Source organism: Durotheca rogersii, assembly GCF_024521655.1.
Source record: "Durotheca rogersii strain YMJ 92031201 chromosome Unknown GGS23scaffold_4, whole genome shotgun sequence".
In the NCBI taxonomy this organism is placed as follows: domain Eukaryota; kingdom Fungi; phylum Ascomycota; class Sordariomycetes; order Xylariales; family Xylariaceae; genus Durotheca; species Durotheca rogersii.
This window is the reverse complement of record NW_026251235.1, coordinates 27,328-271,120: the sequence shown is the minus strand read 5'-3', so window position 1 is coordinate 271,120 and position 243,793 is coordinate 27,328. Positions and strand designations below refer to the sequence as shown.

Below are 243,793 nucleotides of genomic sequence, written 5' to 3'. Positions count from 1 at the left end.
TACAGTCGTATCGCAGAGCCCATAGACATCTCACTACATAGACCGACGATGCAGTGTCACGCTTGCACACATCCATACGCGGCGCGTACACCCACGCACTTACATACGTGCATAGGCACAGAGATAGATCGAGAGAGAGGCGTACGCACCCGCCCCGTCGAATCAGGTCTCGGCATGTGAAGAGGAAGAAAAGAGAGGACAATCGTAGAAAATACCCTTCTTCTGAATTATTCCTCTTCGGCCTCGCATTGGTCTCGAGTGATGCCCCTCTAACACATCTATGAGGATCCGAAGACATCCATGCAGACTACATTCACAATCTATTCCGGTTTTTGCCCTCCCCATCGCACCTAAGCGTCCGTGAAGTCTTCCCTCTCCAACCCGTACCAGCAATTTTTGGGTTTAGGTTGTAAAACCGAGCGGGAAAGGTGATGCATGCCGAAATATGCGATGCGAGGAGAGGAATGAAAAAGGGGGAGGGGGGCTGGTTAGAAGGTAACCATGCCGTCGCATCCATCCAGTAGGAAGCCGCCCTCTGTTATTGCTATCGCATCGTATCGTTGCGAATATGACGAGTTTTCTCTTCCAACTCGTCTGCGGTTCGTGTTGTGTTGAACCCTTGGGGTGCGAAGTAGAAACTCCCACCTGTTTAAATAAATAGGTAATACGGGTTTTGTTTGGTCGAGGGAGAAGAAGTTCTCCGCCGCCTCGACAAATTACAAGACCGAGGGAGGCTCTCCTTTTTTTTCCTCCAAGATTTCTTCCTATCTCTCCTTTTTGTGTTTTTTTTGGGGGGCGGGGCAGGGGTTTCTTCCCTTTCTTTTTTGTCTGGGTTGTAGATTATATCTAACCGCCCCAAGACCTAAAAAGAAGACTTCCCCGTCTTATAGGCTGAAAGCCATCATGGGTCCGACCTCCATCCACGTTTTTTTTTTCTTTCGTGTGGCGGCGGCGTTGTATACCGTAGGATGGAGAGTACCGTTTTGACCTCTTCCGATAAACCATCCGGCGTAAAAAAAAACGAACCGTAGACACCTCGCGTTCATCAAATCGTAAAATGCGTAACCATTTTCGTGCTGCTGTGAGCCCCAAGTCATCCGTCCCAGGTAGCCGAATAATAAAACTGCAGCGGAGCATGAGACACCCCCATCTGCTCTTCCTCTTTCTCCACACCCCCTTCCCCCCCCTTCTCTCTCTTCGTACACGCGCGCACGCGCGCTCCTAGCTCTTTACTATGGCGATGTGTGGAAAGTCCCTGTCGTGTCGTACGTCTTTCTCGGGGAGGACCGTTTGGGCGTTTCGCGAACGGTGGCTTATCACGTTCATTACACGCTCGAGATCGTCCGGCCGAGGCCGAGGTGTGGCGACACTATCGCTCCTCTTAGGGCGGCGGGCCATCCGCAAAGCGTCGTTAGCATCACCGTCAGGTCGACTTCCCCACGAGGTCTGCATGTTGCCCGGGACGGCACACGTTAGCGACACAGGCCGGAGAAGAGAAGGAGAGGAGGGAATGTCGCGAGCGCTAGTGTTGCGGAGTAGAGAGGGGGGCGCCCTACCATGTTCAAGGTCACAAGCGCGTAGAGCTTGATCAACCCGTGGAAGTAGCCGAAGATGATGGAGACGGGCAGGAAGATGACATCGCTTGGGTGTCGTCGGAACAGGCCGATGAGCTTGACAACCTTAGTGTAGGCGAACATGAAGATGATCTGAGCCCAGAACCAGCGGCGGCGGAGATCCATGTCCCAGCCCTCGCTTCCCCACCAGAGCGAGAGGACGAGGAGGGGATCCACGAGGAAGGCCAGGGAAGTGAAGGTCGCAATATGAAGCGCGTAGGTGCTCCACGGCTGTTGACTGCAAGCATGAGTGGGCAAATACCCCGTTAATGAAATGGCCGTGCTAGGATTTTCGGTCTGGGCGTTGGTGGTGGTGGTGTGGTGGTGGTGGTTGTAGTATATATGTAGGTACACATATAGAGGCGGGGGGGGGGGGGGGAGAGGGGGGGGTCTTGTCGGTTGCTACTCCAAGCTTGGGCTGGAAAGGGGGGGCTTCCTGCCAGGGGGGGTTCGTGTAAGTGAGACTTACGTAAACACATATTTCTCGCGGCACAGGCTTGTCCAGTTGCTTCTCCAGTTACTTCGGGCCCATCGGGAGCACTGGTAGAGGAATTTGAGGCCGTTCTCGAGCGTAGTCTCGATCTCGCACTCGCGCTCGTACTGGACCCACGTCTTCCACTGGTGGCTCACGAGCCAGCGGGTCACGAAGTTGTCGTCGTCGGCGTTTAGGATGAAATCGCGCCACCGCTCCGTCTTGAAGCCTTCGAGAAAGTCGTGGCTCGAGAGAATTTCCGATCGGTAAGCGCCGGTCCGTCCAGACATGCAGGATGTCCCACCGTCAATGTTGTGTGTGGCTGAGATCTCGAAATTTCGCCGCTCAATGTACGCCGCTCCGAGCCAGTTGAAGATGCACGTCGACCAGGATCCGTTCCTCTCCCGCCGCACACGCTGGCAGGTCCCAACGCCCCCGATCTTCGGGTCCTCAAAGGGGGCCAGGATCCACGGGATGAGCGTGGACGGCCAGGTAACGTCGTCGTCCGCCATGATCGTGATTTTCGTCATCACATTGGGTAGGGCCTCGCACACCTGGAGCCGCTTGTTCGCGATGGCCGTGAACAGCACGCGGACGACGTCCGGTGTCGAGAGCGTGCTCGCGAGCTTCTCCAGCGCAGTCAGCTTGTCCACCGTCGTCACCAGGATTAATTCACGGGGATGGCATGCCAAGATGCTCTCTAGCGAAGGGCGGAGCTCGTCGAAGGCATTATGAATTGTGGGAATTATGACCGTCACGTCCTGTGCGGTAAAAGCTGGCTTGGCAGGGATGGGCTTTGACTTATAAAACCAGTGACTGAAAGTGTGGACAATTAAACGTAGATAACGATGGACCCTGGCGGCGAGTTAGGAAATCTGAACGTGCCGGGCGTGCGGTGACAGCAAAATTGAGGAAGAGAGCCAGGTCCATTTTTATCGTATCCCCCTTCTTGATTAAATTCCTTCTCTCAAATAGGGAATTCTTTACCTTCTTAATTTTTCTCCTTTTTCTGGTTTTCAAGGAGAGAAAAAGAAAAAGGGGATGCGGCGCCGCGGGACGGTCTGCCGAGGTGGGAAGACTTACCACAAGATCCAGAACGTGCACCACCAGAACCTGGGTGATGATAAGAATTCGAGGTTCGGGTGTGGAAACCCCGTCATTTGCGTGAACAAGTCCATCGTCGAATTTGCAGTTTCTCTCTCCGGGGGAGAAGCGTAAGCTTCCGGGATGGGGCGTATTAACGTAAATTGGCAAAGGCCTTTGAGATCAATTCTAAACTTTGGCCGCCTCAGCTCAGTTGAAGACCAGGGGAGGCGTATACGATCCGGTCGTCAGATTTGATGCTCCAAGGTATTTGCGTGAAGCTGTTTCTTTTTGCTACAGCCCCTACAGTCTATCTATATAGCTAAGGTCATACGGGTTAGCCTGCTGGGGCCACCGGGGAAGTCAGAATGGAGACGGGGGCGAGGGAAGGGGGAGGGGGCCGCAATGGGGTCGGTAGGAGCGGTGGTGGGTATGAAGTGAAGCTGTAGAGCTCCGAGGGATAAGGGGGGAAGGGGACGGGGGGGAGAAGACTAGGATGCGGTTGAATACTGCGTGTAAGAGCCGTAGTGTCTTCCAACGCAACCTCTGGAGGGCGAATCTCTAGGACAGCCGCAGGCAAGCGGCTTGGAGGATGGCGATTCGCGTGGTTGCTCCACGAGGCGACGTGGCGAGGGCATAATAACAGGATATAGCGAAGGGAGGGGGGCGGGTTAGTACATAGTAGCGGTGCTTGCCTTAAATAGTCGTATGGCTATTCCTCGTCTTCCCCAGTGAGGTTTCCCTAGGCTCTGGACACGACGGTCACGCGCTGGGAAGGGACATGGACCGGGCGAGTAGCCGTGATTAATGGGTGGTGGGATTAGGAGCAGTAGACGAACCCGAGACTACGCGACGGTGGCAACTATTGGCAAGTCCCAGGGAGGCGTAGAATCTCGGACGAGCGTACCGCAGACAACAGCAGAAAGAAGGAAGCCCCCAAATCGAAACCTCAAAACGAGAGTTTGTCCTAGCCACCAGGCGGGGAGCGAAGGGCCTCGAGCTTGTCGAAGCGAGGCAGGGTCTACGCCGGGGGCGGCGGCGACGGCGAGGGAGAGCCGGGGAAGAGACAATATAATACAACAGACTGAAGGAAACCCCGTTTAAAGAAAAGAAGCCATTAACAATAAACAATGGGCTTCGGGAGAGGACATAGAAGAGGTCGTCGAGATGGAGGCCGACGGGCCAGACCCGGGAGAGGAGGCAAGGATATATAGGCAGATGAGCTCCATACAACGGCTGACGGGGTCGACGATACGTAGAGACGGCATGTATACTGGACTTTGGTACCTTGCCAATTTAAGGATCGCTAGGTTAGGACGAGGGACTAAATACGTCCATCCATACACCCATACAACATCCACACATACCTGCCTACATAATACATACATCCCTAGTGTAGAGTTAGGTAGGTTGAAGGGGGGAATGTAGATGAATGTAGACATCACTATGGAAGTGTGCATGTACGTGTATCTTGTATATGGGCTCATGTAGGTACTGTACCCTAAACAAGTTAAGGGTCTTCAGAGGTAGGGGTTGCGAAGAGCTACTCGAGATCGAGCCGTATGCAACTCAACGATGGGAGCTGCTTGGTACCCTGCCAGCCAGGGAGGGGGGGGGGGACCGGGGGGGAGGGATGAAAGGTGGGGAGGGAGAAAAAGTCGAGGGAGAAGGATATTGTCTGCTTGCACATACTGACATGTTACCGAACTGGGTACGCGGGCAGGCAGTATTATTATTGGAATGGATAGATAGATAGAGAGAGAGACGAGACCTACAGGTGAATATACCAGACATACACAGAAACGCAAGACATACAGACACAGGCACAAAGACAGGCGCAAAGACACACAGACGCATATACATGTCCATATGCTGCATCCGTTCGCACTATTATTTACCACCCAGATGCAGCGTACATACGTAGTAGAGAGACTCGGACGTGGGTGTATATACGAACGCAGGAGTGCGGTTGAGGAAGTACACAGGGGTAAATGTACGCTGGGGTGCGTATACCCGACGAAGATAATAAGAAATAATAATAGCAGTAGTAGTAATCGTAGCAGCGACGACGATAATCGGCAGACTGAGGCAGAAATCAAAGAGAGATAAAACGTAGGGCGAACCAGAAAACGAGAATGCCGGAATTCGTACGACGAGGAGGTCGAATCAACCTAGGAATACTACCCAGGCTAGGTAGATAGAAAAAAGACCGTCCAATGTCACATAGTAGGGTAGACGAGGGGGGAGGAGGCTAAGATATCAAATCAGATGGAAACAAATACAACCGAGGATAGGGGAGGGAGGGGGGGGATAGACCGAGAGAGAGATAGGAAATGTAAGCGAGTAGCAGCAGTAGCACTATGTAAGGTAGGTAGGTAGGTAGGTAGGTAGGTAAGTAAGTAGATAGGTTTAGAAAGGTAAGTAGGTATATTCTTCGTCTTTCTCTCTCTGTCTCTCTCTGCCTCAGAGTTCCCTTCATTTTATTTATTTTTATCCTGCCAGGATCTCGTACCTCCCCTCTCCTTCGTCTTCGTTGAAGAAACGGGGGTTGCCGAAGGGGAGGACGGGGGGGGAGCAGGGGGGAGAGGCGGCGAGGAAACCAGGGCAAGATCTGTAGGTTCTCATAAGCAGGTAGAAGACGCGGGACGAAGAGAGGACGGGATTTACGATGGGAATTGCGACTCCGCGGAGATGATCAGGGCGACAATTAAGAGAGAGAGAGAGAGAGAGAGAGAGAGAGAGAGAGAGAGAGAGAGAGAGAGACGGAGAGAGAGACGGAAAAGAGCAGAGAGGAGAGAAAACGAGGTATGAGGAGTAAAAACGTGCCAAAAAAAAATATGTACCGGGATCTTCGTGATTCGGTGGCAGATAATTCTAGGATGGAGGAGTTTGGAGAAGGCGGCTGCGGTTGAGGAGCAACAGGCTAGTTAACCCCGTCTGGCCTAGCTGGTTCCAAGGTTGAGCGCAGTTGGGGCGAGCTTCCCCTCCAAGGCCCGTCCCCCACTAGGCGAGTACCCGTGTCGGTGCCCTAGATAGGTAGCTACCTGGCGTGGCCCAGTTGCGCAGGTAGGCGGGCCAGGTACCCAGCTAAGTACCTGCTGCAGTGAGGTACATGTGAGCAGCTACGAGCCAAAAGCCCCTAGCGCGCGTGTCGATGGCAGGTACCTCGGGCATGCTCGAGGCAGGCAGTGTAGGCAAGTGTACGTGTAGCGCAGGTGGTAATGGCGTCTAGAAGGTAGCGTCTAGGAGGTAGGCGGTAGCGTTGTAAGTACAGACGTAGTGGGTGTAGCGGGCGGCGCGCGCTGTGGTGTGCTGCTGGAGAGGGTGGGGTTCGCTACCTCAGGAGGTGCTAAGCCTATAAGCAGGTACCTCGCCAGGTACCTACACAGTACCCCTCTTCGGGCGTTCGGGAGGGGGGGTGAGCGTAGGCGCGATGTACATACCTACACACATGCCAATAGACCTGCCTCTGCATTACGCCTCTTGGTCTCCAACGGCGCGAAATCGGCGTGGCCGTGGCATGTGTGTACATACATATCCATACACACGACACGCGTGCCTCAGGTACCTCCCGCTGTACGTACATGCCCTAAGCCCTAGCAAACAGGCTGAACCCGGGGGATTGCACTGCCTACAGGTATTTGGCCATTTACGGGCTCCGATCAGAGGGCGTTTCGGCGCATCGCTCCAGAGCACCGCGCCGCACCCGTCCAAGCCGCCGAACCCGAGTCCTAGCCCTCGCTAACACCCAAGTGCGCAGCGGCTAGGATGGGCAGCCTCGGAAATGCAGAGACGCAGAGAGAACGGGAGAGGGAACGAGAGGACGAGAGGACGAGACAGAGGGAGAGAGAGCGCCCCCAACCGCCTGATGTTATCTACATTGTACCTACCTCCGCACATCGTACCTCCGCCGTACATCAGTACCTACTTCGGTACTGCAAGGTACCGGACAGAGCCACTCGAGCAGCCAAGATACTTCAGGTACCTGATGCGCCTGCGTAAGGTACCTAAGAACACCCACCCCGGGGGAGAGGGATTGCCAGAGACGGCCCGGGAAGGAGACGGGCTGCAAGCTCTCTTGGGAAACCCCATGCGGCCTGCAACCCCTAACGTACCTACCTAGGTATGTATGTAGGTACCTAGGTAATGTATGTATGTGTGTAGGTACTTAATGTACCTACGCACGTACACACGTAGCGACCTATCTGTCGTGACTTGTATGTCGTGACCTGTAGGTTAGTGACCTGTAGGTAGTGACCTGTCTGTGTGAAGATATCCCTGGACTCGTAGGCAACCCCTGGACGCGCGCCGATACAACAATTGCCAATTACTATTTCGGTATAGGTCTAGGAGGACTTGAGGTCGTATGGCTCGTCCGCACCAAAAGCAGGCATAGGTAGCAGGCGTCGTAGAACGTAGCAGTACCCCAGTACCCAATGGGGCGATGGCATAGGATGGTAATGGTGCGGTATGGGATGGGTGTTGATGTGCGTGTAGCTGCATGTGGGTGCTGTGTCTCGTCTGCATCTTCGCACGTATGCATTATAAGAGAGAAGAGAGAGAGAGCCTAGCAGATATCTAGGCAGACGGGGTGGAGAGGAGGAGGGGGGGGGGGGGTCTCAATAGGACTATAGACGGGACCTCCTACTCATAGATGGTATCAGATGCTGGATGGAAAGGGAGGCAGGTTGCCTCATAAGACATCGTAAGTGTTCGTGCTTGAGGTCTCATGAGGATATTCAAAAAGGAAATAAAACAAAAGATCCAAATAAAAACAATAAAACAATAAAAATAATAAATAATAAAAATGGTGAAATACGGCAACGACATTCGCGTATGAACGAGTCCGTGGAATCGCTAGGTGTACGCATCAATGGCACGCTCGGGAGATGTTACCGGAAGGAACCAAACCCTGGCCGGGGAGACCGCCCCAGCGCTGTCTGGACCCCGAGCCACGTACGGGAATATAAACCCACATGGATATTCGTAATGTGTGCCTGAGTTGGGGGTTCCCCGAGGCTCGCCCGCCTATACGGGTTATCTCCTGACAAATGGCCGCGCAGATTGTCGTTCAATCGACTTGCTGGTGGCCGATATACTTGGCGCGTGTCGGCGCGGGCTTTTCGACGCTTGGGGTCTGTCGCTGGCTCCCGTTCCTGGTAGGACGACTACTCATATAGCGTGTAAGTCGCCGGGGGGGCGGCATGGAACTGAGGGCAGACCCCTCGACTTGTCCCTGGCAAATCAACGCCGCCGCCGCCGGCTGTGGAGCGCGAATCGATCTTCTAACGGCCCCGTCCCCAGCCGTGAACGATCTGTGGCTCTTGGCTGCCGGCTTGACCTGCCCACTAGCAAACTAGCATTGATGGGTAGCCTCCACGATCGTTCCCGTCAGTGGCCTGAGCATTTACGAAGTAACCAACTTAGGATCCAGCTTAGGCGCCTCTACTGTCGAGGCAAGCGTGTTGCCCTGCTCTCCAATGGAGGATGCATGGCCATAGAACTGCCTCCTTCAGCCTGCATACATATATAGAGTAGCCGCAGCCAATCGAAGCCGGACTATAGACTGGAACTGGGCGCGGTTACGCCGCGTGAATGGAGGACTTGACTGGTGGTGGTGGGAGGGGACCAAAACAACATAAGCCCCCCGCTCTCTCTCTCTCACTGCCTCTCTCTCTCCGTCTCTCCGCATCTCTCCGTCTCTCCGTCCCTCTCTCTGTGCGTGTCCGTCTCCTCCCATCCGTTCACCCCCCCCCCCCCCCCCTCTCTCCCCATCGACCAACGAGGCCCATCCGCCGGCGGGTAGCGCCTCGCACGATTTCTCGAGGGCGTCCACAGTACTACTACCTGGCAGAACCGTGGTTTGGGCGGAACGGTGTGTGTGGTGTCGTTCCCCATCGCAACACGTCCGTCCCGAGGCCAGGAGGAGATTCCCGCTGGTGCCCATCAGGGATGGGGACTTATTTGGTGCATAGCACCAGGCGAAGTCGAATGGGAAGTCTTGCCTTGCCGACCCGGGATTGACGGCCATGTAGCGTATCGCGGCGGCCGCGTCTACGTGGACGTGTAAGGCCCGCCTACGAAAGAACAAAGGCTCGCTGCATCCGCGAATCCCTGCGGATGTGGAAAATGCCATTCACGGCCGGTACCAACAGGCGCAGCGTGGTAGGGCCCATGCAGAAGCAGCCGAGCTTCCGCGTGGTGCCTCTGGCGACGATCTACTAGGAAGAAGTACCGGGTTCGTCCGGCTGCCGTGTGGTGAAGTTGCACTCCGACTTTCTGATGTTGGTTCGGATAGTGACACCTGCATACGCACTCGCCGCCGCCACGCTTGGGCTGTCTGTCTGGTCCGTGTCTGACCGCCGTCCGCCCGCCCTGCGAACCCCCACAGGCTCATTATGTAAGGTCGCGCGGGAGGAGATGCTGGGCGGCGGCGGGGGGTGGTGGGTTTGCGACGAAGCCATACATACCGCGGGAGTCTTGATAACGCGCCGCCTATTACCTCCTGAAACTCGCAGACTCGTGTGCATGCATAGGCTTTAACGTAGGTACACGACATGCCTACACAATACTACATAGCTAACGTAAACATACCTACCACGTATGAGTATAAGGGATGGCAATCCGTGGGTGCGTGCTATATCGAGGATAGGTCCCTAACGTATGGCGTGGCGTGGCATGTTATACCTCCTACGCGCACCAACACGAGGTACCTGCATACACGTCTTACGTACATATATTGATACTGATATAGTTGCATATCTATACCTTGCCTAGGCACATCTACACCTACATACATACGTACCTAAGTACCTAGGCACATACAGGCGCCAAGAGTGGAAGGTAGGCACATATAAGCATACATGTGTACATGCGTACATACCTACCATACGGGGGTATAGATATATGCACGTATATATGAACAGGATGGAAACCAACATAACGCATACATGCATAGATACAATAAACACAGACATGTAGTAGTAAACGCCGACACATCTCATCTCATAAACACAGCCAGACGCAGACACGTACACGTATGGATGTGCACACACACACGTCGACAAAGCAGCTAGCTAAGAGCTGGCTTGGCTAACCCGAGACGAGGCAGCCAGATACCGAAGGCGGAACAGCGAAGACCAGGGGGCCCTCTCTCCTCTTCCCTTCCTCATGCTGCCGACCACTCACGTAACACCTGAGTGTTATTGTGTGCGCATGCATATCATAGGCACTATGCTCCCGTCTCGTCAAGGGGCTTTTGAATTTCCCCCTTTTCTCTCTCTCGCTCTCGCTCTCTCCTCTCTCTTCACTTCGGCCCCTCCCCCCTCCCCCCCCCCTGGCGGCGATATTGGCGATATTAATCGTGATATAGTCGGTGCAGCGTCCCGTACCATAGCAGGGCGTCTCGCAACTAACTCCTCTTTCGTCGAGTGTCGGGGGAACGAAGCCGGCGGTAAGGAGAGAGAGAGACAGAGAGAGAGACGACGGTGGTCTCATCCCTCCCCCCATTCTTGTTATGTGTCTTCTTCAGGAACGAGTGGTGATAGATACATGTATGCATGATTTCTCATCGCAAGGACGGGCCGAGAAAGCATTGGAAGCCACAGAAGCCTGAGGCTTGGTTGTCATCCTATGAGGGGTGGACTGGACGACGCCGTCCCGCTGCAACTTATGGTTATTTGGACCAGATTTGCAAGATGGGATGCAGGCCCTGCCTGCGCGAACGAACGACCTGCCGGTTGAAGACTCTCTCCCCGACAGGGTCTGACGACGACAAGATAACGGCCAGGGCGCCGCAGTTCCAATCCTGGATTTCGCATTTCGAACGTCGCGGCGATAAGATGGCCTCTCTTCTGCCCTCAATCTATCGGCAGTGGTGCTAAGACAATGTGCGCAACGGGCTCGCTAAGGCCGCACTCCCGAAATATCATCCACCCCATACCTGCATTTCGTAGTAGCATCGCAGGAGTGCGACGCGATGGCACCTCCGATGATGCGCTCACCCGCTGCAAGACACGGCACGACGCGACACAACATGGCCGGATAGCACAGTAATACACGCCACACGGGCGGAGTTATAAAATAATAAAACCCAAAAAGAACACCAGGAGACAGAGAGAGATATCCGGGGGACGGAATCTCGCAGTCTACGCATCCAAGAAGACGATTTTCGAGGTGTTCGTTGGTACAATACGCGGCCGTCGCATGACACAGCGTCGCACGGCAGCCAGCCCGTGACGGATGCACGGTGTCGCCGCCGCTCCCCTGGCTCAGGAGAAGGGAGGTTCTGGACGAGGGATCATCGACGAAATTCCTCTTGGTGACCTGCTTGCCGTGCCCAGAGCCACCTCGAGTTTGCAAAGAAAGGTGAGGTTGGGGTAGTCTGGCACCATCTCGGGCCATTGGCCAATGATTTGATTTACCGTACCGGCATGCAATATCGGTCCTGTTCCTGGTCGTAGCCAGGGCCTCCCGGCGGTGTTGCTCTGGGTGGAATCCGAATTCGGTCAGCGTATACGGCTGGCCCCTCTCTGTCTATGCGCGCGTATATGTGTGTGTGTGCGTATGTGTGTGCGTGTGTGCGTGCGTGTGCCTCTGTTTACTATCGTGGACAGATCTACCTCTGTCGTCTCTCACTTACCTAACACATGCACACATCGCACATCGCACACATGCACGCACACTGTCCCTCCCTCCTCTCTCTTGTACATACACACACACACTTTCCCTCTCTCTCTCTCTCTCTCTCTCTCTATATATATATATATATCTACCTCTCTGCCTTCAACCGTCGCACGGGGCGTATACACTGTACAGGTGTGCGGTGTGTGTGCCATACGCCACTGGTAATGGTAGATCTCCCAGCTTCCTCATCCCAACGTAGGTATCTACCGTGGAAAGGCAGTGCAACGGCTTCCTGTATGACCTACATAACATGATGCCATTACTCGGGGCCAGGCCAATGGCCGTCGTTGCAGATTGCAACCGTGGTTACATCCCAGCCGTATAGTGCGCATAGGCAACCAGAGAGAGACACAATCGAGAATCGTCAACGATGGTCGTAGTGGGATGGGGGACCCCGAGACCCCGAGCCCCACGTAGCGCAGCGTGTCAGGAGGAATTCGTCGCCATCAGATGCTACACCTGCTGCCACGACGGCGGCGACAATGGGATAATGGGACAATTGGATAGGGAAACGATGGGACAATGGCACGATGGCACGATGGGACAATAGCAACGATGTCGACTGCGACTATAACCGATGCGACTGCGACTACATGCCTGCGTAACAACGAGCTGCGCGTATGGATCGACCTCGTGTGTGTATCCAAGTCTAAGTGTATGCGTTGTACCTTACGGGGGCCCCCGTTCGTGCGTCGTGGGAGAATAGGAGGCGGACGAACAAATTGCTGCGGCGGTTCCCCAACGTCGTTGTCCCTGCTACGAGAGCCTTTCCGTGTCGGCGCAGCATCGTCACAACGTGGGGATGGCGCCTTTGCGCGCAGAGCACGGATGCACCTCGACGCATTTGGGGTCCGACCCTGGAGCACTAAAGCTGTGACTATGCCAGTCATATCACGTTCACATAGGTTTCATCTCACCCTGCGCCAGCTAGTCCCCCGGGTCCCCAGGTCCCCAAGGCACCCCAGGCCCGCAGGCAATACCTCCGTGCCCCCTTGCTAGGCTTTTCCATCTCCTTATTCCTGTTATCTTTCCCATCTCGACTTCTCCGAAGCTGTCCCGCGCTCCCCCCCCCCCCCCTTACCACCCCCCCTTCCCCCCCCTCTACCCTTCCTGCCCTCTACCGTCCCCTGGACGATCATCGATGAGGCTACCTGAGCTGTGGTTATTGTAGGTGTGTAGGTTCTGATTGCAGATATGTCGTCCCCCCCTCCCTCCTGTCCACCCGTTGCCCGTTTCAATTCTTAGCGTACCATCGACCACGCTGCTGACAGCACCCAACCGCAGAATCTAGAAGGAAATCTAATCATCTTTAGGCATAGAGTGTCTTGCATGCCCGCCGGAATGATACCCTGATTACCGGGTACCCAACAATCTTGAGTCGGAATTCGCCTGGGCTTTGGTTACCTTACCCGTCTTGGACCTACCTATATACCAATTCGCTCAACACCGGCTCTACACAGAAACCTGGCGCCCGCCCGGTTGAACCGTCTCTCTGCTGAAGACGAAGCAGACGAGGAGGAGAGACAGAGAGAGACAGAGACAGAGAGAAGATTGCCTATCTGGCAGCGTAGCTTGCCATGTACCATCGTAACCAAACCGACCGTAGGCAGTCCTTCGGTAATCCTAACTGCATACACGGCCTCCCCCGCAGCCGCTTGCTGGCCATGCCAATATTTACTATCGCCTCATCGCCGTCATTATTGTCGTTACTATTGCTATTATTACTGCTATTATTATCTTATTATTACTACTTATTACCCGATCCTAGACGCGCTACGTGTGGTCTCGGCAGCCAGCCCGGTTTGAACAAGTCTTCTTTAAACTGCGCGCTGGGATTCGAGAGACACCGCCCACGTTACCTGCCACATTGAACAACACACGTCTCTTCACGGCTCTCACTCGTTGCCGAATTCGCCATAGCGCTTGCTATAGGACGGCAGGGCGCACACATACATGGTTCGGACCTGGATGATCTCCTACCTCGTCATCTCCCTTCCGTGCTTTGATGATCAGGATCTTCCCGCCGCCATTTTTAGTGACGGGGATGGTTGTGGAGACGAAGCTAGGCTCACCCACGGAACCTCCCTCTATTTTCCCCCCCTGGTGTGAAAGGAGGAGACAGGAGGAAGACCCCCCTCCGCAAAAACAAGCCGAAGAAAAAAAAGGGAGACGCGAAAAAGGAGAAGAGCACTGTTGACCGAGCGGCCCCTATTCCGTTACCCACAGACCGAGCACACAGACCGAGCGGGCGCACCCATGACGGGGCTCTATTTCGTAGTTCGGTTCGGCAACGTCAAAGGAACGTGACCGTGGTTATTATTGCCTGACATAGTACATACTGTACATACCTAAATAGGCACATCTACCCGCCGCATGAGGGATTTCCCAATATTTCATCCAAAAGAAGAGCCATCTGCCTGCCGCTTGCGGAGCTATGCTGGGTTCATTTCGTCGTCCGACGGCAAAAGACTGGGAAACGGGTTTTTTTTTTAGGTTGCTCTTCTTGTGTGGCATCACTTCGCGCTCTCTCGACAGGTCGGTGAGCTCGTTTGGGTAAAGGTGTGCAATTCTATTTGCTCCTCATACCATCGTCCACCTTGTCGAAGATGAAGATCTCGAGAGACGATAATACGTCTACGACTGTTACCTACCACCACTACCACTCTCTCGTATGACCACGCATTAGCGGCCCCCATCCCAGATGGCGTCGGATCTCTCGATTGGGGAGCTGGGTCGATTTTACGTGCTTGTTAGGTACGACCCTTTGAGAAGAAGGAGACTATCAGGCCTGACTTTTCGGGTGAATCCATTTTTACTGACCGAGAATTACAGGATGAGATAGAAGAGAATAGGGAAGGGAAAAAACAATCCAACAGCACCGAGAAGGGAGAAAGAAAAAAACACCCGCCAAGCTCAAGAGTAAATATTGTATTACGATGCAGCACGGCGCCTCCCAGAGCATGGATTCGGTATCTTCGGCACTAGGATCCAAATCCTTAGGCATGACAGGTCAAAGGTCAAAACGCCGTTCCTCGTCGGGGTGCTTCCGACCTACCTACATGAGCACGCCTGCTTATTATTGAAATTTTGCCTCCATAACTCATAGGGGTCCCGTCCCGTCGTACCAAGGCCGGGCCCACTGAGCAAACAGAGGCAGCGAGGCCTTTCAGGATCCGGGCCGCTCGCGAGAATCGTGTCGTTCCACGACCAAGGGCCCAACGAGCCTCTGTGCGGAATCCGCCTACCAGCATATACAACAAGGTCCTGCTACACACTGCAGGAGAACGGCCAGATGAGACGGTTAACCGACATGAAGAGCGATGTGACTTGCGCCCAACTTGTTATTTTTTTTTTCTCTTTCCCCCTTTTCTCCCTGCTTTCTTCCTGTTCTGCCCCCTTCTTCTCTGCCTCCTTCTCCTCCTCCCCTCTTCGCTGATGCCCGGAGCCTGTCACGTCAGTAGGTTGCTCGTTCGCGGATTTACCCTACCTATTACTGGAAAGGAAATGGCACAGTCGATGTTCCACCTCTCACCCTCGTCTGGAGTTGGGTCCCAAGTGGCTCTCCCTTTGCAACGGCAGGCCTCGCTTACACGACAGGGCCTGGATTAATACCTCACCCTCACACCCTCCTCTGCTAGGGCGTGACCTTAGCCACAACGAGACTTGAATTCTCCCGAGGAACACATCCGTCCAGCGCTATTCCGCTCTAATGGCTCTCTCGCGGGGGGGAAGATAAGGGAAGTAGTTGCAGGGTAACCTTTTTCCTACCACGTTCCATTGCCATCTGGTACCTGGTGGTTTGTCAAAGGACGAAGGGAACCGCTTGCGGTTTGGAGCCCATATTCCTGCCAACATCACATCACGCCAGCCCAAGTGGTATAAGCATAGGCCATTCAGGCGCGCAACGGCCTGCCCGACAAACCACAGGCAGGCAGGCCTTGACGGCAGGCAGTGAAGGAGTATCATACACCCGACGCACAACGCACACACCCACCCGCCGCATGCATACGCGCACGCACGCTCACACGCACACATACATACATGTGTATATATATATGTATATATATATATATACATACACGTACGTGCATACATACACATACACCTACATATCTACCTATCTATCTGCCTCCCCGTCTACATACACACACATACATGGCGGAGAAAAGAAGATATATCTGCGGGGATCCACTACGGATGGTAGAGCGAGAGCGAGAGCGCGAAAGGATGAGCAAGAGAGGGAGGAGAGACGGGAGGGAGACGGAGAGCGCGGCTGCTTTCGCTGTCACTCCTTCTCGTGGCGCCTCGCCGGCTTCTAAATCGCAGCGTCAGCACATCTGTATTCGGCAGCTCCAGAGTCTCATTAGTCGATGAAACATCGACCCAGATCTAGAAATACCTCTAATACGGCCCACAGCGGGAGACAAGGCTCGCGGAAGCACTAGGGCACATCCGGGTAAGAGGCGATCCAGATGATGTGCATCCAGGGCGGCTTTGTGGCCAGAATTGCTGTCGTCGCGGGTAAATTCAGCGTATACTCTCTTTTCTGGCGTCTCCGGTCGACATCTCACGGCATGGGGAGGCGGACTGTCAGCGTTCAGAAAAACATCTATCTCGTGTGTCTGCGCTAGCAGACGCCTGTAGGGTACCTGACGTTGACGCCGGCGGGTTGATTCCCTCCCTCCACCCCTCGCCATCCCCCCCGTCCCCTCCCTCCACACCCCTCGATTTACGTCAGGTCCATATGATGGCTTCACCTTTGCAGGCTTCCCAGGCATAGCATGCATGTTGCAGGAGCGCTATGAGTTGTTCTCTCACGCGAGAGGCTATTCTGCCGACCCCGTGGTATACAACCCCACGTTTCGTCCTACGGTATGATACCAAACCCACGAGGGTAACTATTGAAAGAGAGGGATGATGGGGGGGGGGGGGGGGAGGAGGGAAAAGGGAAAAGGGAAAAAGAAAAATTTTTTCCTCCTTCCCATTCCCCCGTAACCGGAAAATGACACCCCTAGATACCCCAGAAGCTTGGGACCCAACCAGACAATTACTGTACGTATGGCACTTGGCTACCTCTTGCCCTGGTCAATACAGCAGCACACTGACCTCATCCGGTGCAAAAATATGGCGGTCAGCGAGAATGGCATCGCCCGCGAGTCGCCCAACGTATACTCCCCCCTCCCCCCGACTTTATCACGGACGTCCAGTCAGAGCAGCGATTCCGGCTACCGTAACATGCAGGTGCACGCTGTCTGCTATGAAGCCGCGGATCATTGGACAGGCATCGAGGAGACGGTACGGTCGCCGTGTATAACGCCCTGTTATACCGTCGCCCTAGTACGTAACAAGGAAAGTGTCTAGCTGCTGTGGCGAGTTGTTATGCAACGGATCGTGCCCTTAGCGTTACTACGTGTAGGTTCTCTCGCCAGCGAGGATCCCAGGCGGCGAATAGACGCCGCCGCCGTCCGTTCCTCTTCCGTCCTCCCTCCCCTCCCCCCCCCATGCTCCAGAGACCTCAGCCGAGAGGCCAGCGCTACGGCCACGGCTACGAATCGTACTATGTGTGGTGGCAGCGGGCGAATACGTTAGGCAGTCGGCCACCTCCCTCCGAGAATGGCTCGACAGCCTGCCTCCCGTTTCCCGTTGCCATGCGATCGATGCGGGTATTACTCCGTTAGGTCGGGGTTATGCAGGTCCGGAGGATCTGTCTACGAAGAGAGGAGGAGGAAGAGGAGGACCAACAGCAGCGTCGTGCTCTTCTTCGTTTTCCGGATTCGAGCCCGTCGGGGACCATTTGGCAGTACAGTACTGGGTTGTCACTCGCCGGAGGTCTCCGGTCGTGGCATGCGATGAGGCGGACTCTACCATGTTTCTCGTCGCCCGTTCTGTCCATTTCCGGCTCCCACTTGCCAAGCGCTGACATGTGAAGGGGAGGGGATCGATCGCCGTCGTTGTCGTCGTCATCGTCGACGTCGTTGTCGCCGCCGCCGCCACCACCACCACCACGGCCTTCAGACGGAGAGCGTCGAGTGTGGCGTGGCAAGCAGTCACGAGGCACTGAGGCTCACATCCGCGTAGGAGGCGACTTCGTATCTACAAAGGTGAATTGAATACCTAACTCGACGATGCAATAACGGCACGTTAAGGTGAGTTCTCGCGTATCGACGCGCTAGCCCCTACTGCCCGGCAATGGCGACTAGGCGCATACATTACACAGTACCGCGCGCACGAGGCGGAGAGGTTCGGTGTAAGGAAACCGGTGTGCGAGGCTCGCCCCGTCTCGCCCCGCCTCCCCCTAACTGAATGTAACACTTAGACGGGCCGAGATCTTCCACATCATAATCACCAGAGCCATGATGATAAGAACACACTCCCCGTTCCTCGGAATGGGGGAGTCGGTGCCCATGAGGGGCCCTGCCCTCGCTATATTGAGAATGCCACCCGCCTGGGACGACAGGAGCCGTAAACCCGCATGTCACAGTCGACCAAATGACGCGTACGTTAGGTAGGTAGCCCTGATTTGTGCTCAAGTCGACATCGCCGAGCCCCCGCGCGGGGCTCCTCCTCTCGGGATGACGAAGACGAAGAAGCGGCAACGGCGTCTACCGATTTATAGAGGAAGAAGAGCCGAGGTATTTTCCCTCTAGCTCCGCGCCGTTGCTTTTCTCTTTTCGGTCTCCCTATGTCGTCAAGTAAGACGCTATCGTATATGCGATCTAGACGTGCGTTCAAATTACATTAGCGTATACCAGAAAACGAGAGAGACAGAGAGAAATCCGGAATAAAACCCCCCCGAAGAAGAGCACGACACGCGTACGTTCCAGCAGCTAACCTAAGTAGAAAGAAAGCGATTCGATGGACTTGGTGAGATACCTGGAAGGCTTGGCTGGGCATGGGCCTACCGCGACGGGTCGAATCACCCCAGATCTGACAGATCCCTTTCTGTGCCGCTTGCCCTACAGACACCAGCCGATCGAGGCGCTGATTTGACCGAGGAGTGCGTGAGCCCGTATCTGATCAGGCCATACCGGCGGCTGGTCATTATAAATCGACCGACAAAAAAGAGGAGGTCGTTAGACGCAACCGTGCAGGGGGGGTTGAGTGGGAAGGACTCTCCGCCGTCTTCGGACCAGGCTCCCAGGCCGCCTGAGGGCAAGCTGACGCTTTCTGGTCTTCCCCTTCGGCGTCTATCTACGGCTTGCCTAGTAAGTCCAAGTCGTAGAAACGTGGCAAAACGCGAGAACGCTCGATGCGCGCCGTCGCCGATTACTACACGGGGAGGGAGGGGGAGGACGCCGCGCGCCCGCGCGCCGGGCACCTCGCAATCACCTACGCCGCATCTCTAACCGCAACAGAGAACCACGGTCGCTATACTCCTGCAGGACGCAGTCAGGTTACACTCCCACGCCTGAATGTACTCCACCGTCCCGCGCACCGCGCTTCGCGATGCCGGCCGGGAACTTTTCGATGCTGTTGCCCCAGCCGATTTTCCGCGTGTCGACGTCGACGACGACAACGACGACGGCGAATATGACAACGCCAACGAAAACAACGACGGCGACGGCGACGACGCTGTCGGCCGGTCCAAGGAAGGACAGAAACTGCATGAGGCATCATCTTTCAAGAGACCACACACACCGTCTGGCACGCGCATAGGAAATGTGCTCTCAGTCTGAGTGGCGCCCGGGATAGCGATGTCGCCATGTTATTACTACACTAGGCACGGAATGTTTCTGGCGTCGCCCAGGAGAAGACCTGGCGGGTATCCATCCGAGCTCAGGGGAAGTCGGGGATTCCGCGTCTCTCTCTAGCCCTATGCCTCCAGCACCGCTGCTCACCGCCACGGCAGGTCCCCATCGCTGCGTCCTGGGCGGCATGTAGCTAGAAGCGCCCCTACCTGCAAGCCACCCGACGCAGATTCTAACCCTTTCTTGCCCTTTCCGGCCCGAGCGAGCAGCGGGAGGATGCGGTGATTTATGTGCGTACGTACGTCGGGCGCTGCTGCAAGACACGTCGGTTTCGCGGCTCGTATGTCGAGACTGAGATGGGGGCGACAGGGAGGTCTTCGAGACCTACGACCTTGGCGAGGGGGCGGCACCCAGTGGACGCGCGGCTGGCCAGCGACGCATCGCGGCCTGGTTGACCGTAAGACCTCTGCAGGTAGGTCGGGTACGCCTCGTAGTCTCTGTCTATTACCTATCTTCACAAGCCCCTCCCCCACCCCTTCCCCCCTCCTCCGCAGAGAGAAGCCGGAATCCTCTCCGGCCCGCCTCAGCCACCCGCGTCGGATCGCGCTCGGCGATAAGACTCTTCCCTCTCGGTCTCTCACCTGTCTGAATCGGCACATCTCGAAATTTCACCGGTGCGCTTTCCGCACAGACGCGGACGCGATTCCCGCACGGCACAGGTTATCGCTACCGTCGAACTGGCTCACGTCGGCTCGGCTCGGCTCCGCCTCGTCCGCTAGGCGAGACAGCATCGGCGGGGCACTCGGGGTGTCTACGCCGCCGAGGCTGTACAGCGAGGACGAAGAAGTACGCAGCCGGCTGGCTGGTTGAGTCACTTGACAACTCTGGGGGGGGCTATGGCTGAACGCTGAGAACGCCCTGGGACGGAATGCGGCGGCCTCGTCCGAGACCACATCACACGGTGCAGGTTCATGTGGCACATGCGGCCCTCGAGGTCTCGGAAAGCTCACCCTAACGTGGCCCGAAAGATAGCCAGCCGGGAAGGGGAAGGAAACGGGTTCGGCATTATTACTATTGACTTGGCCGGAGAAAGGCGCCGCGGAAGAGGTGAGCGCGAATGGACGTCGATCAAGATCTCCGGGGGGGTCGCGCCAAACGGTCACGATGGCTGGGCAGATGGTAGGTCTCGATGGGATAGATATTGACAGAAAGCGGGTAATGAGACGGAACAAGGAAAGAAAAGACAGATAGGTCGATATGCGTATGATCGCGACGGGGAATTCTTTGTTTCGCGCCCCCCCCTCCCCAACTGCTGCTATTTTGTGTTGTTCTATTAGGGTCAGCTTGTATATGTGGACTATAGAGGCTAGCAAGATAACCGGTTCGCCGTTCACGCAGATGCATATGCATAGATCTATTTCATCATCTCGGTCTATATTCATTTTCATCTACATCAGTCTACGGGTATAGCTGTACCCATAATTGTGCGCGCGTACAAGTTCATGATGGAATAGAGATAGAAGACGAGAAGAAGCACCCTCCCTTATTCCATTGCTGCTTCTCTCGCCCTCGCTCGGCCCTGCTCTCCGGCATCAATTTGCCCACGGCCTAGACAACCAAGGCTAGAGCACCTTGGCCGCAGTCGATAGAGCGAGGGCAGTCGACGAACTTGGGCGGGATGGACGCTACAACATATGGATCGACACGGACCGGCCGTGTCTCCCGGATGGCACTAATTTCCTAGTCGAGAGCGTCGGACCCTCGCGCACCGCCAGAATACGGACCAGCATCGCGTGCATGTCGTCGCATGCATACCATATACCTACACACACAAACAATGCAACACGCACGCATGCATACCATCCAGCAACACAGACTTCGCCTGGAGCAAGTTCCGACTTCTCCCCTTCTCCGTCTCGTCTCCTCCTCCTCCTCCGCCCCAGCGCTGCATGTGTTAACAAACCTATCCAAGAACCCCTTCACCGATAGTTGGGAGCGGGCCCCTGGGGGAGCCCGGCTAGGCTAGCGAAGCCGTACCCGTGTGATATGCGTTCTTGGTTTCAGGCGAGCCCGGCCGGGTTCGCAGATTGGGGGGGTTGTTTAGCTGCGCAGGGCCTAGCGGGGGATCGTGCGGCCAGGGAGCGCGTTCGGGACTACGCTTCCCTGCCGCCAGCTTATCGACCGCGAGCAAGGCGGTATGCAAGTTCGCATGCACATACATACGCGCAGAGACGTCCGTCTGTCCGTAGATGCATACCTCCATGCGTGTACGCGTGCGCAGAGATGAGCCGCGCGTGCGGAGAAGACGGGCGCCAGCGCGGGCGGACGAGTTGCTGGGCTCCGCGTTCCCTCCCCCCCCCCAGTGTAGCGGTGGGAGAACACGCGGAGGCGGAACGTACGTTCGCTGGACGACTTCCTGCTGCCACGCTTCGTTTTATAGCTCGCTCGTCGGCGCCGCCCTGCCCAGGTGCCTATCGCCGACGTGCCTACGTAGATAATGCGCGTGCATGTACGTGCATATATGCGCATACCGCCTACCGCTGACTTGTCCACTGGGTCCCGTGGGCTGGCCCGGAACCCGTGGTCGGCAAGACAGACCCGTGCGCGTACTGCCTCCAACGTCCACGCATACATACCGACCTACCATGCCTACATACATAATACCTCCGAGCGCTCCCACGTAGGACCGCGTGCGGATGCGTGGAGAGAGACAGAGATAGAGAGTCACAGAGAGACACACACATAGAGAGAGAGAGAGAGAGAGAGAGAGAGAGAGAGAGAGAAAGAGGTGGGATCGCTGCTGGGGATGGGGAGCGACAGAAGGGCTCTAGATCTGCCCAGGCCTGGCCCTCGGCGCCGATCAGGACCAAGTTCCGCCACGCGGGCCCCGGCAGAACCTGGCGCTGTGATTGGCCCGTTTGCAATCGATAAGCTGAGGAACTCGCCGACGACCCGAACCTCCACTCCCTTCTCCTGGGGGTCGTCGCTTCCAGCCTTCTCTCGACCGTTACGTTTCCCCTCCTTTTTCTTCCTCCCCCCCCCCCTCTTAATCCTTCTATCGCCTGTTCCGTTTCCTTGTATGCCCTCTCTTGGCCGAGACTGGGGGTGTTGTCGGGAAGGGCCAAGGGCCAAGGGGATGGGGATGGGGATGGGGATGGGGATGGCAATAGGACCTACCTGTCTTATCAAGATGTACTGTACCTGTGTGCATATGTGTGCGTACACGTACACACAACACACACACACGTAGGTGTGTGCACATACATTAGGTGTACCTTACGTTCGGCACAACCAAACCTCTTAGTCTTTTCAGGTTTCGTCTCATTTCATATTGCTATCATAACTATCGCATCGCTACGTAGCAGGTACGTAGCACATGCGTAAGGACGTGGCCAGGTCGTCCGCCCAGGATGTTACACAGGCGCTGTGCTACCTCGGGACGCACGTCGCATTCGTCCGTGTGCCTATGAGGTCAGCCACCTGCTCCCAGCCCCCTCTGCTAAGCCCCTATAGACGAGCGCGGCCGACGCCAGTCGGGGGGAGAGAGGGAAACCCAAATACCTACTGCGAGTCGCGTCGGCGCAGATCGAGTTCCGCCACAACGCGCGCGCTCTGCGGTCAGTCGACGAGGCTGAAGCGTCGCGGGCTCGCTCGCATCTCGCGCATTAATTACATGACCCTCCCGCGCAATGGTTTATCTTTGGGCAGGTAGGAGGTATATATTGATACCTATGCAACGCCTCCCTCTCTTACCTGTATATCTATATCTACCTAGGTACCTATATATCCACCTATATATCTACGTACGTGGATATGTTACCCAAGGAGCTACCTACCTATGTGGGTGCGCGAGATGCCGGAGGACGAGGAGGCAGACCTTGATCACCGAGTCTCATGTATACCCGAGGTACCTCCTCATACCTCTATGCACACCTACCTACCTACCCCGAAGGACTTGGGTACATTTATGTACATATATACTGACCCTCTCCTCCCCACCTCCCCTATCTTCTCCCCCCTCCCTCTCTCTCCCTCAACTCGGCCGTCTCCACTCTTTTCACCTCCTCACCTCCTCACCAGGGCCCCCTTCACCTCCTTCACCTCCTCATCTGCTGTCTCGCCAACGGCGAACAACCCTTTCACTCCCTCTCTCCCTCTCCTCGCTGTCTCCTCTCCCCTCCGCTTCTTCCGTTCTTCCACGCTGCTTCTCTAGCCCTTCCACGTCTCCGCCTGCTGCTGCGTAATTGTCCCGTCATATTCGTAGCCTCCACTCTCATCGCCATCATCTCACCATCGTCAATCATCCTTACATAGATACCCGGCTAGCCCATCTCTTTCTCTCCACCGCGCCCCCCTTCCTCTTCGTCCGCCAGCGATTCGGATCGTCCCCTGGTAGGTCCGCTCCACCTCACCGCCTACCCGGGTAGGTATAAAACATAACATCGAGCAATAATACCTACATTGTTCCTGTCGATCGTCGCCCTCGTTTGTTACCGTCGTCCTTATAATTGCTACCCTTCTCAGTCCCATACTACGAATGACGGAATCTGGTCGTGTCGCGCGTCTTCTCCCCGACATTACTATCATTATGTGTTACTAGCCATCCCGTCGCCCCTCCTCTTCCTCCTCCTCCTACTCCTCCCCCAAGCCCACGGCCCACCAATCCGACCGCCTCATATCCATCACATGGTAAATCAACACCGCCCATCGCCGGCCTGCGCGGAACGAGAGGGGTCCGTTGTTGATGCTGCACTGATCCGATCGCGATTCCTGTTGGTCTTAGTCATCCTAGTTCCTGAGTGATTTTATCGGTTCCCACTCGGCCTGGGCAGTGGCAGCAGTAGTTGGTCGTTGCGCGCACCTCAAATAATACCCGCCGATCACACTCGATGCTTTTATTCCGGTGATCCCGCAGTTCATATCCTCTCGCCGCCCGCGAAATCCCCCCCCCCCCCCCCCCCCAAGCGACCGGGATAGCAAAGTCAAATCGCATCCCCACGCCGACATCCGAACGGTCCCCCCTCCCCCTATCGATACCTTTCGATGGTTTCTCGATTGCTGCAATACACATATCTGTGTCTACTCGCGTGTGGATTTTTCTTGAGTGCATACTTGTCTCCTTTTTATTACCAAGAAATAAGTATATAGGCGTATATCCAAGTATATCGCCGTACCCGCCTGTCTCCTACTTACCGGCACGCGCATACGCACACATCGTTGCGCTACACACGATGACTTCGGTCCAGAGTTTGCCGCGGTTTCGACCGCATCTCCCGGCCAACAAGATAAGCAAGTCGAAAGCGCGCAAGGCGGTGAAGCCAATTCTAAAGAGGCTATCCACGCAATCTGAGAAGAACTCGCTCGACTTGGATAGGGGTTGCGCGGACACGGATGGTTACTATGGGAGCCGGGACAGTTGGGGGGGTTACGAGCAGACAGCTAAGGAAACGAGCATCACTTTCAACGAGGCAGTTGACACTCGCCGGTACAACAACAGTCATTCCAGGTCGATTAGCGGCGCCAGTCACGTCTCCGTCGCAACCTCCGGCAGCTCAAGTCGTCGCCAGGTCGGCGCTCCGTTCGTACACCCCTTCCAGCAAACGCCTCGCACGTCCACCCCGCCATTGTCGTATGCCAATTCGCTCGCCTCCTTTGTCGACATCACAGAGGACGACGACGACGACGAGAACAACGCCGACGCCAACAATAGCAACAGCGAGGATAGCACCTATACTCATCACAAGAACCCCCTCCACATACACCCCGTAAACCCTCTTTCCCACTCGCAGCCCAGCTTAGGTCCGCAACGCCCGTCTCTAACGGCGAGCCAACGTACTGCGTCTTTCGACGCCAAAAATGCACACACCTCCGCGCCTCGCGCTCACCATCAGCCGAGTCTGAAGATAAACACCTCGCGGGCCGCAGCCACGCCTACGCAATCCTCGCGTCTGGTCAACGTCTCAAGCCGGTCCGAGCTCGACCTCGATCGCATGCTGGACACGCCCATTTCGCCGTCCAATGCCGCTTCAAATCATATCTCATCGCCGGCTAGCTCTACGGCTCCGATGTCTCCGTTGCGATCTTCTTTTGACGCGAGCGGGTTCCCGCGCCTGCGCGCCAAATCTGACCTCGATACCGCAACCCGCGCTGAGCACGTGAGAGAGGCCCGCCGCAAGTTCGTGCTGAAAGAGCAGATAAAGGAGGAGAAGTATGCGCGGGAGGAGATCAAGCGACGCGAGCGTGCCGACAACAAGCGCGCCCTCGAGATGGAGAAGCAAGCGGCGGCGATATACAAGGAACAGATGGCGGTCAAGGCACGTCAAGAGGCGGCCGAGCTGCAGGAGGCCATCTCCCGCGGGAAGCACAGCCGGAAGTACAGCATGGCGAGTAGCAACCGCCCTAGCTTGGCCATATCGCGGACGAGCATGTCTCGCCCAGGTACTTCGCGGAGGAATACGGCGAGTCCTCCGGCGGATGCCGAGAAGTTCGCTAGCAGCAACTACGACACCGTGGACGAGAGCAGCCCGCTCTCGTTTGACGCCGAGACTGGGGGCGCGCAGAGCGTCGTCTTCCAATCTCCCAAGCGAAAGAACACGGCCAAGAGGAAGACTCAAAGCACCTGGACAATGTTTATCTTGTGGTTGAGGACCAAGCTGCTCCGGGCGAGCAAAGGCCGTTAGGACATGGCCTCCTTCCCGCTACGATCTCCCGCCATCTGGTGGCGTACCGGGTGGACGATATCGGGGAGAATCCCGCCGACATCTCCGCATTAGCACATCGCATCAGAGATGAGATGACTGCCACCCTTCCGAGAAGGGCGGACACACGAGTGGCGGAGACGAGCTGAAGAACACCTCGAAGCCACACACATACACCACACACCATACACATACACCATACACACACACGCACACGCACATACACATCCGGAGTAAATACAGGCATATACGACATTCATCGCGTTCACGACATTCGCTTTCGGTAAAGTTGGACCAGGCGTCAAGGAGGCTTTTCCTTTCCTTTTCACTAGCAGTCGGGTTGCATGATCACACACCCTTTCCTGCAGTTTTATATCTCACTTCGCGGCGAAATACACGAGGGTTAGAGGGAACAGTAAGAAAACGACACTGTTCATTTGGATTCGTCGTCAGGCTGCGGCCAACCGCATAGCCACCGTCACGGGTCAAGGGTCCAAGGTCCGGCAGGAACGAGTCATGGTTTATTGCATTTTCCTCATCAGCATTGTTTTTTTTTAATAGAGATACCAGACGTTCAAGCACCCTGAGCAGCAACACACGAATCATCCCGTGCAGAAGCCTTTTCCTCGCATGGTCGGCCGCCGGCGCCGCGCGCATTCTTTTTGGTCGATACGATGGAAATGGAAACGAGGTGGGAACAGGAGGGCTCTCGCCGTCGAGAGCCAGCTCATGTCATGCCGCAACGTCCCGAGGGGGCCACTCCGCTTTCGGCGCGCAAGAACGTCACGTCGCGTTGCCCAACACAAAAACATACACAAACAACAACAACAACATATCGTACGCCGCCACAGCATCGTGCTGGCGGCGACTTCGCATCCGCGAATCGAGCTCGCCCCTCACCACGCGAGAGGGGGCGAGCCGGCAGGAAGGGCTGGCTAGGCTGGTTACTGTACAACAGCAGAGCAAGTAGATAGACAGGACCGACGAGCCAAAAATACAACGGAGCCTACGTGCGATCTTCCGCTACCTGGAGATGACGAGTCTTGGATGCAAGAGTGACTGGCGTGACTGAGTCGGTAGAATATGTTTGGCGCGTGTCAGCTCCGTGATGCCGCTGTGTGCGTATACCTATGTGTATGCGGTATGTGTGAAGTATATAGCACAGCGTGATAAGCATATTATCCAGCCCAGCTGCCCAACCCCCTCCCATAGGGCACACCAACCTGTGCTACCACCACCACTCCCGGTGGGGCCACCTATCACATCCTCGCCCTCTCTGCCTCTCCTCTCCTCTCCTCCCCTCCCCCCCCAGCGATCCCGTCAGCGAACCGCCGCTCGCCCATACCTACCTAGATTACGCGCACACGACGCGTGCCACGCGCGCCCGCGCGCAGTTTCCACGGGGCTGTCCCGCGAAGAGGAGAGGCGGAGCCCGAGCGCCTTATCTAGGTACCGAGGTATGCCTAACTAACGAATGTGGAGGGGCCCCGAGCAGGACAGAGTCCTCCCCCTACGCATAGGCGCCCCCGCGGACGCTATCCTGCCCAAACCCGCCTGCTCGGATCGCAGCCGTAGCCCGGCGTCGCCGCTCCGGCCGCGCACGGGAGCCGGGGCCCGAGGCCGCGCGGGCGAGGCGCAGCGGCGGGCGGCGAGGCGATGCTGTGCGCGCATCAGGTTGGGCTGGGCTGGGCGCGGAGATGAAGAGCGGGGGGTATACGAGTACGATACGAGCGCGGGACGACGGATACGAAGGTGCGTGGGCGCCGCAGGGCAGGGCTGGGCAGGGCTGGGCAGGGCTGGGCGGGAGGGTGGCAGGGAGAGGACCGGGTGCGGCGGCACGAGGGAGAGGGGCGCTGCGCCGGATCCCCAGGTCTTACCTAGGTGTAGGTGCGCGAACAGGCGCTGCTAACTTGCTCGCTGGCTGGCTGAAGATAGAGGGTCGGGTCTGGCTAGGAGGTGGGTAGGTAGGTAGGTAGGTAGATGTCGAGAGAGGAGGTACCTAGGTATGTGTGTTATGCAGCGCCTACGTTCGGGGCGTGATCCTCCCCGCTGCTGAGATGAGATCTGATTTCGCTTTTTTTTTTTCTTTTTTTACCCGCCTACCCTTCGAGGTCTCACGAGCGGCGCTTGTAGGTACCTACTCATATGTGCAGGCTCTGGCAGGCAACCTACGGCCAACAACACCCTATTCAAGAGGTACCTATAGTCTGCACTTCGCTCTCTCCCTCTCTCTCTCTGCCCCCCTCACCACCGCCAAAACGCATGACGCACGTTGCGCGCGCGCGATTCACGCTCGCCAGCCCACGCGTAATATCCCACGCTGCGCCGTGGGTGGGATCGGCGCCGTCTTGGCGTCGCTTGCGAGGCGCCAAGATCGTCAGGGGTGCGTCTCGCGCCCGGCTGATTGGGCTGCCCGTGATTGATTGGCAGATGAAGCTGGTCTCCTACATGTATAGGTATATATATAGGTATATTCGATGTAGGTATTAAGACAGGCTGGCTGGCAAGGCAGTACTACGCCGCCTGCCCTACTAAGGAAGAGAGGCTAAGAACGTACCTAGGTAGGTACCTGTTGTTGGTAGACTCGTTGAATTCAGATCGCATCGCGTCTCACGCGCCGAGATCTGGGTGAAAACCCCCACCGTGCTTCTGATCCCTATTAAAATATTTCGTTAACTGTGTAAGTACCTAATATACCTCCAGAAGTCCCTGAGCTACCTTAGGTACCTAGGTACTGGATCATCAATTTTTTACTGTGGGTGTATGGATATGGTCACGTGTAACAGCAGGGGTAAGCCCCCACCACAAGATTACTTAGCTTAGATAAATAGATAGGGCCATACACACGGAAGCCTCCGGATAGCTTCAATTAAACCACTTAAACCTCCCTTGATTTCCACATCGTAGCATCTCAAACCAACGCAACAGCCGAACAACCACGATCTACCCCTATTTCCACGCCCTACAGAGACAGGCAATTACGCAACGAGACTCTAACAGAGATGGTTCACGAGACGGTTCCAGAGAAGGCCGGCGAGGCTTCACAGAAAGCCGATACTAAAATCAAACGTTTAATTACAACCAACCGACAGCTGCAATAGGAGCTCGACGAAAAGCTCCCTCCTACGGTATGCTCACGAGAGAGCCGTGGAAGAGCTTTGAAGAAAGCACCGTAGCTCAGGCAGCCCTTTGGACAGCTCCTCCGGCAACGACTCGTCCGACCCAGACAGTAACCCTGGGGCGAGAAGGGTCAAGAGGGATGAGAGGAAGAGCACAGAGAAGCTCAAGTGGAAGCGCTTTAGCTTCAACCCCGACAAAGACAACTCACTCTCGTAGCTAGCCGTATCCGACCATCGCTTTGAGTCGGACCGTCCCCGCCTTTGCGGGGAATTCTCTACGATCCTACGTCTCGGCGACGGGCACCCCATGCCGCCTAACATCGCCCTCAATTTATAGGGTATGACTTTCGAGTCATAACCCCTCTCCTTTGAGACGTAGGGATCAGAGGAACGCCGACGACTGATTGAATAGGCGGCCGGAAGCGGAGACGAGGATGTCCTCCGTCGCTTTAAGGAGTAGTTATTGTAGTGGTACGGTGAGTCGCGTGCGTTCCCTGACCAACCCTAATCAACCTGATCCTGGACAACCCTGATCAACTGAAAGCGTGCCAGTTCAATCAAAGGCTAACAGGAAAAGACAGGAACGTCTCGGGCGAAACCTGAAACGGCCGATCGAACTAGCCATGAAGATCCGGGACGATGGGAGTCTGGATCCAATGGAAACCATGCGAGACTACATCGCTATCATGAGACGTTCTGCGGCGTCCGAGTTTTGCGAGACAAGAAGAACCCTATCCATATCCTGCGGGGGATAATTATAGATAAGAAACGCCACGCGTTAGCGTTCAGCAGTGCGGCTACGCCGGTCGGCGAGGCACTATCTAGCCGCACTCTTCTGTTCAGTCCGGAGTCCCATGGGCCGAGGTACATAGACCCTCCGTTTCCCACCGCACCACTACATTATAAAGATCGAGAACCTACCTCGACGGCGTATAGTGTAGTGGTGCGGTAAGACATGTCCTCCTGGAGGAACACGGTACAGAGAATTTGTGGGAAAGCGTCGAATAGTATTAACATGATACTATGGAAGATTACGACGTAGAGAGTGGAATGGTTGAGGTATGGTTGAGGTTGGTACCGACATCGCCAGGGACCTCCGACAATCGCCCGAACGACTGAGAACGATGGACGAAGACGACTAGAGCCGAGCGAGACGTTTAACGATTAACACGACGATATGCTTAACTACTCGAGAATCGAATGAAGAGATCCGGGCCCTTCATATAAAAACGAACCACGACTTAGCGGCTAGAAAGGCCGCATTAGAAATAAACCCACCATGGACGCTCGGACACAGATCGGCGGGCAGTTTTGACGAAATGACCCGGAACCACCTCACCTCGCCCGCAGCCCGTCGTCCTTAATTATTTTCACAACTCATTCAGATCTTGCAGATCTGGAGCGTTCTATCAACAACCCCCTCGAGTACTCGCAACCACACTTCGTTGCCGTCTTTTGCATATTTAAGATGCGACGGATATACAGCTTGGACACGATCAGGGATGGGACCCTTGAACGGGCGGGATTCGCCCTAGGACAGCTGAAGATAGGGTGGGGAGAAGCCGGGTTCGCGCCCGAATTGAGTCCAATGGATGCGTGCCATATACCCATCCTAGACCAACAGGATGGGTCAACGTACGGCATCTGATGAATATTTATATGGGTCTCGCACTCAGATTTTGACCACACACTCTTCAACCATATTCATCGTTCATTGTTCACACCTTCAGACAGCATTGCAATACATATAGTTGCGGCATTCCCTTCACCGCCATCCTATCCGTTCTCCCGGGCGATCTACGGAAGGCCGTAACTATATAACTGCCTGAGGCTGAGGGGAATAACGAGGCTAACAAGAACAACGGAGACCGCCATGAACAAGCAAAAGTGGCACATCGGAAAGGATTACCATTACGTTCGTCAAGAGGTTGAAGACGGCCATGTCGTGATGGAGCACGTGCTGTTGGCGGAGAACGCTGCTGATGGGCTGACGACGCAACTCGAGGCGTGCGAACACTATAAGTTTATAAAGCTCTTTGTCTGGAGGACTTGTGATGGTCTCACTCCTTAGGCGAAGTAGGAGAGAAATGCTACGAGATTGCGAAATTACCGTACTCGGAGAGTTGTGATAGCCTCACTCCCTGGCCGAGAGGGCGTGTGGGCGTGTGGGTATAGTTACGTGCGGCAGTAGGGGTGAGCCCCCGCTACAGGATCGCTTAGCTTAGATAATGTCACGTAGCAATTGAACCAGACCTTATATGCCTACATACCGCAAAGCGTAAATGTAGGCGTCTACGTTTTACGCGACAGATAAATAGATTCTAGATAGCTTCAATTAAGCCACTTGAGCCTCCCCTAATTTCTACATTTACCTTTAAAGCCTCCGTATCCCCCGAAGCCTCATAATCTATCAAGCACAAGTCCATATAGACAGTAAGTCGTTCAAATAATTTGAACTCCATCCGGGGCCGTCCCTAACGTCCCCCGCAATATCCGAGCCAGGGAAATCGCTCAAGTATAGGTTCCCCTGCACCTCTTACCTATGTTGGCGAGGACAACCTGTCGAAAATGCCACCTGAGGAGGCTCGGTGCCAGCCCTTGTGCATGATTGATGGTACGGCCGTCTAGGAATGTGCCGGCGATCTGACATTCGTCCGGTAGAAAGCCAAAAATTTTGTAGCCATCCTAACGATTTAATGAGAGGAGAGATAAGGATGAGGATGGATAGAGATAGGGACTCACGTCAGGGTTGATTGAGATATTAAAATGGTCGAAATCGACGTGCAGGTCACTTCGGAGCAATAGGCCATTCTGAACCGAGTTGATTGTCCCAGTACCAGTCCTTGACGGATGGGCGATCCAGCGCGCGAAGGAATGGTCGTGCTAATATTGTTTGTTGTGCCTCGAAACCGTCCCACATCCCGGCTGGGGCCAACCGCCATCTGGTTTGGCATAAACCTAAGCAACATATATTAGTAAGTAAAGGACCCGCGGTCTCACCATACCTCACTCACCTCAACGTCTCCATCTGCAAGTGGCGTGTCCCGGTCACCTAAAGGATAGTAGCCGCTCGCGCACTGCAACCCTGAATGTCTGTACCCGCGTCCCCGTGCTGAGGGATCGGATTCGCATGACAGCTGCCTCATTGTTGACCTGGACGGCGCCTGCGGAGGGTTCAGCTGGGTCCATTGCCTAGGGGGATGGATACCGGACATACCATACCTTGGGTGACGACGAAATAGTTTCTAGGCACAAGCGACTGCGAGGCCCGCGCGAGTCTCTCGGCATCATTGTTCTGGGTGGAGTAGGCGTGCGCAAAGACGAGCACAATGCCAACTATGGAGTGGAAGTTGGTGTTGGTAATGCCAGGAGTGAGGAACAGGCCGCTTAATAACGTAGACGAATCTCAGATGGTAAAAAAGACATCGCGAGGGCAAGGAACGCGATCTGATCGACATCTTGGCGGAGGGGCATGTATTATGTGGCTGGCTTGTGATGCGATGGATGGCCGGTGGGGGACTTGTCTTCCTGGGTTGTCCGCGGGCTCCCTACCGAGATTTAATACTCATATACCTACCGGCTGCTGGGAGAAGGGAATTACTTCGAGCCCCCAACGTTCTTAACATTTCGACTGTATGATGGGTAACCTGAGGAGGAAGTGCCTTCCTTGGTCACCTTCGAGCCGCCGACTCCTAGGTACGTATTATACGCACGCCAATAGCAGTTTACCCCCAAGTACTTTTACGTTAGGTACCTCATGCCTACGAGTAGAGAAGGTAGGTACCTAGGTAGGTACCTCCTATAAATACTTATGCGTGTACCGGTACCGAATGTACGCATCCCAAGACCAAGGGGGAGATGGGAAGTGATACGTGGGCGCACGTAAATAACCAAGACGAGATAGGGAAAGGATACGACATACATAACATACAATGTATGTGCATACATGGAGGATAGGGAGGCCTGTTCCGCGACAATGAGATACCTATATGCTAGCTACATCCCGATCCGGCCTCTATGAGTAGAGTGAGCGAAAGAAGTCAACCTCGAAGGTACCCGGTACCTTATCAAACCCGCGTGCCTATCCGGGTTGTTGGTGCCGTGAGGTGAGGAGGGGTTTCTGCGATTTCCAGGCAATGGGACTGGACGGAAGCGGCTGCTGCCACCTGTCAGAGGAACTTGGGCTTAACTTTCCCGTTGCCGCTTCGGTACGTACCTCGACGTCCTCGCCTTCCACTTTCGACGAGGGTAAGACAGGTTGGTTTCCTTCTTTTTTTAATAAAAAAAAAGGGATTACGTGTACATTTGCTGATATCTCGACTTCGATCCTATAATAATCCTCATCCAACACGCCCAACCACAGCTTACCGGACCGCACCAACACCTAAACCAACAACACAGGCGGATATTTCGTGTAGGTATGCGCCGTTCCGATACGAAGAAAAAAAAAAACAATGGGCTATATACGCCTGCCCGCAACCAACCAATCCGGGCCCGGGTCTCTTTCATCTCTGTCCAGCGAGGGCTTAGTCTCTGGGCAATCCGGCTATGCAACGCTACGACAAGCCTTGGTATCCTGGCCACGGGTGGGCTCCAGCTGACCCAATACAGACACACGCAACGGCTTTGGCTGGCCCCCGGCACGCAATCTCCATCATGACCCCGGCTGCAAAAAGTCTGGGCTTCGCTTGGCTTAGCACCCAAGTCGACCCTGTCTGGGTTAATCTACCCTACCCTTCCCTCTGCCGCCTCCTGAATCTGTACCCGCCGGCCGATGAGTTGGTCGTGTCCTCCTGTCTCTCTTCCCATCGCCCACGTCGAGTTCCACTATCGTTCAGGTCGAACCCTCGCGTCTCCGGCATCCGCTCACGACAATCCCTAACCGGGCGAACGAATCGATACATATTTTTCGTCTTCTCTTTATTCTCGAATTCCCCCGTTCCCCCGACTCTCCTTTACTGTTGTTATTCGCTCGCTCGCTCGCTCGCTCGCTTTCCCCCCTGCATCGCCCTCTCCGACCGACACATCGTTTGCGGAACATGGTGAGGGTACCGAATAAACCGCTGCTGGCGGCGCTGGCTCTCGCCGTCGACGGAGTATATGGAGCCCTCGTAGCAGATCTTGATGATCCAGGTGTGTACTTGGTGCCCCTGTGTAGAACCCGTCGTCGGACACAGCATGTGTGTGCGTGGAAACAATGATTAACCCATCGACACCTACGCCCCTCTAGCATCCATCAAGCAAGCCGCCGCCCAGGTCGCCGAAGACCTTCTCTCCTTCTACCGAGGCGACGAGCCGGGCTGGGTCCCCGGTATCCTACCCGGTCCCCCCCCCGATGGCGATTATTACTGGTGGCAGGGAGGTGCGCTTTGGGGTACGATGCTGGACTACCGACACCATACCGGTGACAACACCTACGATCCTATCGTGTTGCAGGCCATGATTCACCAAGTCGGCCCCAACGAAGACTTCATGCCTCCCAACTGGACCGCCTCGATGGGTAACGACGACCAGGGCTTCTGGGGCATGTCTGCCATGCTGGCCACCGAGGTGGGATTCACAGATCCAGGCGACGACGAACCGCAATGGTTGGCCCTGGCACAGGCCGTGTTCAACGAGCAGACGCACGAGGATCGACGAGTAGCCAGCGGACGATGCGAGTGGGGTCTCAGATGGCAGGTCTACCCATCGAACACCGGATACAACTACATCAACAGTACGTTCGCCCGGATGGTATAGAAAATCGCGGGAGATACTAACCGTAGGACAGCCATCGCGAACGCTTGCTACTTTAACATCGCCGCACGGCTAGCACGCTACACGGACAACCAGACCTACGCCGACTACGCGGTCAGAACCTGGGACCTGGTGAAGGATCTGGGCTACATATCGGACGACTGGGACGTTTACGACGGAGCCCATCTACCCTACTGCAACGACACCAACCGAGCCCAGTTCTCATACAATGCCGCCATGTTGCTGCAGGGTGCTGCGTACCTGTACAACTACGTACGTTCCCCTCCTTCCCCCCCCCTGGGGCCCTCCCAGCTCCGAAGGCCTTGTGTGAGATCATTCAATGATAAAAGGATGCTTCCTACTCGGCTGCTCACCCTATTGCCGTCGCTCTTTCTCCGATGTCGTGTAAACAGGCGTATTGACTGCTAACATAATCGCTCTACGGGACAGACCAATGGCGCCGAGGAATGGAAGGTGCGCATCGACGGCCTCATCGACCGCATGATCGAGGTGTTCTTCCCAGGCGGTGTTGCATACGAGCCGTCGTGCGAGGGCGCCAAATGCAATACTGATATGAAGTCTTTCAAGGGCTATATGCACCGATGGATGGGTAACACGATGCAGCTCGTGCCCCACACGCGGGAAAAGATCTATCCCGTGCTCAAGACGTCGGTTGCGAATGCTGTCAAGCAGTGCTCGGGCGGCCCCAACGGCCGCTTCTGCGGTTTCCACTGGACGACGGGTGTTTTCGACGGCGAGATCGGCGCCGGCCAACAAATGAACGTCTTAGGCGCTCTACTCAGCCTCCTCGCCCCCGATTCCGCGCCCCCTCTAACAAACGCTACTGGTGGTACCTCCAGGGGTGATGTCAACGCCGGTTCCGACGAACCCGTCTTGCCTACCTTCGCCACCGTTACCGTCGCCGATAGGGCAGGCGCCGGCATCCTCACCGCTCTCCTGATCGCCGGCTCGCTCTCGGCTTTCGCTTGGATGAGCATCGACTAAGCGACCGAATCGGGCTCACAAGTAGTACGGGACGTATTCTTAGAGCGAGGACGCGATACGTGTTTGCGACATAGAAGATTTCACTATTTTCCCCCAACCAGGCAAGGAATGCCTAGGCGTACTCCAACAGCTATAAATGGACAACCGGGTCTGCGTGTGTATATATATATCACTTCTGCGAGGGTTTTTGTCTTTTTTTCGATCTTGGGTAAAACGGTAGGAAGGCGGGAGAGGGGTAAGAGAATACTGATATATATATGTACACATGTCTATATATCTATACATCTATACACACATATATACACGTGTTAACCTTATCGTGGTGGAGGTGTACTACCTACCTCCGGAAGCGAAACGAAGGGAGGGGAGTAGAGGAATAGAACAAGGACAGGGAGGATAAGGAAGACTTGGGTGGGTATATTCCAGGACTCTCTAAACCGACAACTTGGTGCCCTTCCTCAAATTCATCCCCTCCCCTCTCCCTTTAGTGGTTACCTGTCGTCGCTACTGTTCGCCATATTTCGAATTTACCTACTTGCCGGGTGAGGAAGGATTCTTTGTAGGTGCGGCGATCGTCTCGTTCGCCTCCTCTGCCCATCGTTTCCGTGGAAGACGGGTGTTGCTCGCGCCGGGGTTGACGATGCTATATAGCTATCTGTATCTGTGTGGCGGCTGTTTCCCTAAGGAGAAAGAAGACGGGAGGGAAGGAAGGGGAAAGGTGGTCTCTGCAGCACATGCGTGTATATGTCGGGAAGCCGAGTAGGTGCCTATAGATATGATGTTCACAGCTTCTCGTTGGCAATGGCTGTTGTCTTTTCTATCACGCGGGCATAGCAGCGTCACCGTCCTCGGATCGACTTTGGGTTTTATACCCCGCGCCTCTGATAGAAGAAGGACGCGACGAGGGCACCTCTACTGTGTGGGCGTGTGTGCGGGTGTCCGCCCTAGAGCAGGACGGCTAACGGGGAGAAATGAGCATTGTATTCAACTATTAAACCAGCACTCGAGGGTATATATATATAGCCCTCTTGGGTCCCGAAACGGTGCCAGAGCCCGATTACTGGCTCCTGTCGCGCCCGCAACCTCTCGCCTGGCAGAGAGGCTCCGCCCACAGCATTCTCCCAACACACACATCGTCTCGGCATGGGTCCCCTTCGCAGGGCTATCCTGACCCCGGACCCGCCAGCTTGCGCGACGCGGCGTGTGTTTCGGGAATCCGGTTGGCAAGTCGAGAAGCCTCCAGGTCATAGTCACGGGCGGTGCGACTACATCGGTGACAACGCGCGGGCTGCGTCCAGGCAAGTTTCCCAGGGGTCCTGGTACATGCGTCTTCGCTGCGATGGCAGAGGAGGGAGACGCTGTGTAATAACCCCCCCCCCTCCCCTAGGAACTCGGGAGGAGGAGGGGAAGATAACTTCACAGGCTATATGGGCCTACTAGCCTGCGACGCGAAGATTCTATAAACCTGTCGACATCGTGGACATCGTGAGTTTCACGTTATACATGTTCCGGCGGTCGGCTACCTGAGGGAACACGTCTTGGCTGGCGTCTTCTCTTGGGTCCCGGAGCCTGGAAACAAACTTTATCATAGATATCACCGCTCTCTACAGGTCTTCCCCGCTGCCGAGTTGACGCGTTGTCAGCTCTGTGGTCGTCGGTCGTGTGTCCGGGTAAGACTCGGAGACTGTTCTGGATCCCATCGGCTCCAGGGGGGGGGGGTTACAGCGGCGTAGTACCGCGCGGCTTCGGCTTGCAGCTTTCTAATAGTCGTGCAATTGGTGGCCAGGGATTCGCTGACGCCTGATGATGGCTGACGCCGCCGGGCAGAGCGCATGCACCTGGGTGTTACCCCTTCCCGCCCACCGCCCGAGGAGGGTCGCGAGGATAAGCCCAGGCCTACCTCCGAGCCGATAGCGCCGTCGCCGGAGCGGCTTACGCCCCGAGGGCTTCCTTCCCGTCCCAGGAGGTCCACGCGAGAGCCCCTCCCCGTACGAAGCCGGCGAGGCGTCATCGACTGTTTCGGGCGCGATGACGGCGGCACGCCTCTCCTCGGTGGTGGCTGCCCCCCCCCCCTCCCCCCTCTTTTCTTCTGACCGGTAAGACCAAATTGTTGGGTGGAGTAGTCGCGGCTCGGGGAAGTGGAGCATGTCGCGGTTTCTCGATCCTGTAGCATCGGACCTCGTGGGCAGATACAGATAGGAGGGAAGGGAGGAAGCCCAGGCGGAAGATCAAGTCATCACGGCTTCGGATTGTATCATAGTGAAGGGTGACGAGCTGCCGCCGCCCGATGCTGGCCAGGCTAAGTATCTAGGTACCTAAGATAGGAGGTACCTACGTAACCTAAGGCAGGCAGCCACCTGCCTGTACGCGTAGTGAAGCCGTCGCGTAACTGGCTGGCTAGCTAAGCCACTACTACGTCATGGGCTGCTTGCTGTTACTGATTGAAATGTTTGGCAGGCGGGTTGTAGGGTCCTTGGGCTAGATTGTAGGCTGACGCGTGCACTGTGCGCCCCTAGATCAGGCATCAGTTGTCGTTGTCATCATATACCCGCATTAGGAGGTAGGTGCAAGTACGCGCCAGGCACGGTGATAGGCAGGTTAGGTATCTAAGATAGGTAAGGTACCTAAGGTACTTAACTTACCTGAGGAACTTGTATAATGGGTGAATGTAGAGAGATATCTGTAGGTACCTACGTAGGTATCTAAGGCGGGGATGTCTTGATGATGTATTCGCCAGCAGCTGCCTCATCGTGGTAATGGAGTTGTGCCTGCTGGTACGCACACAGGCAGTAAGACGTGTGTAACCTGGACTATGCATGCCTAAGGAAACCGTGAACTCCGGGAAGGAGGGAATGGCCTCATGTACATAGGTACGTGAGCCTAGTTGATGTTAGCTTGATGAGGGGGTTGCCGGGCGTGAGATCGAAGTTTGCTCACGGCAATGGGGAAATACCTTCAAGAGAGGGTAAGTACCTAAGATACCTACGACGAGTGTCTGCCTGTAGCCTATAACCTGAAGGTGCTGATCCTTTCCTCTTGCACAACAGCTAGGTACTCTCAACGAGCATTGCTCTGCTCATCTCGCACAGCATCGCCGTCACTGTCCGCGCAACGTCTCCTCCGCACGAGTTGACCACGTACCTAATTAGCTGTAGAGGTTCAATCTCGGTCTACGGCCGCCCCTTGAGCAAGTCTGGCCCGGAATCTCGCGCCAGAACTTCTATTCCACAACACATACACGCCCACCCAAGGAGAGAGAGCGAGAAGAGATACGTGTGTTAACGCGAGCACAACCGGCGACAGCCCTACCAACCTACCAACCCGCGTAGTATACTACCTACCACCACGCCACTGGTGCACCCCGGATTCCCGCCGAATCGCACGCGGTATAGTGTGAGGCTTTAGCAGGGGTCCCACCCTTGCAGACTCCTCCAGTCCCTGTTTAATAAGTGAGGCGGTGACCCGTTCCGCGACAGCCCTGCCAGCGCCGACAATTTAGTGAGCCCGCCAGGCGGGAGCAGAGATCCCACACCGTGCAGCCTTCTCCAACATCGCCCGGCAGATCGGGGTTCTATTAAGATCGCGTACACGCTACGCGACCGATTGACGGCGAGGGAGGCCCGAGCGGAGGAGTAAGCTAAGGGAGCGTGAACAAAGGGGCTAGAAACAGGGAGGGGGGAGGCCGACGCCGTCAGGGACACTTGAGACACATCAAAACCGTCGCCCGTCTAGCTGTGCGAGGGAGTACCCGTCTTGCTAGATAGACGGCAAGCCGGCAGCTCCCCCCGGGTCGATTGCAGCGGAATGGGTAAGCCTAACCTCTCGTTTTCCTGTCCCTGTTTTGTTTCTTCCTCCGTGGGCCTCATCCGTGCCTCTACACCGCATGTCCATTCCTGTATGCGTATGTGGCTTTGCTTCCTGTCGAGTCCCGTCCTATCAAGCTTGGGGACCCCTTCCCGTCCTGGTATCTGCGTCGCGCATGGACCTGCACGCCCACACGATCCCAGCCAACCGTCAACACGACCTAGGTATACACCGGGCATGGGTTAACCCGACTCTTAACAAGTCAATGGTAAGCTGTCGCCGAAGCAGGTGTTGCTAGCCAAGAGTCCAAGTCCGACAGCATACTACAGCTAGATACTGCTCCGTTTTTCTCTCTCTTTCCCCTTTTGTTCAAGGGTGGGTTGTCAAGGTATTGCGGATTTGAGACAAGATCCTCCCCTCTCGCGCGTCAAAGAGACCCGGAAGAGAAAGAGGACGGTCTGTATGTATACATCATCGATACGGAACCCAGATGCTGCCGATTACCAGCCGTTCGGTGTGTCGCATCGGGAAAAGCAAGGCGATCGATCATCCACACAGTCCGAGATTGGGTGGCTTATCGCCTCCCTCTCACAGGCTACTTTGTATTATCCGGCAGCATGTAGGGAAAAAGGTAGCTACTTGCGTATATCGCACGTATTACCTCTGGAACACCAATCTCAACATGTTCTCCTTACATCGGGTGGCTGTTGCAGGTACCTACCTGCCTACATACCCACCTATCTTCTTCTACCTTGGTGGTAGTTTAGGTACCTAGGAGGTGGGCAGGCTAGGTGTGTAGGGACCTCAGTCAATGCGTGGCATCCGCATGTACACCCATTCATACAGGTAGGTAGGCATGTATATGTAGGTATGTTGCCGACATTGATGGCTGGCCTCACGCTGCTCCTTTTTGTTCAGGATCCCTGGCATCCCTGATTATGTCTTCCCAGCGCATCGCCAATCAGGGCATTTCCCGCGTCACCATTACCACCCCTAACTCGCCCGGCCACCCTAAGGCCTATTTAGTCTAACTCTCGCTCGCTCGCCTTGGCCGCCCACTCATCTGTCCAACCCTTCCTCTACCCGTTCTCCTTATAGAACACCCACGACCTTGGCGTCGAACTTGCCAAAGCTTATACATCGATGAAGGAAAGCTCAACTGACGAGGCCCTTTCTGTAGATCGCATACGCTCCTGGGCACAAGATCACGCGTATGGAGGCTCCAACGAACCCACGCCGTCCAGCCACAACGAACCCGTCCCTGTGGTAGATAGCAACAACGACTCACAGTCGAGGCTCAAGGGGAATAGCGATGCCGCCACTAACGGTCCTGGCCGCCATCAACCTCCTCTCGCCGGCGGTCCGGGGCCTCGAAACGCGTCAGGGCCGGCGTCGGATGGCGAGAAGGCCGGTAATCCAGTTGCACCGATACCTGAAATTGAGGGGACGGGGCCTGTCGTAGACGGCTCCGGAGGAAACAAGAAACCCAACATCATCATCGAAACCTACCTGGAATTCAAGAAGGTCCTCCTCCACAGCTGGATCAACGTGTTCCTAATCTTCGTCCCCGTCGGGATCATCATCGCGAATATCCCGCAGAGGAATTCCGGAGCCACTTTCGGTGTCAATGCCGTCGCTATCATTCCCCTCGCCGCACTCCTCAGTCACGCTACGGAGTCCGTAGCTCGAAAGATGGGAGATACCATCGGCGCGTTGCTCAACGTGACCTTTGGCAATGCTGTCGAATTAATCATCTTGTAAGTGTTCAACGTCCGTCGCGTCGCTTAATTGGCTTTCTACTAACGAAACGATGATACAGCATGTAAGCTATAAGTCTCCGCCCCATCATTCGGAGCCTTAGCTTGTGTCACTCGCGTGCCGGGACATTACTAACGTTGCGATTCAACTCGGTAGCATCGCCCTAGTCAAGGTGAATATCCAGCGTTCGAAACCCGCGGCATTCCTGTAGCTAACATTTTGCAGGGAGAGATTCGCATCGTCCAGGCCTCCCTGCTCGGGTCGATTCTCGCGAACTTGCTGCTTATTCTAGGCATGGCCTTCTTCCTAGGCGGTCTCCGATTCCGAGAGCAGGTCAGTGTGACATGCGCCCAGTCCTCAGGCCTTTGCTGACCCATCCGATAGATTTACAACAGCACCGTGACACAGATGAGTGCGTGTCTGCTCAGCTTAAGCGTGATTAGCCTCATGCTACCCGTTAGTTCCCAAATAGAATCCCCTTACTTTGCGAAGCCCGCTAATGAAATTCACGCGTAAGACCGCGTTTCATGCGTCGTTCAGAGACAAGGCGGAAGCGGATAGCGAATCTCTCAAGATAAGTCGCGGTGTTAGCATTGTGCGTAACCCCGACCGCGATATTTTCGCTGATGCTAACATTGGTGATAAGATCCTTCTGTTGGTATATGTTGTCTACCTTCTGTTTCAGCTTAAGTCGCACGCATATATGTACGAGTCGACTCCTCAACATATCATCGACGAGGAAGCATCACCGGGACCCGCCGCCGCATGGCTCGAGTCCTCTGATTCGGACTCGAGCTCCTCGTCGGACTCCGACTCTGACAATTCCGGACACTCTCGAGAGACCATGTCGAAGCGTATCAAGCGAACCATCCGCGGGCATCGTCGCAGAAAGTCGAGCGTGGCATCTTTAGACACGGATGATGGCACCCGAACCCGCACTTCGTCGCTCGGAACGAACAGCGCTAGTCCCGCTCATGAAAGTTCCAAGTCTGGCGATTCCAATGGCCACGGCTTCTTTCCGCGGGTGAATTCTCAGGGTAGCGAAGAGGTCATCAAGGAAGAAGAGGATGCCGAGGCTCCTCGCAAACGGCACAAGCGATCCAAGCGGAAGCATCGCCGACGTGCGAAGAAAGCCGCCGGCCAAGCGGATCCCGAAGCTCACTCGGATAACATCGCGGGTCTCGCGTCGGACGCGGTGCGAAGTCCAGTGGCAACCGACGGGGAGCCACGCCGAGTTGATTTCGCAGATGCGGTTACTAATATCGATGGCCAGTCAGAAGCGGCCCCGCCCGGGGCCAGGCGGCCTTTCAACCAACTACGCAGCATCTCGATAGCCAAGAGCTTCACGCCGACCGTTTTCACGCAGCAGCCCGAGTCTAGTGTGCTACCTACGGGAGCCATGGGCCCCGTGCCGCGGGTCCGATACGGAATCCGCAGGACGAATTCCCTCCCGGAGCGACTCAACCGGTACCAGTACCGACCCCCCGGCGCTATGATGCCCTCGCAGGTCCCGGTGTCAGTCTTGACTGGTAGCCCTAGTGAACCGGGCAAAGAGCACGAGGACGACTTGTCGCGCGGTGCCGCCATCATCATGCTGCTAGTCTCGACGGCGCTGGTAGCGACGTGTGCCGAATTCATGGTAGATGCGATCGACGACGTAGTAGAGCATAGTGCGCTCAAGGAAACTTTTATCGGCTTGATCATCCTCCCCATTGTTGGGAATGCGGCAGAGCATGTGACGGCGGTCGCGGTGGCCATGAAAAACAAGATGGACCTGGCAATCGGCGTGGCAATCGGCAGCTCGATTCAGATCGCCCTCTTCCTGACACCGCTGGTGGTGATGATCGGCTGGATGATCGGCCAGCCGATGACGCTGTACTTCACTCTCTTCGAGACGGTCTGCCTCTTCGTGTCGGCCTTCATCATTAATTTCTTGATCCTGGACGGACGAAGTAACTATCTCGAGGGCGCGTTGCTCTGCGCAACATACGTCATCATCGCGGTGGTTGCCTTTTTCTATCCGGAGGGGGACGCGGCCGGCGCTCTGGGCGCTTAGCATGGCGCTTAGCTCTCGTCTAAGACGGCCGCTACCCCGGCCTCGGGAAGTGTGCGGTGTAGAAAGCAGAAAAGGAAGGGGTTGAAGGGGCTGAGGGCAGAATCCGTAGGGGCAGCTTCGGGTCGGTAGCTAGGGCAAGGATTCGGGCAACTATGAGTAGACGAGGGGAGTTTACGGGGATGATTAGGACGTTTGGTCAACCAACTTGACCTCTCGGGCCGGGATCAGAACCCGCCCCCCCATAGCTATGGGCTGCTGATGAGTTTGGGAATAGATGGGGATGCTCTCGTTCTATACACTCGTTCTATACACTCGTTCGACACACTCGTTATGTAGTAGGATTTAGGCCAAGGTATAGAGGTGGTGCCTATGAGACTAATCTCTGCCGAGCCGATGGCGCATCACACTATTACACAGGGGTATCTTGGCTGCGGAGGCCGAATGCGCTAGCTTGACTTGACCTGAGCTTGGCTGACCTGCCTCGGGTACCTGTATAGGTGGCCTGTCCTGGTCGCAGTAGTAATGGCGCCGCGGGGGCTGAGGGGGGGGGTTAGGTACCCAAGCCACAGGCCCCTACGTACCTACACATAGGTGGCGATGACCTGAGAGGTAGTAATAGGTGTCTCCTACCTGTAAGTATAGGTACATGCTACAGGTGCCTAAGGACCTCGGGTAGTACCTGGCCGTAGTTATTAATGGACCGAATGTAGTAATGCGGCCTTCGAAGTCAGTACTTTACACTCCTTCTCCCACTCTCATCCCTCCTGTTCTCGCTCTTCCTCCTACGACGACAGCTCATCACGGATTCACCAATTCCAGGACGCTGGCTCGGCCTGTTATCGTCGCATCATCGCCCCGCTCAACCCTACTACTATACCCTCCGAGCTAGGGACCGGAGTTGACGTATCCGGCACAGCTTCCACGGAGACAAGATACTACATAAGCACGTATTCGTATTGTCCGTCCTCATCTTACACCGTCGACCAGCTTCGTGCTCCTCCTCTGGGAAGCACGGGCAAACGAAGACCGGCAGTATCACGCTCGCCTTCCGCGTCACATTGAACTTGGCCCGAGCGGCTCGACTCGCCTCCCTATCCGTCTACACCGTCTGACGAGAGGCGGCACGGGAAAGTCAAGCGCGTGCTACGTACGCCTACCTTACCTACCGGCATATATACAAACCCATCCGTCAATATGTGCTTCGGCAGCAGCAAGGACGCTTCGGCCGACCTGGCCCCCAAGCCGGCCCAGGTGCCGCTCCCGCCGCTGCGGCCCCAGTCGAGCCGTGTGCCGTCTCCGAAACCTCGAGTGAGCACCCCGCCGCAGCCGGGGCCGCAGCTACAGGACTACGCGCCTCCGCCCGGCCCGCCGCCTGCTCACCACCCCCAGCAGGAGGACTACGCGCCACCGCCAGGTCCGCCGCCATCGCAGGCGCTGCCGCAGGAGTATGCACCTCCACCTGGCCCGCCACCGTCCCACTCTCATCGCCAGCCTTTCGGTGCGGACGACTCCCAGGACTACGCCCCACCTCCGGGGCCGCCCCCCGTGCGGTCCCAGGGCGACTACGCGCCCCCGCCGGGACCACCGCCGGCGTCTTCGGTGAGTAATAACCCTTTCTTCACCAACCCGGCGCCGTCCGCAGCCGTCGACGGCTACACCCCTCCACCGGGCCCACCGCCAGCGGCGGCGAACAGCAACACCTACCCCAATAACCCGTTCTTGGGTAGCAGCAATCCCGGGCCGCTGGCGGGGACCAACGACTACGCACCTCCACCAGGGCCTCCGCCGTCGGCGAAGCCGCAGCACGACTGGCAGGCGGCGGTTCCAGATACGGCGCTGCTGCCGCCACCGCCGGACTTCTTCGCCGGGTTCGACCGGTCGCCGGCGCAGAACGCGACGGAGGAGGAGTGTGAAGAGGGAGAGCGGTGGTGCGCGACACGCCCGCCATACGGGCCACTGCCGTTAGAGCACCTGCTGGGACACGAAGGCGGGGCGGTGACGGTGCTTGAGGCCGCGCGCACCGGAAACGTGGCGCTGCACGCGCCGCCCTTCTTCGGCGGCTCGCTCGCACGGACGGACGTCGGCGTCTGGCGCGTCGATGTGAGTAAGCGGGCCGCGAACGACGCCGGGGACACGTGTCTGGCGACGTATCCGCCGCTCTACCTCGCCGCGGCGCATAGCCCGCTCGCGCCTCCCGGCATCGACGAAAAGGCGCGGACGAAGAAGACGATATACTACGAGGTGCGGGTGCTCGACGGCGAAGACGAGGTCGCGCTCGCGCTCGGCTTCGTGGCGCCGCCGTACCCGTCCTTCCGGCTGCCCGGGTGGCACCGCGCGAGCCTGGGCGTGCACGGCGACGACGGGCACCGGTTCGTGAACGACCGGTGGGGCGGCAAGGCGTTCACGGGGCCGTTCCGGCGCGGGGAGACGCTCGGGCTCGGGATGGAGTTCTCGCGGGCGGGCGGGGCGGGGGGCGCGGACATACGCGTGCAGGTGTTCCTGACGCGCGACGGCGCCGAGCGCGGCCGCTGGGACCTGCGCGAGGAGACGGACCGCGAGCGCGACCTGCCGACCACGGGGCTCGAGGGCTACCACGACGTGTGCGCCGCCGTCGGGGTCTACGGCCCCGGGCGGTACGAGGTCGTGTTCGCACCGGAGAGGTGGACGTGGAGGGGGCTAAGCGAGTGAGAAAGACTAGGGGAGGGGAGGAGGTGGTGAAGGGGGAAAGAAAGGGGGAATGGGTAAGGGTGAGTGGGAGTAAGGGATAATAATATCTGTAATGAAGAATAGGAAGAAGAAGGGGTACGCACGACGCACGACTGCGCGCGGTGGGGTGGGAGTAGGAGTAGGTAGAAGCATAGACGACGAGACGCGGTGCGAGCCGGCTGGACGTAGATAGATAGATAGAGAGAGAGAGAGAGCTAGCATGTCGGCCCGCTCGCTCATGCGCTAATTCACCACTTAGTCCACCTCGTCTCCCACGGCGCCGCGGGACTCTTACCCCTGTTTTGCACCTAGACCTACACGTACCTAGAATCACGCGGGAGGGAGGTGTAGGCGGGCTCGGTCCATCCGACGCGGTAGGGAAAAAAAGAGGGGGAGGGGGGGGGGTCTGAAGCTAGGAGACTGTGTGTGTGTCTCTCTCTCTCTCCGCGCCTCCACGGCAGCGCGCCCGCCGCGCAGGACGCAGCGTATCCTATCCGTCTGTGCGTCCCGGCCCCGTCTATCTCCGTCCTCGTATCTCTAGCTGTCTCTGGATACCTAGGTAGATATCTATCTCCCCGGGGCGGACCGAGACAAGGCGAGGAAGAAGGGGAGACGCAGGAGCGGGGGGGAGAGGGGGGGGGGGGTAAAAGGCGCGAGAGAGGTGAGAGAGGTGAGGAACGTGCCACGTACCTATATATATATATAGATATATATATACGGACGTTCCCTACGTCACGCCCCTACGCATAGGTATATAGGCATATAGGTAGGTTTATATACGTGGGTGTGCCCACGTCTCAACACGCACGGTTTTAACAACAGTAAAATAACGCAAGAGACGGCAAGACGCGCCCCCTCCGTGAAGGCGAGGGGGTCCGCGCAGCGGGATGCGGGCGGCGGCCGGGAACCGTGCCGCCTTGTCTGTTCTTGTTCATGCGTGTGTGCGATGGCTACCTACGGACCTATGGCAAGCCCATCCCACCCGCCGTCTTCTCCTATTCGTCTCGCCTCTCGTCCCGTGATCGGTCAGGTCGAATGTCCCTGGCCCCCTGCCGGTACGCAGCGCGGGGACTAGGTAGGTAGCTACCCACCGCCACCTAAGTCGTTAAAAGCATCGCCTATCATCGTCGTCGTCGTCGGCATCCACTGCCTATCGTCATTGCGGTGGCTTTTTTTTCTCACTTTCTCTTGTTTTTTTTTAAGAAGCACTTTATCATGACTACCCGCCCGTCCGTCTCATAGTTTCCCCACCACTGCCATATCTACCCTCCTCTTCTCTCCCCGGGCCGCGCCGTCGCCAGAATCACCCCTTTCGCAACCAGTGCCGCGGCGGAGGAGAAGTCAATCCGAGATCGTCTGGGCGCCCTCGAAGGCGTCTTTCGAGTCGAGAGTGACCCAGCCGTTGACGGAGCCGGCCTCGATGCAGATCATGTTCTTGTAGCCGTCCTTGGGCTCGAAGTCGCCGATACCGGCCGCCTTGTCCGTCCACGGGTTCCACACGACAACATCCTTAAGGTTGTCGCGCACGACGCGGAACACGGCCTCACCATCCTCCTCGACCACGACGGGAACCGACGGTCCACCGGCCGGGGTGTAAACCCGGTCCGTCTCGCCCGTGATGGACACCGCGCCTGCCTGCGTCTTGGTCTGCGCGCCGTCTACCTTGTCGACATATTCTGAGTTATCCAGTCCAGTGACCTGGATCTTGGCGATGTCCTGTTGTCGGAGCGCGCGGCGCGGGACAGTCAGCTGTTGACTACTCATAGTGGGGACCACCGGCAGGCGGGAAGGGTGCCAAGGATAAGTGTAGAGTTAAATGGTGCGCAACCGCGTGTAGTTAGGTGTAGGTAGCAGGGGGGAGGGAGGGAGAAGGAGGTTCTGCGTACCTTGATACGAAGGTAGGTGTGAAGGAGGACCTGAAACTCGAAGGGCTCGTTACCGTCGTTGGTGACGACGATGTTGGTGCTCAGGTTTTCCGGGGTCAGGGTGACGCTGTAGATGAGCGAGAAGGTGTACGGCCAGAGGCTCTTAACCTGGTCGTCGAGGTTGGCGGACGAGAGGCCGAAGTCGAGCTTGACCGAGGCGTCAGACGGGCCTGCCGACTCCGAGGACGACTTGCCGAGGAACTCCCATCGCGAATTGCGCGCGAAGCCGTGCTGCGGCAGTTTCGAGGTTGCGGCGTGGTCGGGTGCGGTGCCGAAGACCTAGCGAGGGAGATGCGCGTTAGCTGGTTATCTCACATGTCCGGAAGCACACTCACGGGGAAGACGAGGGGGATGCCGCCTCGTACGGCCTTGGTGCCGTCGAGCTTAGCGGCATCGGACAACCAGAGCTTCTGGGTGCCGAAGCGGTCCTTCCAGCTAGTAATGGTGGCGCCGTGGAGGAGGACCTCGACGCTCTCGCCGGAGGGCAGGACGGCGGATACGCGCGAGTTGCCGTGGGAGATGTTGACCTGGGGCTGGGGCGGGAGGCCCGGGGTAGTGGCCAGGGCCACGGGCCTGTTGGGTCGGTCAACCATGGCTGCTTAGCTGCCTGGAGGATTGGGTTAGCCGAGTCTGTCGATCGATTCAAGGCGATCTCGTCTGGTTTGCGGCTGCTGGCTGACTGGTTAATTTACGTGCGGGACGGTATCAAGTTTGGGAGAGGAAAAAGCAGCCTGCGTAGGCTATACGGACAAGACGGGAGGGACATGTCGTGGGCAGAATTGGCACAGGAGACCGGGGTAGGCAAGTCAGAAATTGAGAGTACCAGAGCGAGCTTACAAGACGCGACAAGATGCGGCGAGACGGCGATGAGAAGAGGAAGAAGAAGGATGACGGAGAGAAAGGGGGGAAGGTTGGGTAGGCTGTGAAGGAGGCGGGATAGCGGACAAGGCAGGGAAGAAATTGGGTATTATGTATAACAACGTATGTATGTATATATATATATATACCTATATATTTATGTGTATATGTAATATAAGAGAGAGAGAAAAAAAAAGTCCAGCTCAGGTGGAAGAGGAGAGGAAGGAACGGTATGGCGGGGTAGGTGCGGGAGGTTTGAGCCTGCCCGCCCTGCCCTTGTGGTATTAGCAAGTAAATACTCCCGTCCTGCTGGGTCTTGGTTGGTGGGGCAAAGGTACATGGCCGTACCTACGAGGCCGTGCCTACGAGCAGGTAGGTACCTCTTTGTAACCTCGACAGCGCCTAGTTACAGATCAGTGGGTTACTTGACGAAGGATAGGTTCGATTCCTAACAGCGCTACTTGGTAGTCTTTGCTATTTAGCTCATCTGCTACATGGAGGCATAGAGGATGTATACCTATTTTGTATTCCCTCTAGTACCTGCCTATATTTTTGGGTAGGTAGGTACCTTAGGTAGGCAGGCGGGAGGCAGGTGGATGTCTCACTTCTCTCTCTCTCTCTCTCTCGACAGGTAGGTACCTACGTAAGGTCTCGCTACCTCTCGTGTAGAGCAAGGAGAACGGGAATACCAGGCGGCTGTAGTATGGGGCGTTCCGAGATACCCAGAGCAGACCTAACCGCATCCTAGGCGGGTAGTTCATGCGATGTCACAGATATCACACGTATTAAACCTCCATTTCTAGTGCCTAAGCGAGGATATAGAGACAGAGAGCATGTGTAACCCGCCCGTGTCCCCAGTTGCGTTGGCAATATGGCTCGTATTATAGCCGTTGACGTTGCCCTCATTAGGAGGTACCTACCTAGGTTACCCAGGTGCTTACCTACAGGTACGCAGGTATGGATGTACCTACCTACCTACCTACCTGCCTTAGGTGACTTGCCCATCTCCAAGGTAGGTAGTAGAAGGCACCTTGGGTATAATCAGCACCTCAAGCCTCCTCCAAGTGCCTGATGCTGCTCGGTGAGGAATATGCATTTGGGGAGACGGGGAGGACGTCAAACATCTAATAATAACTTCTCCCTTATGTAGCTATATTATCCGATATCCCAGCCTCCCGCCGGTATACCTCTCCATTGGCTGGCGGGTGTCGTCTGTCATGAGGAGGGGCGTAAGAGAGACCCCCAAGGTACCTACCTACCTGTATCTTAGGTACCTACCTCGTCCTAACCTCAGGTACCTAGGTACCTATGCGAATACAGTAGGTACCTAACCTCTATGGGTGCATACCTGCCCTCTCTAATGGATTACATCACTTCTAACATACCTACAATCAGAGCAACACGTAGGATAGGTAGGTGCATTCCTGGCTTGAAAGGTGCTCTCGAGGTCAAGCTATCCAAAGTACCCGAGGGTTGTGCCTAGGTATCGTTGGCCATCCGCATCGACCTCTACGCATAGTCGTCGTCGTCGTCGCCGCCGCCGCCGTAGTGCTCGATGTCGTGCGCTCGCTTCGCGATGTGGTGCTCCAGATGGCCGCCCCCCCCTTCTCCGGTATACCTGCCTGGGTGGGGGGCAGGGCCGCGGCGGGGACCTCTCACAGCTCTGCCTCGCGTTGCGCTGCATCACCTGAAACTGCTGTCGACCTGCCCTGCAGCTTACCTGTCCCTCTAGATTGCCATCCGCACCTTTGCCGCCTCGCCTATACGACTTGTCCGCCGCCGCCGCCGCCGACGGCATGAAGGACGGCGTGGCGGAGCACATATAGGATACAGATAGAAAAAGAGAGAAAGAGAGGCAACAGCATCGAATACACCCGTTCATCATGCCTACGCATCCGCACCCAAACTAGGTATCTCTATCCGCCTACGCATCTTACCAACCACACACGCGTGTATGTGGGCACAAACCCGCACCCTCCCGTAGCAGCCGGCTGCCTCGTGCTAGAACCATCACACGTCCGCGAACATGGATTCCATTCAACCGGCGGTACATACGTATTATATATCTGCATGCCGAACCGTGGGAGGGGGACCTATCGTCGTCCCACCTACGGTGTCCTTGAGTTCCCCAACCTCAACGCCTGTATCGATGCCGAGTTCCCCATTCTCTCGTATCATATATGAGTAATATTGCTATACCGTACCTTGGGCAGCTCCTCCCCCCTTCCCCCCTTCCCGCCACCATCGATTCGATGTAGATGGCAATTCCCCCCATGCATGTGTAAGCTCATCGACGGCTCCGACTCTCCGCTAGGTATAATTCCCTCTTGATGTCGAAGAACATGTCCTCGATCCTATTCGCCTCTTCTCGTGTCAGCGTCGCTGTCCGGAGGCCTTCCAGGCCCTCCTGGAGGGCCCCCATGATCCTCTCCGCTGCTGATTTCTCCCTCACCGCTTCTCCGCTAGCCTGGGGCCCGTCGTCTGTAGCCTCATCAGCTTCATCTGCCGCCTTGCCTTCTTCACCCTGCTCCGCCACCTCAGGCATGTCCGTGTCTGCGCCAGCCGGTGAGTAGCCCCCATCTGCCAGCCCTGAGACAGCGGTAACGTCGGCTGCCGTTGCCTCGACTTCCGAATGTTGAGATGCCTCCATCAATATCTGCAGGTTCACAGCCTCGGACTCGCCTCCCGAGAGGCTGCCTTCGTCATCTGCGGCCGGCAAGGCCTGTGGGGCCTCTGCCGGCGTTGGCTCTCGTCTTGGGGAGTCTCGTGCGGGGTCGTAGGGAGCGTCCGCGCCTAAATCCACATCTTCCATCTCCGCATCAATGCCGGCTACATCGCCCGTGTCAGCTTGGGGAATTTGACTGTCCGAGATCGCCTCGGCATCGTCAGCTTCCGAGGTCTCGTCCTGCTTGCATTTCTTGCTGCTGCCTGGCTCCGCGTTGCTCTCCGCTTCCCTCTTCCTCTTCTTTGATTGGCATGACGATGGGGAGCTTTCAACCTCTGCACACGACGAAGGGGCTGACGATAGCGGACTGCTCTCCAACTTCTCCGGTGGACCGCCCAGCTCTTCCGACCCCATGCTCACAGCAAGAGCTGGCGTATCCGTATTGGGTGCTTTCTCAGGTGATGCCGATTCCTTTCTAGAATGCTGCTCATATTCTCCAGAATCTAGCTCGAGCACAAGTCGCGCCATACTCCGCTCCTCGCCGTCGCTGAGCTCGAAAGAGCCGTACTTTGGCGGTGGTAGAACTGCGGTGGTTTGTATAACTTCTCGGCCGGTCGGCGGATAGTTGCTACGAAGAGGCCGAGGCGTTTGAAGACTTGGGCTAGTGGGAGCTTCTACAAATACCTTTGGCGGTGACTCGGGCGCTTTCGTCGGGTTTGGCGGAGTTGTTGGTCTGACAGCGGTTTCGCTCGGATCCGACCAGCGTTCAACGCCAACGGGCTCGTGCGTTGGTGTGCTCTCCGTCGCATCGTCTGCGTTTGTGGCGTCCATGTCTTGCGAAGCGTCCATGTCTTGCGAGGCGTCATGCTGAGAGCCTTCTGAAATATCCTGCTCCGCATACGGTTGGTTGGTGGATGGAGCCTGTGGAGTCGGTGCTGGCGATCCTGAAACTGGGGAAGACGACATCGGGAATTCCTGGAACACGCTGTTACTTCTCGATCGTGGTTGCATCGCTGCTAATAAATTCCGACGAGGCTCTGGCGGTGACGAGGGCGCGTCGTCTGTCATTTCATGATCGTCGTCGATGACTAGGGCACGACCGCGTCGGGGTGTGGGTGTGGAGGGGACAAGGTCGTCCTCGAAGTCGAGTTTAGGCTGAGGAGTGGAAGCACGCGCCTCCTGAAAATACGTTTTGGTCTGGTCCGCATGAGCGAGCCGGGGTGACCTTCTCCTCTCTACGCTTAGTCGAATGTCAGGGTACAGGGAAACGTTCTCTTGTTGCCGCTCGCGGACCTCCTTTTGGCGATCCGTCAACAGCTGGGACTCGATATAGCTCGGGGACGACTCGATAGGCGCGAACTCAACCTGAGAGTCATCATGTCGCGGTTTAGGGGTCACGCTATGTCCTGCGGACCTGGGACGAGAAGCGTTGGGCGTAGTGTCAGACCTCTGCTTTATTGACAAAGAAAGCTGGACAGACCCAGGGGTGGCGGGTCGCCCGGACGATGAAGGCCGGTCTGTCAGAGGCGTTTTCCTACGGATCGCCCTCTCGGCGGATGGGACCGGGTCCTCCGAGTCGTCTTGTGATTCGATAAAGGACGGCTCTTGCACGCTGTATTCGTAGCCCGCAGTATCCAAGCCGGGTAGCACAACGTCGACATAGGGATGAATGGAGAGAAGCACTGTCTTGAGCTTCTCGGGGTACTGAATATCCTCCGCCTGCTCAAAGGCAGAGTTCCACATGGAAGAGACAGCATTGACAATATGCCTATGTTTGCTCTGGAAGCCCGAGCAGAGGAGTTCTTCGACGGCGCCGAGTTTCAGTTTCCCCAGCGATTTTACGTCTAGAAATACGCTGCAGATTCGGTCCCACAGAATTTTCACCTGCGAGTCGTCAGTCAATCGTATAGGGCGAGACGGATAGGAAATTTGTAAATATGCTTACAGCCCCAGACACTTTCGAGGATTGTTTGCTGTTGTACCGAGCGTCCGTGTCTTTAATCCAGAGACCGATACCACGCCGTAATTGAGTCAACGACCTGAACACGAGTGAGCGGTTGCATCGTATTAGAAAGCCAGTCACCTCCGTTAGCAAGGGCACCACAATATCGTCTTGATCGTAGTGGTCTGGCTGCATGTACGATGTCTCGAGTAGGCGGCTCGTCATACGGTAAAAGTTGCTGAACGGGTCGAACGAAGCCGATCGCGGTCCGGCGACGGACGTGCCCCATAGACGCCGTCGAGCGGCGTCTAACGCCTGTCGATCTCGAGGCTGCTTTGCAGTAGCAATTAACTCAATAATGCTCTCGGGGAGATTGTGCGGTACTGGGTAATCACGAGCCGCAGGAAAACATTCCATGCATATTTTAGCTAGGGGCTCTACGACGGCGATAGCACAGCCTGCCTCTCCCGCTTCGTAGTTCACACGGGTAGCTAGCAACTGAAAGAGAGAACGCCATTGTTCCCACGGCAGGTTCGGCGTAGATTTGAGGCCTCTCTCTAAGTGCTTCACTATCTCACGATACTCGTGGCCGATCGTTGTCGCTTCGCTCGCAGAGGTGGTAGTCGAATGACTGGACTGGCTATTTTCTAGTGACGGAGAAAGAGACTCGGATATGAAGACCCACGGTCCGTAGGGGCAAGGGACGTCTGCAGGCAAGACCTGGACCAACTCGCGACTCAGGTCCACCTTGGCATGAGGCGATCGGGCTACCATAAAGGGCCCCAAAGCGGCTTTGATCAAATCGGACAGGCCAGCGCCATCTGGAATGCCCGGAGGCAGGGTGGAAAGAATCGAGAACAGGTGATGGAGAGGCGTTCGTTCGAGACCCTGGGACGTTCCCGACCGACGAGAGGGCGTTGCGACTGGAACGAATGTGTTGTGCTGATTCAATGAAAGGAGTTTTTCGGTGAACGGCAACAGACCTAGCGAGTCGATCATCACCACAAGATACACCTGCGTCGCATCCAAGAATCTCTGCTCTGGGTCAGGTTGATCGTTCGGTTCGACTAGCCCTCGAGTCCATATTCTGGCGAGCACACTAAAAGCGTGTGCCATGAAGGTTGCTGTGTCGGTGGACACCTTGACCTCCTTGGATGCAGCAATCGATACGGCACCAACGAGTGTGCGCCAGAGATGGTAAGAGAGGGACTCCGAGTTCGCTAGGTCCGAGAAAGTCTTCTCTAGGATGGGCTCCACGACCGAAAACACCCTCGCCGCGTTTCGTCTGATCCATTTTGGATCCAGCGCAGGCAGCTCGTCCGGTCTTACCAAGAGTTTCTCGGCAATGCGATCTTCTTTCCATATACGGGGAGTTGACGAGTTGAAAAGCCCGGTTAATATAAGGGTTGCTTGGGCCAAATTCTCTAATGCGGCGGCCGTGGGCATCTCTGTGTTCTTGCTGTCGACCTCAGGAGAGACCAATCGCTGCAACAGAGTCCGAACACACGCGTCCCAATAGTTGTCGACCTGCGCCGGACTCGAATTTGGCTTGAAGACATAATAGTATAGGTTGCACACGCTCCCTATAGCAACCCTCCGGAGTTCGTCGAACGGCTTGCCACTCCCCTTCCGCCTCAGCTGGCTAATAAAAGGCTGGCATACAGTTCCGATAGTCTTCGAGAGGGACGTCCCGTTGAGCTGTAGGGCGTAGACGAATCGATTCCACGCGTAGTTCGCTTCGAGTTTGGTGTGATAGTCGCCACTGTTAAAACATCGCTGGATAATTTCTAACCACAGCGAGAAGAACTCCCACCTATTGACCGGACACCTCAGCAAGAGGATGACTACGCTCCAGACCTGGGGGACGGAGGCCGACCCGTTCTTGTCTTCCGCCATAGCCATCAGCCTCTCTGCGTAATACTCAATGTACTTGGTCTCTTCAACCGTAAATTGTAGTATTTCCATGACTCTCCTGGCGAGCTGCTTTTCCTTGCCGATAGTAAAACTAACTTCTAGGCCCAGCGCAATAGCGGCAGCACGGATCTCCTTCATGCTACTAAGCATGTCGGTGAACAAGTCCAAGAGCCAATCCGAATGGGTAACCATGTGAACTCGCACCTGCCTGATCAGCCTCTGGTATATCAAGATCCGCGACATTATGATACTCTTTCCCTGGAGGTGTTCTTCGATCCTGTGGAGAGATGCGACCAGCCGACCGACGCGATCCGCCGTCATGACTTTGAGCGAGAAGTCTTGGGAGGCGACGACTTGCATCAGATGTCTGGCTACGTCCTTGGGGACGGACGGGTCCTCGAAAGACCGAATGCAATGGTCGATAATGAAGACCCCGAAATCGGACGACATGGTGGAGGCGATGGCGGGAAAATAACAGAAGGTGCATAGCAAGGTAAGGGCGTGGTTCACCATGGACGCGTCCGTGTTTCCGTTGGGACCTTTCGTCGTGACATCCCGCTGGATGAACTGGGTGAAGAGGCTCATCTTGTCCTGCAGCGCGATGCGGTCTGGCAGGTTGTTGGATGTCCTGAGGGCCCGTGAAAGCATCATGTACGCATCGATCTTGGACTGCCTATCCGCTCCGGCGAGCTGCTTGATGGTCGAGTCCAACATGGCGGCGATGTTGATCTGGCCGGTCGCTTCGTCGTCGACGGCGAATAGGTCTAGCGGGTTCCGGGGCTCAGGGCTCGACGTATGTTTCAATATGGACTTGATAGGTCTGGCCACAGCTGCCGACGACGGAGCCGAGATGGGGGTGTGCTGGCTCGGGGGATTACCCTTAGGAGCGTAGGTCGGAGCATCACAATACTCGGCCTGTGCTGAGAAGCCAACCCGCTTCCTCGTTCTCCGGGAGCTGGTATCGAGGGGATCGGTGGAGTCCGGGGGGTAGTTGGGTGGCGTGTGGAGGCTCAGGCGGGTATCGACAGGGTGATTGGCAACGATAGGAGCTGCGGGAAAATCGGCGTCTAGTTTCTTCTCCCGAGGCGGCGTCGGGGGTCTCGCGGGTAACAACTCCAGACTTCTTGGAACAGCGTCCAGTTGCAATACCATGGCTGCTCACAGCCGACGGCTCCCACTATACAGAGGCTATTGTGGACACTCGGCGACCATGGATTCTATATCGAGAGAGCTGGGCGGGAAGGTATTCGACGGTTACCTAGACAAGAGAGACCTTGAGGAGTTGGTAAGGCAAGCGATTACAGAAGAGAGCGACGCTAATTCCAAAGAAAAGAGAGGGAAGAAGAAGAAGAGAAGGAAAACCAACATATGCAGCCGCAGATCGATGGCTCCAATACACACTCTGTAGGTTGGCAGGTTGATAAGACGGGCAGTCTAGGTGGTAACTGAGATGGCCCGTCTCGCTCGGCCACCCGGTACGATATAAAGACTGATCGAAGGGGGAAAAAAAGTAATGATGCCAGACGCGACGCGGCAAGCTTTCTTGCGTAGCTGCTGCCAGTGTGACGCGAGAACGCCTGGGCCTCTACTTTACCTAGGTAGGTATTTATAGCCGCTGAAAGCAGGTGCAGGTGCAGGTGCAGGTGCAGTGCAAGTGCAAGTGCAAGTGCAAGTGCAAGTGCAAATATAAGTGCAAGTGCAAGTACAGGTACAGGTGCAGGTGCAAGTGCAGGTACAGGTACAAGTATAAGTGCAAGTATAAGTACAAGCGTAAGTATAAGCGCAAGTATAGGTACAGGTGCGAGTGCAAGTGCAAGTGCAAGTGCAGGTGCAGGTGCAAGTGCAAGTGCAGGTGCAGGTGCAAGTGCAAGTGCAAGTGCAAGTATAAGTACAAGCGTAAGTATAAGTGCAAGTATAGGTGCAGGTGCAGGTACAAGTACAAGTGCAAGATTGCAAGTGCAAATGCAAGATTGCAAGTGCAAATGCAAGATTGCAAGTGCAAATGCAAGTGCAAGTGCAAGTGCAAGTGCAAGTGTAGGAACCCCAGCCCCTCCCTAGTCGCGCCTTCCTCTCTGCTTTGATTACGGCTGGGCTACTTTAATTATTTAGCTTACACACATACTATACTAGGGGATGGGGGTCTGTTAATACTATGTTACGTACTATTACCCTCCTTTAAAAGTATCACTATAACTAAAAGTATTTCTATCGCGATACTAAAACGAATTAAACTTAAGATACGACATAGGTATAATACGAACACTATATTAATTTAGTAGCTTTTTTAAGGATATAATAGCTATCCTATATAATAATAAGTTAAAATATATATTTAAATTATTATAATATTAGAAAGGTAATAAATACCTACCTTATTAAAATAACTATATTATAATACTTATATTAGATTATAATAAAATCCGTATTATAACTTTTGCTATAAGTACTTCATACCTTATAAAAGTATTTATTATTATTGCCTTATTTAAAGATTATATCCATACTGTATTAATATTGCAGACATACTATCGATAGACCCCCCCCCTCCCCTGCCATGGTAGTTACCTATAGGCATGTGCAGCTGGTGGCGCTCCGTTAGGGCAGGCAGCGCGTAGGTACCTAACCTCTTAGAGGTAGGTGCCTACTTAGTAATCAAGGTACCTAGGTAAATACACGCCTATATCCCCGTACTTAGGTAAGCTGACTACGCCCATCTCAGTAACGAAGTTCAAAATGGCACCCGTGCTCCGCAGAGGCGACTGTAGCCTTGCTATTTTACATGCCGGCTGCCTCCGTGCTGGATCGATGAGGCTCTCCTCTATTCCCAAGCCCACCTATGAGCTGTAACCACTATTCATCGAGTGTGACATCACACCGGATATTGTCTGCATTTAGGCATTCACCTACCTGGCTGGTTCGAAGCGCTCACGAATCCTGCCGGAATGGCCCAACCCGGCCAACGGCAGGCCGCTGCCATCGCGGCACTCACAGGGTCCGGTTAGTAGCTGGTGCGTCCTATGGGGTAGCACGATGCTCATCGCAGATACGCAGCTAAGCTGAATGCTGTCACGGATCTAATGGAGAATTTGACCCAGGATCTCATCACTACCAGTCTAACCCCTCATCGTGAGTCGCTTACTTGTTATCGCATATTGAAGTAGGCCATCCTAACTCGCCATTTCCTAAGAACGAGACTCGGCGTTAGAGGAACTTAAGGTGTATAGTAGAGACCCTCGTGATGCAGACCCTATCTTCACCAAAGAGGCAGGTTGACCAGCGCGGATCGCCCACGCAGCGTTAACGCATAAACACTTACAATTTCTAGGGTATCGAGACGCTGTCCCGGCACGCTTTTGACAACCCGGCTGGCACGACGTCTAGAAATGCGTTGCGCGTTTTGTGCAACGCCCTGCTATTGAAGCAAGAGACGCGGCAGATATTCATCGACCTTGGGTGTGGAGCCAGCGCTTGCGAGATACTCCGAAACGATAGCCGCGATGACGAGTTCTTAGTCTCGAGGATACTCTTCCTCACGACGTACGCGACAAGCGCCAACTTGATCGAGCTCATCGACAAGCACCACTTGGCGGACTCTATCAACGTAAACCTCGAGCGGCACGCGAAACGCCGCGGCGGGACAAGCTCTCCGTCGGATCCGATGGAAGAGATGGCCCTCATCGAAACGCTGAAGCTTCTGTTTAACATTAGTTATTATTGCAAGGAGCGGACATCTTCTTTTACTACAGCTATACCCCACATAGTTACCGTGTTGTGCAAGGGCACATTCGCGACGCAGAAACCGCTGGATCCCCCGACTGGCTCCCTAGTCAACGCTCTCCTTAACCTGGATCTCGGTGCTGAAGATGTCCAGAGCTCCGTATACCCCCCGGAAGAGCCCAACGTGTTAGCAGGCCGTTTGGTAGACTTGCTCTCCCGCTCGAGAACTGTCCACGATGGCGAAGAGCTGGAGACGTCAGTCACACCCTTAGTTAGCGTGATTCGAACCCTCCACGAGCATGCGCCGGGAGATGTACAGAAGTTCATACGCACGCAGCTCCTGCCAACAGAAGCCGATAGGACTGAAGTACTAGGCCGGACCGATTCGTTGCCATCCTGGCTCTTGAAGAATTCAACAAACGCCCTCACGCCTCGGCTTCGCGACACAATATCCAATCTATTTTTCGAACTGTCAGATAAAGACGCCTCTATGTTTGTCGATAACGTCGGTTACGGGTTTGCATCAGGCTTCCTGTTCAACAGGAATATACCCGTTCCCGAGAACATCTCAGAAGGCTCCAGAAACGCTCACGGCGGGGTTAGCCGGCCAACTAATCCGATAACGGGTCAATTCCTAGATGCAGAAAGACTGCCCGAAGGTCCAGAGATGACTGAAGCTGAGAGAGAAAGAGAGGCAGAAAGGCTTTTCGTTCTCTTTGAAAGGTAAGAGAAACCTCACAATAGATAATTCCTGCTAACAAATGACGTGGTAGATTGAGAGCAAACGGTGTCATATCCGCCGAAAATCCGGTGCGAACGGCCGTCCAAGAGGGAAGATTCCAAGAACTACCCGACGATTATGAAGACGACGTCGATTAGTCTAAGCAGCAAGGAGCCTCCAGAGCTCGGCGTTGCGCAACGGAACAATCCACAACCGGTGTGAATACAAAAGCAGCCCGGTCGCGTTTGCGTTTGCCTCAATAAGTGAAGGACATTTATGATGGGTCATTTATAAGCTAGTCGTCTCCTCGTATTACGCCCTGATATATACACAGTATCTAGATGGTAGCTAGCCAACCCAATATAATTCCCCAAGTCATCTCATCTCACTAGACAGCACCGATTCAAATCGAATGTTAAGGAGCGCGATAGCCCTGGTTCGAGAGGTGACTCGTCTGCCCAGGCTAGGCTTTGTGATGCCACCAGGTAGAAGCAATATTCACCCTTGACATCCGGATTCACCCAGGAAATAATCGATAAACACACTCCAGCGGCACTTTAAAGCGAAAGGCAGCCGAGGAAGCTGACATCTATACCCATGTTGTGGCTGTGATTGCATATTTTGGTATAGAACCTCATGAGCCTTACACCTTGAGGTTTCTACTACAGATGGGCGTCAGTGCCTGAGGTTTCACATTTTACCACTAATATAAGTTGCCATGGACAGTTCCTCCTTCGGCTTACATCTGCAATACAAGCCATGGATGCTGGAGGGCCCGCACCTGGGTTTTGATAGATATAATAAGCCTGAGCGCTAATAGTGTTACTCCCTCTCTTCTTATAAGCCTGTATAACACTCCAAAGCAGCTAGCTTCTTCAGCAAACATAAAGGGCGATGTGCTGTTTCTACCTCACCAACTGGCCCATGTCGAGAGGTGTTTATCTCGAACTTCTTCGCCACCATAACTGTTGCTCGAAATGGTCAATTATTTCTTTCCCTGCCTTTAGGCACTAAGTTGTTGTGACCCGCAATACATACTTTATCTCCTCCCAACCCCCAATGCCCTTCTTACTCCTCCTCTTCCTCTCCTTCCTTTCCCCATCGGCTCGTAAAGATCTTGTCTTTATCCTTGAGCTCTTCACCCTTCGTTTCATCCTCCTCCACCACCCCTCCATTTCTCCATCTGTGCGAACAAAAACAAGACTCAGAGACAACATAGGCACTTCAAGATGGCTCGTCTCAATCTATCGGGGGGCGGTCACGAGTCCCCTACTCCCATGGTTGAGGCCGGCGCCGGAGCCGACCCCAGGTAAGTCATCCACATAGGGTGGCAAATGCTCAAAATCCTATCTTCGCGTCTATATGTTTCTTAACCCTGGCATCCACCTATCTAATGTCACTGATAACTCGCGTTACAGCATTCCCGCCGCTGTAATGCCTGGCGGAAGTGACAAGCAGGATGCCACCTCTCACAAACGCACGAACCACAAGGCTCCCCAGAACGCCCTCTCCTCCCAGGGCAAAGTCGCGGCCACTAGCGACCTCCAGGGAAGCGTGGTCGATTTAAAGGCGTCTGAAAACGACAGCGACGACGACGACGACGACGACGACGACGACGTGAAGAATTCATATCTCGGAGCCCATTTCGGAGCCATGAACGGTAAGCACACCGCGAACCGTCTTTGCGCCCCGCGCGTGAAGGACACGGTTGCCACCCGCGCCCCAGAGGCCGAGGATGGAAGCGACCATCAGAGTGCTGCCGAACACCCTACTCAGGAGGCACCGCAGCGTCTGGGACGCCCCCGGAAGCGCAAGGACGCGCCGCCCGCGTCAGACGGCAACAAGGACAGCCGCCCCGCAAAGAAAACTAAGGTCCCTCGACGCGGCCCGGAGGCCGGTGCTACTCCATCGCGTCACAGCACTCGCGCCGCCGCCCTTCTGGCTGCGAGCAGCATCGCCCAACAAAACGTACGTATCCCGTTTCACTTGCACCTCTAGTCTAAGGTTCATTGTTTTCTTTTTTTTTCCCATTCTCTTCCCTTCCCACTAGAATCCCCCCCGCAACCCACGCACCACGCTAACGCACCGCTCCTACGTCGCAGAATAAACGTGCCCGAGCTGCGGCCCCTGCTCGAGCAGCCACTCCTGTCAGCGGTCGCGGCGGCCAGCGCGCCGCCAAGTCTACCCCGAAGAACCCCGGCCCGGCCCCGGCCCCGGCCCGTCTCGGCGGCCGGAAGACCTGGTCGGTGGAGGGCATCGCCGACGCGCGACTCAACATGCAGACGGGCGAGGTGGAGTACCTCATCAAGTGGGCCGGCTTCCCCCAGAGCAGCAACACTTGGGAGCCCAAGCAGAACCTGAACTGCCCCCGCCTGGTGACGGCATTCCACGCCGCGCAGGCTAAGAAGGGAAGACACTGAGGCTGTAGTGCATGGTGAGTGCGAGGTGAGGCGGGCGTGTCTAGGCTACCCTAGGAGTAAGGGGAAGGCCGTCGTGTTACCTATTTTATCCGGCCATCTGCCTAGAGGTGCCTTGCAGGTTCTTCCGCGTCTGAGGGAGACCTGTGCCCTTGTAGGCACGCATATACGTACGCACCCCTAGACGCCTTAGGTTGGGTTGGGTATGGCTGTGTAATGAGACAGGATTTGCTAAACGGGGTTGATTCTCTGTCTTTACTGACAGAGTCCCCTCTTACAGAGTCCATAGGAAAAGGGAGTAAGTTGCGAAGGTTATGAATGCCTGTAGGCTTATGAAGTGATGTAGGAGGCATATGGTCCAAGCGCAGCCTCAGTATTTCTAATTAGAGCCACCCGAGTAAGTTAAGTTCTAGGAGATAGGTACTTACCGTAGGTACCTCTGTTGCATGCATGTACATTGTACCTACAGGTATGCATCAGTAAAGTACATGCATGTACCTATGAATGTATATTAGAGGCACCTCTTGGGTGATCATACAGGTACCTACCTAATACCTGAGGTACCTAAAGGTATCTGGTGCTCATCGCATGTGATGAAATCCAAGGCTGCTGATAGGACTATCCAGGACAACATGAGGTACAAAGGTACGTACGTGATTGTTGGCATATTGTCCTCAGCAGAGGGATCCACTCCTCGCCGCATCAGAGCATTTTACTCATATTGCTGTGCTGGCCTCCGAATGCCACTAATCGCCTTTGCCTCACCACATTCACTTTCTCGCGGAGAGCCGTGGACGCGACTTTGGAGGAGAGCCAGTTTCTCGATATCTGCCTGCGAAGGATAGCCGCATACTGCTAAAAGAAGAAGACAGAAAAGAAACGCCCTACTTCTCGCGGGCTTCATTCCGACAATCCGCGATGGAGGCACTACGAACTGCTCTGCAGCCGCTGCGGCCCATCACCGAGAGCCTGCCGGCCCCCATCCGCGACCTCGGCGTGTCCATCATCGGCGATGCCTGCTACAAGACCTTGATCCTCGAACTCGACCCGACCGACGCGGAGTGCCTCAAGCTGGGCATCTCCAAGGGCTTGGGCATCGGCATAATCGGCGCCTCGTCCATCGTCAAGGTTCCCCAGATCATCAAGCTCCTCAAGTCGCAGTCCTCGTCCGGCGTCAGCTTTCTCTCCTACCTCCTCGAGACGTCGTCGTACCTCATCTCGCTCGCCTACAACGTCCGCAACGGCTTCCCCTTCAGCACTTACGGCGAGACCGCGCTGATCCTCGGCCAAAACGCCATCATTTCCATCCTCGTCCTGGACTACAGCGGCCGGCCCAACATCGCGGCGCTGTTCATGGCAGTCCTAGCGACCAGCGCGGTCACGCTATTCAGCGATAGGATCCTGGACATGCAAACCCTGAGCTACCTGCAGGCTGGCGCGGGCGTCTTAGGTGTCGCCAGTAAGGTGCCCCAGATCGCCGCCATCTACCAGGAAGGTGGGACGGGACAGCTGAGCGCATTCACGGTAAATTTTTTTTTTTTTCAAATTTTTCTTTTCAGACGCCAACGTGTAACGAGCAGACTCGGCTGACATCCTGCGCGCACCCCCATAGGTCTTCAACTATCTCGCCGGTTCGCTCTCCCGTATCTTCACGACATTGCAAGAGGTCGATGATAAGCTGATCCTGTACGGCTTTGTGGCGGGCTTCGCGCTGAACCTGGTTCTCGCCGCGCAGATGGTGTATTACTGGAACGCGCCGTCGGCCAAGGCGCGGGGCAAGATGAAGGAGGCTGCTCCGGTGGCTGCGGCTGCAGCGCCCAGCTCGGGCGTGTCCTCGGCCACCCCTAAGAGTAAGGGGCCGACTACGCGACGTAGGGGCTAGATCCCTAGCGTCGGCGCCTCACCCTGGACGGACACGGGTGATTTTTGTTATATACCGGTTTTAGCTATCTCGAGAGACACATGGGGTGCTCTTTATTAATAGACAGACATTACGTCGTCGAGTTCTGGCTCGCCCCGCGACCCGTAGTGACCATGCAGCCTTCTTTCTGGGTGCTCCCTTTCGTCCCAGACTGCCGGGTGACACGGCATCCCCTTGGCTGCTATTTCTACCATTGCAGCAGCAGGACCCTGGTTGATCTCTGATCATATACGCACGTAGCTATCTGCATATAGGCGGTTGGGGAATGGCCTGGTCAGGCCTGCTGCGGGCGGGTAACCTCCGCCTCCGACTGCGGCCCTGTGCGGGGATGTATCCATTCAAACCAGGGTAAAACGAAGGGGCATAGGGGCAGGAGGGGGTAACGCGAAGCGGCCCCTAGCCTGCCGTACGTAGTGACACGTGCAGAGGAGATAAGCCCATGTCGAGCGAGGTTATACCTATGTGTCAACCTACCCTCTACTCTGTCTATACCGCGACGGAGCGAACGGGGAAGGGGTTGGAAACTCGCCAAAGAGGGGGGTTGGGGTTCAACGGCCTTGCTTATTCTAACCGACTAACAACTACATCTCACCTTAGATGGTTCCCGCCGGGCACTTTGGATCAATATGTGCCCGCATCGGCGACTGCTGCTGAGGCGAAGAAAGAGGGGGCGTGACGAGAGAGGCGTGATGGTGAGGGGCAGGCGGACGAATGGGGTGGGGGTTGCCCGGGCAATCTGTGGCTAATGGCAGTACCTATTGGAAGCTCCCCATATCGATGCTGGGCCGTTAGCCGGTAGGTAGGTCTATAATTTCGACGCAGGACTGCCGGTGCTTTGCAGCATTGCCGTGGTGCCGGGTGTATTATGTCTACGGGCGGAGATTGGCATGGCAAAGCCGAGAGTAAGAACTCCGAGAGGAGAGATGAGCGTCTCATCTCTCTCTCCCCTCTCTCACGCGAGACTAGCGGGCTCTGACGTGATTAGCGGTGATGTAATCTCCCCTGTTTTTGCTCGGCCGTTTGTCTCTAAAGCACGGCTTCGTATGAATCCCCAGATTTAATTCAATTATTCAGGTCCCCGTCCAACAACCGGCAGTAGAGTAGCAACCACGGCACGAGCACACCTTCCCATTTTCATTTGACTACTGCGTAGCACGCACCTAGCGCTCACTACGTGCACCCGGGGGTGGTGTGCGCCTGCTGGGGTGCTCCTGGCGCTAGCGAGCGAATCATCCTCGCGAGTGCATCCCCAATCGGGAAAAGACTACTTGCCGCCGCCGCCGATAGGGCAACGGGGCGTGCCATCCCTTGCAGTACGGGGGTGGCCGTATTTGTCGCCGGCCACTTGCTCCACGGGGTTGGCAGGGGCAGGGCCACGATCCAGCGCCTCTTAGCGCGTCTGCCGCCATTGCTCTCTCTGATCACGCCAGCCACGGGTCCGATACCGACGACGTGCCTAGCATCTCCTATCTACGGCTAACAGGTACCAACATGTCTGTGTCCAACCGCGTCTTCGACCTCCTCTGGTCCTCCGGCCATTTGCACACGACCACTCAGCTCCTCCAAATGGCGGCCGATTTCTCCTCTCGTTGCGTTGGCGGACCACGAGGTAGGTAGGTAGGCAAGGTAGATATAGACGAGCCTGTCCTGCGTCTCCGCTCGCGAACGCGGGCTTCTTCGCCCCGGCAGCCGTCCACCCGCCGAGCCCCCCTCCTTTGCACGTCCCTGTACGCCTCTGTTACACGTCTGTTTGTGGTCGCGGGTCCCCGACTCCGGCCCTCGTAGCCAATGCCTTTAGCCAGCTCCGCGATCCTTCTTGGTCTGGGTCTCCGATGGTAGAGAGGCCAGAAGAAGCCACTCTTAGGTTCTGTACTACTCACTAGTCCGCTTTTTATTAACCCTCTTTTTTCCCCTTCCCTTTTTTTCTTCCCGCCTCTGTTCCTCCCTACTGTTTTCTTCTCGTCTTTACCTAGGCTCGAGATTCCATCTTATTCCTGCTTGCGTGCAACTCTGGCCGCCTACTTTCTCCGGGTTCGAGTTGCACTTCGCTCTTATCTGCCCTGTATATTTATCTCACTCGGGTGGCTGACTCGGGCCTCCTCTTCCTCAGCCTAGCCGTAGAGCCCGGTGGTTGCTTTAACAATGGCCCCCGATATCGATTCCGTTTCTCGTCCGCAGTTGGCCGCCGACAGCCGCCGGCGGCCAGTGGCAACGGCGGCGGCGGCGCCAGCATCGGTGTCCAAACCGCCTAACATTCTCTTCCTCATGGCCGACCAGCTAGCTGCGCCGCTGCTCAAGCTATACAACCCGGAGTCGCAAATCAAGACGCCGAATCTGGACGCGCTGGCGGAAAAGTCTGTTCAGTTCGATTCGGCATATTGCCCTTCTCCTCTTTGTGCGCCTTCGCGCATGAGCTTGATCTCCGGACAGCTACCCATGAAGATCGGGGCGTATGACAATGCCTCGCAGATCGGAAGCGACGTGCCGACCTACGCGCACTATCTACGCATCAAGGGCTATCACACGGCATTGGCGGGCAAGATGCACTTTGTCGGAGACCAGCTTCACGGCTACGAGACTCGGCTTACTAGCGATATCTACCCCGGCGACTTCGGCTGGGCCGTGAATTGGGACGAGCCGGACAGGCGGCTGGAATGGTACCACAACGCTAGCTCCATCTTCCAGGCCGGAACGTGTGTGCGAAGTAACCAGTTGGACTACGACGAGGAGGTCATGTATAGGTCAACCCAGTTTCTCTACGACCAAGTTCGGGAGGGGCCGGACTCGCGGCCATTCTGCCTGACGGTACGTAATTTAAGCAGCTTTTTTCCCCCGAACCAGCTTCGGCGGAAAATTGCTAGGATTTGGAGACGGGGCAATGGACTAACAGGAAGGAATGCTTTAGGTCTCACTCACTCATCCTCACGACCCGTACACGATCGAGGAAAAGTACTGGGATCTCTACGAGGGCGTAGATATCGCGCTGCCGAAAGTCCGGATTCCCAAGGAGAAGCAGGACCCCCATAGCAAGAGATTATTAAAGGTATGCGACCTCTGGGACGAAGACTTTACCGACGAGCAGATCAAGCGCGCTCGAAGGGCGTACTACGGTGCCGTGAGTTACGTAGACGACTGCATTGGCCGTATTCTCCGCGTTCTGAAGGACTGCCGACTCGACGAGAACACCATCGTCATATTTAGTGGCGATCATGGTGATATGCTGGGAGAGCGTGGATTATGGTAAGTCATTGTCGTTAACCCGTTAACGGGGGGAGATCCGCGACATGATGCTCACCGTGTTCTAGGTACAAGATGAGCTATTTCGAACCTTCAGTACGGGTACCGCTCCTGGTCTCGGACCCCCGACGATTCACGCCTCATCGGGTCAAACAGAACGTCTCGACCTTGGACATCCTTCCTACGCTATGCGATCTAGTCGGGACCGCGCCCATCCCCGGGCTGCCGATGGACGGCATCTCTCTCCTGCCCCATCTCGAGGGTAGAGAGGGCCACGACACCGTGATTTCCGAGTACACCGGAGAAGGAACAATTAGCCCCCTTATGATGATTCGACGTGGCCCGTGGAAGTACATCACTTGCCCAACCGACCCGCCCCAGCTTTTCAACCTGGACGCGGATCCCCTGGAGCTCGTCAACCTGGCAGAGCTCGTGTCCAAGAAGGGGGCACTGACTCCCGAAGAAGAGGAGGCGAGGGAGAAGTTCGAGAAGTTCGAGGCCGAGGCCAAGGCCCGCTGGGACTTCGATGCTATCACACAGCAGGTGCTGCTCTCGCAACGGACACGAAGACTCGTGTGGGGCGCCTTGAACAAGGGCAAGTTTGAGCCGTGGGACTACAATCCGGGAGACAATGGCACTTCGAAGTGAGCATCTCCCCCACCCAAACCCTAACTGCTGGCATTTTGTCGAGGTAGTCGAGGCTAATAGTCGTCCTTAGGTACATCCGATCCTTCCTACCCCTCGACGACCTGGAGCGCCGGGCACGATACCCTCCGGTCGATAAGTACGGCCGCGAGACCCGCGACATCTTGGTCGACCAGGCCGGCTCGCATAACGAGTAAATCGCCGATACGATAGCATACGACATGACCCTTTGTTATGCTTATAATAGCACGGTATAGAGCACCGGGTCTCTATGGTGGCGCATCTAGCGGGGGGGCGAACTGGTTTGGCGGGCCAAAGTTGTTTGACATTTTGAGAGTATATACCTATGCCTATATTCGGGGGATGATATATGTGAGTTGAGCGGGATGAGTTACGGAGTCATGACTTTACGAGTACCAAGCAAAATAATATTGTCGTGCGTGATGAGGTGCTAGATACCAGCCCGGTGAACTACCTACATACGTAGGCTTCTTGTGGTAGGTAGGCGTGTAGTTTGGTGGGACGAATCGGATTCCTCTTAGCGGCTTATTATATCATGGCACATTGTGCCGCCCGCCTAATACTGCCCGACGTCAGCGGACCCTGAAGGGCATGGGTGGGCGATTAGCGTGCTGTTGGTCGCGGCCAGCCGATGATCGGGGGCAGGGGTTGGGTGGCCGGGGTCTGCCTAGAGTTATGATTACGCAATAGTATTTGCCTGCGTATATATACTTATATTAGGTACCTACCTTCACACATGCCACGTAGATACCTCTACGCGTAGATACAATGTAGATATAATATACCTGAGCCAAGCCCTGACGACAGTATAGGTACTTCGAATGTCTTGTCTATTCTCCAGGCAGGTACCTGCACCTGCCTGTACGTAAAGTTAGGCGTTGCTTACCTAATCTCAATGACCTCCTGATTCGGTTGGTCGGTACCGACCTGCCTCCTACTATAGGTCCGCTTACTCATGTGAGTACGTATCTCCGGTAGATACCACCATATAAGGAGGGGGGGGTTTATTGACACTATGTTAGTAATCCTTTCTATGACTGGACATAATATCTACCTCGTGATAAGAAGGAGTTAAACTCTAGGCTGATATTATTATCATTTCCCGACATAGTTACCATCCGGATATAATGTTATTATTTTAAAAAAGGTATATTCTATAGGATTACCCGGTTACCTCTATGTTACTAAGTACGTACCTTTATACCTTTATATCTTTTACGTTTGTTACCTTAGGTACCTCCTAACCTCCTACCTACCTACCTACCTACCTCTTCCATAGGTTCGAAGATAGGTTCGAAGATAGGTAGATAGATTTTACGTACGCGAACTAGCTCCTATAGATTCGAAGATAGATAGATAGATTCTACGTACGCGCGCGCGAACTAGCTCCTATAGGTTCGTAGATAGGTAGATAGATTCTACGTACGCGAACTAGCTCCCATAGGTTTAAAGATAGGTTTAAAGATAGGTAGATAGATTCTACGCGCGAACTAGCTCCTATAGGTTCGTAGATAGGTTCGTAGATAGGTTCGTAGATAGGTTCGTAGATAGGTTCGAAGATAGATAGATAGATTCTACGCGCGAACTAGCTCCTATAGGTTCGAAGATAGATAGATTCTATATACCTAAACTAGCTCTTATAGGTTCGAAGATAGATAGATTCCACGCGCCTAAACTAGCTCCTATAGATTCGTAGATAGGTTCGTAGATAGGTTCGAAGATAGATAGATTCTATGCGCGAACTAGCTCCTATAGGTTCGCAGATAGGTTCGCAGATAGGTTCGTAGATAGGTTCGTAGATAGGTTCGAAGATAGATAGATTCTATGCGCGAACTAGCTCCTATAGGTTCGCAGATAGGTTCGCAGATAGGTTCGAAGATAGATAGATTCTATGCGCGAACTGGCTCCCATAGGTTCGCAGATAGGTTCGTAGATAGGTTCGAAGATAGGTTCGTAGATAGGTTCGAAGATAGATAGATTCTACGCGCGAACTAGCTCTCATAGGTTCGTAGATAGGTTCGTAGATAGGTTCGTAGATAGGTTCGAAGATAGGTTCGTAGATAGGTTCGAAGATAGATAGATTCTACGCGCGAACTAGCTCCCATAGGTTCGCAGATAGGTTCGTAGATAGGTAGTAGATCATGGTGTTTATAGAAAAAAGATGAAGACAACAGGTCTAGGTAGGTAGGTGGTCTAGGTAGGTAGGTAGGTAGGTAGGTACCTATGGAATATATAGACATTATATCCGTCTAGACATTATCATATCCGTCTGGATATTAGTTCCTACGCAGTCATAAAAACCATCCTGAAATAATAAGAAGGAAAGGTAATAAGGTTGGTACCGTAACCCTTGCTATAATTCTTTTAGCCCCTCCGAAAGAATGACCAGCTAAGGTAACCCTTACTAGATTTAGTTACCGTGTCGGTACCCCGACTCTATTGCTGACATACTGTCCATAGACCCCCCCCTCCCTGTATGGCAGGTACCTAAGGTAGGCAGGTACCTAGGTACTTGCTACCTTGCGTAGCATCTTCATCCCCCTCCGTCGACGCGAGGCTGGACGATGAAAGTTCCATTTCCGAATCCCATCCCATCCGTGATCAGCCCTGCCCGGAGCTGATCCGTGATTCATGCAAGCATCCCTCCCACTCCACATTTCAGCTCACCTATCGTCACACCGCACCGCGTGCGCCGCATCGCAAGTTTCTACCCTCCGGGCTCCCGCCTGCCCGTAACTTACCATGGCGTCGCTAGACCTGAGCCCCGAGGAGCTCAAGGCCGTCGAGCAGACGCGACAGCGCCTCTCGCAGATCTCCGAGAGCATTGCGAGCGTCAAGGCCGGCATCTTTGCGAGTAATCCTCTGCCTCAACTGTACGCTTATCGGCCTGCCTGACTGCTCACGGGCGAACCACCACCCCCTTATCTCCGTCCGTGTGCGCTAACGCAGAGGCGGGCACGATACAGAAGCTCGCTGCAGGCCTCGGCCGACATCCTGCAACACAACTTACGCATGCTCCTCGAAATTAACTCGCAGCATAACGAGCTGTTCAGCCGCATCGCTGTGCACCCCTCGACCAATTTCCCCGGCCGCACCCAGGAGAGCATCCTGCTCCAGCTCCTACGCAAGAAGCCCGAACCCGACATTGCGACCGCCATGGACGAGGGCCGTCGGGTGGTCGCGGGGCTCACCAGCCCGGCCCACGTCGCGGGAGAAGCCGCATCCTCAGAAGACGCGGCGAAGGAGCTGGAGGATAAATGGACTGCGGCAAATAGCTTCCTGCAAAAGCGTCTCTACGACTACCTCACAAAGGAGGACAACGACCCGTACACGAAAGAGGAGCGCGAGCTGGGCATCGAGAACGTGCGCGCCGGCTTGCGGAGACCGCTCGAGGAGGACGAAGAGGACGAAGACGAAGACGAGGATGAGGAGAAGGACGACGATATCATGGAGATCGACCGACCGCCTCCGCCGCCGGCGCCAGCCGTGGTAACGCAAGAGGTTGAGGGTGCTACGGTTGAGAATATTATGCGGTTTGCGTCGAGGGGAGAGTTTGTTGCTGGTTGAGAGAGATCGGCACCTAGTCACGATAACGCCCTTTTCGTTCGGGACGCCCGCATCGATGCTGAGCATTATTCAGTGCTACGCCTTCATTGGTCCTCACACAAAGGGTGGGTAACCCCATACGAGAGGACTCTGACGTCTATTACGTGGGGACACGTCACATGGTAACAGGAAGAGACGATGGTAGCTAAGGGCGAGATCCCACGACAAGGAGATTCGTCATACGTGATCTTTACGGCTCCGTATATTTGCTCAGAAGTCAGATCGGGCAGTGGGGGTGACACGCCCCTCGGGCGTACATACGAGCCGGCTCAGGCCCCCTTCCTCTCGTAGCGTGGGTTGTCTGTGACGGGGCACAACGATGGGCGATTAGACAGGTATTTAGCCTCCAGCAGACACGCATAATCTACCCTGGCTAAGCTAATTGCGTGGCATAAGCGCCGGTTGGGAGTTCTGTTCAGCCTCGTTATCACCCACATAAGCCGCGATGTGTGATCGAGATGGCGATTTAGTAAGCTAGTTGCGTAGGATCAGGCGGTTGAACCTCGACGATCGGTCACGACACATCCCGTGCTACCCATTCAGCCTTATGAGAGGCTATTGCCGGCCTCTACGTAAGCACGGCTCGATTTGGCTATGCATGCGGCCGGGCTTTATGCAGCGAGTTTTCGTTGAGCCAAGGTGGAGTGGTACCTTGTCGACAACCGATACGATCCGTTAGACAGGAGGGACACGGCCGGAGCTGAGAAAAAGAAAGGGGGAGGGGAGGGGGGAACCGAAGAAGTTGGCATTAAAAGTTCGAGGGAACGCCGAAAAGAGGATCTCAAATCCCGAACCCTCTCGAATGCGGGAATTGCAAAATGCCAAGTGGCGGCGGTCGACGTTTCAGCAGGGAAGACGACGCGCGAAGCCCAATCGGATTGGGATTCTAGAACTGTTAGGAGTCTCGGTCTTTGCTTCGTTGACGGGTTCGACGCTCACTCGCAGAATCGCACCCTTCATGGGCGGGCCGCTGGGGCTACGCTACAGCACATACACCGCTGCAACCCAAAGCGATGATGAGGGGGGGGGGATGACAGGGCTGACAACCGGGGGAGCGCATCGCATACAAAGGCTAGTTTGGTTGTGACCAAGTTTCCCTATGTAAGCTGATGCTATCGCTCGCGGCTCTCGCATCTCCCTGCTTGTCTACCTTCTCGCCCGGTCTGTCTGCCTCTCGCCTCCCGCCTCCCCCCGCTTCCCTCCCCCCCCTACCTGCTCATCTTGCTTCCTACATCTTTCCCTGCCGACTGTAACCATCGTGGCCGCTGACGGAAAGCAGCGTGATTGGTGGTGCCTCGAACACCCTGTCCGACAGTTCGAGCCGCTAAGCTGCTAGATTTGCAGATTCGGTGTACTCGGATAGAATCCGACGCAAGGGCCTTGGCAACGAGCCGGTATCAAGGCTCAGATACACACACTGTCATTCTCCAGGCCATATTGCGTGAAGCGGAAGAGCCGGCCCCTCTCTTGTTGCTGTATCACGTTCCCTATCAGGCCCTTTCGAGACATTTTAGTGTAGCCTCGCCCTCCTGTTTGCGCACTCCCCCTCGGCAGCCCGTGAAGAATCGTCACGTCGCTTGCTGCACCGAATGCTGTGCTACGGCATTCTCTAGCCGCGGATACACCTCTTAAGATGGCCGGGGACGCGGTCGACGATTCCAGGTGGGAGGGCGGGACTATTGTGCCGTGGAGCCGAGGTGATTGCATAGCGCAGCAGGTCGCCCCTGGCCCGATGGATGCTTTAAACTCGGAGCCTAACTGTGCGGAAACCCTCAGCCAAGAAGTCCTCTCCGAGTTCGAGGCTCTCATGTTAGGAGAGGTCTCAAACGACGGGTGGTCCGGGTACGGGACGGGGCCGGCGACCCCAGCCATGTCGGCCTCCGCCAGCAGCTTCGATGACGAGACATACTTCCCGTTTATGGACCTGCCCTTCGAGATCAGGCTGCAGATATATCGATGGGTTTACCTCATGAACCCCATCAGGTTAACCCAGTTCGCGCCGTGGTGCCCGAATCCCCTCAGCCGGATGTACCGTGTTAGAGCCGTCGTGCCGAACTCGACACCACCTATCTGCGACCCACTGAACATGGCAGTCGCTCGAGAGGGCCTAAGCGAAGAGGATGTGGAGGAACCGGCAACGGAGGATCGCCAGGAGTCGAGAACCCGAGTCGCCACCCCGTCGTCACCGTCGTCCGTATCACCATCGCCGTCGCCATCGTCGTCGCTCCTCTCGCCGTGGCGGCCGTACTGCTGCATACCTACTGCGGTTCTCCAGACCAGCAGGCAGGTGTACGTCGAGAGTCGGTGCCTGCCGTTCCTGGAGAACGAGTTCGTCTTCGTCAACTGGTTCTCGTCGGGGCTCTGGGCGACGCGGTCCTTCATGCGGGGCCTGCAGCCGTGGCAGGCACAGTCGATGCGGTACGCGCGGCTCGAGCTGCTGTCGCGGGATCTCGCGGGGCGGCTGGCGGACGAGTGGCGGGACGTGTGCGCGGCGTGGTCGGGGGGGCTGCGGGGCCTGCGGCTCAAGATCCTCGGCGGCAACGGCGGGGGCGGGGGCGGAGGGGCCGGGAACGGGAGCGGCGGCGGCGTCGGGTCGTGGGCGGTGGCGGGCTCGCCGCAGCGCGGCGCGCCGACGGTGCGCGTGCGCGACGCCGCGGGCCACCCTGAGGCCTGGATCGCGGGCGGCCTCAAGCGGCTGCGCCGGCTCCGCCGCCTCGAGGTCGAGCTCGCCGTCGCCGACTGGGACGACGTGGCCAAGGTCGCGTGGTGCCGGAGCCTGGAGGAGGCGCTCAACGAGCCCGCGGCCGGCGCCGACGCCGCCGACGCGAGCGCCACGCCGCCCCCCCGCGTCCGGGTGTCTTGCGTCGAGAGGGACGTGGAGAATTGAGCTACTGGGACGGGATTCTGCCTCGATTGATAACCGGGAAAAGGGGGAGAAAAAGGGAGGGAGGGGCGGTGGACTTCCTGGGACAGGTCGAGCCGGAAAACGAGGGTTTAGATCGAAACGAAACGTCGGCGACCACCCGGAGTGCACACGCGGAGGAGGAGGAATAGCGACACGCGTAGCCAGCCCAGACGCACATAGGAGCTACTAGGCGAGCGGGCGGGCTAGGCGACGCTCGGAGCACGGACGGCACTCCTTACACATTTGTTTACTTGCATATACACGGACTACACAGGGGGCGGGAAGGGGGGAAATTAGAGTGAACGGGACTCGCCCGGATCGGTCTGGGATATGTGCTATATCAACTGCACATGTATGTGTGTCGCGTCCACGGTACGTGGCTACGTGCGTCTCGTATATAAATATATACATGTTGCAACAGGCCTGATGGCATCTAGAGCACGTAGTATCGGTATCATGGCCGCTGTGGATGATGGGACTGCGCTTGCTTCGCAATGCGGTCTAGTCTAGCTGTGCTCCAGTGTCGCTACTCCGGCACAGGCACACAGGCCCTGCGTTGTGGTTACGCGCGAGTGGGTATCATGTATTCCATCGCCTTGGGGATGAGAGCAGTAGATACCTGCCGCGGCGATGGCCCCCCTTGGGGGGTATAGTGGCTTTTATTCTGGACCGCTTGCGTGCTGTTGGCTGAAGCCTTTGCCCTGGCGATTCACGTCTTGAGTATTTGTTTCTCCCTTTCAGTACTTGGCTTGCTCAGCTCCTCCTCACCTCCCATCACCTACCACCATCTCATCTCCCACCAGGTCCCATCATTAAACTGCCCTGTCAAGACTTGGAACCGGAGGTCAAGAACTAGGTATGTGGTGAAGCTGCCGCTGCTGGCTCTGCCCCTGGCTCGGCGGCGTCCGTCGGAGCGAGATATGCTGACGCACCTGGCAGAGAACTCAGAGAGAGAGAGAGAGAGAGAGAGAGAGAGAGAGAGAGACTCGTCTTCAAGAACGTCACGGTCTCGCACACCCAGGTTGGCCATCTCCGCCGGATCTGATCTCCTGAAGTTCTGAGCTAGCTAGCTGACTCTCTAGCAAGGCAGCAATATACACCCTATCTTGCAGTCCAAGACTTCAAAGAACCAACTCCATCGGCCCCTATACCCCGAGCAATCTCACGTACTCGCAGCTCCACAATGGCCAACAACGACGAGCTCGCCGTGCTAATCGGCTACGTAAATGAGACGGCCAACGTGATCGCCGGCTACGTGAACCAGACGGTCAACATCATCGCCGACTTAGCGGCCGCCGTGCCGCAGGACGTCGTCACCTCGGTGCTGTCCTTCGCCCTCTCGTGGGCCGCTTTCGTCACCGCCTTGCTCCTCGGCGTCCTGGCCGAGGGCGAAGACCCGATGATCGTGCTGCGCCTGCACTGGGGGCTGGCGCGGCTGTTCCTGCGCGCTGCCCCGGTCCTGGCCGCGTGCGTCGTCCTCACCGCCGCCTCCCCGCTGCTGATCGCCGCCTACGTCGCCTTCCGCGCCGCGCGCTACTGCGTGCGGCTGGTCGCCCGCCGGCTGCGCTGGCTCTAGAGCCTTCTGCGCCCCGCCGGCGGCGGCGCCGACGACGACGATTCCGGCACGGATTCCGACGGGCCGTACGAGACCGACGGGACTGACGATGATGGCGGCGGCGGCGACGGTGATGATGGCTACGGCGGCGATGGGTATGTCTGCGACTCTCGCTATAGACGTTTTCCCGCGGTGGCGCCAGGCCGGAATGTATTCGTGGGGCTCGGCCATGCGGCTTGCGGAGGTGGTGCGAGAGTTACGAGAGGAAATTGATGAATACCCACCCTGTTCTTAGTTAGGTCGGTCGGGGAAGACTGGGGGACGCTCTGTATCTCGGAGGTAGCCGTACATCTTGTCCGTCTGCGGAGGTCCCCTGTTTCTCTTTCGCCGCGTCTTCCTATAGGTATGTTGTGCAGCATAGGTAGATACACGAACAAGGATGGTCTAGTCTGTCGCGGCTGTTGATAATGGCTACGCATGGGACAATGGCTATATTAGTAATTTCAACCCTTATACGTAGGTACGCGCGCGGACGAGGGCGGTTGTCGGTTGAGGCTGTTGCGCCGCTGTGATTTTCGTCACCGCTAAAGAAGACCCCGGCGGAGCCAGCTCCGCTCTGCGCCTACTCTCTTGGTTCTATGCCTAGGCAACTACCTGTGAGCTCGCGAGCCTCACGGTCTCATGCGGGAGTCGTGGCTCTAGTAGGTAGGTCGTCCCGTAGATCATTGGAATGGCACGTCGGGGAGAGAGGGCTAAGCTCGACCGAGGGGACCGAATCCGTAGGTGTGAGTGACATGGCGTCCGGAAGGGAGAACGTGGGAGTGGAGAGGTGCCAGGTAGGGGATGCGGGCCGGCGGTTAGGGAGGAGGAAAGGGGAGATCTACACATCCATCGATGCCTATGAAGTGTGCTAGATTACTAACCGGGCTATACTAATAACCTATCTACTAATAGTCCTATCTATAGGTACCTACTAATAGGGCTGCGTATAGGATACGTGCATGTACCAGGTTGTCCATACTGACCCGTGGTACTCTGTGCGGGGATCACTTACCTAGTCCTTACCTAACTCACGTAAGGGGGGTGGGTAGGCGGTGCATAAGGAGCCTGGTTCTGGCGAATCCTACGCTGCTTACTTACTCGATTCGTCTTCTCTCTTCTCCCCTCTCTCTATAGCTTACCGGCCCACTCCGAGTGCGGTAGGCCCTCGCCCCCCCCTCTCACGCTGCCTTCTAATACCTCCTATCTCTACCTATCACCGTCCATTATTGGGTTTGCCCATGGCCAAGGCTGCTGGCCGGCTGGCTTGCTGACATAGGTAGGTATATAACAGCCGCCGCCAGCTTCTTGTCGAATTCGCTTCGATCAGACTGCAACTTGAGTTGTCGAGCCAGACTCGCTGCCGGCAAGACAGAGAGATACACACAGACACGTTATCGCCTGTCCGCAATCTTCCACCCCGGACTCCCCATATCCTCATACCTCCATACCGCTTCACCCCCCCCGGCCGCCGGCGTCTTTTCCGCAGGGGCACGACGCGGGCGTGGGGAGCCGCATATAAGGCTAGCTGCGAGCCGAGCGTGGGATATCGAAGTACTTAACTGTCTGCCTACTGGCTGCGATTGACACCGACGCTGGTAACAGCTGGGCACAGGGTTCTGACTAATTTTAAGAACCTAACAACACGTACCCATTGCCTGTACGAATCACAAGCGGACGGAAATACCACAGAACCGGGAAATATCGAGAGGAAGATACGGAGATAAAATAAAAAGAAGGCAATGCACAATGGAGGCCCGTTGTCAGTGCGGCTCCGTCACCTTCCAGACACCCCTCGCCAAGCCCCTCGCCCTCTACATCTGCCACTGCGTCGAGTGCCGCCGCCAGGCCAGCTCCGCCTTCGGTACCTCCGCCATCTTCCCCCGGTTCCCCCTGCCGCGCTCCGAGCTGCTGTCCTGTTACACGTATGTTCTCCTCTCCCGTCCCTTTATTCCTTTGGTGTTTATTCATTTTGAACTTTTGAATTCCTCCTGTTCTCCTTCTTTGCCTTTTCTTTTTCCTTTCCGGGTTTCTACGTTTTATCGGGCCGTCCTAAAGAGGATGAGAAGGAGGCGAGGAGAGAGAAGTAACCGTACTAACTCGCCAACGTAGGCGGCCAACGGAGTCGGGCCATATGCTGTACTGGTAAGCCGCCCCCCTACTGGTCTGTGATGCCCTCTAGTTATCTAGATTCTCAAAATTCGAATAGTTATTTTTGCCGAAACTGCGGGACCAGAATGCTGCACATGGCGTCGGTAAGAACCCCTATATTCAGCACTAACGTGACTCGTCACTCGAGAGCTATATGTGACCGCGGCTAACCGAGGGGAAATAACGTAGGGCAAAAACGTAGTGTCTGTCAAGGGAGGAGTAAGTACATCTTATATCCTCTCGTTCTTATCCTATCCCGTTCCGTCCTGTCTTATCTCCTTTCAATTCGTTATAAGTCCTCCCCTCCTCTCTCCCTCAGGGAGACGTGTACATTGACCCACATACGGGAATAAGAACACTCCTAGCCACTTTACCCTTGCCCCTTTTTCGTTACCGTCATACACATACCTATTTCTGACAATCGAGCATAGTGCATCGAGGGCCTCGACTGGTCGGGTGCCATCCACATCTGGACCAAGTCGGCCATGGTGCCCATCCCCGAGGGCTGTGAGTCGTACTCGCGCGAACCCTGGGACTCCGGGCACAGCACCTCCCAGGATTCCCTCGACCAATCGCCCCGAAACCGTACCCTCGATGCCAGCCATGGCAGTGGCGACGATGGCTTCCGCGAGCTCGCCGGTAGCGGCGGGTTTGAATCAGCTGGGGAAGAGGAGATGGGGAAGGGGGGACAGGATGGGGCTGCTGCGCCTACTTGTGGGCGCATCAAGGGAGGCTGCGAGTTTAGCATGGTATGAGACGATGTAGGTACCGCACACAGCGCTCTTGTAAATATATCGGCTCCGTCCGGGTTGGCTAATCGTAATGTAGGGTGGGAGAAGAGGCCGTGACCAGCACTCAACATAGGTATACCGCCGGATTGAGTGTTGAGAGATACCGTTTGTTAGATCTGACACTATCGCCGCCGCCCCTATCCATTTAAACGTCCCTCTTCGTTCTGCCCTTCCTCCGCCGCGACGACTCCACTAGAGTGCTTAGCGGGGTCAAACACGTACATTGAGAATTCGAGGAACACAGTCCGCTTGAGAAAGGTCGGCAGCCGCTCGTAGATCCACGGCGGGAAGGGGATAAGGATGCTAGTGCGGTTGAGGTATCGCTGGTACGCATCCCAATTAAGGCCCTTCTCGTACCGCTTTCGGGCCCCCGGCCGTTCCGACAGCGGTAGGCCCGAGACGAACAGGAGCAGGAAAGTCATGAAGAAGGGTCCTACGATGGTGGCGTAGAGAGCGTCGTACGCTGGACCGTCGGCATCACCATCCGCAACGGCCGAGACGCATATCATGTAGATGGCTACTCAGACATTAGTCGCTCACGCTATCAAGCCGACGATTAATAAATGTTTCGGTACGCAATTGCACACCCACCGAATTGAAGGATGATCTCGCCAAAGTAATTCGGGTGGCGGCTGAAGTGGAACAGGCCGGAATCGCAGATGGCCGCGCGGTCGGGGTTGCGACGGCGGAAGGCGGACCTGTGGACGTCGCTCGCAGCCTCGGCGAGGAAGCCGACGGCGAAGAGCACGACGCCGGCGACGTCGCGGGCGGTGCCGAAGGGGACGGCGGGGCGGCGGCGGACGGCGGGCGAGTTGAGCACGGTGACGGGCAGCGAGACGGCCCACACCCAGAGCGCCTGGAGGGTCCAGAAGCCGAGGAAGGGGAAGAGGCGGTCGCGTATACCGTCGAAGCGCGCGTCCCGGCCCGCGAGCAGCACGCGGCGCAGCAGGAACAGCGACAGCCGCAGCGCCCAGGCCACGAGCAGGGCCGACGCCACGGCCTGCCGCGCGTCCGGCTCGCGGCTGAGGCCCAGCGTCAGCGCCGCCAGGAGCACGAAGTTGGTGCCGCCGGCGAAGTCTATCGCGGGGGTGGTATTAGTGGCCTGAAGAAGAAGAGGAAAAAAAAAATTTAGAAGAGAAGGAGAGGGACGGTAGAAGGGAGGGGGCGGCAAGAACCTGTTACTTTGTCGAACTTGAAAGTGAAGGCGATAGCGAAGAAGCAGAGCTGGTAGGCGACGGTGACGAGCAGCGTGATGGCGAGGTAGTAGTCGTCGAGGACGTGTACGGGGTCCGCCATGTCTGCCTTTTTTTTTCTTTCCACTCTAGATGCCCGTTGTTCTCAAGGCGTTGCCCACATTTGCGCTGCCGCCCCGAGGTACGGCATGGCAGGTAGGTATATGAGTTGTGCTCGATTCCGCGGCTGGGAGGAATGCGAGATCCCCGGGTTGCGATGACGGCGACGACGGGGCACGGAGATCGCGCGCTCCCGTGACAATCAAACGCCAAGCGTTTGCGTGCCTCATACAAAAGGAACGGACACCCCCTGATTTGCCTACGTTGGTTGCTCCATACGACGGTGGGATTTAGCAAGTGAGCGGGTATCGTAATAAGGGGGGTATCGTCATAGAGCAGGTGTCTTGTTCATACATTAATGCAGGGCGGGTTAGGCGCCTTAGATTAGGTGCCTAGCTGAGTCGCCTCGTACCTAGGGATAGGCCTATACCTTGAGTATCTAGGTACATTATAGCAGGTGTGTTTAAGGTTGTCGACGTTGTAGGGCGCCTAAAATGGTGGGGGGGGGGGGGGGGTATCAGTCAGCAAACGCTGAATACGAGTACTTACGCTCCCCTCGCCCCTCGGATACTGCATCAAGCACTCACACCAACCACCCACCGTCATGTAGTACTTTTACCTGACGAACGCGGCCTCAATACCAAACCTCATCTTCCCAAGAGAACCCACATCGCCAGAATAAAGCCTTGCCTCGATAATACTACACGATAGTCACGCGAGGGCGGCAAACGATACCTCAGACCCGGAAATGGGACTAGACCGACCCGGCCGGAAGAGGTCGACAGATTGCGAGTCTGTGAATATATTGGAGGTAGAAGAGTGCCTAGGCATATAAAGGCTGAATCGTCCTACACGAACAGGCCACAGACACACAAAAAACAGACGATGGAAGAGCGGACAAATTATACATTTGAGTCGTGTCCAGACAACCCCGAATACCAAACCCCATCGCCTATAATCGCCACGATGGCTGCTAGCGTGGCAGGGTTGTGCGGTACGGGTTGAATGGAGGATAGAGGGGGAAAACGTAGTGTCATGTTTGGCACTGTCAGGGACGAATTGGGGAGAGAGATCTTCGCCGAGCATGGCTATCGAAGCCCGCGCCGAAGTCGAAGCGATATAGTAGAGGTAAGGCTGCCCACTGGACTGAGAGGCGGGCGGAGAGGAAAACCAGTCCCGACACGTTGGTGAAGGAGACGGACGTGACGAGAAGCAGATAGAGGGGAAAACAGATCCTGAACGCCTTCTTCTATAGGCAGAAACCCTCCTTCCTCCCACTGACTCCGGAAGCAAGGACAAAAAACAAGCACGCACGCACGCAAGGGAACGCGGTCTGCGAAATCAGCCCTCATCCTCAACCCTCTCCCGTCCGTAAATCATGAATAGGCGTCGGTTCTCGCTCAGGTCGTCACACTCATCGCCACACCACCGCCCCCTTCTCCCCTCTGCGCGCGTCCCCGCCCACTCCAACCCCGCCAGCCGTCACCGCCGCACCGCCAATAGTGATGCGGCGTCCGCGCTCACCGTCGGATTGTGTGGCGCCCGCAGCCTGCAGGACGCTCGAGCCGGCGCCGCCGCGCAGGCTGCCCGCGAGGTTCATGCGCCTGGCCTGGCCCAGGGTGAAGGCCTTGAACGCGCTGGCGCCGCTCCCGGGGCCGCCCAGGTCCGGCGGGGAGCAGCTGATGGGCGGGCTGCGGCGCCTTTCGGAGCTGCTCCGGCGGTTCCGCGAGATGCCGTTGGTGCTCGAGGCCAGCGGCGCCGAGTGGTGGTGGTAGCTGTGGCCGTAGTAGCCGGCGCCGTTGCCGGCCTTGTGCGAGCCACCGAAGGACCCGATCGACGAGACGCGTCGAGCGCCTGCCGAGCCGGCGGCCCCGACGCTCCCCGCGAGCATCGACAGCCTCTTGGGTCGCTTGCTCGCGTGAAGCGCCGACCGCAGCTTCGACGCGTCGATGAAGTTGGATGTCTCGGAGTCGTCTGAGGACGGGGGGTGGTTTTCATCCGAAGAAGAGGATGAAGAGCGGAAGGTTGTCGTCGACAGTGACGAAGCCTGGACAGGCGCGGGGATAGACGACGAGGCCGTGGCCGCGGCTGCCTTGGGGCTAAAGGATGCGCGACGCGTCGACCCGGGAGAGCCGATATTAGCGGTTCGGGATACGTCAAGGTTGCGCAACGGGCTGGGCTTTTCTTCGGGCTCCGGCGAAGTGAGGTTGATGGAGATGGTCGGCGGCGTGGGAGAGGCGCGGGCATCCGGGGACCGAGACTTAGACAGGAAGCCTGCTTGAAACCTGTTAGGCTTCGCAACGGGGAGGCTTGACGTCGCCTCGGGAGCGGTAACGGGGGGGCTTGGCTCCTCCACAGCTACCCTGTTCTTGATAGGGGAGAACGGGATGGGGTTAAATCGGGGTATCGCTCTTCCTGGCGAGGCTCGATCCGGCGAGGACTCGAATCTCTTAGGGGTTTTCTCGAAATCTGCCAGGGTCTCGCCGTCGTCGTCGCGCCAGCGGACCGCCCGCTTTGAGGGAGACCTCTTCTTGACCGGAGTGAAGGAAACCCCTTTCCGTGCGTTGAGCGCCTTGCGGCGTCGCGGAGAGCCCCTGACGGGCGACAGCAGCTGCTCTGCCTCAGATTCCGCGATGGCTGATAGCGCCGGGATCGGGATGGGTTTGATTGGCTCCCTTCCCAGCAGCGAGATCTTCTTTCGCTTGGGCGTTCCGCGTTTCGTGGGCGGGAATGCCTCGACGGGCATCTTAACTCCGTCGGGTTTGACGACTTGCGAGGTGGCCGCGTAACCGGTCTCGAGCAGGCGGTTGATGATGCTTTTGGCGTGCGCGACGGCCTCTTCCTCGCTCATGCTTATCGTCTCGGAGAGCGACGCGAGCGTCTCGAACTGCGCGGTGAGAAGGACCTGCATCGTTGCCGTATCGCCTACCTTGTCCTGTTCCAGGACTTCGCGGTCGGCCTCCCGGGCGAACTTGCACTTTAAGAGCTCGGCTTCCCTTGTCAGGCTGTCGATTTCGCCGTTGTCTGCGTAGCCGTCTCCCGCGGGTAGCTGGCTGATGCTGTGTTGCAGAGCTCCGTCGATGGCGCGTTCCCAGTTCGCCCTGTCCAACTTCTGGTGGATGTGGTACCGGCTGTTTTCGAGCTCCAGCAGGATGCCCTGTGCCGTCTTCCGCATGGCTACCAGATTCGACGGCATCGCGCCCTCATCCTCTCTCGCGTCGCAGACGGCGTCGAACGAAGCGATCCAGGATGACAGGAGGCCGATGCGCCGCTCGATACCTCTCAATTTCTTCATGTTGTTCACCTTCTCCTGCCTTTCGGGTAGCGAATTTTCGTATGCGTTTCGGATCCTCTGCACTCCTTCCTTCACAGAATATCCCCTCTTCTCCATTTGCTTCTGGAATTTGATGAAGAAGGTTCGCTCGGCGTCCTTCTGTTGGGCCTTGAGGCTCGTTAATCAATGCCATCTGCTCGTCGATCTTGACTAGGAAATCCTTCACGTGGCGGTTGACGTTGAAGACGTTCCGAGTCACCTTGGTCTGGATATTCTTGGCGCGGTTGGCGTACCGTAGCGTGTTCTGCGTCTCGTCAAAGTGCGCGCTCGACGGGCTGACGCATACGATCATGACCGTCTTGCAGTTGCCGCCTAGAGAGAACTTGAGCAACCGTGTGAGCTTGCTGTTTCGGTAGGGCACGTGGTTCGTCTTCCGCGCGTCGCAGAGCGCGTTGATACAGCTACCCAGTGCGAGAAGCGACTTGTTGATATTCGCACCCTCTAAGAGCCTCTCGCCCCGGTTCTTGGTCGCGCTGGCGCGTTCGCTACCCGCGAGATCGATGATGCTAAGGGTAGCCATGGTATGCGGTTCGCTGACCGCCGCGTTGCGGTCTTTCTGGGCGACGTTGATCTGAAGGACGGCATGCGATCGCGAAGACGTGGCGTTCGCCTCCGTCGGCGATACGGTTCGGTACTCGTTCCCCTGTACGATCATGTCCATGACCTCTTGGACATCCCTAGGATGATGGCTCGTGAGCCCGGCTACGGTGACGGCCTGGTTGGAGTCCTCGCGGAGCATCAATCCCTGCTTGCTGCCTCCGGGGACCAACAGGTCTCGGATCGTCTCGTTATAGATTTCCAGGTAGGACAGTGATATCTCGGTGTGCTTCTCGTCGCTGCGCTCGGCAATCTTCTCGAACAGTTCCTGCATTGTCAAGAAGATGATGCCGGGCATCTGGGCCGTGCCCGTGATGGTGTGGGTCTTGCCGCATCCCGTGGCTCCGTACGCGAAGACGGTGGCGTTGTAGCCGTCGAGGACGCTGTCGAGTAGCGTCTTTGTGGTGGCCTCGTATACCTCGGTCTGAGTCGTGTTCTCGTCGAATATCCGGTCGAAGGCGAAGACCTGGTCTTTGACCTTCTTGCCGTTCGGGACTACCGATCTCGAGAACCTATGCACGGGGCTGTCTTCCGGTGGGTCGAACACTCTAACAAGGCAGAGACGTCAGACGCAACGCACATTCATCGGTGATGTCGGCGGGGGGCCAGCCTAGACCCGACCGCCTCGCAGGTGAAGATACTTACAGACATCTGTCGTCGACCACTTTTATGACGGAGCGGATGCCGTGTTGTTTAAGCTTGGGGGTAGGAGCGGCGGCCAAGGAGCCGTCTCCGAGGAACAGGGTGCCGTCGTCGTTCTTCTGCCTGCAGTGGCCCAGTTAGAAATTTTCGCCCGTCGGTCAGTGTTGATATCTCCCGGGGAGTTTCAAAACGTACAGCTGTGCGGCTTCTCGGATGGTGAACGGCCGCACTCGGACTGCATTCGAGTAACCGTTAGCATCGGCTAGCACTCGATTGCGTTTACGTAGAGGCAGCTAGGCGGAGGGAGCAGGGTAGCGTACCTGTGACCGTGATGGAGGACGCTCCCGGGTCTGTCGTCGACATCTCGTACGTTGTTGTCGTTGTTGCTGTTGCTATTATTGTTTCTATTGACCCTTCTTTTCTTTTTTTTTTCTCCCTCCCTCGTAGAGATTTCTTCGGCGTTATGAACTAAGTAATGTCGGGCGGCAATCGAGCTCGAGGCGACGTCGGCACATAAAAACACCGGTAAAGGAGTGTGTGTGTGTATCTGTATCTGCGTGTCCACGAGGAAAGGAAAAGACTGGAAGTAGCGGTATAAAAAAGAGAGAGAAATAATGAAGGTTTCGTCGTTAGTGAATTACAACAAAAGTCGAGAGACCTGGCTGGCTGGCTACACTCCAAACCGCATTCCAGCCAGTGGGGTCCGGTCGTGTGCGGTGAAGGTGGTTGCCGTCGTCGTGATGGTGTGTGTCCTCAGGCCAAGATGGGCTGCTGGCTGCTCTACCTAGGTTAGTACGGAGTTTGGGAGGAAGCAAGGGAGGGAAGAGGTGTTGGGTTTGTCGGCCGGCGATAGGCGGTGGGAGGCGGCAGCTGAGTTATGTATCGTCATCAGCAGGAGCCAAGAACCAACCTGCGCATGCATGTGTTGTGTGTGTGGGCGGAAGTGATGTTTACGCAGGACACAGGCGAGGCGAGGCAGACGGGCATGTACCATACCCTAGGGAGGAGTCAAGTTATTTTTTTTTTCTTGGGGGGGCGCGCGCGTGTTGATTTGATGGCCGCTAAACGTCTCCGCAGCAACCGGCAAGCCAGACGCTGCCCCAGGGGACTGGAGCACCTGATTGGCCGGCACCCTGGAGACCTAGCCTGAGCAACCCCAGACTTTTGGGCGGGCGCGGCCAATCACCGGCCGCAAAACACGTGAGCTGCCCTTGCGTAGGTGAATGTGCGGGCTAGCGGGTTGTTGCTTGTAACGAGTTGGCTATCCCCTGCACTGCGCCCAAGAAAGGTACCTAGTAGAGGTACTTCGTAAATAGGGGCGACTGAAATACCACGACATCGCAGCCCTAACAGGCGTTCGCCATTGTCTCAATTTAGGGGTTTATGCCTGCTCGTCTCGGAGGCTATGATACCCGTAGTGGACAACTGAGCCAGGTAGGTAGTTCCTCAAGTGTCTGCCTATATCCCATGGGCATGGGCACTGTTCACTAACTCTAGGCGGAACGTACCTGTAGGCAGAGACGGCGCGAGGCTAGGAGCCTCCCGAGGTACTACCTACCTGCCTACCTACAATCACCTCGCAACATACCTACGGCTACGCCCCGGCGCGGCTCACCTCCCCTCTCTACTCCCCGTCAACTGCCCGACCACACCGGGCCCCGTCGCGAAGCTCGTCCCGTCGTAGCCGCCGACCTCATCGCGGCCGACAAGGAAGCTCTCGGGCGGGCCGAGGTAGCTCTCGCGGACGCCGCCGAGGTCGACCACGATCTTCTGCACCACCACGCTCGGCGCCAGCCCCCACACGCGCAGCCGGTGCGCGCCCTCGCCCGCCACGCGCCACGTCGTCGTCGTCCTGTGCGCCGGCGCCAGCCCCCACACCGCGTCCGCCACCGCCCGCCCCCACCCCGGCGGCATCCCCTGGCCCACGCTCTCGCCCACGAACTGGACCACCTGCGGCGGCGAGCCGCCCACGGCGTCCGCCGGCTCCAGCGACACCGCGAACTCGAGCGGCGTCCCGTCCGACAGGTAGTTCTGCGTCGGCGACAGATACAGCGTCACGTTGGCGCGCGACGCGTTTGTGAACAGGTACACGTCGTACTCGAGCGCCGGCGCGGTAGCCGGGGTCTGCGGCGGCGCCGACTGCGGCCAGAGCGTGACGCCGCCGAGCGTGCGGCCGTAGTTGCGCAGCGTGCGGTAGGAGACGGCGGCGGCGGCGCCCGGCGGCGTGTGCACGCGCTGGTAGTGCGGGCCTTCGATGGCGACGTGCCCGTCCGACTCGACGAACCCGCGCGTGAAGTTGGCCGGCACCGCGCACAGGCTGACCGGCAGCTGCACCACCGGCGCGCCGTACCAGCGCGAGAAGCCGTCCCGGCCGCACCCCGTCGAGAAGCTGATGTTGGCCAGCGTGTCGCCGCCGCCCGCCGGCGCGCTCGCCCAGTCGATCGACACCAGCACCCGCGAATCCGTGCCGTTCGTCGGGCCGACCGTCCCCGCCTGCGGCCGCAGCTTCACCCAGGGCAGGTCCGCCTCGGCGCGCCACTCGCAGTCCAGGGTGCCGCGAGAGTAGACGTCGAGCCAGCGCGTGGCGGGGCCGTAGCGGTCGAGCGGCGGCAGCACCAGATTCCGCCCCGAGTTGGCGTGGTACTTGTTGTCGCCGGGAATGCTGGCGTTGAGCCCCTCGATGGCGATACCTACGTTGCCTGCAATGGACGACACCGCAGTCTGGACGTAGGCCATGGCCGGGAGTACGTTCCGCATCGGCTGCTGCCAGTAGCCGTCGTATCCAAAGTGTGTTTCTATTAACAGAATTAGTTCGACAGACTTCGAGGGTCTGCGGTTGTTGAGTGTTTCGGCCGACTTACGGTCTAGCATGTGCTTCCATTTCCCGTCTAATAGGCTATCCCATCTAGCTGTGAGGTTCGCGTCGGCGTTGAACCTTTCCAGGACCTCGGCGATGAGGTCGTTGGCCGCATTGCGGTGCTGGTTCGCGTAGACCATGTTCTTTCCGGCGCCGATGTGGACCTGGTGGATGATCTGGCCGCCGAGGACGGGGTGCAACACCATCTCGAAGAACGCCGGCCGGTAAGCTTCGTCTAATCGGTCGTAGACCACCTGGGCGTCGCCGACTAGGGCTTGCCATTGCGCAAGTATCGCGTCGCCCTCGTTGTAGTTTACGACCGAGTAGACGTACGGCTCGACCAGCTCGAATTTCCTCCTCCCAGCGTACGTGCCGAACCGCGTCATGATGTCCGTTATGTCTGCGGCGTGCTCTGATCCGAACTCGCGAGCAGCCCAAGCGAGAGTCCAATCAGTAACGTTGTCTACCCCCCATCGGTTAATATCGTACGCCATGTCCAAGAAGTGGGTTAGCGGAATCTCGAGGGGCTTCAGATCGCCGACGTTGACAATCCATATTCGATCGGCGCCGTGGGCATATGCGAGCTGCATCTGCTCCGCCGTCTTCTCCAGCTGGATCGTGTTTATCCACTTATAATTCCTAGTGTCGCCGACGTAATCGAAGTGATAGTAGACGCCCGCGCCTCCAGACCGGGCCGTCTCGTTTCCGATAGGCACCCGTCGCACGTTGCCCCAGTTGTCATCGGCCCATAGGAGGGTGATATCCTCGGGGATTGTTAGACCCTGGAGGATATATGACATGACTTCTTTGTACAGACACCACAGCTGAGGGACGTCGGTGATGTCGGCCTCTAGGACATCCTCGATAATGGCTCTCTGGTTACTAACAAGCGTCTCTAGCATTTCGACGATAACCTCGACACCTAGGCCCTCGATTGCGGTATCTCCAGTTCCTCTCATGCCCATGGTCCATAGGCTGTTGCGGGCGTAAGGCTTAGCCCTCTGCGCGCCATAAACGAAATACTCGTCGATCGTCTTATTGTTCAGATTGTACGCCCATGGGCCGAGGCCTTTATTTATGTAGAAGTTACCGAACTCATTCTGAGCGCGCATCATCGGCTCGGTGTGTGAGCTGCCCAGTACGACCTCCCACGCGTCGGCGAGTGGCTGGTTCGCAGGATCGTCGATCTCGAACATGGTCCCCCACAGGGCCGGCCACAGGTAGTTGGCCCGTAGTCGAAGCAGCAGCTCGAAAACGTTCGAGTAGAAGTTGGCGCCGTAGCCGTCCCCGTACGGCGTGTCCGGGTAATTCCACTGGACCCACCCTGACAACCCAGGCTGCTCATCGTTGATGAAAAAGCCGCGATACTTGACCGAGGGGGGACCTTGCACCTTTCCGTCCGGGAGGGCGTAGATTTCTTTCGACTGCTTCGCTGGCACGTCCGCCCACCAGTACCATGGGCTGACGCCGATCTGCTCGCTGATGTCGTAAATACCGAAGATGGTCCCACGGGGATCGCTGCCCGCGATAACCAGGGCCTTTGCGCATCCAACTATCGGCTCCTCGACGACTTTGGTAGCGAAAGATTCCCACTTCCCCTCAACTTCGGAAACGTTCAACTTTCCTGCCTTAACGAGGTCATCGATTACCGTGGAATGTCCCAGCGTGCCGACAATTATCACAGTGTTTTCAAGCGATGGATCGGCGTACTCGGGGCCATCAAAGTGTTGCGGTTCGTTAACCTCATACTAGCAATCCATTAGCGAACGGTCTCTATCTCTCGGGCTCAGAACAACCACAATTGAGGCTCATATCTACTACACTCCAAGCCTGTTAGGTGTTTTTTTTCTTCGGCTTACATGTGTGTAGTTTTGGGTTATCGGCCTGTATTCGTACGCGGCTGGTTTAGCCCCCTCTTGGCCATTGCTCAGGGTGAGGTTGGTCCCGGTCACCCGTCCGAAGTCCTTAGCGAGATCCCCCGCGGCGCGGACGACGCCCCAGTACTCATTGTCAGAAACGAGAATCTGCGGCTGGGAGACCGCTCCGCCGGCTAGCTGAAAAGCCCCTGGACTGCTAGTGAAGCTAATTACCTGCTTCTGTCCTAGGGCGGCGGCGAGGGGGGCGAACCCTATTGCCGCCGCCTGGATCAGCAGCTGGCATCGTGGGGTGAGGAGGTGCATATCTAGGAGCTCGCAGTATGTCCCAGTGCTAGTTCCACACTACTGAACAGGGCACCTTCAAGAGCATCCACTGCAAGAGTAGAAGTCCCGAGTGTGCTATCTAAGTGAGCGTAGCATCACCAGAGCACAGGTAAGTTCGAGGACATATCGTGGGCTGCGAAGCGGGAACGGCCAGGGTAATATACGACAGCTCTAACGAACCGAGTGAAGTAGAACCGGGACAAGCTATCCCGGTAGGCGGCGAAAACGGACCATCGTCGTAGCTAAGGCGGAGAAACGACGTATTGAATCCGGAGACCGTGCCGACATGTTGAGGGAGTGCAGTAGCGAGGATGCTACCCAAGATCGTGATATCTCGCTTGGCAAACACCGTACCTGAATTGACCACACCATGCCCATATACTCTCCGCATTGGGGTCAATCAAAACCACGCGTGCCTCGAGGTAGAGAAGCCGAAAAATTGGCGAGAACCGACTGGCGGATAATTTACCGCGAGGGGAGAGCGCAGGTGATCGCACCCACGAGTTCTAGCAGTGCCCCGAGTATAGGAACACGAACAGAGAGTCGGGGTTCAAGGAGGCTAAAGGAGGCGAGAGGAGCATTCAATAATACCTACGGACTGCGGTCCCCTCGCAGCATAGTTGGAGCCGTTATTATTACCTACCAAACGGCATATGCAGCTCTGCGGCGCGGAAGTACGTGAAATAACCCGGCCAATCACCCTGCGCGTCCGGCAGCTTTGCCCAAGCTTTACGGATATCCAGGACTAGGGATGTTCCCGTCCAGGCGCCCTGAATTTAGCCTGAATGCAATCACCCAATCTGGGGCCGGGTCTGCGTCCACTGCTCCGACGACGGGAAAACAGAGCCAGCCGCCTAGGCGCAAAACTGCTAGCCATAGTCATCTTCAGAAGACTCATTATCATTGTACAGAAAAACCTCTTACGGGAATCATCTACAGTTTCCTATTTCTCGCAACATGCTGGCAAAACACCCTCAACTAAGTGAGTTGCGGCCTAGGTAGATACGGGTCTTTAGACCGCGCCTCATACTCAAATCCTCTAGTTAACACAACCAAATATGAAGGGGGCCGTTGCGGTGAGAGGGGAACCATGAACCCCGCCCTCGCCATCCCGCCTACCTAGGCGCCGTGGGCCTTGGCAAAGCGCAACCATGCCTCGATACCGACTCCATAATATGGTTCCTCGGGGCCTTGGTATGGGTAGAATCGGCGGATTGGGGGCGAGGGCGAGGGCCGCGAACCCTCTGTTTCCGTCTGGGATTCGGGGCTCAGATCCGTCGATAGCTCTAGCAATGTGTGAGGAGGGTGTTCAGAGTACTGTCCCCTCTTTTCATGGCCGGTCGGAATCAGTTCGGGAGCATTGGTTCGGGGCACGTCAAGCTTCGTAAGCGCCTTGGAGGGGATAAATCGGCCTGGTTGGAAGCCGTCGCAGCCGGTACCGTTTGTGCCGCTGCCATTTGCCTTCGGGGGGTCGACTTCGTCGCCGAGCTCCCAGACATGTGCCATCTCGGACTGCTCGAGGTTGCGGGCCCTTCCCAAGATGACGTCCTTGAATTGGCGGACCACCGCGCGTACCCAGTATCTCTGGCCTGAGCGGGCACGAAACCCAGTACGTGAGCAAGGCGGCTAGCCTTAGCGGCAGGGTGAGGTGGTACCTACCACGTCCACACTCGAGGGCGTATCCGGTGAGGCCCGACCGCTGGAGCGTATCGAGCCAGTCTCCCACCGTCCGTCGAACGACGAGTCCTAGTCTGAAGCTGCAAGCATAACCTTCTAGGAGGTCGATCGGAGATCCCTTTCGGGAGACCCTGCTCGTGACGTTGGGCACAGGGCCGGGGCGGCACACGGTGATGGTGTTCCCGGCCGTGTCGGCCTGTCTCAGTTCGACGGTGGCGCTGCGCCGAGCTGCCAGCTCGAGGACGATGACCCAGCAGTTTCGCTCCTCGGTGTATCCGTTCAGACTATAATTCACCTCCCGCTCGCGAGCCGCGAGCCAGCAAGCCACGATGGGCTCGGCGCAGAGGCCTCGCCAGTTTACGCGTTTATGCGGTTCCCATAGCTCTCGAGCGAGGAACACGGTGTGGACGGTGCCGACGCCGGCACGGAGGCGGAGGAGCTCCTGAGGGGAGTAGTGGATGAAGGAGGAAGGCGACATCGTCGGCGTAGCGCAGGGGCCGGGTTGTTCGGCTGAGGAGGGTGGGATGTGACAGTTGCTCTGCGATGCAGGCGAGAACCAGGGCTGGGATCCGGTGATCCAATAAGTTTAGGTCAAGAAGAAGCTGTCGCAGTAGCGACACGACGAGCGGGAGATGTCTCTCAAGTGTTATCTCACGAGATATGTGGTGATAGACGGGTAAAACCTGGGCAGACAAGTAGGTAGGTAGACAGGCAGGTAGGTACCTAGGTAGGTAAGTCGAGAAATAGTCGACGTACGGATGCTACCAAGACGCGAAAGCTCCTCGAGCACAGGTTGGTTATAATAGCGTGTAGCCGCCGGCCTCTACGAGAGGTAGATGTGATAATAGGCACTGAGTAGGCAAGTTGCGAATGGATGAATTACCTAAGGTGCCTCGTGAAGTACCTACCTACCTTCACTTGACTTATCTGCCTCCTATGTGTACCTCCCGGAGTGCGAATTGTATGTATCGGGAATTGGGGTATAGACACGTTCGGAAGGAGGGATACATTCGCTGGAAGGAGTTGGAAGGCACGGTGAGAATCCGGTGGCGCCATTAGGAGTTACACCGAGTATTGGTGGGAAGGCACAAACAAGCGTGCCTAGGTGGAGAAACGCATGGCCTGGAAACAGCAACTGGTGTATAGGCACTTACATTACTTGACTAACCCGACCGATATCCTCCTTACTTATTATTACCTACATGGAATGCACCATTAACTTCCCACTTATTATAGGGTACATAAGCGTAAGCATAAACGTATAGCTCCATCGCCTAGCAAGGCTTAATACATTGCAACTCCCCAACTATAGAGATGGACTGTATAACATAGAAACCCACAGCCATACTTATTATATAATAGTGCCTGGCTAAAAGAGCAGAGCATAAGCCTTTCTCGTTACATTTCAGCGTAACAGATAAGTTATAAAAGACAAGCAAGACTGTTATAGCTTCTCAACTACGAGTACTAGAATGGTCCCAAGCACGCAAAGCCAAGCTGAAATCCTACTTGCTAGCCTTCGTTCGACCCATATTAATTCGAACCCGAATATCCAACACTGTCAACCGGTTAACCCTTTGTTTATAGTCCTGTGCTGCGTTATGATGGCAAACGAGGAGAACACATGCCTCGCAGTTACGCAAAACAAAGGAGACATGACAAGAAATATAAGAATAGAGGAGCAGACCCGGACAGAGGAAAGACATAACACGAGTTACTTATTACACAAAGCTCTATGTCGAGGCAGGGAATCGAATGCAATAGTTTAGGTACCTGAGCAACTAAGGTAGGTACCTACCTGGGCAGGTAGGTTGGGTATTAGGTAGGTACTTAGTAAGCGGCCAACAGCGGATAACTTTCTGTTATCTTCACTACTTTTACGCCATCCTATCCCCATGGGGGCATCCACTTCTCTTCCAAACTCCCTGGCTCCGAACATGAACTCCTGTCTCGCCCCAAGCAGCCAGCAGCCGGCCCTGATGAGGCCACCGCCCCTTCTACTAACTCGCCGTCGCGATACGTGAAGCGATGTTTACCTGTCATACGGGCTCATATCTGCCGAGTGGGGGTTGCGGTCGTATTGCTCCCCGCGTATGCCGCGGCCAACGCCGTGAGATAACTATCCGACACCGGTTCGGCGGAAAAGCCGCCGCAGAACAGGCGCCAAGGCCTTGGGGGACCGCTTGAATAAACCCACCCACTCCAATACCCTGGGAAATTGGCCCAACGAGCGGTTAAACTAGACCAGTATTAATACCCGAGGTGGCGCCCGGGGCCTACGGTTAGGTTAATAGGACCAACGCCCTCGGCCAGTCCCCTCGTGATACCTAGAAATCATCCTTCATCGGGCGCGGAACAAAGCTTGGCTCGGACAGAACAGAAAAATGAAGCCCTACCAGCTTACCGCGGCGCAAGCTCAGGCGGAAATCCGCAACGGCTCGCTGACCATCGAGCAGTACGCCCGGTCGCTGCTCGCGCGGATCGAGCAGAGGGACGCCGACGTCGGCGCCTGGGCCCACCTCGACCCGGAGTACGTCGTGCGCCAGGCCCGCGTCCTCGACTCGGTGCCGCCCGAGCAGCGTGGCCCGCTACACGGCCTCGCCGTTGCCGTCAAGGACATCTTCAACACTAAGGACATGCCGACGCAGCATAACTCGCCCATCTACGCCGACAGCCGCCCCGGCATCGACGCCGCCGCCGTCGCCGTCCTGCGCACCGCCGGCGCCCTTGTCCTCGGCAAGACCACCACCACCGAGTTCGCGTCCATGGCCTCCCCGACCAGCACCCGGAACCCCAACGACCCGGCCCGCACCCCCGGCGGCTCCTCCTCTGGCTCCGCCGCCGCCGTCGCCGACCTCCAGGCCCCTCTCGCCCTCGGCACCCAGACCGGCGGCAGCATCATCCGCCCGGCCTCCTTCAACGGCATCTACGCGCTTAAGCCGACCTGGGGCGCCGTCAGCCGCGAGGGCGTCAAGGCCTACGCGCCGAACCTCGACACCGTCGGCTTCTTCGCCCGCGCCGTCGATGACCTGCAGCTTCTCGTCGACGCTTTCGCGCTTGAGGACGACGATGACGGCGGCGCCGCCGATGCCCCCTTCTCGGTGCGCGGCGCGCGCTTCGCCGTGGTCAGGACCGTCGCGTGGCCGAGCGCGGGTGCGGGTACGCGCGCGGCGCTGGAGGCGGGGGCGGCGCTACTGCGCGCGCACGGCGCGGCGGTCGACGAGGTCGCGCTGCCGGTGGCGTTCGACGCCGCCCCAGGGTGGCACGAGACGGTGATGCACAGCGACGGGCGGGCAGCGTTTCTGGCGGAGCACCGGGCGGCGCGGGCGCAGCTGGCGCCGTTCCTGGCCGGCCACGTCGAGAACGCGCGCGGCATCACGCGCGCCGCGCAGTGCGCCGCTCTCGACGGGCTCGCCGCCCTCCGCCCCCAGATCGACCGCCTCGCCGGCGCGTACGACGCCATCCTCACCCCCAGCGTCGTCGACGAAGCCCCCGTTGGTACGGCGTCCACCGGCAGCCCCGTGCTAAATGCCATCTGGACGGTGCGTTCTCCCCGCTTCTCCTTCTTCTAGGACCCCTCCTCCTTTCCCGCCGTCTCCGTTCGCCACATGATAACTGATGCATGCGATGCGTCTTCCTAGGCCCTCCATACACCAGTGATCAACATCCCAGGGTTCAAAGGGGAGAACGGCATGCCTATCGGCTTGTCTTTAGTCGCACCGAGGTACCACGACAGACGCCTGCTTACCGTCGCTAAGGCTGTGGGGGAGGTATTTGAGTCTGAAGGGGGGTGGGTGCGACAGGAGCGGCGCTGACGCAGATAATAATAATAAGAGCCTGCCCGAGGGTTCTTTGTTCAAGCCCTGGGCATAACTGAACATTTGCATATTTCCGCGATCATACCTAGGTATTTATCCTCTGTAAAAGTATGAGTAAATTCATAACTGGTATGCTGATGTTGCATGCAGAATACGGGGCTCCCTACTCGTGGATATATTTCATACACACGCTGTTCGATAGCCCCCTTCCTTCGCTAGTCTATTGTTACGCTAGTAAAACGTCAACTTACAAGGCGGTTTCGCTATGGCTCTCGTTTGCCTCTCGTACCTTTACGGCGTCTCTACCCGTTTACGTTTCAAACGTGACGCTGTTCGCCGGATCAGTATGACACTACATGAGCCGATGGGGGCTCACTCAAATACGTGGCTGGACCAACAACGTCTTTCCACGCGCCCCTGAGTCACCGAGGGCGCAGCGGGAGAACGCAACGGTATTGGACGACGCTGAGAAGTCATCCTTTCTCCCTGCTACTAGACAGCCATTAAAGTCACCCTCAGCTGCGGGTTAGACTTACAGGGTCGCGTTTTTATGACCTGTAGTAAACCGAAATTGGAGGGATATTAATACTCTCTTCAGGCGCCTTCTTTTTCTCGTGAACCTGCCATGCTCCAAAGATCATTATATTGTCCGATCAGCCTAATAACTTCAGCTCATCACATCAAAACACGATCATCGCATTGTCCACAATGGCACGGAAGAAGTCCAAGAAGCCCGAACAAGAGACGAGTTCCTCCGAGCCCAAGCCAGAGACGAGGGCCACCATCAAGTATCCATCGCTCCATCAGGACGTCGCGAACGCAGTATCCGACCAAATCCCCTCGACGTGGTTCAAAAAAAAAGACAAAGGGTTCGAGGAAGAATACTCGACGAAAGTGATGGGAAAGTTCAAATGCAACAACGGCGGCTGTTCTAAGGACGGCTGGGCAAGTAGGACGGTAGCTATTGTGATCCGACGGTATCCTAACAATGGGTACAACGCCACCGTATTCAACCAGCGCTGTCAATCCTGCAACAAATTAGGCACCCTGACACTAAACGAGAACTCGTATATCGAACGAGTCGCATATAGGCTGAAGAAATGGGCTGGCGTTCCGATGGAGACGCGGCCGTATGATGGGAGTGGAGGCCCGCCGCATATAAGTGAGCTCTGCGAGGGTTGTAAACGAGGTTATTGTCAGGAGGCCTTCCGCCGAAGGCCAATACACGGACCATACGGGGTTTAATATGTTTAAGGCCACGTCTCTACAAGGAAGAGTCGGATTTATCGCTCGAGCTACAGGACGCCTCGATATTCTGGGTGCCCTAGTTTTGGACTGAACCTGGCCGGGGGGCGGGGGTAAATACACTGACCTGTATCTAGCCGGTTCTCCTAAGCATTTATCCACGTATCCTCGAGGGCAGGCACGGTTTCATATAGGAGAAGCATCGTCGAATACGCGAAAGATAACTCCCACCTCTGAATGTCAGCATGTGTCCTAGTGAGTGTGGCAGCCGATGGGGAACCTGCAAAGGACTAGTCCTACCATATCACTACGATATACCTAGATGTTTATTCGAGGTTTATGGGGCAGCGAACTCCCGCGGTCTTGTGTGTAATCGGTAATGATTTGCCTAGTCTTGACCTAACCATAGCATATATAGGAATATACTTACGCATGGGCAGCCCGGGGCGACGTCCATCGCACAGCGGCCCTTCTCGGCTGGAAATCTGGCATTTGGGCCTCTCGGGACGGTGTTGCGGAACGTATTGCCATCTAGTCTCCTGAGGTGGCCGGCCTGAACCGCAACGTTCTGGGTCCCCATTTTCTCTCGCTCGCGTGCTGCTCTGCTCGGAATATACGCGTGCCTGTGTGATCAGCTGGGTAATATAATATGTCCTCGGCAGGTTCGGTAGGCAGGCAGATCTGCAAGCACATTCATCCATTACCGTCCGCGGGTAAGAACGAAAGGTCTAAGGGTCGTAATTCTGATAAATCCGATCAGTACACAGAGCCTGGGAGTCCTATCTGCACCCGTTCCCACGATATTGCTGACTAGCCATTTCCTCGCTACAATACCTACTCATGACAAGGCTAGGAATATATATAGCCTAGATGTATACCTTCTATACAATGGTTTAGGCTCTACCGACGGGCATTAACTAATACCTGCGTCTGTAGCGTGTACGGTATATAGGTGGGAAATTTATCTAGGCTTACAGATCCAAAAGCGCCCATCCCCCATCGTGATAGAGTGCACGGGGGGGGGGGGCCTTAGAGAGGTGCTGTGCTTCACGATGCCCCTCAGCGTGTGTATTACACGGCGTTATTGATGTGACGGGCCGAGATTGGTTGGTGTGGGCGGCCTAGTTACTCGGTCACCTGCGTCTCCTAGAGTCGACTATTTGGTCACGGTCCCGATCACTTGTAGACAGTTGTCGGCTGCCACTCATATACTCATCAGACATTTCTCTGCCTCTACACGGCATGCTAGCAATGCCCACAGGAGGGTACGCGGACGTCATCTTGCCCCCGCGTTTAATAGGTACCTTGCCTCGGAGCGTGGTAATTATTGTGGTTGTGTTGAATGCCGAGTTGGGAAATTCAAGTTCGACGACACGCGGGAAACGGAACTCAACAGAAGATGAAGATAAAACACATTAATCTGTTACTGGACGTTACCCAACGGTAGTATGTACGGTCTGGGTGGGCAAAAGGCAAATTGAAAATGGTAAAAGGCTGGGTGAGAGATGGTGTAGGTAGGTAACAGATGGTAACGGCCTGAGTACTTTTCGGTCTTCACTAGACCTAGGTATTATCGAGAACTCATCAGGAGCTCGCGTCAGGAAGCAGGACCGCTTATATAAGCCCCCCGCCTATATATACCCTCCTCTGCTGGATTGAGCAGTCATTCTAGGCAACGATGAACCTCCCCACCACCGACCCTCTCTACTGCAATCGATCCCATCTCGATCACAAAGCCCATCACGACTCCGTCGCGATCAGTGTCGAAGCACGCCCTAAACCTCATACGCCTTCCGTAGGGCGGCCTATCTACGTCTAGCACATCCGCAACCGCCTTAATTATACCGCCGATACCATAACGTACCATAGCAACGAGGCGGCGTATTTTCTATATCCCCTCCTAATGGCGATAGTAATGGCGATGGTGTTTGTGAATGAGTTGTCGATCCACGACCCCGATACATGGCCTGCATGCTCGGTCGCTCGCGATCTACAATTTCTTCTCTGCTGACCATATAGCTATTGTTTGTCATAATTAGATGGGTAGGTAATTTGTACATCAAGTCAGCAATCGTAGCACCAACTTGAAGCCGTCGTTATGACCGAAATAGGAACGTTAAGAACAACACGATTCGGACCAACGCCATGACAAAGACATAAAACTAAAGGCATTAAGGGTATTAACAGCATCATCATAATATATATACACATCCATGACGACGTCAAGTGTCATAGTACTTCCACCCCAAAGGTTTGGGTCTAAACCGTGTCCGATCTGGAGAAGTTTTTCGCACCCGACCGACTTCAGGACTCCTCCGTCGTGATCTCACCAAGCCTGGACTTCTCTCGCGCCTGTGAAGCGGGGAATACTTCGATGACATGGAGAGCTTTATGGCGTCGCTAGCTAGGCAGGAAACCGAGCCCGGATCGTTCCGGAACGTCGGTGTCTTCGACTCGCTCTCGTCGTCCCTTTGCCGATCAGGCCTCGAGGTCATCGGCTTCTCGTTCGCCTCTCCTACATCGGATTCGTCATCCACCTCCTCTACGTCGGACTCCTCATCTACCTGAGATGCCAGTGATATGATTTCCGATATGTCGGAAATAGACGTAGTAGGACTGTCGAGGTCGTCTGATTGCGATGTCTCGTCGTCGTCGTCGTCGAACCCTCGGGACAAGGTAGTCGACAGCCCCAGTTCACCCGTCTCGGGATCCGAAAAGGATGAGGTCCGCTCTGCTGTCAAGGAAGAAGAACCATCCGAACACATGGTAAGAGACCGGGGAGAAGGAGGAAGGTGATTTGACGGAACGGTGTGAGTCCTGGTTGTGATCGGGAGAGGCTCGTCTGTTACGGAAGAATAATCGTCTTCGGGCTCGTCAAAGAACGGCTTGAAGGTGAAGTCATCGCTAGCGCGATGCCACGGGTGGTCGTCGGGAAGATAGGAGGCAAAGTATCGCACGAGAGAGTCCATCGACCTGGTACGAAACAGCTGCAGGGCGTGCTCCCATTGCCGAGTCCCGATAAGACTGGGGTTGGCGATGATCTCGACCGAGGCGGACTCCAGACTCTGATTCAGCTCATCGAGCCGTTGCTGCTTTCGGTCGGCTAACAGGCGATGGAACTCGTCGGTCGTGTTCGCAGTCGCGGAGATTTCGAAGACGTCGTGGTGAAAGGCCTCGGGGTCCTGGATGGAGAAAGCGATAGTGTTGTACTGATCATGCAGTTTGGTGAAGAGCTCTTCTCTCTTCATGCCAAATTTCCAAGCGGGCCATGACCAACCAGGATCGTCCATTCTCCAGAGGGCGATGCTGGTTACTCCTGGGCCGACTTAAACTTCGCGGTCCTTCACAGGGGAAACAGGGAGCGGAAGTCGGATCAGAGTTGGACCGGGTGTATGCGTGAGCGTACAAGTCTAAGTAGGGAGTTGAGAGGGGGTGGTATTATGGCGGATATCGAATTGGTGCGAAAGGAAGGGTTCGTGTACAGTTTTTTTGTTCCCTGGTATGTCTCGAAACAGGGCAACTAGGAGATCAGCCATCTACGCTGGGGGAGCGGAACACATCGTGGCGGCGGGATCTACTGTCGTCTTCGTTGACTTATGGGCGTCTAGCACTGCATCAAAGAGAGAGGTGCTCTGAGAGGGTGCGTGTGAGTGTTGAGGCGATTCCCAAGCGTTTAGATGTGTCCACAGGTGACTTCGTTGGGATCGATGAGGCCGAAACCGTCGGGAGTGGGAACGGTCTAGATACCATAAGTCGACAAAGGGTCGCGGTCTGCCTGCCTCAGGCATCAATGGCTGATTCAAAATAGAAGAGACGATTGGCTGGAAGAAGGGATGTGTGGATCCTAGGGGGGGCGGTTGACCACAAGGACCTTCCGCTCTGACACGATTGGCCACATTGCCACGATTGCTGCCAATCAGCAAGAAGGGTGAATTTGCGGAACCCAATCAAACGGGCCTGTGTTTGGAATGGTGGAGCCACATTGCCTCATGGGTCCAATTTTTCCACGCCAACCTCCATGAATGTAACCTAAGACGGGAGGGTATCCAATCACCTTAAGAGGCGTCGGCCCCTTCGAAGGTATTTCTATTTCCAACGTGCCGCACGTAGGTTAGGCTACATAGGCAGGCTACAGACATACATCCCTCGAGGTATTCCGGAGTGCCAATGTATGGGAAGCAGTACCTGGATGCCTCCAGTATTTTAGGTACTGGAAGCGCGTACCTAAGTACTCAGCACGGCGGCCGGCACCGGCTGACCATAGGTACCTACGCACTGTCCAACGCGAGGAATTATCGTGCTACACGTAATCTACATTCGTCGGCAGGCTTTCGCCTTGGGTTCCAATGTACCAGCCTTGATGTATATGAGTACTGAGTACCTAGGCGTGCAGGATTCGATGGATGACCCGTCGAAACGCTCTCCTAACTCGGTGTACTGCGTGTGTGGTAAGACGGAAGGCAGCGGCGACAATCATCCCTACCTCCTACGTAGGAGGCAGGTACCTAAGTACCGATCTCCCTCCGTTGTACCTATGTACTTAGGTACAGCTACTCAGGATTGGAGCCTTTTGGGTACGTTGGTGGAGGCCGCGAAGGGAATACGGGAATACGCAGAACTCGGCCTCCGAAAAATGTGTGGATGGAAAAGTCGAACTTCGTACATGACGTGCCTCTACACGTGTTGCCTAACCTCGTAGGTACCTGTGTATTTGTGGTTGATTCAAAAGGAAATCGTGGCCGTCGTCTTTATTGCCTCTAGGACTGCCGGGTTTCTCTCGTTTCTCGGCCTCGTGTGCGTGCCAAACCAAGCAAGGCTGACAGCACGGCATCACGATATCAATTCGAAATAGCATCATGGCACGCTGACGAGATCTGACCCAAACGTCTACCTCGCACTAACCTAGTCTGTCCGTCTGTTTGTCTGTCTGACCAGCCCTGCTCTACCCCCTCACCTGCCTACCCGGTAAGGCATATCTATAATCCGGGCGAAAAGGCCGTGAGAAGACGGACGGGCAGGCAGACGGACAGGTGCGCCGCGAGATCGACGACGACGGGCTTCAAGCAAGCGCCTACCGAATCCCCTCTTGTCTGTCGGACTCGTTCTCGTGGACTCGCTCTCGAGCCGACGGATCTGATCATGCCTGCTGGTCGGCTGTGCGATGGCTCAGACTTGCTGGGCTCGCTGACCTTGCTGAGCCACACCCCCCTGTGCGCGATTGGTTAGGACCGGCTGGGACCGTTGGGGGCCAAACCATGTCGTCGCTTGCCTGTTCCCTCACCTGTCGCCGAATCACTTGACGCATCTGAGCCCACCTGCATCCTTCACAATTCACAGTCTCCGACCCTTCCCGTGAGACTGTCTTCTCAGGTCACTCGCGCCTGTTCATGCGGCGGACCGCAACCTTCTCCTCCCTCCTCTCGCTCACTGTAAGCGTACGGTGTTGCAGCTAGATGAATGTCGAACATACTGCCCGTCCCCGCCCCCTCTCCCTCTCCCTCTCCCCGGCTCTGGTATGCGGGCGAAGCTGCGGTACTACCCACGTACTTGATGTCAGCAATGCTTCTAGGTATGTACGTGCCCATGCCTCTCAATTCACCCGGTTTTTCGCCTTCTCCTCTGGAGGCCTGAGGTTGGCTCCCTTCTGCGGTGCGAACTAGGCCGCCCTCCCTATACGCCTTGCGATACCTACCTAAATAGACGGCAGCCATCCTCAGGCAGGCCTAACCACGCTGGACGGCTCCGTTAAGTCGAGGTGACTAATTCACCAACCCCTGGGCAGTTGATCCGTCCGCAGACCGAGAAGGGCGATCAGCCGCACAGCGACTCCCAGTTTCCTCTCCAGTTTTCCCCGGTCCATGACATTATTATATGACTCTCCTTAGCAAGGACCAAAAGTAATCCGTGAGGGAGACACGTCTCGAGGTCTGTTCATCTGACGGATTGTTCTCTCGGATTTTTCTACAATCCGAATAACCACGGTTTTTAAATCTCGATCGCTGGAATGGCTCATTAACGGCGCCTACGTTGCGCCGACCACATTTTGCAGTTCTCGGTCGTTTTCTTCTGCCTGCTCTCTCTTTTTCTTCTTCGCCAACATCTGCCGCCAACTGCGGACCAAGTGGAGGCCATCTGTGCCATCGCTCGCTGTGTCTTCTTGACCGATACTCTGCGATTTCTCCATTTCTCTTATATATTTCGCTTTCTTCTCGTTCGTTCGAAACTGGACTGTCGCTATGGCGGAGGTCTGCCCTTCCGAGGAGAAGACGGAGCCGTTTACCACGGAGGAGCTCCAAGCTAGGCTGCAGGGGAGCATTCACGTCGACGAGTTCGACGATGTGCGCCAGGACACCGTGCCGCTAGATGCCTTAATCGTCGAGGAGGACCATCATAAACAAGGTATCCGTATCCTTGTGCGGCCGCTGACCCGAAACCGTTCGGTGAGCCCCGGGAACGATAATGTCCAGTGGCTAGCCTTGCGCGCTGAGGTCGCCGATCTTCAGCAGTCCAAATCCAGGGTTCTAGCCGTGACTCAGACGTCTAAAGACATCAATTTCTCCATTAGAATACCACAAGGCGATGAGGAGGACCGGCCACCATTATGGTCTGAACTATACTATAATCCGTCTGGCGATGGCTTAATATTGTGGAATAGATCCGATGTGCCAATTATTCTGACGAGGGTGTCTCCCCCCATCCCCGAGACTGGCGCGATCTTTGGTCAAGACATCAACCCGGGAGGTACCCAGGAGCTGTCGCCAGGCAGCTGGCGAATTAATATTTACACCACCCCCGTCCTCGACTTCAGGATTCTAGAGAAGCGTCCTGCGACTCTGTTAGTCCCTCGCGAGAGTGCCGATTCGTCCTCGAACCCCGATACCAGCCTTATCAACTCTTTAGGGAAGCGTTCGTTTCTAGCCGATGCCGACGACGAGGCCAGCAATGGGACCCCCGAGAAGAGAGCACGGAGGGAAGAGGGTGAGGGAGAACACAGAGATGACGAGGTCATCGTGTTTGACGGACAGCTTATCCTCCCATTTTCCAACGTGGCAAATACCAAGGAGGTTGCCGTTTCCAATGGCCACGCCCTCCTTGAGATCCAGAAGGACGAGACAGCGTTTATACCTGGCCGAGGCCTGGACCAGTATCAGCTGACGAGGCGTGAGCAAATAGCGGTTACGAGCGCATCGTCCGTGTTCACAGCCGAACATTCTCAGGTGCTAGACAGTATTATCACGGTCAAAGTACTCAAGACACGCGGGCCTGGAAATGGCTCCGCGGATACGCGCCCGCAGGATACGCATCGCGACGTGATCCGACAGGCCGACGTTTGGCTGCGCGAGTACAGGAACCAGGAGGAGCTTCGACACGAATCCATCGTGCGCCTATACGGCGGCGACGCGCGGTATCTCTCGCTGTATATGGAACACGTCGACGGCAAGGACCTAGCGGCCGGTGGAGTCTGGCGCGAGCCTGCGACTGAGCTATTCATGGGTGACCGGCAGGACGCCCTGCGCATCCTGCGCGACATTACCGGCGCCCTGAATTTTGTGCACGAGAAGGGTCGCATCCACAACGACATTAAGCCGGCCAACATCCTATATTCGCGCGACCGCGGCGCTGTGCTCTGTGACTTCGGCCTCTCGACGTCCACCAAAGACCCGGCCACCAACGGCGGCACCCCTTACTACGTCCCACCGGAGTTTTTCGCACACAAGCTACGCGGCCCCGCCTCCGATGTCTGGGCCCTGGGTGTCACGATGCTGTACGTCCTTCGAAAGATTGCTTTCCCCGAGGCCCGTGGTCGCAAGGGTCACCCGAAACAGTTGTATTGGAAGATCGCCGATCTACATCGCAGACATCATTACGCCAATAGGCCATCCTCAGCTGCCGCCCAGATGCACCAGTGGCTCGCCGAGGTCAACGAGGCCAAGGCGCACCTCAACCCGCGCGACCGCATCGAATTCTTGGTCTTACAGATGCTCACACCCAACCCGGGCAACCGCATTACGATGAAAATAGCCAAGATTGAGTTGAGCAAGGAGAAGCCGGCCGGGGGAAACGCTGTAGGCCGGGTAAGCGACGCCGGCAAATCTAAGTAACGAGAAGAACGAGCAAGCACACGAACAAGGTGTACGAGTCAATGTATCTTACCGGCTCATCGTATACGTCACGACGCAACCTAGTTAGAGGTCCTACCCTACCTTATGGCGCTACTCCCTACATTAAAACCCAGCATCATCTAACTTTGCTATCGCTCAACACTCGATCTAGTAGTTGTTTACGGAGGGGTGGGGGCAGTCGACGATATCGAGGTCGCCGTTATATGGAATGGATCGGGTTGCTTTAGCAGGTGATAGGGGTACGTTTTCATTTTTCAGGCCTTCAGCGATGCTCGGACTACGCGAAAGATCTTGAGCTTGGTCGTCCCACTGTTGGGGTCACGAACAGGTTCACACCAGCGTGAGTCTCGCGACACATTTTTTTTTCATTGCTCCGTTGCGTGGGTTGGCGTAGTCCGAGGCTAACGTAACACATTGGATCCGTACAGCCGTTCCCTACATCAGATACTCGCTTCTTGAGATGTCCCCAGCAACCACGTAACCATCCCGCATCCTACGCAGGCCGTCGATACCGGTATCTCGAATTCCTATTCCGCAACGGAAGCCAAGACGGATTGCTCCCTTCTTATACACCCGCAACAAAAGCAAATGCGAGGCCGACCGCGGCGGCAAGTGTCCACCCTCCAACAGTAGTTCCGGGTGCGGCGCTAGGGGGAGTGGACTCTGCCGGAGTCGCTGGGGTTTCGGCAGCGGATGAAGATCCAACGATGACGGCCGTGATGTCGGTATCGTTCCTGCACTCGTTGCTGTCCAGCAACTGCGCAGAAGACCGGAACGTAATGTCGGCGCACTGTCACATTTTGAATCAGCTTCGGGTTGCCCTTGACTCTCTCCACGCCTACGCAGGCATGCAAATACGTCATATCGGCCTGGAAGTCCCACGCAACTTACATTGTATAAAGCGGCGCCAGTGCTGCCACTGGTAACGATCTGGAGCGAGGCTAGTTGACCATCGCTGACGTTCACGGGTACGGGCACCTGGGGGAGGCAGATGACGCCGTTGCTTGTCACGTTCACGATGTTCGGGGTGAGCGAAACATTGAAATTGGTGGTGTTGGCTCCGAATCCGAGGTTGATGAAGAGATAAGACCAGGGGTGGTAGAGGTGAAGCTTGATAGAACCGCCGGTAAGAGGCCAGTCGGTACGGTTCCCGGCACCAGTGGGGACACCGGCACCTATGTCGGGGGTTTAGCACTTTATCGCCCTACGCAAGGACGGCAGGATTGGCAGCTCTACTTACAAGGATAAGCCCACTGGTCGTAATCAGAGCCTTCGGGGACGTCTAGGGTTTCGGCTCGCCAGGACGGGTATTGAACGAGGAAGTGGGCGTTCGCCAACTGCGCAAACGCAGCAGCGAGAGCTACGGTGTTCTTCAACATGGCGGTGGCGATCTGTTTGGACTTGTCGAGTATTGTTGACACGGCCTTCGTCCCGGGAGGAGGCGATGGTTGAGACGACGGAGGACGACTGTGTAGAAAGACAGAAGAGGGAGGAGGGAGGTGAGGAGAGAGAAGGCGGCGGCGATGGCGACGTATGTATGTAGTGTCTCACGACCAGGGGAAGCAGGGGTGGGGGACGCTCTGATGATTGGTGCGACCTTTGCTTCTTGGGATGGTTCCTGACATGAAATATCAGGAACACAACCTTGACAGATAGCAAACCCGGGTGGGTGGATGGAGATGGGATGGATCCTGGGTTAGGTAGGCAAGAGATTTGCTTGAGCGAGTTGGAGCTTGCCGGACCGTGTTGTTCACCGGGTCCCTAGATGGCCTCCCCCCCCCCGGTCTACATGTGTGTGCTCCGATTGTATATACCTATACCTAGCTTAGCCGAGTAGGAATAGACGCGGTCAAGGACCGAATCCGCATCGAGAATCGTCCCGCATCTACGCTCGACGACAAAGACCACTACGAAGCGCGCGCTGCCCGTAGCGGGAATGAAGCGAGCAAGTTTCTGTCTTTGTCGCCCCACACCTGTCTCTGATCTTTCGGTTTGGGGCGGGGGGAAGGTTGGACGCATGGGGATGGCGCGAGGGAATCGTATCGTAGCGCCGCGGCGGAGGGGGAGGGGGGGAGATTAGCTGCGCCGCGGCGGTCGATAGCGCCCTATGCCGATGCGGTGTTGCCACCGGCCGTAGTCGAGAGAGCTCTATGAGTGGGTAGCTCCCTGACGAGCTGCTTCGTACCCGTGGCAGCCCAGGTACCTAGGTGGTAGGTATAGCGGCAACCTATGCCGACGCCTACCTACCTTTTTGTAGGTATCTTCTACAGCGCCTATTCGCGGGTGCTAGCTAAGGGAGCCGCCCGTCGACCCGGAATCTACCCGCACGGTTATATGTAAGTGTACACGGGTAGATGTAGCTAGATACCTACCTACCTAGTTTGCCAGGGAGCTTCTGGGACGAGCACAGGGAGGGGTGTGCCTCGTAGACTGCGATGGCACGCTGCCTAGGTATGTTGCTGGGCGAGTGGCGAGCGCTGTCAGCCGCAGAGCTACCTTAGGTGCCTAGTGCGGCGGCGCGGGGGTTGGCTGGATACCTATGAGGCAGTTGTGTGTGCCAACCCGGGGCCCGCGATGCGAAGCAGGAGGTTAGGGTAAGCCTATAGGTAGGTACCTAGATCGACAGCTCCGCCGAGCTGGGGTAGATACCTAGCTTTCTCTTTGTCCAACCAACCTACCTACCTACCTAACCTCCTCTTTCTCCTACCTACCTATCCGCTGCCCTCTTCAGCCTCCGCGGGGGAGGTAGGGAGGGGGAGCTCTAGGATTGTTCGCGGGGCAGAGAGAAGCAGGCCGGCCGGCCTGCCTACCTACTCTAACTTGCTCAAATGCACGCAAAACGCCGCCCCGCCCCGCCGCCAGCAGCCTACCGAACCCGGCCTAGCCCGGCCCTACCGACCTACCTGCTCCCACCCCCGGCCCCCACTCGCCTCGAGGCCAAGCTTCTCTCTCTCTCTCTCTCCTCGCTCCCTGGAGAGAGAGAGAGAGAGAGAGAGAAGGTTTCGGTCTGGGCGCCGAGGGCGGGGAGAGGGGGTACCTGTCAGCTGGGTAGCCAGCCAGCCAGCCAGCCAGCCATCGCCTCCCTAGTACCTAGGTACCTAGGTAGAGGCAGGCTCGATTTTAGCGCCCTCGATCTGCCTCAAATCGACGCACGCACGTTTCCTCTCTCCTGCCCCCCCTTCTCTCCTTTCCTTAGGCCGTAGACACCACCTACATACCTCGACTCAGGAGCCCTTCTCCAAGGAGTAGTAGTGCCTACCTATCGCCACTTGCCCTCCCCCGAGTCCGGCTGGAGAAGCGAAAAACTGACCGCGTGAACGCCACGGCGCGGAGAGGGAGGGGGTGGAGGGGGAGGGACAGGTCGATCGACGTGTCTGTCCCCTACGCATCGCAATCCTCGCTGCCGAGGCGAGACTCTTTACTACCTACCTACCTCGCTTTTTGCGTTCCCCGTGCTATCCCTCGGCGGGCTGGCACGGACGGCTGGCTACTGAAAAGATAATACAGCGGTAAAGAAAAGGGGGGGGGAACAAGGAAAAAGAAAAAAAGGAGGATATGGTAATATGTCAAGTTAGACATTGGAACGCCGATCGCTATTTACTCATCATTACCATGTCTCTTCTCTCATTTCTCGTCGGCTATTTCCGCATATTAAACTCATAACACCCAAAGCGCCTCCGCACGCCACCAGCCACCCGTCCCTCGTCGGCGTCGTCCTTCCTCGCTATTTCCCTAGTTCACCTTCACCGCCCAGATGCCGAACCTCTGCTCGCCGCCGCCCGGCGCCGGGCCCCAGCCCATCCAGAAGCTGCACTCCGCCGGGAACGCCGACCGCGCCTCCGCCAAGCTCTCCCACCGCGCCCCGCCGTCCCCGTCCCGGCCCTGGTACAGCCGCTCCAGCACGTCGCCGCCCGCCAGCAGCGCCAGCACCCCCGCGATCCCCGACGGGCTGCGCGGCAGCACCGCGCCCCGCGGGCCGAGCGCCCACCCCGCCAGCGAGAGAGCCAGCGTGCCTAGCAGCAGCGCCTCGAGCACCCGCGTCGACGCCGTGTCCTGCGCCAGCCGCCGCCTCCCGTACGGGTCGGATGCCGTGCCCGGGTAGACGCCCGTGTCGCCGCCGGCTGGCGAAGACGCCTCGGATAGCGAAGGGAATAGCGGTGTCGTGATCGTTGTGGGCTCGGTCGGGACGCCGGTCCGGTATGTGTTGCTGTAGTACTGGGCAGCGATGACACCATGCTGGAACGTGATCGCGTCCCGGACCGTCGCCGCTTGGGCGGGGTCGCCTACTGCGGAGAGGGGCACAGCGTAGCGCGAGGTGACGAGCTGCTCGAAGAAAGCATCGAACGTGGTGTTATTGCTGGGTGGCGGGAGCGACGCCAGGTTGTCGTACATGGTGAGCGGGATGAGCATGGGAATCTTGGCCGAATCACCCCCCTCGACCTCCTCGATCGGCACCGGACGCGCGGTTGATTCGATCGGGCGCGGCGGCCGCGATGGATCCAGTTGGAGCCGAGGCCCTATTAGAGTGACGGTTACGTCGACAGCTTCGGCGGTGGCGTTGCAGCCCAAGGCAGATGCCGACAGGGACGGCGGGTCTGTCGACGCGGAGAACTTACCCCACGTATATAGGAAATAGCTACAGCCGGACACGGAGCGTCTCTTGACGTTGGAACCCGTACCAAAATAACCCTCCGCGGGGAAGTCCATCGTAAAGGTCGCCGTGTTATTGGGTATCACCATCAGTGTCTCTGGGAACCATCGGCCAGGGCAAGACTCCCCCGTGATGTTGATCGCAAAGCCGTCAGATACCCACCGGTTGATACTGGAACCGATTGTCTGGTTGCGGAAGAAGGTATATGTGATGTCGGATTCCGAATAGAGGTGGCAGGAGAGCTGAGGCCGTATCGCCGGGACCGTCGCTTCGATGACGATCGAGGACTCGTCTGAGACCTGGGAGGCGTTTGTTGTCACGTATTTCTCGAGCGAGAACTCCGGGAACACGAGGTTCTCGTACGCTAACGACGAGTATGAGAGGTTACTTGCCAGGATGAGCGACGACTCGAGGTTCGAATCTGCGCCCGTGTGGGTCGCGACCGAGAAGGTGCTCGTCGTCCGGAGCTCCACGGGGCTGGCGATCGGGAACGTCCTGGCCCGGTACAGCGAGCCCGTGCCGATAGCGAACGTGGACGCGATCAGCGCGGCGACGGTAGTCATTAGCGGGCCGGCGCTGCGGGTTCTGAATTGCTCGTGGAGCACTTGCGGCATCAGAGGGCGCAGCAAGTCCACGTCGATTGATTCATCCATCGGCGCGCCTCTGGTTAAGGAGTGATACGGCACTAAAAGCCGGGTTTGGGAATCGGCCGAGACGAAGACAAGTCCCAAGAGGCTGAAAAATGCGGCAGGAAGGACAGTCCATACGTAGTGAAGGTAGGTATCGTCGTAGACATCCCCTAACCCTTCTTCACGGTTCGATTTCTGGAGGACGAGCTCCAAAGCCACGACACAACCGACAACCACGGCATAGATTGCGATTCGGAAGATAGGTCGTAGGACGAAAGGATAGACGGGTTTGAGCCCGCCGGATGGTTTGAGTAGACCATCAGCTTCTTGTTTCCAGCCGCCTCTAGCCGCGGACCCGCTACGAGGCGCGTCCCTATCGACAGGATACTGGTACGTCGCGTGGACGTTGTCGCTCCATTCCCCTATCCTCGCTTCCAGAGTCTTGGCATCCACCGCCCCGAGGTCGCGGGGGAACTTTGAGGCTACAACGTGCCCGGCAAGGGCGGCAGTGGCCAGGATGGACCCGGGGGGGATCGAGACAGTGAGACTCTCGGTCCGCCTCGAGGATAGCCACGCTAGTATTATTACGCAGAGAACCATGATGCCAACCATCCACTGGCACGCTGTCACTTGAACGAACAGGCGATCCACAACCCTCGATACCGCGGCGGTAGACTCTATGTCAGCCGGCACCATAAGCGACTGGTGGAGGAGAAACGACGCGTACTTCCGGTAATACTTTGACATGAGATCCTCAACCAGGGGAGCGTCCAGCATAGATGAAAACTGCGAACACGGATCCCCGCAGGTCCTGAAGACCTCTGAAGCGTAATCATCGACGGTCGCATTACCGATAGAGATTGGCTCGGCGCGGAGGGTTTCGAAGGTATCTAAATTGGCCTGCATGATATTCCAGGGGTGGATGCCCGGAAACAATCTTGGGGGGTCGTCGCCGTGAGGAGTGACACTCATTATCCCCGTGGCGTTGCGGACGACATCGACGGGAGTTATGCCGTAGGTTGGGGCGCACACTAAGGCGGCAGACTTCGCGTCAGTAACCTCAAAGTCGAGCCGAACGGCGTCCGTGTCGAAATACTTGGTCTCGGTCTCGTTGGCCAGCTTGTAATATAGCTCTAGGGAAAGGTACACCAGACGATTGTGGTCCAGACCCCCGGTCCCGCACTGGCCCGGGGTGAGCCCTCCCGCTGCGACTAGGTGCACGTTACGATGTACGAAGGTGGTCTCGGTGTTGGTCGCTCTGAACGGCACGTATGGCATCATGGGAGCGAGAGGGTTGGCGTCAAATGTTACCGGAGCTCTGCAGTCCCCGTACTCCAGATTCAGTTCTGAGCCCCAGACCATGGAGCTGATGTTCGTCCAGATGATGTGAGTGAGGCGCAAATCCCTCACGGACGCTTTCTCGCAATCGAGATCCATATACATGCCATCGACTGTTGCATGCAGCTCCGAGATCCCCTGTAGGTCGGATGCGAAGGACTGGTAGGCATATTGACTTGAACAGCCATCGGGATACTTTAGGTTGGCCTCGGCGAGCCCCCGTAACCCGTAGAAAGGGAGGGCAGACGGGGTGGAGAGACGGGCCAGATCATCGACAAACCGACTCTGTAGCGATATAGGTACGGACTGGTCGAAGATCTGTACGGGGGAGAGAGTGAACAGACCCGTAGATAGGACGATCAGCGCGGTTAAGAGCAGCGATATCGTGGAGCTTGCGGCTACCACGAAATCACGGCGCTTCAAGGCCCGGAAGGGTACCTCTATAGGAAGCATGTCGACGTAATCGAGTAGCAAGGCGTCCCGGCCGATCAGGACCGGATCAGCCTTGAGCCACGGCGCCGTCGCCTTGGCCTCATAGTCTACGCGGTTCCAGAGCGCGTGAACTAGGGTCAGGAAGGCTGTCGGTCCGTAGGTCCACAGATATCTGAGGCCGGCATCACTCTCGGTTACCCCTTGATTCCTTTTCGAGAGGCCGAAGAGCACCTCGAGGACCACAATCATGGCCACAAATAAGAGAGCGAAGGTAATGAATACAGGCCGCCGCAAGAACATGGGTAGCCATGATCGATGTTGATTCGGCGGCGGCGGCGGCGGCTCTGACCTCGGAAGAGAATTGTCCAAGAGCACGTCGGAACTGTGGCTCGGATCTTGAGCGTGATATGGCGGCTCGGGACGGGGTGGGCCAGCGGGATCAGCGGCCAGGTGCCGAAACGGCTCGAAGGGCCCTCGATCCTCATCACGAGTTGGCTCCGGCCAGACTACCGGCCACGGATCCGCTCGTACCAGCGCGGACGGCGTGTCGCGACTAATAGCCTGAGACAGATCGGAATCGGCATCGTATCCGTCGAGCGCTGAATAATGTGCTGGGGTCTCGGGGCTGACATCGCCATAACTCGGGACCGATATTCGTTGGGGCACCTGCTCGAGGCTGTCGTAAGCCGGAGCGGAGAGGAGCGGATGCCGGAACGCATTATTACATGCGTTGTTGGAATCCATCCCGGCTACGATGCAGAACACCCATCCTTTGTTTCCCCGCCTGCTTCCTTCAGCACACCTCCACACGGAGGCAAAAGGGGGGGATCGTGCTGGGATCTAGTTGATTACACCGAGATTTGACTGGTATTTTTCCCTCTTCTCCCTTTCTTCGTTCCTTTCGATTTCTCCCGTCGGCAGGAGGGGAGAGGAGACCGGAAAGAAGAAGGGAGGTAGGTAGACAGCTAGGTATTTATTGGCGGTGGACAGCTGACGGGTTAGAATCCTACCGGGGCTCCCAAGCAAATGGGGGCGAAAACGGCATGGCGGGCGAGACCTATAGACGGGGGTGAGACCCTGTGAAGACAGAGGGCCTCGCACCGTGTTGGATAATGATAAGCGCCGACGATGCGGACCCGATGCTGAAACAGGGCCGCCGATTGATCTGAGGCGGAGGGAGAGCGGCTGAGCAATGTGTTTCCGTGTAGGTGCAGCTCATAGTAGGTCGGTCTTGAGAGGGTCGTATTGGACGAGGAAAGGGACTTACCTAATATACCTAGGTACCTAGGTAATAGGTTGGTGCTGCTGCGTAGGTAAGAGGCTAGAGGTAGGGTGAAACGACATCGACCCAGTCTTGAATCTGTGCTGGGATTGATTAGGCTGCCATGTGGTGTGTTGAGGTATAGGTACATGCCTGCACCTCATATTCGCAACCGGCTGCGTATTGGGTTAGGTACCTACCTCCAGGAGTATGCGATCGGCACGTGGCGCCGACTCGGTCTCTTGCATAGCCCACCCGCCTTCGCCTCCAGATAATTTGTGAGATGGGTGCTACGTGAGGTAGGTAATCAAAAAATACCCGCCTGTAATCTGGGGTCGGCGCCGCGGCACGACATATTATCACGATGGGGAATCGCCCAATCTTACAGGGCTGGGTCCCTATTAATAGCTGTGTCTGTGTCATATAGGTATACCTAGGTACCTCCTAGATAATGTACCTACCTGAATACCTAGCGAGTTTTGGGGGAGGTGTGGGCTTGATGTGGTCAGGTCGGCATATCGAACCGGGAAGCCGTACACGGTCGTGACAGATTATTAATCCCCTCTCTTATTGCTCATTCGGGATCTCATCTCTCCTATTACGCACTCGGGATCTGAGTCGGGCACGGGAGCGGGCGCGATAGAACGGTTCGCTTGCGATGATTCATTCCTGTTTCGGCGGCTCTTCTCGTCTCCTTTCTACCTACCTACCTAGGTACCAAGCGACCTGCCTGTTACTAGCCTGCAGGACTTGGTCGCGCCGGGCTCGTTGGATACCAAGGTAGGTAGGTAGGTAGGTAGGTACCTTTGGATACGCGACTTCGGGCGGTTCTACCGATGGTCAGTTACCTTGGGTACCTCTAGTAGCGACAACCGGGACTCGACGACGTGCCAGCGAGTGTTAGGCCGTAACCCCCTCTAAGGTAGGTACCTACAAATATCTACTGTAGGTACCCAAACTAATCTGCCTGGGATGATGGAGTTGGAGGCAGACCTGGGGTGTACATGCCTAACTAGGAAAGCCAGAGAGAGGTCTGGCCTGGTGTGGTGCCGACGGATCTCCGCGGATGCGGTTGCGGCCACGGAGACGACGTGCCTATCGCGAATTCCCAAGGCGCAACCGATCTGAATGCCGTGACAAATCATCGGCTGCCTTGATGAGTCGAAATACGGCTCGTCTGATTCGCTCGTCCGAACTGTGTACCATCCGCACCCTCGCGCCCTAGCCTTGACAGCACGCCGCCGACATGACTCCCGCAACTCTTAAATACCCTCCTCCCGATCCGACGATCTGATTCCCTATCGTCCAACCCCAAGTTGCTTCGTGATACCTCCCTCTGACGTTGCTCCCGTACCCCCTACTTCGATTCATTTCCTGTCCTGTCGCCTACCCCCGTGCGAATCCTCGCTGACTCGGGCCACCATGTACCTCCGGGCACCCCACGCCGAGGTCGACATCCCGTCGCTCCGCACGTTCATACGGGATAACCCCTTGGGTCTTTTCATCACCGCCTTCGCGTCGCCCAAGAGTCCCACCATACAGTGCACCCACGTCCCTTGGGTGCTGGACGTGAGTGACGAAAGCAGCCCGACCGAGCTGGGGAAGCTGCGCGCGCATCTGGCTCGCGCGAATCCCCACTCCAAGGCCCTCGTCGAGGCCGTCGCCGTCCACGGCAGCGCCAACGGCACGCTCGAGCAGGAAGTCTCCGTCGTCTTCACCAGCAACGTCCATGCCTACGTCACGCCCAAGTTCTACACCGAGACGAAGCCCAGCACCGGCAAGGTGGTGCCCACCTGGAACTACGCCGCCGTCCAGGCCTACGGGAAGGTCAGGGTGTTCGGCGACGCCAGGAGCCCGGAGACGAGCTCGTACCTGCAGCAGCAGGTCCAGGACCTGTCGAAGCACTCCGAGGAGCACCTCATGAAGTACGTCGGCGGCGACGCCCCGGCCGCCTGGCAGGTCGACGACGCCCCGGCGCCGTACGTCGACATCCTCAAGAAGGCCATCATCGGCATCGAGATCGACGTCGACCGCCTCGAGGGCAAGTGGAAGATGAGTCAGGAGATGACCAGGGGCGACCGCGACGGCGTCGTCCGGGGCTTCGAGGCGCTCGGCACCGAGCACGGCCACCAGATGTCCAAGACGGTGGAGGAGCGCGGCGCGTTGAAAGACGCAAAAGCGCTAGCGGCGGCGGCAGCGAAGGCTAACGGAGAGTGAAAAGGCCGTTCGTTGAGCGGAGCCGCCCTTGGGGGAGGGCTGCGAGAGGTCCTATTAATGTGTAGCTCCAAGAAGATTCCGTCCAAAGTTAGCCGTAGGCACGATCTGTGTTAGGCCGGGTTATACCATACTAACTAGTACGCTGGGAGACGGTTCAGGAGGACTATCGTGGGATATTAGTACTAGATACTTGGGGGTTCGGTCCGCATATCAGGTATACTTTACTTGTATCTTCAAGTTGAAACATACCTACCTAGAAGAGGTTATCTCGATTAAAGAACACCCCAGCAAATTGTAACCGCAAAGACCTTTGTCTTTAAAAATCGACAAGAACAACTAAAAAGCTAAATGATCGAATATTTAGGGAACATAGGCCGGCACGCTTCAACGCTACCGGGCCTCTAAACCGGACAGTCCCTCGCCTTCCCGTAACTCCCCGCCGCGCTACCTACCGTGTATTCCTTATCACATAGGTACCTACCTACCTACCTAATACCTACGCGCCACATATGACGCTCGAACGAAAGAAGAAACCCACCGCTCTCCGAGGGCAGCATCAAGCCCCACCAGCCCAACCTCAACTAAACGCCTCGAAGCGCGCCGCTTCGGCCTCGCCCCAGGCGACGTGGTTGACGGTCCAGTGCCAGGGGTCGTCCCGCTTGGCGGGGTTGTAGCTAGCGACGCTGGAGGGGATCTCCCTGGGGCCCTCGTAGCGCTTCCCAGCGCCGCGCCCGACTCGCGCGGCGTGTGGACGTTGTTCGTGGACACAACCTTAAGCAGCGGCACGAGGCGCGGGTCCACGTGCTTCCAGGCGAGCCGCAGCGGTGCCGGGTGCTCGCGCGCCGAGCCGCCGCTGCAGCGCGTACGCCCACAGCAGGTTCGCCAACTTGCTGTTGGTGTAGTTGGCGGCCGGCGGGCGCGCCAGGCCCGCGGCCGTGGTGTAGGCTGCGTCGGGCATGCCGCTCTGCGTGGCCGGGTCGTGGGTGCCACTGGAGGTCACGACGACGCGGGCAGAACAGAGCAGGCGGAACAGCAGCGCGTGGCCGACGTGGTTGATCGCGAAGGTGGCCTCGACGCCCTCGGCGTTCGTAGCCGTCTTGGACGGGAAATGCAAGCCGGCGTTGAGGAGGAGCGCCTGGATCGGCGGGCGGTTCCTGGCAGCCCACTCTCCCGCGAAGGCGCGGACTTTGCTAGTGTGCCCAGGTCCAGCGGCGTGTAGACTCCGTTGCTCTGACTGAGCGTCTTGTTGACGGACTCGACCGCACGCTCGGGATCGGACCGCGAGCAGATGACCACGAGCCAGTCAGGCTGCTGGCGCGCGATCTCCAGCGCCGCGTAGTAATAGCCCAGGTTGATGGTGCCGCCCGTGGCGATAGCAGAACGGGTGTAGGCTACGGTTGGAAAAGTACAGGCGATAATACCAGGTGGGCTGAGGCTTAGTTCCCTGCTTTCGGGTTGCACCGTTCCCCTTTTCCTTCCGATTTCTGAACCTCATCTGAGACTTAGTGTAAGCTTCGGTTTCTAGTCGACTAGTAACTCTCTACACAGATGGATATCTGCTTATCGCTGACTATGGCAACTGCTTATACTTAACGCACGTGTGTCAGTGTTCAGTTTAGGAATCATGAGCAAACGCCAACAGCACTGCCTGTACATCGCCTCGGCGCCGCGGATTCCCTCGAATGTATTAGCCCACTTGAGACGGAATGCGATCAGCAGCATTACCAGGAGGCATCGGAGTGCAGAGTGCATTTTATATCGGGTTGCGCCAATCCCAAGGCCAAGATGGGCTGAGTGCGTCGCGGATTCAAACCCGTCAGCGCTATCTCGAGGGCCTCTTGGCTGCAATACTCATAGAGTCCGGAAATCAGGGGTCCCCGTAGCCTAAAAAGCACACCCCTTAGCAGTGGCCCATGCTAGCGATCGAGCGCAAAGTGACCATCGACCAAGTCTAGCTGATAGCATCTAGCAATAAGTAGGCATCAATAGCGGGTATGGTGAGACATAGATGCCTAGAGGAGGATACTATAGAAAAGCATGGGTTGATTTTCCCTGCCATTGTCTCGTCCGGCCTATGTCGGCTCTGGATCGTGTGAGGGTATTAGGTATATTACTCGCAACCTTCCTTGTGAGTCCTGTGTTCTGACCTCGAAGGTAACGCCGTCGAGCGCTTTTAACGAAGTCAAGGGGGAGAGCTTCACTACGTTAGAGGGGCGAGTTAGATAATTATATGGAACTAGGATAACGATAAATTTAGTCAATTTATAGACAGGTATAGGAACTCTATAACGTCTCGTTACGGGAAAACGTCGACCCTACGCGTCCCTATTCGGTACTCATGCAGATCTAATATAGGTAGGTATAGCTCCCTATGCAAATCCCTAAAGAAAATCAAGGTCAGAAATGGTGTGGTGTATTAAATCAGGAAACTGGATACTCGAATATGAACACGCTTTTAAAGACAACTCCGCGGCGGCTTACTAGGGCTTATAAGCAATGCCTAAGACGAATAATATCAGCCAGTCTGATCGGCGACTATGGGTTCAGCTCTTGGCTGATTCGGGCATCAAGCAGGCTCTGCTGAGCCTGCAGCAGCTGAAATGCTATATATGTATGGGCCCGATAGACGCTCTCGAGTATCGACGCTACGCGTCTCGCCTTATCCCCCCTCATGAAACATACCTACCTGCGCACCTACCTGACCTTCGAGATGGCTTCGCTAATCTGCCCGCTCTGTTACAACCTCAACCCCGTCCGCCATCGCAAGTTAGCCGAAGACAGTTGCTCCTACGGGCAGCAGGCGCGGCACTGGATGAAAGCGGCCGAGTTACGCGCGTCTGCCCGGGGGACCGGCGGGACCAGGCATTCGGGCACCTACCGGGCATTCAAGCGGCCGTGCGACAAGTGCGGTCTCCTGAGGGACGCCGTGGAAACCTTTCTGCACGAGAGCGGACTGGCCGCCCAAAGATGTGCGTCTAGGGAGGAGTGCGGCGCCGTGAAATATTTGGTCGCCGTCGACGAGCCGGAAGAGGGCGCCGACGACGAAGACGACGACGACGAGGGAGCGGGCTCGTTCGACGGCGAAGAGATCTCAGACGAAGATGACACCGACGGATATACAGATACCAGTGATGACGACGCTCGATCCGGGTCTGCGCAGGGGGGTTCGGATGGCGACTGGGCCGATTCGGACGACGAGGAGGAATCGGGCGCCGGGGGTGCGAACGCCCCGGCGGCGGCTGCGCGTGCCCTGGAGACCCTCAGGCTAGTCGTGAAATGCAATCTTGATCCGCCGAAAACGAAGGGCGAGTACGAATCGTTTGAAGAACTCGGGATAGAGGTGTTCGCGGCTGTCGGAGGTAAGAGTCTTGCGCTATCCCCCCCCCTTCTGGCCCTTTCTGACGATCCTCCAGGAAACATTCCTCCTTCGTTTTCCTGGCTAAAGAGTGCTGGGGAAGTTCCCGTAAATCCCTCGCTGCAGGAGTACGCTTCTACCATAACCGCCTGGGTCCGGGAGTGCGGCGAGCACCACCATAACTGCAACACTATCGCGCGTGCCGGCGTCCCCAAGCCGCTTCCCCGGCGCGTCCTCGACCTGGCCGAGAACAAAATCGTGCTCATCGAGACCGGATACAAGGAGGGCGTTTACGTAGCACTCAGCCACTGCTGGGGGAAGGAGCAGATGCTGGTCACGACGAGGGGGACTATCGACGACAGGATGAAGGGGATTTCTCTGGATGACATGCCGCGGACCTTCCGAGACGCCGTCCAACTCACGAGGGCGCTCAACCTCCGGTATATCTGGATCGATTCGCTGTGTATAATCCAGGACGACATAGACGGTAAGGATTGGGTCGAGCAGTCGGCGGCCATGGCCGACATATACGCAAATTGCCACCTGAACATCGCCACTACGAGATCGCCTAACGGCGCCGAGGGGTTCGTCCATCCTCGGTGGACATCGCGTAATTCATTGGAATATGCAGAGCGCTTTGCGGCGGAGGTAGGCTCGGTCATCGACGATAATGACGATGACGATGATGACGATGAAGGCGGGGCTAGAAGCAAGGGCGAGGAGCATATTTCCAAGATTAGGAAATGCGACGTCAAGTCCTTCGTCGTCTCCAACAGAGACAACGCGCAGCTCTACGGTAGCTCGATCAAGGTGCGTCTGACGTTGAACTCGTCCCACGAGGCCATGCAGACATTTAGGTGGATCAATAGCCACCAGGAGACTGCGCCGTTGATCCAGCGAGGATGGGTGTTTCAGGAGAGACACCTGTCGCCACGGACCGTCCACTTCCACGCCAACGAGATGATGTGGGACTGCATCGACAAGCAGCGCTGCGAATGTCTCGCCCTGGATGACAGGGAAATCGGCGGCGACGGCTGGAGCGCCTCCAAGAGCCGTATCTCGACCCTCGGAACGCTCGAGGACTGGCAGCTTCGCGGGCTCTGGAGGACCGTGGTAGAAGACTACTGCTTGTTAAACCTCACCGTAGAGACAGATCGGCTCCCGGCCCTCGGCGGACTCGCTCAGAAGTTCTCCAAGCATATGCCGGAGATCGGCGGGGTGAAAGATGAATATATGGCCGGCATGTGGAGGAACAGTCTCGCCAGGGATCTCCTCTGGAAGGTCAAATCGCAACCGAAAGAGAACTCGAGAAAGCGGCCAGGGAAAGGCCCTCCTTCCTGGTCTTGGGTCTCGCTGCAACACGGCGGAGAGAGGTCTGGCATCGACTGGGAGTGGGAGACGAAGCCGAGACTCGTGTCGTGGAGCGAGATTTTCACCTACAAGCCAGACAAACGGTTTTCCATCCTCGAGGCCTCGTGCGAGCTGGAGCACAAGGAGGCGCCGTTCGGCCGCATCCTCGGTGGGAGGATCGTGGCCAAGGGGGCGATGTGCGCCGTCTCCGTGAGCGAGAAGAAGAAGAAGAAGAAGAAGAAGACGTCAGCCGGCGGCCTGCCTCCGTGGGCGTCCAGGCTTCCCATCCGGACCGAGAGCGCGCTCAACACGCTGCATCTCAACTTCGACGACAAGGGCGACGCCGAAGAGGCCGCCGATGCCGGCGGCCCAACCGGCGGGTTCGTGTTCTGCCTCTTTGTCGGCACCCTCTTCTCTCATTTTAACCACGGCGCCAAGAGCACGCACGCCGAGCATCGGGGGCTGATCCTCAAGCCGTCCGCCACGGCACCGGGCATTGCGGAGCGCATCGGCTCCTGGACCCAATACATCCAGCACTATACGGAAGAGAAGGATTTATTCACAAAGACCGCCCCCATGGTCGTCGTTACTATCGTCTGATTAGGCCGCTCCAGAAGATCTCGAAGCCTCTGCCCCTGGCCGGAAAAGGGGCCACCTCGTAACACTCTCAAGAGGTAGTAGCACATAGGCAGAATGGATATATATATGTAGAGTCAGCATATGCTCACATCGTGTCTGGAAATGCCCATCGTCCTCAGTGAGTAGTAAGAAGAGGCCACCGGCCGATACCCAGAAGCATTGCCAATGGTCTCTTGATCCACCTCTCCCAGCCCCTTTGGTGTGAGTCTTCCCCCGAGACAAACTGGAGACTCCAGACCTGTGTACGGCACCTTGTTGCGAAGGCGAAGCCCAAGTCTCGGCATGAGCGCCTCTGTCGTTGACACGCCACTCTTTATGGAATACTCATACACCGGTAACCTCTCCATCCAAAGGCTTCCTGACCTCAGCGCGGCGCCGTGAATATCGTAAAAACATCTGTCATCTAGCACCTGTTTAAGCAACAGAGGATGCCCCATCGTTACATACACCTACCAAGCCATACCCAGCCAGTACCGCCTACTTGTCGTCTTCCTCTACAACCCTATCCGCGAACCACGTACGGCGGCACGCAGGTAATATCAGGGAAATAGCGTATCCGCTGCTACGGCAGCATAGAGTATAAGGTCGATGTTACAACACGCGGCCGATTGCCCGGTCCCATTTTAACTGTACATGACAGCGGGAGAATCAATTTGCAACATATTGACATGTTTCTCCAACGACGTCGACTATGCGACAGGTTTTGTTGCGGCTGGGCCCAAAGAGAGGCTTAGGCGGAAAACGGGAGGGAGGGAGAGGGAGAATGAATAGGAAAAGGCTGGAGAGCCACCCCTTCCTTCACACCATCCCCTGCTCAGCCGGCTCATCGCTAGGTACGTTAAATGATAACTCAAATTTAATGTGATATACGATTTCGCAGCTTTCCATTGCCCGTACCCCTATTCTCGATTGCTATGGGCTATCGTCTTCGTCGACCCGTTTACATTCCCTCATGCAAGCAACCCTTGAACGCCAGGGCGGGGACAGTTAACCTCCCCCTTTTTATGTCCACCCACGCCCTCCCGTGATAAGAATAATTGTATGATATGCTTCCTGAACCAGATGGTACCGGTACGCCGGCAGTTTTAATCCAAAGAGTATCCAAAATGTAAGTGACAAACGAGAACGGCATGGTGGCGCCGTAGTGTGACCGGATGCATAGGTAGGTACGGGGTGCAGATGACCACATGATACGTAAGACAAATGAGAATTTGAGTTATGCGTGGCCCGTCATCCGAAGGGGAAAAAGTGAGTAAGTCGTCTGGCCAAGATGCTAAATGCTGGGGCATATATATATGTCGCGTAAAACGTAGACGCCTACGATACGCTTTGCGGTATGTAGGCATATAAGGGCTGGTTCAACTGCCACGTGACGATATATATATATATATATATACCTCACCGGGACGTCTAATTAGTGGGTGACGTATGTCGAAGGTTGGTATAAGTGATGGATGATGGCGATGATGGCGATGAAGGCAGTACCGCTATTGGCGGTGATATAAGTGATATGGATGGGCTGCATTGGCTTGTTTCACCTCTGGTGGCGAGGATCCCTCGGGTCTTGATATTGGTTATTCCGCTGGCCGTTCTCCCCACGGGCTGAAACCCATTCGGCATTCCCGCTCTGTCGGCTCGGCTGCTCAGCAGGGAGCTTCTGGTCGTCGCTGGCGGAAGAAGTAGTAGTAGTCCGAGCTGCGGTGCCGGATGCGGAGCTCGACGTGCCCGGCACCATCCTTGTTACGGCCTGGGTGATCGAAGCGACGACGTAGCCTCGTAGCTCTCGGTCCTCTCTCGAGTCTTCCTTCTCCAACCGGAATCGCGCCTCCTTACTCATGTTAGCGCGGCGGATGTTCTTAATCTCCTGCATAATGTAGAGCATAACCTCCTCTGGGCACCTGCTCCGCTCGCGCGCGTGCTCGCTCTTACGCACGTATCGACGGGTGACATCGGTTGCGCCGTCGATGCTGAAAGCAACACAGTATGACATCTGCTTGCCCCAGCCTTCGGTGTAGAGGCGTGGATTGTCCCACGCCTCCTCGCAGGCGTCTACATGGATCCATCGCTGCTTATGTTCGGAGTAGACCTCGGTCCATACGTGGTCCTCGGCATTCCATACCCAGCGCACGCGGCTGCCGACGGCGCGACACAGCATGCTGAAGCAATTAGCCCACTCGCCGCATCTGCCGCGCCGCGTTTGCAGGAGTTGCCAGACGTCGCTGTACCGGGGGAATCGTTCGAAGGCGCCGCACGACGAGCTGGAGCATGCGTAGAGTTCGACTAGTAGAGCGCCGTAAGCCTTTTCTTCGGCTGTCGGGGGCGTCCTGCCACTAGCGACGGTCGGCGATAGACATATGGGACACGGCGGATTGTTCACCCAAGTGAAGAATGATCGCTTAAACCATCTGCGGGTTGGATGCCCAAGATTAGAAGGCTATCGGACATTGCGTCAATGCGCTGAGAGGCCTACCTTAACAATGCTCGGATTACGCAATCTTGGTATCCCCATTCCGGCTTTCTGCCGTCACCCATGCTCTCCGCTGAGGCTTGCAACACCTGCGACTCTTCCTCGGCCTCGCCATATATTCGGTCAAGCGGGATCACCTGAAGGGCCTCGTCAAGCAGCCCGGGGTTCTCGTACTTGGTGGGAGTCAACGATAGGGACACGAGCAAGTTGCGGAACATCTGCGAGTCCCGGTCATGCGGACCCGGGGGGGTCGGGATCTTAGGGAGATTGCGTAGCGAAGAATACGACGGCGGTAGCGTGGGCGTGGCCGGGTTTGGGCTTGGATCACGATTAGACGAGGGAGAAGGACTGCCCAAAGGCGCCGCTGGGTGTGCTTGCAAGCTAGACGAAGGCGGTTGTTGTTCTCGAAAGTCGGGGGAGGCGAGGCGCTGCCGTGGCAGTCGCGACTGTTCGATCTCGGTTAACCGCTTCGTCCGCATCAGCTGCTCGAATTGGACTCGCAAATCCCGTGCCCATTCCTCTCCATACTCGCCCTGGTCGTCACTCCTAGAGGCCTCGCTACGACCAGTCATGGTGCTGCCGTCCGTCAATTCGCCCACTCTCGAAGGTCGACTCGGAGCGTCGAGAAGGTAAATGCTGTTACGTGTAGATTCTCGCCGTAGGCGCCCCTACAACTCGTCAGTCCCAGGCAGGCAGGCCGGCTGTGATGTTGGGATTCGAACTCGGGCTAGGCTGACTCGAAGATTACGCAGAGATGCGATAGATTAAATAATCAGCCGACCAGGACCCTGGCGATGGTGCGGACTCGGCCACCCCCTCCTAGACCCAGTTGCCACCAGCGAGCAGGAGGGCTCCGTAGAACAAGACAACGTAGCAATGGCGAATCAACGCTCCATACGGGCCAATAGTTTATTAGTAGTCGCCAGGCTTCGCCTGTCTTCGTGTCTGCGTCGCAGTACCGTGGCAGCAGTGTGTTTCCCTTTTTTGGCCTTTTTTCCTTTCGAGCAATCGGGCAAGAAATGATGCGACCGGTCGGGCGTAGGCTGCGCGAGTCGAAGGGGAGAGCGCGGACGACGAGGCCGGTCGGCGTCGATTACCTAGAAGCGACGGTGGAACGGCTCGCCACGACAGAGAACGAGGTCGTACGTCAACCCGGGAGAGAGATAAGACGTAGTTGTTCGAGAGAGGAGAGAGAGGAGAGAGCGCAGTAAGGACGGAGAGGTATTAAGAATACAATCGGTAGCGTTAACGAGTAGGATAAGAGTAAGACGGGGGGGTACGGTGATAGAGAACGTGGCGAGTCCAGGGGTTGAGGGCGGAGGGATGAATGAACGGGTGGATGATGGATAGTGGTGTTGGTAGTGTCAGTAGCAGTAATGGTGGTGGTGGTGGATGGAGGACGGAGGATGAACGATGGGTTTTCCCTACTGCGATGAGAAGTCGTATACCTACTTCGTAATAAGCCGAGGGGGGTGGAGGGGAGGGCAGGGGGTGCGTCTATGGCGTGTCTGTGGTGCACTGTATGTGGCAGAGGGTGTGTTCCTCGCGGATGTCGAAGTGCGCGTACGCATGGAGGGGGGCAGGGAGACGTAATGACAGCGAGCGGTCCGTAGGGACTAGTATGTAATAGAGTACAAATGCGATGATAGAACGAACGTCGGCGCCGGTAGGCGAAGGAGTAATTCGCCGTCTAAGGATTGGGAAGTAAGCGGCATGCTTCTCGCGTGTGAGGGTATGACCTCTTCTCTTCTCGTTGCCTCTTACCTCTCTCGAGCGTCTTGGTTAGCCACCCCCCCCGTCTAGCAGTCTACGTCCATCCAGGTCCGTGTGTATAGATTTCTCGACCGACGGATGGACGACAGATCCGTGTCGGGACGTACTCGTAGGCAGCTTTCCTGATGGTTCAGGACCGTAGGAGAGTGGGCGTGGACAGGGACCCGAACATGGGGGGCGCAAAAAAAGGAAAGGAAAAGAGGGAGATGCTGCGCAGCGCCGCGCAGGGTGTGCGTAGGCTGCGTAGGCCTTCTCCGCCCATCCCAGCCGATGCCTCCCATCATTGGCCGTCAAACCAGCCGGATACAGTGTCGTCGCGGCGACTGCGCGCAAGTAATCCGTCTATCGGTACTGTGTGTCGCGGCAGAAACTGCACTAGGCTGGAGAGGGGACGGCGTGAACGCGCGTCTCCTCCGCCGGCTGGCCAATCATCTAATACACATTCGGACCATGGGGGACGGGTGGGGCCACGACGAGTATTCCTCTCTCTCTTTCTCTCGTTTTTTCCCTCTCGTTCCCCCGATCCCACGCATTGTCATTTTTTTCTTCCTTCCTGACGATCAAACTCTCCCCGTCGGTGCCTCGCTAGCCCAAATATCGCTCTGCGTATATTCAGAAATCGTCACAGTTGTTGTGACGCATGTATATCCCGTACCGGCAGATACGTTTACGGGTCTACGCATATACAGTAGGTATATCCCTACCTATACTCAAAGTACGTAGATGTAGGTACCTAAGGTAGCATGGGCACGGCTATGGGGTCCCACCACGGCGATGCTAACTTTAGGCACTTTATTTGTACATGCATAGGTACATACACGTACGCGAGGCGTCGGAGGCAGGTACCTCCTAGCACACGCACCCTATAGACCTCAATCCGATGACGTTAGACACTGCCTACCTCCTATCCAATGCCTAAGGCACCCAAGGTACCTAGGCCAACATACCAAGAGGCACCCTCCAGGAAGTACTCACTGCCTAGGTACCTAGGTACCGAGGTATTTACTCCAGATCACGTAGGTACTTCCACCACACCCATCTCAACCGACGGGAAGGCTTGAACAGGTAGTGGGTCGAGAATTCCGCCATTAGATACGCCTCGGCCTACGTACATACGTACATACGTACATTTCCAGGTACGTACGTACGGCACGTACCTGCTTCCAAAGTCACCTCCATTCCGCTCTTTGGGAGAGGGGAAGGGGGCGATGACGGGGCGTGGCTTCGCTGATCCTCGCAGCTGCGTGGCTGAACGCCGCTACAACGTAGTAGCGGAGGTGTGATGAACGTTGTTCTCTGTACCTACTATGTACCAGATACCTTTCTATCCCCTCAATCTCGCCCTGAACGCATGTTTCTAGGTACCTGGGTAGGTAACGCACCGTGCACCGGACCGACCCATCAACCGCAGCACTTGCCAACGCCCAGAGCTGTGCCACTCTCATCCAACCTTGCCGTGGTCGTCTACCGCGGGTTGGTATGCCTCTTCTCGTCTCGCCATGCTCGGCTCCCGCTGTTAAATCCTCCTCGGCCGGGACTGTTTCTCCTTCTTCCACATCCCTCCCCGTTTCAAAATCCGCTCGTCGCCTTGGCTGGCCAAGTGTCTGCCTATACCTTTGCTGGGCTCTATTTCGACGCCCATTCATTCCCCCATCATCCCGCCTCCCCCCGGACCTAACCGACACCTACGTCTGCTTCCGCCTTGGCAACCCGGTCCTGTCTTCGCCTGAGTCGGCCTACCCGCCCAAACACGCGTCACCACGTTTACGCAAGATCCGGTCTTGATTCTAAGATTGTCTCACCGCGGATGCTCAAGATCCCGCTTCGCAAAAGTCGCTGCGAGCCTCAAGCGCGATTCCGTGTGCATCAGCCTTCAGCCTCGTCACCATGTGAACTTTGTGTCCCCTCCAGCTCGTCCTCTCCCCTCATCCTCGAGGCTGATACCGACATCACACACGCGCGTATTTACGGGGGTGTAGCTACACCTACCTAACCGTCCGGCTGTCGGTAACCCTGCCATGCCGCGCCCTCGTAAATCGCGCCCCTGGGATTCGACACGGTGAGCTTAAGTCTATCTCCCTGCCGCTCGAGAATTCCCCGGTCCGGTTTGCTCTTCTGCCCGAAGCGGTTGTACGTGGGTTCTTAGATATTCCACGTGTCGCGCTGCCGTATAAGGTTCAAGGCACGTTCAGCCGCCCAACTCTTCCCAGCCTGGTTCGCATGGGCATACGTGTAGGTACGTACATAGTCATGTTCGATAAAGTCTCCAAACGACTAGTCGCCGGGGAAGTTCGTCCAAGCCCGGCTATCGATCTCATAGTACGCGAGAAATTCCGCACAGTCTTCCCCCTTCAACACCTTGAGGTGAACAGGGATCGTGGGAAAGAGACATGCATCATACATACATCTCGAGTCAGACGCAACCCTGATCGCCTCTCGCAACTCCTTCTCTCTTCCCCGAGGGACGCAATACGCGATTACTCGATAGACGAGCCACATAGATACGGCGGCTCAGGCAATAGTGTCGTCAATCACGTGCGCATATATGCGCCCCCCCCGGTGTGTATGTCTCCGACTTATGAGTAGACCCCCTTGTGGTGTCGAGGCTGCTTGCGCGTCCTTCTCCCGCTTCGAGAAAATTGCGTGGTCCCGGCCAATAGAAAGATTGCCACTCCTTTAGAGCTTTCGAATCCTACCGCTCCTGTCCGATTACTTGCGAAGCTGCTCACTTCTCTTCTGGGTCATGCTACGTTGCTCGCCTCGGCTCTTTACCGTATCACCCAATTTCTGGGCCTAGACAGTCCTTTCGGTTCGACGTTTGCGGCTGACTACCACGAAAATATCACCGCACGACCACAGAGCCTGAGCGCCTTGCTGTAGTTGTTATTATATATGTTTTATAGGGAGACATCCACATCTTAACGCACCAGGTCTTCCTCCCATGTCGTCGGTGGAGAAGTTCGGACGAATTTGTTGTCGGGGAGAGACTCTACCACCCACCACACATACCTCCATCCGTATACCTAATGTTATAGACACCCAAACCCATGTGTGTGGTCACCGTTAAGGTTTCGTTCTCGGCATGATCCGACACATTTAGGTTGAACCCTCTTCCCTCCCGCAACGAGGCAGCTGGGGCCATTGTTCAGACGACTTCATGCGTAGGCATTCTTAAGTTGTAAGCCTCCCTTCCCCCTTAACCCCCTAAAATCATAGTAATCCGGCCCCCCAGACATATGAATAGTGTCTTCTACTCTCCTCGTAGTCTGGGGCAAAACTAGGCATCGCAGCTTATCCTCGCCATCTGACGAGAAATTGAAGAGCAGCCTATAAATGATGACGAGGTCTGCAGTACGGGATGCGTAACGCAGCAGCGGCCACCTGCAATTTAGACCGGCGGACTAAATGTGCGTGTCCCTCACCGGGACGCGCGTCTCTCCCCCTCCAGCACAAGCGAATGGGGTCTACCTGGCGTGTCTAGTGGAGACTTGTCGTCGTCAACTACACACCCTTGTTCATCTTCGAATGACGGCATGCGATCAGAAGCCCCCGTCCGGTAGCAGGGTAGCGGATTACAATGCGTGGGTAATTGCTACATATAAACGTTGCCGTAAGACAAGCAGGCGGGCGGGTCATCGTGTAGATTGAAGTGTTATGGCCCGACTGCCACTACATGCGGCGGCTTCTTGAATCCACCCGGTAGCTGTGAGCCGTCACTGCTCCTTTCTCTGACCTGGCTTGGACTGCAACCCAATCTCATGGATGAGGCCAAATGTGCAGGAACGCGATTCTAGTTTCACACTGCAGCACGTTGGCTAAAATCGTCTCCTCGCTGTGCTGTTGAACGAAGGGGGCTGGCTGCTACTCCTGGTTGCTCGTGCTCAATGCCTCCGGGCAAGGAGTGGGTATTTCGAGGATATTAGAAGGACGAGTTAGACATCCGAGGCCCTTGATTGGCATTATATCCCGCTGACACAAGGTAAATCTGTATAGTTTAGGGACTCTTACAGATTCTATCCTCCCCTACCCCTTTCAACTCCCCCACGATACAGCACTACAATGTGAGACTTCACGAGGCGATATTGTACGAAGTCTCATGCCCGCCCTGCAAATATATCCTTAATAAGCCAATGATGGTGGATATTGCTTGTTCGTACTTCGTGTCGCGTGCCGGCGAACAGCGGCATGGGTTCGACGAGCTAGCTCGGAATCGCAGATTATTGATGCAAGAGCAACCTCTCCCCGTTTCCTGTCTCTTTTTCCGGTGTATGAGATCCTCCCCAGAGTTCTTTCGAGCAGGTCCTATTTACCATAACGCACTCCCTGATTCTGCACCCTAACAAGAATGGGCCAAGGTTCGGAGTACTCGCACGTTCCATATATTGGGCCATTCGAATATTACTAGACCTAGATGCTGAAAACCCCCCATCGCCTCTTATCGTGGTGACTCGGTTCGTTCAGTGGGATATAGACGATATCTCGCCAAGCCCTTTTATATGGCGGCATCTAACGAGCCGCAATCACGGTATTATAGGACCTCCCCATTTATATGTACTGTATAAATATGTGTGTGATAACGCCCCCGCGCTGAGAATCGCTCAAGCAGCCCCGTTATCAAGCTCAACCCACGCTCCCCACGATCTCGACTGACGGCGAGACAGGTCCGGTTCGCTTGTTCGGGAAGGCTCATATATTCCGATATACAGACGACGGGCAGCTTTTGGTGTAGGAGGAATGCCAATATTCCTACTATCGCGTGTACCAGTCGAACTTATCATCTCCGTCTTCTTGCTTAGCCGTTAAGCGAAGGAGGGGTTCGTCCACTTCTATAGCTCGACCTCAGCTGTGGTTGGCCCCAGAGACAGGCGACAGAGAAGTCCCGACTTGGTGATATCTTATTCCAACCACTTGTCCGGATGCTGACGTCTGACTTTTCAGCTCTATGCCATATCAGCCACATCAACATGGGAACGAATTCCGTTGGCCCCGGGTAGTCTGTAGATAGCAGTATGTGATAATCCTCACCACCACCCATCGCAAAATGTCACATCGACACGGAACGACCGACCAGCCCAGGACGGGCTAACATTGCTTAACACCTCGGAAATATCTTTCTCACCTGGGGTTCTCATCACTACCACTACCTATATTGGCCAGCATATGTGAATTCGGATAAGACAGCCAGCCACTACGTTCGGCGTGGGTTGCGTCGGCGTCGCCGGTATCGTCAAGCGGTCCCATACCTATATACCTACACAGATAGGTCGGAGAGACGTTGAGCCCTATCGGACCTTATGCAATCTTCCCCATCTTAGGTACTTCACCTCTCGACGCAGCCAAATTGAACTTGCCCAGCTCATTGCAAAGCTGACCTTCCAAAGTGTATTCTGTCAGTTACCACCGTGACGGCAAAAACGAGTACGAGGTCTAATCTGTGCCTGAAGGTCTTGCTGGGACGGGAAGGCGTATAAGCCCGTAAGATCGCCCATACGCACTTCGAAAGGAATTTCCGCGCCTTCTCCCGACGATAAGTTCGGAGAGGGGACATGTGGAGATGCGAGGCAAGAGATAAGTCCGTCACAACCAATCTATTCTCCCTCCCCCACGCGCGTTTCCCCCCCGGGCTCGAGAGAAAAACATAGGTACCAGACAGGTCTCGACGGGCAGTAACTCCGAAGAGGCGCCTGCGGGATCCCGCCGGCACTCGAAGCTGGGCAAGTATGCCGGCAGCGAGAGCGGGGTGCGCGAGGCCCAGGCCGTCGCCAGCTGCGCTGAGCGTAGGGGGGCGGGGAGAGGGGGGGGAAGAGCAGGAGGCGCCAATGCTGGACCCGGGCGCGGCCGCCGCCTGCTGTGAGACAGTACTATCTGCCTGCAACGCCAGGCCGTCGATCGGCCGCTCTGGCCTGCCCCCATTCGCGCCGACACGCCCCAAGCCTCGCGCCCTGCGAGAGCCTGCGGCGCCCCGCCCCTCGCCGCGGCAGACATTCGGCCCGTTCGCAAATCGGTGTGCGAAGCGCAGGCCGCGTCGTAGGGCGCGCGGCGGAGACGGTGGATGGGTGGAAGGACAAGGTGCGTGTGGCCGGTACAATGCTGCCCGCTCACCGCGTGGGTAAAGGCGGGGGGGAGGAGGTCTCATCCCCTCCCCCAACACACGAAAAGCAATGGTGTATCGTGAGTGGTAGTGTTGTTAGCTAAAGAACAAAGGACGGACCGTGGGTGGCTGATAGGGTGTGGATGTATAATGTCAGGATACGCCTCAAGTTGGGAAAGTCTCGCTATTTCTCGCCTTTCCTCTCGCGCGGCTCGCTTCCCTGGAACGCAGGAGAGGCGTATCCCTATTCTAGTTCCGAAGCGGGGACCGGTGCTGGCCGGCGAGAGACTGCGGTTGGGGGAAAATAGACAACTGCCTCTCCGAAATGGTAACTAGGCTAAGGAGGATAGTATAGGTTGGTTTCCGGCACGGACCGTCGCGGGAAGCGAGGCCTAAACCGCCGAGGACAAACCGGTCTCTGCAAGGTGGGTAGAAGCAGCCATTGGTGCGTGAAAAGTAATTTGTCTTTTGACGGCCTCGGCTCGTCCATTATAGCAGGCTCGTAGAGCAACAGTTTATCTATGAACAACACACGTATATACACACGCAGGCGGACAAGCCTCGCATCACCTTTCCTGCTCCTTATCTGCAAAGTACCGGTCGGGCATATCGATCTGCCACAGCGGCCGCTCAACCAAAGCTACCTCGAGCGGCTCCGGGCGCCCCCCATTCAGGGCCGTTCCGGTTGCCCCATTCGAGTTCCCCTCCTCTTCCCTTCCTGCTTCGCCGAGGGCGACAATCCCCAGAATCGATCGGTACTTGTACGTATGCCAAAAAGCCACACCCTTGCTTGCCTGCGACTCGAGGGCTAGCTTGCCCTGGGCATCCCGTAGGACGGCCAGCTCGCCTTGCATCGCGTCGTCCGAGTCTTCGCTCTCGCTCTCCCCTGCGGGATGGCTCGTTTCTTCCTCGTCCGTAGGGTTGAGTACGGGGCCGTCGAGGGGGATGTTTTCAGCCCTTTTGCCGCCGCCCGCTTGGCGTGAGACTTTGGTGGGTCCCATGGCCCCGATGTCCATCTTACTACCAGCGCCACTATGGCCCCCCCTCTTTCGTTTGGTTCCCTGTTTTACTAAAGAAGAGCCGTGGGTGTCTGTTGGCTCTTTCAAATCCTGGCCAAGGTCCAACATGAAGAGAAAAGCGTTTCCAAAGAGCCAGACCCTCTTGCCAGACCACAGGGCCCCCTTTGCGAGGTCTCTGGTATTCCGGAATTCATGCGGGAATCGTGAAATCTGATTCCGCCTAGACCAGGGTGTGAGAGAGCCGAGACTGGGATGGATAACTAGCACTTGAGGCCTGGCGGTAACGGTGAGGAGGGTGTAGTCATCAGCGGCCTCGTCTTCTCCTGTCGACGGTTTTGATATCGGTATGTGACCAGAAAACGATAGAACGGTAGGAGCTGCTTGGAGCTTAGGTATGAGGGACCCCCGCGGGTTGCGCGTCCATCGCAAGCCCCCTCTGCCGCTTTTGTCTTCCCCTTCATCCTCACTTTCGGACGAATTATCGTCGGCAGACGTATCATCGTGGGTTCCGTCGACGCCGTTCCCTAGCTTGGTTTGCGGTGTACCCAACACCCAGGTGTCAATGTAGCCAGCTAGATCGGCGACTGCTAACATCTGGCTATCCGGAGAAAACGCGATGTGAGTGATGGTTCTATCGTAACGCCCTAGACCGCCTAGAGCGATATGTTTTGGTATCTTTCTCTCGATCCGGGATAACCGAATTGCCTTAGGGTGAATCGCTGGTTTGTTATCCGGAGTAGAACCCTGCAATATCGGTAGTATGGTAACTCTACTGGCCCCTTGGATAGCGCACAGCCATTGCCCATCGGGGGAAAGTTGGACGCGTGTGGCGCCATGCTTAGAAATGTCCTCGTGTACGTCGACTTGGGAGATCTTGAGTTCATCTTTCCCCGCCACGCTCCGGGGCTTCAAATAGAATGCTTTGATGTTGGAAACCGTCGACACCACGAGCAAGGACCCGTCACGATTGATCGTCGCCGAGGTAATACTCGCCTCGCCCTTTATCAAGATTTGCGCCAGTAGCTTTCGATTCTGGCCAACGGAAGACTCCTCGTCCGGCTCTTCCACCAAGTCCCGCAACGGCCTTCTTAGTCGCCAGATACGGATCTCCCGGTCCCACCAACTGACGATCATCCGACCCCTCGGCGCGCTCTGCACCAGGGGGTTCTGGGGTAGATGCGATAGGGTGCGGTGGTTCTCCACCCCAGCTTCGCGGAGAGGGAGCACGATCGGGCAGGCATCCGGTCCTTTGCGGCAGAGATCAGCTATGGCAACCAACCCGGGCCAGGGAAGAAATACAAACCTCCCGAGACGACAACACTCAGGCCGTTTCCCTCGAACGACGCCATCGTTTTGACATCGTGTTTATGATACCTTCGATGCCAAGCCTTGCTCCACCTGGCGGATGAACCAGTGGTCTTCCTGTACAAGACGGTCTTACGGTCCATGCCGCCGCTCATTATCGTGGCGCCGTCGGGGCTCGTGGTGAGGGATAGGACATCTTGGTTGTGGGCCTGCAGCCTCTGCGTCTGCGTGTACGTCTTTCCGTCCCAGATGCAGACTTGGCCGGTCGAGTCGCCCGAGACGATATCACCTCCGTTAAGGCACTTGACAGACCAGACGATGATATCCTTAGCGCCACCGGCAAGGTCAGAGCCGAGGGTCATGGTCCTTAAGATGTTGCCGTTGCGGATGTCGTAGACGCGGATAGCGCTGTCGGAGCAGCCGACGACGACAGTATTGCGGTTCTGGAAGGCGATGCTGACTATCCTCGTCTTCCGAGAAGAGGATCTCGCCAAGACGCGGTTGAACTGGAGGTCGTCGTTGTCGATCGAGTAGAGAACGAGGCTGCCATCTATAGTTCCGGCGACCAGCTTGCGGCTGGCTGGCGTGGCGCTGCTCGAAGTGGCCGTCGGGGCCTTTTTGGCGGGCGCGACAGGGGGTTGGGCGCCTATACACCATATATCGCCGTGCATGCCGCTCGCGTGCTTTCTCGGTCGGCCGCTCTCCAGATCCCACTCGGTAACGGCGCTCGTGTAGCCGATGCTGAATAGCCTGGACCTCCCGATCACCTTGATGCCGTCCTGCTGGATCTGGTCGGGTTCGGCGACCCAGACGAGGCCGTCGATGCTCCGATCCTTCCCGCCCTGCATGACGACCTCCTGGAGCCATCTGCCGTGGAGGGGATTCCATATCTCGATGTCGCCGTTCGCTCGGCCGATCGCTAATCGGACGGGGGCGCCCTTCTGGGACTTGGACACGGTCGGGTAGGAAAAGGCGACGGAATTGATGGCAGAAGGGGGATACGGCACGAAGCGGCAGCGATGGATGTCCATGGTTGCGGCTTCGATCCGACCCGTCGCGCAATCCGAGGCGGTATGCGAGAGAGAGCGAGAAGCTGGAGGCGGGAAAAATGGCGTGAAGATTTCGAAATTTCTACGTAGATAGGTACCTTGCCTGCTTTCCTACTCAGTAGGTGAACTTTTTTTTTCCACTTCACTTCTTATCCAGGCTTATCAGGTTATCGTGCTTATCATGTTATCGTGTTATCTTGCCATCGCTGCCCTAAAAATAGGTCATTACACGCTGTGGTCAAGTGCGCAGCGACTGGCCGACGCCGTGGGTATTATGTACCTGCAGTATCTAGAGGATGATTACAAGACGTGATACTTCATCTAATTGTGGTGTTTAGACGGAGTGGCTCGACGCATTCGAAACTTACCTATACCTACACCTTGCTGACGGGATGGAAAGAAGAAATGCCTCCTAAGAACGTGTCGGGTCTCTAATAAATACGTGTAGACTACCTACTTTCTAATAGCTGGCTGTACCTACGCCGTAACACCCAACTTACCGAGTATAGCCCCAAAGGTGGGACAATCCTATATATGACCCGCCCGTCTCGGTTGATCCAACTATCACCTACCTACTCGATGCGGAAGCCATCGGCCGTCGATCGCGAAGTTCGCACAACACACGGCCCGGGGACGGACTCCCAAAAACAATTGAACCCTGCGCGATCCGCCAATGTACGGACCTATTGTCGTGTGGTAGTGCGATTTAAGAGAGGTCTATATGTGGTGGTCGGTGGGGCGTCTTCCCACGGCCTGAGGAGGAGGAGGCACCGCTTTGGTACCAGACGACTAACCTGTAGGGCTGCCCGCGAACAAGGACGGATGTAGGTACCCGTCACCCCTCCACCCCACCCCTCCAGCGCGGAATGCTACCCCTAAATGTCGAGGGAACCTACCAAATGGGAAACTCGAGCTCCCAACGTCCAATGGCCTCGTGACAGAGCCTTTCCGAGGTCTACGTTGAGAGGTCTCTACCTACCTAGTAAGGCACCTTAGCTGTAGGTAATCGTTTCTTCTCGCAACAAAGTCTCTTTAGATGGCGGTCCGAGTTAGCCAGCATTCCAGAGCCTATCTCACCTCCCCGTCGACCCCATCCCTACATAGCCACATGCTATGTGCGCATCTATGGATACCCGCATCGCATGACCCGATGCTGACTTCTGCTGATCTGCCTCTTCCTCCGGATCCTCCGACCGGGGAAGCGAAAGGGACGTCCCGCTGCCCAGTGAATCCGAGCCGGGTCCGTTTCATATGTAGGGAGGATTCGCCCCCCAGATGCCATCGAGAGTTAACAACCCGTCTTTTCCTCCTTCTCTTCTGGGCGTGTTCCTGTAACGTCAACTTTAACTACATCCAAGACTCGGTTAAGCGCTTACCAACTCTCTTGGATCGCAACACGACCATCTCCATACTACGCGTATATACCTAGGTAGGTATAACAAGAGACAGGCGGGAGGCTTACCTAGCTGCACAGTAGGATGAGCCCTAACGGTCCATATGCCACGCGCGATGCTACTGGATCGCATCCTCGCGCGCGGGAAAGGCCCGATCGAGACACCGGCTTCCATATGGTAATAGCCAAGAATAGCTGCCCTGGCAATATATCCCATATCTGCCATGTGGTAGAGACGGGCCGAGCTGCGGTATCACGAGAATATACCGTGGCACTTTATTTTTATTACTTTCGAAAACTTAGCAGGCCGTGAAGGTGTTATTCTATACATCGAGAGAGATATGTAGATATATAAAAAAGCGACACTCTCCTCTCAGCTCACTTCTTGCGTACTTGGAGTTATCAACCTTCTACTCTAGCATCACGAAGTTTCTGCTTTTTTCCCTTCCCCCCCCTATTTTTCTTTCTTCATAGCCACTCTCATTTAACCATCACCATGCGCGGGACGCTTAACACGGCCCTGGCAATCTTCCTTGCCGGCTCTGCTCTCTTAACACAGCATGTTGCGGAAAGCAGACTTGTCTTTGCCCATTATATGGTGAGCGAGAGGGCCCATACGCGGCCGTATTTCGGCCGGCCCTGGATGGCTAACACCCACGTAGGTCGGCACCGTCGATCCGAGCACCAACCACGCGCAGCTCGACATCGACGGCGCGGTAAACACCGGGTTCGACGCCTTCGCCCTGAACGTAGGCAGCCCCGGCGCCGATTGGGCGAGGAACACGGTGCAGCAGCTCTTCGACATCGCGGGCGGGACGCCGCTGAAGCTGTTCTTCAGCTTCGACTTCTACGGCAACGGCGACATCAGCCAGCACCAGGCGCTGTACAGCCAGTTCAAGGACCACCCGGCCTATCTCCGCTACGGGCCCAACAACCTCCCCGTCGTCTCGTCCTACAGCGGCGGCGGCCTCGGCCCCGACGTCTGGCGGGATTTCAAGGCCGCCAACAACGTGTACCTGCTCCCGAACCCGGAGGCCGACGGGAGCTACTACAGCGACCCGGCCGCCTTCTTCCAGAGCTGGGGCGACGCCGTCGACGGCGTGTTCAGCTGGGAGACCGCCTGGCCCGACACGTCGGACGTCCCCGTGAACGTGTCCTCGGCGCGGGACGAAGCCGTCAAGTCGGCCGCCGACGCCGCCGGCAAGACGTACATGATGGGTAAGCCGCCATCCCGCGCTGCAGCAGCACCGGGGCGACGCAGCTGACGCATTCGGACCTAGGCCTATCACCCCTCCAGTATAAGCACTGCTGCGGAGACTCGTGGTACCGCACTGGCGAGACGAACCTGCCCGAGCGCATGCAGCAGATCCTCTCCGTCGGTCCCGAATTCGCCGAGGTTATCACCTGGGTAAGTCAGCGCACCCCCCCCTACCCCCCCCCCTCTGGCAGCCGCGGAAGCCGTAGCTAACCCTGCTCCCCCCCCTTCCGTCGCAGAACGACGCCGGCGAGAGCCACTACATCGGCCCGTGCTGGCCCGAGGGCCTCACCGAGGAGATCCTGCAGTACGGCGACTCGGGCGCGAACCCGCACGACGGGTGGCAGGCGCTGATCGGGTCGTTCGCGGACGCGTACCGCGCGGGCGCCGCGGACGTGGGGGCGATGCGGCCGCGGGGCGGCGCGCCCCTGGCCGGCGCCATGTGGTACCGGGCAGCGACCCGGGCGTGCGGCGGGGAGCAGCCGCGGGGCGCGGGCGCGGCCGTCGACGCGGTCAACTACGCCGTCGTGCTGCCCGCTGGCGCCGGCGCGCTGACCGTCCGCGTCTCCAGCGGCGGCCAGGTCCTCGCCACGCAGCCGCTCGCCGACAGCGCCGCCGGCGGCCTGCGCCACGGCTCCGTCCCCGGCATGCGGGCTGGCGCGCAGCGCGTCGAGCTGCTCGACGCCTCCGGTGCCGTCGTCGCCTCCGCGACCAGCCGCGTCGACGCCTCCGACCTCCCCGTCGCCGGCTTCTGCAACTACAACTACTACGTCGTCGGCCTGTAGAGCAGCCGGCTGCGGCACACGCTTCGTGAGCGGATTGGCCGTTCTGGGCATCGTTCGTGTATAGGTATACATTTGTAGGCTAGCGTGTGGCAGGGCAGGTCCCGCGCGAGATAAACGAGGACTCGGGATAGCTCGTTTCTAGAAATTTCACATTTGCCAAACACCGAAAAGGGGAAAGAGAAATTCGACGGTTATTGAAACGTAATGTATAATACGGCCCGCTTGCGTACTACGGCGTGACCCCGTAACCTCACAAATCACCCAGACCAATCTTGGTGTCCGTGGATGGTGAAGGCGAGGCACGGAACGGACAACCTCAATACCGTCGCCACCAACGATGTGAATAAACCTGATGGGAGCACTCCAAACGATCAACCGATTCCATTTGAGACTAGCTCACGAGAAAGTTGGCAGAGAAATTCTACACAGTACTTGCATCACGCGGCCAATTCGATCTTAAAAAAGTCGAGCCTATACCGCTTCCTCGATGTCGACCAGTATTGTCGTCCCAGACATGTCTGTCTCTGCCGTCCGCGGCCGTGTTCATAGAATTAGGCACGTTAGGTCACATCAATTCTCTCATTCATCCTATACTCATATTGGCTTGATCGTGTGATCGCATGCTGCTCGTTCTCTCATCTCCACCCCGCGTCCCACAAGCCAATTCAACGTAGGTCATGCAACCAGACGCCCCAATCCAACGCCAATCCAGACGGATCCAGTGCTCCTATTCATGTACATGTATGAACATATCACACAGCGGCTCCCCATCAACACACGTCAAGTGGGGTGTCGATTCGTGGACAGTGGACGTGATCATCTAACCGGAAAACGATAGAGCATCCCGCGCGAGTTCCCCACGATGCGTTCGGGCGAAACCGGTCTCTCTTGATGAGACGGGCCACGGCAGCAAGGGTCATAGGAAGGCCAGGTACTGTCGGTAATAACGCAGAGACGTCGGGCGCCCCCCCCGAGCCAACCTAGAATCCGCGCATCGACGATCGTGGATATAAATTTCAAATCTAGGTCCCGCTTGTCGAAAATTTACACTATCGTTCCCGGGATTTCTGCTCGTTCTCACCCTCAACACTGATTTCCTCGGCCGGAGGGCTCATTCTCACGTGGGGCAAAACTTCAAGTGTTTGCGGCTTCCCGGATGTGGTGCTATTGTGGTTGACATCCTGGCTGCTTCGGAGATCCAGGGGCGCTTCGCTGAAGGAATGTAGACCGGTAGGCGTGTTTGCTTGACTACCTCCACGTTGGCCGTGATAGTGTACCACTTGCGGGGGCGGCTGTCCGTGCTGTCCGAGCAGATGCTGGGGGTACGGGTCCAAATCCTTGCTAGAGGTTGAGAATGTCGAGACGACAGGTTGGTGGTAGCCATTCGTCGAGTTACTTCCTGTCGAGATATGCCCAGGCTGTGAGACGTGCGTGGTCTGAGACGGTATCGACTGGCCACTAGGCTCAGCTTGCGTCGGCGTACCAGCGTCGTTAGGAGTCCCCGAGCCGCCGTCCTGGCCAGTCAGGCTTACCATCCCGCCCTCGATATCACGGAGTAGCCGGACGTATTCCTCCGGCACCAAGCCGCTCTCCTGGGTTTTGGGGTCCTCTGCGACGAGCCAGCCCTGTCCGTGTCGATACGATACCCATATGATTTGGCCCTCAACTAGCGGGAGCTCGTTTTCGTTCTCCCTCTCGAAGTCGAATAACGCGACGGCCTTGCCGTGCATTTCCTCATCGGGCGAGGTGATCGTGAACTGGTAGTCTCTTGAATATCTCGACTCGTCGTACGGATGAAAACTCGGGGACGAAGTAGGGCTCGAAGCATCCGATTCGGATCGATATCCGTCATTTTCTGCGTAATTCCGCGGCTGCTGGTCCGGATTCTGATATGAATTGACAGCATGCTGAGGTTGGCCGGATGGATACGTAACGTACTCTCCTCCCGGGCCGTTCGCTTCCCCACCCTGACCCACGTAGTAGGTCTGACTTCCGTCGCCGCTTGTCCCGACATAATATCCCCTATCGGCACCCACTTTGCTCAGCATCGAGGATTCGGCTCCGTCCCTCGAGCTCCGGGATTTATGATGTCCTATGGCAGCAGAGGTCGACTTGTGCTTCCTGTGACGTGAGCTCACTACAGGACTTTGCAGATCCTCGTCTTCGCTCCAAGGGGGGCCATCGTGGAAGCGGATCGGGGGTAGCTCGCCGCCCTTGCCGAGCCCGCCATCTGAGGTCCAATCCCAGCCCATCTTGCTTTCCCACGACATGGGCGGGTCCGATAATCGTCGAGTCTCGCTAGCGGGGGTAGTCATGCCCGAAGGCGGTCTCGAGGGCTCTGGAGGCGGACCATAGTGCATCGGGTGCGCGGACGGGTAGGCGAAATCTCGGACCGTGGTATAAGAGAGGCTGGAGTGGAAGGCCGGGAAGAGGAACGAAGCGGGCCGCGACCGCGACGGGATCGACCCCGTCGAGTACTGTGATAGCCGGTTTTTGGAGGCGTGAGACATTGGTCGCTGCAGGGCTGATCGGCGCGCGGGTGGTGACGTTATCAAGGGTGTCAAGGCGGGGTGGTTCGGGTTCGTAGACGGATGGTGCGACGAGGCTCCTGGAGGCGAAGTGACTGGGGATGAGCAGGAAGACATGATTGCGGACATCGAGGGAAGGGGACCTAGGCCTTTTTCGTGTGTATGTGAGTGCGTACCCAGTGAATAAAGAGCTGCGTGTTGATTTTATATCCGATGCGTAGCGTACGTGCGTGGTCTCTGGCACACCTGAACTGGCCGCACAATAGCAGACCAGACATCCACACACGATGCGATTGGCACCTGACAGACAAACTCGACCCGCAAGTTGTTCCGCGACGGCGTGCGATGTGGAATTGATGCGTCCGGTGAGCCGAGAGGGATAGCAGCGTTGACACAGGTTATACGGAACAGAAACAGACGCCTTCGCGGGGATGCGACAACAAAGATCCGGGCACCCTATCTACTTCGCTCCTCAAGAGAGGTCGGCCGAGTCCGCCAGCGTCCGGATCAGAGAGGGGAAGAGGCGGCAGCTAATAGTTAAGGGTCGAGGAGGAGAAGGAAGAAGACGAGGAGAGGGGAGATCAAGGGCCCCGATGCCCTTCCCGATACCGTATTAAATATATCTTGTCGGGGCGATTTGTTGTCGCAGCGTCGGCGTCCACAGAAGGGGAGAAGGAGCAGAGTCGAAAAAGAGAGTCGCGAAAGGAATTGCAGGCGCTGGCGCAAGCAAGTAAAGAAGACCTAGACTAGGTTGATAGTCGGGGTAGGGTTGGAAGAAGAAAGCCGGGCTTCTTCGTTAGAAGTCTGGAGAGCCCTGCGGAGCCTTAGCGAGACAGATGACTGTGGAGAGGGATGGAGGGCAGGGGGGGAAAAAAGCAAGCAGGTTAAGGTAGTGCAAGAAGAGGGAGAGAGAAGAGAGAGAGAGAGAGAGAGAGAGAAAGAAAAGAAAGAAAGAAGGAAAAAAAAGAGGCGTTATGCAGGTAGGATAGGCCACTGTAGGGCAACATTCAGATACGGGTCAAGTGTCTGTGTCTGTGTCTGTGGAGGTTTTGTTGTGGAGGTATCTGGTGGAGGTCTGATGAGAAAGTTCGAAGTCCAAGTGGAGACGATGCTGAGAAGGTCGAAGGGTCAGGTCGAGGTTAGGGGCAACTCGATTGTTGTACCTAGGTACGTTTCCGACTTGTTGACATCTTGAACTTAGGTACAGGGTACTCCTGGTATCCGTACGGCCAAGTACCGATGCGGTTGCGGCCGCGGCGAGGAGGTACGCTGCAAGGCAGAGGAGGCATGTACTGCAGACGTTGGTTGCCCCGGTTCCATCGGGGTCCGTGAACAAGGGAAACCCGTTGAAAAGACAGTCTAAAATAGGTTAGGTCGGGCAGACGAGGTACCTACCTAATGTAATAAGACCTAACATATGGTATCGATCCCTCCTAAGTATACCTACATACTATACTCATAATATCCACCTCCTCCTTATGGCTGGTGTAGGTTTATCTACCTTTCTATAGTACGTTACCTCTTCCTACCCTAGGGCATACCTAGGGCACGGGTACTTTAGGAGGCACTAGTTGGCCTCACAGGGGCGCACAAACTGATGCTGCAGGGTGTGTGTAGACAGGCAGCGACAAGTTGCCTGCCCGATAGTCGCATGTTTCGATCAGCGAGGTAGAGAGCACCTAACCTAGAAACGACGGGTTTCTATGCTGTAAGAAGAGAGAGGGAAAAAGGCAACGGTGGAGATGCGTCTGCCGATTAAATGTCTAACCTCCTTAAGCAGGTCGGTCTATCGGGTGCCTATCCTTGCGTCTTCCATCGCCTGTCTCCCGGGAGCAATAGAGAGGTAAGCGCAGGAGGCATCGAATCTCCCTTCATTCGGCTCTCTGCCGTACGAAGAGCGGCTATCGCAGGTATACATGCGACTTGGCCAACCTACCTGTAGGTAGGTACCTACCTTAGGCAGAGAACCGACCTACCTACCTTAAGGTACCTAGAGAGGGCGGTACATGACTAAGGGGTCAAGTGGACGGCGGTTGCAGCGAGAAGCAGCAAATCCGTGCAGCATAACTGACCTCACTCAGGAAGAGAAATTTGCCAGCCTCGATACGCACAGCTGAGGCTAGGGTGCCCGGGAGGGTGCCAACCTCCGTGATCGAATCCGAGGCCGCCCTAGCCCATACGAACTTCCAGACTATTACGTGCTGCCGCGTGTACCTACCTTAGGTACCTGCCTACCAGATCAGTAGGTAGGTTACTTAACCAAGGATAGGTTCGATTCCTAACAGCGCTACTTGGTAGTCTTCGCTATGTTAGCTCATCTCTACCCCTGCGTTAGGTACCCAGGAGGTAGGTAGGTACCTAAGGTAAGGTCGGTATTATGAGAGCAGGTAGACAGCAAACGTATAGTTGTGTAGTCACAATACTGAATCTCCCTTCGTAGGCATGTGGTCGAGCTATCCGTTTGAGTTGGTTCTGAAAAGTTGTCGAGCTGCTTGGGATTAAGCGCGTCGCTGCAGCTTTCTACTGGCTGGAAACATGTTTTAGCGGCTTTTCGCTGTCTGGCCAGGTTGAGGGGTTGTGAATGGTGACTGGCTTGCCACAAATGGCGCCAGCGGTTCCGGCCAGAGGGCGACTGGCGACGTGATGCGATGCGCCAGGTGGTCGCCATAATACGACCCAAGGGCGAGAATTCCGGCAGACCACGGGGCACAGAAACGGGCGAGGGAAGCGGCAAGGATTCCCTACTACGCAGTAAATTAGACGGCGGTATGCCTACATACCTACCTACCTACTCCCCCAAGACGGTCATTAAACGCTCTCGCGATCCCTCAAGAGACACTGCCGTTCTAGGTAGGTGTAGGAGCTCGCTGCGCAGAACGATTGGCAGCTGGCATTACATTAGGTACCTACCTAGGTATGTACCTATGTTTCTGCTAGGTACTCGTCACCACCAACCTAACTTCCCTAGCCGCTCACTGCACAGCCCCGAATCCCTACATCGAAGTCGGAATGCCCTCTCGACGTCAATGCCTCCAATTTCAAGGCCGCAAGTGCCCATCTCCCGGTGTGTATCCAAATGTAGCCTCCAGACTCTCTGCCACCTCTTGTTACCTAATACCTGAGAGCGGTTACGGTACGGCTCCATTCCCACTCATCAGCGTGGTGGCAGATCACGTGCGGTTGTCCTGAAGCTCGTTCTAAGAATAGGATAGGATAGGCCACAAGACGAGGCTTCATCCTACACCTTTTAGCGCCGACGTTCGAGTCAACTGAACTTGAACGTCGTTCTCCGGGGCCCTCGCTACGACCTGAAGGGATGAAGCATGAAGCATACCCGAGGAAGCCAGTTCACTCTATTGCGTGACGGATAGCACCCGGGCGATGATGGGGACACAGGCGTGGTCGACAACGCCTACGCCGTCTTTCGGGGGGGGGGGGGGGGGGGCTGCTACACAACCACATGGGCTATGCAGATTGTATACGATAGGAAACACAGAGGCAGAGAAGTAAGTAGGTACCTACCTACCTATCTTTGTGGCCCCTAGGTACATCTGGTACTGCCTACCTAGGTATCTCCTATTTGAGCAAGCAGGTTGCTCAACGTGGATTCGGCAATCGCCGTCGTGCATCATGCCCGCCAGGCGAGTAAACCCCCCTCCCCTCCGAGGAACGCTCTTGGTGATAAATCTCGCTGCATAGGCCGGCCGCTTACACCAATCGAATTATATACCTACCTAAATACGGCTCTACGCCCAGCTATAAGGCCGGTGCTCGGCTAAACTGGGTGGCCTCGTCGGTAGCTCGACAAGAAGGGATCGCTAAGCAGGTAACACTCGGTTCGATAGCAGCAGTGACACTCACCCCATGCGTATGTATGTCTGCGTGTCCGCGTGTGTGTATGCGTGTATATACATACCTACATTAGGCACGTACATACCGGCCTATGCACAGGCAGGAGAAGTTCGTCCGCCTAGGTATCCATCCGCCTTGACATGCCTCCCTCGCGCTCACGCCACGCACGCAGAAAGACGCTTGCGAAGTTCCTGCGGACGCAGTGGACGAATCTGAACAAACCGGCGGGAGAGCGGCGCAGGGACTCGGTAGGAAACGACGAAACAAGTGGCCTCGCGCCGCACACACGTGACTCCCTCCCAGCCGATCCCTCAGTCCGTCATTCCCCTTACTCTAGCATGCATGGACGTGAGGGCACAAAGAAGCGGTCTACCCGGCGATGCCAGCCAGCACGAGCCCTGCAAAATTAAGCACGCTATATTCCCCGTCTCCGGGTGGGACAAGAGACTGCAAGACAGATCGATCCGGATCCGGCCAGAGCCTGTTCGAGCCTGTCTCTGGACTGAATAGCTGCTACACAACGCGCTCTATAGAGGCACGTAGTATGGACTAGGTACCTACCGTAACGTGCCTCTCTCGGAGGGTACACGCGCGTATCTGCGTGTAAAATACAACCCATGTAGGTCAGAGACACCTAACCTAAGCTAGGTTGGTTACCTGGGGTGGTATGAACATACCGTACATACATGCACATACACATACCTACCTACATGCGATTCGTGCCATGCCCAGCAAACGGAGAAGGAAAAAAACATACGATGCCAACGCGCCTCGAAAGAGGGCCATCTGGTAGAGCTGTATAGGTCGGTATAGGTAATCCTCGGGAAACGTTTCGAAAGAGCGACGCCCATCATTAAGGAGGGCAGCCAGTCCCGACTTGTGCCTGTATACCAGAGGTTATCTGTTGGTAGGGGGTATGTACGTAGACACGCATGGGCGTCAATTGACCTCCCCCTCCTTCCCACTACCTGTGTATGTGCAGAAACTGGCGTCGAATGCGGGTTGGATCGAATGCTGCATCGAACGCAAATGATAAGCCGGAGAAGATGGGTAGGTATGTTATACAACCTGGAGGTATGAACGCAGGTATGTAGGCATGCGGGCCATGTTTCTATTTCTGGCTGCGCACCACCTCGTCCCCCCCATTGGCCAACACCAAAGTTCCCACCGCAACTGTTGGGGTCACACGGCCGTCTGTTTCATATCCTGCGTTGTCCAATCTCTTTCTTTCTTTCTTTCTTCCTTTTCTCTCTCTCTGTCTCTCTCTCTCTCTCTCAGGTACCTGTGTCCTACCTCCTCGTACCTATGAGTACACCTTTTTGTAGGATAGCAGGTAGGTATCTAGGTACCTGTAGTGCACACTACTAGACCCTGCAAAAAAGGTCAGACCTCAGAACAACGGCAGTCTGGCTGTCAAGACGATGGCAGTTTCAAGTGAAAAATATGATCGTCGTAGATGAGGCTCAGCTGGGTTTATGCGGCTTTGGAAAAGGTTTCGAGGAAACATCTTGCTGCACAGAGGACTTGCAAGGCTGCGTAGGCCGAGGTTCCAAGTCAGCACAGGTGTTGGGATTGCCATTACCCGATCTTGTCCCGGTAGCACGAACCACATATGGGAATGTCCAATGGGAATCGCCTCCTTTGTGCTGGGAGCCGTCAGGTGTCTTAGGCAGGTACGTAGGTACCTATCGACTCTGCCTACCTCCTGCCTAAGGCGCCGATCTGTACCACATCTAGGTACCAACACCCAATACAGCAAGGACTCGCACAGGCATAGGGTTTATGCTGCAACGACCAATTTATCAGAATAATGCAGTGCTGTAGGCGCATTTATGTAGTCCACGGAAGAACAGACCGGACTACCGTCAGAACGGAAGAAAAAAAAACCTCCAGCCATGCGCCGATTGGATCCATTCCACTCCCCGTAAATTCCCATCGCAAGTCGCACCGCACAGTTCTCTCGTCGACATCATCAACATCGCCCTTAGACAGAACAACATACGCGTATCCCGGCACCACCCCTGCTACACTGTGAGTACCTATGCAGCATGTCAACCCCTCGGGCGGATGAGTCCGTGTAAACTATTTGGCCTTTACGATGATGATAATTGATATTGGAGCTGTCTGAGCTCTTCATGGTGACACCCTTACATATTACCATACGCAACATTTGTCTGAAATTTCTAGGAAACATTAATGTTTCTCTGCCTGCTCTCCAGCTCTCTCGTTCTAATTTGCGTAAGCCCGCGTTGACATCTCCTTAGCAGTGCGACTCTCTTTCGGCCTCGATAACCATTCGGGAGCGTGTCGAAGTCGACGATCCCTGAGCCCGACTCGTGGTAGCGAAGTGGACGGCGCGCGATCTATCCTATGGAGGCCGCACGCGAAGCCTCCGCGGCTCCCGCGCCGGCAGTGAATGGCGAGCGCGAGGACCCGGGCGGCTTCAAGCTGAAGTTCTGTACGGTCTGCGCGAGTAACCAAAATAGGTGCGGCCTCTCTCGCACAGTTTCGTCCAGTCCTGACTCACCCTGGTCCCCATCGATGACGCAAGTGCTTACTGACCCCCTTGAAGATCGATGGAGGCACATCTCCGGTTGTCGCAAGCTCATTATCCCGTCATTTCTTTCGGCACCGGTTCTCTCGTTAGACTTCCGGGTCCCTCGATCACCCAGCCGAACGTCTACCAATTCAACAAGGTCTCGTACGACGCGATGTACAAGGAGCTTCACGAAAAGGACCCCAGGCTTTACACCGCCAACGGCCTGCTCAACATGCTAGGAAGGAACAGACAAGTCAAATGGGGCCCGGAGCGATGGCAGGATTGGCAGGTCGGTATTCCTAGGACTGAGCACGCTTCGGACCGCGGTAGTGAGGGAACTGAAGGGGGCGTGGTGGACGTAGTTATTACTTGCGAAGAGCGATGCTGGGATGCGGTCATCGACGACCTCTTAAACCGAGGATCTCCCCTCAACAGGCCCGTTCACGTCATCAACGTCGATATCAAGGATAATCACGAAGAGGCCTCCATCGGTGGACGTGGCATCCTCGACCTCGCTGATTCGCTGAACAAAGTCGCAAGGGAGGAGCGAGAAGCCATGGGATCTGCCGCGTTTGATATGGCAAGCGCTGCCAGCCGGGCCTCGTTTGACGAACGAGTACCCGAAATCATCGGCGAGTGGCAGGAGAGGTGGCCGAATCTCCCGGCGACTTGGACATTGGCATGGTTTTGAGGCGCAGTTGCGGCGAATGTCTGCTTCTTTCTTTAATGATACCCCGGGATCAGGTAATTTTGTTATGAACAGTTGGAGATTTACATATATATCGGCGTATAGGTACCTGGGCCTCTTAAATATACTTACATGCTCATTCACGAGGCAGTAGGCCTCCGAATGCCGAGGACTCGATTGAGTGTATCTGGACATGATAGGGCAGATACCTACATACAGCTAACTACGGCCCTGTCCCGTCGCTTCTACCACCGCCGTTCACAGCGCCAATGATTTATTACTAGCTGAGGACGGCCAGCTACGGCCTTTGGTGCTAACATGTATAGTGCTTAAACCAGATGATTTTACAACGTTTCTCGGCCTACCAGATCGTGTCTTGATCAATAATTGTATGCGGCTCTGCCATTCGCTATCGTCGAACACCTAATGCCAAGTTTACCTACCATAGCTAGCGCTGGCCGGGATTCTAGGGATGAGGAGCGTCTGTCTCGCACACTCAGATTATATATTGTGCACCAGTGCCTCACCAGGGTTGAAGCTGTCTCTAGAGTTACGATCTGCGAAACGGCACCAATCTAGATACTTGGCCTCCCCATTATACATAGCTGAAAGGGGTTACATGGGTAGGTAGTGAGCGGGGACACGCCGTGGTGGTTCTTAAGAATCTATATGCGGCATCTACCCTTTTTGATAACACCATCGTGAAGACTTCGGAGCGCCACCCCCGATATTACGAAATCAAGAGAATCTTAACGACTCTCGGGGGCTAAGCTAGCACGTACATAGCCCCCGATCTTCGAAGCTATCCAGATGCAGCCTCCCATATCCCACCTATTACTCCTATGGTTAAATAATCTCAGATAATCTCTTGAATGGATGTCATAGACTGATTTTCAACGACGTCCATGACGACTTTTATCGGAAATTATACCTATAGCTGATAGTGGCAAGCGGCTCGCAGCTATTGCTAACTTGACATCTCCGAATTAGGGGGCTTGAGGGTGATAGCCCATGATTGCTATCAACGTCCACATCACGTAAGAGCAGCGTATACCTACCTACCTACCTACCTACCTACCCAGCTACCTAGGTAGTAATCCTTGACACAGGTGGTTCACATATCGGTAGGAAGAGCAAGTAGGCGCGGAATAACAACATGGACATGTCGTAGCTACAGCTGCATGCAGTCAGTTGGCCCGCGTATCCGATAAAACTTAAGCGAAATTTCTAGCAATTTCGTGAGGCTTTGCAGGCCTCCAGGAGTCACTGAGGGAGGACATACCTATGTACGTACATGTGTACGACGCGATACGGATTTCGCAGCTCGAGCGATGGCCGAGGAACCCGAACCGAGATAATTGTCCTGAGCACTGCTCGGTAAGAATTCGTAGTCGGGAATATCAACTGCCCATTTCCTCCGGCCATTAGAGCTACAGAGACGGCTAGGATTGAGGGCGAATTGGCCCGCTTGGTGTCTGCCTCGACAGGCAGGGGATGCGTACATGTGAGTATGCCCTTAGCCTAGACTTCAGGTGAGTCTCGAGAAAATGAGATTGCCGCCCCATACCTACTGCGTAGTACACGTGTCTGTAGGTAGGCAGGCATAATACGTGCACGTGCGCGCACGAAGCGCGCGAGGCGAGCTGGGCAACGCCGGAGAGCCTTGTTGGATCCGAAAGGCCAATAGAGAACCAGAGCTCGGTCTGCGAGCATGTGCCGACGCGATTCCTAGGCGCCTAGTGTACATATATGACCTCCCCGGCGTCCTAACGGATGTCGAATAGGTATATCTGGATAGGTAGGCATGTCAGGATGTCATGTATGTGGACGCAAGATTGTGAATGTCAACATCGCATTGCCGACCTCCTCATGCCACTGGCACACCGTATGGGAGACGGGCATATGCGGCGTGCCTGTAGGTATGTACATAATTTACAGAGGTAATATGCGGTACCCGACTTATTCCTGCTTTAGCTGACGGAACGGAGACAAATCGTAGAGTAAATCTTGGTGGACCCCACGAACCGGTACATAACGCGATGTACCGCATCCCCGCTCCTCCTCGTCCTTCCACTTCTCCCCATTGGGGATTTGGGAGGGGGGGAGGTTTGACGGGATGGGGGAATTCCACGGCCGATCCTCCCAATCTCGATCTCTCCTCTCCCGCGCTGCCAGTCGAGAGAACTTGGAAGGATAATAGGCATGCAGGTCTAACGATTCCCGTATCGGCAGAAATGGTCGCCCGAGGCAAGGAAAAAAAAAATTCAGGGCGAAGGGGAAAAAAAACAAGGAAAGAAGAAGGGACGCGCGAGTAGGAAATGACGAAATGAAAAAAGGGGGCAGTGTAACGACTTGACAAGTGTACGTGCATGTTGCAAAATTACCAGACCTCAGCTACGGTATCCAGGCAATAATAGGTAGCAACGAGGGCTCGGAGGCAGCTCGAACGCAAAGGACAATTGCCAGACGGTTACGGATGGTTTCCGTTCCACGTAGGTATTGCTGAAGTCCGAAAACTGGCGCGCGCCATGCGAGTAGACGACAGCGTCACCTGTTGACGGTTTGGGGAGTTCTACGCGGCATAAGACAGGTGGTATGTACATACAATGGCCTTCACACCTAGGCATGTACCCGACCTCCTTAGGCAGGTCCACGAGGCGCCCAATCGTTAATCTTACAGCTACAGGTAATAATAAATAGGACCCGTGTGCTCGGTTCAAAGCCCAGGTAGGCGGGTTGCATCGTTATTGTTTTTGACGAAGCGGCGCCTAATGGCTGCGCATTAATAGCGGATATCGACTCCGACTTACCTGCCTCGAACCGATTGTTGAGTCTGCATATACATCTACAACGATCGACAGCCCATATATAGAAGTACAAACTGACATACTAACGTAGTACCAGATCCTTCGTTAGGTACCTAAGGTAGAACACCATGTCCTCGTAGAAACTTGAACGGGGTGAAGGTAGGCTAGCAACTACTTACGCGCCTTCGCCCTTCCTCCCTCCACATGCTAGGTCTTAAACAGTTTACAGTCTTGGGATAGTGGGAGGGATAAGAGGGCGTAGTAGAAATGACGGGACCGTCTCGACGGGGTGGATAGGCCCGTCCTGCATGCCCAGGTGCGTAGTCGCAAAAGGTTAGCCCACACGAGTCACGTTTGCAAAGGTTTCGCGAAACCTATACCTATCTACATATGGGCAGGCGGATCAAGGTCAAATAACAGACATCAGCTTACGTAGCAGCGTGGAATGTAAAGATGCATGCCGGAAGGGATCTCAGGCCATCGAATTGTGCTTGTGCAGTGCTGTTTTATGTGTGTGTCGGGATGGGTTTAAATACAGATAGAGGTAGGTTACTTACGTGGTACCCTCCCTAGTGAAGTAGATAATACGCAAGGTACCTTGGGCACATGCATGTGCATCATCATTGCCAGCGTGTTACATAGGTGGGCGCCTCCTCCGGTAGGAGTGCTTAGTACCTACGGTGATTAGGTTAGGTACCTACCTAGGCAGGTACGGGTACTAATATGTATTTGCATACTAGGTAGCAGGTGGGTGGGTGGATGGGTGGTATACGTAACCTATCAAGAGTAGCTGCGAGTATTCGGCTCACTAATCCAAGTCGGCCATGTACATACTAAATACTTCCCAGACACGCGCATGCAACGACCTCGAATCCCCCCCTGTTCGGTGGATTTCCCCCTTTCCCAACTGGGCCGGCGCGGGTTTCTTCCCTCCCTTGTCCGGCCCTGCTTCACGTACCACCACAAGATTTCAAGGCTCTCTACCAATTTTCGATACTGGAGTCCAAATCTCTCACCAAGAAGACTCCCGCTCCGTCTCCGTCTCCTGCTCCCACTTCCACATAAGACACCACACCCTACACACACACACACACACACACACACACACACACACACACCCACACCCACACACACGTCCAGCAACCTTGGGAGTTGTGAGGTAGTTTTGTGTCCATCTGTTGCGTGTGCTGTACCTGCAGGAATCCTCCTGGCAACCCTTCATCCCCGCCGAGAACGTGAGACGTGACCAGCCACCATCAGCACCTCTCTCTTCCCTTCCTCCCTTCTTAACCACCCTGCCCTTCTTTCCCTCCCCCTCTCCCTGTATTAGGACCTCTTTCACCCTTCACTTCAATCCTTTATTGTATATTTCTAATTCTACCTTCGTGCGCGGGTATAGCCGCCACCATAATTCCTATTAACCTGAGGACTTGTGGCAGAAGTGCGCTATATTGATTGTCGCACTCACTCCCGGTCTTATTCTCCCGTAATACATCCTATCGCCGTCGACGGCGACCATCTGCCATCTCAAGGGAATCGGCAGAGAGTAGGAGGGAGAGAAAATCCCCCGGATGACACGCCTTCATTCACACCTTGGAATCAGCTACCGCAGAGTTGCCCTATCTTGTCTCGGTTCAAGTAGCCAGCCGTATATTTTGGGTGGGAAACGCTTGTAGGATTTTGCCGACTTTTGACGCCCGTTATCTTTTATTGGACCCGAGTCTGGCAAAGAAGAAAGGGGGCACTGGTTGTGTTGAGTCGGGATTGGCTATACTACGCCGAGTCGAGTCTTAAGACGTCTACAACTGTCTCTATTCCTTCCACCATCACCCCTGACGTGTGGCGCGCGCAACTCTTAGATCCTTCTCGACCCTCCTTTATATTATTTTGGGGTTGTAGAACGGCCGACCTTTCGTCGTGATTTTCCCTCCCGCCTCAACTACCATGAATACTCGAAATGCGCCGCTTTCGCCTGTCTCAGTAGGCGCTGGCAGCGAGTGGTCGGGCATCTCCAGATACCAGAATCCCGACAGCGGTGGCCCATATCCGAACGGTCGCGGTCCAGTCTCGCCGCCTGACTCGAGCAGCTCCAACGGGAACATGAATGGCTTCCCACCCGGCCCCGGGAGTGTCGGCGCCCCTTCGCCGCCGCCCTCGGTCGGCCGCTCTAGTACCTACGCGAGAAGCGAAAGCGGGAGGAGTATCCGCGAGGATTCCGAGGCGATCTTAGGCGAACACTATCTTGCTCTGAGAAGATACCTGGCCTCGACGTCGAAGGACGGCAGGGCAAACCCCCCTCCTAACAAAGCACGCGACAAGTTGCTGCGCCTATCCTCGGTTCAATTTCTTGAGTTATCAACCGATGTGTACGATGAATTACTACGACGTCAGGCCTATAGTCGAAGACCACCCAATGCGCCGCCCAATGTCGGCCCACCCGCCTACCTACTACCAGAAGATACGTTCCACCCGAAACGCAACCAGGCTCGCCAGAAGCTGTCGACGCTCGTCCCCCCGAGATTCCGAGATCTAGCTACGGATGTTTTCTGCGAGTCGGAAAGGCGCATTCCCCGCTTTATCGCCGGCGAGGTCCCCCGAATGAGCAACCCAGGAACGCCTTCGAGCCGGGCCGGCACGCCAATCGGCGGCATGGGTCCTCGAGGGCTAGGCGGAATGCGAAGACCATCGGATGCTAGTTCGATTCGCTCGGCGGTCGCCAGGGCTAACGGCGAATATCCCGTGCCTCCATCGCCGGGCCTGGGAAATGGCAACTTCGATCGGCCCCTTCCAAAACAATTTCAAAGCAATACCATCGTCCCCAACAAGAGCACAATGCTCGAGGAAGACGACGACGGTATCGGGTCGAATGATGAGGAGAACGATGCTCTACAGTCGGTCAACCGAGAGAGTAAGAGGAATACCGGCGCTAGTGCTGGTGTGTCCGAAGTAAGTTTCTGGCTGGGTGTGATGATGTTGCGACTACTAATGCCTCTCCTAGATGGATAAGAAGCTCATCGATGATTACCAAGCCCAAGTGCGCGAGTTGCGAGAGAAGCTAGATAACATGGAAAACCAGCTGAAGAAGAAGGACGACGAGCTAAATCAAGTGCTGGACGGCGAACGATCGCGTACTACCGCTTCGAACCTAGAAAAGAAAGAGTGGGAAGATCTGCGGACAGATCTGGAGGATAAGCTGACGGAAGCGCAAAATTTGAACAACACATTGCGGGACGAGCTTGACCGTATGAGAGATGACCACGCCGCTGAGACACGGAAGCTACGAGAGGAGATTGAAGATGCCCGGAAAAGTAGCGGGAGTGGAGGCGGGGATCCCGATCTCGTGAGGGAGAACGAGGAGCTGCGCATGGCGCTAGAGGACCAGCGACAGGTTACGGAGAGCGTTCGGCACGAAGCTCGACAATTCCTCGAAGAGATGAAGGTGCTCTCTCAGCAACACGGCCCCTCTTGGGAGAGGCAAGCCGACCTGGAGAAGACCGTCGAACGTCTGGAGCAGGAGGTTCGAGATTGGCGAAGTCGGTACACCCGCACGAAGGCCCAGCTTCGCAATATGCGCGCCTCGTCGATGGGCCTGCCAACTGATCATGATGCGGCTAAGTATGTTCGAGAGAAGGGCTTTGCAGAAGAAAGCGGCCTCGTTAGAGACGTGCACGTTACCAAGTTCCAAATCGCCATCGACGAATTGTTGCGGAGGGCACGAAGTGAAGATCCCGACAGGGTTATTGATTCGATGAAGTCGGTTGTGGCGAGCGTCCGGCGTATCACGAAAGACATCGACGAGTCTCAACCAAATGATGGGGAGCTGGTTCAGCAATACCAGAAGCTGAAGAGTCGAGTATCCGCCACTGCCAACAATCTAATTACCGCCTCGAAGAACTTTGCCTCAGCAGCTGGGCTTTCCCCCGTTTCTCTCCTTGACGCAGCAGCCTCTCATCTCGTTGCTACCCTAGTAGAACTACTCCGGACTGTCAAGATACGTGCCACGCCGGCTGGCGAGTTGGAAGACGAGGATGACGGCGTGGTTACTCCAGTGGAGTCGACCGGGTTCTTTTCGAACCGTACTACGACTACGCAGCCCGACGCGTACTTGAGATCGCACGACTCCCCCCTAGTACCGCCTCCGACATTTCAGGGCCTCCGCGCTGGGATACGCGACAGCGCGAACTCTTCCGCATACAGTCCCGTCAGTTCGCCGAGGGAATCCAGCGAGCAGTATAACTCGAGAGGGTTGATGTCTCGAAATGGTGGCATGAACGGGATGGCATACTTGGGCCCCGGGAAAAATTCACCAAACGCGCCCAACGGCGTCCGCCGACCAGACACGAAGAACGAAGACCTGAAGATCTATCTCGAAGACCAGACCGAGATCATGGTCCAGACCATCCAAGGTCTGGTCAGTTCTATTCGCAGCGATGCGCCCATCCAACAGATCAACGAGCAGATAACCTCGATTGCCGACATCGTGGAGAGGGTGGTTGAGGAGACTGAGTCGTGTGGCAACCCTGGCGGCATGGTTGAACGTCTATCTTCGTGTCGCGAACGCATACTCGAAGCCGGTGACCAGGGCAAAGATCTGTCCGCCCGTGGCCTTGGCGAATCTGACCGGGAGTGGCGAATGTGGACTCAGACATTACCACCTATCGCCTTCGAGATCGTTCGCGAGGTTAAGGAGTTGGTGAAACGTGTCGATCGCCTAGTTATGTCGCCAACGGCAGATGATTTCTCATGAACAACGGGCTCGAAACAACGAAGGCCGGGGCTGCCACCACCATGTGTTGTTGGCCCCGAGATCCAGAACAGAGCGCACCCGTATTTTCTATTCTCGCGTTTCTTTCAAGTAGCCCTCAAGCAGATACCCCATGGACTCTTTCCACTTCATCGCGTGTCGCGGAACCGTCTGGTTCAGCTTCACTCGTAAAGCCCCCGACGGGTTAGGTGGCGTAACTCGAAACGATTCAGCCTGCCTCGAGTTCATACACCAACAAGCTTGGAAGGTAAATCTAGAACATACCCATCCCCATAGATGATTTCTCTTCTTTGCGTTCTTCGCCCCTTTCTAAATACGCTGGCCCCGATACAAGTCTCCTGGGGAGAGATGGCTATACCGGGAGGATTATGGTGCTCATGTCGCTTTCTTTATTTCACTTTATTACGTTTACGCCTTATTTACGTTACAATAGACAGGCAATAGCACATTGGTTTGGGGAACGGGAAGAAGGGGGGGGGGACAGAATATGATAGCCGACTGATTGCATGCAGCGGTGGCTTTATGGGTTTTTGTTAATGAGCTCGGAGAAGCCCCCCCTCCCACCACCCCCTTTCTAGAAGCGACTCGTGGTATGAGTGACTCAGGAGGGAGAAACTGCATGTGAAGAGGTGATGATCGCGGATGAGAACTGAAGAAACACCATTTTTGTACTTAGACATCTAGCACCGCTACAGAGGCTATGGTTGTCGAAGGCACTGGGCTAATTGGCCAAAGATAACGTCTCCGCATCTTTTAGGTCAATCTGCCGCGAGAACTGATGCTGCGTCGCTGAGTGATGCGGATAGCGTGAGCTCTGCCTAGCCAGGCACCAGATAACGTTGGGTCTCCGCCTCCCATATCGCCCCTGGCTCCCTTGCCACTTGGGTGTTACTGCTGGTTCTGAGTCCGGGCGGGTTCCTGTGGAGCGCGGATCTGGATGGCGCGTTTCATTAGAAAAGGCGGAGGAAGGCCGCTTTCTCCCCTAGTTACGGATTCGTTCACCCGAGCCGCCGTCGTTTCTCAGCGCTACCGCTAACAACGCCTTTATACCTCCGTCTCGTCCTCTTCTACCATGAGGTGAGGGTCAAGGTATTTACGTGGGACCGTGTCGGTCGCTCGACCCACTCGTCGTGTGCAAAGAGACACCCTCTGGAGATCCGTATCTGGAGCCGCCCGGCCGCGACCTCTAGCCGCGGGCCCGTCCTGGCATCAGAGGGTGAGGCGCGAGGTAGCTCCATATGCCGGCCCCTGCTCCGGTTGCGGTTGGCGGAGGGGAGGCGCCGCAGACGGGAGCGGGAAATATGCGCCCTGTCGCGGGGGGGCCGGGGGCGACCCGCTCGCCGAGACGGCACCCCGGCTCGCCCTCGCGCTGTCCCGGCGCTGCGTCCGCGTCGCCCGCGTCCTTGGTCCAGATCAGCTTCGCGACCTCGCTCCAGCGGCACACGCCGTGCCGCGCCACGGCTTCCTTCAGGATCCCGTCCTCGACCTCGGACCAGCGGGGCGGCGGTCCCGGCCCCCCTTCGGGCGCGGGGTCGTCGCCGTCGGGCATCTTCCCCCCCCTTCTCTCGTCTCCGGGCCGACGCCCGGCCTTGTGGGCTCGGGAGCGCCAGAAGTTTGCTGGGCATATGGAGCTCCCTGGCGGCAGGTGGTGCAGGTTGCGGTTTCCGGGGTTCCGTTGCCGGGTTGTCGTCAGCGCGGAGGACGAAACTTCGAGGGCTGCCAGGTCGTCGAAGGGGCCCCCAAACAGGTCCCGCTTTGCGACCTGTCCGGCGCTGTAACCCGGAGTTTGAGCTCGGCTGGGCCGGTTGGGGGAAGCCTCGAGTTTCACGTGTATAGTCCGGACATTGAGACGTGTAGACTTGTTGTCAACTGAAAGTGAGATGAACCAGACCCGGGTCTTCCTCCCCATCGCTCCCTCCTTAGTCAATTTGTTTTTTACACTCTTCTAGCTTTCAGATGAGGTCTGGCGCACCATCATAGGCGCTCTTCCGCAAATTCGTCCACAATTTCTCCTAGCATATGGATTCCGGCCCCCCGCTTACGTGGAGATTTCGAGATGGTGAGGAGCAGGTGTGCCTTGTCCCGGATAGGCAGGGGGGGATTAAGGACAAGACGGACAGTAGCAATGGGCTAAACGCCTTAGCCATAGGATCTTTACTATTAGAGGGGCAATATTTACTGCCGTCGCTAACGCTGTGGGTCCTTTGTTTCGTAGGTCACGGTGTAGCGTGAAGGTTTGCGGGGGTGACGCTTCTCTGTTATTGATTAGGTATCATACTGGCCTTAACAAGACTATATCTGGTCGGGTGTTTCTGCTTCTGCCTTCGGGTCAAACAAGGACGGTATAGTATAACTAGTTCTTGTAGTTTCAAGATTCTGATTCCGGCTAAACGTCCCTAGCAGTGGAATGAGGCTCTCCCGGCCTCGTTGGTCATCATTCGCCGGTGCCCACAGGAGGGTACGGTACTTACAAAGAGAATGCACGGCACGTGTATGCTACACATCACATGCCATGGGGTAGCGGATTGGAGATAGCCTGTGTGGAGTGGTTAGGCTCAGTAGGTATGTTCACGACGGAGAGTCTCGGCCCATGCCCACCAGATAGGGTATCTTGATATCCGATGCTCACTCACTCCTTTCCGAGGAGAGACAAAGCGGAGACAGGGGTTCAAATCAAGTTCGGTCCTCTACTTCCTAATATGCTGTGCGTAGTTTTCCTGTCTCCATTGCTAGATGCATCGATCCTCCACCGATCCTCTACGGGGTGATTGTCCGCCACTCATCGCGTGGGCAAGACCCGGCTCATACGCCCTAGATTGGCTTATTATTGACCAACCGTTCCTACCCGAGCGCCCGCCTGCTCTGCGGGCGTCGAGATTGTTTCCAAAAGGAGCTTTGGGCCCAAAAAGAAAAAGAAGAAATAGGAGAAAGTGATAGGTATGTGCATTTACGAGGATCTGAGATGGCCGATGAAGGAGGAGGTACAATGTATTAGGCAGTGCCTGTGCTTTTTTCCTTGCCACTTCACGACAGCACCGCAGCGTTCTTGTACACGCCAACAAGGATATTCCGTACGTACCTATGGCGACGAGTCTCATCTCGTAGCCTGCAGTACCACGAAGGCGCTGGGTTTGTGTGGCATGGGGGGAGGCTCTCATCCTAATGTAGGGGACTGGCTATTCTTTGCCAATGGCGCTAGCGTTACTACATGGCAGCACATCTGATGGGACGAAGGAGAGACGTCGCACGTCGAGGGGGGCTTCATGTAGGTAGAAGGGGATGGGAAGAGGAGGGCAACGATTGACAGCCTGCTTCCGTTCCAGGCCTGCCTCGAGATTCTCACTGGGGAATCACCGCCAGCCACCAGCCAGTCAAAACCGGCTCGATAATGTAGGTGGATTTCGAGAGACGAATATTGATCACAACGCCTTCCAGGGCATCTTTTCGCCCGTCTTACCTATGTATAACAGCAACCATCTCCATCCGTGCCAAGCTTTTTAAAATTCGACGGCGCGGGCGAAGCGCTTAAGCCACATTTTTTTTTTCGATCCCACCGGACAGGTCAATAGAAGATATCTTACTTGAGTCAGCTAGATTTCCTGGGTGAGCTAATTCGTAGTGCGGAGTATGGGTAGGTATAATATAAGCCTCTATTATTGCCTGTCTACCTAGCACACGTCCAAGCCGATATCTAGACGTGTATTGATAGGAAAGGAGCCCTTAGGTCATGTAGCCGGTCTAGAGCCCCAGAATACTCGTGGCATGGCATTCAGGCTTCGGGTAACCCCTCTCTATGTGTCAATTAGTATATACCTACTACCTGCCTATGTGATTGGACACAAACGGTAAACAGGAGGCGCCTGTGGTGCGCGTGAAACAGCACCGACACGGTGAAATCCATCCAGCGTCGAGCATGTGGTGGAGGAGCATCAGTCGTTGCACGTACCTAGATGTAGGTACCTGCGTAGTAGGGCGGCGGCAGGATGTCGCGGTCTACGCGTTCGGGCTGGGAGAAATAACGGGATTCCTCACGTTCAGCAGCGGGCCGCGCCACAGCCAGCCCAAGCTGTGAAGTTGGCCTGAGAAGTCGTCAGGTCGAAAAAGTCGCGGCGCTCCGTGCTGTGTCGCACTGATGGGGCGTCACTCTCGGGAACAATCACCTCACCGGTCTGAGTGGAAACGTGGCAAATGATCTGGTCGTGATCTATTACACCCACAGCCTACCGACGTGTGTGTATAGCAGAAGACGATAGGAAAATCAGCTGGGGAGGGGGGGGGGATGTCCTTCAGCTGGCAGGGATAATCTGTAATATGTGCCCGCGCCCCCCAATGCAAGAGTTTCAGCCGTAGAAGTAAGTGGTTAAGTCGACGCAAGTTCGTGTTGGGCTTGGTATTGATAGGCTGTCCGTCGTCTCACTTGAGGATCAAGGTGGTCCCGGTAAACCTGGTTCTCCCCTTCCTCTGCCTCTGCAAGACGCCCGAGTTCGCTCTGCCGGGGCTCCGTCAGATCCACAAGTGGCTTTAAGTGAGCTTGAAAGGTAGGCAGATAAGGTATGTATAGACATCCTGGTAAGGCATATTGATATATCGATGAAATCTGCCTCCTGCTCTTGTCTGTTTGCTACGCACTCCGCAGGGACCGCGCTTCTATACATATAGGAGAAGCGTCTCCCCGACCCCTCGCCAGATTTAAACACCTGCCGCCCTTCTACCCTCTTCGTTCCTCTCTAGTGGGTTTCTAGTGATTTCTTCCATCTGGTCGCGACGGGGCACTATTCTGTCATACACTCCCCATCGAGCCATCAACCTCCTAATCACACAGGATGGCACTATACTCCAGCGAGAGAGCCCCAGGGAAAGAGCACATTCCTCTTTACCCCAAAGGGTTTATTGCTATTCGAATAGTCCAGCTGATCATAGGCATAATTTGTCTCGGACTCAGCGCTTTTGGCGTATCCGCCCTCGTGTTTGCTGGGGATGCCCTCATGTTGTTTACGGTACGAGAACTCCCACGGAGCTCGTTGGACGGATGGCGGCACTCACGCGATCGTCTCTAGGCAATTGTAACCCTCATCTCAACTATCTACTGCTTGGTCGCGCATTTCGGCCCCCCCAAGGCCTTCAACTACTGGGCCATCCTCGGCTTGGATATTTTCCTCGTCATCTTCTGGTTAATATCCTTCGCTGTCCTGGCTTCTCAAGTCGCTACCCTGTTTTCCCTCTTGTCCAACTATATTTACTACTATTCCGATATCGAGCTCGTGTATACAGTGTATTCGGCTTGCCTGGCCGCCGCCGCCGGCCTGGGTGGTGTCGAATTGTAAGCTACTGGGACTCGGCCCGGGACACCTCGTGAATGCTAACACGATCTAGTCTTCTTTACATAGTCTCGCTTTCCATCCACGGCGTCATGCTGCATCGTCATAGAGGGGCTGGGCTCAGGGCTATGCCTATCGACCTGGAGAAAATCCAGATGCAGCCTCAGGCCGCCCAGGGTTACCCGCCACAATTCGTCGCTGCGAACGAACCCCCTCCTACCCAGCCCGCCTTCCATCCGACCCTATCGTCGTCTCCGGCGCCGGCTCAGCAAGCTGGTAGCCTTCATTATCCTCCCCAACAGGTGAATCCTGGCCAGCAGATCTACCAGACACCGGGACAGAACCCCCAATACTACCCCGCACCATAGATTCACCGTGGAATATTATGCGGGGGAGACAATGAAGTTGTATGATACCTGAAAATTACGCCATTACGGCGCAATTCTCAGAAATAATAAATGACTCGTGGGTGTAAAGGAGACCGGAGACTGAATAATATTGATTGTGGTTCGAAGCTTAGTCTAGTCTCGCGCAAAGCCTGCCTAGTTTATGGGTACATGTCTATGACGCTTTTTTCCTTCTTTTGTTGTATTATTGTAGAATGGCAGAAGAGAGTGAAACATACAGATGCCTGAGTGCTACAAAGTCTCTGTCGTGAAATGAAGGCTGTTTCTCGGATGCTTTCAACCCTGGAATGTACCCTTTCAACGGCGCAAACGAAACCAGCGAGAGCGATACGGAAGCATCCGATGATCACCTCCTCATAATTCTCGTTTCGTTTATGCAACTGTGGGATTGGGGGCTTTCTTTGTCCAGTTGATGAAATTTCTAGAAGCGTTTTAGTTTTTACTTCTCTTTCAGCTGGCGCCATTTATCATCCTCTCAACGATCTTGAAGCCGTGATTAACCATTATCACGCAAGCTTCTTGTGTACAACTTCATCCCGAGGATTGAGCAACACAGCTTCGAAGTGATCGTGTCCACAAATCCAATGGCTGCGGTTTCGGGAACCGGGGCCGAATCGGGTTCTAGAGGTATCTCCCCTTGATCACTCCTGACTCTCTTTTTGGGCTGTTGATAACTGATAGTTGTCATAGGCATCGACGACCGGGATACCGACCTGGAAGCAGAACCCATCGCCTACGAACCGGCAGGGCCAACGCGGTATCCCAAGTCAATTCTGGAGCTTGTTTACCACACCGTAGCCGGAGATCCCGACGCAAAATGGGGTCCGTTCCAGCCATATATCAGAGCATCTAAGAAACGAGGAACCTGGAGGGAATGGACGATCCGCCAGATCGCAAAAGCCGCACCTAGGGACGTCGCGGATCGGGACGAAGAATCGGAAGACGACGATGACAGTGATTATGGAGATGGTGAAGCACAAGGCGAAGGAAGAGCCGAGAGAAGAACTCGAGGGAGCTTCTCATTTAACTTGGATGACTTTGCACTGGACAACCGTCCCGCGCACATCGACTTCGCAGCTCTTTTACAACAGGAGTCGCATCCCGCCGACTACGACGACGACTTCTTCAAGAAGCATTATGGCAATTTATACACTAGGACGGTCAAGTTTGTAAAAAAATGGTTCGACAGCAAGGTGGATCTAACTAGAATAGCGGGCGACGATATATGGGCGTCGCCCCTGACCGACCAATTCATCCAGTACGCCCGCCTCGTCGCCCACGAGGATCAAACCCGCGGCGGATGGCCTATCATATTGAACCACCCTACGCAGCGGAGATGGCTCATAGTGGGAATCCTGGCACAGGTCATGGAAAAGAAGATATTTAATGAGCTTCTCTTCGGCGCGGACCAGGCCACGCGAGAGGAGTTGGAAAGGCTCGATGACCGGTGGTTGCAAAAAGAAGGTTAGGCGTCAGACTACGAGATATATCGCCGAGGGTCTCTCCGCTAACTTGGTTATGAAGGGTATCATCGCAAAGCCGTTCGCGCTATCACCGCCCGGTACGGTGTCGAAGCAGGCTTACTGCCGGGAAACTTCTGGCCTGCAGTCGACGAGCTGACGGCTAAGACGATGAAGATCTTCTTGCCGCTGCTCAACGTGTTCAAGGAGATCTGGCCTCGGAGGGAGCTGTACACTCCGGAGCTATTCTTACAGGAACTCCACAACATAATCTCGTACGCTGGTATGATCCAGGTCTGCATGGCCGTGTCGCCTTCCATCTTCCATATCTTGTCCGCTTCGCCCGGCGCTCGCATGGACTATGCCATCGAGAAACAATCCGACATGGAACTCTATCGCGAATCCAAGGATTTCTACGAGGTTCTCGATCAGGAGTGGCGGGCGAAAGTTGAAATTGCTATGAGAGCGCGGGACGCCGGAGGGAATGCCCCTCCAGGACAGATCGACGTGCCCTCTAACGACGAAGAGCGTAGTGTCATGGAGTATCATCGCATCCGAGGCGCTAGGGTCAAGTTCGCCGTGTTTCCCAAGATCACTCGTTACAAGCCAGAGAATAAGGGGAAAGGCACTCTCGGGCTGCACTTGTACGGCAGATATCCAGAGGACAATGACGAAACAGAGCTTGAGGGCCAGACTATCATCGATATCTCCGACTGTTTGGTCGTCTACTTCCAGGGGTTGATATACCCACCGCCAGGCTTAGCCGAGGGAGAATCCTTAGACGCGCATATCCATCGGTTTTCCACCCAAACAAATGGGCTCATCGACCTGTTGGCCCGGGCAGCCTCGACTTGTTACCTCGCACTCCGGACACTGACCACGCACTTCTTGGTGATCACTCTGACGCTCGCCGCGCCCATCCTTGCCATCTTGCTGGTTTATTGGGCGAGAGACATTGCCTACTACTTGCTCCGTTGCTGGGTTATCGCCATCTTATGGATTTCGTTCGGCATCTATTGTCGAGCAGCAAGTCTTGCAGAGAGAAATGATCGGCGGTCGGGAATCGTTTTGCTGTCTCTACCACTCTTCATTTTGATCATTTTGATATTCACCGGACTCTACTATATCTTGACACGACCGAACGTCCTAAACGCTTCAATACGAGTCATTCTGCAGGCTGCGGAGAGAGCTCGGGGAGACTTCATACGTTACATTAGGGCAACGCCGCAAGCGAACAGCTTATGAGCACTATCCGAGAGAATATCACAGAGCGTCTTCGACGGCAAAGGAGTTGGGTACGGAGTGGAAATGGAGCCTGGGGGAGAGGATCACGGAGGTTGTAGCTAGATATGAAATGCATTGGTAGCTCGGCTCATTGAAAATTACAGATCGCGGCTTCGCCTATTGATAGTTTCTGTAATTCAAGTTCAGTACGTTGAACGGGGAATGGTCCCCGGATCGAGGGCGAAAAATAAATGCCAGTCTGCCCAACTGGAAGATCCGGTGTTTTCTAGGGGCCTCTGCAAACCCTCCTGGAGGGATCCGAGGGATGCGCATTTGATGCCGTGTCCTTATTACAACTGCCGACCTGTGTTGGAGAAAGTGAACATACCTTTCCAAGTTAACCGTATAGAATGCCCGCAGCGGGAGGGGGGCATCGCTGCCGTCTCCGCATATGGACTAGAATCACAGAGGGCTAAGAGATGGGTATTATTAAACCGAGGATAAAAGGTACGGCTGTTCATAAGAGGTGTGATTTCTCCCCCTCCTTGTCTGGGCATATTACGGCCTACATATATATATACGTAGTACCATCTGTAAACCCATCACTGTTCATAAATTTCGAGCCTCTTAACTAACAAGATGCCTCCTAAATACGCCAATCCTCTATACCAGGCAGCTCACGATGAAGCGTTTTCGAACCCGATTCTCGGCAAGATCGAGCAAGTTCTGCCGCCAGATGTGAGCCAAGATGATTTCGATACGGCACTCAGCCAGATTGTAAAGGCTCTAGGAGAAGACGCCGTCTTCACTGGCGATAACCTGAAAGAATACGTTGACCCTTATGAAATCCCCGAGTCTGGCCACGAAAGGAACGTTCCAAGCGCCGCAGCTTGCCCGTCCTCGGTCCCAGAGCTCCAAGCTCTGCTCAGGGTCGTAAACGAGCATAAGATCCCGGTGTGGACCTTCTCACGAGGAAAGAACTTTGGGTACTGTCGACCAGCCACGTTCAAATTACTATTGTTGTCTGGGGACATAATAACTGACTGGGTGGGTAGATATGGAGGACCTGCTCCCCGGTACCCCGGGTTCTTCGCCCTAGATTTACACCGGATGAATAAGATTCTCGAAGTGAACGAGAAGTTCGGTTATGCTGTAGTAGAGCCAGGGGTCACGTTCGGGGACCTGTACGAATACTGCGCGAGGGAAAAACTCAAGCTCTGGCCGAGTGTCGCATCGCTAGGATGGGGCAGTGTCATTGGCAATGTGAGTCCTTCCTCGCTGCAGTGGAGGGTACTAGCCAGGGGATTTTTGACACCAGCAGACTCTCGACCGCGGCCTCGGCTTTATTCCAACCGGGGTTCATCACGAGAATGTGACGGACATGGAAGTAATTCTTGCAAACGGCGATGTTGTACGCACAGGCCAGTATTCTATGTCGACTTCGCCGTCAGCACACAAAACCAAGCTATCCTTCGGCCCTTCGGTCGACGGACTCTTCATGCAGAGCAACTTGGGAATAGTCACCAAGATGGCCATCAACCTGACGCCGCAACCGCAGGCCTATATGGCATGCTCCTTTGACGTGCCCGAGTTTGACCATGTCGAGGCGATCGTAGATGTTTTTGGAGAACTACGTCGTAACGGCACTATACCACATGTGGTTTACGTATTCTATATCGCGGAGTGGGCTACGATATTCGGGAAACACTCCGAATGGTGGCAAGGCGAAGGCCCAATCCCTGACTGGAGACTGAAGGAGATGCAAAATGATCTCGACGTTGGCATATGGACGGTGAAATTTGGGCTCTACGGACCGACGCAGGTTGTCAAGGCTCAGTATGATGAAGTGCAGAGGGTGGTGGCAAAGCGCGCCCCTTTTGGGCGGCTTCGGCAGACCCTGTTCACAGGCAAAGACGGCGGCCTCCTCGAAGCAACGGCGGTCTCTCCGTTGCACGGCGGTATCAGAGTGGGAATCCCGAGCATGTGGAATATACCCATGGTGAACTATTATAACCGCCGCGATGATTCGGTCGGAGCGCACGGGGCGTACTCGCCCATCGTGCCCTTAGATGGCAAAACCGTGCTGGAATGGGCGATAGCGGCCAAGGCCATTTGCGCGTCTCAAGGACTTGATCTCCTGTGTGACTTCTTTATGCATGAACGCTATGCTATCTTCGTCGCCATGCTCTGCTTCGATAAAACGAGCCCAGAGCAGCGGGCCAGCGTCGATAAAGTCTTTCGCAAGCTGTTCGAGGAAGGGAGCCGAAGGGGCTTTGCCAAGTACAGAGCACACATCAACCACATGGGTGAGCCAAAAAGAGTCGTTGTTGACAGGCGATCTGACAGATGAACATATTGTACTGATATTCGGCTCAGATATGAATGCAGAGCTATTCGATTTTAATAACCATGCGTACCGTCGCCTGGTCGAGACGTTAAAAGTAAGTTGCCGCCTCAGCATGAAACCAACGAATGACTCATCTAACACATGATCAGGAATCACTGGATCCTAACGGTATCTTGTCACCCGGAAAGATGGGTGTCTGGCCAGAGAGGCTGAAGCGGTTGAGGGAGAATAAGTAAACATGGCCATACGTCGACATGACATGTTGATGTTCCTCTGGCGACTATGAAAACACGGAATTCGCTACCAATGTGGTGGGCAGGGGTATATTATCATTCCGTATTTCGTCGTTAGGCAGTCAGCACTACCTACCTACGCCTAGGGGCAAGAAGGGAAGGCATTGCAAATAAACGCTACGATGGTTGCCCTCCGCTTCCATACGGATCCCATCGATCCAACTCAACCCGGGTTCCCAGGTTGTGAAAGGATTACATATACATTATTGTCACGGAATAATGTGGCTCTGCATATACACTCCTACGCGACGTGGCCTTTCGATAAGAAACTCCTGGTAGGATACCCTTCATTCATTAGAATGTAGGCCATCTATACTAACTATTATGTCGAGTTAAACCACAACCTGAGGGACGGAAAAGCGATACACCAGCGACAGGGAAGAGAACAAGTAGAGGTGCCAAGTTGCCTCTTTAACGCCACCGAGTGGGGAGCTGAGTTATCTAGAATGCTTTACTCAGCGCAGGGATATAAAAGGAGAAGTGCTAACATTGTACCCTAAGTATGCATACGCTTCGCTTCAGTATTTAACGACGTCGACTATCTGCCCCGGCTTATGCCTCTTTAGTTGTAGGACGCTGCTAACTTATCACACAATTCTCAAGGAGAATTTTGTGACTCCGATGCTTGCCTTAACTATAACTATTATTATCATCGGTCTAACCTCTATAGGACCATGAATGGTTACCAGTTGGGACGAGACCAGTTCAGCGTGCACTACATGTAATAGTATATTCTTGGGTAGGAGACACTGCATTGCAAGCTAATTCTCTACATGGTATTACCTGAACTCAGTAGGCAGTAAGGCTAGGCAGGCTAACTCTTACGAACAGCACCCCGTCGTTATACCCTGGTGCGATGATACCTAAGACCTACCTTGCCATGAGACTGCTTCCCGTCGAGGACACCGAATCATGGGCTGCTAGGACAGTCCGCCCATACACTGCCTGCTCCTACACGGCTTCTCGGTCTATGCAACACAATCAAATATTGCAGCCCTGCCGACGGGGCAGCTCCAAATATGTGACCCTTTTCGCGCCTAAACACCTGGTGTGCTCCCCTCCTGAGGCTGTAGTAGCATCAGGGATGCCCCTCCTAAGTACTCCAAAAGCCGCACTTGGGACGCATCTACACAAATTACTTATTTACAAAATTCATCAGATCCCGCCCATGAATCCGGCTCGTCCCATCGCAAGCCCGCTATCCATCCAATTCTGCCAATCGAAGCTGTCGTCGACATCCATGGCTACGTCTTGGTTGTCGGTAACCGGGCCGTTGGCGGGTGAATCACCTGATGATGATCCGTTGGGCCAGGTGTCCGGCCAGAGCCAAGGCGGAAGGTTATCCTCGATATAAGGCTGCGAGGACTGGCCTGGAGTCGAGTGATACAAGGCATTATTCGAAGTGCTGAAAGTTTCGAGAGGTATGGTCTGCTGCTCTGGCCTAGCCCCCCCCCGCGCCTCTCCGTCTGAGTACGTTGGATCTCCTGGACATGCGACCGAGAAGATATCCTGAGAGGTAAGGTATGGCTGTGCCATCATGTGGTCGAGGTATTGTAAACCGGGTTGAGGCGCTTCGAGGTCGGGCTGTTTTGGCAGGGCTGGCCTTCCATTCTTCCGAGGGTCGTCGTTGACAACGGACGAGATAGGATATTTTGGCCTCTCGGGACTCTTGACCCCGACGAGCTTACGCCATTGGTCCTGCGCGAGGACGCTCCTCATCGAGCTGGAAAGGTGGTTGAAGCTGGATGGCTGCGCCCTGCTTTGTTCGTCAGCGTCGAGCTGCCGAGCCGCCTCGGGATCAGCTCTTAGCCGCTTGATCTCTTCCTCCCTGCGACGCCTTGCCTGGCCCATGAGCTTGCGAAGCGGAACCCAGACGCCCGGCCGAGCACGCTCAGCTGCATCGGGGGTTTGGAAGGTAGCATTGAGCACTACCCAGGCGCGCTCGAGCGACGCGCTCCAGGGTAGGCGGCACACCTCGAGCAAAAGATATGCGACGGCGTGCCACTGTGCGTACGTTTGAAACAGCCATCGCCATTGACGACATCTCGGTTCTGTGTTCAAGACCTTGGTATATTCGACAACCTCAAGGGATGCCATGAAAAGACGATGCCGAATGTCCTGGTTGATCTCCTGCCCGGTGGAATGCAAGAGCACCGGTTGATAGATGATCAATCTTAACTTGGCCATGATTAGCCGTGCGATCATGGCGGCGACCCAATGAAGTAGATCCGAATCCTTGTCCCCACATGTCCTGAGATATTTCTTTTCGATGCGTTCATAGCATTCAAGGAGCATTGCATCGCGCTCCTGAGAGGTACCCCGGGTTTGGCAAGGAGCCATCCCGTTCGTGGCGAAATGTATTCTCCTAGCCAATGCGCAGATTTCGTAACGGATGAGGCAAAATGTCACGTCGGTGGGACCAGTCTGTTCTTCGGGAAACTCTGTCATCTCGGGAGTTATGTCGGCGTCGTTAATATTCAGTGGGAATTGCGTATCGTACGTTCGCTCTGCGATCGTCAGCTCGGTACCTTGATCTTCTGCCGATCTGAGGTCGAGGATACAGATGGCCCACCACAGCCGGCGGCGCATCTCGACATCGAACGGACTCAAGTCGTCAAATTTGGTGCCTTCTCGATGTATACCGAGAGACTGCGAGATGCGTATCGCAAGGCCGGTGAGTGTCCAAGCGAACCTAGTGTCGTCATACCGCCGAACGAGGACGAGGAAGAGTGTGAAGGCCTGTACCACCACCAGCTCCGAAGTGACGAGGAAATTAGCCTTCGCCAGCGCTTGCTCCGTGGCAAAGCGATACTTGTTTATAAGATGCGCTTTCTCGGCACCGAAATTGACTTTGACCTAAATGCCTGGATGAGCACACGGCGAGTTGCTTGTGGGTGGACGTGCCATACCTCCTCCTCCTCCATCGACGTAATGGAAGCATAGTAGATAGCGAACATCAGAGCCTCTATTCCCGGCGAGATGTCGTTCATATTGCTCCTAAGCTCACGGATGATCTTGTTCATAGATGGGACGTGTAATATCTTTACTAGAGGATCGACATTCTCCTGATACACCTGCCAGATGAATGGTATCTGAGACGGCAAGGGGTGTAGCTTTCTCAGATCGACGTTGGAGGAGCTGTAGCCGAGGACGAAGCCGTGATGGTCAGTCTGGTACGAGTACGGGTTGAATGCTGCAGGGCTTCCGTCGTCGTCGGAGACCTCGGAGTCTTCATCGCTGAGCATCTCCGTTTCAGTCCGAAGAAGATTGATCTTGTCTCACATTAGCGATTCTCCCCCCCATCCCAGCTATGGGGATACGAGCACTACACACCTCATCATTAATCTTGGACCAAAACGCGCTGCTCACGTATCGCGTCTTTCCCTTCTCATTCAGGACCAGCCTCCCAAACGACCTGCTGACCTGACCGGTTACGTTGTGCGCCGGTTGCGCCGAGTCGCCCGTCTGAGCACGTCTGGCCTTGGACTGGTCAGCAGGCGGATAACCACCGGGGAGATTTTCGCTGTATACAGTGCCATTTTGTCTCCGGCGCTCCTTCTCAAGCGTGGTATCCGGTATACTCGTCTCGGGCGAGGCTCCGCCGCTGAGGGAGGGGTGCCTCGCCGTCTCGATTTCAATCTGGCCACTTAGATCCTCCACTATACCCTCGAGCTTCCGCAGCCGCTTCATCAGCTCCATCTCGCGCTCGCTCGTCTGCTTCGGCGGGGCATTCGGGTCTTTGGCGCGCGGACGCCGAGGAGCACGACCCGGGGCCGGGAAGACGCATTGAATCTGGGCCTTGCGGCAATTGCCGCACGGCATGAATTTGTCACATCGGACCTTTCGACGACGGCACGTCACACAACTCCGGGGATTGAGCGCGGCGGAGGGTGTAGTCGACGGATCGAGGGTGATGGGACCTGACGGGACGAAAGGATTGCCAGCGATGGAAGCTACGGCAGCACCGGTGATTGGCAAGGGCGCGGGATCTTGCGATGCCAAGGTAGGGGCAGGGGAGCTGATCGAGTTGTCATTCGGAGAGGAGCGGGAAGAGGATTCCATGGGAGTGGAATTATCTGGGATCGCAGACGAGGACGCACTGGACATTATGCTGGCTATCCGCGGGTCATGCCTCGTAACTCTAGCTAGTACGCATAGGAGGCGGGAAATTCGGCGGAACGGATTTCGGGATTCCGGCCGGCTTCTGCACAAGAGGTAGGGGAGAGAAGAGGGCAGGGGACTGTAAGAACCTCGCACCTGGGTGTGTTAAAGTCTAAGGGGTGTAGATAAAGCTGGGTTGGCCATAGAAGATGAAGGTGGATGAGAGAACGAGAGATAAAGCCGGAATCGAAATCTTTTACGTAGTCCAGAGCTGGGAATCCTTCCAGGACAGACAGGGCTGAGTAGGTATGTGTATGACGGCTCCTCTCCCTACTGAGTCACCCGAAGATGATGTGGGCCCCGTCTGCTCGAACAAAGACGCGGAGGGAATGGTGGTTGTGGTTTTTTTTATTTATTCTATTAGCAGGGATTCGATATCGTCGCGCAGTGCATGTCTTCGAGTGTTTTTGCGCATGGCCCCAATCTGGATACAACCGAGTCCCCCTCCTGGGGAGATAACGGTGGGAACGACGGCCACTACCCAAGAAGACGAAGCGGGAAGAAAACGACGATGACGGCGACGACGATTGCAATGGCGGTGAAGATTCCGATGACGGCAGTGAAGACGCCGGCGACGATGAGGACGGTGGTGATAATAATAATAAAAAAGCTGGGTAGGTAAGTTTCCCAGGATCAAGCAAAAGAGGCTGCATGGGATGGCGACGATCTGGAAAAGTGGCTTGGCTGGCTGGGCGCGGGGCATCCTGTACTAAGTCGAGGCGACGAAGACGGTACTTACATCGGTGGCGGATACGATTTAATGGATAACATCCCTGATAGCTCCATAGATTACGGGACGTCAGGTTAGGTTAGGTACTTGGAGCTCTCTACACCGTAGTAGGTTAGGTAGGCGTGCACAATAACCGTCGGACGTACACTCCTGACACTTAATCTAACTGGCGTTGTCACCTCGTAATGACATCCTTTCTCGCCCCCGACCGTCGTAAACCCGTCACTCGGACACGGGAATAATGCGCGAGGAATCGGCCGAATATCCCCCTTACACAAATGACCACGCGCGGGAATAATGTATTGGGAATCGGCCGAGGTTTTTCACATCGCGCAAATTGCATGCCTACCTCATATCTGTGCCGGCCACGGAGCGGCGAGGCCGCCAACGACCCCGCAATACCTCGGGAGGACGATGCAGACGGACGCGACTCCCACCACCCCTCACTATAATAAGCCTGGAACACAACGCAACTGGTTTCGGAGACTGAATGCCAATAGCTCAGGTAAATGGCCTCTAAAGATAGACGCAGGATTTACCGATGGCAAAACGGGACGAGGGGAGGAGGGTAAAATAACCTATAAAAATAATACCTAGGTAAATAAGGGCCGGACTCGCCGTAGCCAGAACCCTTTCGCACGACGATGACAGGGACGACACCGGCGGAATGCTTGCCCCCAGCAACCGCTTCGGACGCCGCAGCCAAGTGGGCTATATAAGTGCTGGCTAAGGTCTGTCGCGATGGATCGGCAAGTCTGTTACATCCGACCCATCCGTACACTCAGCATCTATAGAGCCGGATTATTCACGTGGCGAGGACCGCTTAGTAGCAGTCAAGCTCACAGGCTCACAGGCGTCATCTGAGCCAAATTGGGTCGGCGTGGATGCGACCTACACCGACCCATGTCGCAACCGGCCTGGGCGATCTCGGCAGACTGGCTCTGGCGTGCTCCGCAGCCCATAAACCCGCAATCTAGGTATGTACGTAGTAGCGCTCTCTTCCTGACCCGCATCACGACCACACCACCGAGGGTGCTAGTGTAGCACTACAGGTGGGTAGGAGATGGCAACGAGACGAACTCGGATGTTCCCTAGCGAACGCACCACAAATATCTGGTCCTGGGTCGCGGTCAGCTCTGCAACCTTACAATGTCCAGGGGGAGGGAGGGGGGCGTTGCGCAAGCTCGGTAAGACTTCTTAGCTGTGCTCGACTTGTACCGATCTGTGATCGTTCGAGGAAAGGAGGCACCCAGATGTAAAAATGCCAGCAGAAGGAAGACGGCGAGAGGCGGCTGGGCACCTGATACGGCGGGATTCTTTCAGGCTGATACCTGTATTTCAGAATTTCAGTACTTCAGCCGTTTGTACATGGGAGGAAAACACCTCTTTCCAACAGAGCGAACAGATGTAGGTAGGTACCTTGATGTCTGCCCCACATTGGGTACCTGAAGTATACCTGCATAGGTACCTACATGTATCTAGTCCGCTAGTTTAGTCGAGAGACAGAAAAGAGCGCCTGTGCGGTGACGCGCAGTGACCTTCGTCAATGGTGTCCCGGCTACGTAAGCATGTGCTACCTAGAGCTAGCTGGTTGATGCCGTCATACCTTTGATAGCTGTGGTTCTCCTATTTTGGCTGACCCGGTACGGCGAGACTCTACGCGTATAAGCGCATTCGCGTATTCCTATGTAAATGCGCAGGTTCGCATATGGGTGACGATGGCGTGGTTACGATGTGGTGCCTAATTCATGTGCTTCGAGCTAGAGAATCTCTCGGATTCAAGCAGGCCGGCAGTGCTCGCTAAGAGGCTGCCTGCCAGCTAACGTCTACGATAAATACGTAGCCTGGCGGTGGCAATTTAATCAACCCCTCTGCTTTCTTCCCTCCGTATCTCTCAATTGCGAAGTTCCGTCTACCCATCCATCAATCCATCCGTTCCTCTCGATCTTGCGAATCTGCTTCAACCAAGATGGCGGACTCCTCCGCTCCGGCTAAGCTCCAAAGCATGCGAGGATGGATCTACACGTCCACCGCCGGCGGGCTCGAAAAGAACCTCAAATTAGTCGAAAACGCATCCCTTCCGTTTCGCCACGTTCTTCCGAAGGACGCCGTCCTCGTCCAGGTTCGCAGCTGCGCTCTCAACCCAGCCGACTACAAGTTCCCCGAGATGGGTTTGCCGATGCGCGCCTTCATCCCCACCCCAGCGTCGCCGGGCTTGGACTATGCCGGTGTCGTCGCCCAGGTCGGCAACGCCGTCGAGGGATTCAGCACGGGCCAGCGGGTCTTTGGCAGGGCCGGGTTCACCAGGTACGGCAGTCTCGGCGAGTACGTGCTCGTCCGCCGAAATGGATGCGCGGCCGTGCCTGAGGGTGTATCCCTCGAAGATGCGAGCTGCGTCGGAACTGCGGGCCAGACGGCATACCAGTGCATCGTACCGAATGTAAAGGCCGGCGACAAGGTTTTCATCAATGGCGGCAGCGGCGGCACCGGGACTTTTGGGATTCAGATCGCCAAGGCGGTAGGATGCCACGTAACGACGAGCTGCTCGGCGAAGAATGCAGACTTGTGTCGTAGCCTAGGAGCCGACGAGGTTATCGACTACGCCAAGGAGAACGTGAGCGAGATCCTCAAGGCGAAGGGCCTGGTGTATAAGTTGGTGGTCGACAACGTCGGCAACGATCCGGCCGACCTCTACAAGGCAGCCGATCACTTCCTCCTCCCCGAAGGCAAGTTCGTGCAAGTCGGGGCTCCAGCGTCGTTCGGCGGCATGAAGACTCTGGTGTCGCGAATGAACTTGCCCTCGTTCCTAGGGGGGGGGGAAAGAAAAATCGAGTTCCTCTTCACGAAGGATACCCATGAGGACCTCGTCCAAATCGGAGAATGGATGCGGGAGGGCAAAGTGAGGGCAGTGACAGACGAGGTCTTCCCATACGAAGATGCGCCGAAGGCCTTCGAGAAGCTGAAAACTGGTCGGGCAAGGGGCAAAATCGTGGTCAGCCAGTCCTCCAAATCATAAAGGGTTCGTTCTCTCTATAACGCATGGTGAGGCAAGTGTTTCCTCCCACTGCCCCTCTCGTAAGCCATTGGTGTCTCATGTCATGGAGCCGACGCTAACAACATCATGTACTCAAGCTAGCAGTGTCACTGTCGTTCCTCAGGATTAGGCATAATAATAAGCACAATTTCTATGGTACTTCGTTAGTTTCGGTTTTCTTTGCATTGGATATAGGACTTCTGGTGACCCCCCTCCTCCCCGGTCTGGTGGTCACTAACACAGCACGAAGAATGGCGATGGTGATACCTATTACTGAAATCGAATTTCATCTTATCGAGGGTTTACGGCTGTCAATTGCAATGGGCTTTTTTTTTCGCGTTGAGGTTAATGTACTTACAAAGACAGAGACATTCTCTTTAGTCACTGCATGTGTAATATGAAACACTAGAGAAAACACTTACTTCCAACCAGCGTGGTCTCCTTCCCAAGTAAGAAAACCAAATAAGTTACGTGTTCGAATATAACACGGCAAAGATAGGCACTGATAAAGGATGGGGTGTCAGAATGCGTCAGCCGGGATTGCTAAGAATCGAGGTTATCACTACAAGACCCTAGGGGATGTTAAATTGCTCGAAAGCTGATAGTACAATATCCTTGCGGTATGGTCACCATCAGCGATGCCGCGTACTGCGTTACTCACTTTGGGTTAAACTTTCAAGAGGGACATTAGTTGTAAGATCAATAGGTCGAAGATAGATTACCCTTCGTCATTATATTATATACTAAACGACAGTTGACTTCGTGATGCTCTGCGGATGTGTTGCCCCAAACATCCTGTGATGGCCACCAGGTTTGTATAAACCCGTTCCCTTTATGCCATCCTTGTCCGGTGGCCTCTAGACTCTGGGGTATCGTTGCTATGCCTCATGACTACCCGAGACTCGTGGTAAAGGCGTCTTAAGTTCACCACCTGACTCAATTCGTGGCACAGGTCGACCTCATTTCTAACCCTCCCACCTCTCTACGAAGACGCCCGGCCTCGGTCCACGCCCGTCCACCTACCCACGCAGTCGTATGAGCCTCTATCCGGACATCGAACGCAGGCTCCTCAAACGTCTGTTAAATCAGGCAAAACCCCCACCAAATCCGCGGAGCAGAAACGAAGCATTTGGCTACCGTTTCAATGCTGCTGCTCGGTCAACAGCAGCTGGGCTCTTCGCCACCTTATCAGCAGTGGTCGTCATCGCTAGTCCGACGGGAGTCATAGCACCGCCGGAGCTAATAGTAGGTGTAGTACTCCTAGTCGGAGGGGCAGAGCGGTTGTGGGCCATGTGCGCTTTAACCAGATGACCGGCAGCAAGGGCGCTGCAGAGGGATATTTCTCCGGCGAGAACTACGGCGCCAATGATGCGGGCGAGGCGGCGCGCGTTTTCGCTAGGGCTCGTCGGATGAGAACCCCTGATACCGAGCATATCGAATATCGCGCCTTAGGGTTCCAGGATTATACCCCCGCCGAGTATACCTACTTCAATCGACGGCATAAATATAGAGATTTAAAGGAACCTACGTAAACTATCCCCGAGTTAGTACTCATTAAAAACGAATATAACTTACATAACCCTAGCAGTAACTTACTTCTTCATAATGATAATGTAGTTAGCGCTTTCTACCACTTAGGCGGGGTTTTATCCGGTAGTAATAAAAATTACAGTAACGATATTAGCCGCGTAGGCATTAAAGCCGCCAATAAAAGTAGCTATAGCCGAACCGATAAAATTCTTAGCTATATTAAGCTCGACGAGAGTATCGACGTCGGTTTTTAGTACCGCCCTAATAACCTCGCCCGGGATAATAGCTTCGGCGATTATACCTTTACCTCGGCCGTCGATCTAGTTAATAATAGCGGTCTTTTTATTAATATAATAATTACCGGATACCGAAACGATAAATATATCTTTAAATCCTTCCTCCGTAGCCATAATATTTAACGCGTATTCGATACCTTTAGAGATTATATTTATTCCTATGGCGTTACCTGTAGTAGTTTTAAAACGGATATATAAATTCGTACCGGCGATAGCCGTTTTTATCGTTTGTAACCGAACGAATCTCGAAGTCGAGTTAAATGCCTTCTTTATTAAAGACTACCCTGTATCGGAATTAAGCCATATCTTAACAGCGCTTACGCGTTCGAGGGTCTCGAAACTTACGCATGGCCTACGGGTTATTCTATCGCTAGTTAAGACCGTAATAGTACTACTACCTAAGTTAATCGCCTTATAGCTACGGCTTATACTAGCTACTAATACGCCTTCCGTAGTCGCTATCGGGATAAAATAGCTCTAACCGTCGATAACTAACGGGCCGGCGACGCCCACGGGGATTAGTATATAACTAATAACGTTCTTATAATACGCGCTAAGAGCCTACTCCTAGTTATAGTTCTCGTAAGATAGTTTTAATTAATCGAGTAAGTTCGTAAGGTCCGCGGTCGCCCGTATTCTCGAGATAATCGCTCGACGAACCTTTATAGCGCGCGTATAATCCTTTAAGCTCCTTTCTAAGGCGTAGCCGGGTATCTTGCCCTTAAGAGATAGCATGATAACCTCGTCGTCTATTATCTCGTCCATACGTTTCTCGGACAGTAGTTTCTCCAGCTCACCCGGACTTCTTTGCACGACTAGAGACTTTGGCGGGTTGGGTCGAGGGCGCTTCTGGATGCCTTTATCGTCGGTGGAGGCGGGTGTGATTGGCCGGTTTACCATCGGCAGCCGCTTCGGCTATATCTCGCCTAGGGGTAGCGTTGCGGACAGGGTATTGTAGTGGTGCGGTAAGACATGCCCTCTTAATGTATTACGTAATACGTTACGATAGGCCTTATACCTATATAGAGTAATTATAGTACCCGTAAGTACGGGACATACTATATTTATTATTTAATTTATTACCTAGCTAGATTATTATCTTTATTATTTTTACTTTAATTAAAGATTCGTTTTTATTATTAGATTCGTCGTTCTCCGATTAGTACATTTATTTTAGTTATAAGCGCTTAAGTTACTTTGTCGTACCGCTATAGCCGAATAAATAACTTTTACGTTTTACCCCTTTTCTTCTCTTACTTCTTATACCTTCGGGCTAGCGACTACTATATCTCTACGACTAAAGGGCATAGCTAAGATACGATAACTATATTAAATTCCTTACCTTTCGATTAATATAGCGATATTAGTTTTATTTATCTTAGATTATCGTACGTATTATAATCTTCGATAGAATATACTTTCGAGTAAACCTATCCGGGTCTTTAGTATCGCGTACGCTTTACTCCTTCTTAGTAACGACTACCTTATAACTTTTTCGACCCCTTAACCTTTAGTTTACGGAGTTTCTATTACGCTATTAGGATTTAAAGGATACCGATCGCCGTCGGCGCCGCTATTTAACCCGCGAAGTAGTCCGCGTTTTATGTTAAATAAAATATCCCGCTTTATGGTTATTTATTTACTATAAGGAGATACGTATAAGCCCGGGAACTTTTATAACGATACTATAGTTATTAGGATAGCGCTTAGCCCTTAATACTTATAACGTTAATAAGCTATCGATATTACGATATAATACGACGATTAAACCGCGTTTATACCGATTAAGATATTCCTCGTATAGTTATTTATTTATTATACGGAGGAACCCGTAAAACCCGAAGAACTTTTATCGTAATATTACCGCTACTAGGAATAATACTTAGCCCTCGATACTAACCGCTTTCTTAAACTACTAATAGCATAATATATCTCGTGCGAGTAAATAAAACTTATAACGATTAAGGTAGCTTCCTTATAATTATTTACCTATTATATAGAGGACGTACGAACGCCTTAATATAAATTACGATAACCTATACGACCCGCTGCTCCCTTATTAATACTAAGGGCGGATAAAGGCTAATAGTAATTATGCCTTAACCGACCTTACGATAGCTTCTTTTTCCCTTTAAACCTATTAATCGATATAAATTAAATATATAAATATTAATAACTTATTATACTAAAGGTATTTTAGGATACCTAGGCGTAGCGACTCGACGATATAATATACGATATAATATAGATATTTATATTAATAATATAAATAGGATTAATAGACTAATAGCTACTAATAACCGATAGTTTTAAAGAGAATTAGGAATTAATATTAATAGGACTACGTAGATATAGAGGATTAAGGAAACGGAACTAGAGTCGAGCTAATAAGTATACCTATATATAAGTTAGCCTTATATTATTAATTAATAACTAATATAACGAGAAGTATTAATATAGGCGTAAAACGACGCCTAGCGGTAATACCGCTAATATTATTAAATAGCTCCCGTTAGGTCGAGACCGGCCTATAGTTATAACCGGTATCGTATTTAACGCGATCCTTTACTTAGGATCTATTCCTTATACGTATTACCTTAACGAAGGTTATACGTTAGGAGTTCTAGACCTTAATAAGAGGAATTATCGTCGATTTATTTATAATAATTAAACTATTAATCTAAGGAATACGTATCGTACTTTAATTAGGCGTTAGCCGACTAGAGAAGCTTATATAATACCTAGACCCTATCGATCGGGATAATATAATAGATAATAATATACCTATATTAAAGGAAAAGTATTAAGATATAAATAATAGCTATTATACCTTTACCCCTATGTTAGATAATAAAACTCCTACTACCTTTCTTTTTACTTTATACCTCGTACCGTTAAACTAGACGGAATTTATAGCTAGGAAACGAAATAAATCGCTATCGGGACCTAAAGTAATAACGACTAAATCATTAATAAAAACCTTAAGAGTCGATATTAGCTTTCCGCCTTTATATCCGCCCGAAGAGGAAAAGGACGACGATAAAACTCCTACTTAGCTACCCCTTATCCGCGGCTCTATATTTATTCCGCTAATCCTTATAGTATTATCTTAAAATAATAATAACGGGGCCTTTAGTAGCTAGAATATACCGGTAGCTATCCCGATTATCGTAATATTAGTTATTAGATTCCCTAACCTTACCGATTACCTTAGGCTTAAGTTTAACGAATATAACGTAACTTAATAACTAGAAAAGATAAATCGATTATTTAACCGATACCGTATAAGCGACGACGATAAGATTAAGGAGATTAGCGAATGGATTACGACTAAGACTATTAGGAAGCGTATTAACGACGTTACGAAGGATTAAACGATTTAAAGAGTTATCGTTATAGTCTTAAAGTACCGTTTTATGGTTACCGATAAACTAAATTAAGTTAACGTTAAACGTAAACTCGTATAACTAGAACGAGGTAACGTAATTAACGATCTTAAGGCGATCTTTACGTATCTTATGAACTATAAACGTCTCTTTAAGCTCGTAAACGATAACGAAAAACTTTCTTAGAAAATAAAATACTTAACCGATAAATTCCGGATATCTTTAATTATAAAATTCTATAAAACGAAAAACTATAATTATAATAAGATCGGAAATATCGATTACCGGATTCTTTATAACTAGCTTTATAAGTAAGCGGAACGTCGTATAGTAATATAAATTACCGATAAGACCTAAGCCGAGGAGCGACGATAGTAAAAGACGGTAACTTTCGAGGAACCCGAGAAGCCTATAATATAAATAGTTTAACGATTAGCGACTCTTAGCCTCTAGATACCTTTACTACCGCCTCCCTCGTAACCTAAACCCTCTTACGGCTACTTAAGTATTAATTAAAAAGCTAATATATAGGCCTTCTACAACCGACTTAACGCTTTAAAGATAAAGATAACTTCGTAGAACTACTATTAAAAGAGTAGCTCTTATAGCCCTAAGGATACGTACGGCGCCGATTAATAATATTAATAAGAAAACCCGTTCCTAGTAAACGCGGTTCGGAACCTAAGTCTTTATAACCTATAAACTAACGAAAGGACCTTAATAAGCTCTAAACGTAATATTATATTAAACTATCGAGGCATACGTAATAAGATTTTATTAACTTAAACGAATAATTATAAGGAATTCGAATATTAATTTTATAATACTTTCGATCGGCTTTATAATTATAGCCGTTACCCGTTATTAATAAATATAACGTAAAATCGGTTCTATTATAGGAGTAATAAGCGACTATATTACCTCGAGAATAAAAACCCGGATAAGCTAAAGTTAATACTAATCCTAGGATCGATTATTACCTAAGCTAAGCGTAAAGAAGAACCGATCGCTTATTATATCCTATTTTATGTATATTAAAGTAAGGAATCTCTAGAGTAAGTACGTAGGATAATATATTATTATTTAGCCGGAAAGCTAAAGCTTATATCCCTCGACTTACGATACTTTAAAAACGAAGATATAATACCGAAGTAGGAAGAAATACCTAGAGCTATATCGGAAATTAACGTTATTTAAATAATTAAACGTAAATATAACTACGAATTATACGAGACCGGGATCTTAGGTTATAATTAAACTAAGGGTCTTATCGACGACGAAGGTATCTATTATTATAAGAATACTATTAAAACGGACCTAATCGAAGTTAACGTAATTAAGCGAGCTAAAGGTTCTAACGGCGAATATATCGAAAGAGAAGTACCCGATTAAGAGAATATAAAAGTCCTATCGTTATAGCTTAAGCGTAAACCAACTAGAGCCGGTAAAAACGCTACTACGAATACGAACGACTTAGCTAAGAAGGGGAAGACTATTAACGAGTTACTAAGAGAGTTTTAATTAGATAAAATTAATAAGAATAATAGGAAACGCTTCGAGGTTTCGTAGGACGACCTAATTAAGTTTATACCCGGGTTTTCGGAATAGATAGTTAAGTACCTTACGATACGCGTTATAGAAATTAACGAAGGTTAACTTAAGGTTATTAAGATTATAAAGGAATAGGTATAAAAGGATCGAGAAGAAAGCGTTAAGATACCTAGCGTACCGTAAACCACCGCCTCGTTTACTAATCTTTCGAATAAAATAACGATAAGTTCTATTATCGCGAAGGATATTAAAAACTATATCCGGCCTTTCCTTAAGCTAGTAGTTAACGTAGGACCTAACGGGAACGAAGCTCTCGTATCTACGGTAATCGATATAAGGACGTAGTCTAGCATAATCGTAAAAAGCTACGTAAAAAAGTAGCGTTTCTTTATAATTAATACTAAGGCGATATAGCGAGGTTTTAAATCCTTTATAGAGACCTTATATATAGGAATAATCGACGGTTCTATCTAGCTTACCGATTATTACTTTCGTTTACCGATTTACGTCGTTAAAGATAGGTTCGTTAGTTATTCCTTATTACTTAGTATAAACTTTATTTTCTAGTCCCGTATAAAACTCGAATTCGACGGAAGTACCTTTATAGGAACCGTTAACCTTAACTCGGCCCGGATAATAATCCCTTTCGTTATTAACTTAAGAAGCGATACGTTACTAAGCCTTATATTCGGTAATTAGGAAAACTAGATGTCATTAATACCCTAGGCCGTTTTAATAGCGTATATAGGCCTAAAAACGCGTTCCTAGCCGAGTACTTAAAGACCGACGCTAGCCTCTAAGCTAAAATTAATTATGCCTGCCTTTATAACGACGATATAAAGGCAGTACCTATTTCCGAAGCTAAGGACTTATCGGCCCTCGAACTTAATTTAGATAAGGGAAATAAAGTAATCGCTAAATTAAGCGACGAAGAATTCCTTTACGTCTTTAGTAAAGCCGTTACGAAGGTAATTCGATATACGACGTAAGAGTTAAAATAATATAAGCGAAACCTAGCCCTTATTTCGGAATTAGCTTACGAAGTTAAATATACGTTTTTAGTTAATACTATATATAAACCTAAGTTACGTAAAGTTTAGCCCGTAGATAACGTACCGTCGGACGGTTAAATACCGCTAGAAATACTCGATTAAAAGGATTAAGTAATAAGAGAGGTTAAGTCGAAGTACGAACCGCTAAAGGTATTATAACGCGATAAACCCTATAAGAATATTATATTAAGATTCGCTAGTAACCCCCGAGGTATTAGATTAATAACGGAAAGGCTTAACGCTATTAAAGTAAGTTTATTAAATACGAAGCTAACCGATTAGGAGAAAGACGTATTTATTAAGATCTTATACCGAAAAGAAATAGCCCTAGCCTAGGATTTCTTTAAAATCGGAAAAATCCGACCTAAGGTTTACCCTAACTATGAGATTAGGGCGGTACTATATAACGCCTAGTAAGCTAAGGATATCTTTATCCTAATACCTCTTAAGGAACGAGTAATCGAAGTCTTACGTATACGACTAAAGAACGGAATCCTAGAAGAGAGTTACGGTCCTTATCGAAATACGTAATTCGTAATCGAAAAGAAAGATAGCGGTTTACGACTTATTAACTTTACGATAAAACTTAACGCTTAAATTATTCGCGACGCCTTCTTACCCCGAGATAGAGACTCCTTTGCCTAAGAATTTATTATATATTTAATCCTTATAATCGTCGACTTTTTCTTTAGGTACGACTAGGTAACGTTAACGGAAACGAACCGTAATATAACTACGTTCGCTACTTTTATTAGCTTTTTACGTATAACGATTCTACTAAAGGATGCGATAAACTTAATTACCGCTTTTCTTCGAGCCGTTATACGAATTCTCTACGATTTAATTCTTATAAAATACGAGCCTTTCTTCGATAACGTCGGTATTAAAGGGCCGGTATCGAGATACGATAACTAAAAGGCTTTTCCGGAAATACGACGCTTTATCTTAAAGTACTTAGAAAATATCGACGCCGTTTTCTTAAACTTCGAATTAGTCGGTACTACTACTAGCGCCGTTAAATCTACTTAGTATAAAGGTAGTACGGTAATCGTCGGATATCTATACGGTATAAACGGTAAAAAGCCCGCGGAAGTAAAGATAATTAAGATCTTAAAGTAAAAGTTATATAAAAATATAAACGAAGTAAGGTCTTTTATCGGTATTACGGTTTTCTTTAGGATATAGATCGATTATTACGTTATAATCGCTAAACCTTTCCTAATATTAATACGTAAGGAAGTATACTTTATTTAAGATATCGATTAATAATATGCTATAGATTCGCTTAAGATTACTTTTATTAACGTATCGGTATTAATTATTTTAAATTATATTATCGAATAATTAATCTAAGTAAAAGTCGACGTATTAAAAGACGGTTAAGGCTACGTATTAAATTAGGATAACGATAAAGGTAACTTTAGATCCTCGAGATACGAGTTAGGGATCTAAAGAAAGGCGGAGTTAAATTACGACGCTATAAAACGAAAGTATCTAGGAGTCGTTAAATCCTTACGACGGCTTCGAAACTACCTTTACGGTATTTACTTCGTACTTAAAACCGACGCTAAAGTATTAATCGCTTAGCTTAACGACGGATTCTTTAGTCTCCCGGGCGCTATCCTTATTAAATAAATAGCTTATATTAAGATATTTAACTTCGATATTTAATATATACCCGGTAAGAGATACTCCGTTACGGACGGTTTCTTACTGTAGTGGTGCGGTAAGACATGCCCTTTTAATGTATTACGTGATACGTTACGATAGGCCTTATGCCTATATAGAGTAACTATAGTTCCCGTAAGTGCGGGATATGCTATGCTTATTATTTAGTTTATTACCTAGCTAGATTGCTATCTTTATTATTTTTACTTTAATTAAAGATTCGTTTTTGTTATTAGATTCGTCGTTTTTCGATTAGTATATTTATTTTGGTTATAGGCGCTTAAGTTACTTCGTTGTACCGTTATAGCCGAATAAGTGACTTTTGCGTTTTGCTTCTTTTCTTCCTTTACTTTTTATACCTTCGGGCTGGCGATTATTATATCTTTACGATTAAGGCGTATAGCTAAGATACGATAACTGCATTAGATTCCTTGTCTCTCGATTAATATAGCGATATTAGTTTTATTTATCCTAGACCATCGTACGCGCCGTAATCTTCGTTAGAGTATACTTTCGAGTGAACCTATCCGGGTTTTTAGTATCGCGTACGCTTTACTTTTCCTTAGTAGCGATTACCCTATGATTTTTTCGACCCTTTAACCTTTAGTTTACGGAGTTCCTATTGCGTTATTAGGATTTAAAGGATACCGATCGCCGTCGGCGCCGTTATTTAACCCGCGAAGTAGTCCGCGTTTTACGTTAAATAAAGTATCCCGTTTTATAGTTATTTATTTACTATAAGGAGGTACGTATAAGCCCGGGAACTTTTATAATAATACTACCGCTACTAGGGATGGTATTTAGCCCTCGATATTAACCGCTTCCCCGAACCGCTAATAGTATAGTATATCTCGTGCGAGTAGATAGAGCTTATAGCGATTAAGGTAGCCCCTTTATAGTTATTTATTTGCTATATGGATTAGACGTACGAACGCCTTAATATAAATTGCGATAACTTATACGACCCGCTGCTCCCTTATTAATACTAAGGGCGGATAAAGGCTAATAGTAATTATGCCCTAACCGATCTTACGATAGCTTCTTTTTCCTTTTAAACTTATTAATCGATATAAATTAAATATATAGATATTAATAACTTATTATACTAGAGGTATTTTAGGATACTTAGGCGTAGCGATTCGATGATATAATATACGATATGATATAGATATTTATATTAATAGTATAGATAGGAATTAATAAACTAATAGCTACTAGTAACCGATAGTTTTAAAGAGAATTAGGAATTAATATTAATAGGACTACGTAGATATAGAGAATTAGGGAAACGGAACTAGAGTCGAGTTAATAGGTATACTTATATATAGGCTAGCCTTATATTGTTAATTAATAGCTAATATAGCGAGAAGTATTAATATAGGCGTAAAACGACGCCTAGCGGTAATACCGTTAATATTATTAAATAGTTTTCGTTAGATCGAGACCGGCTTATGGTTATAACCGATATCGTATTTAGCGCGATTCTTTACTCGGGATTTATTTCTTATACGTATTACCTTAACGAAGGTTATATGTTAGGAGTTCTGGACTTTAATAGGAGGGATTATCGTCGATTTATTTATAATAGTTAAACTATTAGTCTAAGGAATACGTATCGTACTTTAGTTAGGCGTTAACCGATTAGAGAAGCTCGTATAATACCTGGATCCTATCGATCGGGATAGTATAATAAATATTAATATACCTATATTAGAAGAAAAGTATTAAGATATAGATAATAGTTATCTTACCTTTACCTTTATGTTAGATAATAAGACCCTTACTATTCCTCTTTTTACTTTATATTTCGTATCGTTAAATTAAACGGAGTCTATAGCTAGGAAACGGAGTAGATCGTTATCGGGATTTAAAGTAATAAAGATTAAATTATTAATAAAGACCTTAAGAGTCGATATTAGTTTTCCGCTCTTATATTCGCCCGAAGAGGAGGAGGACGACGATAAAACTCTTATTTAGCTACCCCTTAACCGCGGCTCTATACTTATCCCGTTAATCCTTATGGTATTATCTTAGAATAGTAATAACGGGGCCTCTAGTAGTTAGAATATACCGGTAGCTATTCCGATTATCGTAATGTTAGCCATTAGATCTTTTAATCTTACCGATTACCTTAGGCTTAAGTTTAATAAATATAACGTAACTTAGTAGCTAAAGAAGGTAAATCGATTATTTAATCGTTACCGTATAAGCGACGACGATAAGATTAAGGAGATCGGCGAATAGATTACGACTAAGACTATTAGGGAGCGTATTAACGACGTTACGAAGGATTAAACGATCTAGAGAGTTATCGTTATAGTCCTAAAGTATCGTTTTAGGATTACCGATAAACTAGGTTAAGTTAACGTTAAACGTAAACTCGTATAGCTAGAACGAGGTAACGTAATTAACGATCCTAAGGCGATTTATACGTATTTTATGGATTATAAACGCCTTTCTAAGCTCGTAAACGATAACGGAAAGCTTCCTTAGAAAGTAGGATACCTAACCGATAAATTCCGGATATCTTTAATTATAAAGTTCTATAAAACGGGAGATTATAACTATAATAAGATCGAGGATATCGATTACCGGATTCTTTATACTTGGTTTTATAAGTAAACGGAACGTCGTATAGTGATATAAATTACCGATAGGACCTAAGCCGAAGAACGACGATAGTAAAAAACGGTAACTTTCGAAGAATCCGAGAAGCTTATAATGTAGATAGTTTAACGATTAACGATTCCTAACCTTTAGATACCTTTATTACCGCCTCCTTCGTAGCCTAAACCTTCTTATGGCTACTTAAGTATTAACTAGGAAGTTAATATATAGGCCTTCTACGATCGATTTAACGCTTTAAAGATAAAGATAACTTCGTAGAACTACCGTTAGGAGAGTAGCTCTTATGGTTTTAAGGGTACGTACGGCGCCGATTAATAATATTAATAGGAAAATCCGTTCCTAGTAAACGCGGTTCGGAACCTAAGTTTTTATAACCTATAAACTAACGAAAGAACCTTAGTAGGCTTTAAACGTAGTATTATGTTAAACTACCGAGGCATGCGTAATAAGATTTTATTAACCTAAACGAATAATTATAAGGAATTCGAATATTAATTTTATAGTATTTTCGATCGGTTCTATAACTATAGCCGCTATTTATTATTAATAGATATAACCTAGAATCGGTTCTATTATAGGAATAATAAGCGATTATATTACTTCGAAAACGGAAACCCGGATAAGCCGGAGTTAATATTAGTCTTAGGATCGATTATTACCTAAGCTAAGCGTAAAGGAAAACCGATCGTTTATTATATCTTATTTTACGTATATTAAAGTAAGGAATCTTTAGAGTAGGTACGTAGGATGGTATATTATTATTTAGCCGGAAAGCTAAAGCTTATATTCCTCGACCTACGATATTTTAAGAGCGAGGAAGTAATACTAAAGTAGGAAGAGATATTAAGAGTTATATCGGAGATTAACGTTATTTAGATAGTCGAACGTAAATATAACTCCGAATTATACGAAACGGGAATCTTAGGTTATAATTAGATTAAGGGTTTTATCGACGACGAAGGTATTTATTATTATAAGGGTACCATTAAAACGGACTTAGTCGAAGTTAACGTAATTAAGCGAGCTAGAGGTTTTAACGGCGAGTATATCGAAAGAGAAGTACCCGATTAAGAGGATATAGAAGTCCTATCGATATAGCCTAAGCGTAAACCGACTAAAGCCGGTAAGAATATTACTTCGAATACGAACGACTTAGCTAGGAAGGCGAAGATTATTAACGAGTTATTAAGAGAGTTTTAGCTGGATAAGATTAATAAGAATAATAGGAAATGCTTCGAAGTTTCGTAGGACGATTTAATTAAGTTTATACTCGGGTTTTCGGAATAAGTAGTTAAGTACCTTACGATACGCGCTATAGAGATTAACGAAGGTTAGTTTAAGGTTATTAAGATTATAAAGGAATAGGTATAAAAGGATCGGAAAGAAAGCGTTAAAATATCTAGCGTACCGTAAACTACCGCCCCGTTTACTAACCCTTTAAATGAAATAGCGGTAAATTCCGTTATCGCGAAGGATGTTAAAAACTATATCCGGCCTTTCCTTAAGTTAATAGTTAACGTAGGACCTAACGGGAACGAAGCTCTCGTATTTACGGTAATCGATATAAGGACGTAGTTTAATATAATCGTAGAAAGCTATATAAAGAAGTAGCGTTTTTTTATAACCGGTACTAAGGCGATATAGCGAGGTTTTAGATCCTTTATAAAGACCTTATATATAGGAATAATCGACGGTCCTATTTAGTTTACCGATTATTACCTTCGTTTACCGATTTACGTCGTTAAAGATAGGTTCGTTAGTTATTTTTTATTACTTGGTATAAACTTTATTTTCTAGTCCCGTATGAAACTCGAATTCGACGGAAGTACCTTTATAAGAACCGTTAACTTTAGCTCGGCCCGGATAATAATTTCTTTCGTTATTAATTTAAGAAGCGATACGTTACTAAGCCTTATATTCGGCGATTAAGAAAACTAAATGCTATTAATACCTTAGGCCGCTTTAATGGCGTATATAAGCCTAAAAACGCGTTCCTAGCCGAGTACCTAAAGACCGACGCTAGTTTCTAAGCTAAAATTAATTATGCCCGCCTTTATAACGACGATATAGAGGTAATATTTATCTCCGAAGCTAAGGATTCGTCGGCCCTCGAATTTAGTTTAGATAAGGAAGATAAGGCGATCGCTAGATTAAACGACGAAGAATTCCTTTACGTCTTTAGTAAAGCCGTTACGAAGGTAATTCGATATACGACGTAAGAGTCGAAATAATATAAGCGAGACCTAGCCCTTATTTCGGAATTAACTTACTAAGCTAAACGTACGTTTTTAGTTAATACTATATATAAGTTTAAGTCGCGTAAAGTTTAACCCGTGGATAACGTACCGTTAGACGGTTAGATACCGCTAGGAATATTCGATTAGAAGGATTAGGTAATAGGGGAGGTTAAGTCGAAATACGAACCGCTAGAGGTATTATAGCGCGATAAACCCTATAAGAATATTATACTAAGATTCGTTAGTAACTCCCGAGGTATTAGATTAATAACGGAAAGACTTAACGCTATTAAAGTAGGTTTATTAGATACGGAATTAACCGATTAAGAGAAAGACGTATTTATTAAGATCTTATACCGAAAAGAGATAGCCCTAGCTTAGGATTTTTCTAAAATCGGGAAAATCCGACCTAAGGTTTATTCCGATTATAAGATTAGAACGGTATTATATAACGCTTAATAAGCTAAGGATATCCCGATCCTAGTACTCCTTAAGGAATAAGTAATCGAAGTCTTACGTATACGACTAAAGAACGGAATCCTAGAAGAGAGTTACGGTCCTTATCGAAATACGTGGTTCGTAATCGAAAAAAAAGATAGTAATTTACGACTTATTAATTCTACGATAAAACTTAACGCCTAGATTATTCGCGACGTCTTCCTACCCCGAAATAAAGACTCCTTTACCTAAGAATTCGCTATATATCTAATTCTTATAATCGTCGACTTTTTCTTTAGGTACGACTAAGTAACGCTAGCGGAAACGAACCGTAACCTAACTACGTTTATTATTTCTATTAGCTTTTTACGTATAACGACTTTATTATAAGGCGCGACGAACTTAGTTACCGCTTTTTTCCGAGCCGTTATACGAATTCTTTACGATCTAATCCTTATTAAGTACGAGCCCTTTTTCGACGACGTTAGTATTAAAGGACTAATATCGAGATACGATAACTAGGAGGCTTTCCTAGGAATACGACGCTTTATCCTAAAGTACTTAGAGAATATCGACGCCGTCCTTCTAAACTTCGAATTAACCGGTATTATTATTAGCGTCGTTAAATCTACTTAATATAAAAGTAATACGGTAATCGTCGGATATTTATATAATATAAACGATAAAAAGCCCTCGGAAGCGAAAATAATTAAGATCTTAGAGTAGAAATTATATAAGAATATAAACGAAGTAAGGTCTTTTATCGGTATTACGGTTTTCTTTAAAATATAGATCGATTATTATGCTATAGTCGCTAAACCCCTCTTAATATTAATACGTAAGGAAATATACTTTATCTAAGGTATCGATTAATAATATGCTATAGATTCGCTTAAGATTATTCTTATTAACGTATCGGTATTAATTATTTTAAATTATACTATCGAATAACTAATCCGAGTAAAAGTCGACGCATTAAGAGACGGTTAAGGTTACGTATTAGGTTAGGATAACGATAAAAGTAACTTTAGACCTTCGAGATACGAGTTAGGAATTTAGAGAGGGGCGGAGTTAAATTACGGCGCTACGAAACGAAAGTATCTAGGAGTCGTTAAGTCCTTACGACGGCTTCGAAATTATCTTTACGGCATTTATTTCGTACTTAAAACCGACGCTAAAGTATTAATCGTTTAGCTTAACGATAGATTCTTTAGTTTCCTAGGCGTTATCCTTACTAGGTAGATAGCCTATATTAAGATATTTAGCTTCGATATTTAATATATACCCGGTAAGAGATATTCCGCTACGGACGGTTTCTTACGTAAACCTAGCGGCCTAAGCGACGACGACGACGATTAATAAGAAGGCGATATAAAGGACTTTATTAATATATAACTTAATATAGTATACGTAAATATAGTCGTATTACTTAACGTCGTCGAATAATCTAGCGATAAAGCCCTACCGTTATAACCGCCGGAAGAATAATCGATAGAATCGTAGGAAAAAATAACGTTTCTTACGCGATTTTAATTACCTAGCCGATTAAGAAATAACCGATTAGTAAGGTATTAAAGGCGATAAACCCGGTTTAAGAAGGAAGCGTTTAAATACGTCGTTTCGGAAGATATCTTATGGAAGAAGCCCGAGAAGTATAAGGGTATACGACGAATTATCGACTAAGAGAAATTACGTAAAGCTATAGTTAAGGATTATTACGAGGATTTTAATTATAAGAGACGTACTTTAACCTACGATCGAATAGCTAAACTATATTATTAGCGCGGTATATTCGAATACGTCGCCCGAGAGGTTAAATCATATCCTAGATATTAAAAAGAAAATAATACCCGGAAAGTCGATCCCGCCTTATATAACAAGTTAATTAACGTTCTTACCTACTAGGTAATAAACGTATAATATATATTAATAAATAACGGATTTATCGTAATAATCGAAGTACGAGACGAACTATCCGGTTTTTTCGAAGCCCGAGTCATTAGAAAGATAGATTTTAAGACGATCGCTAAGTTCCTCTAGGAGTAGATATTTCTATAGTACGGCGTACCCCTAGTAATTAAGTATAATAATAGTTCCGAAAATAAAAAGAAGGTCCGTAAAGTAATAAAATTAATCGGTATTAGAGTTAATATCGGTATTACTTATTTCCCGTAATCTTAAGGTATAGTCGAAGTTAGGTATAAAGTAATTCGCGGAAGCCTTATAAAAGGTATAAACGGTAGCGATCGGGAGTAAACGAACCTATTAGGAGTAATTATATAAATAAATAAGACCTCGACGCGCTTATACGGAATGTCGTTATACGAATTAATATATAGGCGTAAGGCTATTATTCCGATAGAAACCGTTATCCTAACCTAGCGTATTATAAATTAAAAGAATATCCCGGACCGAGAATCGCTTTTAGTTATACGCGTACGACTAATCGAAAGACGCTAGGAAGATATATTAACCGTAGCTAAGGTTCTAGCGATTAAATATAAGAAAGTTACCCGGTACTAGGACGAAAAAAACGCTTACCGGATACGAAAAGAGCCTCTAAAAACCGACGACTTCGTATTATTATATAATACGCTACGATATATAAATAAGTCGATAGCCGTAAAACTAAAGTACTACTAGAAGGAACCGTACCTAATCGCCGAAGATCTAGGCTATAGTCGTTATAAGCTTAAAGAACCGGATAAAGTTACGCTATTATACCTAGTTTTAGGCTATAAACTACAGAAATTTATTTAAAATATTAACGGGTTTTAAGAGCTAGAGAATCCGGAAGAGGACGAATAGATTATACGCCTACTACCGATTAAATATAAGAACTAGGAATCGACGATTACTAACGACCCTTAAGCTAAAGGAAGCCTAGAGCCTATGCCCTCGGTAATCGACGACGAAGAAGAAGAATAGTTAGCCCCGAACGATAAAGTACGAATTATAGTAGAAATACTAAATAAAAAGCTTAAAGGATACGAAGTTATACCTAACGATAAACCCGGACTAAGAAGATCGACCCGACTTAATAAATAACCCTCCTACTATAGTATAATAAGGCTATAGTATCCTAAAATAACCTACTTATACCGATCGAGGAGTAATAAAGCCTAGGAGTTTAATATATAGTTACTTTCTTAAGTAAGGAGGAAAGAAGTTATTCTTATATAGTTATTAAAACCGGTAGCTTATATACGAAATTAGTACCCTAAATTATAATATTAATAGATATGCCTTTCCTTATTTCTTACCTTAAAAGAAAGTATGTTTCTATAGATTATTAACGCCGATTAACGCGTTCTTATACTTAGATAAGTTATCCTTTGCGTTTATCGTTAGGAATCCGGGATATTAATATCCTAATATTACGTAATTATTATATTTTAATATAGGTATATTTTAGTATTTAAAGGAAAAGTAAGGAAAGTAATTCATATTAATAAAAGCAAAAGAAAAAGGAAAGAAAAGGAATACGCGTTTAAAAATAAGCTAGAAGTAACGTATACCCGCCGATTAATACCTCTTTTTTCCTATCTACCCTCTTATCCTATTCTTTACTTATTAGTTACTAAGAAAACCAGAAACTTATTTACTTTTCGATCCCCGGAAAGTAACGATCTTCGAGTTTATTATAAATAGTAACTCTTTCCCCGTTACCCGTATTATAAGCGGGTATAAGGCCTGGCTTAGATCCTTTATTAAAAGGGGGTTGCGATTTATTCTTACCCGTAGGTAGGTAAACCGTTCGTTACGAAATTCGTAACGTATTCCGTTAATAGAGAAGAAATAAACGCCGTAGGAATACCCGAAGATACGATCGGAGGCTAACGATCGGTAGGAAAAGAAGGGCTATATGCCTACGTATTTAGCGGTATCGGAAGAGGCGAGCCGGCGTTTATAATACTAGTAGGGTACTTCGTTAGGTACTTTATATTATTAAACGAATAAACTAGCGACGTAACGAGGGTCCGTCGTTAATCGACGGAAATATTCGCTAATTAATTCCTTATTATTAATCTTTATAAATAACGTCCGGCGGCGAAAGAATTAGACGTAATAAGCGAGGAATATAATATAGCTCTAAAGGTAGGTAACCTTTTAAAAGTTCTTACTTATAATCTCCTATACGATATACCGGCCGGCCGCCGGCCTACCTAGAAAATAAAACCGAACGTTACGAATTATCTTATTATTAGTTAATATAGCCCTTAATTAATGGATCTTATTAATATTAAGAGTTATATATTTAGCGCTATTAGTTTATTACCCGAATTCCTTCGATATTTCGGAGTTACCGGCCGATGATTACTTTCGGGCTTTAGTTTAAAGGACGGGAGTACGAGGCGTACGGTACTTATTAAGGCTTAGGGATTAACCGATTAACGTCCCGAAATTCCTCGGTAAAGGGTAGGCGGCGGAAGGATTCGTCGGACTATTTATTTATTAGGTTTACCGGCGGCGGTATCGACTTAGCCCGCTAATGCGTTACGGCTTTTTTCTTATCCTCCATAGCCTTTTTAAACGCCCCGGTAATCTCCTCGTCGGTAATTCCCGTAGCCTTTAGCTATTCGAATAACTTAAAAGCGGTCGCTTAATTTAGTTTAAGGAGTTACTTTTAAATGATAGGGTTTATTATATATATATATATAAGAAAAAGAGAGATAGGGACGACGAAATTATAAATCTAGAATTAAGAAAAATCGAAAAACGAATTAAAACGAAGATAAAGGACTTAGGGAATGAAAGAAAGGAAGTAGATCAGAACCGTAGAATAACGAGAAATAAAAAGGGAGGTCGGACGAGAACGAAAGAATCGAATACGTTACCTAGGTCGTAAGTACCGTACTTAGGAGAGTTTCGATAATACTTACCCTAGCCTACGTTTAATTACGAGTCTACGAACGTACGTATTTATTATTTTATTAAGAGTATATAATAAGAAGCTATAAGCTAACGCGTTTCTTATTATAGCTTTATACGTATACGGGGGAACGCGCTTTTCTAAAGCGTTAGCCGTAAAGGTATATTTAATTATATCGTTAATACGTCTCCCTCTCTTCCTTTCTTTTTTCTTTTTAGGTATTCCATTTCGAAAATCCCCCCCTTATAATTATTATATTCTTATTAATCTTTAGCCTACTTTTCTTATTATTAATTTAAATTTTTATTTTTACTTTTAACTTATTATCTTTTTTCCCCCTTCCTTTAATTCTTTTTTTTATTATTATTTTCATTATGTCTTTCCTTCGTTCCGCCGGAATCCCTTTCTCCTTCTTCTTTCCTTCCGTTTATAAAGACGTACGTCGTACCGATTTAACCGACTTAATAGAACTCCTACGGAAGATTTATAGTAATAAAGATAACTAAAGTAATATAGAGGAATATTAGCTTAATACTTTAGATAATTACGATTTAGGGAAGGATTCGATCGAACTAGGATCCGATATAGCTTAGGCCTTCCGGTTATCCGCTAATCGATTCCGAATTATAAATTAATAGCTATAGGAATAAACGAGGGTAGCCTTAGCTAACTCTTTCGTATGCTTCGCCCGTTACGACTACCTTATTAACGAAGATATCCGCGCTCTTTATACCATAACTAATTACGACCTTAAAGGCCGAAAGGCGGCCTTCGAAGTAAACCCGTACTAAACGATAGATTATCGATCGATAGGATCGTTTAATTTCCTAACCCGTTAATACCTTCTCGATAACCTTATCTTTGTTTTAGTTTTTACGATTTATACGGATTTAATAAACCCCGAACGAATTATTACCGACCCTTTAAAGTTCTCCTAAGCCTACTTCGCCGTAATACTATACCTCCTTAAGCCCCGAAGATTATTTAGCTTTAATATAATTAAGAACGGCGCTTTCGATTAAGCGGCGTACGCGTTCGGTTAGCTACGGCGGGTATAGGAAGACGGTAATCTCGAGCTTAATATAACCCCTTAATCTACTTACTACGTCGCGTTAATAGATTAATAAAATAGCTTTAGTTACGGTTTTTAAAGCGGTATTTTACCGTATCTTATCTTTAAACGACCGATCGAGGTCGCGCGTTAAGCCTAAGAAAATAAGGGGCTCGATTCCCTTAATACTATAAGAGAATACGCCGAGATAGTAAAGTAATTTTATAGCGTTTAAGTTTTAAAGGGGGGGGTAGGTATCGTTAAGCGTTTTCGGTAAGCCGTAGATTACTAGAAGCGAATTAACCTTATTAACGTTATAGTATCCGTTTAAAGTACGCCGATCGGCGAGCCCCTTAGCCGTAAATCCTTCGTTCGGTTTATCGTATAAGCCGAAGTCCGTCGTTTCTTTATAGCCTTAGTACTTAATTTCCTTTATTTCTTCGTATCGGCGGACGTAAACTTCCGCTATAATAACCTCGTTAAGGTTATAACGCGTTTCCTTCCTTTCCCCGGACTAGAAAGAATTAGGGCTTTTTAGTCGGGGGAAACTTTTATACCGTATAGGTAGAAGGAAGATACCTAATTAACCCTTAGGACGCGTTCGTTTCCTTATTATTTCCTTAATTAAGAGAGCTAGAATAAGACTAAGAAGAAGGTAGCCGAGATAGAGAAGGAGAACGCCGATCGGGTTAGATCGGCGAGGATAAACCGGGCTAAGTTAGCCGTAAAATAATAAAGGGGCTCCCTTATAATATTAAACGAGAAGTTAAAGGCGCGGCCGTAGTAATTAGATAATAGCCGGAGGAATAAAGTTTCGCGGTAGTTTTTAAGGGGAGATATTAATCGGGACTTACCGTACTATCCTTTTTAGTTTAATTATCCCTTACGATATAATTAAACTAAGGAAGCTATAGTAGTACGGTAAGATATATCGTTTTAATATATTACGTAATACGTTACGATAAGCCTTATACCTATATAAAGTAACCATAGCTCCCGTAAGTACGGGATATATTATGCTTATTATTTAGTTTATTACTTAGTTAGATTATTATCTTTATTATTTTTACTTTAATTAAAGATTCGTTTTTATTATTAGATTTATCGTTCTTCGATTAATATATTTATTTTAGTTATAGGCGCTTAAGTTACTTCGTCGTACCGTTATAGCCGAATAAGTAACTTTTACGTTTTACCTCTTTTCTTTCCTTACCTCTTATACCTTCGGGCTAGCGACTACTATATCTTTACGACTAAGGGGCATAGCTAAGATACGATAACTACATTAGATTCCTTGTCTTTCGATTAGTATAGCGATATTAGTTTTATTTATCCTGGATCATCGTACGCGCCGTAGTCTTCGTTAGAGTATACTTTCGAGTAAACCTATCCGGGTCTCTAGCATCGCGTACGCTCTGCTCTTCCTTAATACGACCCCGCTTAAAAAGAACTTAATAGGTTAGGACGGGAATATATTAAGGTACTATATTTACGATAGCGAGGCGTACTTAGCTAACCGGTACCTTAAGAGAGACTCGCCTTATATCGGAGGCCTCGTTAAGGGAAAGGGAAAAGCCTAAGCTCCCTAGGTATACCTTAACCTACGAAGCCGTATCCGTTAATAAGGATTATAATACGGTTTTACGTTAAAGTTATAATAAAAGTACTAACTATTATTAAAATATACCTCGATTTCGATTCGGGCGTTAAAATAAATTATATTAACGTCGAATTCGCTAAGTAAGCGAGACTTTAACGAGCTAAACTTATAGCGCCGGTACTACGCGTTATCGGCGACTTACGGTATCTAAGCTATAGGATATATATTATACTAATACGAATTACCGATAGTAAGGGTATAATAAAGACGCTAGAACGCCTATATATAGCGATCGACCGAGACCTTAAACTAAAGGGGAGCCCTATATTACTTTCCATAACGATAATAAAGGACGAGCGTATCCTATTCGATACGGAGGCGAATCGATAGTAGTTTAAAATTATAAAACCTACGTACGAACTTATAAAACCCTATTAGTTCGTAAAATACGTACGAAAGAACGAAGTAAGAGTCTTCGTAGTAATCTAACTATTAGAACCTATCCCATTATCCGATAAAGAGGTATCGATATTAAGGCGTATTAAAGACTTACCTAAAGAGTTACGAGACTTCGTCGACGTATTTAACGATAAGGAAGTAGCTATATTACTACCCTATAAATAGGCCGACTACGCTATCGAAACGCCGGAGGATTTCGTACCTTCCTATAGCCTAATATATCTTCTAGCCTAAAATAAGCTCGATACGTTACGAGGATATATATAGGAAAACCTAAAACTTAAACGTATACGGGAATCGAAGAGCCCCGTAGGAGCCCCTATCCTTTTCGTACCTAAAAAGAACGGAGGATTAAAGCTATGCGTCGATTATAAGGGGTTAAACCGACTAACGATTAAGAACCGATACCTCTTTCCCCTTATATCTAAAATCCTCGATAGGGTTTTAGGGGCAAAGATCCTTTTAAAGATAAACCTAAAAGACGCGTATTATAAAATACGAATTAAGGAAAACGACGAATAGAAAACCGCTTTCCGAACCCGATACGGTTACTACGAATATCTAGTAATGCTCTTTAAACTAACTAACGCCCTTATTACCTTTTAAAATTATATCCATAAAGCGCTTTATAAGCTAATCGATATCGTTTATATAACGTACCTCGACGATATCCTTATCTTCGTATAAAACCGAGAAACCTATACGCGTAACCTCCGTTAAGTCCTTAAAAGGCTACGAGAAGCCGATCTTTACGCTAACGTAGCGAAGTATTCCTTCTATCGCGATAGTATCGAATTCTTAAGGTTCTATATATTATAAGAAGGAGTTTCGATAAACCCGAAAAGGGTAAATATTATTAAAGACTAACTAAAATTTACGACCTTTTACGAGATATAATAATTTCTAGGATTCTATAACTTCTATCGTAGATTTATAGAAGGATATTCCCGTATAGTAAAGCCCTTTTACGAATTATTAAAAGGAAGTATTAACGGAAGAAAACCAGGAAAAGTCTAGCTCGCGGGCGAGGAAGTACTAACGTTCCGATAACTACGCGACGCCTTTATAAAAGCGCTACTACTTCGATATTTCGATCCCGAGGCGCGTATAAGGATCGAAACTAACGCTTCCGGGTACGTTATATCGGCGATCCTATCGTAATTAAACGAAAAGGGCTTATATTACCTTATCGCGTTTTAATCGAAGAAGTTTAAAGGCGTAGAGCTTTAATATAGTATTCCTAATTAAGAGCTAATAACTATCGTAAAATTATTTAAATATTAAAGGTACTACGTATAAAAGAATCGATATACCGTCGAGGTATTATCGGATTACTATAATCTTTAAACGTTTATAAGATAACCTAAGCTTAACGGGAGATAAGCTAAGTAATATATATAATTAATACCTTACGATTTTATAATATAATATCGTAACGGTAAACGTAACCCCGCCGATACGCCGTCGAAGCGACCTAATTATTATAAGGAAAAGGAAGCCTAAACGGAATTACTATTATTACTAGAAGTAAAGCTAGCCGTAATTAGAATATCTAATAAGGATAAGGAACCTTTTAAGAGAAAATACTTAGGGCATATTCTATAAACGATCCGTAAGTAAAGAGCTAGCGAGATAATAATTTAAGAAACGATATACGACTATAAGAATATTTCTCTAACGCATTTAGAAAAGTAACCCTAAGCTTAAAAGGCGAAGAAAGGAACTAGAGGTAGCGGATAGCTCCGTTAGAGCCGATAGCTCTCCATAAGCGGTAAATAAAGATAGGTTAGTTAGGTATTAAAACCGAGTTTACATTCTTATAAAGCCGGGCGTTAGGAAAGAGCTTATAATACGCTACTATAACGATCCTTTAGCGGGATATTTTAGTAAGAAGAGCACTTATAAGCTCCTTTTACGTAAGTATTACTAAAGAGGCATAGGGCTAAATATAAAGGAGTAAGTTACGGGGTATTAGGTCTACTAGGGGATACGAGCGCCTCGGTATCGCCTTTATAACGAATTATAGTTTCTATCCCTATTAACCGGCCCCTGAAAAGAGATCTCGATAGACTTTATAACGGAAGTCCCGGAAGTTTAGTATCGAGGTTAGGAAGTAAACGTTATTCTCGTAGTAATAGATCGCTATACGAAGATAACGGAATTCTTCCTTACTACCATTACCTTATTAGCCGCCGAACTAATAGAATTACTATACTAAAAGATATATATAAAATACGGCTACCTAAACGGAATAATTACCGATAGGGGAAGCTTATTTACGAGCGACTTCTAGTTTAGCTTATATTATTACTCGAAGATAAAGAAAAAACTCTCGATAGCGTATTACCCGTAGATAAACGGATAAACGGAAAGGATAAACTAAATATTAGAATATTACCTCCGATATTTCGTTAGCGATACGTAAGCGAATTAGCTAAATATACTAAGCGAAGTATAATTTACCTATAATAACGCAAGGAACGTAATAATAAAATTATTATCATTTATATCCTTAATAGGATACTACCTAGTAATAGACTTTAACGTTAGGAACGACGTCCCTAAAAGGGAAGTATCGGTAGCAAAAGAAAGGATAGAAATCCTAAAAAATATACGCGAAAAGGCACGACTATATTAATAAAAGGCTATCGAATCGTAAGCGAAGTATTATAATAAACGCTATAAACCCCTTAAGCTAAAGAAAGAAAGCCTAGTAAGGCTTTTTACGAAGAACTTAAAGCTTAAAGGCATAAGCCTAAAGTTAATACCTAGATTTATCGGACCCTTCCGGATTCTCGATACTATCGGGTCGGCGGCGTACCGCTTAACCTTACCCGAAAAATATTAATCGCTATATAATGTCTTCCCTATCTCCCTATTAAAACCTTAAAAGATAAGGAAGTAAGAATAAGAGCCCTAGTTCCTAACTATACCGGAGCTAGAAAAAGACGACGACGAATAAGAGATAGAAGAAGTCCGGGGAAAGCGATAAAAGGAAAAGGATACCTTTTACTTAGTAAAATAAACGGACTAGCCGTTAGAATATAACTAATAGGTTCGGAAGGAAGATATAAATAACGTAGCGGTTAAAATTAAGTAGTTCGAAGTAAAGGATTAAAAAAAGCGGAAAAAGAAGTCGCCCTAAAATTAAAAGTCTTAAAATTTCCCTAAAGAAGATACTTAAGAACTACTCTATAAAATACCCGAAGGCGGAAAAAAGGAACGGCGATAAAACGCCGGAGCCTTATTAAAGTATTACTAGAACGATACTAAGGCGTCGCCGTAGCGACGGAAAAATTAAAAAAAAAGGCCGCGCCTAGCTTTACGTTACTAACGCGTCGTTTAATCGTTAGCGGGAAGCTCGGGAAATTCGTCTTAATCGCCGAAGTATTTTATATTAATTAGGTATTCCTTTATAATTTCGTTTAACTCGTATATAAACGCGCCTTTCGCGTTAATTTAAACGGAAAAGCCCGCGTCGCCGCTTATTAAGCGATAAGTAACCTAAAGCTATTACCGGGCGAAAGCGGCGTCGTCCTAGAAACGACGGTTAAACGACGCGATAGATACGAAACGGAGATTACTTACGGTATCGGGACCTAGGTACGGGTAGCGAGTAACGAAGAGGTTACGGCGGTTTATTATTTATAACTCGTATTCTTAAATCCTTTATATATAGGAATTAATACGCGCGATATATATAATAAACGCTAACGCGTCGATAACGCGTCGCTATTATAGGAATAACGTATCGCGCGATTACGCTTAGTATTATTCTTATAAAAACTAGCCCTATAGCTCTTCTTTATTTACTCGAAAGCGTAGAGGAGGCGGTAAACGAAGGCGGCGAGGGCGTTTCGTAAGTAAGAGGAATATACGAATTCGTTAGGTTTATTATCCTCGTCGGTTTCTACCGTATAATAGCGGTTAATAAAGTTAATTACGGTAAATAAGCCGCGCGTATCGCCGATAATGCCGTTAATTAGCTATATCGATACGTTAGCGAAACGCGTCCGGAACGCGCGCCATAATAATAACTTACCGGGATATATTCCTTACGGCGATAGGTATAAAGGCCGTACTTCGAAGAAACGGCGTTAGGAAATACGTATAAGGAGCGGAACGGTATCTCGAAATACTTTAGGCGATATCGGAAATAAATTATATACGATAGGTCGGTATTTTCTACCGGCGTAGCGTATTCGGTAGGTAGGTTATAAGCTATATTAACGACGGCGTTTCGACTATACTACGCCGGGCTTAATTTAAGAAGGAAAAGGGAGATTAAGGAACGGCGTACCGTAAGCATATTAATAATAAAATAAGGGAATAGAAATAATAATACGAAGGTACGTCGACGACTCTTATTTAATTATTTAATTAAAAGAGGATAAGATAAATAAACGTAACGAAAAGAAGGAGAGCCGACGGATAAGAGAAAGGAAGAAAGTTAAAAGAAGCGGGCGTAACGGTAGAAAAATTTTATATACGCCTAGGAAATAACGGTTAACGGTATTAATCGGTAGAATTAGCCGGCTATATTAACAAAGCCCGATTTAGTATTTAATACCCTAGGGTAATTAATAGAATTAATAACATAACGCGGGCGATACTATATCGACTCGTAATCGGAACGACTACTGTAGTAGTGCGGTAAGACATGCCCTCTTGATGCATTACGTAACACGCTACGATAGGCCTTATGCCTATATAGAGTAACCATAGCTCCCGTAAGTACGGGATATGCCATGCTTATTATTTAGATTATTACCTAGTTAGATTACTATCTTTATTATTTTTACTTTAATTAAAGATTCGTTTTTATTATTAGATTCGTCGTTCTCCGATTAATATATCTATCTTAGTTATAGGCGCTTAAGTTACTTCGTCGTACCGCTATAGCCGAATAAGTAACTTTTACGTTTTACCCCTTTTCTTCCCTTACCTCTTATACCTTCGGGCTAGCGACTACTATATCTCTACGACTAAGGGGTATAGCTAAGATACGATAACTACATTAGATTCCTTGCCTTTCGATTAGTATAGCGATATTAGTTTCATTTATCCTGGACTATCGTACGTATTATAGTCTTCGATAGAGTATACTTTCGAGTGAACATATCCGGGTCTCTAGTATCGCGTACGCTCTGCTCCTCCTCACTACTTAACTTAGGAGAGAATAATTATAAGGAAGCGATAGGAAGGTACGTGATAGGTACGAGGGTACAAGGTACTATAGTACTTATACCGGTACGAGGATATCTCCTAAGCGGTAACCGTTTTAGCTTACCCCGCTTCTCGCTATATAAGCGACCGCCTATCGCTAGGTACTCGCCTTCTTATCCTTTTAAAAGGCAAGTGCTTATTGACGTTACTACGGGAATATACTTACTACCTAGCTTAAGGATTCCACTATAATAAGCGTAAGGCTATTATCCTAATAGAAACCGTTATCCTAACCTAGCGTATTATAAACTAAAAGAATATCCCGAACCGAGAATCGCTTTTAGCTATATACGTACGACTAATTAAGAAACGCTAAGAAAATATATTAGCCGTAGCTAAGGTTTTAGTAGCTAAATATAAGGAAGCTATCCGGTATTAAAACGAAAAGAACGCTTACCGGATACGAAAAGAGCTCCTAAAAACCGACGACCTTGTACTATTATTGAACAGGAGCAGCGTGGGCACGCTGACGGAGGCACGAAAACAAGGACTGCCCAACTGCTAACAACTGGCCCAGTGCCGATCAACCCAGATCACAGCTGTAAACAGCTGTAATCGGTTGATCAGCCAGCTGAAAACGGCAGCTGGGAAAGGGAGACTAGAAAAGGGCAATGAGGATAGCTAGAAAGGCATGGTAAGAAACGAGTGAATAGCTATAGGCTGTAATATCTATAGGTCTAAGTCTAACTAATGAAAATATGAGTACGCGACCCATATAAATATATATCGAAAAGGCTACGTAGCCTAGATCCACCGTACTACTATAGCCTCCCTAGTTTAATTAATCCGTAAGGAGTAATTAAACTCCTAATAGGTACGGTGGCTCTCGTTTCCTACTGAACCTAATTAACTACTAATTAACCTAATCCCGATTAACCCTAATTAACTAAAAGCTACCTAGTTTAATTAAAGGCTAATAAGATAAGTGAGGAAGAAACAAGGTAATCCTAATAACTGGGAACGATTGCAATAGCAATAAGTAGGTAGTGGGGTAGGTGACTGACTACAGCCGTACCTGATCCTAAACCTGATCCTGATTAATCCCAAACCTGGTTAATCGCTACCAACTAGGAGTTAAATCAGTTTAATTAACGATTAATAGAAAATAATAGGAAAGATCTAATAATAAGAATAACTAGGCTAGCGGAGCTATAAACCTATAAACTAACCTAATTAACCTATTCTTAATTAACCCTAATTAACTAGGAGCAAGCCAGGTCCATTAAGGCTATTAAGAAATAATAGGGATTAATAGTTAGGAAATAAGAACTATAACGGGCAGGTAAAACAAGCGTAGCTCCCGAAAGAAACGAAAGAAATAATCCCATACGATATAACGTAATCCCGTCCTTCTCGTCCATAACTAGCTTTACCGATCCTTTTAACTAATCCTAATTCTATAAACTAATTAATATATCCTGTTTATGCCCGACTATTTCCGTTTCTAACTCATATCTAACTATTATTCGTCCGGTAGTATCTACCGGGCTTCCCTTGACCCTCGATCCCTCCCCTATACGTAGTTCTAGGGGCTTTAGCTCTTCCTACTAACCACATATCGGTAAGGGCGACAAGAGGGGTCTCTAGGTAATACTGTAACTGTTCTCGACCGTAACTTGTGACTGTTTCTTTTTTCTAGGCTTTCTTATTTAATATCCTATTTAATTCGTTCGTTTCGGTATCGTTTATAGGTCTCTCGCGCTAATCGGTAGGTACCCCGATTAGGTTCGTAGGTATAAGGTCTATCGGTATCTTTGTATGGTAAATGAGGGCATCGTAATACCTTATCGGTTAGGGAGGCAAGGAGAGACCTCCCTAGGTACCGTAACTAGCTAGAAGGGATAAAACAAGGGCGATCGGAGCTATCGGCAAGCCTCTTGTAATTAAAATAAACCGATCGGAAAGGACTAACTACCTTTAAGCGCGTGTTGTAAAAGGGGGTAGTAGCGGTAACGGTATTAGATTAACTAAGGGCGAAAAACTACTATCTAGGCACTAGTAAAAAACGACGGAGGTAAAACTACGTAAAAACGGATACAGCTCCTTTAAAAGAGATAACTAAGAAACGAGGATAGGATAAATCTACTAATCGGCGAACGAGCTTTTAGGTAAGCTAATCAAAAGCTAATGGGAGGGCGTGGGTTGTTAAGATGGTCGCCATTGTTATCTGCCCTTCCGTTAATCCTAACCTAACCTAAAAAGCTAAGGCCAAAAGCCACGAAAACGGCTCTAGAGCCACGAAAACGGCTCCTAATTAAACGAAACTCTGGGGATCTCCTGATCGACGTATCCTAAACCTAATAACTATAAAAACGGTCGTAAAAGGTTACTCCTAAGGCTAAGGTAAGGACGAGCTACTAGGTAGTCGCCACTAAACAGGAGTAGCGTAGGTACGCTAACGGAGGTACGAAAACAAGGACTGCCTAACTACTAATAATTGGCCTAGTACCGATTAACCCAGATCACAGCTATAAATAGTTATAATCGGTTAATCGGCCAGCTAAAAACGGTAGCTGGGAAAGGGAAGACTAGAAACGGGTAACGAAGATAACTAAAAAGGCATAGCAAGAAACGAGTGAATGGCTATAGGCTGTGATATCTATAGGTCTAAGTCTGACTAATGAAAATATGAGTGCGCGACCCATATAAATAGACATCGAAAAGGCTACGTGGCCTAGATCCACCGCACTACTACAATATTAGTTAGTTTATAGGATTAGGATCAGTTAAAAGGATCGGTAAAGCTAGTTATGGACGAGAAGGACGGGATTACGTTGCATCGTATGGGATTGTTTTTTCTTTATTTCTTACGGGAGCTACGCTTGTTTTACCTGCCCGTTATAGTTCCTGTTTTCCTAACGGATCCCTATTATTTCTTAATGGCCCTAATGGACCTGGCTCGCTCCTAGTTAATTAAGGTTAATTAGGAATAGGTTAATTAGGTTAGTTTATAGGTTATAGTTCCGTTAGCCTAGTTATTCTTATTATTAGATCTTTTTTATTTCTTATTAATCGTTAATTAAACTAGCTTAGCTCCTAGTTAGTAGCGATTAAATAGATTCAAGATTAATTAGGTTTAGGTTTAGGATTAGGTACGGTTATAGTTACTTACCCTACTACTTATTTATTACTATTGCAATCGTTCCTAGTTAGAGCCTTATTTCCTAACTTATCCTGTTAGCCTTTAATTAAACTAGCTAGCTTTTAGTTAATTAGGGTTAATCGGGATTAGGATTAGGTTAAATAGGAACGAAAGCTACCGTACCTATTACTATTGGAAGTTTAATTACTCCTTGCGGATTAATTAAACTAGGGAGGCTATAGTAATATAGTAGATCTAGGCTACGTAGCCTTTTCGATATTTATTTATATAGGTCGTGTACTTATATTTTCATTAGCTAGACTTAGACCTATAGACATTAGGACCTACAGCCATTCACTCGTTTCTTGCTATGCCTTTCTAGTTACCCTATTGCCCTTTTCTAGTCCCCTTTCCCAGCTGCCGTTTTTAGCTAGCTGATCAACCGATTACAGCTATTAACAGCTGTGATCTTAGGTTGATCGGCACTGGGCCAGTTGTTAGCAGTTGGATAGTCCTTGTTTCGTGCCTCCGTCAGCGTGCCTACGCTGCTCCTGTTCAATATAATCGAAGAAGAGGATCTAAGTAACTAGAAAATAGAACTACTAAAGGCTATCCTATATACCGGATGTAGCGCTAATAACTAATATGAGAATCTCGATAACATAGTCCCGGATAATCTCGTAGCCTTTATCCCTAATGGCGCGCTAGACTACGTAATAAATAATTCCATCTAACGGGGCCGAAGACTTCTTACCGGATCTGCCGGTATCGGCCGGGTTATCCTCGGGTCTACGGTACTTAATCGCGTGCGATAGGACAGCCCGGGTAAGGATAATGTTCTTCTCGAAACTAATGGTTACTACGAGGAAAGGTAGGCCTTCTAATAAAAGGACCATACTAACGGGAACTCCGAGTTTGGTAGTAACGTTTAGGCTAAATAAGAAGGCGAAGGTAGACGAGAATAACATACTAATAGCGAGCCAGATATTTAAGCCTATCTTCCTTATCGAAAGGAATAGCGACACGAAAGTTAGGTATATAGATAAGTAACCCAGGACCATGATAATAATATCTAAGGTTTCGGCGTTCTTAATTAAGTCGAGAAACTCGCCCTAAGCATTGTGAATCTATCGTACTATACTTCTTCTCGTGTAGCCCTTGGCGACCTTTATGATCCACATCTTCTGCTCGCTCTCGCCGAGGTCGGTTTCGCGCGATTCCTGGCCCGGTACGTCATTAGGGATCTCCTGGGCTATGGCGAGAAACTTAGGTGCCTCTTTATACTTAATAGTAAAGGCTAACGCGCTGTCCTGAGAATACGCCGTCAAGGAATTCGAAGTGGAGGGCAGATGTGAGACGCTGAGGTTCTGAGGCAACGGGATAATATGAGGTAGCGGCGCTGTCTGAGGTACGTCGGCAGTAGACTCTGGGAAGACTAAAGTAACTAGAGCTAGGTGCTTAGCGTCTTCTGGCACCGGCGTATCCAGATTAAAGGCCTGTCATTTCTACGAGGTCTCGGGGCCGGTCCGAAGGCTCCTGCTGCCTTTAACTAAAGAAGACTAATCGGCCTTATTTGCGCTTCGGGATACGTCCAGCAGACTTTCCTTGACGATACCAATATATGTCGTGCTCGCTATTAGGGCAACGAGGACAATAGTATGTATCGGATGTAAACAGGTAATCTTGGAGACGAATTGGAGGGCCGGTGTAACTCTCTGGTTTAACTTGGACGGCGGAGCGGGAGCGTTATTCGGTTGCTCGCCGCGAAAGCGGGAGGGAAGAAGTGAAGAGGCAATCATGTCGACACTACCGTGAAGGCATTGGCGATCGTTGGCAACTACTCCTGGCCGCTAAGACGAAGAGGAGTGAGAGATATATAGAATTAGCTGGTGCTTCTGTCTCTAGGTAATTGAAATACCGGGTTCGGTCTTATGGAGGAGGGGTAGGGGCAAAAGTGACTCAGCTTATAAGCTGACAAGCTGACACAGGGAGACCTCCATACCTATAGTTATAAAGACCTCCTACCCTTAACTGGATGGACTGCGTAGTCTTGACTTAGAGCCGCTAACAATAGGCATATTCGAAACCAATCGCCACTGGCAGGGGAGAGAATGGGTGGGATTAATAAATGTGTTAGTTAACTTATAACAATGAACGAGAAGTGTGACGAGGGTAAACTAGGTTTCGGGCCAAAGTGTGTGTGTGTGTGTGTTGTGTGCGTGTGTTGTGTGCGCGCGCTCTCAAATGTGGGCGATCCTGTGAGCTATGTTCTCTCCGACGCTAACAGAAGTAGGCCAGAGGGGAATTGGCGAGTTGTCAGACTGTCAACTTGTTGGACTCGCCAGATGCCACAGGCTGGATGGAGGGCGGTTGTAATTAAGGGAGGGAATGTTGAGTTGGGAAGAATAACAACAAAAAAGGGGTGGAGATTGATCGGTGAATAGATGCCGGTGGTGTGGATGGGGATATTGGAAATTTCAAGGTTCCCTGCTGGACGGACCAGACACAGCTTATCTTTGATAAGTTAGAACGCTAAAATTTTGATGGACCCACTCTGCTGCTCGCAAGTTAAGGACTAACCTCTGAACTAGGACGTACTAGCACCTACCTTGGAACTCTCATTCTTAAGGAATGGGTAAGTGCTACATAGGTACATAAGGACGCTATGTATTATATACATGTATATATGTGTAATTTGCCTCATATATAGTACATTTAGCGTGTATCATCTACCTATAAACAACATGTGCCTAGTAGATTCCACTAAAAGGATCCCAGGTTCAACTCTTCCCAAGGTACGTCAAGGGTCAGTTTTCTCCTACCTTCCATTGCTATTACGTACCTAGGTATTTACCTGCCCTAGGTGCCTGCCTCAGGTACCCGGTAGGTTAGGTAGGTACCTATTACTAGGTCTTGGGTAGCAGCCGGGACTGCTCCGATAAGCTTACTTGTATACTGACAGGTACATACTACCTGTAGGTACGGATATGCTCCTAATGTATACCTCCTATTAAGTCAGGTACCTACCCACCTACCTATGTATGTGTATGTGGTCCTGAAGGTATCTTGTGATGTGGATGTCTTTCACCAATTCAAGGCCGCACAGGTTGTCAGGTAATGTACCTTAATTGACCTTTTAACTCCGCAGAGGAGATAGGCAGTATTGTGGTTGTTTGGATCACCTTTGGCCATTGTTGGAGGTAACCGTGCATGTAAGACTCCAAACACCACTTCCTGCCAGCGGATATCACGCCTAATGTAGGCCACCACCTGCTCAGGGTAGGGATCCTTCTACGTTTCCATAGGTGCTCCACCGAATACATCAGCGTAGGGTTATGGGAATCCGATGCCGCGCAGAGCTAGTGACCTATGTACGGATGACAAGTTGAATCTGCCTATATGGAAACCCACCGAGGCTATGTACGAAGGAACCCAAGATGCTATCTGCATTCTTAGCTGGATGCGCGCATGTTACCTGTATGCCTACTACGGGTAATAGCTGTACCCGCAGGGCCTCACGCTGTCACGCAGGATGAAGAAGTTCGTGCCTACCTACGTAGTGCATATCCAGCTTCAAATGATGCCAAGATATAGGTATCATCTTGTGCATATGAAGTTGGGATCCATCAACCTGTGGGTGGGGGGCCAGGTGGACGGACATCTCCCCAATTCCATTCAACCGAACCAATTCATGCTGAGACGTGAAAAAAAGGACTGTCTTTTTTCTTTGTTTTCAAAAAAAGGTTGAGGGTCGCACACGAAGAATTTCCCCCATCGGCTCGAAGATATACTAGGTGTTGTATCCAAACCATCCGTGGTGGCTTGCTGAAAGTCTTACTTTGCTGAGTGGTAGGTACATATAGGCATGTACCGTGTAGTACCACAATGGCGGAAAACCACAGCCCAAAAAGCGAGAAGGACAGGGATCAGTTGCTGAACGAGCATCCAAGATATTACCTCCCGTACATCGCTGGTTCTACCCGTCATTCTTCTTCTCTCTCTCTCCCTCTCTGTGGACTCTCGGTTCTATTTCGGGTTAGCCCGCTACAGACCCGGGCCCAGCCGTCGAACTTCGGGTCCATGCATGCTGACAACTTTGGCGCCAGATGCTTCGATATTTCTCTTACATTCCGGCCAACCTGGCGTATCAACTGCCCTGGTGCACTCCTCGATAAGATAGGTCTCGAATCCTTCCTTGGTAGCATCGATCGCCGCATTTTTGACACAGTAATCCGCCGCTAACCCTACCACGTACACGTGCGTGATTTGCTTCTCTCGTAAGGTCTGGGCTAAGCCGCTGTCGCAAACGCGCGGGGACGTAAAGGGGTCGTAGAACGGACTGTACATCTCGATGCGGGGATCCGTCCCTTTCTCAAGGATCTGGTTGAGTTGGTGGGTGTGTAGCTCAGGCAATAGCTCCGCTCCCCGGGTACCCTGAACGCAGTGGACCGGCCAAAGCCTTGTCTCATACCTCTCAGACTCGTTATACGGGTTGGAGATTGTGACGAAATCTGTGAAGGGTGTTTTGCCTTCGTGGTTCGTAGCGAAGGAGACGTGGTCACGCGGGTGCCAGTCTTTGGTTGCGATTTTGGTGATGAAAGGCAGGGCTAGGAGTTTATTGATGAATGGCGTGATATCACGCCCGTTGGCGACGGCAAGCGAGCCATTCTGGTCGTTGTTAGTCCCGCAATGTCCGTTGACAGGGTGCACCGCTCACCGGGGGGCAAAAATCCTCCTGAAGGTCCACTACTATAAGCGCTGGCCTGAAGGTGTCAGTCATCCTTTGGCGGAGCGCGCTGGGGTGGGTTCTCTCCGCTGATAATGGGCGAAACAGGACGGCGCGTTGTTGGACGAGACGAAACGGAACAGACGTAGGGCGTCAAGCCATCAAGATAGCATAGGATACCTACCTACGTTATGGACCAGGATACACAGGTGCGGGAATTGGTGGTGCTAACCTACGGACTCACACCTATCAGGATATCGCCGACCCAGGGAGACTCGACTTGCATATTACGTAATCGGGCATGGATTCGGTTAGACGCTGTGAGTATGTGCCTTAGGTGCCTGATCTACTAAAGGTAACCCCCCCTTGGTACAGTAACGTAGTACGGACATACCCCGAAACGCTGAAGCAAAATACATCATTGAGCTAAGTACCCACGTCCACAAAAGCCTGCCGTTTCATAAGAAGGGGGAACGTAGTCCACACCAACATTCCATATACTGAACCAGCCTCAACGGAAGGTAGGTAGGTATCCAAGACTCGCTGTCGTTGTGTTTAGCATGAAACCCCTAGGTACTTACATCTATTGGTCCTTCCGCGACGGGATGGTATATTCCATCCCTTTCGTGAGACTCCCGAACCATAACTTTAGGTGATCGTAGAGCACGTTTTTACGCCCGTACCACTTGAATTCCGAAGAAAATCGGTCAGCACACGGTTGGCCAAGTTACGGGGGCGTGATCATTACCCCCTAGCCGACTCCTAGACAAAAGCAGAGAGAGGCCGACGAGAGATGCAGAAGAGGCCCATGTGGGAAATGGAAGAAGGTCACCGAGGGGCCCGGGACCACCGACGGAACTTACCGGCGATTCGCCCGTGACCCTGGGCAGTCGATCTCGTGCGGCAACGAAGTAGGTGGAACTATGAGACAGGACCGGTTGGGACGGCGTCGCGTCGTCCTGGTCCCGAGTCGGCGTGACCGACGTAGCGCCGATCTTCTTCATGTACTTCCAGATCTTGATGAGCAGCTTGACGCTGGCGTCGGCCCCGAGCGTCCAGGTGCCTAGGGTATACCCTATCACGGCCCCTGCATTCGGTACACCGGAGAGCATGACGCCACGCCAGGCATAGCAGGTCCCTACGTCGACCGCCCGTCCGTCAACGACGGGAGTAACGCCTCCAAGAAGATGCAGGTCTACGCGTAGTTATGAGTTAGCAAACGTACCAGAGGTTTATCGTGAAAGTTGGCGGGGGGGGGGAGGGGGTCGAGCCGGGCTCCCTCTTACAAAGGCCGGTCGCTGTCACAATTATATCCGCCTCCAGCTCCGCTCCCGACTTGGTTAGGATGCCATCCGCCGTCACCGTCTCGATCTGGTCGGTGACGACGTCACAGTTGTCGCGGTGCAGGGCATTGAAGAAGTTTCCGTCCGGGCACAGACACAACCGCTGCTCGAACGGGTTATATCTCGGATTGAAGTGGACGCTGACGGGAACGGTGCCCGGCAGTTGCCTCTGCATCAAATACATGAGAAGCTTCCTGGCCGGGACCGGAAATAACAGGTTGAAGAAGACGAAGATATGCTCCTGGATGAGACACCTATGCGGCCGTGTGCCGGTTAGCGTTGCCCCTCTCGATAACGGGTGCCATCTAGAAGCAGGCTGGGGGGTGGGCGTTGGACGGACCGCCACCAGTTGATTGAGTGAGCGATCCGTTCTGGCAGATGAGCCATGAGCCATGCATGGACCGAGTCAACCGAGGGAAGGCTGAAGACGTAGGAGGGGCTCCGTTGGAGCATTGTGACGCGGCTTGCCACTTCGGCCATAGCTGGCAGCATGGTAATCGCGGTGGCGCCAGATCCGATGATAATGACCTTTTTGTTCGTGTAATCGAGATCAGGCGGCCAGAATTGCGGGTGGGCGACGGTGCCCTGAAATTTGTCTATGCCTGGTATGTCGGCCTGCAGGGGTTTGGTGTAGTCGTAGTATCCGGAGCAGGAGAGCACGAATTTCGCTCCGAATTGCTTGATAACATCACCCGCGCGGACAGCCAGAGTCCAGCGCTGCTCCTCGGATGACCAACTCATTCCGGTAACGCGGTGCCCGAACCAGATCTTCTTGTCGATGCCCTCCGCCCGCGCCGCGTCCTCGATGTACTCCCGGATGAGGTGGCCATCGGCCATGCTCTTCTCATGTATCCACGGCCGCCACGGAAGGCCAAATAAGGTGAGGTCGGAGTCGGACCTGATCCCAGGGAAGCGAAAGAAGGACCAAGTGCCGCCGATCTCGTCTCGCGCCTCGAGGATGACGTATGCGCATCCTGGCAACCGTGTTTTCAGGCGGTACGCGGCGTCGATTCCAGAGAGCCCAGCCCCGACGATGATAAAATCAAACTCGTTCATAGTATGCGACGGCAACGACGGGAGTTCCGACGACAGCGATTGAAGGAGAGGAACTCAGATTACTTCGGCCTGGACCGGTTAGCTCAATGTTGACAACCCATCTGTTCGCGTACCCGGAATGCACTCGGCAGATTCGTCAGTGTCTACGCACCTAGCTAAGTAGGCATTGATATCTGCTCAGGGAATCTAGGCAACTAGACAATGTGCCCGAATCGACGTACGCTGGTGAGCGCAAGCTTTCCGCGTACCTGTATGCTACGTAGTAGGTAGAGTCCTCCACCTAGCATTATCGAGGGGGGTGGATTGACGGTGACGTTTCTTATCCTCTTTTCCCACTCTGAGATGTGCGGAATATCACGATATCGTCGCCTCAAGTGTTGCGAAACCCCGCTGAGTACGTTGGGTCCCTCGCTGTTACGCTAATCACTAGGGTAAATTTACATAATGCTGCCATGTTCCATAAATAAAATGGATTGTCTGAGTTAGCGGCTGTTCGCGTACGCGAGCTGTTCACATGCATTAAGTATCAGTCTCGTCGTTTCTTGGAGGAATACTTAGAGATCAGGGTATTGCCGCACTTGGGAGCGGCTCAAAATCAGAACTTATGGAGGCAGAGTAATCGCGAATTCAACCGGTGTTAGGGGCCGGTGGCTACGCGTCGGATACGCGTTCTCCCTGTCCCCCTTACCCCCGAAAACAATCGAACGGAGTAAACCTTTTTTATTTTCCCTTGTGTTCGTGACAAATCTTTTGCGGGACGTCCGTGTTGGTAGACGTGGTCTTAGCAACTCCTGATAAGCTTGGGTCGCCTACCTTCTTGCCATTGAAAAATAGGATGTATATAGTGCAGATGGCTCTCAGTCACCACGAGATGGTAAATTACCTATGTTATCTCAACACCTCCGTTTCCTCACCCGTCTCGTCACAGAAATGACCTCGACAATTGTTGTGGGTGCTGCTTAGGCGCGTCGGAATCCGGACATCACTGCTGGCCCTTGCGACGACGAGCATCGTGTAAGACGTCGATAGTGCGGGAATCAACTAGAAGACGATCATAAGCGGTAAATAGGAGTCGGAACTCGAAGATCTCGCACAGCTTCCCTACGAAAGGAACCATAACGTTATTATCGCGAACATCGTGGGAATTGGCAGAACGCTTGATGGTTGCCCCTCACCGTTCTCAGCGCAATGCCGTCAAACAGGACTCGGGTGACAACCCTAGCAGCTACCTATCAGAAGACGTGTGCATCTACGCGTCTGCTAAACATCGTTGTTCTTATTCCCATGTTCATTGTCTTCGTAATTTTGGATTCGCATCGCAGAATTGCATATGCTAGGCTGAGGTAGGCGTGCAAGTCACGAACCGACGCCATGCTCTTGGCCTTCGGGCTTTATCTTTAAACACCGGGTCGGACTACCTACCCATATAGCCATAGGCGGCGACAAGCCACGATGCAACCCCCCTCCCCCCCGGGCCGATTTGAGACCTCGAGAAGGGTCCCACTTTGGTGGCATGATCTCAGCCTCCTCCTATGATCTGACGGAGCCCGGGGATTGTCTCAAACCTCCGTCCTATTCCCCGTGTGTCTCCTTCTCGAGGGTTCACAGTTCACCCACGGCCACGACTACGAAAGTCCGCCGGCGATTAGGAGAATCGTAGTTGGTACTCGAGCTCACACTTCGGGACATGTGAAAATGCCACTGATGGACAAATCGAAGAATACCGCCACCATCTCTAAATGGGGGGTTGCCTGTTCTCCGTGTGCCCTTGCTAAGGCGAAATGCTTGCGGCCAGGTGGAGCAGTCGGGTCCAGATGTGAAAGGTCAGTATCTCCCCAACTATTCTCCCGGTCTTCTCACTTACTAATTGGTATATTTACTCGGGATACAGATGCACACGATTAGGCAAGGATTGCCTTAACCAGATTCACAAACCGAGAAAGAAACGACAAAGCAGACCTTCGTAAGTATCTGTCCCCCAACTATGAAAATGAGTGTGGGTACCTGGGGTCTATTTCATTTACCCACGGGATTATTATTATACGCTCCAAAGTCTACGGACTTGGGCTGACTACGTTGTTGTGCGCCATAGGAAGACGGCGCAGCTGGAAGAGAGACTTAACAGCCTAGTAGATTTCTTGAAAGTCGCCGACTCAAGGGATATCCCAACCCCGCTGAGAAATGCCCTGGAAAGCAGACAACTCACCCCCCCCCTTAAAGGGCCCGGGGCGTTGCGAGGATCACAGCGTGAAGAACAAGTAGGCGTTGGCACTGAATCCCCAACACAAGAAATGGATCATGGATCGCCATACATGATACCCGACTCTTACAACGAGCATGCCCCTCGCGTATGTGTTTGCCGTGCCCAAGCAGGCGAGGTGCCAGTTCCCCTCGAGCCAGATGACGCCTTACTGTCGACTTTCGTTACCAAGCTGATGCCCCATTACCCATTCGTCGTGATTCCGCTCGGTACCACCGCGCTCGAACTCTCATCCAAGAAACCTTTCCTATTCGCGGCGATCCGTATGGTCGCCTCATACCGGAATCTCAAGTCGATGAGATCCCAAAACTACTTCATGATGAGACACATATCCGAGCACATGCTGATGCGTTCGGAGAAATCCCTAGAGATGCTACAAGCGATCCTTCTCATACTAGGATATTACCACTACCATTGCATGATACATGCACAGATGAACAATCTCATCGCATTAGCCAATAGCATGGTGGCGGATCTCTGCATCAATAAACCCCCCGATCTTCAGGAAAGGACAAAGCTACTAGCGACAGATCCCGAGAATCCCGAAGCTAGGACGAATGACGAGCGGCGGGCGCTTTGCGGCGTCTGGTATATAACTTCTCTGTGAGTGGTGGTTATGCTGTTGTGTAAACACACAATTACGGTGGTTGGTGGGGAGTGCTCATTCGAACTAGCAACTCGCTCACATTTCAGCGAACCGACTCCCCTAAGTACACTACTTACATCGAGAGGTGCGTTGGAGATCTCGAAGCCGATAATGAGTACGAAACCGACTCGCTCTTGGTCCACCTGGTCCGTATCCAGCATCTCTCGGAACGAATTTCCCAGTTATATAACAACAGATGGGGTAACGATGGCCCGACGGGAATCGCGCACGCGCCTATCAGTGCTCACGCCGTGTTGTTCCATGCGGAGCTCGAGCAGGTTAGAGCCTCGGTGCCTCAGCATCTCAAGTCAAATGGTTAGTCGTTTCTGAAACATCCCTTAGAAAATACCGCCGACTAAGACGAACGGCAGTGCTTATCATGGGCCACCTCAACACCGCAAGTTTACGTTTGTGCGAGCCGCCTAGGATCGACGCGGAGCTTCTGGAGAAAGTATCCAACTCTCTAACGTCTCTGTGCCTCGATTCCGCATCTTCTTTCCTAGATATATTCTATCGATCTAGCGCTGCTCTTAGGACCTGGTTCGATTACTGGCTCTCCGTCGACGTCGGATATTATTTTCTCCTGCCCATGTCAGTGTCTGCTCATCTGATCACCGCTGTCATGATGCTGGCTCGGTGGGCTAAACTGTCGGGTCCTGGCGCTCACCACACTCCAGGTGTGGCTTCTATGACAGCTCCCACCGTGGCACAGGCTGCGCCGGAAAACACCACCGCAGGCACGGCTCCCACCCTTGGGGCCAACGACATAGACCCCATGATCCCAGTGACGATCAATGTTATTAGGTCTTATTTTCTATCGCAGCCCGAGGTTCAGATTGATGTTCGAGATATCCTTCAGGCCATGGCGACGAGGTTTGAGCAAGCTCGTCATGTCGTCGCGGGGGAGGGCGAGATGTGGGAGAATGATATTTGGGATATGGCGGCGAGGAAGATCAAGGCCACAGGCTACAAGTTGGAGAGATGGGCCGAAATGGTGGCGTCTGTGGGTGGTGAGAGCTCATTAGGTCGGAAGCCCTCATCGACGGACAATGACAACCCACGCCGGCCGAACCGAGGCAGTGAGGGCACGGAAAGAAGAAACTGGTTGAGGGAGGTTGGGGTGGATTCCGACCCTCCAATATCATTCTCACGAGAAGAACGTCTCCCGGGTGCTTCGTGGGCCAATGATGTATTCGAAGGACTGGGCCTCGATCGGGATTTCTTCTTTGACGGCCCAGGTGACTATGGTACAGCGATCCTAAGTAGCCTCGAGCTCTCGGATGTCTAGTAATATGGGGCCACCTCGTCTCGTGGAGGTTGCATGTCATATCCCCGAATGAGGCACATAGAGAGCCTTGCTTAGTATTTTCTGCGCGGCTTGTGACGTCCCCATTCCCTTTCTAGTACAATCCAGTAGGCTGAAGACAGAGCGTGTGTGGTGGGGCGCGGATCGGCCGTCGCCAGAAAGTAGGTCGAAACTACGAGACGGCGTAGGCCCTGTGGTGGCTCGTTGAGATAACGGAGGCGTCAACTGCTTGTAAAGAACCGTCGCCGCCATGATGGCCCTCTTCTAATGTTGGATCAGAGGTCGGTCGCTGGCACGCCGTAGTTCCTCGAGCGAAATGACGACGATGCCGGTATACAAGCCCGCAAACCCGCCGTGGGATTATATCTGCCGAGGTTCCGATTGGAAGCATGTGCCTATAGTTTACTGATACCATAAAATTTGAGGGTAGTCCGTGTGGTGTGAAAGGGAAAGTGAATTGTTCCTTGGTTGGCGCAGATATGTAGCCGGTAAAATCACGGACAGCATACCATCCATATTATATATCATATGTAGGCGGACGGTCAGGATGAAGAGAGAGTGCAGAGGTGCTAATTACTTTTACGAGTAACGAAAACATAGAACAACGACGCACTTAGATTCTGATAACCGGTTGGGATTTTCGATGATGCACACAGATTAAAGGGTAGTTTCAACTTCGACTGACACATATCTATACATGTGAAGAATTTTCTAGAGAACCGAGGACATGCTCGCTACAGTTTTCATCTCTTGAGTTAGAGAGAAGCGAAGAGCACAACGCGCTTGAACGCTGGGAATTAAGATGGATTCGTTCATCTTCGTGAACTACCTACATGATCCACCCGCGCGGGTTTTCAACGCCTACCTCGTCAGTGACCTATTAGAATACGAGTAGTATACACATGCTCTTTGCCCGATCCAGCGCGCTAGGGTACCAATAGAAAATCCTGGACGCGGTCCTTGCGATGTAGGTAAGTCATCGCCCGAGGCGAATTACGCCGGCTGCTATCAGCTTCTGGATGTTGGAGCGCACGCTTGGGTTGCGCATATGCTCTTGGAGCGCCGCAGGGTCAGACTGAGCCTGCTGAAGGATGGATTGCATAACGGGATCCTGCATGATACTCATAATCTAGATCGCGCAGGGGTTAGTCTACCCGCATCACGGCACGAGGCGCTAGATGCTGAGCCTGTACTCACCTCCGGGTCCTTTGACAATCGGTCACGAGTCTGTTCCTCCGTCTCGTTCTCTCTAGCGGAATACATGGCTTGTAAAGCATTCTGCTGTTGCTGGTCGATCTCCCGCGCGTTCGCGCCGTTATAGTGCTCGCTATCCACCGTAGTCGCATCGTTGCAGGCGTCAATGCACTTAGAATACTCGCGCATGCCAAAGTAAATCTGTGCTTTCCGGATATACGCCCTGATGAACTTGGGGTCCTTCTTGATGGCCGTATTGCAGTCGTCGAGGGCACTAGGGAACTCAAATAACTTGACAAAGGCGGCCGCACGGTTGCTGTACCCTCGAGCGTCGTCTGGTGCGCGTTTGATCATTTCCGAGTAAGCGGCAACGGCGCCCGGGAAGTCCTGGTCCTTGAATTTCTTGTTACCCTCTTCGCGAGCTTCTTCGGCCTTTGCTGGATCGATATATGCCTGCTTCGACTCTTCGATATTCCGGCGCTCAGCCGCCCGAAGCTTGTTAACGGTATCAGGTGTTCGATGCTCGGTCAATGACTTCTGGTAGTTCTCGATGGCTAACGGGAGGTTTCCTAGCTTCTCATAGGCCGAACCTATGCGGGCGTACGATTTCGCAATCATCTTGAAATCCGCGTAGATCATACGACCCTCTTCGACGGCCTTGGTGCAGGCTTCAACGCAGGCCTGATAGTCACCCTTCTCGAAGTGAGCAGCCCCGAGATTGTTGAGATAGGTGATATCCTTGAACAGGTCCCAGGCCTTGCTATAGTGTTTGATGGCCTCGTCAAAGTTGCGTTTCTTGTAGTTTTCGGTACCCAATGCCTTCTCCTTGTCAGCCTCTTCTTTTAATTTCTTTTTCTCGAGCTCCTCTTCGAGCTCCGGCTCGGGTTCGGGCTCAGGAGCGGGCTGGGCTTGTTTGGAATTGTCCGGCACCGAATCCGGCATATCTACGTCCTCTTCTACCTCGGCACGGGAGGCGGCGGGGGCCGGAGCACTTGGAATGTCATCTGGCATCCCCATCTGCATGTCAATACCCATCAGTACTCCTAGGACCTGGATCATTCTGGGGTCGCTGAATAATTCTTGGGTATTCTGAGGATTCTTCTGTATGGCTTGGAGCTTAGCGACGAAGGAGGGGTCGGCTAAGTAACTGCTGGTCTTTGGGTTGTTCATCAGTTTCTGGAGGAGACTGGGGTCGTTAAACATCTTGCCGAGTCCCCCGGTAGGGTCAGCGCCCAGGCCAGCACCGGCATCCTGCTCCATGGCTCTCTGAACGGAGGCGAGGGAGTTCTTGAGGCCGGCATTATTTGGGTCGTGCTTGAGACCTTCCTCGTAGGCGTCATGTGCACCTAATAGGTCACCCGAGCCATGTAGAGCGGCGCCCTTTCGTCCCCAACCCCTGGGCCAATCCGGCTTGAGCTCGGTGGTCTTCTCAGCATCTTTTAGGGCGCTGGCCCAGTCCTTCTTGGATGCAAACGCGGCGGAACGATTGCTGTATAAGATGTGATTTGTCGGATCTAAAGCGATGGCCTTGGTGAAGGCGTCACTAAGAATCAACTGTTATGTTAGCCAGAACCCTATCGAGTGTTGGGTAGGAAGTGGAGTTGGGTTTGATCGTATCTGCTTACACAGCCTCGTCGAAGTTCTTGTCGGCGATAGCCTGGTTGCCAAGAGCTTTAAGCTCGTCCACGGAGGCCATGGCAGGCGGAAATACGATACTGTTCCAGCGGCTTGGGATGAGGCTTGTATATCGGATGTGAGAGGGATTTGGAAAATGATAGCGTGGTGAGGCAGTGAGCGCCAGTAGCGGAAACAGTGAGGAAGGTCGTGGGATGAAGGACCTTTTTAAGATGTTTCCCTTAGGGCTGAATACTAGAGAATCAAATTCGAGAGCTTTCCACGGTGGGGTTGTATAGGTGGGTACATAGATACCTCGTCCAGGTGGGTGGGTGGAAGAGGAAACAGCATTGAATAACCTACCAACCTATCTATCGATAGCTGCGGGTTATCGATAAGAATATAGTCGCCGATAAGAACACTACAGCTGCCACAAGGAGGTAGGTGTCCGTCAACACGACCTTGAAGCACGTTTATAAAAAAGCGTTAGTATGAAATAGAGAAGGTAGTTCGCAGCTTTGACCGCCGAACCTTTCATCTCGTGACACATCGCCTCGCTCATGTCTATCACCTCGACTCTACTTCGATCTACATCTCCGGACCGCACACGTCGTCTAGACCCCACACCTCCCCACCCCTATCATTAACCATCCTGTAACGAGTCTTCGACATGGACGACGAAACATCGATTCTCAAGGACCAGCTCTACGCCGCATGTGAGGATGCCTGCGGCGAAGATCCCGATAGACTATTCTCCCAGGACGACTTGATGGGCCTGGGCGTCGTCGCGCCTAAGGATGTGAAGAAGCTGTTGCAAATCATCCAGCTGTTGACCAAGGAGCGCCTCTTTTCCCCCGTCCACTTCCACAGCGGACTGGCATGGAGAATCCGCCCCGAAGCCGAGGCAGCCAAGTAAGTAACACCGCCGTCGTCCTCGCCCTCTCCTGATCTGGGTCTCTTTACCTGCAAACCCCCCTATTGTAGTGCAAGGCTGACAGCAGATCTTTTTTTTTTTTGTAGGTACAAGCTTCTCGCTACCGAAGACCAGATCCTAGCCTACGAGATTATCGATTCAGCTGGCCCTGAGGGGGCGTGGCAGCAAGACATTAAGAAGCGTCTCAACATCCAGGATAACGCGCTGCGGAAGGCTCTCAAAGAACTAGAGACGAAGCGCCTCGTGCGGCAGTTCACCAATGTCGAAAATGCTTCCAAGAAGATGTGGATCAAATTCAGCTTGCAGCCCTCGGCCCGCGCTACGGGAGGTCCCTGGTATACCGACCAATATCTCGACGAGGCCTTCATCGATGCTTTGCAATCAGTAGTGCTAGGAATTGTGAAGGAGAAGGGTAGCTACAAGAGCACTGGGGAACGGCACGCACGCGGCGTCAGCCCCGTCCTACCAAAGAAGGGTGTAATAAAGGGTGGACTATCGGAGGCTGCGATCAAGAGTAAGAAGCGATCCGCTGATGCCATATCCAAAGACGATGCTCTGGTGTCAACGTCGAAGATCCGAAAGGCCGTCCGGCTACCCTTGCCTGCAGGTTACACCGGCTACCCAACTGTGCAAGAGATAGCCGCGTCAATCGATCAATTGCAAGTAGCAAAGGGCCAGCCGCTGGAGGCGAGCCACGTCCAGGAGCTAATAGATATCCTCGTTTGGGAGAACAGGATCGAGGAGGTTAAGATGGGCGATCGGGTCGGCTACCGGGCTGTGCGTATTTCCAAACACAACCCAGAAGACACGCAGCTAGACAGCGAGGACTTCTGGGATCCACAGACTAATGGTTTAACCACTGTGCCTTGTGGCAAATGCCCCGTCTTTGAACTCTGCGAGGAGGGTGGGCCTGTCTGGGCCGGCGGCTGCGAGTACTTCAACCAATGGCTATCGTAGCCTCTCCACGATTCTACCTAGGTAACTGGCGTGATATCTTGCTAGGTAAAAATCGTATAACGTACCGACCTATTTCACGGCTATAGCGTAATAGGATGCGATATATAAATCATTACATGATGCAGGAAAATAGACACATGTCAAGCTGCTGGTGTGCACATCGTAGTATCTCGAGAGTCACGTTCGAGTAGTAGTAGTAGACTATGCCTATACTCTTAAACGCCGCAGCGGCTGGCCCGAAAACTAAGAAATTTATTTCGTAGCTACCTAACGGTGTAACTGTTTTGCCATTCCAGCCAGTTTAGTCCAGTTCATCACATTTCCTGCCCTTATACATCGGCTAATAACATCGCGGCCTGTGCGAAATAGACTGCCGCACGCGCAGTAGGGATATGCAGGGTGCAATGTTCCCTCAGAGTTGGCCGCAATTGACGATGGTAGGTCGCTTGGAATATTTGATAGCACCGGCCTGAGAGCCAGTGGCCTCGATGGCCTTGACAACGGCCCTCGAGCCGTCGTCTAAGACAAGACCGAAAGGGACGTGGCGGCCATCGAGCCAGTTCGTCACGACGGTGGTGATGAAGAATTGGGAGCCGTTCCTGTCGGGGGCCAAATGTGTGAGCAAAAATATCTCATGCATAGAGCGAAGGGGTCAGCTTGGTAGGTACTTACGTGTTGGGGCCGGCGTTAGCCATAGACAGCATGTATTTCTCCGAGTGCTTAATCTCAAGGTTCTCGTCGGGAAACCTCTCTCCATAGATTGACTTCCCACCGGTGCCCTGTCATCGAGATTCTGTGAGTAACAACCGCACGAGTGTTTAACTGGGGGAAGCGGGAGGAATCACGGACATTACCACGGGTAAAGTCGCCACCTTGGAGCATGAACTCAGGGATGATGCGGTGGAAAGAGGAGCCCTTGTAGCCGAAGCCCTTCTCACCAGTGCAGAGGGCGCGGAAGTTCTCGACAGTCTTAGGCACCAGGTCCCCCCAGAGCTCGAAGTTGATGCGACCGGACTGGCCTACACAGAAAGGCTTATTGTGAGCTAGTTTCCACTATCGGGCTTCCCGGGACGAAAAGGTGGAGGGAGGGATAAGAAAGGGCCATAAGCAGAGAACCAATCTCGTTGCCAGGATAAGGGCAACTCTAGCAAAGATGGCTTCGACGTAGGTCAAGCTAGGGATAATGATACAATTGTAAAAAGGGTACGGCTACTTTAGGGAGGGGGAGAGGGGTGGGAAGGGGTTTAAACGTACCCTTCACGGTGTTGGTAGGGCGGCCGTTGTCCATAACAGGGCCTTCCCACTCCATGTCGAAGAACCTAGAGCGGTCAGTAAGACAGATCTCTAGCTTTGCAGCGGATAGGGTTAAAGGTTATAGGGGAAGAGGGGAGAGAGCTTACACCTTGATCCTCTTGGTCTTGTCACCCATGTTGACGGTTGATGCCGAAAAGAACCGGAAGGACGATTGGCTTGCTGGAGGTGATGAAATGAATGTGGATGATGCCTTTGGGAAGATGGAAGGCCGGAAACAGGACGAGGTTGAAATGGAAGAAGAGGAAGAAAACGCAACGCGGGGCAGCCGAAGGAGGGGTTGGATGGTTTGTCTCATCATTGCGGGTGGACCTGGATCGATTGGGATATGGTATCTTCTAGTGAGGGGTCAGCTCGAGCTGCTAGCCAATTATCACACGCAGGAGGGAAAAAGAGCTCCTTCGGAAGGGCTGTAGGGTGGGGTTGTTGCTGCACTTTCAGCGGGAGAGGAACCTCCTGGCGATCGGGAGAGTACACAGCCTGCCTAAGCAGTTACGCTAGGTGATGTTTGTACATCGAAGGTTGGGAAGAGGTACCACCTGGACGGATGGAAGGGGGGGAGAGGGGGGAGGTGCTGTTGCCAAGCGGCACTGGAGCCCGCTGTCGTCACCATATGCAACAACTCAGTTGAGGCCACTTATATGGGAGATGCAACTTCTAACCAATGTCGGCACGTAGGCAGGCAGGCTCCGGCTGCCACCCGTTATGAGGTATGTACAAACAGGTGGAGCAGTAACCAGGTGTATCCTGCCGAAGGGATCCCTCTATATCAAGTGGCTCAACACGCTCCAGCGTACCGAAGAGCACTTGTCTCTTGCACAACTGGATCTGGGGTAGATTTTTGAGAATCGACGGGTAGCTGGGTAGAGTGATCGACGGTCCGCGGTCCGCGGTCCACGCAGGCCGAAGCTCCAGAGCAGGGTCACCGACCTGACCCCGAGGGAAACTTCTCGGAAACACAGCCTAGGGTTAGGCAGTAAACGCGGTGTTATGCTGCATGTCTCATGCCAGATTCGAGGGGAGACTTTGCCTTGACCTTTCTTCGATATCGACGTTGCTTGTGTTTGTCGGCGTACAGTTTCGTAGGCCGGACCGGTCGATGTCGCGTTGGATGCCTTCGGCACTTGAACGACCTCGCTTGAGGTCTATCTATGCAACATACACAAGCACGCCGCGTCCATGCTCATTGCGATAGGTAAAGGTAGATATAACCATGCCGGATCTTCTTCAGCTACCCCAGGTTGCTTGTTTGAGTAAAATGCACCCAAGGCTCGTAGTGCTCCAGTTACCGCCCGATACGTGGCCCTGTCCAAGGGCTGACCTTGCATTTATTCATCGTTCGAGCGGCGCGTGATGTGGTGGGCGAGTGCTTGGTATAAACTGATCTCCGAGCAACTTTGCGCGGGACGCATTGGGAGGCATTTGCAGCAGTCCCTTGCGCGGATTCTAAGCTCTGCCGCAAAGACGATGACCGCGCCATTGGAGTCCGACTTCTCAAGCAAGCTTAACCTGGGATCGAGGAGCTTCCTTCCTGGCCGGGTGCAGAAAATGGGATTCCCGTGCCAAATATGAAAGGTCTTTACGTACCTCGAGGGGAAATTGCTCGGTAGAGTCTGGTCTTTGGGATTACGGTTCCTGAGTTATGTGAGGAAGATGGGATATGCGATGCGATTATAATTTATAGCTCTGGGTAAGTCGAGTATTCACGTCCAATCTCGTGTTTGCGGAGAAAAATTTCATCCTCATGATGTACAAATAAATCTCTAGGGTATTCATTATAGTGATGCTTGCGGGTTAAACCATAATATGTACCAGGCATGTTACGTCGGGAGGGTTTCCTAGAACCTAATAGGTGGGTCAGGGCTTGGGTGGTGGTTAAGTGAATACGGGGGCCAACAAGCAGCCCACTATGCTGAATGACTACCTTCTTCTGGGTGCTAAACTACCTAACCTCCTGCACACATTATTGTTATTATAACGCATAGGTGGTTCATGGGAATTAAATGACCTGCGATTGCATATAGACATACTAAACTCGAGGTATGCGTACGTTAATTTTGGTACATCGAGTAATGTCATTCAGCGTATTTCGTACTATGTACTCAGTACGTAGAAAAAAATGTCAAGATCATGTGGGGATATTAGATAATCTCTCCTTAATATAGGTATATCAATAGGTGGTCACTGCGGCAGAGTTAGGGGTCTCGGGATTGGAGGTCCAGGTGTCAAATTTCGGTCCAATTCAATGGAATGTTCCGCGCTACCTACCTTTTCCTTTCAACTCACCGACGAAACGCTGCCCCGGAGACAAAGCAGACTCGGAAAGCATACACAGTCTCGAGATCTTCCCCATCAAATACCAGCCGCATACTACCTTAAAAAGCTTAAGCCCAACTGCCCATTCTTCCTTCCGGTCCCGATCGGGCCAGAAACCTGTGCCAAAGATGGATTTCAACAGCCTCAAGGACCAGGTCACGAACCTTACTCTGTATGACCTGAAGGCGGGTGTCCGTAAAGTTCAGAATGGTAAGTTTCGCCCCGGCCTTTCGCGCACAAAGCCGCCTGACGTACTCGTATACTGAATTGTGTCGACTCCCTAGCTGTGATGAATTATACCGAGATGGAGGCCAAGGTCGGCTGCTCTGATACTATTCGACCCGTGAACTGAAGAACTGACTCGCGCGCAACAGGTGCGAGAAGCTACCAACAATGAACCCTGGGGCGCATCCTCGACCTTGATGCAGGAAATTGCCAATGGGACATTTAACTAGTACGGCGACGTCGCTTTGCATCTGAGCCTACGTGATACTAATCAGATCTAACCCAGCCAAACCCTTAATGAGATAATGCCCATGATTTATCGACGATTTACCGAGAAATCCGCCGAAGAATGGAGGCAGATTTATAAGTCGCTTCAACTCCTCGAATTTTTGATCAAGCACGGCTCCGAACGGGTCATCGACGACGCACGGGGCCATATCCCCCTCCTCAAAATGCTGCGACAATTTCACTACATTGATAACAATGGCAAGGACCAGGGGATCAATGTCCGAAACCGCGCCAAAGAACTTGCCGACCTGTTGGGCGATGTCGAACGGATTAGGGGGGAGCGGAAAAAGGCTAGAGCCAACAAAGCCAAGTATACTGGTGTCGAAGGTGGCACAATGGGGGGTTTTTCTAGTACTGGCCGCTATAGTGGCTTTGGCAGCGAGTCTGGTGGCTTCAGCGGCGCCGCTGGATACGGTGGCTACTCCGGTGGTGTCTACGGAGATGGTGGCGGCTTCGGCGGCCAGTCGGATGACTGGAGGGATACCGGCCACGGGCGCCCCGAAAAGTTTGAGGAGTATGACGAATTTGACGAGGGATCTGCGCCGTCCAGTTCATCTCGGGCCAAGAGACCTGAGAGGACCGAGAGAGTAGGTGTCAAGAAAACCACTCCGGCGGAGCCATCTAAGAAGAAGGAGCCTGAGGTCGACCTTTTCTCTTTTGACGACCCCAACCCTACACACGCTGCGACGGCCCCATCGAACGGCTCGACTGCCCTAGCCTCCATGTCGACCACACACAACGATGACGATGATTTTGACGACTTTCAATCGGCAACGCCTATACCATCTAACAATATCGGCATACCTTCACCAATCGTAACATCGAGCGCTCAATCTACCGCCCAATTTGCTGCTCCTCAACCCTTGTCCGCGCCCCAGCAAGCAAACTTGAGCGATATGATGTCGTCTATCTCACCGACTGGCAGCTCTACCTCGACGCCCGCTGCGAATTACTCTTCTTTCAGCGTCCCCACAGGCTCCGCGTCCGGACAAACGCCGAAGCTACCCACGGGCTACCACGCGACAGCACCAAACTATTATCAATCAGTCAAGGTGGGTCAACCAACCGGACCGTCGTCCACATCCGCCGCCCCTACGCCATCTGGGATGTCGGCACTCAATAAGCCGGCAGCCCCGGCTATGACAAAGTTATCCACCAGCGGTGACCCGTTCGCGAATCTATGGGGCCAAGCCGGCGGCGGTATTAAGAAGAGCAGCACGCCCGCTGCTGGCCCTAAGATGGGCCAACTTGCCAAGGAGAAGACTAGCGCTTCACTTTGGGGAGCCCCTGCGGTCGGTACACCAAAACCATCGTTAGGATCCCAGCCGAGCGGCGGTCCTGCAAACTCGACAGCCGGAAGTGGTAGCCTCGATGACTTATTGGGGTGAAGAACGCTACGAGTCGCGGCGACATCTACAGAGCTCAGCTATGGTTAGGTTCGAGTTCATGGTGACGACTTTTATGGTGACGAAAGACGAGATACCCTGTAAGTCGCTCCGGCCATTTTGGTCCGTTGCGCTTTGTGCTTAGGGACCTCAAGACGGTAGTAGATGGTTGGGGGTGAAAAAGTGAAGGTGTCTTTCTTCAGGTTGGCTGCTAGACGAATCGAACTAGACGCATTCGCAAACATACGCTCAAGAGCAAGAAGTATTGGTGCGATCGAGTAAGGACGACGTCGTCGCTAAGCGCGATAGACTAGATCCGATTGTCCCTGCGCTATTATTGCGTTTCTGACAACTCAGCGGGGATAATTTTGGGGCGTATTGCCGTAATGCTAAATTTCTATCTACCGGATACCACTTCGCCGGTGGATTGCAAATTGCTCGTTTTCTGTCATCTCGGTGCAATGAATTCACTGTCGCAGATCATTATCTTCGTCTTAGGGAGTTTGACGTCGGGCTAATTTTGACAATAGTCGGGTTCATATGATGCGCCAGTCTCTAGTCTCGACCAAAAGGTGATGCGCTTAGCTAGCTAATGCCGAATCATGCGTCTAGACGACTATCATGAGTGCACGAGACGAGAGACGCTTACATTCTCGTATGCTACCCGCCGTTTTCTACTGGTTAGTACCGGGGTCGGACTACGGTTCGACGCGGCAATCGAAACAAAAATAGTCCACTGCTTGGAGCGTGCTTGCAAGGCGGCGGCTACGGGTGCTAACGAGCTGGCTGTGCGCGCTTATGACCCATGGCCGGCCCAGAGATCTCATTTCGCCTCATCTGGATCGTGGGCCAACGATAATTCCCCGACCTCGAGGCTCGGTGGCAGCGGTCCGGGCCCGTCGTCGTCAATCTGGTTCCCATTGGTCCGCTGAGGGTACCTGAAACAGCAATTGTCCATTATCCGCACCGTGAGCTTGCGCCGTAGAAAAGCAGAGCGACGGGAACTCGGTCTACTATTGGATACGCCGGCGCGTCTTGACTCCCGCCATCTCCATCAAAATCCGTCAGTATGCATGCGAAGAAGAAAAAGTGGCTAGATGGAGGGGGTGACGATCCGGACATAGTCATGCAAACATACGATAGATGATTTTCGGCGTGAGTGCTCAAACGATACCCGCGTGTCAACAGTGAATAGTCGAGAGGAACTCGGGATACCGATCAACGCGTGAAAGGATACTTAACCCACGAACTCTCCCGCGAATGCTGCTGTTCTCATTCCATCTACCAAGTCTTCCCCCGCTGTCATAACTGAATTTTCCTTACGTCTATTTCTCTTCTTCCCTTTTCCTTGTTTCCTCGGTTGGTCTCTATGATATAACTTCTCTCTCTCTCTCTCTCTCTCTGGGTTTAACATCATTTTTTTTCTTTGAGTTGGTTGCAGTAGATCTGCTCTGCGAAACCCCAATTTACTCCTCTAGAGCTCAAGGGCGGCAGTTCTATATCTAGTCCCACGGCCCTTTTCTTTCTTTCAAAATTCACTTCAAAACTCCTTCAGCATTTATCCCCTACCCGCCTCAGCGGCTGCCTATACGCACCATCCTCAATCACGATAGGCCCCGGCCAAAGCTCTCGCTCATAACCAACTTCGAAACGGGCATCCCGCTAAGGATGCATTTCCGGGCTCCGCAGCTCGGCGCCCTAGGCGTAACCTTCACCGGCCTCCGCATCCTACAATTTGGCTGCCTCGTTGCTATCATCGGACTCACTGCCAACTTCATCAACGATATCGCAACCTTGCAGCGCGATATGCCGGATGTGCTTGTCGGCACTATCTCGGTGGTAAGCTCCAATGTCTCGCAGCATACTCTCCTACATTTTCGCTGACCCTTGTTGTACAGGCAAGCATAGCTACGCTTTATATATCGATTTCCTACATTCTATACTACGATGGTCTTCTACCCCTTCCAGCCGCAGGCGCGATAGACCTTGCTCTTCTCATTGCTGCCATCGTCGTTACGGTTACGATAGGAAAACCCCTATCCGCACTCAGATGCGAGCTACTTCCCCAGCCTAGCCCGCCTGCGCAGACGTTCACACTGTCTATCTCGGCTCGCGGCTACACCTCCGCGGCTACGAAATATGGCAATTACCTAGCCTTGATCACGACGGATCAACCACACTGCTATGAAATCAAGGCAGTCTGGGGCCTGGGAATCGCCCTCTGTGTATTATTGGCTTTTTCCACGATCGTCTGTGTTGGGCTCTGGCGCCGGATTAAGTCCATGGCCGCACCTCCCCCAAAGGACCTTGAGGGCTAGGGGCGCGCGGGCGCCGAAGTCAATGTGGATGTGGCTCAGGTTGATAAGTTAGGGGGACGCATCGCTTACGCCCAGCAAATGTCGGCGCCCACCGCCCTCGGCACTCGACTTCTTGCCTCAAAGGCCTGCGGACCGACTATTTATATTCCACCTATGCCTGCGGCGCCCACAGAATGCCAGCTCTCTAGATTCAAGCGTGTTGCCGAAGACTCGCGGTCCCTAGAGGGGCCCCGTGTTATTGTTACCCATCCTAACGCATGCGGACCCCCGAGGAAGGCGGCGTTTCCCGTAGGAGAAACCGCTGACTCCAATTCGTCACATCCTCTCCAGGACGATTTCAAACCCAAAGTTTGCCCGTATTCTCGAGGACATATTAAATTCAAGGCGGCTCCCTATGTTACTTTAAGTCCATCATCACCGAGCGAGGATGGGTTTACGCCTGTCACCCCGTGTCGTGCCGAGCTCCACGGCTCTGGGCTTAGTCGAGCTAAGCCTCTTGTCAGAGATACTCTTGGCATACCGGTCCCTAAATTGGGTGGTCCCGAGTGTGGAAGTGTTCAATATAGCGACGAGGATATTATCCCATTAAGCCCTACTAATGACGAGGGCGTAGAAGCGTCCAGGGCGGTAAAGTCAAAGCCGGAACGGAAAACTATCTGGGGTGTCATAGAAGGCTGGTGGGATCTGGGATTACTCGAACGAGGCTGGAGCCAGCGACGTAAACATTAATTGATAATAACATGAGTTATAGCAGTATTAGTACATGGGCGGTTATAGGAATTTTCATTTTGGTTATACCTAGGTTTATAAGCATGCCAGCGGCCGGTATAGGCGCGTCATGGAAAAAAAGAAACGAATTCACTGAATTAATACATTGTTACGTTGACTAATAGTATGTATTTGAACGCTGGTGATAGCTACTAGTAGAAAGGCGCTTATTCTTAGCTATGCGGCAATAATAGCTATTACGTTGCTTAACGGGGCTGTAAATACCTTGGTACATTAGTAAATGGAGCCCTAACTTTAGTAGTTTGCTTTATTTATAAACCCTTTGCTACGGGTTGTATATTTCCTTTCGTTGATCTAGGTCTCTTAAATAGTAACGTCCTAATACCTACTTTAATCTGCCATCTATAAGTCTTTCTATAAGAAAATATATTTAATTTTTACTATTAAACAGGAGTAGCGTAGGTACGATGTAATAAAGGTACGAAATGGCTACCTAACTACTAATAACTAGCCTCGTGCCGATTAACCTAGATTATAGCTATAAATAGTTATAATCAGTTAATCGGCTAGTTAAACGGTAGTTAGGAGAGGAAGGACTAGAAAGGAAAGGTAAGGAGGATGGCGAGAAAAGGTATAGTAAGAAACGAGTAAATAGTTATAAGGCCGTAATGCCTATAGGTCTAAGTTTAAGTAATAAAAATATAAGTACGAGACCTATATAAATATATATCGAAAAGGCTACGTAGTTTAGATCTACCGTATTACTATAGCCTTTATAATTTAATTAATTCGTAAGGAGTAATTAAACTCCTAATATAATAGGTACGGTAGCTCTCGCTTCCTATTGATCCTAATTAACCTAATCTCGATTAACTCTGATTAATTAAAAGTTAGTTAGTTTAATTAAAGGCTAACAGGATAAGTTAAGAAATAGGGCTAACTGGGAACGATTGCAACAGTAATAAGTAGGTGGTAGGGTAGGTAATTATAACTATACCTAACTATGCCTAATTCCTAATTAATCTTGAACCTATTTAATCGCTACTAAATAGAAGCTAAGCTAGTTTAATTAACGATTAATGTAGTGGTATAGTATAATAGGCTATGCCCATAGTAAGGCCCTGGCTAGTGCCAGGGCATAGCACGTAATCAGGCCCTTAGTACCTACGGCGGATAAGGCTAGCTATCGCAAGTACGGCCCATAAGGCATACTTTCTTCCTTTTTCTCCCCGTCTAGCTTTAGTTTATTAACATACGGCTTTTACCTAGCGAATAGCTCTTAAAACCGTAACAAAAAGCTAGACTAACCTTCTTTTATCGTTTTACGGAAGTAGTAGCATCGAAGCGAGCGGAATTAGCAATAGGAACGGCGATATAGTACTAAAGGAAGCGGTAGCTAGCAAAGTTAGTAGTCGGAAAGGCGGTATTAGTTTTAGATATACGCGCCGGTAGTACTTACGAAAAGGACCGACGATAGTAGTAGTATCTTAATACGCGGGATTAGCAGTAGGAAAGGCGATGCTAGCGTTTACGCCGGCTAAGCTAGTAGTCGGAAAGGCGGTATTAGCTTTTAGATATACGCGCCGGTAGTAATACCTACGGACGAGGACCGACATAAGATAACCGAAGAAACGACCGATAACCCCGAGAAAACGTAGATTTAGACGGTAATTTTAAAATGAAAACGACGAAAAATACGGCTAAAAACGGCGGAAAATCTTTTCCGGAAAAAGATGGTAAAGCGCTAGAGCATAGCGCTCGTCGAAAGTCAAGAACGCCCGAGGCGTAATATAAGGAAGGAACGGTATTAGAATAGCAACGAAACGATAGGTTAAGCTAGGATAATAATACTTCGATAAAGGTATTAGAGGTACTAGCGGTTTACGGAAAGACTACCGGTTTCTTAGTATCGATAAAGGCGCTAGCGGCGCTAGTAATAGACGGAAGGGCGCGCCTCCGCGCGTCCTTAAGCGGAGCCCTTAGCTCTGCTAGCAGACGATAAACGATAGTCTTTAAACGAATAAGGACGGCATACCTTAGTACGTCCTCCGGCGGAGCCTCGCGGCTCCGCTAGTAGTACGGATAGGCCCTTAGCCTTTAAATAGTAGGAGAGGCCCTAGGCCTTTTAGTAGTAAACGGAAGGGCGCGCCTTAATACGCCCTTAAGCGGAGCCCTTTAAACTCTACTAGCGGACGATAGACGATGGTCTTTAAACGAATTAAACGGCGTACTTTAGTACGTCCTCTAACGGATCCGACGGGATCCGTTAGCGGAAAATAAACGAGGGTCTTTAAACGGCGGTAAACGGACCGACGATCCCGTAGCTACGGGAGCTAGGCTAAACCTAGCAGGCGCCGATAGCGACTTCGTACGCGGAGCTTTAAAGCTTTACGGTTTAATAAGAGGATCGGGACTAGCCCCGGGAAATAATAATACCCCGGGGAACGAAAATAATAGCCCGGGAAGCGGATAACGCAACCCGGGAAACGGAAACGGCGGCCTTAGGAAAATGGCATACCGGGGGGCTAGATAATACCCGGAACGCCGGTAATACCTTAGGAAAAGGAGGATAAGGAGAGGAAAGCTTTCGGGGGAAATAGCTACCGGGAAAGCGTACCCGGTAGGCGAAGAAACCCCGGAGACCTACGGAGGAGATCCCGGGGAAAAGTAGGACCCGAGGGAAGAGCGCCGGGGGGCTAGAAACGCCCGGTATAATATCCCGGGAAATAAAAGGCCCCGGAAAGGAAACGGCGGAGGAAGAGGAAACCCCGGGATATAATATAACCGCCGGAGAGAAAAGGAAGGAGGCCTAAGGATATATTAATACCCTAAGAGGCGGAAGTAGTAACCCGAGGAACGATTAACGTACCCCGGGGAACGGAGGTAGTAACCCGGGGAGCGATTAACGTACCCCGGGGAACGGAGGTAGTACCTAAGGATACGGTACGTATCCTAAGGCGCGCGGAGAAAAACGGGTTAGGTTATTAAGGCTAAACGCCGAAGAAAAGGGCGGTAGGGCTAAACGCCGAAGAAAAGGGCGGCAGGGCGTACCTTTTTTTTCCGGGAGGGGACCTTATATAATAGGCTATGCCTATAGTAAGGCCCTGGCTAATACTAGGACATAATACGTAATTAGGCCCTTAGTACCTACGGCGGATAAGGTTAGCTATCGTAAGTACGGCCTATAGGGTATACTTTCTTCCTTTTTCTCCCCGTCTAGCTTTAGTTTATTAACATACGGCTTTTACCTAGCGAACAGCTCTTAAAACCGTGACATGTAGTAAGACATACCCTCTTGATGCATTACGTAATACCTTACGATAGGCCTTATGCCTATATAGAGTAACTATAGCTCCTGTAAGTACGGGCCATGCCATACTTATTATCGAGTTTACTACCTAGCTAGATTAGTATCTTTGCTATTTTTACCTTAATTAAAGATTCGTTTTTATTATTAGATTTATCGTTCTCTAATTAGTATATTTATTTTAGTTATAAGCGCTTAAGTTACTTCGTCGTACCGTTATAGCCGAATAAGTAACTATTACGCAGCTAGCGAGAGCTACGTATGGGTTCATAGGTTACGCGCAAAGGAAGCAATGGAATGCGGGTAAGAAGGTATATATTAACGAACTAGAAAAGAAGGAAAGCTACTAAAGAGTATAGAGTAATCTACGGGTATATATAGTAATACTTAACCAGCTTAAGTAAGCTAGGTAGTTCCTACTAGAGGCGTATATCTACGTAATATATCTCTTAGTTAAGCTTACGATAGTAAGGTTAACTATAGTCCTTTACTCGCGATAATAGCCTCAGGAGGTTACTCCTTAGTCTCGCTATGCCTCGTTAAGGTTAACCGGTTACTAGGTATCCTATCTCGGGCTCTCTTAAATCCTCTTATCTGTATATATTTCGGTTTATTACCAATAGTATTTTCTCCTAAGTTATATACTATTCGTATCCCTTACTTAGTATTCTATAATTTATTATAAATGAAAATAATTACTCGCGTAATTACTCGCTCTCGATTAAGCGGTAGTTAGTTATATATATAATATAGTAGTAATCGCTTTAGTATTAATACTAGGATTTAATCTCCTTTATTACCGTCGCGTGCGTTCGCGCGTGTTACCTTTATTAACCGATTTTACCGCTTCTCCTACGAAGGCGATTAAACGTAAACATATCTAAGATTTCTCGCTCTTGAATTAAGCGTATCTCTCTCTCTTCCTTTATTCCTTAGGTTATTTATCGTAGGTATATATACCTAATTATAATTAAGTAATTCTATTAATTATACGATCGTAAGTTAATATAACTAATCAAGCTTGATTAATTATTATTATAAGGTAAGTTTACTTCTTTTATAATTTACATAAAACGTAACTCGCGTATTATATAAATCGTAATATACTTTAATTAAACGACCGTAAAATAAAGCTTAACCTATCGTAATAAGGGTTATTATTTATAACTAATATATTATTTTGTTACATAGAGAGCCACTTATACATAGCTCCTTACTCCTTCTCGAGTTACTCGCTTACCTAATATAACTCCTAGCTCGCTTATATAACATAACTCGTAGCTCCCTATCGTTTATATATAGGTAGCTCGTATCTCCTTTATTAATCTCCTTCCTTTAAAGATGGTTAGTTAATTTACCTTCTTCTTCCTACCTTCCGTTACTCCTAAGAAGTAACCTTAGTACTTACGTAGCTCTCCCGATCTACGTATTAATTATAAGCCCGGTAGCCCTTCTAAGGAACTAAGTTAACTAAGGTCTTAATATATAAGCTTCCGAGTAATCTTATTATTTATCTCTATTTCTTTAATCTCTCGATTAATCGTTTTTCTCTTAAATATCGCTTTCGTCTTTCTCTCGAGTAATATATCTATAGCAATAACTAGCACTAGCGGAAACTTCTCTATTAAAAAGCTACCTATTAATATTAACTTACGTAACTTCGACGAATATTTACGATGGTTTATTACTTTCTAAAACTATGCCGAATAATTCGACATTTAAAAGGATATTAATCCTAATACGAACGACTATAAGCTAAGCTCGGCGATACTTTTATCGCTCGAAGAATTCATTACTTAAGAAAAGGAACGAGCGAAGAAGTAATACCTTTAAGCTCTTTACGAATAGGTTAAGAAAGATCTTAAGACTCGTAAGGAAGAGCTAAAAGCTTTAACCGAAAACCCGCGTTATCTCTTTATCGAAAAGTATAAGTAATTACTCGAATAAAGTCGCTTTTAGGAGTCTTAAGTTACTATCCCCGGTAAAAGTTACCGAGCTTTCTATTATTAAATTATATTCTCGGTTTTTATTAATTATTTCGAGTTCGTCGGTATATAACTTAAAGCTTAGGAACTTAAGCCGAACGTTTAAAATACCGTAAGATAATTCCGCGACTACCTCGCTCCTACCTTTATTACTACGTAAACGTTCGTTCGCTAGGAGTACCGCGAGGTCTTATAAAAGGTAAAAGCGGGTACCTTTTACGGCGAATAATTCTTTATTACTTAAAATAACGCTTACTACCGAGCTCTCGCTTACGATATTAACGAGATCCGAGGCGTATTCGGAACGAAGGACTTCCTCGAAGCTATTAAAATTAAAATCGCTTTAAACTAAGCTACTCGCGCGACTATTAAACTAACTACGGCGGACCGGCTTAAACGATAGTTACTTTTCCTTATAAAGCTAGGTAAAGTATTCGAAGCTTTTATTTCCGAGGATAAGAAGATAAGTAAATTAGTTCTTTATATCTTAGTTACGTATTAAAGAGCTACTTTAAGATATAAAGCCGGAGCGATTAACGTTAGTAGCTTTAATAGCTTTAATAACTCGACCGATAACGCTAAAGCTAATAAGTATCTATATAATAAATAATACCGTTAAGTTCCGGAGGTATACGTTAACCTTTAATTAATTATTACCGGTAAAACCCTACGATAAATCTTATATATACCTAACGACGTAAAACTAACTATTAAATAACGGTATAACTTAAGCGACTTTACCTTACTCCGAGCCTTTATTAAGAGTAACGGATAAAAGGTTACCGTTCCTAGTTAAGGTAGCTCCTTCGGAACTAACCTACTTCGGAATAAACGTAATAAAAATAATAAGTAATCCGGTAATATTAACGTAACGGTAATCGACCTACGTATTATTTATATAACCTCTAGCGTAGGAGTATTTTCTATTATAGATTTAATGCGATATTTCCTTTCCGAGAGTATTATCTTCGATAACTACGGAGCTATCTACCTTATTAATAACCGGAATCTACTAATTAAAAGTTCCTTCGCTCCCGCTAAAAACGGATAAACTATCGAAGCTAATACTACGAGATTTTCCATTACCGGTATTAATATACCCGTTATTAAGAACTACCTCTAGGATAAGTCGGGTAAGCTTACGATCGACCTTACGCTTAAAGACGTTATTTTCGTTAAAGATTTCTATATTAATATTATTTCCGAAGGAAAGCTTCTTGCTATTAATGTCTAGTATTATAGTCTTAATTACTTTCTTCGCTAGGGGTCGATTAAGAACGGGTTTTATTATAAGAAAGTTTAAATGTCGTTATAACTTAATATTCTTTAAATTTAAGTAGTTTTCTATTTACTCGTAAGTTCTTCTTATAATACCGCTACGTACGCCTATAATAATACTATATAACGTAGTATCGTTCGTTATTATTCCGACGACAAAGGGAAGAAAGACCCGATAAAGAAAATCGAAAGATTAAATAAAACCGAGAGAAAGCTCCGAGCTATTCTAGTACCTTAGAGCTAGGTACCTAAGCCCGGAGGCGCTTAAAGTATTCGTAAAGTATACCTAAAATATCGAGATTAACGGTATACCTACGCTTAAGTACGAGTATTATAGGCTTACGATAAGTAAAAGAGTAATCTTACGCCGATTATTATTACATCGTTCGCTACGCCTTTTTTAGCGTATATATTAGGATCTATTTAACTTTCCGGAAGAATACGACGGCTTTAAATAGATACTCGTTATTAGAAATAAATATAGCGGAATGCTTTAGGTAAAGACCCTTAAGAATAAATAAGGTTACTTAGTTACGAAAACTATTCGACTCTTTAAAAGATAAGTACGACGATAGTTCCGCTTCTCGATCTATAAGCTTCGATACGATAACGAGCGAATAATAATCGGGATTAAAGGCCTAACCGGATATAAAATCTAGGCTTAAGAAGAAGGCATTAATTTCGAGCTACTACCGGCGAATATTAAAGAGTTAATTAATAGGAGTAAGAGAATTAGATAGTTTATTATCGTTAAATCGATTAAAATAAGGATAAAAGTAGGGCTTCTAGAGAAGCTATAGCCTAAATACGTAAAGGCTACGGCATATTTCATAAATATAAGCCCGAGCTATATATATTATCTTCGCTCGCCTTATAAATTACTTAATACCTAGTTTACCGTTTACTTTAGATGGTATATACCTATGCTTATAAGGGAGCTAACGAGCGACCTAAGGCTAAATTAGTACGGAATCTATGCGTACGGGTATCGCGCGTACCTTTTATTAGGAGAACGCGCTTAAGATTTCGATAGAAAAGGGTTTAAAGTTAAACCGAGAGCTTACGTCGGTTATTTAGTTAGATATTATATAACTAACCTATACCGAGTATAGGTTCTTAAACTAAGGAGAGTAATGCTAATTAAAGACGTCGTTTTTAATAAAGAAACGTTTTACGATAAGTCCGAAAAGCTATAAACCGAAAAGCTCGCTTAAGAGAAACTAAACTTAATCGACCTTACGGGTAAAGTTACTAATAATATAACGAAAGTTATTATCGAAGCTCTAGATATCTAAGATTTATAAGCTCCCTTTATTATAGAGTTTATTAGCGAGCTATCTTAACTCGGAGGTAACGAGCTTACTCCGAGCGATAGTTTAGATATAACTTAGTTTATTAATCCGAACTCGGGGGTAGGTAAACCTAAACCGGAAAAAGCTCCGGAAGAAGGAGAATCCGTTACTTTAATCTAAAAGAAAGTTAGATTTATAAACGATTAATCTTTAAACGATCGACCGTAAACGCTTCTAGACGCTCTGATTTAATCTACAAAGGAATCCTTAGAATTATTCGATTAAGAAAAAGAGATATAAAAATAACTAAAGGCGGAATCCTAAGCTTTAAAGCTAACGAAGCGGTGGAATAAGGAGAAATCGGATTAACCTAATAGGCTCTTAAGTCCTAGGCTAATATTAAAGTCTCCTTCGAGACCGTTTAACGGCTAAAGGGCTTTTACGGGAAGCCCTTCGCGATTAAAGCGAGGCATCGTAACGGAGAATCGCGTAAAAACTAGTACCGATCGAGTAATGCATTATCTTAACGGAACGACGATTAGTAAAGAGCTTAGTACCTTTCGGAATCGAAAGTAATCCCCTTAATCCGAGCTTAGCGAGTTATTAAGTCTATCCTTATTATCTAGAAAAAAGCGGAGGAAATATAACCGCAAAGTATATCCCTTAATTACGCGTTATAGCCGGAGGAAGCGAGGAGAAAGTCCCGAAGAGGAGGGATTAAATAAAGGATAGGCTAGTACCGGCGCCTTTATATCGGGTATAGCTTCGAATAGGTTAATTAACCTAACGAATAACCGTAACTAATACGAATTTGCTTCTATATTCTTACCTAATTAGCTCGACGGATCGTAAGACGATTAATCTTTTATTACGATATATTTAATTATTATAACTGCCTTTATATAGGTATAAGCCGAGCGATTAGGCGTAGCGCCCGGTAAAATAATAATCCATCGCGATAAACTAATTAAGCTCCTAAAAACGTAGAAAGAGCTTAATAGCTACCCTTTAGCGGATCGTTTTAAAGAAAACGCTAGGTCGGAAATAAATGCCTTCCTAAGCGCTAGGGTTTGGAAAGTTATTAATCGTAATTAAGCTTAGATTAAATTAATACCGTTAAAGTAGGTTTTCGATTATAAATTCGATAAATATAATTATTTCGATAAATATAAATCGCGTTTAGTTACGCGAGGAGATCTCCTTCCGAAGGGATTACTCGAATTAACGTACGTAGTAATACTCGTAGTAAAATCTTTCCGAATAATAATAATAGTCGCGGCTTATTTTAATCTTAAGGTAGATTAGTTCGACATTAAGAACGCTTTTCTTAACGTAGCTCGACCGAAAGACGACCTAATACTAATCGAGCTACTAAACGGATTCAAATAAAAAGAAAAGTACGCGTTCGTTATAAGAATAGTATACGGATTCTAAGACTTACCTTTACTTTAATTTAAGGAACTCGAAAGTACCCTTACCCGTTTAGGACTTTAAAGCTCTCCGGAAGAGCTATATATATTCTATATACTATAGTGGTGCGGTAAGATATGCCCTCTTAATGCATTACGTAACACGCTACGATAGGCCTTATACCTATATAGAGTAACCATAGCTTCCGTAAGTACGGGACATACTATGCTTATTATCTAGATTATTACCTAGCTAAATTACTATCTTTATTATTTTTACTTTAATTAAAGATTCGTTTTTGCTATTAAATTCGTCGTTCTCCGATTATTATATCTATTTTAATTATAGGCGCTTAAGTTACTTCGTCGTACCGTTATGGCCGAATAAGTAACTTTTACGTTTTACTTTTTTTCTTTCCTTATTTCTTATGCTTTCGGGCTAGCGACTATTATATCTCTACGACTAAGGGGCATAACTAAGATACGATAATTACATTAGATTCCTTACCTCTCGATTAGTATAGCGATACTAGTCTTATTTATTTTAGACCATCGTACGTACTATAGTCTTCGATAGAATATACTTTCGAGTAAATATATCCGGGTCTTTAGTATCGCGTACGCTTTATTCCTTCTTAATAGCGATTATCCTATAACTTTTTCGACCCCTTAACCTTTAGTTTACGGAGTTTCTATTACGTTACTAGGATTTAAAGGATACCGATCGCCGTCGGCGCCGCTATTTAACCCGCGAAGTAATCCGCGTTTTACGTTAAATAAAATATCCCGCCTTATAGTTATTTATTTACTATAAGGAAGCGCGTATAAGCCTGGGAACCTTTACTACGATACCATAGCCGCTAGGTTACTACCTAGTCCTTAATACTTATAACGCTAATAAGCTATCGATACTACGATATAATACGACGATTAAACCGCGTTTATATAGATTAAGATATTCCTCGTATCGTTATTTACCTACCTATACGGAGGAACCCGTAAGCCTAGGAAACTATTATCGTAATACTACCGCTACTAGGGATAATACTCGGCCCTCGATACTAACCGCTCCCTCGAACCGCTAATAATATAATATATCTTACGCGAATAAATAACGCTTTTAACGATTAAAACAGCTCCTTTATAGTTACCTACCTACTATATAAAGGACGCGCGAGCGCCTTAATATAAATTACGATAACTTATACGACCCGCTACTCCCTTACTAATACTAAAGGCGGATAAAGGCTAATAATAATTATACCCTAACCGACCTTACGATAGCTTCTTTTTCCCTCTAAACCTATTAATCGATATAAATTAAATATATAAATATTAATAACTTATTATACTAAAGGTATTTTAGGATACCTAAGCGTAGCGATTCGACGATATAGTATACGATATAACATAGATATTTATATTAATAGCATAAATAAGATTAATAAACTAATAGCTACTAGTAACCGATAGTTTTAAAGAGAATTAGGAATTAATATTAATAGGACTACGTAAATATAAAAGATTAAGGAAACGGAACTAAAATCGAGCTAATAGGTATACCTATATATAAACTAGCCTTATATTATTAATTAATAATTAGCATAACGAGAAGTACTAATATAGGCGTAAAACGGCGCCTAGCGGTAATACCGCTAATATCATTAAATAACCTCTGTTAAATCGAGACCGGCCTATGGTTATAACCGGTATCGTATTTAACGCGATCCTTTACTCGGGATTTATTCCTTATACGTATTATTTTAACGAAGGTTATACGTTAGGAGTTTTAAACCTTAATAAGAGGGATTATCGTCGACTTATTTATAATAATTAAATTATTAGTCTAAGGAATACGCATCGTACTTTAATTAAGCGTTAGCCGACTAGAAAAGCTCGCATAATACCCGGATCCTATCGATCGGGATAATATAATAAATAATAATATACCTATACTAGAGGAGAAGTATTAGGATATAAATAATAGCCATTATACCTTTACCCTTATGTTAGATAATAAGACCCCTATTATTCCTCTTTCTACCTTATACCTCGTACCGATAAACTAAACGGAGTTCGTAACTAGGAAACGGAATAAATCGCCGTTAAGACCCGAAGTAATAAAAACTAAACTACTAATAAAGACCTTAAGAGTCGATATTAACTTTCCGTTCCTATATCCGCCCGAAAAGGAGAAGGACGACGATAAAACTCTTATTTAGCTACCCTTTAACCGCGGCTTTATACTTATCCCGTTAATCCCTATAGCATTATCTTAGAATAATAATAACGGGGCCTTTAGTAGTTAGAATATACCGGTAGCTACTCCGACCATCGTAATACTAGCCATTAAATTCCCTAACCCTACCGATTACCCTAGGCTTAAGTTTAATAAATATAATATAACTTAATAACTAAAGAGGGTAAATCGATTATTTAACCGCTACCGTATAAGCGACGACGATAAGATTAAGAAGATCGGCGAATAAATTGCGATTAAGACCATTAAGGAGCGTATTAACGACGTTACGAAGGATTAAACGATCTAAAGAGTTATCGTTATAGTCCTAAAGTACCGTTTTAAGATTACCGATAAACTAAGCTAAGTTAACGTTAAACGTAAACTCGTATAGCTAAAACGAAGTAACGTAATTAACGATCCTAAGGCGATCTTTACGTATCTTATAAACTATAAACGCCTTTCTAAGCTCGTAAACGATAACGGAAAGCTTCCTTAAAAAGCAAGATACCTAACCGATAAACTCCGGATATCCTTAATTATAAAGTTCTATAAAACGAAAGACTATAACTATAATAAGATCGGAGATATCGACTACCGGACTCTTTATACTTAGCTTTATAAGTAAACGGAACGTCGTATAGTAATATAAATTACCGATAAAGCCTAAGCCGAAGAACGACGATAGTAGAAAACGATAACTTTCGAAGAACCCGAGAAGCCTATAATATAAATAGTTTAACGATTAACGACTCCTAGCCTTTAAATACCTTAGCTACCGCCTTCCTCGTAGCCTAAATCCTCTTACGGCTACCTAAGTATTAATTAAGAAGCCAGTATATAGGCCTTCTACGACCGACTTAACGCTTTAGAGATAAAGATAACTTCGTAGAACTACCGTTAGGATAATAGCTCTTATAGCCCTAGGGGTACGTACGGCGCCGATTAATAATATTAATAGGAAAACCCGTTCCTAGTAAACGCGGTTCGGAACCTAAGTCTCTATAACCTATAAACTAGCGGAAGAACCCTAGTAAGCTTTAGACGTAATACTATACTAAACTACCGAGGCATACGTAGTAGGATTTTATTAACCTAAACGAGTAACTATAGGGAATTCGAATACTACTTTTATAATACTTTCGATCGGCTTTATAACTATAGCCGCTACCCGTTATTAATAAATATAACCTAAAATCGGTTCTACTATAGGAGTAATAAGTAACTATATTACCTTGAGAACGGAAACCTAGATAAACCGAAATTAATACTAATCCTAGGATCGATTATTACCTAAGTTAAGCGTAAAAAAGAATCGATCGCTTATTATATTTTATTTTACGTATATTAAAGTAAGGAATCTCTAAAGTAAGTACGTAAGATAGTATACTACTATCTAGCCGGAAAGCTAAAGCTTATATCCCTCGACCTACGATACTTTAAGAACGAGGAAGCAGTACTAAAGCAGGAAGAAATACCAAGAGCTATATCGGAGATTAACGTTATTTAAATAATCGAACGTAAATATAGCTACGAATTATACGAAATAAGGATCTTAGGTTATAATTAAACTAAGGGTTTTATCGACGACGAAGCTATCTATTATTATAAGGGTACTATTAAAACGGACCTAATCGAAGTTAACGTAGTTAAGCGAGCTAAAGGTCCTAACGGCGAATATATCGAAAGAGAAGTACCCGATTAAGAGGATATAGAAGTCCTATCGTTATAACCTAGGCGTAGACCGACTAAAGCCGGCAAGAACACTACTTCGAATACGAACGACCTAGTTAAGAAGGTAAAAATTATTAACGAACTATTAAGAGAATTTTAGCTAAATAAGATTAATAAAAATAACAGGAAACGTTTTAAGGTTTCGTAGAACGACCTAATTAAATTCATACCCGGATTTTCGGAATAAGTAATAAAGTACCTTACGATACGCGCTATAAAGATTAACGAAGGTCAGCCTAAGGTTATTAAGATTATAAAGGAATAAGTATAAAAAGATCGGGAAGAAAACGTTAAAATACCTAACGTACCGTAAACTACCGCCCCGTTTACTAACCCTTCGAATAAAATAGCAGTAAATTCTATTATCGCGAAGGATACTAAAAACTATATCCGGCTTTTCCCTAAGCTAGTAGTTAACGTAGGACCTAACAGAAACGAAGCTCTCGTATCTACGGTAATCGAT

At 52.0% G+C, this 243,793-nt stretch overlaps 55 protein-coding genes across 55 annotated transcripts; 28 read left to right on the top strand and 27 right to left on the bottom strand.

The window, feature by feature from the left end:
* Window positions 1-759: 759 nt before the first annotated feature.
* Window positions 760-3,765, bottom strand: GGS23DRAFT_352604 (glycosyltransferase family 2 protein). The gene is made up of 4 exons (XM_051513143.1): window positions 3,169-3,765; window positions 2,083-2,940; window positions 1,557-1,851; window positions 760-1,446 (listed from the first exon to the last, which is right to left on the bottom strand). Exons 1-4 carry the CDS (start codon window positions 3,261-3,263, stop codon window positions 1,222-1,224), a joined length of 1,473 nt encoding a protein of 490 aa, XP_051374439.1. The 5' UTR covers window positions 3,264-3,765; the 3' UTR covers window positions 760-1,221.
* Window positions 3,766-19,798: 16,033 nt separating this feature from the next.
* GGS23DRAFT_352431 (uncharacterized protein) lies at window positions 19,799-21,288 on the bottom strand. Its single transcript, XM_051513142.1, has one exon. It carries the CDS (start codon window positions 20,987-20,989, stop codon window positions 20,210-20,212), a length of 780 nt encoding a protein of 259 aa, XP_051374438.1. The 5' UTR covers window positions 20,990-21,288; the 3' UTR covers window positions 19,799-20,209.
* Window positions 21,289-23,167: 1,879 nt separating this feature from the next.
* On the top strand, window positions 23,168-24,487 carry GGS23DRAFT_553945 (uncharacterized protein). The gene has a single exon (XM_051515503.1). The coding sequence runs from the start codon at window positions 23,231-23,233 to the stop codon at window positions 23,783-23,785; it is 555 nt and encodes a 184-aa protein (XP_051374437.1). The 5' UTR covers window positions 23,168-23,230; the 3' UTR covers window positions 23,786-24,487.
* Window positions 24,488-24,616: 129 nt separating this feature from the next.
* GGS23DRAFT_352387 (uncharacterized protein) lies at window positions 24,617-26,266 on the top strand. Its single transcript, XM_051513141.1, has one exon. The coding sequence runs from the start codon at window positions 24,773-24,775 to the stop codon at window positions 26,219-26,221; it is 1,449 nt and encodes a 482-aa protein (XP_051374436.1). The 5' UTR covers window positions 24,617-24,772; the 3' UTR covers window positions 26,222-26,266.
* Window positions 26,267-34,397: 8,131 nt separating this feature from the next.
* GGS23DRAFT_616855 (mannan endo-1,6-alpha-mannosidase) lies at window positions 34,398-36,338 on the top strand (the record flags this gene model as incomplete). Its single annotated transcript, XM_051520813.1, has 4 exons — window positions 34,398-34,491; window positions 34,589-35,074; window positions 35,129-35,367; window positions 35,545-36,338. 4 exons carry the CDS (start codon window positions 34,398-34,400, stop codon window positions 36,097-36,099), a joined length of 1,374 nt encoding a protein of 457 aa, XP_051374435.1. The 3' UTR covers window positions 36,100-36,338.
* A 419-nt stretch (window positions 36,339-36,757) lies between these two features.
* GGS23DRAFT_352122 (uncharacterized protein) lies at window positions 36,758-37,504 on the top strand. The gene has a single exon (XM_051513138.1). The coding sequence runs from the start codon at window positions 36,875-36,877 to the stop codon at window positions 37,268-37,270; it is 396 nt and encodes a 131-aa protein (XP_051374434.1). The 5' UTR covers window positions 36,758-36,874; the 3' UTR covers window positions 37,271-37,504.
* A 3,352-nt stretch (window positions 37,505-40,856) lies between these two features.
* GGS23DRAFT_352093 (calcium/proton exchanger) lies at window positions 40,857-43,905 on the top strand. The gene is made up of 7 exons (XM_051513137.1): window positions 40,857-41,660; window positions 41,723-41,725; window positions 41,818-41,833; window positions 41,887-41,994; window positions 42,046-42,117; window positions 42,179-42,256; window positions 42,308-43,905. The coding sequence occupies exons 1-7, from the start codon at window positions 41,047-41,049 to the stop codon at window positions 43,715-43,717; spliced, it is 2,301 nt and encodes a 766-aa protein (XP_051374433.1). The 5' UTR covers window positions 40,857-41,046; the 3' UTR covers window positions 43,718-43,905.
* A 1,006-nt stretch (window positions 43,906-44,911) lies between these two features.
* Window positions 44,912-46,412, top strand: GGS23DRAFT_616853 (uncharacterized protein; the record flags this gene model as incomplete). The annotated part of the gene is made up of 2 exons (XM_051520812.1): window positions 44,912-45,025; window positions 45,056-46,412. The coding sequence occupies 2 exons, from the start codon at window positions 44,912-44,914 to the stop codon at window positions 46,403-46,405; spliced, it is 1,464 nt and encodes a 487-aa protein (XP_051374432.1). The 3' UTR covers window positions 46,406-46,412.
* Window positions 46,413-47,114: 702 nt separating this feature from the next.
* Window positions 47,115-49,413, bottom strand: GGS23DRAFT_553926 (galactose mutarotase-like protein). The gene is made up of 3 exons (XM_051515502.1): window positions 48,684-49,413; window positions 48,310-48,627; window positions 47,115-48,139 (listed from the first exon to the last, which is right to left on the bottom strand). Exons 1-3 carry the CDS (start codon window positions 48,939-48,941, stop codon window positions 47,765-47,767), a joined length of 951 nt encoding a protein of 316 aa, XP_051374431.1. The 5' UTR covers window positions 48,942-49,413; the 3' UTR covers window positions 47,115-47,764.
* Window positions 49,414-50,868: 1,455 nt separating this feature from the next.
* GGS23DRAFT_553920 (uncharacterized protein) lies at window positions 50,869-57,343 on the bottom strand. The gene is made up of 3 exons (XM_051515501.1): window positions 57,094-57,343; window positions 53,817-56,985; window positions 50,869-53,755 (listed from the first exon to the last, which is right to left on the bottom strand). Exons 2-3 carry the CDS (start codon window positions 56,877-56,879, stop codon window positions 51,494-51,496), a joined length of 5,325 nt encoding a protein of 1,774 aa, XP_051374430.1. The 5' UTR covers window positions 56,880-56,985; window positions 57,094-57,343; the 3' UTR covers window positions 50,869-51,493.
* Window positions 57,344-58,458: 1,115 nt separating this feature from the next.
* Window positions 58,459-60,568, top strand: GGS23DRAFT_553912 (guanine nucleotide exchange factor). Its single transcript, XM_051515500.1, has 5 exons — window positions 58,459-58,724; window positions 58,779-58,853; window positions 58,915-58,991; window positions 59,053-60,167; window positions 60,218-60,568. The coding sequence occupies exons 1-5, from the start codon at window positions 58,670-58,672 to the stop codon at window positions 60,321-60,323; spliced, it is 1,428 nt and encodes a 475-aa protein (XP_051374429.1). The 5' UTR covers window positions 58,459-58,669; the 3' UTR covers window positions 60,324-60,568.
* Window positions 60,569-61,161: 593 nt separating this feature from the next.
* GGS23DRAFT_553910 (uncharacterized protein) lies at window positions 61,162-62,225 on the top strand. The gene has a single exon (XM_051515499.1). The coding sequence runs from the start codon at window positions 61,528-61,530 to the stop codon at window positions 62,161-62,163; it is 636 nt and encodes a 211-aa protein (XP_051374428.1). The 5' UTR covers window positions 61,162-61,527; the 3' UTR covers window positions 62,164-62,225.
* Window positions 62,226-63,230: 1,005 nt separating this feature from the next.
* Window positions 63,231-64,585, top strand: GGS23DRAFT_553907 (mannose-P-dolichol utilization defect 1 protein). Its single transcript, XM_051515498.1, has 2 exons — window positions 63,231-64,106; window positions 64,195-64,585. The coding sequence occupies exons 1-2, from the start codon at window positions 63,501-63,503 to the stop codon at window positions 64,462-64,464; spliced, it is 876 nt and encodes a 291-aa protein (XP_051374427.1). The 5' UTR covers window positions 63,231-63,500; the 3' UTR covers window positions 64,465-64,585.
* A 1,694-nt stretch (window positions 64,586-66,279) lies between these two features.
* On the top strand, window positions 66,280-69,007 carry GGS23DRAFT_351864 (choline-sulfatase). Its single transcript, XM_051513136.1, has 4 exons — window positions 66,280-67,308; window positions 67,409-67,743; window positions 67,809-68,384; window positions 68,459-69,007. The coding sequence occupies exons 1-4, from the start codon at window positions 66,646-66,648 to the stop codon at window positions 68,580-68,582; spliced, it is 1,698 nt and encodes a 565-aa protein (XP_051374426.1). The 5' UTR covers window positions 66,280-66,645; the 3' UTR covers window positions 68,583-69,007.
* A 2,141-nt stretch (window positions 69,008-71,148) lies between these two features.
* On the top strand, window positions 71,149-71,973 carry GGS23DRAFT_593892 (mediator of RNA polymerase II transcription complex subunit 8-domain-containing protein; the record flags this gene model as incomplete). Its single annotated transcript, XM_051518088.1, has 2 exons — window positions 71,149-71,279; window positions 71,373-71,973. The coding sequence occupies 2 exons, from the start codon at window positions 71,149-71,151 to the stop codon at window positions 71,971-71,973; spliced, it is 732 nt and encodes a 243-aa protein (XP_051374425.1).
* Window positions 71,974-73,372: 1,399 nt separating this feature from the next.
* Window positions 73,373-75,259, top strand: GGS23DRAFT_616845 (uncharacterized protein). The gene has a single exon (XM_051520811.1). It carries the CDS (start codon window positions 73,646-73,648, stop codon window positions 74,897-74,899), a length of 1,254 nt encoding a protein of 417 aa, XP_051374424.1. The 5' UTR covers window positions 73,373-73,645; the 3' UTR covers window positions 74,900-75,259.
* Window positions 75,260-76,074: 815 nt separating this feature from the next.
* Window positions 76,075-76,938, bottom strand: GGS23DRAFT_351764 (uncharacterized protein). Its single transcript, XM_051513135.1, has 2 exons — window positions 76,822-76,938; window positions 76,075-76,757 (listed from the first exon to the last, which is right to left on the bottom strand). Exon 2 carries the CDS (start codon window positions 76,701-76,703, stop codon window positions 76,203-76,205), a length of 501 nt encoding a protein of 166 aa, XP_051374423.1. The 5' UTR covers window positions 76,704-76,757; window positions 76,822-76,938; the 3' UTR covers window positions 76,075-76,202.
* A 1,165-nt stretch (window positions 76,939-78,103) lies between these two features.
* On the top strand, window positions 78,104-79,537 carry GGS23DRAFT_351695 (uncharacterized protein). The gene is made up of 6 exons (XM_051513133.1): window positions 78,104-78,273; window positions 78,624-78,656; window positions 78,721-78,766; window positions 78,852-78,881; window positions 79,094-79,423; window positions 79,491-79,537. Exons 1-5 carry the CDS (start codon window positions 78,254-78,256, stop codon window positions 79,415-79,417), a joined length of 453 nt encoding a protein of 150 aa, XP_051374422.1. The 5' UTR covers window positions 78,104-78,253; the 3' UTR covers window positions 79,418-79,423; window positions 79,491-79,537.
* Window positions 79,429-81,204, bottom strand: GGS23DRAFT_351698 (DUF1295-domain-containing protein). Its single transcript, XM_051513134.1, has 3 exons — window positions 80,629-81,204; window positions 80,045-80,530; window positions 79,429-79,970 (listed from the first exon to the last, which is right to left on the bottom strand). The coding sequence occupies exons 1-3, from the start codon at window positions 80,747-80,749 to the stop codon at window positions 79,591-79,593; spliced, it is 987 nt and encodes a 328-aa protein (XP_051374421.1). The 5' UTR covers window positions 80,750-81,204; the 3' UTR covers window positions 79,429-79,590.
* Window positions 81,205-82,159: 955 nt separating this feature from the next.
* GGS23DRAFT_616839 (kinesin-domain-containing protein) lies at window positions 82,160-85,992 on the bottom strand (the record flags this gene model as incomplete). The annotated part of the gene is made up of 5 exons (XM_051520810.1): window positions 85,639-85,992; window positions 85,514-85,553; window positions 85,322-85,441; window positions 84,246-85,224; window positions 82,160-84,187 (listed from the first exon to the last, which is right to left on the bottom strand). The coding sequence occupies exons 1-5, from the start codon at window positions 85,679-85,681 to the stop codon at window positions 82,160-82,162; spliced, it is 3,210 nt and encodes a 1,069-aa protein (XP_051374420.1). The 5' UTR covers window positions 85,682-85,992.
* A 937-nt stretch (window positions 85,993-86,929) lies between these two features.
* On the bottom strand, window positions 86,930-90,355 carry GGS23DRAFT_603252 (glycoside hydrolase family 115 protein; the record flags this gene model as incomplete). The annotated part of the gene is made up of 3 exons (XM_051519453.1): window positions 86,930-88,113; window positions 88,180-89,923; window positions 90,035-90,355. The coding sequence occupies 3 exons, from the start codon at window positions 90,353-90,355 to the stop codon at window positions 86,930-86,932; spliced, it is 3,249 nt and encodes a 1,082-aa protein (XP_051374419.1).
* Window positions 90,356-91,211: 856 nt separating this feature from the next.
* Window positions 91,212-92,905, bottom strand: GGS23DRAFT_553869 (uncharacterized protein). Its single transcript, XM_051515497.1, has one exon. It carries the CDS (start codon window positions 92,529-92,531, stop codon window positions 91,752-91,754), a length of 780 nt encoding a protein of 259 aa, XP_051374418.1. The 5' UTR covers window positions 92,532-92,905; the 3' UTR covers window positions 91,212-91,751.
* A 1,039-nt stretch (window positions 92,906-93,944) lies between these two features.
* GGS23DRAFT_616831 (amidase) lies at window positions 93,945-95,868 on the top strand (the record flags this gene model as incomplete). The annotated part of the gene is made up of 2 exons (XM_051520809.1): window positions 93,945-95,595; window positions 95,695-95,868. The coding sequence occupies exons 1-2, from the start codon at window positions 94,438-94,440 to the stop codon at window positions 95,866-95,868; spliced, it is 1,332 nt and encodes a 443-aa protein (XP_051374417.1). The 5' UTR covers window positions 93,945-94,437.
* Window positions 95,869-96,490: 622 nt separating this feature from the next.
* GGS23DRAFT_351483 (zinc-binding domain-containing protein) lies at window positions 96,491-97,279 on the top strand. The gene has a single exon (XM_051513132.1). It carries the CDS (start codon window positions 96,580-96,582, stop codon window positions 97,114-97,116), a length of 537 nt encoding a protein of 178 aa, XP_051374416.1. The 5' UTR covers window positions 96,491-96,579; the 3' UTR covers window positions 97,117-97,279.
* A 1,509-nt stretch (window positions 97,280-98,788) lies between these two features.
* GGS23DRAFT_553863 (uncharacterized protein) lies at window positions 98,789-100,823 on the bottom strand. Its single transcript, XM_051515496.1, has one exon. It carries the CDS (start codon window positions 100,404-100,406, stop codon window positions 99,339-99,341), a length of 1,068 nt encoding a protein of 355 aa, XP_051374415.1. The 5' UTR covers window positions 100,407-100,823; the 3' UTR covers window positions 98,789-99,338.
* A 2,529-nt stretch (window positions 100,824-103,352) lies between these two features.
* GGS23DRAFT_603249 (kinase-like protein) lies at window positions 103,353-105,218 on the top strand (the record flags this gene model as incomplete). The annotated part of the gene is made up of 1 exon (XM_051519452.1): window positions 103,353-105,218. One exon carries the CDS (start codon window positions 103,353-103,355, stop codon window positions 105,216-105,218), a length of 1,866 nt encoding a protein of 621 aa, XP_051374414.1.
* Window positions 105,219-105,804: 586 nt separating this feature from the next.
* GGS23DRAFT_593881 (uncharacterized protein) lies at window positions 105,805-106,618 on the bottom strand (the record flags this gene model as incomplete). The annotated part of the gene is made up of 3 exons (XM_051518087.1): window positions 105,805-106,029; window positions 106,131-106,414; window positions 106,480-106,618. The coding sequence occupies 3 exons, from the start codon at window positions 106,616-106,618 to the stop codon at window positions 105,805-105,807; spliced, it is 648 nt and encodes a 215-aa protein (XP_051374413.1).
* A 2,353-nt stretch (window positions 106,619-108,971) lies between these two features.
* GGS23DRAFT_603248 (uncharacterized protein) lies at window positions 108,972-112,589 on the bottom strand (the record flags this gene model as incomplete). The annotated part of the gene is made up of 1 exon (XM_051519451.1): window positions 108,972-112,589. One exon carries the CDS (start codon window positions 112,587-112,589, stop codon window positions 108,972-108,974), a length of 3,618 nt encoding a protein of 1,205 aa, XP_051374412.1.
* A 2,244-nt stretch (window positions 112,590-114,833) lies between these two features.
* On the top strand, window positions 114,834-116,145 carry GGS23DRAFT_351265 (transcriptional regulator PAI 2-type). The gene has a single exon (XM_051513131.1). The coding sequence runs from the start codon at window positions 114,973-114,975 to the stop codon at window positions 115,765-115,767; it is 795 nt and encodes a 264-aa protein (XP_051374411.1). The 5' UTR covers window positions 114,834-114,972; the 3' UTR covers window positions 115,768-116,145.
* A 199-nt stretch (window positions 116,146-116,344) lies between these two features.
* Window positions 116,345-117,489, bottom strand: GGS23DRAFT_593878 (dehydrogenase/reductase; the record flags this gene model as incomplete). Its single annotated transcript, XM_051518086.1, has 4 exons — window positions 116,345-116,502; window positions 116,569-116,957; window positions 117,023-117,158; window positions 117,366-117,489. The coding sequence occupies 4 exons, from the start codon at window positions 117,487-117,489 to the stop codon at window positions 116,345-116,347; spliced, it is 807 nt and encodes a 268-aa protein (XP_051374410.1).
* Window positions 117,490-118,477: 988 nt separating this feature from the next.
* Window positions 118,478-121,072, top strand: GGS23DRAFT_593877 (heterokaryon incompatibility protein-domain-containing protein; the record flags this gene model as incomplete). The annotated part of the gene is made up of 2 exons (XM_051518085.1): window positions 118,478-119,126; window positions 119,181-121,072. 2 exons carry the CDS (start codon window positions 118,478-118,480, stop codon window positions 121,070-121,072), a joined length of 2,541 nt encoding a protein of 846 aa, XP_051374409.1.
* Window positions 121,073-122,645: 1,573 nt separating this feature from the next.
* GGS23DRAFT_603246 (uncharacterized protein) lies at window positions 122,646-124,150 on the bottom strand (the record flags this gene model as incomplete). The annotated part of the gene is made up of 2 exons (XM_051519450.1): window positions 122,646-123,516; window positions 123,582-124,150. The coding sequence occupies 2 exons, from the start codon at window positions 124,148-124,150 to the stop codon at window positions 122,646-122,648; spliced, it is 1,440 nt and encodes a 479-aa protein (XP_051374408.1).
* A 6,318-nt stretch (window positions 124,151-130,468) lies between these two features.
* GGS23DRAFT_351104 (uncharacterized protein) lies at window positions 130,469-131,747 on the bottom strand. Its single transcript, XM_051513130.1, has one exon. The coding sequence runs from the start codon at window positions 131,485-131,487 to the stop codon at window positions 130,708-130,710; it is 780 nt and encodes a 259-aa protein (XP_051374407.1). The 5' UTR covers window positions 131,488-131,747; the 3' UTR covers window positions 130,469-130,707.
* Window positions 131,748-131,886: 139 nt separating this feature from the next.
* On the bottom strand, window positions 131,887-134,920 carry GGS23DRAFT_553823 (WD40 repeat-like protein). Its single transcript, XM_051515495.1, has 2 exons — window positions 133,765-134,920; window positions 131,887-133,708 (listed from the first exon to the last, which is right to left on the bottom strand). The coding sequence occupies exons 1-2, from the start codon at window positions 134,795-134,797 to the stop codon at window positions 132,009-132,011; spliced, it is 2,733 nt and encodes a 910-aa protein (XP_051374406.1). The 5' UTR covers window positions 134,798-134,920; the 3' UTR covers window positions 131,887-132,008.
* Window positions 134,921-136,474: 1,554 nt separating this feature from the next.
* GGS23DRAFT_616809 (glycoside hydrolase family 71 protein) lies at window positions 136,475-138,397 on the top strand. Its single transcript, XM_051520808.1, has 4 exons — window positions 136,475-136,806; window positions 136,871-137,426; window positions 137,489-137,616; window positions 137,703-138,397. Exons 1-4 carry the CDS (start codon window positions 136,705-136,707, stop codon window positions 138,246-138,248), a joined length of 1,332 nt encoding a protein of 443 aa, XP_051374405.1. The 5' UTR covers window positions 136,475-136,704; the 3' UTR covers window positions 138,249-138,397.
* Window positions 138,398-139,297: 900 nt separating this feature from the next.
* On the bottom strand, window positions 139,298-140,758 carry GGS23DRAFT_603243 (uncharacterized protein; the record flags this gene model as incomplete). Its single annotated transcript, XM_051519449.1, has 1 exon — window positions 139,298-140,758. One exon carries the CDS (start codon window positions 140,756-140,758, stop codon window positions 139,298-139,300), a length of 1,461 nt encoding a protein of 486 aa, XP_051374404.1.
* Window positions 140,759-146,476: 5,718 nt separating this feature from the next.
* On the top strand, window positions 146,477-148,220 carry GGS23DRAFT_553808 (RNA polymerase II subunit A C-terminal domain phosphatase SSU72). The gene is made up of 2 exons (XM_051515494.1): window positions 146,477-147,114; window positions 147,201-148,220. The coding sequence occupies exons 1-2, from the start codon at window positions 146,999-147,001 to the stop codon at window positions 147,856-147,858; spliced, it is 774 nt and encodes a 257-aa protein (XP_051374403.1). The 5' UTR covers window positions 146,477-146,998; the 3' UTR covers window positions 147,859-148,220.
* A 4,037-nt stretch (window positions 148,221-152,257) lies between these two features.
* GGS23DRAFT_350738 (uncharacterized protein) lies at window positions 152,258-155,453 on the top strand. Its single transcript, XM_051513126.1, has 2 exons — window positions 152,258-153,608; window positions 153,661-155,453. The coding sequence occupies exons 1-2, from the start codon at window positions 152,607-152,609 to the stop codon at window positions 155,407-155,409; spliced, it is 2,751 nt and encodes a 916-aa protein (XP_051374402.1). The 5' UTR covers window positions 152,258-152,606; the 3' UTR covers window positions 155,410-155,453.
* An 878-nt stretch (window positions 155,454-156,331) lies between these two features.
* Window positions 156,332-158,076, bottom strand: GGS23DRAFT_350740 (uncharacterized protein). Its single transcript, XM_051513127.1, has one exon. It carries the CDS (start codon window positions 157,334-157,336, stop codon window positions 156,614-156,616), a length of 723 nt encoding a protein of 240 aa, XP_051374401.1. The 5' UTR covers window positions 157,337-158,076; the 3' UTR covers window positions 156,332-156,613.
* Window positions 158,077-159,998: 1,922 nt separating this feature from the next.
* Window positions 159,999-161,425, top strand: GGS23DRAFT_350668 (uncharacterized protein). Its single transcript, XM_051513124.1, has 3 exons — window positions 159,999-160,424; window positions 160,485-160,747; window positions 160,801-161,425. Exons 1-3 carry the CDS (start codon window positions 160,251-160,253, stop codon window positions 161,111-161,113), a joined length of 750 nt encoding a protein of 249 aa, XP_051374400.1. The 5' UTR covers window positions 159,999-160,250; the 3' UTR covers window positions 161,114-161,425.
* Window positions 161,426-161,558: 133 nt separating this feature from the next.
* On the top strand, window positions 161,559-163,921 carry GGS23DRAFT_350723 (uncharacterized protein). Its single transcript, XM_051513125.1, has 3 exons — window positions 161,559-161,779; window positions 161,834-162,616; window positions 162,677-163,921. The coding sequence occupies exons 1-3, from the start codon at window positions 161,737-161,739 to the stop codon at window positions 163,855-163,857; spliced, it is 2,007 nt and encodes a 668-aa protein (XP_051374399.1). The 5' UTR covers window positions 161,559-161,736; the 3' UTR covers window positions 163,858-163,921.
* Window positions 163,922-164,317: 396 nt separating this feature from the next.
* On the top strand, window positions 164,318-166,509 carry GGS23DRAFT_350651 (putative vanilly-alcohol oxidase). The gene is made up of 5 exons (XM_051513123.1): window positions 164,318-164,822; window positions 164,892-165,099; window positions 165,158-166,142; window positions 166,213-166,277; window positions 166,333-166,509. Exons 1-5 carry the CDS (start codon window positions 164,476-164,478, stop codon window positions 166,417-166,419), a joined length of 1,692 nt encoding a protein of 563 aa, XP_051374398.1. The 5' UTR covers window positions 164,318-164,475; the 3' UTR covers window positions 166,420-166,509.
* A 1,122-nt stretch (window positions 166,510-167,631) lies between these two features.
* On the bottom strand, window positions 167,632-170,583 carry GGS23DRAFT_593866 (fungal-specific transcription factor domain-containing protein; the record flags this gene model as incomplete). Its single annotated transcript, XM_051518084.1, has 3 exons — window positions 167,632-169,332; window positions 169,386-169,748; window positions 169,810-170,583. 3 exons carry the CDS (start codon window positions 170,581-170,583, stop codon window positions 167,632-167,634), a joined length of 2,838 nt encoding a protein of 945 aa, XP_051374397.1.
* Window positions 170,584-172,992: 2,409 nt separating this feature from the next.
* On the top strand, window positions 172,993-174,386 carry GGS23DRAFT_553768 (reticulon-4-interacting protein 1, mitochondrial precursor; the record flags this gene model as incomplete). The annotated part of the gene is made up of 1 exon (XM_051515493.1): window positions 172,993-174,386. Exon 1 carries the CDS (start codon window positions 173,337-173,339, stop codon window positions 174,381-174,383), a length of 1,047 nt encoding a protein of 348 aa, XP_051374396.1. The 5' UTR covers window positions 172,993-173,336.
* Window positions 174,387-175,005: 619 nt separating this feature from the next.
* On the bottom strand, window positions 175,006-176,087 carry GGS23DRAFT_553762 (hydroxymethylglutaryl-coenzyme A reductase-domain-containing protein). The gene is made up of 2 exons (XM_051515492.1): window positions 175,998-176,087; window positions 175,006-175,934 (listed from the first exon to the last, which is right to left on the bottom strand). The coding sequence occupies exon 2, from the start codon at window positions 175,832-175,834 to the stop codon at window positions 175,535-175,537; it is 300 nt and encodes a 99-aa protein (XP_051374395.1). The 5' UTR covers window positions 175,835-175,934; window positions 175,998-176,087; the 3' UTR covers window positions 175,006-175,534.
* A 707-nt stretch (window positions 176,088-176,794) lies between these two features.
* Window positions 176,795-177,127, bottom strand: GGS23DRAFT_593864 (uncharacterized protein; the record flags this gene model as incomplete). Its single annotated transcript, XM_051518083.1, has 2 exons — window positions 176,795-176,806; window positions 176,888-177,127. 2 exons carry the CDS (start codon window positions 177,125-177,127, stop codon window positions 176,795-176,797), a joined length of 252 nt encoding a protein of 83 aa, XP_051374394.1.
* A 29,019-nt stretch (window positions 177,128-206,146) lies between these two features.
* On the bottom strand, window positions 206,147-206,788 carry GGS23DRAFT_350442 (uncharacterized protein). Its single transcript, XM_051513122.1, has one exon. It carries the CDS (start codon window positions 206,537-206,539, stop codon window positions 206,183-206,185), a length of 357 nt encoding a protein of 118 aa, XP_051374393.1. The 5' UTR covers window positions 206,540-206,788; the 3' UTR covers window positions 206,147-206,182.
* Window positions 206,288-207,503, bottom strand: GGS23DRAFT_553759 (N-terminal domain with HPIH motif-domain-containing protein). Its single transcript, XM_051515491.1, has one exon. It carries the CDS (start codon window positions 207,275-207,277, stop codon window positions 207,038-207,040), a length of 240 nt encoding a protein of 79 aa, XP_051374392.1. The 5' UTR covers window positions 207,278-207,503; the 3' UTR covers window positions 206,288-207,037.
* A 1,674-nt stretch (window positions 207,504-209,177) lies between these two features.
* GGS23DRAFT_553756 (pyrazinamidase/nicotinamidase) lies at window positions 209,178-210,414 on the bottom strand. Its single transcript, XM_051515490.1, has 2 exons — window positions 210,196-210,414; window positions 209,178-210,146 (listed from the first exon to the last, which is right to left on the bottom strand). Exons 1-2 carry the CDS (start codon window positions 210,256-210,258, stop codon window positions 209,523-209,525), a joined length of 687 nt encoding a protein of 228 aa, XP_051374391.1. The 5' UTR covers window positions 210,259-210,414; the 3' UTR covers window positions 209,178-209,522.
* Window positions 210,415-210,672: 258 nt separating this feature from the next.
* GGS23DRAFT_350194 (FAD/NAD(P)-binding domain-containing protein) lies at window positions 210,673-213,328 on the bottom strand. The gene is made up of 5 exons (XM_051513121.1): window positions 212,852-213,328; window positions 211,888-212,672; window positions 211,491-211,801; window positions 211,068-211,399; window positions 210,673-210,889 (listed from the first exon to the last, which is right to left on the bottom strand). Exons 2-5 carry the CDS (start codon window positions 212,601-212,603, stop codon window positions 210,788-210,790), a joined length of 1,461 nt encoding a protein of 486 aa, XP_051374390.1. The 5' UTR covers window positions 212,604-212,672; window positions 212,852-213,328; the 3' UTR covers window positions 210,673-210,787.
* Window positions 213,329-214,307: 979 nt separating this feature from the next.
* GGS23DRAFT_603235 (uncharacterized protein) lies at window positions 214,308-216,797 on the top strand (the record flags this gene model as incomplete). Its single annotated transcript, XM_051519448.1, has 6 exons — window positions 214,308-214,426; window positions 214,495-214,566; window positions 214,696-215,466; window positions 215,538-215,824; window positions 215,881-216,293; window positions 216,333-216,797. 6 exons carry the CDS (start codon window positions 214,308-214,310, stop codon window positions 216,795-216,797), a joined length of 2,127 nt encoding a protein of 708 aa, XP_051374389.1.
* A 636-nt stretch (window positions 216,798-217,433) lies between these two features.
* GGS23DRAFT_553709 (uncharacterized protein) lies at window positions 217,434-219,892 on the bottom strand. Its single transcript, XM_051515489.1, has 3 exons — window positions 219,635-219,892; window positions 218,013-219,552; window positions 217,434-217,944 (listed from the first exon to the last, which is right to left on the bottom strand). Exons 1-3 carry the CDS (start codon window positions 219,703-219,705, stop codon window positions 217,792-217,794), a joined length of 1,764 nt encoding a protein of 587 aa, XP_051374388.1. The 5' UTR covers window positions 219,706-219,892; the 3' UTR covers window positions 217,434-217,791.
* A 156-nt stretch (window positions 219,893-220,048) lies between these two features.
* On the top strand, window positions 220,049-222,232 carry GGS23DRAFT_553706 (RNA polymerase Rpc34). Its single transcript, XM_051515488.1, has 3 exons — window positions 220,049-220,535; window positions 220,644-222,112; window positions 222,186-222,232. Exons 1-2 carry the CDS (start codon window positions 220,294-220,296, stop codon window positions 221,512-221,514), a joined length of 1,113 nt encoding a protein of 370 aa, XP_051374387.1. The 5' UTR covers window positions 220,049-220,293; the 3' UTR covers window positions 221,515-222,112; window positions 222,186-222,232.
* GGS23DRAFT_593857 (cyclophilin, cytosolic form) lies at window positions 221,927-222,943 on the bottom strand (the record flags this gene model as incomplete). Its single annotated transcript, XM_051518082.1, has 5 exons — window positions 221,927-222,113; window positions 222,187-222,293; window positions 222,364-222,533; window positions 222,769-222,833; window positions 222,915-222,943. The coding sequence occupies 5 exons, from the start codon at window positions 222,941-222,943 to the stop codon at window positions 221,927-221,929; spliced, it is 558 nt and encodes a 185-aa protein (XP_051374386.1).
* Window positions 222,944-225,011: 2,068 nt separating this feature from the next.
* GGS23DRAFT_553701 (ENTH-domain-containing protein) lies at window positions 225,012-227,655 on the top strand. The gene is made up of 4 exons (XM_051515487.1): window positions 225,012-225,351; window positions 225,426-225,457; window positions 225,516-225,595; window positions 225,653-227,655. Exons 1-4 carry the CDS (start codon window positions 225,270-225,272, stop codon window positions 227,040-227,042), a joined length of 1,584 nt encoding a protein of 527 aa, XP_051374385.1. The 5' UTR covers window positions 225,012-225,269; the 3' UTR covers window positions 227,043-227,655.
* Window positions 227,656-243,793: the final 16,138 nt, after the last annotated feature.

What these genes read in the sequence shown, in the direction of transcription:
- GGS23DRAFT_352604 (XM_051513143.1), bottom strand. Translation starts at nt 3,263, where the DNA reads ATGGACTTGTTCACGCAAATGACGGGGTTTCCACACCCGAACCTCGAA. An exon ending in TGCACGTTCTGGATCTTGTG is followed by an intron (nt 2,941 to 3,168) that starts GTAAGTCTTCCC and finishes ACTCGCCGCCAG; the next exon opens with GGTCCATCGTTATCTACGTT. An exon ending in CGCTTGTGACCTTGAACATG is followed by an intron (nt 1,447 to 1,556) that starts GTAGGGCGCCCC and finishes GGCAACATGCAG; the next exon opens with ACCTCGTGGGGAAGTCGACC.
- GGS23DRAFT_352431 (XM_051513142.1), bottom strand. Translation starts at nt 20,989, where the DNA reads ATGAAAATGAATATAGACCGAGATGATGAAATAGATCTATGCATATGC.
- GGS23DRAFT_553945 (XM_051515503.1), top strand. Translation starts at nt 23,231, where the DNA reads ATGGTTTATCTTTGGGCAGGTAGGAGGTATATATTGATACCTATGCAA.
- GGS23DRAFT_352387 (XM_051513141.1), top strand. Translation starts at nt 24,773, where the DNA reads ATGACTTCGGTCCAGAGTTTGCCGCGGTTTCGACCGCATCTCCCGGCC.
- GGS23DRAFT_352122 (XM_051513138.1), top strand. Translation starts at nt 36,875, where the DNA reads ATGATGTTCACAGCTTCTCGTTGGCAATGGCTGTTGTCTTTTCTATCA.
- GGS23DRAFT_352093 (XM_051513137.1), top strand. Translation starts at nt 41,047, where the DNA reads ATGAAGGAAAGCTCAACTGACGAGGCCCTTTCTGTAGATCGCATACGC. An exon ending in GTCTCCGATTCCGAGAGCAG is followed by an intron (nt 41,995 to 42,045) that starts GTCAGTGTGACA and finishes CCCATCCGATAG; the next exon opens with ATTTACAACAGCACCGTGAC. An exon ending in TGATTAGCCTCATGCTACCC is followed by an intron (nt 42,118 to 42,178) that starts GTTAGTTCCCAA and finishes TTCACGCGTAAG; the next exon opens with ACCGCGTTTCATGCGTCGTT.
- GGS23DRAFT_553926 (XM_051515502.1), bottom strand. Translation starts at nt 48,941, where the DNA reads ATGGTTGACCGACCCAACAGGCCCGTGGCCCTGGCCACTACCCCGGGC. An exon ending in GCATCCCCCTCGTCTTCCCC is followed by an intron (nt 48,628 to 48,683) that starts GTGAGTGTGCTT and finishes CTCCCTCGCTAG; the next exon opens with GTCTTCGGCACCGCACCCGA. An exon ending in ACACCTACCTTCGTATCAAG is followed by an intron (nt 48,140 to 48,309) that starts GTACGCAGAACC and finishes CTCCGACAACAG; the next exon opens with GACATCGCCAAGATCCAGGT.
- GGS23DRAFT_553920 (XM_051515501.1), bottom strand. Translation starts at nt 56,879, where the DNA reads ATGGTATTGCAACTGGACGCTGTTCCAAGAAGTCTGGAGTTGTTACCC. An exon ending in CCTCGAAAGTGTCTGGGGCT is followed by an intron (nt 53,756 to 53,816) that starts GTAAGCATATTT and finishes GACGACTCGCAG; the next exon opens with GTGAAAATTCTGTGGGACCG.
- GGS23DRAFT_553912 (XM_051515500.1), top strand. Translation starts at nt 58,670, where the DNA reads ATGGCCCAACCCGGCCAACGGCAGGCCGCTGCCATCGCGGCACTCACA. An exon ending in TACCAGTCTAACCCCTCATC is followed by an intron (nt 58,854 to 58,914) that starts GTGAGTCGCTTA and finishes CCATTTCCTAAG; the next exon opens with AACGAGACTCGGCGTTAGAG. An exon ending in ACCCTATCTTCACCAAAGAG is followed by an intron (nt 58,992 to 59,052) that starts GCAGGTTGACCA and finishes TACAATTTCTAG; the next exon opens with GGTATCGAGACGCTGTCCCG.
- GGS23DRAFT_553910 (XM_051515499.1), top strand. Translation starts at nt 61,528, where the DNA reads ATGTTTCTTAACCCTGGCATCCACCTATCTAATGTCACTGATAACTCG.
- GGS23DRAFT_553907 (XM_051515498.1), top strand. Translation starts at nt 63,501, where the DNA reads ATGGAGGCACTACGAACTGCTCTGCAGCCGCTGCGGCCCATCACCGAG. An exon ending in GACAGCTGAGCGCATTCACG is followed by an intron (nt 64,107 to 64,194) that starts GTAAATTTTTTT and finishes GCACCCCCATAG; the next exon opens with GTCTTCAACTATCTCGCCGG.
- GGS23DRAFT_351864 (XM_051513136.1), top strand. Translation starts at nt 66,646, where the DNA reads ATGGCCCCCGATATCGATTCCGTTTCTCGTCCGCAGTTGGCCGCCGAC. An exon ending in CGCGGCCATTCTGCCTGACG is followed by an intron (nt 67,309 to 67,408) that starts GTACGTAATTTA and finishes GGAATGCTTTAG; the next exon opens with GTCTCACTCACTCATCCTCA. An exon ending in CTGGGAGAGCGTGGATTATG is followed by an intron (nt 67,744 to 67,808) that starts GTAAGTCATTGT and finishes ACCGTGTTCTAG; the next exon opens with GTACAAGATGAGCTATTTCG.
- GGS23DRAFT_616845 (XM_051520811.1), top strand. Translation starts at nt 73,646, where the DNA reads ATGGCCGGGGACGCGGTCGACGATTCCAGGTGGGAGGGCGGGACTATT.
- GGS23DRAFT_351764 (XM_051513135.1), bottom strand. Translation starts at nt 76,703, where the DNA reads ATGGCCGAGCCCCACGAATACATTCCGGCCTGGCGCCACCGCGGGAAA.
- GGS23DRAFT_351695 (XM_051513133.1), top strand. Translation starts at nt 78,254, where the DNA reads ATGCACAATGGAGGCCCGTT. An exon ending in ATGCACAATGGAGGCCCGTT is followed by an intron (nt 78,274 to 78,623) that starts GTCAGTGCGGCT and finishes TCGCCAACGTAG; the next exon opens with GCGGCCAACGGAGTCGGGCC. An exon ending in GAATGCTGCACATGGCGTCG is followed by an intron (nt 78,767 to 78,851) that starts GTAAGAACCCCT and finishes GAAATAACGTAG; the next exon opens with GGCAAAAACGTAGTGTCTGT.
- GGS23DRAFT_351698 (XM_051513134.1), bottom strand. Translation starts at nt 80,749, where the DNA reads ATGGCGGACCCCGTACACGTCCTCGACGACTACTACCTCGCCATCACG. An exon ending in CAAGTTCGACAAAGTAACAG is followed by an intron (nt 80,531 to 80,628) that starts GTTCTTGCCGCC and finishes CCCCCGCGATAG; the next exon opens with ACTTCGCCGGCGGCACCAAC. An exon ending in CGAGATCATCCTTCAATTCG is followed by an intron (nt 79,971 to 80,044) that starts GTGGGTGTGCAA and finishes ATGTCTGAGTAG; the next exon opens with CCATCTACATGATATGCGTC.
- GGS23DRAFT_553869 (XM_051515497.1), bottom strand. Translation starts at nt 92,531, where the DNA reads ATGTCGCCTTCCTCCTTCATCCACTACTCCCCTCAGGAGCTCCTCCGC.
- GGS23DRAFT_351483 (XM_051513132.1), top strand. Translation starts at nt 96,580, where the DNA reads ATGGCACGGAAGAAGTCCAAGAAGCCCGAACAAGAGACGAGTTCCTCC.
- GGS23DRAFT_553863 (XM_051515496.1), bottom strand. Translation starts at nt 100,406, where the DNA reads ATGGACGATCCTGGTTGGTCATGGCCCGCTTGGAAATTTGGCATGAAG.
- GGS23DRAFT_351265 (XM_051513131.1), top strand. Translation starts at nt 114,973, where the DNA reads ATGTACCTCCGGGCACCCCACGCCGAGGTCGACATCCCGTCGCTCCGC.
- GGS23DRAFT_351104 (XM_051513130.1), bottom strand. Translation starts at nt 131,487, where the DNA reads ATGAGACCTCCTCCCCCCCGCCTTTACCCACGCGGTGAGCGGGCAGCA.
- GGS23DRAFT_553823 (XM_051515495.1), bottom strand. Translation starts at nt 134,797, where the DNA reads ATGGACATCCATCGCTGCCGCTTCGTGCCGTATCCCCCTTCTGCCATC. An exon ending in GAGTGTTGTCGTCTCGGGAG is followed by an intron (nt 133,709 to 133,764) that starts GTTTGTATTTCT and finishes TCTGCCGCAAAG; the next exon opens with GACCGGATGCCTGCCCGATC.
- GGS23DRAFT_616809 (XM_051520808.1), top strand. Translation starts at nt 136,705, where the DNA reads ATGCGCGGGACGCTTAACACGGCCCTGGCAATCTTCCTTGCCGGCTCT. An exon ending in TTGTCTTTGCCCATTATATG is followed by an intron (nt 136,807 to 136,870) that starts GTGAGCGAGAGG and finishes ACACCCACGTAG; the next exon opens with GTCGGCACCGTCGATCCGAG. An exon ending in CGGCAAGACGTACATGATGG is followed by an intron (nt 137,427 to 137,488) that starts GTAAGCCGCCAT and finishes ATTCGGACCTAG; the next exon opens with GCCTATCACCCCTCCAGTAT.
- GGS23DRAFT_553808 (XM_051515494.1), top strand. Translation starts at nt 146,999, where the DNA reads ATGGAGGCCGCACGCGAAGCCTCCGCGGCTCCCGCGCCGGCAGTGAAT. An exon ending in TGCGCGAGTAACCAAAATAG is followed by an intron (nt 147,115 to 147,200) that starts GTGCGGCCTCTC and finishes ACCCCCTTGAAG; the next exon opens with ATCGATGGAGGCACATCTCC.
- GGS23DRAFT_350738 (XM_051513126.1), top strand. Translation starts at nt 152,607, where the DNA reads ATGAATACTCGAAATGCGCCGCTTTCGCCTGTCTCAGTAGGCGCTGGC. An exon ending in CTAGTGCTGGTGTGTCCGAA is followed by an intron (nt 153,609 to 153,660) that starts GTAAGTTTCTGG and finishes TGCCTCTCCTAG; the next exon opens with ATGGATAAGAAGCTCATCGA.
- GGS23DRAFT_350740 (XM_051513127.1), bottom strand. Translation starts at nt 157,336, where the DNA reads ATGGGGAGGAAGACCCGGGTCTGGTTCATCTCACTTTCAGTTGACAAC.
- GGS23DRAFT_350668 (XM_051513124.1), top strand. Translation starts at nt 160,251, where the DNA reads ATGGCACTATACTCCAGCGAGAGAGCCCCAGGGAAAGAGCACATTCCT. An exon ending in ATGCCCTCATGTTGTTTACG is followed by an intron (nt 160,425 to 160,484) that starts GTACGAGAACTC and finishes GATCGTCTCTAG; the next exon opens with GCAATTGTAACCCTCATCTC. An exon ending in GGCCTGGGTGGTGTCGAATT is followed by an intron (nt 160,748 to 160,800) that starts GTAAGCTACTGG and finishes AACACGATCTAG; the next exon opens with TCTTCTTTACATAGTCTCGC.
- GGS23DRAFT_350723 (XM_051513125.1), top strand. Translation starts at nt 161,737, where the DNA reads ATGGCTGCGGTTTCGGGAACCGGGGCCGAATCGGGTTCTAGAG. An exon ending in GGCCGAATCGGGTTCTAGAG is followed by an intron (nt 161,780 to 161,833) that starts GTATCTCCCCTT and finishes GATAACTGATAG; the next exon opens with TTGTCATAGGCATCGACGAC. An exon ending in CCGGTGGTTGCAAAAAGAAG is followed by an intron (nt 162,617 to 162,676) that starts GTTAGGCGTCAG and finishes TTGGTTATGAAG; the next exon opens with GGTATCATCGCAAAGCCGTT.
- GGS23DRAFT_350651 (XM_051513123.1), top strand. Translation starts at nt 164,476, where the DNA reads ATGCCTCCTAAATACGCCAATCCTCTATACCAGGCAGCTCACGATGAA. An exon ending in TCACGAGGAAAGAACTTTGG is followed by an intron (nt 164,823 to 164,891) that starts GTACTGTCGACC and finishes CTGGGTGGGTAG; the next exon opens with ATATGGAGGACCTGCTCCCC. An exon ending in GCCTGGTCGAGACGTTAAAA is followed by an intron (nt 166,278 to 166,332) that starts GTAAGTTGCCGC and finishes ACACATGATCAG; the next exon opens with GAATCACTGGATCCTAACGG.
- GGS23DRAFT_553762 (XM_051515492.1), bottom strand. Translation starts at nt 175,834, where the DNA reads ATGCTCGGTATCAGGGGTTCTCATCCGACGAGCCCTAGCGAAAACGCG.
- GGS23DRAFT_350442 (XM_051513122.1), bottom strand. Translation starts at nt 206,539, where the DNA reads ATGGTCCTGGGTTACTTATCTATATACCTAACTTTCGTGTCGCTATTC.
- GGS23DRAFT_553759 (XM_051515491.1), bottom strand. Translation starts at nt 207,277, where the DNA reads ATGATTGCCTCTTCACTTCTTCCCTCCCGCTTTCGCGGCGAGCAACCG.
- GGS23DRAFT_553756 (XM_051515490.1), bottom strand. Translation starts at nt 210,258, where the DNA reads ATGACTGACACCTTCAGGCCAGCGCTTATAGTAGTGGACCTTCAGGAG. An exon ending in AGGAGGATTTTTGCCCCCCG is followed by an intron (nt 210,147 to 210,195) that starts GTGAGCGGTGCA and finishes AACAACGACCAG; the next exon opens with AATGGCTCGCTTGCCGTCGC.
- GGS23DRAFT_350194 (XM_051513121.1), bottom strand. Translation starts at nt 212,603, where the DNA reads ATGAACGAGTTTGATTTTATCATCGTCGGGGCTGGGCTCTCTGGAATC. An exon ending in CACTCAATCAACTGGTGGCG is followed by an intron (nt 211,802 to 211,887) that starts GTCCGTCCAACG and finishes ACGGCCGCATAG; the next exon opens with GTGTCTCATCCAGGAGCATA. An exon ending in GGGTCACGGGCGAATCGCCG is followed by an intron (nt 210,890 to 211,067) that starts GTAAGTTCCGTC and finishes TCGGAATTCAAG; the next exon opens with TGGTACGGGCGTAAAAACGT.
- GGS23DRAFT_553709 (XM_051515489.1), bottom strand. Translation starts at nt 219,705, where the DNA reads ATGGCCTCCGTGGACGAGCTTAAAGCTCTTGGCAACCAGGCTATCGCC. An exon ending in AAGAACTTCGACGAGGCTGT is followed by an intron (nt 219,553 to 219,634) that starts GTAAGCAGATAC and finishes GTTGATTCTTAG; the next exon opens with TGACGCCTTCACCAAGGCCA. An exon ending in GATTGTCAAAGGACCCGGAG is followed by an intron (nt 217,945 to 218,012) that starts GTGAGTACAGGC and finishes TGCGCGATCTAG; the next exon opens with ATTATGAGTATCATGCAGGA.
- GGS23DRAFT_553706 (XM_051515488.1), top strand. Translation starts at nt 220,294, where the DNA reads ATGGACGACGAAACATCGATTCTCAAGGACCAGCTCTACGCCGCATGT. An exon ending in CCCGAAGCCGAGGCAGCCAA is followed by an intron (nt 220,536 to 220,643) that starts GTAAGTAACACC and finishes TTTTTTTTGTAG; the next exon opens with GTACAAGCTTCTCGCTACCG.
- GGS23DRAFT_553701 (XM_051515487.1), top strand. Translation starts at nt 225,270, where the DNA reads ATGGATTTCAACAGCCTCAAGGACCAGGTCACGAACCTTACTCTGTAT. An exon ending in ATACCGAGATGGAGGCCAAG is followed by an intron (nt 225,458 to 225,515) that starts GTCGGCTGCTCT and finishes CGCGCGCAACAG; the next exon opens with GTGCGAGAAGCTACCAACAA. An exon ending in GCCAATGGGACATTTAACTA is followed by an intron (nt 225,596 to 225,652) that starts GTACGGCGACGT and finishes GATCTAACCCAG; the next exon opens with CCAAACCCTTAATGAGATAA.